Source organism: Aythya ferina (assembly GCF_964211825.1).
Source record: "Aythya ferina genome assembly, chromosome: 1".
NCBI lineage: Eukaryota > Metazoa > Chordata > Aves > Anseriformes > Anatidae > Aythya > Aythya ferina.
In genome coordinates this window covers 83,980,343-84,268,700 of record NC_140296.1, presented here as the reverse complement: position 1 = coordinate 84,268,700, position 288,358 = coordinate 83,980,343, and the positions used below count along the sequence as shown (strand labels likewise).

The following is a 288,358-nucleotide window of genomic DNA, read 5'->3' as shown; positions in this document are numbered from 1 at the left end:
ACATAAACTTCCCCTGGCACAACCGAGGCCATTTCTTCTTGTCCTACCAGTTGGTGCTTGGGAGAAGAGCCCAACCCTCACCTCACTACAACCTCCTTTGAGGTAGCTGTGAAGTGCAATAAGGTCTCCCTTGAGCCTTCTTTTTTCCAAGCTAAACAACCCCAGTGCCCCCAGCCCCTCCTTGTAAGACTCGTTCTCTAGACACTTCATCAGCTTAATTGTCCTTCTTTGGACATACTCCAGCACCTCAATTGCCTTATACTGAGGGACTCAAAACTGAACAGGGTATTTGATATGTAGCCTCACCAGAGCCAAGTAGAGAAAGACAATCACTTCCCTAGTCCTCTTGGCCATACTATTTCTGATACAATCCAGAATGCTGTTGGCTTTCTTGGCCACCTGAGCACACTGCTGTCTCATACTCAGCCAGTTATCGACCAATACCCCCAGGTTTCTTTCCAACAGGCAGCATTCCAGCCACTTTTCTCCCAGCCTGTAGTGTTGCATAGGGTTTTTTTGACCTATATGCAGGACCTGGCACTTAGCCTTGTTGAACATGTTGTCAGGCCACCCAAATCCCTCTGTAGAGAATCCCTACCCTCAACCTGATCAATACTGCTGCCTAACTCCATGTCTTCTGCAAGCTTACTGAGGGTACACTCAATCCTCTCATACAAATCAATAATAAATATATTAAAGAGAACTGGCCCTGGTAGTGAACCGTGGTGAACAAAACTTTTGACTGGAAGACAAATGAATTTACCTCCACTCACCACAAGTCTTTGGGCCAGCCATCCAGACAGATTTTTACCCAGTGAATCGTATGCATATCCAAGCCATGAGCAGTCAGTTTCTCAAGGAGAACACTGTAGGAAATTATTTCAAAAGCCTTACTGAAGTCCAGGTAGACCAAATCCACAGCCATCCACTGAGCACATCACCTTGTTGTAGAAGATTAAGTTTGTCAAGCAGGTCCTGCTTTTCATAAACCCATGCTGACTGGCCTTATTGGCCACCTGGGCACACTGCTAGAACATGGTCAGGTGAGCATCGACCAACACCCCCAGATGGGGCAGCATTTTGCTAGCACTATTATCATATGTTAACACTATTGCAGTTAAGTGTATTTTGAATCTCTTACATCTGTCACCCTATTAAATACTTCCAACTTTGAGCAACTGTCTCAATGAATGTCATCAGCAGAGCTCTGAAACAGGAAAATGTATGACTCTGATAATGTATGACTCTGTCCCTTTAGCAGGACACCTGTGACAGAGCAAGTGATGGAATAACCTGTTACCCTTGGCCAGGAACACAAAACAGAACAGCTTCAGAAAAGAAACAGGCAGGAGAAATTCCCTAGATGCTTCTCAGTGTTCCAGTCTCTCTTCTTTGTGAGTTTGTATGTGTGCACAAAATATAATCCTTATATATATACAGTATGTAATAGATATATAATAGTACATAATAGATATATACATATATGTGTATATATATATAAAATACTTATATGCTATCTATTCAAGACGCAATATAACCTTGATTAAGAAAAGCCACATCAATACACAGATCAAAAGCAAATGGCTAAGAGCACATCCTCTTTCATTGGATTCAGTGACTAGACAAAGGCTGTAGCATTGCACATCTGCAGCTCAGCATAGTGTTTCCTTTCCTGAGGAAAGCAGTTAGTTAAAATTCCAGGCTCAGAGAGTTACCGGTCGGAGAAGCTGCACCCTACTACTTCCATACAAAGGTTATTGTCCCAGTCCCAGAAAATAACCCACACAAGACAGCACAGCAGTCACAGCTTTTTTGTTGATTTGAGTCTCTTTCTAGACTTACTCTGCCTAGGAGTCCTCTCTTTGCTCAGTCTCTGCACACTGACCATACTTCTGCACCAAATATCTGCTGTCAGACACTGCTGCCAGTTTCCCAAGTCTTTCTGCTAGCTCTGTCTTCATGCACAAACCTCCCCCAAATCACCAGTGACACTTTCCTGCATAAATAGACCAATTATGTGCTTTTGCTTCAAAGAGGAAGATTTTGACTCACAATTACTCCAATGTGTTTATTGCCCTCCTAGAAGGAAGGTATATAATATGTTAGATAAATCCAGCCTTGATTAGGCCCAGTCAATTTTAATTTTTCAGATGACAGTTATATATCAGTTCCAGGGTCTTGTTTCCAGTTTACTGAAATTATCTGAAATACAATTTTTCTCCTTTATCATGTTTTAATTATTTTTTTCTGAAAGGAGTAGTTGAAACCAGGACTTTCAAAATGTTTGGTTTTCAATTGCTCATTTGTAGAACAGGTGTAAGAACATTTTCCAGTCTCAAAGTGTGCATTATTTGGAGTAATAAATCAGAAACTACTGGTTGCTAGAGAATCGGGAGGTAAGTGCTTATGATAAACTTGCATTTCAAATTACCATTTTCTTTAGCGTTACTCCTAAGCACCTATTGTCTAAATAAAGTTTTATTCTGTCTGTAAACAGATTTAGAATGAACCAACATATACTAACTTTCTTTTATTTTTACTGATTTTTTATTTGAATAAATACTTCTGAATAACATTATATTAATAACATTTTGTTTTCAGACTGGATCTGACTTCTTCCACGTCACTATCATTGAATTTGATATGGTATCAGTTCTTGATTCCACAACTGAAAAATAGAAATAAATAGGATAAAAAAAAAATGAAAAATAAGGGAAAAAAAAAATCTGTTGTTTGTTTGTTTTTTAATAAATAAAAAATAGTCCGAGGACTCTCACAGTAGAGGCCTACCTTGCAAAAGCTTGTTCAGCTTCCCACATGTGGTATGAAACACTTAATCGAAGTACTGACATTGCTTACATACTTATGATTAGAATTCTGCTGCCATCAAGAGCATTTCTCTTTTATAGCAGATCACAGACATCATTAATTGGATTATTGTCATAGCAAATTTTACTGAATTTAACTTCAGCTCCTTCTGTATGCTTTACAGCAGTCTTCCTAAAAAAGTCTTCTTAATAAATTGCACTTTACTTAATCTTTTTGTTATGGATTAAATCAGTGTATTTAATTGTAATGTTTACATTGCTGACCAGATCTTATGGAAAAGTGAGTTGACTGCAGAGAGCTTCGCTGCCACAACAAGTGGTGAAATTGATTGCACTCTCTGTTTAAAACCATAATTTTTGCAGCATTATTCTACTCTTGAAAAAAGATATTTCACACCTCAAGGCACTGTTACCAGAGAAATAAACCAAACTGAATCAGAGCAAAGTTGTTTTCTTTTTTTTTCTGTCCTGGATGGCTTTGACTCAAGTGAATGGACTCCAGCTTTATTATACTTTGCAGAGAAAAGTGATTGGATGCACAACGATTTCTTTCAAACCATCAGAACAAGCACCATAGCTAGAGGAAACAAGCAGCTCATGCCTACTGTGTAAATTTAATATGGGCACATCAACAGAGGTACCTTTTTTTATGCTGAAATTCAGTTAATTAGTTTAAACATGTGACATGGCTCCCACTCTCTTGTTAATAAGCTAAAATCAGAGCAATTCATCTGAGTATTTTACTAGTATTTTTCTGAGTATTTTGTATTTGTGGATGTCTTCCCTGAGGTAGGACAAAATCCTGGCAACATTTAAAAAGTATCTTCAGTAAGAAGACTACACCTAGGGTGGTCACCTGTTAGGGAAGAAAAAAAGACAAGAGCACAGCAACAGAAAAGGTGGTACACATTCCCCTTCTGCAGAGTGAAAACTGATGCACAGAGGAGGAAAGAGATTCACTGAATCACTCTGGTGGATCAGCTGGTGGAGCTGGAACAGAACTGGATCTCCACTGAATATCTTCCAAGCTGGTCAGAGTTTCATCCTATCCTAATGACCTCTAATGAATAATTTGCTCTCCACAACTTTAGTAAATGTACCAATATAGAAGAAGGCTACACATTTAATATTCATATCAGATAAATTTGAAATTATGATGATACTAGCTAGCTTATGGCCCTTACTCATCTCTTGGCTAAATGTGGTTGTCCACATAACATCATCAAAGTCTTGTTCTCATTGGTCAGCACTGGCAGAAATAAGAAAGACAGTCACTCTTCCACGTGCAATACAAAAAATTAATCACATCGAACCCGAGTTATGATTGTTTTTCTAATGATGGCTGATCTTCCAGCCCAGTCATCAGAATGATATTATCGCCACCCTTAGTACTTGACTTTTACACCAAAGCCCAGTCAATATCCATGATCTACATCCTTGTAAGATGAGAACCTGCAAAGAAGGGATAGAAGCAAAGCAGCCTCTCACTTTAGAAATTCAGCCCTGTGAGATTTGTCATACACAACACCTGAACCCCATGCTGGCAACATCCATTTCAAAAGATATGATTCATCCATTATCTGACCTTGTATCAATATTAATGGGAGAGCTTCCATAACTTTCACCTCTTTTCAGTCTGATTGCCTTCAGGGATGTCATCATGGAATCTGGCTGATACAGAAATTCAGAAATTCAGAAGTTTGGTCTTTTTTTTTTTTTTTTTTTTTAACCAAGCTTGCATTGGGAGATTGTAAAATAATGGATTTTGAATCAAGCTAATGAGAAGAGTATGAGAGCACATAGCTGTAAACACATCATTATCTAGTAATATTCAGATATTGATGGTCTTTCTGAATACAGGTTACAGTACTGATCTCTATAATATTATAACAGAAGCACATCTTGGAAAGAATGCCAGCTGGAATAAAAAGAATATGACCAAATAAAATGTGCTGTTCCAACAAAAGACTTTGAGTTATAGCTACTGAAAATAGATCGGGCTGAAAGATCATGTCAAAGAAGCTTGTAAAAGCTTAGGACAGGCTGAGCAATAAAATGCATTAAGGTAGTTTGTATCAGTAATCTGCTGAAAGCTTCGCACAGTGTAAAATGAAAAATAGAAACAAAAATGAAAACAGGAAGAACACAGTAAAGGAGAATGTAGCATTGAGGTTGCAAGTACAATTTCAAAATCACCTAGGAAAATGATGAAAGCAAGCAGCTGTACAGAGTCTGAGATAAATATCAAATTGTCTCTGTGGAAGAAAAGGAAAATAAGGAATTTGGAAAATGAACTAGGAGCTGGGATTCAGAAAAGCATAAACATGCTGACAAATTGGACCAGATGGCCTTTTTCTCTTTCTTTCATAACTTATGATCTTGGAACCTGCAGAGCCTAAAACTGATTTGGAAGACAAAATCGTCCCTGTCTCAATTGACAGTCATTGATGCTTCTGGCTTTATTTGCTCCATTTCCTGTCCCCAGTAATTACAGACCATAAAGACACATCTCACCTTATGCCCCATGCAGGAGGAATCAACTTATATGGATAATCATTTCAATTGTAAAATGAAAATAAAGGCCTAGACCGGCTTTTTAGGCTCAGTCTGGAACAGGGAGCTTTACACAAATAAATTCACAGTGTCATTCCCCCTGAAGGCAATGTTTCCCCCTAATTTGGATGGCATTTTCCTGCTGGTAGCAGTAGCCAGTGCTGTAATTATTATTTATGACTGCAAAGATCAACAACTGCTGATCACACTGAGTTTTCATGGCTCACTGAACAGGTCTGAAATGTATTTGAATCAGTGACCCGAAATATTCTGTATCTTCTTACCTGGAGAGAAGCTGTGGATATGTTAGTACCATGGTGTACATAGATGCTATGTGCCATGTATACATGGATGAAATTTTTCCCGTCTCAGTTCAGGAAAATAACACTGGTCATGGTAAAACCTTTGAGATACACTTTTACAGTTTAAGAAGTCCCCTTTTAGTCATGTACTTGTTGAAATGTGTATTTATTTCCCTCAGTGTAGAAATAAAAAAAGAAAAAAAAAAAAAAACTGAAATTAGGGATTAAAATCTTATTATAGAAATTATCAGGTTTTTTTTTTGTTTGTTTGTTTGTTTGTTTTTTTGTAAGTACAAGACAAGAGTAAAGCTATTACCTAGGATCTCTTAAAGGACTTCAATTTTCTAAAAAAAAAAATAACAAAATAAAAAATAAATAAAAAATATTAACTGATTTGGTGACACTTTGGCCCAAATCTTAAATATTAAGTTCAACAGAGAATAAGTTTTCCTTGTGAGAAAAGAATTAGCATAGTCATGTGTTCTCCTCTGTGCTCACATGTTCTCCTTCACCTGTCTACTTCACTACCAGGATGGAGAAAAGTGAGCAGGAAGAAATCTCCTAGGAAATACTTTTTTGAAAGGATAAATATATATATATATATATATATATATATATATATATATATATATATATATGTAAATATATATGAAAGTAAAATATTCACCTGTGTACCATCCAAACTTGTCAAGCCTGATTCCCAAATACAGAGCCAACTGGCTCCCAATTATACTAAGACCATTGTGCCAGAACTCAGTATTTGGCATCTTGATCTTGCAATGACTTCTTTGTGGATATAGGTTATTGGCATGTTTAATAGTCATAGTAGGAACCATGCTATAATAGGATGGTTCTTTGTCTCCTCATTGTTACACTGAGCTGCCTAATAGTGGATTAGAGCATGTGATAACTAAATCCTACTGTACTTCAGACTTCCATGTGGGATCCATTAAGTGAAAAAGTAGCTGAGTTTATCCTCAGATAAGCAGGTGCACTCATAATTCTGTCTAAGGAAGTACACAAACAGCAATTAGAAGACGTGATGGGATAAGGGAAAGCTATTGGAATATAGAGTCACCTACTTCAATGAATACATTCCTGGTGACACTCTTGAGTTTAACCATTTCCATGAGTGCAGAATTTGGCTGATGGGTTGGAAGCATGTGCAGTCTGCAGACTTTGCAATCATGAACAAGCAAAGAAAATTCAAGGTTTTTTTATAATAATTTAAAATCGTAATTTGCATAGTGAAACAGGAGAGGCTGGAAAAAAAAATGAAATAAATATATATATTTATGTTTGTGCATAACATCTTTTGTTACTGTATCAAAGTATCGTTTGCAAAATTATTTTTGTATTCATAGACATCCTGTTTGTCACTAACTGTGATCCTAAGGATTGAAGCACATGGCCTTCAATCCATCTTTAATTTCCAGTAGCACTTTCACCTTCTAGAGGCAAAAGACACTTTTCACATTCTACACACTAGCTGCAAAGCAATCTTTAATTGGCACTTACACCCTATTGAAACAGATATAATGCCTTATGAGCCGGCATTAAGCCATCTAAACAGATGGGCATGAGTACAGGTGCAAGGCATGCCAGAGATCAGTGTGTGCATCATGTTTGTATCAAAGGGCCAGATTCCTCTCCAGGGATGTGGAAAGGGCAGCCTATGCAGATTACCATCCCTTTTATGAAGCTGGGCTATGCCATCACCATTCCAGTTTGGCTCTGTATTAATAATGAAAATGTAGAAGTATATTCCAACCACATTTAAAGTGAGCTTTAGGCTTTCTGAACTCATGACAAGGGCAGAAATGAGACAGTTGCCCCTTCTGATACTTTTTTGGTACATCTCATTAGCCTTATCCAAAGTGTTTCAGCAGTGCTGTTGAGTTTCCTGCTAAAAGCCAATGCATGACCTTCTATTAGCCTGTATACCCTGAAAACCCTTGTGCCACTATGGGTGTTATTTACATTTTATACAGTTGTAGACTATTAAATCTGTTATACAAAGTAAACGGGGATGAAAAATTACCTTCTTTGATTATCACTAAATAGTTCACAATTAACAATGAACTGCAAATGAGGAAATAATGTGTCTCTTTGAGGAAACCATATGCTTTATGTTTTAAAGTACTTGTAGTAATGCTAGTGGAATAGTTAATGTACAATGAATGCCATCTGCTGACTAATACAGAGTATTTACAAGGGCAAACAGTCCAGATAACCATGCTTGTTAAATGACTGTACAAGCTAATATGATATTGTTTGGACTATTATCTGAATTTGGTCCAACTTTTTCCTTTCTTTTCCTCCTTCTGATTCTGTTATTACACTGCATGTTTATGCGGAACCCCACCAACAATGACACATGTAACAGTTGCCATTCATTCAGAACTGTTGAGAGAAACCACCCAGTCCCCATGAGAAACACAAAGTAATAATGGAAACCATCACCCAGAAACTCTGGCACTTGAAAAATAAGCCTGCAGTCTTGAATGTGGTGGACAGAAAACCTGTATTGGGAGATTAATTAAAAAAAAAAAAAAAAAAAAAGTTAGTGAGCACTGCTGAAGCACTGCAATGGGCACAGCAAGTGGACACCAAGAAAAGTAAACAGGCTTGCACACTGCCTGGAATTTTGCTGGGAAAAGGTATTGCTGTCTAATATTTGCTTTCTGGTTTTTTTTTTTTTTTTTCGGAGGAGCAGGTCTTTTTGTACATTCAGAACTGCATAAAAAGTGCTAGAATGTATAATCACTTTCTCACTCTGGCAGATACAACTTGTTTTGCTTTGATATTTGGTTGAATTAGAGGAAATCAGAGTAATGCCTATTGGTTATAAATAATCTTAAATCATTCCTCCTGATGTCTCGTAATAGATATTTGATAAATAATTGAGAATGAACCAGAGCTTCTTGACAGCTGCTTTGCTATGGCATGTGAAGCATTTAGTTGAAACTCATGCAGTACCCTAGATTCCATGAAACAAGATGACTTTCTGCCAGTCTGTTTCTCTCCAAATCACACTGAATTCAGATGTCTTCTATTATGTTAGCAATAAAGGAATGGCAGACAAATACAACCACTTTGTTAGATGACTCGTGGTAGCAATCCCTCAATATGTGTTTGCTTGCAAACAAGCCATACTCTTGAAGACATTTACAGCCACAATATTTTTATACTGGGAAAAATCTCTTTTTTACAGTTACAGGAGTATCTCTAGGATATTGTACAGCCACAGACTGCTGGGACAAGGCAACTGTGACAGAACCACATCATTCATTTAAAATTTCTTCATGAAGTGGGCTGAATCCAGAAGGTGGATAGAAATTTCTGTTCCAAAGATTCTATTTTAAGGCACACTCACACTAAAGAGAACCTCACACGAATGCCTTTCCTGCCCATTTTATGCCAGTGTGGTGGGTTGATCCCAGCTAGCAACCAAGCACCCACTCATTCTCTTTAACTCAGCTACAGGGCATGGAGAACCAGGAACAGCAGAATGAGTCAGTGTTTGATTTAACAGGAAGTAAATGAGTTTGGGCTTTGAAGACAAAATCCAACTTTACGTCAAATTTTTTTGCCTCAGTTGCTAACTGGTGACAACAGCAATAAAACAGGTGAATTTTTAGCTTTACCCATACAAGTGTAAAGTAAGAATTAGTAGGATTTTAGGAAGTATTTAAACAAAAAATATGTCTTAGCTTCCTCAGTTAGTAGCCTCTGTTCCCCCAAAGTTGTAACTACAGAGAGAAAGAGACCTCTCCAGAGTGTCTGAGATGTAGGCAAGACCTAGCTACTGCTACACAGGACTCCTGAGTCATTCTAGAGACACCCTTTTTCTTTCCACTGACCACGATCCAAGGCTTCCAACTTAGATACCTAAGTACAGACTCAGATGAAAGCTGTCTGGATACTGCCCTCCTCCCCTCTTTATTTTAACCTAGTCAGACACTTCAGCAACTTTTTATCCCCATCTGTAGTATTTTACACCAAAACTCATCTGAAAATCTGACCCTAGATCATCAGTCTCTTATGAAACCTATTAGCCAAAGCAAAAAGAAATCCATACAGTACAGTGATATTGCTCGGTATCTGTTATATAAACACTTTTATATTGACCATGAATATTTTGACAATTCCACGTTAGTCCAACACATCCCCAGGCTTGAATCATTAAGCAACATCCAGATTTAGGAAACAAATTAAAATTAAAATTAGGAAACAAGTTGACATTTTTAAATGTATTAAAGTGCTGTTTGTTGTTGTTTTTAAATTATTATTATTATTATTTTATTCAGTATTATTAGCTTAAAATGAACAGCCAGCATTAAAGAGATTTGAAGTACCAATAACCCTGGTCATTTGGTTTGGTGTGCACTGTCATTGTCACTCGAAACTTTTAACTTTTTGCTCATGGCTCTCTTGGTGACTGGAGGGAGAGCTAGTCTCAACAGAGAAAAACTGGCTGTTTTTTGACTTTGAAGTAATCTGTAGTCTGCTTGAGGGTAGATTTACATACAATCTGATCTTAGTTACAGTGGTGTAACTATAGAGATAGTCTACTGCTTCTGTGATTTTTTCCCACCTATATGCACTGTGAGGAATGTTTTAACAATTCGTGTCCATAAAGAACAATTCTGTTTGAATCCTGTCTGCCTCTGGGCCCTGCACTGGCAATTTAATTCTTGAACCACAGATGCAGTGTGTCCCAGTCTCCCCCTCATTCTAGTCAATTTATCACTTCTTAAATTTATGAACCTGTTTGCTTTTGTTATTCCGGACTTCTATTTCTAACACTGCTATAGATGTGTCTGTGAATGGCTGGGGAAGAATGTTTTAATTACTCGTGTGTCTGGGAGTTTCAGAACAACTGATAACAACTAGTGACTGTTATGGGATACTATGTGGATCTTTGGTATCTGGTTAGGGGGGGCCAAGAGATAAAGAGGAAGGAGAAAGAAGCTGAAGGGCGGCTGGGAGACAAGACTTGAAGAAGATGTTCCGTAAACTTGGTATGGTGCCCAGTAAGTACAAAGGTGGAGAGGAAGACTATGAGCCTTCAGCATGAAAGACCCCTAGAGACCCCCAGAAGAGACCCCAGAGGAGACTGCGCATGCTCCAGTAGGAGGGACTGCACCCCGGAAGCTAATTTTAATAATCTATTTTTTTTTAGAAGTAGTAATGAATATGTATTAGTCTAGGAGCATAAAAATCAGCTGCTTGATGTAACTGGTGTGCGTCCTGGTGGAGCGGAGACTCCCGGTGCACCCAGCGCTGTTTGCTTACCTCTATTCCTTTATATTCTTTCAATAAATCCTATTTTTTTATTTAATCCTAATTTGAATCCTGAGCCATTTATAACATGCACTAATAAAACTAAGACTAGAATCTGACCCCTAAAATCTAATTTTGCAACAACAGATTTCTCTCTTTTGAAACAGTTCACAGTCCTTCAAAGACTTCAGAGGGAGGAAACTGCATAGGTCTCTCCCCAGTGTCTCTTTGAAGTGTTATAGATGTTATGTTGCTTCCAGAAAAGAGTTTGGACATTGTAAAAAAGACACATGCCATGCAGAAATTTTTCCATTCATCTTTTATAGCCCTTTGCTAAATCTTTCATTAAAATAATAAAAATAAAAATAAATAAATAAATAAAAATTAAAAAACATACCATACCAGTGTTTTAAAAGCCCTATAGGTTTGTAAGAGGAGAAACAAGTAGCTTTGGTTTCAACCTCATTTGTGTCAATTAGTTAAGACTGACTCAGTAAACATTTATCTAAAAATCTGGGCTTTGAAGTCTAGGAGTCCAGATCCCTACTTAGATCTCAGAAGCGTGCAGCCTGTGGGATGTGTAACAGTGAAGACTTAGAAAGCAAAGGGTCTAGAAAATTCAAAGAAAACAGAGTTAAGTACCCAAATTACACTGACTCTAATGGGTGTTAGATACCCAGGCTTGCAGGATGCTTTGAAGATCCCAGCAGCAAGCTTCTGCAGCCCCAGATCTTTTCACATAATTATAATTTCTTGGAAAACTCTGAAATAAGGTGTTCATTTGATGAAGCTCAGATAAATCAGAAGAAATATATCATTCTGGTTTACAGATCTCTGTAGTAGTTTAGTATTGCTTCAAATTCTAGATAAAACTTAGAATAATTTACTACTTTAATGCAAAATTAATTTTGCACCTTCATATCTCACAGAATTAGGAATATGCACAGACATCCATAGGAATACACATATAAACATATATAAGTTTAATGCTTAGGACTAAGCTAATTTTTATGAAGTCATTTGAGCCTCATTTAAATCAAATAAGCTTTTCATTCTGAAATTAAATTTTGAGGTGTTTTCAATATATTTTTTTTTAATTTTGGAAAGATATAAACATATTTTGATCTCACATAGAAATAGTGATATGAATTTTAAAACAATTACTACAAATACCTCCCAAAACAGACTAGTTACTCTTGCTCAGCCCTCTAAAGGTTTTCTGCATGTCTCAGACTCCAGTTACCCTACTGTTGCCCTCCCTAAATTAAATCACAAATCGAGAGTAAAATTACAGATGACAGTTACTGAACAGCTCAGGACCGTACGCTATAGCATAAGTCCTAAATAGCAGCCCTGAACAGGAGTTCATTTTCTTCCATTGGCAGATGTCTCTGTGCTACTCATGATACCAGGAGCCAGAAAGAGTTATTGTCTAGGCATCTGGCACAAAGGATAGAATTTCTTATGACAAAATAGCACACAACCTGCAAACTTCTCTATAGCTATTCTTATTAAAAATTGGTATGATTTGTTTATGATAAGGACAAATAAATGCCTTTTCATAAATGAAGCCAGTATGCTAGGACATTAGATTAATGTTCAGGTTTTTCAAAAATATACATTAGCATGGATTCTATTTTGAAAACTGATTTGTCACAGGAAATAACAACATCCACCTTCCAGAGCAAATCTGGGATCCTTTAGACAAAGAAATTCCAAATACATCCACTATTGTTATCCATTATTATCTTAAACTTTTTGAGTTAGTTTGGTTGTGTTTTATTGCCTTTTGTCTTGTTTTGTTTTTATAATTTGGTACAGAAAAAACAGCTAAGGGTGTGTCCACATCTGTCAGGCCCTGAAAGCACCAACAGGCCTTATTGCCCCTACTGAGCTTCCTGTGATCTTTCCCACCACCCTTGATCATGGTCTCAAAACCCCATTCCAGTTCAGCCCAGTGCTGTCAGTTCTGGCCTGGGCTACACTGTAGATACTCTGCCTTCTACCTGATGTTTTGACATGCTGACTAGACTTACAAGACTAATCCTGGACCTCACTTGTCACCATGTATTTGTCTCAGGAGCCTGGTCACTGCCTCCAGCCCAGATCTGCTGGCTGCTTCTGGGAATGGTGGAAACAGTGGGACAGGACCACTGAGGGAGGTCCTTGCCCTGCTACCCCCAATACTTCCTACCCTGGTCTCTTCCCATAGCTGTCCCTTCCTGCACCCTTCCAGCTAGATCTTACCTGCATCTCAGACACTCTCTGAAGAGGTTGCTTTCTCTCCATAGTTACAGCTTTGGAGAACAGATACTACTAAGCTAAGACATATTGTTTGTTTAGACACTTTCTAAAATCATGCTGTATAAGCATGTATCAACCTGTATATCAATCTGTATAAGCATGAATTCTACTTCATACTTATACAGGTGAAGCAGAAATAGTTGATGCTGAACCACACTATCCAAATTCTGAGTTTGGCTTCTGAGTAGGTCATATCTGAACCTGGCCCTCATAGTCCTGGAGCTCTTCAGCTGACCTCTTAGAGGGTATCTTCTGCCACATCATCCTGAAGGAGTCCACTGGACAGAGTGAGCCAAAGCATAATAAAGAAGGACTGATGAGAGATTCACTTCAAAAGCACATTCCTGATCTGAACTAGAGTTCTAGCATAAATGACCCATAAGACCCTAACTTTGTAAATTGCATATTAATCAGCTTTTCCTGAGATTGCCTATTGAGCAGTATTAATTACTATTTTGAAAGCACTACAAAAGCTAAGACATTACAAAAGTTTTACAAAGTTATGTGCAGAGGGTTCATGTTGCTGTAAGGTTTTTCTGCTTCAAAGTCCTTTGTGAATGACACATAATCAGTGGGACAATCCATACTGGGCCTATGGGCAAGCACAGATGCACAAGACAATGCACACTGCAGAGGAATATCTTTCATCAAGACTCAGTGACAGTTTGCAAACATGGCACCTTGCCAATAAAGCATCTGTTGCTTGTCTTGCACAGACATGCTTTTGAGAGACTTCTATAAAAGAAAACACTTGCAAGCTCCTATTTCTTCTTCTGAATATCTTGATGCTATATTTGTTGTTGACATCTGGAGCTACAATGGGAGATTACAGACACATTGTCATTCTGAAGGAGTTAATTTCCCTATGGCATCTATCTCTTCTCATTTTATAGTCAGAGAGCTTGACAGCCCAAACCAAGATGAAAATTTGAAGCACCATAAGGTAATGACAGTGAGTCTAAGACAAAGAAACTATTGTTACTATGACAAGGACATCGGAGATAACACACAAGTCCTGGCAAAGAGTGCATCTAGGGACTTTTAGTTAGAAGAGTCTCACTTGACTACCACCATACCACGTGCTGTACAGTGAATCGTTAAGGCCTATGCCATGTTTTGAGATATAGTCATCTCATGCTTTAATGCATAAGTAACACTTCCAGAAACATTTGTCACATTTCATACTCTACCATATATTCCCAACAGAGGACATCACTGAAATGAACTGATCACTTCAGGTTTCCATAGAGATACAGAAAGATGCTTTTCTTTGCTACAAATCTCATATGAGCTTTAAGAATTCCTTCTGTTCTTCTATGCTATGTGCAGGTAATAAGCTGTGAAGAGACTGTTGAAAGATCTTTTCTTTTTCTTCAGTAAAAAAAGGAAAAATTGGTGCCAAACTCAAGAAGTGCTGTTAATATTTTTATGTACCAATAGTAATACACATGAATGGTCACAGGTAAGCAAACCAGGTTTTCTTCCAGTATGAACTCATCAAAGATAGTAGTGTTACTGGTGTGCAATTTGGTATGCTACCTGTATACAAAAATCTTGTACAGAATTTGCTTAGCACAAGTAGTTAAATTTGCTGAAGCATAAGGCCACAGGCTGTTGAATTTTTACCTGGTTACAAGGAAGAAAAGCCATAGAGCTGGCTCAAACTAGAAGACAAGAAAGTATAAAAGACTACACTGACGGATTGTGCAACTGTCAGCAGATTCTATAGCCCTGAAGATGGAAGAAAATGGCTTAGCTAGAGACACTGAAAGGAACCAATCGAGGACAGAAAGACCTCCAACCCTCATATTACCAGTCTGGACTGTCAGGTAAAGTGTTGGGAACATCAAGTGTAAAGGCATAATGGCCTAGGGATTTCTTTGTTTGGGATCCCTACTCAAAAGTTTCCAGCTGGAGTTGTTGCTGTAACTTTAACTCTGAAGAATTTTTGTTTATTTTTGTTTTGGTTGGGGACAGAGGGGAGGAGGTGCTAGTTAATATTGCAGAAAACTAGAGTCAAACCCTTTTATGGTGACTGACTTGCATTATTTTTGTAACAGTTAACCCTAGATTTACATGTGTGTAAATCTAGGATTAACTGTTAACTGTACCTCTGCACACATTTTGGTTGTTTTTACTGATTATTCCTCTTCTACTTTAAGGTAGAATCTGTATTCATATCTATTTGTTCTTGAAATAACCTAGAACTACTAGGCATATCTGAGATGTTAATATGCCTACTTGGTTTCAAAAGGTGTTGGGGAGAAACAGCTTCTCTGACCACGTTTGTGGTCTCTAGCTGTTTGTCTCACTGCCAACTTTGACCTATTTTGTAGTAGGAAGGGTTAAAGGTTTATTGTCTTTTCCATGACCATTCTGTCTGATAGTATCTCTTTCCAAATATCCCACAGCCACTTGTTGCTCAAAATAACGTAGTTACAGTAGAGCTCCATTTACCTACTCTGATCTGTGCCCATATGGAGGGGGGCTCAGTCTAAGTAATAGTAGGCCAATGAACTCCAGTCAGGCTGTGTCTCTCCTGACTCCATACAACCTAAGGTCTGCACAGCACTCAGTAAGAACCTAAAAACTAATTGTTCAAGAGTTTTGTCTTAGTTTAGGGGTGAGTAGCTTTTTTTTCCTGGTAGTGAGAGAAAACAGCTGTTAGTGAATAAAGTAGGCCTGGGGCTGAACTCCAATAGTAATGTCAATTCCAATAGTAATGTCAAGATTCACCTGAACAATGTTGAGTACTCAGAAAGCAGAATGAGGATTTAAAGACTTGGCCAAATATTGGTATCAGCTAATATTTAGAGTGTTTCATAAAACTTGGAAGTATTGTGTTTAACAAACAGAGCTATACAGAACAGTCAGGAGCTAGTTAAGAACACATGAATAAGTATGTTCATGATGGAAACCCTGTCCTATTTAAGTCATTGACAAAACTCTTAAGTAGATTCCATGAGGCCAAGAATTCACCTTAAGGTTTCTCCTTTAAAAAGAATGTAATGAAAAAAATATCGGTTCAGGGACACTCTGAACAATATTGTTGTAAGTTTTAACATCAAAATTCAATCAGCTTCATTCTCTGTCCCCCCCAGTTGGGTTCATTCTCTCACACTTGCACTCTCATTCTCTACTTCAGGGAACATTGACAGATTTCTTGCCTGGTTTCCATTAGGAAAAGGAAGAATAAATTATTTCTTGCTTGCTTTATTCTTACTTATACCTCCCTCTATTGTTCTCTGAGGAGTTTTGAGCCATTTAATTTCTGTATGCCCAGGTGGACCAAGCAAATGCTGTAGCTTCAAACTGTTTCATCCATCTACATCACTCTCATTAAACATCATCATTCTGACTAGCTAGGTTCATTAAGATTGGCTCTTGCCCATGTGAAAAAGTTTGTCATCTGTGTTCTGGATTTTATATAGGCTACTGAAACTTTCTCCAAGTATAATCCTGGAGTCCATTGCTCTTGTTTTCATTTGTACTCTGCAAAGGTAATTGAATTTCATCAGCAGTTTTACTTCTGTCAATCCAAACCCATCTTAGGCATGTGATTATCTTAGCAACACAAGCTCACACAATTTTGCTTTGCCTTGCATTTCAGTTACGTGAGAGGGAGGTCACAAAGAAATACTTTGCACTGTTCTGTCATGAGAGACACAATTTCTCTCAGGCTAAGGTGTACACTGAATTGAAAAATGTAGTCTGTTGTAAATCTGTATTCAAAGCCCTGCTGAAAATTAGTCTGAACAGTCTGAAAAAAAGTCTTTTAATCTGAAAAAAAAAAAAAAAAAAAAAAAAAAAGGAAAAAAATACAGTTTACATAGAATAGCATTTGTGTTAGACAAATACTTTTTTGATACATAATTATTCATATTTTTATTTACTTTTTTCACTGAAACCTTTAGAATATTGTAGTGATATATTTGTTATTTTTTCAGAATTTTCCACAATAAAAAATAAACTGACTCCAATTTTCTTCCCATACCTCCTCCATATGCATCAATATAGTACATCGCATTAAAAAGTCTATCATTGATATGTTTCAGCCTTGTTTTAAACTACTACAAACTATGGTTATTTCTATCAGCTTCTGAATTTGCCTCAGTTAACATCCTAGTTAATTTCCACAGCAGACAAGGTCTTAGAATAGAAATATTCTAGGTCCAGTCTTCAAAGAAAATAAATGAGGACAGCAGGAAAGCAAGGAATTTTTAGTGAACTTTGTGTATTGCTCAAAGAATGCTAAAATCTTCTTCCAAGATAAAGCTGAAAAAAGAGACCCTGGAGTATAACTCTGGGAGCAAGATTAATGACTTGATGTTATGCACATATCTGAAATGCAATCTGAAATGCACATGGTTTGGATTGTTCTGGGGGTGGATTTTTTTGTTTGGTTGGTTGGTTGTTGGTGGCTATTAGTTTGTTTTCTTGCTTCCTTGTTTTGTATTTTTGTTTGTTTTTGAGAAATCAGTTTAGGCTTGTTAAGTGAAGAGAATTCAAGTTAAACTCTCCTCATCTGGAGATAAACTTCAAGTATGCCTTTTATCGTTCTAAAGCAAAATGAGATTAAATAAACTGCATGTAATCTCACAGGGTGTTTAATTAACCTTGCTAGTGTAAACAAAAAAGTGATGAAAAAATTCATGCTCAAAACACATCACTAAACAAGGTCCTTTAAGAGCTTTTAGTATGAAAGCTCTAAGTTATTCACCTGCTTGAACTCTGTGCAAATGAGGCAAAGTCTATATCAGTAAAAGGACTGTGCCTTCATTAATCACGCTGTCCAATAACTGCTTTTCAGTGGCAACATCTGCGTAGCAGCCAATACATAACCTAATTGGGAGAAAAATAAAGAAACATGCAGTCAGGGCACCTGTGGACACTGAGAATGTTTCACTATTGTTGAAAAATGCACTGTTATCTGGGCAAACATAATAATAATAATAATAATAAACAAGAAAAATAATATGTAGGCTTGTGCTTCAGCTCTTTCTGGGAAAGTATTACTCTAATCTTTAATTTTGTGAAAGGAATTATTTTTTCTCACTTAAAATATCAGCAAGATTGGCAACACACACCCACAGACAGTGCTATCTCAAAAGTGATCTGGGAAGTTTTCTCTTTTAGAAATATACCATATTTCTAAATTTCTTTCTCTTATTTTCTTATTTCTAAACACACTGAAAACTCTGAGACCAAAATTTACCTTTTCTTGCTAATGCCAGAAATCAACTACAGACTGGGCAAATATAATTTAGGTGTCTAAATGCAGATACATATATGTGTACCGGGTAATTTATGATGATGGCCAGCAGAGGTCTAGGGATGGAGTCATCTGCCTGCACAGAAGCACCTAGTGCCCCAGAGTTGCTCTGCCTCTCCAGCACACTATCTAGAAGAGCAGGGGTCTCTGAGAGGCCCAGTGTCATATCTGCCAGTTTCATAAGGAAGTCTTTAGTACCTTTGATGTCACATCAGTAACCCAAGTGTGTCCAATTAAATCCATGTTCATTCAGGCAAAGGACTTGGAAAATATTTCCAGCTTATTAGATCTAGATGTTAGCTTTGTAGTTCTCCAGATTCCATGGTTTACATAGCCAAGGGGCTTAACTCAGGAGTTTAATTTCATGAGCTGACACTCTTGAGAGTCATTGCAGGTGTCATGGGGCATCTGACACAACTGAGACTAATACATATGATGGAAGACCTACTGAAAATCTTTGCTAGTGTGTGCACTAGTTAGGACCCAGGATAAAACCCTATGGGCATTTTAAATGTTCCCATGTCTGGAACTGAAAGGAGCTCCCCAGTGTCTTGATTTTACTCTTCTGATTTTACCGGGGCAAATTCTCACAGCATAAAAAGCATAAAAAGATGCTGAAAGCAAATGATATGCCAACAGGATTAATCAGACAATGAGACCCACTTCATAGAATGGCTTGTGTTGGAAGGGATCTTAAAGATCACCTAGCTCCAACCACCTTGCCATAGGAAGGGATGCCACACGTTAGATCAAGTTGCCCAGTGCCCCATCCAGCCTGGCCCTGAACATCTTTAGGGATGGGGCATCCACAGCTTCTTTTGGTGACATTCCAGTGCCTCACCACCTTAAAGAATAAAGGATTAAAGAATTTCTACCTTAAATCTAATCTTGATCTATCCTCTTTTAGTTTAAGACCATTCCTCCTTGTCCTATCATTATGTACCCAAGAAAAGAGTCCTTCATCTTTTTAATAAGACCCTTTTAAGTACTGAAAGGTCACAATGAGGTCTCCTCAGAGTCTTCTTTTCTCCAGGCTGAACATCCCCAGCTCTCTCAGCCTTTCTTCATAGGAGAGGCGCTCCAGCCCTCTGATCATCTTTGTGGCCCTCCTCTGGACTTGCTCTAACAGGCCCACATTTTTCTCGTGCTGGGGGTCCAAAACTTGCACACAGTACTCCAGGTGGGGCCTCATGAGGTCAGAGCAGAGGGGAACAATCACCTCCCTCAACCTGCTGACCACTCCTTTTGATGCAGCCCAAGACGCAGTTGGCCTTCTGGGCAGCAAGCATGCACTACTGGCTCATGTTGAACTTATCATCCATCACAACCCCCAAGTCCTTCTTCATAGGCCTGCACTCAATGAGTTCTTCTCCCAGTCTGTACTCCTGTCTGGGACTGCCCTGACTCACATGCAGTACCTTGAACTTGGAATCGTTGAACCTCATTGTAAGTAAGAACCTCTTATTGTTGAACCTCTTGTAAGTAAGAGAAAAATCAGCAAACTTTATAATGTGTATAATAAAATAAATCCAGCAAAATGATTTTGATAGCTCAAGTGAGAATTTCAGTTTTACCAGAGTAAATTTAATTCAGTATTTACCTGCATGAACTGAGAAGTTATGAATCATTGCTTTGGCTACCATCCCAGATAGCAATACATTATGCATATTAAAAGAAGAGGATTAGATTATAAACTTTTAAATAAAAAATAAATATTTTCTTTACACCGGGAAAAATTCCATTTACCACAGTCCAAAGTATTTTGTATTAAACCAAAATTGCAGTAAGTTAATAACCTTTGTACCATACAATAACATCCTTACAAGTGACCAATTCTGTAGGCATTTTCTAAAAGGATATTCATCCTGGAATATAAATTAGAACAGATGTCAGTGAACAAACACCGTTTTATTTTCTAACAGGTTCACAGCAGCAAGCTTGAGAAAGGCAACAATGCCAAGATCTGTAGCATATTTGCTGGCACATTCACCAGGTATACTGAGAGTCTATTCATACAGTCCTGACTGAGCTGCAACCATTTAGTCTTCCACCAGTGGACACAAATATGAGTAATGCCTCTGAAAGTCACAAGAGGAAGAGTTAATGTAAAGGTCAAATAACAAAGAACAAGACCCCACCTTGAATACAGAGTAAAAATCAAGTTGCATCTTTCTTGACATTGAAGTGAATCTATCAAGGAAAATAATGTTACAGCTCCCATGAGCAACATGCAAATTGGGGAATTAATCTCTAGCAAAATGTTTTATGTTATGGAAACCCACAAATAGATTTGATTCAGTGACAGTAAATCAAACACAGTAGGTAGTTCTGTTTGACTGATGAGTATACATGCCACTGGCAGCAGGGCAGTGACATATACAGCATAGCAATAAATACTTTCACTAGCAGTTCAGCAGCCATTGCTCAGTGATGCTAGAGGAATATAGAAGGCTTCAGGCAAAAATTGCAATCCAGCTGACAAAAAGATATTTTGCTTTTCTGCAACTTTTTCCTTGCTATTTTCTGCTGAGGAGGAAAGGAGCATCTTATAAAGACCCATGAAGAAAAAATATGAAAGATCAATCTACAACACTTTTGTACTGGTGTTCTGTGCTAATAGTGAGTTGCTGTAGCTAATAAAAGTACCTCTATAACAGCACTGATATGTTATCTGCAACTCTTCTTTTCTCACCCTTGCTCTCCAACTCTACCGTATTCTCATCTGACTCCTACCTTCCCACTCCCCATTAAAGCAATAGTTAAGTTAGAAAGGGGCTTCCCCTAGTGACATTTATACTCAATGGAGAAGGAGAAGCAACATTCAGAAGAAGAGGTTGCTCTGAATCACAGCAGTGTAGCCTGTGTACTTCCATGTGAGGACCCTAAGCAGACTAATGACATATTTCTCCACACTACATCACAATAATCAGCACTGACCTTCTCTCCCAGGCTACCGAGCATGTACCAGAGTTCGCAGTCAACCACAGATATATCTGTGCCCCTTAAGCTACAATGACAACTATAACAGAGCCTGAATGGATTGATTATAGCAGATTTTCTGGATGGATTGAGGAGTGCCTTGAACATACTCTATAAAGAACAAATGTTAGACAAATGCTGAACTGTGTGCATTCTTGACGGTGGCTGTGAGAGATAAAGAGGGAGGTTGCCACCAAGAAGTGAAAGGACAGAGATGGAAGAGGCAAAAAGGAACAGCTCTGTAGAGCAGAAGGTGTCAGCAATGCTTTATAGGTTAACAAGAGATCTTTTAACACAAGAAGAAAGTAATCCATGGAAGAAAAATGGCAAAATAAGAGACATTAAATGAATATATATTTTAACTGCTTTATTTGAACAAAGAGAAAAGAGAAAATAAGAGTGATAAAGCATCTTGAGATTTTAATGATGGTGAGAGGAGCAGGGCTACAGGAAGAGGTGGATGAGTCCATATTCAACCACTGTTAGGGTGGACAACATGTCCAGAGAAATAAAGATAAATAAATAAATAAATAATAATAATAAGCAGTATCAGACCTGGTTGTCTGGTCATTACCCAGACAAGTTGTACTCACTTTGCATTGAGTCCCAGTCAGCTTTCTCAGCAGGGTATGGGTACAGAGGCTGAGGGCTTCCAGAGCCATTGTATGGGCTGCTTCCTATGGCAGGAATCAGTTCCTGAGAGACACTGGTGTGTCTCTCCAGAGATGATGGTGCCGCCAAGCAATATCCCAGTCAAACTTTCAGTGTGGCAACCAGTTAGGCTGCTTACTCACTGGTGTTTAAATGGTCCTGTTCCTCCATGTCCTGCGTATGTTTGATGTTAACGAGCAGATTAATGAACAGTTCCTGGGGATCCTGATTCTGCAATTATCATGGCTGCTGACTAGCTCACTTTTCCATTCATTCCCAAAGTTCAGGACTAACTGGTGTGTTGGGTTTACATTGCAAGAGTTTGGTAACAGGGTAGGCTGTAGGGGTGGCCTCTGTGAGAAGCAAACGGGCTACTTCGTGATGAACAGAGACAATTCCAGCTTTATCCAAAACACTCCCACCTCAGGACACAGCTTAGCAGGTTAGCTAAACTGGTGACACCTCTGCAAAAATGTATGTAAGAAAGGATGGAAATCATTGTGCAGCAGCAGAGAGAGAGGAATAAAAAATAAAAATTAAATAAAAATTAAAAAAATAAAATAAAAAAGTGAGAGAAACAGCCCTGCAGACGCCAAGGTCAGAGAAGAAGGGAGAGGAAATGCTCAAGGCACTGGAGCAGTTATGCACACAGCAGCACACGGAGGACCTCATACTGCAACAGGTGGATGTGCCCTGAAGGATGCTGCAGCCCACAGAGAGTCCATGCAGGACAGAACTGCCTCCTAGCCAGAACTGCAGCCCATGGAGAGGACCCCACACTAGAGCAGGTCATCTGGCCAGAAAAACAGCCCAAGGTGAACCCCTCCTGGAGCAGTCTGTTCCTGATTAACTGTACCCCATGGGAAGGATCCACAATGGAGCAGTTATTGAAGGACTGAATCTCCTGGGAGAGACCTTACAATGAAGGAGGGAAAGAGCATGAGGAGGAAGGAGTGGCAGAGGTGAAGTGTTGTAACCTAACCATAACCCCCATTCCCTATCCTCCAGTGACACTGAGGGCAGTAGCAGATAGAAGAGGCAGAAAAGAAGTTGAGCATGGGAAAAAGGAGGTGCATGGGGGGTAAGTTTTGCTTTTGTCTTTGTTTCTCACTATCCTACTCTATTTTTAAATGGCATTAAACTAGTCTTCTCCAAGTTAAGTTGGTTCTGCTCATGACAGCAATTTGTAAGCAATCTTCCTGTCTTTATCTCGACCTATGACCTTTTTCACCAATTTTTTCCCCTGTCTTGTAGAAGAGTGAGAATGAGAAAGTGGCTTCCTGAGTGTCTGGCAGCCAGCCAAAGTTAACCCATCACAACTGGTCAGCACTGTGCTTGCTCAGTTATCAGCACCAGGTAATGAGAGGTGGGGCATCTCCAACCTTACTGCCTTTGAGAGAAGCACTAGCTTTAGCTCTACTAGTAGAAGATGGAGAAAATGTATAACAACATCTTCACCAAGGCTACTTGCATCTTTGACCAACTGATCTAAGAACCTGCCTTTAATTGGGTAATCTTGACTGCTTAAGTGGTCAACATATGCAGCCACTTACTCATTTGTTATTTTTTTATTTCTCAAGTTTACCCCATCTGTGATTTTAGTGCCTCTGCTAGAAATCTCACATTTTCAAGAGTTTTCTAGTAACAGCTGTAAGAACTTGCTGGCCATAGCAGTTTTTGAGAGCCTTTTTTAATTATTGAGTTTAGGTGCGTAAGCACAGCTGCACCACTGCCAGAGACCCTGCTTCTCAATTCACTTCAGCACTGGTAGTAGGTCCTTATGTGAGCTGGATGTAAGCAGAACAAATCCCTCTTTGCCGTGGTTATTTAAAGACCAGCTCAGTGACCGGATACTTGAGCTACAGCTGTGATGTGAGCCAACTGAAGGATAGTGTGCACTTCCACATTGCTGAACCACAGAGAATGGGGTGAGGGTTCTCTGTGTGTTAGATGAGGGCTGCTTAAAGATATATGTCCTGGCTGCCTTGTGGAGGAAACAGCTGTAAAAGAGCAGTATTTGGGGACACAGATTCAGAGTGAGAACAGACAGTTAAAAGCTCCTATTTTCTCCTAGCCATGATTAGCAAATTTTCTTCTTTTGTAGAAGTGCCAAGGCAAGAGATTATTGCTGGGTGAGCCATGTACATTCTCTAGCTCTATACAACTATGCATAGCCTACTCTCCACACCTCAGGAGATTATTACTATAATCATACTGTTGCCATAATTGTGAGCCTTTATCTTTCCTCCTTAATAAAGGCAGTCCCAGGAGCAGCTAGCAGCTCAGCTTTCTCCACCTCCCATCTGCCTCTATCTACACAAGGGCTTCAGTGCCTGAGGTAGCTGGTAGAAGGCCTTGTGCATCTGTTCCTGGCAGCTTGCTAAGCTACCAGGCAACCACAGGAATTTGCTCCCTGGAGTACGTTTCAGCAATGTTTGCACCCTTGCCCACAGCTGTAATAGAGAATTCATAGTAGCTGAGCTTGGTCTTGAGGGTACCTTTAGAAACAGCCACGGCAGGAACTGTGGACAGAGCCAATGAGTCTTGCAGTTGTAGATGACTTTTGCTTATGGGGATAAACATGTGGTTTTATTATAGCTACTGTTCTCTGCCCTGCTGTGTTTTTATGGGAATATAAGGACAACAATATCAAGACCAGTTAGGTCTGTAAACCCAGTAACTTGTGTCTGACAGTGACCTGTCACACCATTCTTTCATATATCTGCTCTCCTAATGTTTCTTGTTTTGTTACATGTTCATATACTTTTTTTCTTCTGCTCCGTCTCCCAAATACCTTTGAATACTACTCATTTTTTAAGTTGAATTTTAATATGGAAAAGGAACAGCAGAAAACTCCCCAAAGTGATGCTTTTCACATAATCTGGCAAAGCTAGTACAAAATAGTATGGAAATATCAGTGGTTAGTTTCACCAAGAATTCCTCTATTGCTAGATAATTATATTTCATGCCATCTTGAAGGCTGAGATTATATCAATTTCTACTAGTTTTCTCTGTGTGGAGATTTTTGGATATTATGGATCATCATAGAAGTTTAACAGGCAACTGATAAGAGTTCTGTATAACATTTAGTGAGTAATTATGGGTCAGGTTTAACAGCTGAGAAAGGGGGATGATACTTTTTATTAAATAAATGTACAAAAAATGTTTAGTTTAAGTCTGAACAGATTCTGGAAACATTTAATTCATGTTTGACCTGTTCAGAAATTTACAAAGGATTTGCCTCCCTTACTCTAATGACACCTAATTGTGAAGTAATACTAACACTATTTCTTTAACCCATATCATTGGGTAAAGACTGAAATTGTATGAATTGCAAGTGATCAGTAGATTCTGAAACATTTTCAATATTCAATGGCAATGACAGTTTATCTGCATGTATTTCATTGCCTTCTCAAGTTATTTTTTCACATGATTTATTGCATCACATCCACTGTTTTGTGGAAAATGTTCTTTAGTCTAGAAGCAGCTTGAGATTTTGACACGTAATGGTTCTTTTCTTGATAAATATTAGGCTTGATTATTGTTCGTCATGCTAATGCTTTTGAGAATTTCTCTAAATCCAATCATTTTTCTATTTCTCTTTTCTCTCTGAAGTCAAACTTTCATCTTTCTCTCTAGGAATATTATATATATATATATATAACAAGTATATTTCCGAAATAATGTATTTTCCACAAAATATAAACTAGCATTGATGTTAAAGTTTCAGGAAACTTCTTGCTAAATTGTCAGTCTGGATTGTGGATTTCTTCACCTGAAGAAGAAATATTTTTCAGTGTGCATAACCTCCAGGTGTATCTCTAGTCCATACTTAGCTCTCAAGAGCTAGACAATATACAAAAGTAAAGACTTGGGGCTACACTGGCGAACAGCTAAATTTTTTTCGTTGAAGAAGAAGTCACAGAGATAATGAATTTAACCATAAGAACAAGAGGCAGGTATTGCTTACTTTCATTTTTGCAGGGTCTGTAGAAATAATCTGTACACTGTAGGCTTAGTTCTGAGTCTTGTGTCCCTATTGGAAGATCCTAGATTTTAAAAAGGGGTCCACAAATGGTGAGTAGATCAAACCCTAAGAACTGTGCTTAGGAACTTAGGTTACTATTTTCAGGGTAGTGGGAGAATCCTCTTCTGTCTTTCTCTGAATAAACTTTAACTCATAACAAGTAAAACACAAATTGAAACAGACAGAGTATAAACCTCTAAGTGCATAGGAGATAGAACACTTGGCTACAATCAGAAGTGCAATTAACACATTATATATATTTAACATTCAAAAACCCAGGTAACCTCTCCCTCTTTGTTACGTTAACTGGATAAAGCCTTTTCAAATTAAAGCAAAAACCCGCAATGGCCCCTTGCTACCAAAACCTTGCCACGTAAACCCACTACAGCAAAAATACTGAATCTCTAAAATCATCACAGGACACTTGACCACAGTCCCTTCTGAATGCGGGCATGCCTGAAAATCAAGACAGTCAGGGTATGTGCATGTGTACATGCATCTGTGTGTGTATGAGTGTACCAGGAATACATGCTCATCTTCACTGCTGGCTGTAACTGGACACAAGAAGTCACTGAATCTATACCCTGAGGTCTAAGAGAGTTTAATCAGATTATGAGGCCAGGAATGAGAGCTTCACTTTTTCCTGGAGTCCACCAAGTTGCTTTCCTCCAACAAGAACAGATTTTTCCTTTGTGTGTGTTCCTTGTGTGTTCTGCTTCTTAGCCACTATTCGAAAGGCAGAATATTTCAGTCCTGAATTAGGACCATGTTGCTCTGACAACAAAGCCTTTGGCTGACTTGGAACAAGCTCAGAACTGTCTATGAAATGGTATGCATTGAATCCCTAATAAAATGAATTCCAAAGCAATGTTGAAGTAACATCTGAATTTGACATTTCTCAGTGCCACTGTTTACAGGACCTCATTTGTTTATTGCTCTAATATTATCCAAGCCTCAAAATGGTTACCTGTCTTTGAAACCACCTGAAAAGCCTTTTTGAGTGTTTGAAAGAAGACACACATTGTCCTTAATTATAAATAATATAAATGTGTGTCTCCTAATGTTATGTGACAAACTGACTCCCTGTATAACCATGTATTCTGAATACACTGAGATGAGCAAAGACATAAACACTTAAACACTTCAGAAAAAAAAAAAAAAAAAAGGAAATTACATGTGGAAGTACAAAGGCAAAGCCTCAGTTCCTAGTCAGCTCCCACTGAGACTTAGAACCACAGAATAGTTTTGGCAGGAAAGGACCTCTGGAGATCATGTAGTCTAATCCTCTGCTCACAAAAAGGCCAATTTGCTGCTCAGGCAGTATCCAGTCAAGTTCTGAATATCTCCAAATATGGAGACCCCACAGCCTCTCTGGGCACTTGTGATATGCTTGACCACCCTCACTGTGAAGAGTTTTTTTTTTCTTTTTTTCCTTGTATCTAATCAAATTTTATAATGCTGCAAGTTGTGTCTGTTATTCTTTTCCAATGAAGAGTCTCCTCTGAGAAGACTGAGGCTTGACCTGGAAGGCTGGAGAGCAAACTGCGCCGCTAAATACCAGGGCAAAAAGGGCCACAAGCACCTCAGCCTTTTCTGTGGTTTTGGTCCCACTGAGCACTGTACCCACTTTACCCATCTTTTTATTTGTAGAAATTCTCCTTGTCCTCCTTATTCTTTACTGGCTTAAATTAGAGTTGAGCTTTAACTCCATCACTAAATGCCTTGCCAAGGCCTCTATATTCCTAATCGGGTAGACTGCACCCCTTCTATATTCTGAATGCTTTTATGCTTGAGCTCAACTATGATGGCCTTCTGCCCTAGACCTGTTCAATTTCTTGCACGTTAGTGTGAACTAGTCCTGTACTCTGAGGAGGCAGACTCGGAGCAGCCAGCTGTCCTGGGCCCCATTGTCCTCAAGGCAGTCTCCTATGTAATCCCATCTACCAGTTTCCAGCACAGGCCAAAGTTCTTTTCTACTAGGCATCTTCCTCATTTCCATCAGGACTCTACCATGTCATGGTCGCTGTGGCCAAGATTGACTTTCACATCCACCATCAGCTTTTTGTACGGTAGTTAGAGTCCAAGAGAGCACTTCTGCTCATCTAGCCCCTGTATCAAAACAGTGTCCTTGGCATATTCTAGAAATCTCTAGGGCTGCTTGCACCCTACAACATAGCCCTTCCAGAATGGTTAAAGTCCCCCATGAGAGCTGGAGCCTGTGGTCATGATGCTTCTGCTAGTTGTCAAAAGAATCCTTTATCTTCTTTCTCCTTCTGATGAGTAAGACTGTAACAGACACCCACCACAATGTCCCTATTGTTGGCTTGCTCTCTGGCTCCTGCCAGTAAGGTCTTGATTGACTTGTAAACCATTCCAAATAAAAGCTCAATGTGATCAAGGTGCTCCTTTGTGCTGACTGCAGCCCCACACCCTCACATCTTTGGGTTAGCGTTTCTGAAGATTCTGTAGCCATCCATCACAGCACTCCATTATGCGCTCTCCCACACACCACATCTCTGCAGTCCTCATAACCTCAAAGTTCTCTTCCACTTTAGTAGATGGGGCCCTTTCTTATTTAGGAGGAAAGAAAGAAGAGGTTGTAGCAAAGGGATGGAGGTTGATTTAGAAAGTAGACTATATGAAGGAAAGTGGTTTCTCATAGCCAAACTAGCAGAGGATGATAAAACATAAAAACTTTTTTTTCTCTGATTCATTCTCTAGTTTGAATCAACATTCTTGAAGTCAGAAGCTAGTGGAAGAAATGCATCAAGTAGAAAGTGAAAAACAAAGGCAAAACAAACATTTATATTTATTTTCTTTTTGTAGAGGATTAGCTCAGGTTACATCCAAAAGTCAAGAAACCTAGTAAAATTTGAGTTGTGTCTTGTTTTTCTTGCAATTCTGTTCCCTGGAGCAATTGATCTGAAGTCTCTATGGCAGAAGGTGAAAAAACATGAGATTTGGGTTAGGCCTACAAGTTTTCCTTTATGCTCAGGAGCATTTTGATTTCAAACTGCTTCGAGTCACTTAGGGCAAGCTTGAGGCAGAAGATTTGAGATAGAGAAAATTCTAAACAAAAGAGCCAGAACTAGTTCCCCATAAGTGCACCTACTATTAGCAAAGGCAAGACAGCATCAGCTTGTCTGTTAGTGAGAAAAATTAGCTTAATGCCTTTTAGAGGTTTAAAGCTTATTCCAACATACCAGGGCACCAGTCTATTCCCCAGTTTTCCTCACAGATATGCAATTGGACAAACAGTGTGGCTGCAAGGCATTGCCTCACATGGATAAATGGCTTTTCTTACAGTTAATGGTCACTGAAGGATTCTGACTCCTCCGATGCTCTATGAAAATGTTCTGTGTCGGGAGCAGAACCAGCCAAGAAGGTAAAGAAGAAGGCAGACCTCCTCAGGCTCCACAAATTTTGATCAGTGTTCCATTGCTTTTCCTTCTAGCTTTTGAACAAGCCTGTCTTGAAATACATCTCCAATTCAGGGTGGAATAAAACAGGTCATAGATGTTAGGGGCTGGGCGATTTATACCCTTGTAGGTGAAATAAGAATTCTAAATTGTAATGTGTGATGCAGAAGGCACAAAGTGATTGAAATGGTTGGTGACATGATTAGAATGACACCATAATGGGACAATTTGGGGGTTAGAATTTATTCCTTATAAAGAATGAAGCTTTCTTAAAAATAACGAACGATTCAAGAGAATCATCTTATAATAGGAGACAGGTAAAAATAGTTGTCCAGTAAGGAATAAAATACACAGAAAGGAAAGATTCCAGATCTACATATTGTGCTAACAAAGTGAAGAATCTGTACAGCTAAACAGATTAATTACATAGTGTGCAGAAGCTAAAAACTGTAGTCTTAAAAACAGAGACTGCATTTTGCCATAAAGCCAGTTTTGCTCTGGCAATTTCTTTTTATATAATTGAAACTATAATTTATGTGACATACAATTATAATTGATGTGTGTCATGTTGCTGGTGTATACGGACATCTATATTGACACTGTAATAGCATAGCCATAGTAACAACTTTTCAATATTATCAATTTGACTTCAGTAGAAGCAACATAAATATTATAGATGATAACAAGTATATGGTGATGAAGTCAGCTGAAAGAATTAAGACTTCCAGGTGCACTGTCAGGATGTGTCTTTTTACCATTGTTATTGCAGACATATCTAAAAGGAACAAAATTGCATTTTAAAGAATAAAATTAGTGCAAATTTAGCTACTATTTTTTCACTTTTCATGTATAATAAAATTCATAAAGCACTATAAGGAACAGGACAATTTTACCTAATACCTGGATTAGATTTGGATTCTTTCAACAGCCTAAAGAGTATGCATGGTAGGGAACTTTACATAAAGGAATGTCTTGTTCAGAGTAGTTCAAAGTACTTAAAATCCAGATTGAAGAAAAACACCTGAGTCATAAATAGTGGACATTGTTGGGACCTCAGAAACAATAGTTTTTATCTACTGACTGAGTTTTTTCTCCACCAGCTGCTTTCTAGGGTAGATAAGGTCTAACAGGCTTCCTTTCCAGGAGTTGCACCAATCTTACACTTGTAAGCAGTATTTCATCATGGCCAAATTATACATGTATAGAGTTAGTGCTCATAATATCTCACAGAATCTCACAATAGCTTATTAGGGAAGACATCCCTGAAGACAGTTTAACCCAATTCCTCTGCCAAGATCAGAACCAGACAGAGGAGGCTGTCTGTGAGAGAATCTATGGCTTGTCAAGCTTAGAGTCTCTGGAGTAGCCAATGCAGCTGTGCTTTCACAGAAAGCCTGATGCTTCCTCCATAAATGAACTCCATCATTTGTCCTTTCATTGTTCCAGATTTTCTTTTAATTTAATCCAAATGTATTAGTCATGCCTTTAAGCATATAAATATTGTCAAGGAGTCAGCCAGGGTGAAAGGGAATAGCATACTGCTACCTAATAAGAACTTTATATGTTCTTAATTAATTCATTCTGAATCTCAGCATTTCTCTAGCATTGCATCTAGTATATGCTTGAGGGTTTACAGTTCAGTCAACTCAGTTGAATGGTTTAAGTGAAAAACTAAAACAAATTCTTAAAAGCTACAGCGTTTTATTATATTTGCTACCATTTTGTAATTCAAGACAATACAGATGATTTTACTGTTAGATCAAAATATCAGCTAATATCTCTAGTACAGTACATGTACCTTTCCTTTAGGCTTTGACTTTTGATAAAGTACAAACAACAGCAACAAGAACAAAGCATTGGCCTCCAGTGCTGATAAATCTGAGCTTTGTGTTGGCTCCTGGAATCACTTCCTATGCTCTCTGTTTCAAAGAGGTTTTCAAAAGCACCATCCAAGACAGAATAAGGAACATTTAACCCCAACTGAATAACTCTAAATCTTTTATTGGGGAAAAAAAATATATATATATATAAATATTTTTTTTCTTTGGATTTGGGGAAATGAGTTTGAGTTTGGATTTTTTCTGAGAGGAGTTAAGAGTAGCGTATTTTTTGTATTAATCGATCTGCATTATTTTTTCCCCTTTTTCATTCCCATGTCCAAAAATATTACTCATTTCTCACCTCCCCTGCAGGATATCTAATCAAAACTTCCTTTTAAGAGATGACTAGTTATTCTGGTATAATATTATTTGTTATCCAGTAATGCTAAAAGGCAAGTCAGTCTGATGTTGTCCAAAGGAAGAATTAGGAGAAGCTTCCAGACCAAATAAACTTACAAGATATCATACAGAGACAAAGCACATACAAGTCCTAGAAACCCCCAGAACACTGAAACAGAGATTCAAGACCCAGAATTTTAAATATATTTAGTATACATAGATAATGTCCACCTCAGCATTAAAATGACAAGATTAGCTAATTGCCATCTTTGAAGAAAACTTAGATGTATACCAATTATGTCAGATTTTTCAAACAATACTTAAGCTAGTAATCTGATGATATTTTCAAAAGCCCTTGGTCACTCAGCTGTTATCAAATAAAAATGTGACCACATTTTTCAGTAAATTAAGATATATAGTTTTTCTCATGTCATTTTAGATAACTGCCACCTCAGATGTGACATGCAAGAAACCTCCAAGGTACCTTTACCTTACTGTAACCAAACAGAAATATGAGTTTTCCACGGGGAATTATTAAAGATTATACTGAGTCACAAAATTCTTCCATCTGTATCATTAATTTTCCTCTCTTTTTCAGTAAATTTGTCAGCCATACAAAGGTCCATATGTCACCAGGGAAAGGTTACACAGCTTGAAATATGGAATTAAAATAACTGAAGTACAAGTTCTCAGAAAAATTTCTAGATTTTGTCTGTGGGAAGAAAGTAGCTAGTTAGCATTAAATCAGTACCAGATTGTTTTAGAAGTATTCAAAAGCAATGATGGAGAGAAGGTGCAATAGGTGCCCAGAAGTGACACAGGCAGATTGTAGCCTGCAGCATACAAACCACTGGAAGTGGCTGGAAATGCCAAAAAGACAGGATTTTCAGAAATGCTGGATGAATACTGAGAAGCTTAAACATTGCCAAACAGAAAATCTCAAAGTAGGCTATGGGAAATAGACAAGCAGCTGAAAACAGACCAAAAGGAAGATGGGGCAAGTCCAGGGAGTGTTGCTGAGGCCTGAGCTGAACAGGAATTAAACTGTCCAAAGAAATATGCATTTACATCTATTGCTTCAACATCTGAAGGACTCAGTTGAAGAAATTTGCTTGAATTATCAGTAGTTTTGTTTAAAAACAACAGCTTTATATTTCTAGAGCTTTCTCTGGGACTCAACATCATGTCTTTAATATATTTTTCATATATATTTCTGCTTCACTTGTAGTAATAAATCCCATTTGTTTCCATTGTTAACCCTGTCCTTTTTGCAATGCTAAATTCTATTCATGAACATCTCAGGCTCAAGCTCAAGATGCCTACACACAGAAGAAAACTTTGTTCTTAGGTCACAAGCAGGTTCCTCAATTTGAAGATCACCTGTATCAAAGTGCATACACACAAAATAATTCTAATGTTAGATTTCAATTTTTTCAGCATGATGTCCTACTTTTTGTAAAAAATGAAGTGGAAGAACCCACAGCAGGCATACAATGGCTTAGATTATTCAAGACAAGCTGGTAGGAAGAAGTAGAGAAAAACTGTTCAAAGCAGTTGAGCACTGTTACAGCAGATTAAATTCAGCATAGATAACACAGACTAATGTAGGCATATAGAAGCAATTGGTACACTCAGCATGAAGGTATAAATATCACTGTGGCCAGCTCAAAGCTGCTCAAAAAAGCAAGTTAATGTGCAAGTCAATGTGCCATGTACTTGCCCTAAGAAAGGTATAGGAAAGAATGTCCTCTTTTTTAATTACATTTTATACTTGAATGGCAATTTATATATGCATATGACTCTAGTTCTAAACTCCAGAAAAGAAGCACCACATTGTACATGTGTACAAGTTTTCATAAGAAAAGTTCTTCAAGCTTATCTGCAAATTTGTGTTAACTTTATAGTAAGTCTGATTTGGACTGACAGAATAATTAAAAAAAAAAAAAAATTCTTCATGCTACTGCTGTCATCACAGGCTTTCAATGTTATGTAAAATTCTGCCATAGGTCCTTTTCTTCTCTCTTGCTTCAGCTTTACTTGCTTTGGCTGATAGAGTCTAGCTTTTTGCCAACTGAGAATGCTTAGCTACCCACCTCATCATTCTTCATTACTGTACATGTTTGGCTAACATCTGTACAGGTGTTTTCTACTGGACCAAGAAGATCACGTTCTCTTCAGAGTAAGTGACAATACATCATTCTCTTGCCAAGCTCAAGATAATATAATAACACCTAAAAAGAAAATAAATAAATTACTATTTTCTTTGTAATATAAAATCTGGAGACAAAATATTGCAGTATTCCCATTTCAGCTCCCCTCTTATGTTGTTTAACTTTGGTATCTCTTGATGCAGCATATCTATTTTAGGCAACATTTGGTTTGAAAAATCAGCAGGGTTTATTCAGACACTTCAGACACGTTTATTTTCCAGAAACTGCCTGATTGCCATTAGCTGTCACATTGCCACTGCTTGATGTAAGGAATAAAACAGTTAAGTTTATGTTTCCTAGCAATGTCAGGGATTATGGGATATGAATAAATTACAGGACAGAAATACTGAAGGCTTCATTTAGGTGGCACATTTACTCAGATTACTGGAAGTCTGTATAGGGAGCCACATTTATCATCCATCAGTATGTCTTGTTTGCAGGTGCTTATTTAATATGCAGTTTTTAAATACAAATATTGGTTACAGTTCTCATTGCTGTTTGGAGCAAATTAGCTTTTACTGCTGTGAATAACATTGGCTAAAAATCTCAGTGGAGTTTATCTTATTCTCCCTTGCTTTCAGCCAGAGCAAATATTAAAGATTTTGTGTTACTTTGTAGTTTTACAGTCTCACTAAGCTTTTGACCAAAAGTCTGAATATTAATGACACCTTTTAAATTATTATTTTTTTTTTAATTATTTTTATTTTATTTTATCATTCTTTTCATTCTTTTGCTACTGGATTCTTATGTTTCTTATTTTACTTTCCCTTGATGGAAATAATTTATACCTCTTTTCTAGGTTTTAATTATCTGGAGTGGAAGTTAAAAATCACTGCTCCTCTACCCCAGTGAGACAGCAGGGAGCCCTTCAATATTTTCTGTGCTGAATGTTTTTCAGGGTTGATGCTATTCTCCCTCACATTGGTGTAAATCAAGAACAACTCCAATTATATGAGTAGATTTATATACCAGAAAGTAGACTTAGGTCATGTGGCATTTTGTAATTAGCTTTTTGCTCCTGATGTCTGTTAAAAAATGCAAAGGCAAGAATAAAACACCCCACCATGCACAGAATCCAACATTGTTTCATAGGGCAGCTCTTGATCTACCCAGGCTCCTGACAAACCTGACTGGCAAAGGTTCTCAGGGGCTCAAATTTTGCCTCTAGTCTCATGACACATATTTGCAGTTCAGATCCTTCTTTCATTGCAGAATGAAGGGGAAAACTCTTACTGACTTCAAAGGGAGCATGACCTGGGGTAAAACCCAACTCAAAAAACAGTATATGTTCCTAAAATAACTGAACAGGATATGTCTCACTGGACACTTTCAATCCCAAACTTTTAAAAAACAGAGTGGAATAACATTTTTAAAAAAATAAATTCCATGTTTCCTCTAAGGTCCAGGAGCCCACATCTCGCAATTAGACAGTGTAACTGTCAACACAAAAAGCTACACATACAACTTAGGTCCCCATTAGGGTTTGAAGCCCTGTCTCTGCCTCTCGGACATTTTAGGGCATGTAGCCTGCCTGAGGCAGTAGATTAGAGCTTCCAGCTCCAGATCAGATACTTTCACAAATAAAGACTTACCCAGCAAGAGCAGGCAGTGAGTATGGAGAGTAAGAAGGAGAAATTCTGCTCCTAAAGTGGTGTTTTTGGCATGAGCACCGGTCTGATACACCTGTCAAAACATGTTTTGAACATGAGAGGATGGTCAAAAATTGAAGTGTATTGCTCTCTGACAGTGCCCACTGTAACAAGTGTTCTTTGCAGCAAGGTGCAAAGTCCAAAAAAAAGACACAATCTTTTTAGACTATTATATTAGAAAGTTAATGAGGAAAAAATAGGAACAAAAGTCATCCAACAGCTGAATTGGACTTACAAAATCACTTTGAGAAATCATCAGTGTAAAGCACCAATATTTGAGTGGACTTATTTCCTCTAGTCCAGATATCATATCCTGATGTTTCTTAATTTCCAAGTCTGATTTGGGCCAAGAAAACAGCAGTGTATAAAGATAAGCATTTATACTAAACTCCTTGTTATGACGATGAACAACTCTTTTTGAAACATTTCACTTACTGAACTTTTTGTGATTTGGTTTCAAGTTTCTTCACAAAAAGTCTTTTCTTTGCTTCCATTGTATTTAAAAATCCAAATTTAAGCTCATTTTCTCTGTTATTTTTAATTAGTTTACTGTCCATATATATATATATATCCTATTGTGTTTTTTTGTGTGTTTTTTGTTGTTGTTTTTTTTAATTTATTGGTGTGACTTGAAACTGTTGATGCCTAAGGATGTCATTTTTACTTTACAAAATTTACTTGAGAAAATGTGATGCCACAGGATTTTTCAATTTACTTGCACTTTTATTTTTTAAGTTTGTCTTTTATTGCTGTTCATGCAAATATATCTCACTGCGTGTGAACAAGTCATCCACCTCAAAAATGTATATAAAATCAAATATCTCCAAACATGAACATCCATTTCAGTAGGTTCCTCTAAGGCAAACACCTTTGAAAAAGTTAAACATTTCAGTATGCCCTTCAGTAAGTTCCTAGTTCTGTTTATGTAAAGGTTGAACCAAGCCCAGTCAAGGGCTTTATGATTATAAAAATCTGGAGCAACCACATTGTAATGAAATTTGGAACATTATTTCCATTATATTATAATTTCATCAGTGACAGCCTTTTAGGTATTTAACACCAGTACAGCCTTTCACAGGCTGAAGTAAATATCTTGAATTTTTTCGAGAAAACAATGTGAAGCTCATTCATCTGGGAAAGAACTGAAATAATATTTTGTATCTAATACGATTAAGTAAATAAGCAGCTGTGATTTCCATGAGTTGAAGCATCATCTTGGGCTTCAGGGCTAGCACAGGGTAGAGCAGATGGCTGTATTCTGATCTGATAAGGAGGCTTACATAATTGAAATGGTAAAAATAATTTTTTGAGAGGATCATTAATAAATACTTTGCCTGACACAAATATAAAATGGCATTCTTAGATGATGGTGCTGTCTGAGATCACCAAGACATTAAAGGATCCCAGAGCTACTCAAATTGCAGGGCTATGGCATAAGATTATAAAAACTGTCCTGCTACTGGACAGAAAAAAAAAAAAAAAACATCTTGCCAGAACCTCAGTCTATTTCCTTCACCTCACTGCTGAAGATTTACCTTATGTTCCAGGCCTCTTGTAGCTATTGACCATATGGAAGGAACTCTCTAAGGAACAATGATATGAGAGATATTGCATTCAGTTTCCATAATGGCAGAACAGGTTTTCTGTCATCCCTTCACTGCTTTCCTGAATCCACACCCTCCTCCAGCAATTTCGGGGAGAAGACAGCTAGACAGCCACACCACTAACAAATAACAGCAACAGCAGACTCTCCACAAGAAAAAAAAAAAAAAAAAAAAAAAAAAAAAAAAAAAAAAAAGGTTGAAGTGATGTAAGCTGATTTTTTTTACTAGAAACTGAAATGAAAAACATAATCCAAATGTTCAATGAATCAAAACTTTCATGAAAGATTTTTTAGTATAGTTCAAAGAGGCAACTCTTACCAAGTGGTCAGTGGTGGGGGAGGTTGCCTTCAGGGGTGTTTGTTTTTTGCAGTTCTCCCATGTAAGACAAGTGTGAATGGATGGGAGTACTGTACACAGGGACTGTAATTTCTTTGGAGGATGATACAAATGTTAACATAACTAGCATCTCACACAGGCTCAAAGACACTCCTCGGACTACCAGTCCTTAGGCTTCTTTGCTTCAAGGTTATCTTTTGATACAAATTATAGAATCGTAGAATCGTTCAGGTTGGAAAAGACCTCTAAGATGATCTATCCAACCTTTAATCTAGTACCGACGAGTCCACCACTAAACTACAATAGTAAGTTCTACATCTACACATTTCTTGGAGACCTCCAGGGATGGTGGCTCAACCACTTCCCTGGACAGCCTATTCCAATGCCACATAGCCCTTTCAATAAAGAAGTTTCTCCTGATATCCAACCTAAACTTCCCCTGGCACAATCCGAGGCCATTTCCTTTTATCTTATCACTTGGTGCTTGGGAGAAGAAACTAAGCCCCATCTCACTACAACTTCCTTTGAGGTAGCTGTGAAGTACAATAAGGTCTTCATGACTTTAGGAATGGCAAACAGAAAAAAATAAAAATACAGCAACTGAGACCTTTACCTGCTCAAAGATTTAACATGATGCTTTTGAGAAAGAGCATTACTTTGAGAAAGTGTATACATCATAACAGAATAAAATATGAACCAGGAAGAGCTATTGGAGATAGTTTATATCTTAAGATATTTCCAAAATATTGTTGACTTACGGTTTGACTATTGGCTAGGAAATGCTACCTCTGACTGAAATTACTCTTTTAAATTCAATAGCTTTGGCACTCCTTATACTTCAAAATTTCTACAGTTCTAATGAATGCACCAGTTGATGCACATTTCATCTCTTTTTTTATGCATACCGCTAACTAAGATACTTATTTTCTAAATCAAACTGAAAATGTGACCTTTTCTTTACTATTCCTTGTGGCACATTTTGATTTCTCTTGTCTTTCTGTCTCAGTCCTTTTAATGCTTTTTTTAATTACAAGTATATTTCATACATAAATTAAAAGCATTTCTTGTTATTCTGTGTTGCAAGAAGCATGGCCGAAAGCACGACAGACACCAATAGAGTCAGATCATGCTCCATTTTATTGCCCAAATAGCCTAACTTTTATAGTGAACTTAATGGGCAGATAGTGTCTCACACAAGTCAAAAGCACTCAGACAAACAACTACAAGAAAACAACCCCACCTGCAAGAAAACAACCACCTTGTGATTAGCAGTCATGTAGACCTTGTCCTTGAAGCCAGCTACTGGTAACAATATTTTTCTGAATTCCTCAATTGGGCAATGTGGGAACACTGTCATGGGAACTTCTCATAGTTGCCCTGGTAGCTTGGTTTGCTCAGCTACAGCAAGCCATGGGATTTTTGCTGTTTCAAAAAATCCCTCAACAATTCTGTATGGATATTTCTTCTTCAGATGTCTCCACTGCCTTTCCCATTTTCATCCCTTTAACTCTGTTGATTCTTCTCTCTGCTACCTTTCATATTTTGCCTTTACCGTTTCTACTTACAAAGTTAATAAAGTACCAAGGTACCATTCTGACTTTTCTAGGTAATCAATAATAAGGATAGTCAGTCAGCTGTCGGCAAATACTGTTTAAGGCAATAATTATATAGAAGAATGACAGGTTCTCATTTATCACCTTAAGCAGTTGTCTGAAAGAGGAAATAGAAATATCTTAAGTACCCAAGATTTTGCTTCCGAAATATTTTTGACACATACCCATTAGCTGGGCTTTGTTGTGGATAGTGTCTGCTTTCAAGTAGAGTATTGGCACTATTAACAGAAAGTGGTCCATTCTGTCAACTCTTTCTCGGCGTAATTGCTGCATGGATGACAAATGAGTGCTCGAACTATCATCAGTTGTATTGTCTTTTTGCAATGGAGGCACTTCACTGAAATTAAAAGTGAAATAATGTTATTGGATTTCCAGCTTGTTAGCAAAAGAGCAAGGAGAAATCAGGGTGAGAGGAAATGCCTACTATTTGATCTGGAGACTGAAGTATTTGAGAAGCATGCTGGTGTAGGGGAAATTAGACAGAGAAAAGGAAAAAATCAGAATAGGAAGCATGGGATTTAAAACTAAAAAAGGGTTATGCTGTCCCAAGGGGCACTTTTTAAATTAAAAAGAAACAAATGGTTCTTCCTATAGGCTTCTTGTATTTGTCTATAAACAAAAATGATAGAGGAAGAATAATACTCAGCCAGCTGGTGTCCTTAGATGCTCCCTAAAGAGGAACAGAAACATAAGTGATTATTGACAAATAAATATAAAACTGCAATTACTACTCAAAGAATATAGTACTTCTCCACAAAATGAAATGTTCTATAATTCAAAGGGAAGGGGAGGTAGTATTTTTCTGAAAGTTAAATTATTTCAACAACTCTTTCTACTTTTTTTTTTTTTTATAAAGTCCTCTTCATTTATACTAGGCTTTCCTGACTCCAAAAGTGATTTCTCATAGCTGGCTATATTTCCCAGCTTAACATTTTCCAAACTTAATTCTAATCAAAAATTAGACTTTTTTTTCTTAACAGCGGGAAGAGCGGCAACCACAGTTCAGCTACTTCAGAAGTCCCAGTCTCCATCCATAATAACTGATAATGGAGTTAAACATTTCTGTTCCAAATGCAAGTTGTATCTCTCAGCCACCTCTATTTCACAGAGCTCTTTTGCCAGCGTTATGAATCCTTGTGCTAATAGAGTAGGTATTACCAATGCAAGGCCTTGATGCCTGGTTGCCAACAGCTTTAAAAGAACTTAAAATTGAGACTTAAGAAAGCCAGTGAATTTTTTCCATTTAGCCATTGAGAGTGAAACTGTGAAATTATTATCTAAAGCACTATCTGAAACCCTTAATTTAGTTTACCTGTATTGTAAGGTAATTTTAATCCTGTAAACAGATTCTTCTGCACAAAACCAGCAATAACTGGTTTTGCACTGCTCATGGACTGAATTGACAAGTGTCATCTCCCCAAACTTTCAATATCTTCAAAGAGTACATGTACATCTGAGCTTATGCAACACACGGCAAAGCTCCCATTATTGTTATTGAAAAGAAATATATTTTAGAATTTTTCTCCAAAGCTCAGTAACAAGAGCCTGGTGCAGCGAGTCTACATACAGGTATCTATAATACCTACAACTTTAGTCTAAATGGACTTAGTCTGAAATACCAGTGAAGGGAAATAAAATGCAATCTAACGTCTCATACCTTGTATACACAGCTTAAATCAAGTTTAAGATGAGAATAGTGATGGGTAAACATCCTCATCCTTCTTAATGAGACATACAGGTCATTAAAAAGAACCAATCACAAAGATGTGCTTCTCTTTCCACAAGGAAAGGTTGGACGTGGCGCTTAGGGTGCGTTCAGTGGGTGACATGGGTAGCAGGGAAATGGTTGGACCAGATGATCTTGAAGGTCTTTTCCAACCCTGATGATTCTATGATTCTATGTCAGTGTGATCACCGAAAGAAGAAATTTGCTTTTCAGTAGTGAGTTGCAGTAAATAGATGTCAAAATGCACACTGGGACTAATCACAGAATAACAGAATTGAAGGGGTTGGAAAGGACCTCAAAAGATCATTGGGTCTAACCCCCCTGCCAAAGCAGATTCCTTAGAGCAGGCTGCCCAGGTAGGTGTCCAGATGGGCCTTAAATATGTCCAGAGAAGGAGACTCCACAACCTCCCTGGGCAGCCTGTTCTAGTGCGATGATGATAATGAAGAACCATAATTCTACAGCAGCACCCAGACTGTAGACTATATAAATTATAAATAACAGCTGGGATTTGCACAGTTCATCTCCATGGACAAAGCAAACCTGAACTGCTCTGTATTTGGGGAGTTTAAGACATATGCAAAGAATATCTGTGAATAATATATACAGTAAATCCATTGCAACCGTCACTTATCCTATCTTACACATTTGATATGCAAACATTCTTTAATCTAACACGTAACTTTTTCTGTACATGTAAGTCATCTACACTACATGTATGCATTTGATCAGTTAGACTCCTTACCTTTAGATTCACACTATGTGCCCACAGACAGGTCAGAACGGATTCATAAAATCTAGATAAACTTTCAATATCATGCTTTTCAACATAGGATAGATTTCTATTATGTTAAGGGAGTGCACAGTTACTATAAATAAATGGATCTGAAGAATTTTATCAAAAAGTACTAAAAAAATGATAAGGCAATTCATGTATCAGTCAAATACAAATACTTGCATTAATTAGAAACAAAAAATATATACTCCAAAGTGTTGTTCATTGTTCACACAGCAAAACTATTTCTGATGTAAGTAGGCTTTTTCCTCATCCTCCAAAGATTACACAGAATTTGCCATCACCAAAAAAAAAAAAGCAAAATACAAAGAAGTACCAGTACAAAGAATCATGGGGAGCAGGTAAAGTGAGATTTTCTGTTAAGTGTATTTTTCAGTTCATTTTTGGTAATGCCAACATTTCCTTAAGCCCTCTTGTTCAGAGGTTATTTGTTGTTCTGTAGTTGTACTTAGGCATATCTGAACCACAGGCTTGTAATTGGAGAAATTCTGGATTTTGAAAGAAGCAGAATGCTTGTACTTTTTTTGTCGATGTTTTTGTTTTAGCTAAAGTTAAAAAAAACATATCAGTGCAGAGTTAAGAAAATAATCTACAACTACTCTTATCTTATGCTGCTGTCCACAGGCCTGAACTTTCAGTTCTCACCAGAGAAATACTCTCACTGAAGGAAAGATTGCTGTAGTAGTTCCTGGTTTCATATTAGTGATTTTTTTTTCTACCTCTCTTATAAGTTTTTTTTCCCTTGTCCATCCTAAAGTTATAAATACTATTCATTCAAATGGTATGAGCAAAGTAAAGCAAGATTTATCCAGTTTCACCTGGATAAAGTACTCTGTACTAGTCCTTTAGCAGACCAAATGAATTTTCGTCCACCTCTGCTGAACACAGTTTCTATCCTTTGCATGTACCCAGCTGAGAATCAGAAAGCGTTGCCTGCTTTCTACCTGCAATTCCTCTGTGCAGAGGATAGAAGAAGCTGTTGTAATATTGTGTTTCACAGTGGGTTTAGTATGACCAATGTCACATTGTGTTCCAGAGAAACTTTTCTGCTTCAATACTTCTGTTTCACGTATTAGTTATGTCACAGGTTTCACTTACAGGGAGAGATTTTTGGACCTGAGAAAGCTCCACTCCAGGCTCCAACCACAACTTGGTTTCTAGAGCTGAAGCATCATACCAGGCCACCAAAATGATCCAATCTGAGCTCCTGTTGAGAAGTCTCACAATCCTGCCAGCCATATGACAGAATACATTGTGTCTTGTGTTGAGACTTTGGCAAGACAAGAGGTCATCTCTGAGAACCATACTGCCAGGCAATCATAGAATCATGGAATATCCTGAGTTGGAAGGGACCCACAAGGATCAGTGAGCCCAGCTCCTGGGTCCACAGAAGAAAAAAACAGACCATACATCTCACAGCATTGTCCAAATGCTTCCTGAATGCTTTGGCCGGTTTGGTGCCATGACCACTGCCCTGGGGAGCCTGTCCCAGTGCCCAACCACCCTCTGGGTGCATAACCTTTTCCTACCACCCAGCCTGACCCTCCCCTGTCCCAGATCCATGCTGTTCCCTTGGGTCCTGTCACTGTCCCCAGAGAGCAGAGCTCAGCACCTTCCGCTCACCTCGTGAGGAAGCTGCAGGCTGCCATGAGGCCTCCCCTCAGTCTACTCTGCTTTGAACAAACCAAATGTTTGATATTATAGCCTTTCCCTATAGACTCTTCACCATCTTTGTAGTCCTCCTTTGAACACTCTCCCAGAATTTTATGTCCTTTTTATACTGTGGTGCTCAAAACTACACATGGTACTCAAGGTGAGGATGCACTAGCACAGAGCAGAGAGAGACAAACACTTACTTCCCTTGGCTGGCTAGCAATGCAATGCTTGATGCACCCCAAGATAAAGATTGCACTCCTGCCTGCCAGGACACACTGTTGACTCATGTTCAACTTGCCACCAATGAACATCACCCCCCTCCCCAGCTCCCTTTCTGTGAAGTTGCTCTCTACCCTCTCATCTCCCAGTCTGTACTTACAGCCAGTGTTGCCATTTCTCAGGTTCAGAATCTATTACTTAATCTTCTTGAACTTCATGTGGTTGGTGACTGCCCAACTCTCCGGGCAAGATCATTTGTCAAGATCTCTCTGCAAGGCCTCTTTACCCTCAACATAATCAACAGCTCCTCCCATTTTAGTGTCATCTGCAAATTTACTCAGCACACCTTCTGGTCTTACATCCAGGTCCTTTATTAAAACAGTAAAGTGAACTAACCCTAAAATGGAGCCCTGTGGAACCCTACTAGTGACTGGCCACCAGCCTGATGTAAAACCATTTACTATAATCCTTTGAGCCTGACTCATCAGCCAGTTGTTCACTCACCATATTTTGTTTTTATCCTGGACATTTTGTTCATGATGATACTGCAAGGAACCATATTGAAAGCTTGACTGAGATACAAAAAGATTACATCAACTGGTTATGTTGGTCAACTAGGTGGGTGACATTGTCATATAAGGAAATTAAGTTCATTAAGCAGAACCTTCCCTTTGTGAATTCATGTTGGCTTTGATCAATGACCACATTGTCCTCCATGTGTTTTTCAGTAACTCACAGAATAATTTTCTCCATAAGTTTACCAGGCACTGAAGTGAGACTGACAGGCCTGTAATTACTAGGATCTTCTTTCTTGTCCTTCTTGAAAAAATGGAACAATGTTTGTCAGCTTCCAGTCAACTGTGACCTCTCCAGGTTCCCAAGACCATAGAAAAATAATTGAGAAAGGCAGCCAGCTCTTTGAGCACCCTGGGATGAATCCCATCAGGCCCCAAAGACTTGTACACATCCAGGTGGAGCAGCAAATTCCACACAAGTTTGGGCTAGGAGTTTATCATTACTGCAGTCACAGTCCTCTGACTCAGGGCACCTGGGATCCCAGAACCTCTCACCAGTGTTGAAAACAGAGGTGAAGAAATCATTAAATGCCTCTTCTTTGTTTATGTCCATGTTTGAGAGGTGACCATCCTCTTCAAGTAACAGACCACTTTTTTTCTGGTCTTCCTTTTGCTGTTAACATATTGAAGAAAAAAAAAAAATATATATATATATATATTTTTTTTTTTCCCCCAACAGTGCTGGCCAGTTTCAACTTTGATTGAGCTTAATGAAGCTGAGAGTAAGCCTGATCCTGAACAAACACAGGTTTACCACAGGATTTTCCACAAAGTGCAGGAATAGCCACTTTTGCTCTCAAATCTGAGGTTGTGTAGGTGTCACTTCTGGGGGGAAAAACCCGTGCTTTTCAGCAAGTTGGAAAGCTGCACTGATCTAATAATGCCAGTGATGGGACCCAAGGCAGTATCTGCATGCTGCATTGAGTGCACCTACCAATTTCTCCAGAGACACCTTGGGAATATTTAGCACAGCACTGCACTATAATATATGAATGCTAGAGCCTATTTAGGCTCAACAGATATCGGTTTTCAACTGCTCTGCCACATCATTTATTGCAAAACAAAACTGTCATAAACACTCTCTATCCTCTGCATAGTCCCATCAAGCAGATGACAAGATAATCTTCATTTTGATTCATATTTCAAGCTCTTGCAGAGTAATTGCTTTTGTTTAAAATTTAGGAGCAAGTTTTCATGTATCTTCCACTGTTCTGACTCATTCAGTTTCTCTTCAGTATATGTATTCTTTTATTTATTTTTTCAGCGTGGTACACTCCAATGAATTATATCACTAGTTTTCATAGAGTAATAAGGATGCTAAAACCTTTCTTAAAGCGTTTTAAAGTGCTTTTCACTCTTTCACTAGTGATCTTCTATTCGTGACATAATTTTATCAAAATGTAACTTTTAGTACACTATTTAATTGAGAAGAATGGATATAAAAAAAAGACTTAGAAATAAATAGGGTACAGGAGTTTAGGTAAAACACTATTGTGTTTTGTTCATGAGTTGTTGAATTAAATCAGTCTCCGTTCACCTCCAAGATGCTTCCACATGTGACATGGCTTGGAGCAGAATCAGAAATCAGGACTATATTTATCGGGTCACTCAGTCAATAGGTTTTCATATACTGGATGATAGGCTGAATGGCCCTGAATAAGAAGCATTCAAAACTGCAGGATTCCTGCAGCGATTTTCTGTAGTAGAAGAAAACTCTCCATGGTACACGATTCATCTGTACCCAATATAAACACATAAAATCACTCATGTAACATATACAGAAGTATATACATAGATAACTACTGTACACAAGTGTATAACTGCTCATTGGATGGCTTGAAATGAAAGCTCACGGCATTTAGTACTCAGGAAAAAAAAATAAAAACCATATGAGCATAAAGATACTTCTTGCAGAGTGAATTCTGTTTTTCAATGGAGCTTCAATTATTACGTGTTTCACAAAAAGTTTGCTATGTAAAACTGTCTTTCTCATTTGTATCTTTTATTTTTATATAACCAAAAGTGAAACAGATTTGATGTTTATAACTTCTTTTAGGGAGAGGAGCTTAAATGGTGAACATTGTGCAGCAAACTACAATAAATATCTTACTATCTTTCCTGGTGTAATAGGAAAATTGATATGACAAAATCTCAGTTACCAGAGAGAAACAGAGCATCAAGGGGAGGACAGATGTTTAAATGGGTTGAAAATAACTGTACATCAAATGAAATGCACCAGAGTTAAGGCCTAGGAAGCAATAGTCCACCAGTCTTTTGAGGTGGCTTGTTATTATGCACATATACAACAGCTCAGATTAAATCAGGTTTGCTGGCAGCTCAAGTATAGCAAGAATTGGTCCCAAATAAGCATTTTTGAATTTTGGACTAAAAAAAAAAAAAGGGGGGGGGGGGACACAAAATGATGCAACAGGTGAAACCTATTGAGATCTTCAGATTACATAGATGACTCCAAAAAGAACAGGGATTGCATTTACATTCACAAGGGAGTATGATATTTGTACCTGGTAAGCCAACCACTCCATCTTGAAGCAGAACAAAAAGGAATTGTTACAACACATACATGCAAGTGCACATGCACACATTTCTAGCTTGCATCCAACAGTTTTTTATCCCTTTATACATTATACTTATGTTCATGTGTTATGGGCCCTTATGTTTTTTTCCTCCAGGAGAGCTCACTGGGATCAATGGGCAATAAATACAACATACACCATCCTGTCGGGAGAGACTAGCACCATTAAGGTTTAGTATACTTCCTGGAGAATAAATAGGAGTACACAAGTTTCAGTGTCCCTCAGTCTTGGTGGCATTCCTCCTTTAGACAGCAATGGCCTGGCAGGAAGATAGCAAAGGGTGTGAGGGTTTGCTGCCAAATTTGCCTTGGCAAGTGTCGGAGTCCTTATGGAAATGAAAGTAATAGAAAAATGGGGGGAAAGCCATGGGGGAGACTGTTACCAAGCCAAATCTGCTGTATGGTACGGCATGTTTTTATTAGAAAATTATTTGGTAAGCATCCAGTGTTATCACACAGTGCTCCATTCTGTACTTTACTGCACATTAATGCTCTCTCCTCACCCTCTTCTCTTTTTCCAGCATCCTCAGCCAGACTGCCGCAGTGCAGCTGCTATGTCCTATATCACAGCTATGATTTGTTTGCTCCAGGGGACTTTACTGTGCAGTTTTTTTCCTGCTCATCTGAGGGTTTATACACTGTATCTTCCTTTCTGCTGGCACAGATGGGAAAAGGAAAAACCTATTTCTGCCTGTTTCTTGAACATTCAAGGCTATCCAATATTGTCACCCTCAGGACATAAAAATTCAGTCAATCAAATACTAAATATCAAATTTTTAAAAAAATAATTTATCTAAGCTTCCTGAGGAAATGAAACTATCATCTGCCTGCCCTTTTCTTCATTACGTGTTCTGTATCCTTCCCTCTAGCTGCTGAAGTTGTTAGCCAATTTCAACAAAATCTGCCAGAGGACTACGGTCTCAAAGGAAATATTGTCATGAGCATAGACAGTTGAATAAAGGAGAGACACACAAATTAGTGCCTAATCTAACAAATTTTGCTGCACAACATCAACAATTGTCTATTATCTTTGCTCTGTCAGTGACTTTGCATATGTACACTGACCAGCTGAACAGCACAAGTCCTGAGAGTACACACATCCCTGGGTTCTTCTTGCTCAACTGAATAGAGCAGATGAGGCTGCAGATGAGGTAGGAAGGAGGGGAAAATCCCATTCAGGGACAGGGGAGCACGGTCTACTGAAGAGGAAGGACAGCATGTGAAGAAGAAAGGATAATGGATATATATGCAAGTTCTCTTAATGTCATTATTGAAAGCAGAACGCTGTTTTATGTGGTTCTGGATGGTATGTCTTCTGATACTCTTAGCTCAGCCTTTGCTAATCCCTTATGCAACAGTTTGAAGGTTCTCTTCATTAAGTGCTACCTCAGGCATGCATAACCTCTGCCTAACTTTTATTTCAGCCTCTCTGGCCCAAACCCCACATTAACTTTGTTTCTGTAACATTTTTCTAACTCCAACCCATTATTTTTTTCTTCCTTGTACTCCAGCCCTTCCTGATCTGTCTTGTGGTGACAATGTCCAAGTAGATTCTGAAATTGATAAGACACCATATTTATTGTTGTCTTCACTAGAACAAACTGCATAGAAATCTCATCTGCTTTTTTCTTTATTTAAGGTAATTTTAAGCTTATAAAACTTTTCTCTCTAAATTAGGATGGAAAATAAGATCATGGGGAAAATACCCTGATAACTAAGTTTTATGTCCTTAATAAGTAAAAGAATTGGGGGTTTAAGAGCATTTCTGAAACTCTCACAGAGATATTAAAAAATGTATTTCACATTATATTTCTTTCTGTTGGTGAAGGTTAGATTTTGTCTCTTTTCTAGGAATTGTGTCAGAACAGTTTGTCATAGAAAAGAATGAGCTGCTGGTCACTTGGATTACAGTAGAATTTCAGTTTCTCATTAAATACATTAAGGGACAGTGTGGAAGATTACTTTGGCAGCACTTTTGGACTCCATCTCAGCAGTGGTCCTGAAGTCTGTCACGGTACACAGAGAACAGACACTTCATTTTGAAGCATTTTGTCATGTGGAATTAAAGACTTTCTGCTTTGTAAAAATACCTATCCAGTGAACGGCTCTTCAATATGAGACAAAGACTGGAGATAAGAAAATTAAACCCACAGACATGCAAACTGCAATTGGCAGTAGATAATAGAGGCAAGCACATGAGAGTGGGTGTGCCTGGAAGAGCAGAGAGTGAGTGTTTGTGTATGTACCACTAGAACACTGCAACACCAGCCAGGCAGAGGTGGGGTGAAGAGGATGAGACCATCCATGTTGGTCATGTCAATGCAGGCCTATACATGGGGGTTTGTAATGGCACCATGTTATCTATGCTGGTCCATGAGGTCCACTATGTGTCTGTGTTTCTATGTGTGTGTGTCTCTGAGTGCATATTGTGAATGCATGTCCAGCCTCACTGCTAGCTGGACCTGGTCAAAGGGAGCCACCTTATCCACCAGGCTTGGCAGGCAGCACTGTGAGCTCTGAGAGGGCACCAGAGTCAAGGATACCATCAAGTATTCCTTCTTTTTTTTAATTGTTTTCAGGCCATTGATATTCTCATAAATATTTGAAGAATGGCAAAAATAGAAGTTGAAGAGTAACCTTATTGTAATTAATTTGTCTTCCTATTGTTATTACCGAGAAAATTATGAAAGAAAAGTTACTTTATTGAGTGAGTTTATAAGTCTGATATCGCAAGCTTCAACCCTACACTAACCTTTTCTTTGTTATACTTCATTTGAAACGCATACTTGTTATACAAAAACTTCTCCTCAATCACAAAAGCTTATTACAGTGATGTTTTCTTTTGAAATAAAGTTTACTTCTCTGCCAAACTAGTATCTGATGCTTTAATTAGGAGAAATATATCCTGATCTTTGATAAAACGCTTCTTGATTGCTGTTGCTTTTTTGTTATGGCTCGTTTGTTTGTTTGTTTATCATACACTTGAGTTACAACCTTTGACTATATTTACAATTTTCTATTTTAAAAAATAACACATTTCTATGCAAGAAACAAATTGATATGTCATTTATTTACAGCTTTAGAACAGATGTGATATAGAATATAGTCTAGAATTCTTAAATATTTAAAATTTCTGTTGTACTTCACAGTCAGACTCAGGAGTAATAAATTCAGATTACTGTTTTAGGAGGTGTTATTTTCCTTGACATTTGGGAACTACACATGTTTGACAGAAATCAAATACTATAAACTGGAACACGTCACGTAACTAAATAAGCAATTAAAATAAATGAGATATCATCTTCTGCAAGTATTAAATTAAACATTTATGCATTTTCTAAAAAATCTACTTCTCAGTAGAGGCACTCACACAGTTGAAATAGAAATAGAACTTCATAGAGCTATACTTATTGTGATTTTTTTTTTTTTTTCTGAGGGACTGGCATTCACCTTTTCCTATTCCAGTAGCAAACATTAATTTGCTAATAAATTGACTGGATTCTCCATTTATTAACCAGAAACTCATGACACAGACATTAGATGTCTTCTTTCAGTACTAGCTGGGAAAAAAAAAAAAAAAAAAAAAAAAAAAAAAAAAAAAAGCACAATTAAAAGTACAAGCATATTTTTAATTGGAAGGCAGTTTGTTTACATTGCACCATTTTCCTTAGAAAAAATTTGCTAATGATGTCTTAGGTTGACTTTAAAAGTTTAACTTTATTAATCCTTCCCTTCTTCTGTTTCATTTTTTTTACTGGTATTTGACAAGCTGAGAATAGTACCTGCGTTTGAGATGAGATAGGGGAAAAGCATTGCTATGAATACTAACTGCTATTTCTTTAAAACTCTAACGCCAAAGGGTCAGAGAATGAGTGAGATGGATCACAATACAATTTGTCCAAGGCCCCAAGATCAAGTAATGGCACATCTGTGCTTTAACCCAGAAGGCAGCTAAGCACCACACAGCAATTCAACCACTGCCCCCTCTGCCCCTCCAAGTGGGATGGGAATACAAAAAAAAAAAAAAAAAAAAAAAAAAAAAAAAAAAAAACAGTAAAACTGGTAAAACTCATGGGTGGAGATAAAGGCAGTTTGATAGGACAGAAGAGGAAGGGAAAATAACAATAATGATCATAATAATAAATACATAAATGCATATATATATAAAACAAATTATGCACAATGCGATTGCCCACCACTCATTGACCAAACAATGCCCAGACCTTCTGCACGCTGTGGTCCCTTCCTTGTCCAACTCCCCTTAAGCCAGTTTGGGTCAGCTGTCCTTTCTGTGTCCCCCACAGCTCCTTGTGCACCCCCAGGGCATCATAAGAACCTGAAAAGTCCTCGTCTTAGGATAAGCACTACTCAGCAACAACTAAAATATCCATGTGTTATCAGCATCATTCTCATCCTAAATCCAAAGCACAGCACCATACCAGCAACTAGGAAGAAAATTAACTCTATCCCAACCAAACAGGACACACACACAGAAATACAGGTCAATAGCACCATTGCAGACCTGCTTCTCTCAAAATTTACCTGCCTCGGTGAGGTGAATGCTTTAACAGTCAGAGAATAAAACGGTTGAAATATAGCACTTAGAACTGCAGAATTCCCATCTATGTACTAAATCCCCAAAGTACAGTCTCTGGGGCTGGTTTGTAGAATTATCAAGCAACTACTACAGAACACAGAACTAGACCTGGATTCTGAATCTCTGCATATTTTTTAGATATTCATATCTCAGGGCCAAGTTGAATAATTCTCTGGAAAACAATTATGCCTACTTTATGATTCATTGGTTATACTATGCCACCATCCTTTTTTGCTTTTTTCAGGAGATAAGAGTATAACTATTCCTGGAATATGTTATAACTAGACATAAGTAAATCAACACTTCAGAAGCACTATTAGCAATAATTCTTCTCTTAAGTGGGATATTTCCTCTAATAATTTAAAGCATCAGAGAAGGCTGCCCACATCTTCACCATTTTCCACTCACCAAACCAATTAACTTCCTATAGCATTGCTGCTACAAATATTGTTTCTCACCTGTCATTATTCCCTTCTGCAAAGTTATTCACCTGAGGTAAAGCAGTGGTTCTTTACTGAACAAATGAACAAATTGTTCAACTCAAATAGAAAGAGAATTTTTTGAGAGTCAGGGGTCTGGAGGGCAAGGGACATATCCCTCAGCTATACTCAGTGTAGTTCCAGATTGACAGAGAACCAAAGCCCATAAAGCAGTTGAATGCTCCCTGTGAAACTCTGACTTCTAACTGCTCAACAGGACTAGGGGCTGCAGAGAAGAAAGTAAAAATCACTGCACCACAAACAATCAGGGAGGGAAAATCTCTCAGTGCATCATGAGATGAGCAAGTTCAAAGTCCGAGTCCATTGGCTGAAGCTTTTGGAAGGGAGAATAGCACAGGGGAAGGGAAGGGAAGGGAAGGGAAGGGAAGGGAAGGGAAGGGAAGGGAAGGGAAGGGAAGGGAAGGGAAGGGAAGGGAAGGGAAGGGAAGGGAAGGGAAGGGAAGGGAAGGGAAGGGAAGGGAAGGGAAGGGAAGGGAAGGGAAGGGAAGGGAAGGGAAGGGAAGGGAAGGGAAGGGAAGGGAAGGGAAGGGAAGGGAAGGGAAGGGAAGGGAAGGGAAGGGAAGGGAAGGGAAGGGAAGGGAAGGGAAGGGAAGGGAAGGGAAGGGAAGGGAAGGGAAGGGAAGGGAAGGGAAGGGAAGGGAAGGGAAGGGAAGGGAAGGGAAGGGAAGGATTGCCAGCTACAAACAGTCATCTGTAAATTCCTGAAAATTCATGGTGAATACTGAGGTGACTGAGAGGAATACTTTATTCCATAGCTCCATCTATTTAAACGAAATAGTTTTCAAGACACAGTAAGCTCAACATTACCACACATTTCATTAAAAAAAAAAAAAAAAAAAAAAAAACTGTGGAATTTTTAGTCCTAAACCTTGACTTACAGAAGAAAGCTATGAGGATACCCACATTCACATATATGTAGCAGATTTCTACAGAAGAGGGACATAAAACAAATTAAAAGTACAATGGTCTTCAAGCAAGTAGGATTTTGTCTCTGCTGCTGAGTACACAGTGTCTTTGTACTTCTGTCAGGCTACAGGATGTGGCCAGCAAAAGCTATTCCAAAGCAGGGGGAAATCTGCCTGCCATGGAAACTTCACAGATACTTTGTCCTCAGCAGAAACTTCTGACTATGTTCAACTGTTTAAACCATTATGTCTGTAGAGGTAAACTGGCTTACAGCTCAGCCAATTTAGCGCTTCAGCACTTCAAATTTTATATGCATAAAAATGCTTAAAGGCTGCAGGAGAGATATAAGTCACTTTGCCTCTACAACTATGAAACCTTAAGGAGCTCAGGAGGGTGAAATCCTATCACTCTTGGCTAGTTTAAGCCTCCTAGCACAGAGGACCCAGGAAGTACCTTCACTGCGCTTGAGGCAGCCAGGATGTCCCTGATGCCACTGAATTCTTCACAAACAGAAGCAGAGTGGGTTGAAACATTCACCCTATTAAAAGCTTGTGTGCCTTTAACCACTTTATCACTAATAAAGGTTAAAGGTGAGTGCTGCACCATAAGCTCCTTGAATGCCTTCCTTCCTGCATGTTTTTGAAAGCACAACAAAACAGGATACCTCTAGAATCTGACTGGCAAATGCAGTTTTCCATTTCCATCTTGTGTTTCTTATGAAAATTAATACAAGATTCACTGCAAACACAATTTTTCTATGTCTATCACACAGGAGTTTCCTAAAGTATACTCTCAGACATTCATAGTGATAGAAATGCATTTTTATGTATTTCATATAAATTCTGTGAATAAAATAAAATAAATATACATATATGTCCAGGAGTATGTCTACAATCTTTGAAAATTACACTGCATACAAATAATTCGATGTCAGCATGACTTAATGTGGTTATACAACAGTATAAGGGGAGGAAGATTACCAGCAAGCTGCCACACAGCGCATATCCACCTCTCTGTCCAGACACTGAGATAAAGCTGTTATCCCAAAGGTGCAGACTTTTACTAGGGACAAGCAAAAAGCAGTGTAACAGCATTCAGGCAAGCTGGTCTAAGCACCTCCTGGTATGGGTCCTACTCCCACCCCTGCCTCCAGCCCCGTCTACAAATATTTCCTCAAGAGGGAATATAACCTTCCACTGTAAATTATCTTAACTGGATTTATTACGCACCTCTGAAGGCTAAGGTCACGTTATTGTTCCATAACTTTGAGGATTTTTGACTCATATGTATCGTTATAACCTTAAACATAAGGTCTTGTTCTGTGTAAGGATATTCAAGCTGATTAATAGTTACATGGGTTTAGGCATGGATGTTATGCTATAGCACTAACTGGCTATCCAATAGCTGAGGAGTCTTTTATTACTGATATTTGAACAGATCTTTCAAGTGCATCTAAGGGTCAAAATTAATGTGTAATTAATTATCCAATTGATCATTATCCAATAAAACTGCAGAAAAATGTGTGAGGATATGTACTAAAGGAAGAAACAATGCGGACTGCAGGTGCACCACAGGTACTTATTTTCCCCATTCCCTGAACCACAAACAAGCCAGAAAGTGAATAGAAACAGAATCCAAAATAGCTTTTTTTTTTTTTTTTTTTTTTTTTTACAGAAAGTGGTTACATTTCAGAATGGTGTTAAAATGTCATCAATGTATTTATAAATATCCAGCATTGCCACTGTTAGGTAAATTTTCCTGCATTTTAATCAGTTTTAGTGCTTCGCACTAATTTTTAACCACTTCGATGTGAGCACCTCAGCTTTTTATCAGCATCAATAGTAAATTCTTCTCAGTCATTTCATAGAATCATTGAATAATAGAATCATTAAGGTTGGAAAAGACCTCCAAGATCACCTGGTCCAACCATCACCCTACCACCAATATCACCCACTAAACCATGTACCTAAGTACAACATCCAACCTTTCCAGGGTGACTTCAGCACCTCCCTGAGCAACCCATTCCAATGTCTGACCACTCTTTTTGAGAAGAAATTTCTCCTAATTTCCAACCTGAACCTCCCCTCGTGCAACTTGAGGCCATTCCCTATTGTCCTATCCCTAGTTACCTGCAAGAAGAGACCATCTTCTATTTCATTTTGCAGACATTATGCAGGCAGATAAGCAGACCAATGCCTACTCTGGAGAGTTACTTTTACCAGATGTAAGCTGCTTGTAGTAGATGTTGAACTATACTGATTTTTTTGTGTGAAAGTGTGCAAAATATAGGATTCATCTTGACTGCTTTATATATTCATAGCTTTTACCATCAGGGATGACACATCCATAGTGAATAACAGTATGTATTTTAGGGCACTTATTTCTGTACAAACCTCTGCTCTAATTCCATATTAAACATTTTAAAAAAGAAGCAGGCACACAAAAAAGCTCCCCATTCCCCCTTTAAATCACATTGACAGCATTCCTATCCTGAACGATGAAAGGCAAAGTCAGTAAAAAAGGTGCTGCTTACTGCTTGCATTCCATCAGTGCCTAAGAACCTTGTTCCAGAATAAATTCCCTACTGTGCACACTCTTTTACAGAAAACTAGCACAAAGAAAGGTCTAGACAGCCTATAATCTCTTGGATAAAAAATATTACAATCATGCTGATAAGCAATAGATCAGAGGATAAGGCAACAGGTATTTATTCTGGTCTTATTGACAGAACAAGGTAGCAGATCCTGCTGGCTGTAAGCAATGCAGCTCTGGTACCTCAATAGCATGTGAACCCTCACACTGATTCAGCTAGCAGTGTTTGTAAAGGCTCCTCTCTCTCCCCATACAAACACTGTTAAAAACTTCAAGAATCATTTAACAGTAAATTATTTGCTATTAAACAGCTATGCAGTCGTAAATTGCATTATTTAGAAATCCCATTAGCAGCACAAAAAAAAGGAATGTCCTTGGGAGAAGCAGCTGGCAGAGTGCCCTGCAAGTCAGGCAGCAGCACTTCCTCTGGGACCAAGCATGGGGACAGCCAGAAGCTCAAGGATGAAGACAACATGTCCATTCATCCCTCTTCCAGTCTGGCTGTGCACAGTGCTGTGGAGGCACTCCACTCAAATGTATTTTAAAGGGAGAAGAAGAAAAATGCAGTACAGCAACCTGTCCTGACAATTAATTCACAGCTCTGCATGGACAATTGAGTACATCTGGTGCACCACGTGTGGGCTTTTCTTTTCTGCCCAGCATGCTGCAGTAGGAGACACACTGCTGGATAAATATGAGCACCCTTTATTAGCCTTTGTTCCCTGAGCAACCTGAAATTACTACAGAGCTAGTACAGATTCATTTCCTAAAAAAATCCCATCCAAGTCTGTGCTATTCCAAATGTGTTTATTTTTAATTGTACTTACTATCCAAAGCCTAAATTGTTAAACTGAATATAGCATGTCTCCAAAGTTCTTTTTAACAAGGTAAAACATTCAGTGTTTGTCTACATCATCAGCTTAAAATTGCTCAACCGTCTGTTTTAGATGAAATATACTAAAGCCAATTGTGTACAATTAAAGTGAAAGCTCTGGGGAAAAAAAAAAAAAAATATATATATATATATATATATTATTTTTTTTCAATAAAAGCACTGGTATCCTAACTGTGATATGGCCAAATAATATACAGTGTGACCCAAACCCATAAATTAGCAGTCCACTATAGAAACAATACAAGCAAATGGCTTCATTCAGATACTGCACAGAGAGGATGTGCCAGGTGACTGATAGCTTGGTAGCTTGAAGCCTCCCAAGTAACTGTGCATATCATCTTGTGGCAGTAGCTCATGATACCATGGTATCAAGCCCTTTGTTCACAAGAGCTGCTATCTCAAGCAGATTGTCAATGACAATTATCATTTTCGCTTATTTTAGCAGAGTAACTGCAATTACTGGCATCAGCAGGTATCAGACAACATCCAGCAAAGGTGTTTGGCTTCAGAGTGCTAATCTAGTTCATGTCACCAAGGCTCTGAAATGTGCTTTTCTTTCCTGCAGCTTCTGCTGTGTATCAGGCAGCTTCAGCTAGGTATTTTAGGGATTCTTGGAGCTAGGGACAACCGCACATTTAATCACTGCCTCCTGCCATGACTTTACTGAAGGATTTGCCCAAACATTAAAAAGAGGATTACAGTTTATAGAACCAGAAGAGGACACTCAGCAAAAGAAACTGGCCAGCTACTTATTTAAATACTGAAATGCTCCATACAGCAGTACTGGCCAAGTACCAACTGTTTTAGGTTTTTGGATGGAACATTCATTTTCAACTGGATTTCCAAACATCAGACCTTGTGGGTTCATTTACAAAAAACAAGTAAAATAAGCTTTTAGCAGGCAGTGTGCCATCCCAGGCATTGTGTGCTGCAGCAACTTCATCCAGCACCTCGGTCTGCTCCTCTTCTAGGGCAATTGACTCACATGTTGGCACATGGACATTTAAAGATCATCCAGACTAGAAAATGTATATTGCTTTGGTGCATTTGGAAGCCATATCCTATGTTTGCCACTCTCTCTTATTACCAGCTACCATCCCCTTTCTTTACTAATCTTACTGTAGTTATTCCTTAGCTCTTTTATTATTAATACCAATGCCTGAATCATGCTACATTTACAAATACTGTTCTTCATGTGAAAGTAAAGCAAAAGGAAACTCCTAATTATGTAAGGCAGCTCCAGCCTTTACTGCTCAGAGGGTCAATAACAAGTATTAGAACAAAGAAGGAAAAAAATCAAAAAACAACCAGGGGAAGCACAGTATCCCTCTCAAGATAGTTTTGCTACCACATGAGTGAATATTTATTGATCTAAATTAATGGCCTCAGTCATGTCAACATCCTGCATATGTTTAACTTGATGAACTTTGAGTAATCCCTTTGTAGTGCATAAAGTTAAGCAGTTAATTAACATTTTTTCTGATGACTTACACATATAAATAAATTCATATTGGGTGCATTAATTACTGTGCTGAGGATTTTAATCCAAGAAATACTACAAATACAGTATAAAAATACAAATATTTCAGAGATTATCATGAAAGTGCAGCAGCTCAGTTCATAAGGAGCATAGATGGTGGATCAGGTGAGGAACTAGAAAAAGGAGCTGAGAACTGAAGTTCACAGACAAGATCTAAGCATTAAATATCATATATTGTTTGTCTGTCTTTTTTACCAAGCACCACGTACATGCGGTGGATCTAGTAATGAACATTAAGCATTTATATATAATTTTTCCCCAATGCATTTTGTAGCCTTCTGGTTTCAAAAATAAAGCCAAAGACCTCGTTATCTGCATTTTACAGAGGTGGAAACAGAGGTACAGCAGAGTTCTCAGGAACATGTTGAAGTGGCAGGAGGGAAAAGTGCACAACCCTTACATCACGTCTGAAATGGGGCTGCTTTCACTTAGATTCAAGTTGTGGATAATTTTGTGGTGATAAACTAAAGAGACCCAGGAGGCTAAGCACTAGTATTGCCTACTAGGGTCAAATCAGGGGAAGGGAAAAGAAACATCATCAGCAATTTATAAAAGTGATCAAATTGATTACAACAAAGGAAGATATATGTTTATCATCCTGGACAATGTAACTTAAATCTCTCTGACACTTTCTGTTAAAAGAGACAATATACAAGACATTACCTTTCATGAGGATCATCATTTGCATCAAAGAGGTACATAATACAGCCATACTATGTAACAGTTGTGTTGTATGTTTAAAGGCTATGAGATTGTCATTTCTAAGAAGGTCTCCATCTGTAATTCCTGTGTTGCCTGGAGGTAGTCCTCAGTGCCTATTTTCTTTTTGTGTTTGTATTTGTTTTCCATGACCTTTGAGACTCATAAAAAGTATTTTTTCAAAATTACATAATTAGCTATTGCATACTTCATACTTGACAGCCAGCAATGGGATTCATGATTGCAGCAATTATGTATCCCTCCTTCCAGAGGGATGACCTTCACACCTAGTCTATCACATGTTGCATTTTCAATCATGGGACTCAAAATCAAAGGCTCATCATCAATACTCTAGGGAAGGAAACTCAGAAGTCAGGAATCACTTATGTACATTTTTGTTGTTTAAATAATCTTACAGTATGTAGAATGTCATAAAGGCTATTTGTTCTGCTTACAGAAACTCAGATGAAATAACCTAAAATAGTTAATACCCCTTTCATACTCAGACACTTGAACTCTCAATGGCTCAAATACTGTGTGGCAGATCCCAGCTGGAGTTCACTCACCCAGCTCTGCAATACAGTTAAGGTCCAGCCTTTGGTTCAGCCCTCTCATAAGCTGCAAGTTGTGTGTGATAAACTATGCATAGTTAAGTGAACATTATTTTTTTCAGTTATTTCCTCTTAACTCTCCTCTGCTCCTTGGTAGCCAACTGTTTTTCAAAGACTAAACTTATACTATACTGTACCTCATCCTAAAAAGTTTATGACTTTTTTTTTTCCAAATTAAAAAATAGCATGATATATATTCAGTCAATGCAAAGACCTGTAATGTTTATTGTTGTTGTTGTTGTTGTTTTGTTTGTTTGGTTGGTTTGGTTTTTGGTTTTGTTTTGTTGTTGTTGTTCATGCTGTTGTTTAAATTACAGCTTTAGTGGTGACTTCTGTTCTTATGTTTCCAGCAGAGATAAATGACAGATTATATTTTTGCCACACATAGAGGAACATTAGTCACTTCTAATAGAAAAATATGAATTGATGCTTATGGCTTGCACACCTTGAAAACCATGGGGCTTGCGCAGTATAGTCTCGGTAGCACATTTGGCCCCACTGCAGGCAAGTCTTTTATTCTAATTACTGTTCAGCGCTCCAAGGGGAAAAAAAAAAAAAAAAAAAAAAAAAAAAAAGATCATTTTCAAATGAGCATATAGATTTTCCACTAAAGCTCATTTGTAATTAGTATATAACAGGAGCAATTTTTTTCCTGCTGCATTTTCTCTGATTTGCATTATGAAAAGAAACATTTTTCTATGTAAATTAACTTAACCCTCCCAGAAATACCTTCCCATTGACACTTGTGCCATAGCCTTTCCTCCTCATACACAGTTGGGAAAATTTAAAATCGAAAATTTTTAAATGGTTATAGAACAAATCAACAGAGAAGTTAGCAAAGAGCAGCTAATATATGGAAGAAACTCCCCAACCACCATTCTCACTCACACTTTCCCTGCTTATCCTCTAATTTCATCCTTAGTAGACCCATTCCTCAAACCTAATTGTTAAGGTTGGATTTTTATTCCCAGAATGGGAGAAACAGGAGCAAATGTGCCTTGGCAATGACACAGCACCACTTAACACAGCACAAATGGTTCCTTCTTAACAGTTAATATATGGACCAGCATTAACCTATTCTGGTTCAGGTAATGTAACATTTACTCACTAAATATGCCTGAATTGAATTATTTCTTGAAGCAGATAGAGCCATCTCAGAAGAGCAAAGATTCCAAGCAACTTCCTTGTGCAGCCGGTTCATTGCCATGTAAGTTCCTCTTGTAGCCTGACAATTTGCATTTCTATTTCACTCTCCTCTCATAATCTAACTACCTTAATAAAGATTTCAAATGAGTGTATTTAAGATACAAACCAGACTTCGAGGACACCAGAGCAGTGCAATATAATACAGGATTCCTAGTAGGTCTAGACATATACATTTAGAACCTCATCTAAAAATGAGCCATTTCATAATCCAGATATTAGTAATACACTAAGTACTGAGGCTATGTTTCTTTGCAGCTCAATCTGCATGCGACTGCTTGGCAAACTACTGTCTAAGACCATTAACTGGAAATACCAAAATTATTCCCCTACCCCACCAATAACTATTTTCTTGCTTCTACAGTAATTTCATAAAATATGGGGTATGTGTATGGTACAGTTTACCAGAAATAACATGAAAAATTGTATTGTCTACCATAATTACTGTACTTTGGAGGTTTATAATTTTGGTCAGCTGTATCTGGAAATGGCCTCTGAGAAGATCAGACTGGGTCTTCCCTGTAATATAAAAGTGTACTGTCTATCAGTAAAATAAATTAGTTGACATTTCATATTCCTATTGTGTATGTAAGGTGGAGCTCTTTTACTGTGGTCACACAGGACTAATAAAAATCCTTTAATATGAGACTCAAGTATGATTAATTAGCCTCTCTTCCATAGTCTTTGTTGCTCAGTTTCCAAAGCACAGCATTTGGTAGGAATTGGATGACTAGCTGCAAATATTTTAAACATGTGCAGTGGGAATATTTGAACATTTGATCAAATTTCTCTTGATTTTATGCTGTTACCCATCTCCATATTGTCTGAGCACAATACTTTCAAAAGAGGATTTTCATTTGACTGTGTTTGCAATTCTTCCCAAGTTCATTTTCCATAAAGATGAGGCATTTAAATCTTATTAATGCAAAAGCTTGCATAGAGGTAGTATTTGGTTTAAACAAGCTAAAAAAAAAATAAAATAAAATAAAAATAGTATCAGCCACCAACATTTAATTTGATAACAGTTATGAATTTTGTGATCAGCACAGTGCTTGTTATTTGTGTGATTCATGTTGTGGTGTCATGTTTCCTAAGCAGCCAACACAGTGAAACCTGAATATTAGATTAATTCATATTTATTGTCTATGTATTTTAAAAAGCATATATTTCTAAGTTAGCTTATTAGGAACCATCAATAAAACCATCTGCATAGCTGGAAAAACACGAATTATAAAACAAACCTCCAAAGATAGTTTGCGCAGTTTTTGAGTCCTGGCTTGGTAATTTTTGTCATTACAAACATACCTCAAAATTGCATGTCATCTCTGGTATTCTATGAATTTAATAATGTTTAATGCCAAGTTATTAAACAGGAAAAAATAATAACATGAATTAAGAGATCACTTACAAGGCTCAAGTAACACTTTCAGATATGGAGCAATAAAATGTATGCGCATATTGAATCTTTCAGGGAGAAACAAAAGCTTTTTTTTTTAATGTATAAAAATCATTTCAAATTATAATTTTGAAAGCAGTTTTGGCTGTCTCAGTACCGAAACCCACTGTCAGTCTTCTGAATGCCCCCAGCTGTCTGGAACAACCGTGGGAGTTGGCAGTTGTAACCCAGACAAGTCAGAACTCCACAAAGACCTAAGATAGTAATAGGTGTCTGTGCTAAGGACACTCAACCCCAACCAATTCCAACCTCATTGTCTTGGATGACAAGCAATGAAAAAAAAAATGGCCATTGTTAAAACAGCAGCAGTAAGAGGACAGTGTTTTCTCTGCTCTCCTTACCTGTATTAGCTGCTTGACTATCTTTTATTACTTCAAATAGGATTGTACCTGAATTACTCAGACTACAAGTTGAGAGGGTATAATGTGTTGAGCAGTCACATTTTTAGAAGCCAATCTTGAAAATTTGTGTGCACATTAAATGACTGAAGTAGATTTTCCATAACACTTCAATGTATGCAGACATCTGAAATTATTCTTCACAGGATCCTTTCAGGTTGTTACATTAGATCATGTCTTTCCTTTATGCAAAATTTGTCATCGTATCTGAATTGTATTTTCTAATAGATTGAAAGTTGACAAAGTATTATACTGCACTGAGTGCAGAGGACTGACTTCAAGACATAAGACCATAAGAAAACATTCACATATGCTGTATGATGCAAAGATCCATGTGGTAAATATGTCTTTGGTGCATGGTAGAAGGCAAAAAGAAACAGAGATGAGTTCTTGGGAGATATTTCAGAATCCTGGAAACTGTAAAATATAATGCAATAATGGTCATGGGGGGGATTGCTACAGAAGACACTCTCTAAGAAATGTACCTATAGGCAAGATGCCAAAAGCTGTGGTCCAGAGTCTGTGTTATTAAATGCAGTTGAGTACTGTATAATGTGAACAATGGTTTATTTTGTTGTAAATGCGAGGTCTACTTAGAAGTGTGTAGTGGACTTTTTTTCCAAATTGTACATCCTCACCAATCAAAACCACAAGTCAGTTATTAATTTATTCAGATTTGTTGTTTTGGTATGTCCCTTATACCAATGCAAAGCTCAGACCTGGATTAGAGTTCTCCTGCCCCAAAATTCAGTGCATTGAGAGGCTGAGCTTGTTCAAGTTAATTCATCCGTAACTAAACAGAAATACTGCAAGATGATTTTTAAATAAAAAAGTGCTACTCCTCATTTACACAGTTACCACTAGCAAGGAACTCCACCACATTGACTAACTGTCATGGTAATTAAGTTGCTACAGTATACAAAAACGGCTTTCCTGAAGACAGTGAATTATACTGCCACTCCCTGGATCTCTCTCAGTAGGAATGGCTTCACCAGCACCCTGCAGTCCCAGTGAGTTATAGATAACTACAGAAGTGGTCCTACAAGAAAAGGAGTGGAAAGGAAGTGACTCTTAGAGAGTCACTAACCCTGGGTGCCCTTAGGAAGTGATGGACTCTCTGGTGTTATTCCTTTTGTGTCTTTCTCCTGCAGTCTCCCCACATGATAGAGGACCGTTGTTTTCAGGTCAAGTGAGCAACTGATCATCTGATACAGACTGTGACAATTGGTCACTGAAGGATTCCTGCCTCTGAAGTAATACATAACACATCCTGATTTACAGCTTCCTGTAGACCTATCCTCCTCTCAGTTGATACACATCTTTTTTTCAGTCCATTCTTACTATTGGTGTCTATACCATCCTCTGGAAAATGGCAAGGTATTTTTAACAAGCTTGCACAACCATTACAAAAGATAATCAGGAAACAGAAAACTATAATTTGCTTTTGGAAGGATTTGGAAGCACTTTTCTGATCTTGTTGCCCTGATTTAAACTCATTGCTATGAAGCCAGGATCTTGCTAGCTATAAAGGGCTTTGATTTTATTTTTTCATGCACTTATCACGACCTCATTTTATAAAGTGCCAAGTAGATTTCTTCATTCATAACCCATCTTGATGCTGTGGATGACAGCAGGGGGTGGATTTGGGGTGGAGGGGTTAGTTTTAGTACATTTGATTAGTTTAATGGGACATAATGTTCCTTTCTATCTTTTCCTACTTTAAATATTTTAATTCATTCTATGAAAAAAAAAAATGGCAATCTGTCGAGGGCTGCAATTATGTTTTAAATTGGGATGAAAAATTGTGTATGTGTGTGTGTGTTTGTGAGCAAGGAGAATCATTTACATAATAACTGATGGTAATAATAGCTCTCACATACAGTCTTTATATCCCATACTCTACCCCTTAGCTGTAATTTTTAGAGGGCTGCTTCTTTCTGTGCAGTACAACTAAAAATGTGGAAATTTTAATTCTGTACTTTTTACCAAATTATCAGACAGCAAATGCTGATACCACTTTATCCTTAGAAAATTATACTGCTATAATCATCTATGATCTGTCAAGGTGTCCCAAACTGAGAGTCAAGTATGTGGCTGAAAATCTCCTGAACAAACCCATTCTTATGACTAACGGTGGTCTTCTAGGCTTATGTTGTCTTAATTTACTAGTACCACTAGTCTGCTACGGATTCTACTATAAAACCTATAAACTGGGACTGCTTTTTTCTAATGATTAAGAAAATCATCTGAATACTAAATTTTTAGACAGATATAAAGAAAAAAAAAACTATATTTACCAATGTTCTAAAATCTGGAGAGGAGAGGAGAGGAGAGGAGAGGAGAGGAGAGGAGAGGAGAGGAGAGGAGAGGAGAGGAGAGGAGAGGAGAGGAGAGGAGAGGAGAGGAGAGGAGAGGAGAGGAGAGGAGAGGAGAGGAGAGGAGAGGAGAGGAGAGGAGAGGAGAGGAGAGGAGAGGAGAGGAGAGGAGAGGAGAGGAGAGGAGAGGAGAGGAGAGGAGAGGAGAGGAGAGGAGAGGAGAGGTGCTGGGGCTGCGGGCCAGGGGCAGGGGCGGCTTGTGGTGGGGCTGCCGTCGGGGAGACCCCGGCCCCACTGCGTCCTGTGGAGGGAGGAGGGCGCCGGACCCGGCTGCGGGCTGGGGATAAGAGAGGAAAGGAAAAGGAGAGGGGAAGGAGAGGGGAAGGAGAAGGCAAGGCAAGGCAAGGCAAGGAAAGGAAAGGAAAGGAAAGGAAAAAAAGAAAAAGAAAAGGAAAAAAACCCTGAGGAGGTTGTTCCAGTGCCTCACCATCCTCAGCATAAAGAATTTCTTCCAAATATCTAATCTAAATCCATTCTCTTTTTAGTTTAAAACCATTACATGTTGTCCTATCAGTACACTCCCTGATGAAGAGTCCCTCTCCTGCTTTCTTATAGGCCCCCTTCAGGTACTGGAAGATCACTATAAAGTCTCCGTGGAGCTTTCTCTTCTCCAGGCTGAACTACCCCAAGTTGCTCAACCTGTCTTCATAGGAGAGGTGCTCCAGCCCTTTGATCATCTTTATGGCCCTCCTCTGGACTTGCTGTAATAGGTCCATATACATCTTGTGCTGGCAACCCTAGAGCTCAAAGCAGTATTCCAGGCAGGTTCTCACAAGAGCAGAGTTGGCTTTCTGTGCTGAAAGCATAATTGCTCTCACTGTAGAACATTTATTTCTCACATCAAGACAAAATCTCTCCCAGTGCAACTTGTACCCATTGACCCTTGACTTCTCTGTGTGGTTCCTTGTGAAGTCTCTCTCCTCTTTTAGCCATCTCTTAAGCACTGAAATACTGCAATGAGGTACCACCTGAACTTTCTCTTCTCCATGCTGAAAAGACCTAATTTGTTCAGTCTTTCCTTATATGCCAGGTTCTCCAGCCCTTTAGTCTTTTTCATGGTCATCCTTTGGACTCTCTCCAATATGTCTGTGTTCTTTGAATTGTAGGGACCAGAACTGGGCACACTTATATCTCATGAGAATCACTGTAATGGTTTTCTTTCCTCTATCTTAAGCTTTCTTTCCATTTCCAAAGATCTAATTCAGATTCTACCATAACGCTCAACCTTCACATTCAGATGACAGGGTCTGGCCCACTCTAACAGTGAGTGAAAAAAGTCTTCCCCAATTGAGCCTTGGCATCAGTGGATATCAAATATGGTGCTTATAAAGCCCATCTGACCTGGAATGACTTTTGTCTTTAAATAAATATGTAACTAAATGTTGTGATGTTAATGGCACAGTAGAAAAGTTTCTTTTTGAGCTAGGCAGACAACTTAGCATTGTAAGATGAATTGGATTCTAGATTTCAGCCAAGTATTTTGACAGGTATTGTTATTTTATTGGACTTACCACAGTTCTGCTGAAAAGACTGCTCAATATTCTGAGTAGCCAACCCTGTCTACTTTCAGCTCAAAAATTTCACCCTATGTTAAAATAATTTTTGCAGTAGTAATCAGCAGTCACTGAATAAAATTAGTTTTATCATTAAATAATTGCACCCTTGAGAGGCTCTGGGCACACAGCTGGCTCTCAGATGGCTTCAAACAGCTGTAAATGTAACCATTGCAGAGAAACCATACATCTTGTCTTTTGAGTATAAATTAAAATTAAAATAGCAACATCATTTTTCACACATATCTTATAACATTTCACATATATGCAAAACTGCATACCCATACTCACTGTGCATGTGTGAAGGTAGTCCACACCACTGTATAAATACATCATGTCAAATGAGCATATTAACATATATCATGAAAATGGTTTGGGGTTTTGTTATGTCTGTTTGGTGAGAAAATAAATAATTCTGTCAGCGATATTCTTCCAAATACAAATTCAAACAAATAATCTGTGGAGGACTAAATAAAACATTTTGTCCAGAAATGAGAGAAACGCACTTGTTGGCATCAGCAGCTGATGTAACTAGGTCACCCCAGAACCCAGGCAAAAAGGGGCTTACCAGTGCAGCTCCCTGAAGACAGAACGGAGACTGAGGAACTGTTTTGTCAAAGAAACTGTGCTGCCTTTGTGAAATTTCATGACAGCTCAGGGGGAAGCAGGATCCTCTCTCTAAACCACCCTCCATCCTTCAAGAAACTGCCTCCCATCTCCTTCCACCACAGTAATTCTCCATTTTCCAGTGTCTCCCCAGCTACAAAGAGGGAAGACAAGATCAGGCATCCAACACCAAGAGCAGAGGGCTCTGCTGGCAATGATGCCTGTCAGGCTAGATAAACCTGTTGATGCCTCCTCAGATGTAGGCTAAGTGGGCACTTTTTTACTTCCTACAGTCTGTTCTCCACTGCGTACAGCTGCATACTTTGCTTTATAGACCTCCTGGCAGTCCTAAAGAACCCCATTTATTTGAACTGATCCCAATGCAGATGACCAGGATCAGGTGAGGAGGAGGAGAAGGTGACTGTTTCTAGCCTCCTAAGCATTTCAATTTCCTAGCCTTAGCTAAAGCTTTTGTAAGATTTACCCAGCAGCCCTGAAAGTGTCCTTGGAAATTCACATTCCAGAGGCAAATACACAAAGGGAGAGTCCTGGTTAATACTCCAAGTGATAACACTGATCCACAGGATTTATGCAGCTCTGCTGTAACTTCTGTTCAGCCTGCTGAACTCCACCTTTTCCAATATAGAACTACACCGTGCTGTTAATAATAAGGCTGTTTTGAAATTGCAATAAGGCCACTGAAGGGAATTTGATTTATCAAGAGATAATCATCTCCTGGAGGGGAATAAAGTCACCTGGCTGCCTGTTGCAGTCAAAATTTAATATTAGCATTAATAATAAACACGCCCCCACCTTACATAATGCTTACTTAATAATTTAATTATCTGGATACATAGAGTTTATATTTTTACCCCTAACTGGATGCCTAATAGAGCTCATATTACTGCTTATTGTAAACACCCAGAGGAAGATCTCTCTCCGTGCTGCAGAGTTCTTGCAGAGGCACAGTGCCATGCTGTGGAATTTGCTTTACTGTGGAAGCAATGTCACACCAAAACAGTTTTTATCAAGGAGCACCGCCTAGCTACTCATTTAGTTTCAGTTCAGCAAGATATTTACACTCATATTTACACTCAGTGTTAAAGCCTTTGAAAAGTTCCAGAAAGGCTCTCTTAACTGGTGAGTAAAGATTAATCCTGTGCTTCAAAGGTACACTCAAAGCTGTTAATTGCTGAATTGAGACTTTGTTTTCTTAACATCCGGCATTTTGGATGAGTAACAGTGCATATTGCTGCTAGCTGGCAGCACTGCTCTGGCTGCATGGGTCCTACAGGCCTACAGAATCCACAGGTCTTCCTTATGGCATGGATACAGATCTTAATGTTTTCCTTCTAAAAAAAATAAATAAATAATAAATAAATAAATAAATAAATTCCCAATGGCAGCATTTAGAACCTGATCCATTTCTCTGCTAGTCCGTTTTCTGACAGTGTACCAAAGTCTAGAGAAGCAAGTGCCTGAACTCAAAACAATACAGGACTGTTAAAAAAAAAAAAAAAAAAAAAAAAAAAAAATCATATTACAGAATATCCCAATATCCCAAATCAACATAAAGATTGCTTGCAAATGGATCATTTGGCCACAATTTTGCCACTCATGTTCCTGCAACAGCATGTTTTTTTAGTGTAAATTGCTTTTTTGCTTCCTTTCGTATGTTACCACATAACTTTTTTTTCTTTTCCAAACAGTTCTGGCCATTATCTCCAACCCAAAGAATGCATTTGGGTAATATCAATTTACATGCTAATAATATTGCTTTCAATTGCACCTATGCTAGCATAGGAAACCAGGTTATAACCAATTCACATTTCTTGTCTTTTAAGACACTTGAAGAATGATAGTTCTAAGGATTATGGAATCTCTTCTCATTTCCTAAGCTAAGCATTGCCAAAGTCTTTATTACCTAACTGCTTCAGCTCATCTTAAAAACTATTCAAAACCTTAGAGACTACTTGCACAGCCTCATGAAATTTGTATCCAGCAAAAATTGTTTGTTTTAAGCACAACATATGCTTCATGTTTATTACTGCAAGCTTTTAGTACCCCTGCATAGTTTTGAATGATGCTGACATGTTAAGAATAGACATTCCTATTTTTTTGCAGTCCAAACCACCAGCTACCCAGCTGGTGGGTTTTCTTTAGCTGTGGCATGCATAGCCCAGGAAATACCTTGGATATGTTCATGGACAAGCCATGAAAAGCCATACAAACTTTAATCTGGATACAGATATCCCAGAACTGCCCCAAGAATATACAACAAAGTTATGTCTGTTCTGCAACAGTCAGAATATGTTTCAGAAGATGAAGAGCCACCAAAAGGATATGTTTAAATAGTTACTTGAATCATAACTCAGCCTGAATGTGCAATGCAAAGCTGGAAACTGCTATTTCAGGATAATATTTTATTCAGGATAACAATTTCAGGTGCTCTGCACTTGTAGCTAGAACTGCATTGGTATCACACCAGTGTTATATCTGCTGCTGAACAGTGCTGGCACCGCATCAGGACTCCCTCCAAGCCCCCCAGAGCCAGCAGGCTGGGGGTGGGCAAGAGGTGAGGAAGGAACATCACCAGGACAGCTGATCTAACCCAAGCAAAGGGATATTCCATGCCATATGATGCCACACTCAGCAATAAAAGGTGGGAAAAGGGAAGGGGGGGGGGGGGGGCTCTCATGAAGATGTCTGTCCTCCCTAACAACCACTACACATGTTGAGGCCCTGCTTCCAAGGTCATAGCCAAACATCACTCACTCACTGATGTGAGGTAGAGAATAATTTTTTTTCCCTGTCTGAGCTTCCATGAGGTCTTTGCTAGTTGTTTGTTTGTTTGTTTGTTTGCTTTTCCTCTTCCTTTTCCCTTTAATTAAATTATTCTTATTTTACCTATGAGCCTTTTTTTCTTTCCAGTGTGCTTTCTTCTTCCCCTCTTCCTCTGAGGAGAGGGAGTAGAGTGAGAGAGTGTTTGTGGTGGAGTGGTGGAGATTAGCTGCCCAGCAAGGTAAAACCACTACAGGTGCCTGCTTTCATTTTACTGAACTGTTAAGTAAAAAAGGCAGTGCAAAATAGCACAATCAGAATTTTAACAGTTTTCCTCTGCTTTTATTTGCTTCAAACCAACATGAACACTAACTTGTCCAGCCACCATGCTCAAAATCTGACCTGTAAGAATATGGCCTATTTCTAAAATACTTGGAACTTGGCTTAGAAGACCATAAGCTTCTTAACATCTAATTTCTTTGGGGAAACAGGTCATTGGTCCCAAAAGTGAAGGTTTGTTTAGTAATCCTAATGTGAGAACATCTAGCAAGTAGAGTGGAACAAAAAAGTGTTGCAACATTGAACACAGTCCTGGTCTCTTCCTAATGAAGAAGCTCTTCTCTGGCCTCTTTCTGTGACTGCTGCTCCTTCCACATGCCCTCCAGGTAAAAGTCATAAGGTCCTTGGGCTTACTTGCATTTTTGGTGTACTAAAGGAACTAAAGGAACAGAAAGTTCCTTTAGTACAGAAACCTCTTCAGTCCTACTTTCCCCACCACTGCCTTAAGTTTTAGATACAAACACAAATTTCCTGGAGTGGTCCCTTTGGCATAAATTCTGGCTCTGAATATATTGCTATCAAAAGTTACACGAAGTATCAGTTATATATATATATATATTTTTTAAATGCTCAATCTCAGGTGTTTTTTCAAAAATTTGTAGAGTCCATAAAAAACAAGCCCATTAATGTACAGCCTCATCCTGATGTTCTAAAACCCTTTTCTTCTCCTGTTCCCCTAACTGTCACAGACATAACATAAAAGAGCAGTTAGAATACAGTCCTGAGCAAAACTTAGTCTTGCAACTTCAGAGATAACAGAATTAACTCAGGCTTCTTACAGCACAGCCTTTTTTCCTCAATGAGTACTTTTTTTTCCAATTTATAGATAATATAATAGCTACCAAGTACTAAAAAACAGGGCTGAATTTTTATGTTAACATGTATTTATTTATACTTATACTCAGCACTCAAAGCACTGATAAATGTACTTACCATTAAATCAATGGGTCTAAGTTTACATTCTGGATAAGTTTTGAAAGTTGCCAGGGAAGTTCTGTCCACATGAGCACAAAGACAGTCACAAGATTTTTGTTGTTTTGTTATTGTTGTTGTTTTGCTGTTTAATTCTCAACCACTTATAGTCTTGATGTCTTTATTTTATTAATAAAGAAGAAATATAACTAAAGATTAAAACATATTTCCTGGTTGTCATGTTAGGTATGACAACATAGTTGATTTTAGTATCATGGAGTATGTTTGAAATTGCTTATCTTAAATGTGTGCCATTTGTAAGAGCTAAGTCATTAAAATGTAGTTAATAGAAAGGGTGAAAAGCTTTTTTTTAAAAAAATACACTGATGGTCAAATTTTCACTTTGAAAATTCAGCACAAATCTTAGAGAAATTAAGCATCTTTAAGAATGGCTATTTTCAGCAGCACTCCATTGCTCCCCTTAAGCTTTTCAGGTCTTCCATCTTCCACGAAAAGCTCTCCTTGAGGGTGTTGAATTCCTTCCTGCTACTTAAAAATATTTTTTTTTTTAAATATATATAAATAAATAATAAAAAGCAAAAACATGCTCTTTCTCCCTTGCTTCTAATGTTAATTGCTAAATTTCTCTTTTACCATTGTGCTTTGGGCTAATTGCCTTCATTCCAGTGATTTTCTGGCACTGATGGCATTCATCAGAGATGCTTGCTTTTGTGTCTCCAGCCAGTCTCCCAGTCTACCTGCATTTTGCAGCAGGTTCCAGTGCAGGGACCCAGGTCAGGGCTCATGGCAAACATTGCCTGTCAAAGCAAAAGTCAGACTGATGCTATTTTCATGGCATTGTGCTGGAGGCAGAGCTCCTTGCTGGGACATGGCACTCTGTGAACACAGACAGGCTGCCTGGGCTTCTGTCTGGTCGCCTGAGAGGTGTGACTCCCACACCTCCCCTGATCTCCTGATCATAGCTGAATCCCTTCATTTTTCACCAGCACAGGCATTCCCCATACCTACCATCCTACTGCTAACCCAAGTTAGAGAGAGTGTGTTACCCATGTGGATGGTCGGGTGTGGGCAGTTAGAAGCACTACACACCACTGACTTACCCTGTGCCTTATGTCCCCAGCACAGAAAGTGCAGTAAGTGTGACACTGGGGTTAAAATGTAACAATTTCTGGAAATTCCAGTTTAAAACCTATGCATTGGTTGGTGCTAGCAGCTGGAGGCTCCTTTCTTTCTCCCTCTCTCATGTTCTCTCTTCTAGCCTTAAGGTCCTTGTTGTAATACTGAAGGCTCGTAATTACAGGCTCTGACACAGCCTTGGTCTCTAATCACCACCTAAAATGCTACATGGTTCAAGAGGCACGGGGTCAGTAGGCATGAGTCCCAGCTGAAAGGACAAGATGATATGGAACAGATTGCTTTTATTATACCTCTTATTAACTTGACTTAACCACCTCCAGCTCCTTTGCAAGAAAAAATGTCCAATAGTTACAGGTTTCTCAAGTAATGTCAAACTAATGGCAAATTGTGTAAATACAGGCTAGTGACTGAATTCTGTGAAAATTGGTCTTTAATATGAAGATTTTATATTGTAGGAAATAAGAAATTGAGTCAAAGAATTCATATAATCAAAATATAATTATTAGTTTCCTTCACTGTGTTTTTAGCTGATGAAGTGAATATCAGACACACACTGGGTCACTGGGTCTTTGGGCTGAGTCCTAAAGAACTATGCAATGTATGCTTCTCTCTTTTCAATACTTTTAATCAATTTAACATTTAACAATATTTTTAAGGGTCGTGTGTGCTATGCATTCAACCTTAATGATAAGGAATGAAGGAGAAGAAAGTAAACTTCTTGCTAAACATCATAAAGAACTATACTTAAAGATCAAGATGGGAAAAACAGAAGCTCGTGAGAAGTAATGAACATGGTTAAAGGAGTAACAGACTATTTTTTTTTTTTTGACTTCTTGGGGGGCAGAGAGAAGACTGAAAAAAAAAATAAAAATAAAATAAAATAAAATAAAGTAAAATAAAATTAAAAAAAAAAAAAAATTAAAACTACTATATTCTGCCTACCCAAGAGGACTGGGACAGATGCCAGAAACAGACATAAATGACCTATGGGAGAATAGATAAATATTGAAGAAAAATGAGATAATGTCAAAATAGGTTACTGTCAAATTAATTTGACAAAGTTTCAGTAGCAGGAGGGATTTATTCTCAGGCTTCTTTTCAGTGGAAAAGTAATGGAGGAGCAGAGGGAGGAGATAAGAGGATTTAGGCATCATTCAGTCTGACAAAATTTTCTCAAATGATTCCTCTTACTGTTTTGCTTTGTTGTTTTTATGGGAAAAATAATATAATATAATATTTGCTGAGAAATGCCTTTTCCACATAGATGTCCAGCACATCACCATATTGTACAGGTCTCACACTCTTGAGGGCCTCATAGCCAGTCAGGAAGTATGGAGGCATCAACCTATACAAGGAATGAACAGGTTGGGTTGAAAAGGAGAAGAGCAAATACTAACCATCTTTTCAGAAGCCCTGTATGTTTATTGTCACATACAAGTTTATTAATGAGTGTAACTAGCTGTATTCAAATAATGTTGTAATATTTAATTGGGTGAACGTAGCAAGCATTAGCTGGAGCTGCTTCCAGTCATGTATAATTACACAAAGCTCACACTTCAGTAATTAGCAAGTCAAAATGAAACCACTTTATAATTAAATAAGCTCTCATTTCACCTTTCCTGTCATAGATTCTCATTTAATTTGGACTTCTATTTACTGACAGTCCCACTGCATTATACACATTCCCTTGCCCACCAGCTTACTTTAAAGTGAGGAAATATATCCAAGGAGGCCTAAGAAAGTGAATATGGCTCCAAACATGTCTGCTGGTCCTGGAAATTTAGGCTTCAGTTTTTCTAACCATTAAAAGAACCAAGTGGTGGAAAGAAAAATCCTTCCTAGGGCAGCCAAGGGCCTCCAACACTGGCATTTGCCAAGCTCCCTCATGGGACATCCAGGAGGCTCCTCTGTTTTTGCATAGGCTGTGGGTGAAGATGTAAGGTAACTCTTCTTCCCTAAGTACCATCAACAGGTTCATTTCTGCTCTTCCACAGTGAAAGGCATGGAAAAAAAAAAAAAAACACCTTGGTACCTTGGTACCTTGATGATTGTTGGTTCATCTGGATGAGTGGAAGGCCACATTAACTGTGACCAGTTAGCTGTGACTGGTTAACCTAGCTGTCATTGTTTCCTCCTCATCCCATTTCTAGTGAACAACTTCTTTCCTACTACTGCCAAAATGCCACACAGCTCAGTGATAAGCCATTACCTTCCTGGCAGTGCCACTGCTCCTCTGCCAGCCTGGGGACTTCTTTCCTAGCTCTATCTGACCTTTGCAGCCAGTGCCTATTTCCCTTACCTATTTCCACAAACACAAGATAAATATCTGCTGCCTTTCATAAGAGCTAACATTTGTCATCCTTCTTTCTTTCTGCAAGATATTAAATATAGAATCAGCAAGTCCAAGTAGCATTTACAGTATTTCCCAGAACAGAGGGGAATTAAAATGTTAGAGGTAGGATAGGAATATGTTCAGAATTTCCGAGAAAATAGAATCACAGAATCACAGAATCACAGAATTTTCTAGGTTGGAAGAGACCTCAAGGTCATCGAGTCCAACCTCCAACCTAACGCTAACAGCCCTCCACTAAACCATATCCCTAAGCTCTACATCTAAACGTCTTTTGAAGACTTCCAGGGATGGTGACTCCACCACTTCCCTGGGCAGCCTGTTCCAGTGCCTCACAACCCTTTCAGTGAAGAAGTTCTTCCTAACATCTAACCTAAAACTCCCCTGGCTCAACTTAAGCCCATTCCCCCTCATCCTGTCACCAGGCACGTGGGAGAACAGGCCAACCCCCACCTCGCTACAGCCTCCCTTGAGGTACCTAAAAAGAGCGATAAGGTCACCCCTGAGCCTCCTCTTCTCCAGGCTGAACAAGCCCAGCTCCCTCAGCCGCTCCTCGTAGGACTTGTTCTCCAGGCCCCTCACCAGCTTCGTCGCCCTTCTCTGCACCCGCTCAAGCACCTCGATGTCCTTCTTGTAGCGAGGGGCCCAAAACTGAACACAGTACTCGAGGTGCAGCCTCACCAGAGCTGAGTACAGGGGGACGATCACCTCCCTAGCCCTGCTGGTCACGCTGTTCCTGATACAAGCCAGGATGCCGTTGGCCTTCTTGGCCACCTGAGCACACTGCTGGCTCATATTCAGCTGACTATCCACCATCACTCCCAGGTCCTTCTCTGCCTGGCAGCTCTCCAACCATTCCTCTCCCAGCCTGTAGCTCTGCTTGGGGTTATTGCGCCCCAGGTGCAGGACCCGGCACTTGGCCTTGTTAAACTTCATGCAGTTGACCTCAGCCCATCGGTGCAGCCTATCCAGATCCTCCTGCAGAGCTTTCCTACCCTCAAGCAGATCGACACACGCACCTAACTTGGTGTCATCTGCGAACTTACTGAGGGTGCACTCGATGCCCTCATCCAGATCATCGATGAAGATATTAAAGAGGACCGGCCCCAGCACCGAGCCCTGGGGGATGCCACTAGTGACTGGCCTCCAACTGGACTTGGCTCCATTCACCACGACTCTTTGGGCCCGGCTATCCAGCCAGTTTCTAACCCAACGAAGTGTGCGCCAGTCCAAGCCAAGAGCAGCCAGTTTCTTGAGGAGAATGCTGTGGGAGACGGTGTCAAAAGCCTTGCTGAAGTCAAGGTAGACCACATCCACAGCCTTTCCCTCATCCACCCAGCGCGTCACTCTGTCATAGAAGGAGATCAGGTTCGTCAGGCATGACCTGCCTTTCATAAAGCCATGCTGACTGGGCCTGATCGCCTGCTTGCCCTGCAAGTGCTGCATGATGGCTCTCAGGAGGATCTGCTCCATGAGCTTCCCTGGCACTGAGGTCAAACTGACAGGCCTGTAGTTTCCCGGGTCTGCCCTCCGGCCCTTCTTGTAGATGGGCATCACGTTTGCTAGCCGCCAGTCGATTGGGACCTCCCCCGATAGCCAGGACTGTTGATAAATGATGGATAGTGGCTTGGCCAGCTCCTCTGCCAGTTCCCTCAGTACCCTTGGGTGGATCCCATCCGGCCCCATCGACTTGTGCACATCTAAGTGCCATAGCAGGTCACCAACCAGTTCTTCATGGATAATGAGGGCCACATCCTGCTCCCCATCCCCTTCCACCAGCTCAGGGTACTGAGTATCCAGAGAACAACCGGTATTGCCGCTAAAGACTGAGGCAAAGAAGGCATTGAGCACCTCCGCCTTTTCCTCATCTCTTGTAACTAAGTTTCCCCCCGCATCCAGTAAAGGATGGAGATTCTCCTTAGTCCTCCTTTTTGTGTTGATGTATTTATAGAAACGTTTTTTGTTATCTTTAACGGCAGTAGCCAGATTGAGCTCCAGATGAGCTTTGGCCTTCCTAATTTTGTCCCTGCACAGCCTCGCTACTTCTTTAAAGTCCTCCTTAGTGGCCTGCCCACTTTTCCAAAGCTTATAAACCCTCTTTTTCCTCCTAAGATCAAGCCACAATTCTCTGTTGAGCCAGGCCGGTCTTCTTCCCCGCCAGCTCGTCTTTGGGCACGTGGGGACAGACCGTTCCTGCGCCATTAAGACTTCCCTCTTGAAGAGCGCCCAGCCTTCCTGGACCCCTCTGCCCTTCAGAACCGCCTCCCAAGGGACTCCACCAGCCAGTGTCCTGAGCAGCTCAAAGTCAGCCCTTCGAAAGTCCAATACAGCGGTTTTACTGGTCCCCTTCCTGGCCTCGCCAAGAATAGAGAACTCCACCATTGCGTGGTCACTCTGCCCAAGACAGCTCCCGACGATCACGTCCTCCACCAGTCCTTCTCTGTTTGTGAAGAGAAGGTCTAGCGGGGCACCACCCCTGGTAGGTTCACTAACCAGCTGCGTCAGGAAGCTATCTTCCACGCTCTCCAGAAACCTCCTAGACTGCTTTCTCAGGGCTGTGTTGTGCTTCCAGGATATGTCAGGGAAGTTGAAGTCCCCCACGAGTACAAGAGCTGATGATTTTGCAACCTCTGTCAGCTGCCTGTAGAATTCCTCATCCGTCTCCTCATCCTGGTTCGGCGGTCTACAGCAGACCCCGACCAGGACACTAGCCTTGTTGTCCCTGCCGATCCTAACCCAAAGGGACTCGACCTTGTCATTCCCAACCTCGAGTTCTACAACCTCGAAAGACTCTCTAATATAGAGAGCCACACCACCACCCCTTCTATGCTGCCTGTCCCTTCTATAGAGCTTATAGCCAGGCATTGCAGCACTCCAGTCATGAGACTGGTCCCACCACGTCTCCGTGATGGCAACCAAGTCGTAGCCTGCCTGCCGCACGATGGCTTCCAGCTCCTCCTGTTTGTTACCCATGCTGCGTGCATTGGTGTAGATGCACTTCAGCTGGGCCATTGCCTTATCCTCCGGCCTTGCCATTGTTCCCCCTGGCACAGCCCCAACAATCCTAGCCTCAGCCCCATCCCCCTTCCTACCTAGTTTAAAGCCCTCTCAATGAGCCCTGCCAGTTCCTGGCCCAAGATATTTGAAATCACAGAAACAGAAATGGTTTACTGTTCCACAGCTTAAAACCATTCTGGAAGCACAGAAGGGTAGTTGGTTATTTTTCATTTCACCCCCTCAGGGATAAAGCCTTCAGAGGACAAGCCTCTGTTCCTCCTGATATACATGTACGTCTCCTGATACATACCTCCTGATATTCATGCTCTTATTTTTATTTCATTTTGTAAGAGTCATTTACTGTATCTTCAATTATTCTAAGTGTTACTGTAAAGTTTTATATCTTAATTTCCTCTTAATGTAGCCGAGATGAAATCAGCTGTTTATAAGTAAAATCTTTCCTCCGGACTTGCATCAATCAAATAGTGGAATTCAACAACAGAGAATTTTAAACTTTTTCACTTTTCAGCTCACTACTGGAACTAAATAACAACATTCTTGGTGGTGGGTGAACATACATAGAAACATACATTATCCTAGTACCTCTCCCAATCTTTATTGCCACTAGAAATGATAAAGCATGTGGAGGTTTGGGGGCAGTTTTCAGTTACTAAAACTGTATTATATTTACACTCATAAACCTCATAGATCAGACAGACACTCATTTATTGTTTCATCCCTTCATTTTGACCTGGTAATCTTTGAGAATATGAATTGTTGTTTACAATAAAGAGGGATTATCCTCTGCATTGGGGTTGCCTGCAACAAGAGATTTATGGAAAAACTCTGGCTAGCTTTGGCAAAGACATTTTGCTGAAGAAAAGCAACATGCAGTAAGATCTATCCTATCACCCCTCACACCTTTATACTGGATGTATTCTCAGTGGGTAATATATGATGAATAGGTGTTACTCCCTTATTGCAGACAGGAATATAATACATTATGGACGGTGACTGCACATAAGTAGATGCACATAAACCACAATTATAGACAGTCTATCAACCCAGTGGGCACTAGCAATTGATAAACTGCTAATTGAAAGGTCTATTTATTATTCATTTGTACAGCACTTACAAAAGAAACATAGAAATAAAGTATAACTACCTTCCTTCACAGGATGTTAATCACCATCAGAGCTAAGATCCAACAGACATCTTCATGGCTGACGGTGTTTTGGTATTTGTATCTGCAGAAAGCCTTGAATTTAATTTTAGTCCTGTCATAGAAAAGATACTACCAGACACTGTTGCATGTTCTTGATGAATAAATCATTCTATGCCTGACAGAAATTCTGTAATTTCTTTGTCGTAAAGTTTAATACTGAACATAAAACACAGTTCTGTTGAGCTATCAAGCAAGACTTAATAGAATGTTACTGTCTTTATTGAAAACTATTTCTTCTGCTAATTGATTTTCATTACATTTTTATTATTGGTAAAAGGACATTACGCTTTTCTAATAAATTTTTAAAAATCTTATTTTTCTGGGCTGCTTTTTACTGCCATTTGGATCAATTCAGACAAGTTCTATTTTCCTCTGAGAAAGAAGTTGCATCTCCAAAATGAGTTGTGTAATGAACCGATGGATAAACTGATGTAAATCATGAGCAGATCAATGTGATTCTGATTAATTAAAACTGTTGAAGTAAAATCAGGAGAAATTTGTATGAAGAAGAAAGCTTTCCTGATACGAGTTTGCTGTGACACTTATAAAGCCAGCAAGCAATTGATAGTCTCTGGTCCAAGAATAGCTTTTAAAAAATGCCATGCTTCAGAAAAAATACTTCATTTCTTCCTACTATTGGCCAAGGTCTATGTTGCCAATATTACAATACAAGATATTTGACTTCAGTACTTCAGACAATGAAGCACTTGGTGCATGAGTGGGTGCAAAGGGGAGTAATCAGATCCAAAAAAATCTGCAACAGAGGCAGCAATGTCCTGCCCGTGTTTGTTTCATAGTTGGGTGTTTAGAATGCTTATGTGGGAAGTAAGGGTTTTAGTCTTCATCAGCTCCAGAGGTGGGAGGAGAGGTAATGGTCTCTAATACCTCTACAGAAGCCAGGACACTACCAAAGAAGCAAGTCCTGGCCAGACTTAAGTAACGATGATTCTCACTTTTATCAAGTTGTGAGCAGATCTGGTTTTTTTTGGTCTTGCTGCCTGGAGTGTGTAGGCTTTTCACATAACACCAGCTGTGGGTAATACACAGGAACAGCTTTTCTGCGGCACTAGACCCAGTGTCCTTCCTCCCTGAGGTAACAGCTAGCCTTAATTTTTTCTTCTCTTGTTTTCAGCCTATGTAAAGAAAGCCTATTTCCAACTGCTAGATGTAGATGTGGCTTTTACTCTAAGTGCTCTTGAGACATGTGACTCACACCAAATTTGAAGTTTTCAAATTCCTTCAACTTAGCTCCAAGACAGCCTTCATTAATTAAACAGCTGATGTGGTTGTGCTACATGCCAATGGTAGACAAGGGAACTGTATTGTAACAATTACACTTGTCCACTCTTCAAACAGAATTATCTCTGAAGGGGATTTACCACTGAATTTGATTGCTTTCTGTGTAAAATCAATAACCACAGGCTAGTCTTTAATAGGTTTTCTGAAATCTTTTTTCTCCCCTTTTTGAGGGTACTACCAGCATGTTACTATTTCTTTTGTAATTTTATTTTATTATCTTATATTATATTATAATCCAGTTATTTTTTGTAATTTTCTAATGCATTTAACTTGAGGTGGAGAAGGGACTGGAGACAGAGATGTCACTCAGGTTGAGTGAAGGTTTCTTAAGAATTGGACAAACAGTTGCAGTTTGCAGAATTATTTCTGAGAAAAGAAGAGAAATTGAGTTCTGAGTAACAGACTGTTTATTTAATTTCTATTCACATTAACAACTGAGAGTTTGTGAGTGATTAATGTTCCAGGAGACTAGTCAAAGCTCAGCAGTGCTCAGCAGCCTGTGGGTAAGTGCATTTTGATTTCTTCCTATGGTGGAAAATGTATATGTGAGAGCATTAAGCAGTTCCTTGTCCATTCATACATTTACTACAGTGCTCACCAATTGTGCTCATAACTCTTGTTCTCTTTGTCATTTGGCTTTGTAGTTCTTTTTTTACCTTTTCCTCTTTTATGATCTTTTAGATGTAGTTGCTCAGGTGCATAAATATGTTAAAAGTAAATAGTTAAAATATGCTGTAATATGTAATATGCAACAATTGCATTGAACTGTCATGGCAATTACATTTTAATGTGTTTTACACCTGTGGCTTTTTAACAACAAACTTAGTTGAATACATTATCAATGAAAAGTCTGCTAGCATATTGTAAACTGTTCTCTTTTATGGTTTCTATTATAGCTCAGTGTACTCTAACTAATCTCACAATTCAGGTGGATGTGAGTCTGAACGTGAATTCTCCTAATATATCATAATTACAGAAGCACTAAATAATGTTTTGAGCACCCACTGTGAAAGTAATATACAGTCTTCATGATTTCTTGTTTCTTCCACATTAAGTCACAATATATAATTAGCTTGAACAAAATAGAGTCCCATCCATTTTTTTTATTATATTTTAACTGGAAACTTCTGAGAGGACTATGTTTGAACACTGCATGCAATGGCATATCTACAGTAGGGTAACTTCTTCTAATGGCAGCAGTAGTAAAATAGTATTAAACCAAAAGCAATATTAAGGGTTGGGGAAAGACAGCTGGATCAAATTTCTTTAACATTTTTTTCATTATTTTAGCTCTACTCCAATTGCCAAGATTTTCACTTGCTCAGTCCCCTGCTTCAGAACCTTTATCTTCAGTGAATGTCCCCTGAACTAATACATATTATTTATTAAAAACAATTTTCCCAATAATATATCCCACAGGGTTAATATTGCTAACAGGCAGTAATTCTACCTAAGTTTCCTACAGGGCTCCATTTCAGAAAAGCATTTATGCATGTGATTAATTGTAAGAAAAATGTGCCCTGTTGAGGCCTTGTTCTTAAGGTTTCAATCATTCTCCGACGTGAACAAGTGTAATATATTTTATCACAAAAAGCCTGATACAATCCCTTTTGTAACTTTTGAAAACTTCTCTAGAGCAGGTTTGAACAGATCATTTTCTTAAAATACTGTAACTCCAAGCCTCTTGAATATCACACACAGCTGCCTCAAGTTGATTCATTTATTTTATTGGTTCTGTCTCTTTTCCTACATAGACAGGACAGAACATACATATATTTATAAATGGGTATGCAACAATTCCTTTTTAGAAGTAAATGACAGTGTTTACTTGAGTTGATGTAACTACCATTGACCTACCTTTCCTTATGCCCACTTGACAGTGTTATGAAAATATTTCCATTCAGGTTTTACATACTCTAAACTTGAATATAATAAATTCACCCACTCTCAAAACTTTTTAAATGGAGAAAACAAGCTCAAGCTTGTTTGATCACTGACTCATTTTCTCTGTACTTCATACAGGCTTTGTTCATTATAAAGAACTTAAAAGGCCTGTCCTGCACAAGACAGAGAATAAAACAGATGCTGTATGCTTCTTTTCTTCCATTTTAAGCATTTTCTTTCTTCTCTAATCAGTCCCTACTCTTCATGAATGGCTTTGTTCAATAAAAATTGACTAACAAATTTTCACAGCTTCTGGAATTCTTTTTCTGTTCAGAGATAGCTAAGAATATATGCATATATATGTATACATATACTTGTATTTGTATGTGTATATGTATATATACAAATTATAAGTGATTTCCATTAAATTATTTTCTGAAATTTTCCTGTTGTAAGATACTTTGTTCCAGAGGCTAATCAGGATTAATAATAATAATAATAATAATAATAATAATAATTAATAAAGATAATGTATGTGTTTGGGATATACTATGCACTATGTCACACATTGGTTTTACTGAAGACACCAGAGACCTGGCTCGTTAGTACAGTATGAAACTGTGAACATCATCTGGAAAGAAGGGGAATAATTACACAGCTCTCCCCTCGCTGGTTTTCTTTAAATTGTATTCAGCCATGATGATTTTTTTTAATTTTTTTTTTTTATTTGTATGAAAGTTTATTGTACACATAACTTTTCACCTCAGGAAACAGTAGATTGAACATAAACTAGAATGCCCCTGTCTATATGAATCATTAAAAGAGAGAGAAGACTATGTTAGTATCATCCCACGTAGTTGCAAACTTGTCTAACTCTAATAATTAGCTGTCTACACTGCCTTGCTAGCTGTGTATGATGTTGGACCTGAGATTAAAGGGGTCAATAAGGAGATGTTCTGCTGCTATGTTCTACATAAACAAAGCATAAGTGTATGCCTTTCCATGCTTGAGCTTTTTTCTTGCCTCAGACTTTAGTGCAACTATAAGCCACAGTGCAGGCATTGTATACAATATGGAAGCTGGGCTAAAACTGACTAGACCTGAAGGGAGAGGTGATTTGTCTTGAATGCAAAAGTACGTGACTGAATGATAATTATATTTTAGTCTTAAAGTGCACAGATGCCTAACAGAATAGGTGTTTCCAAATTCTCTTCTCAAAGTCCCACTTGGTACTAATGTGGGATTTTGCAAGCTAAAATTTAAAAAAGGAATCCCTTCACAGTGTTGACACCATGTAAGGGTATCTGGAGAAACCCATAACAAAAGAGAAAGGCAGACTTTCCAAAAATATGGTGAGTAGTAGTAATATGGTGCAAAGAATTTACATATCAAAGGGGCATGAGAAGGCGGTAGAGGGTATTGTCTTCCTGGGCACTCCAGCCTTCATAGAGGCAACCCAAACTAACGGCCAGCTGCAGCCATTGCTTGAAGGTGTTCCTGAAGAGTCTTCAGCAGACACCAAGAAGCTCGTCCACCAGCTCCTCCACCACCTTACAATTGTTAGTCATGTATGGTGCAGGCGACTGGAGGCGATCAGCCCAAACGCTGGCTATATCCACCTCTTCTTCCTCCTCCTCCTTCCTCATCCTTGTGAAGCTTCTCTGCTTGCAGCTGCTGCCTGGCTCACAGCTCCTTCTCCTGAGCCACCAGCAGAGCCCAAAAAGCAGGACAAGGAACCTAGCAAAGCCCCAGAGCTGCCACTGCTGCAGTGCAGCAAAGAGGAGGGCTCCCTGGACCAGTCTGCTCTGCCCCTGGCTCCTCTGCTCCATGTGGTGCAGCAGCCGAGCCATTTCCTGTCTGAGCTGCTCTTCACACTGCTGCATGCGCTCGTGTGCATCCACATCCATGTGGTCAGCCACCAACCCTGGCCTCTAGGCGATGCCGAGCACAGATAGCAAAAGCGCCATGGCCTGCAGGAGGTGCGACCCACACTCACCTGTGGCCAAGGCCTCAGTGTGGCCATGATAACAGCCTTCTCATTGTGACTCATGGGCTGTGGTGTCACAGGCCCCACAGCTGAATCACAGCATTCCCTCTTGCCTTGCCTCGCCTCGCACATGCTCCCATCACTTACATCCAAACAGAGCCTCCTCTGATGCACTTTTTGCTAATATCTTGGGTCCTGTGCCTGTCCACAGAGAACAGAGCTCAGCGCCTGCCCCTCCGCTCCCCACATGAGGAGACGGGAAGCCGCCATGAGGCCTCCCCTCAGCCTGCTCTGCTCTGGGCTGAACAAACCAAGGGACCTCAGCTGTTCCTCATATGTCTTGCCCTCTAGGCCCTTCACCATCTTTGTAGTCTTCCTTTGGACACTCTCTAATAGTTTTATGTCCTTCTTATATTGTGGTGCCCAAAACTGCACACAGTACTTGAGGGGAGGCCACTCCAGTGCAGAGTTGTCATGGACAACATTTTACACAACTTAGCTGCCTTTCAGGATTTATTTTATACTTACACAGTAAATAAGGTTAGATCATGATTTTTAACAGTACTTTTCAGCATTAAATCATCAACCAACTTAATGATTTCAACAGATCTTGCTACAATTGGAACAGTAACTTAGTTAAATGTTTGAGAATGGCAAGGTTCACTGGAGACTTTCTGCAGGGTCCTGGGAGGTGTCTAAATCCAGTCATGCATGCTTCCATAATGCTCCCTAGAGTGAATTATTCACCCTACTCCCTCATCAGTGTTTGTCTGTGGACGAGCTTGTTCCTCAAGGACTCAGCCCTGAGGTGCACTTCCCCTCAGGGGTACCCTGAAAGGTGTCCCAGCTCAGGAGAAGATTAAAGGTGCAGACTACTGTGGTCCCTGAAGAGTTCAAGGGGCTCTTTGCAAAGGACCACTATTTATAGGACTGCAAGATGATTGTTAGTCAGTAGTTTTCCATCCTGGCCATGGTTCAGATAAGGCAATTTTGGTATCCTCCACCAACCCGCCATCCCACTGTACTGGCACTCCCCAGGCTGGGCTAAGGTCCAGGCTGCAGGGTCAGAGATGTGATCAGGGAGTGCCTGTTCATACTGTTCATTATGCCTGTTGATCATTGACAATGAAGGACTGATGTAACATTACTTAAACTTGAACCATAGCTGGGATTAGGAAAAAGCTACTCCACCATAGAGATATCAACGGTTACAGCCTGCTGTGATCCCGAGAGAGCTCAAACAGTCTTTTCTCTGGACCATTAACATCTTTTAACACCATCCTAATATTTTTACCTACGTTACCAGTTATTTCTTGTATCTCTTAGTACAGCTTGTGCACAGTACCACTCTCATGCAATGTATGGTTTGGGGAAATTGCATTATATTAAATTAGAAAGCTCAAATATTAAATAGTCTTAAGTAGTAAATACTAAATATTTCTTTTTTTTTAATCTGATAGGTTTCCAAGTACTTAGGGCTTACATGTCAAAGTATATTGTGTGTGAATATACTGAATGCATGATACATGGTATGTGTAACAGATGTTTGTACTTATTTTTTTTTTGTATAAGAACAGCATATAGTGTACATGTATATTCTTGCATATAACTTGGGGGAAAGGAAAACATTTAATCACAATTTTCTATGTCCCTCTACATTCATAGCCAACTCCCACACAGCCATTCTATATAAGCGGTATAAAGAGTTTATGTGTAGTAAAGAAAGAGTATTTTAGGTTTGGATGCAGAAGAGTGATACACAGCTTGCCCTTTCTTTGAAAACTTGTCCTTGACTTAGATTGGCATGAGAAGCAAATAAACTGTGGGAGAACACAGAACAAGAAAATGAAAAGAGAGTTCAGAGCTCTATCCTGTCTTTCTTAACCTCCTCAACTTTCAGACAAAAAGACAGAAAATTAAAATAATCACTAACTTACATCTCAAGGCTACATGCATTTGAGAAGTTGCCTAGGTAGAAAGTCTGTTACCAGATAGACTTTCCTGTCAGTAGGCTGTGACAAAGCTTTTTCCTGGAAGCATCTATTGTTTTGTACATTTATACTCAAAACCAAAAACTGTGTTAAAAAACAACCTTTCGGAGTCTGAGAATATGTAGAAGCTGCTTTTCCTACATGGTTGCAGATTCTTCTTGAGTGCACACAGAGTAGTCATAACTGTTCTAAGATCATTAATAACTTATGTCCCAGTTCAACAGCTGTTGTCATCTTGTACATTGGGGAAAGTGTGTTTTTTTATATAAAGTAACAGTGTCTTTTATGCTGGCAGACATTCTTTCTACATTCTTTCTGAAAAAAAAAAAAAAAAAAAAAAAAAAAAAACACTGAAAAAGAAACTAGTAAATGATAGAAAAAAAGTTTCTAAGCAGAGTTACTTAGTATAATAGCTAGTGCTACTAAAGCTAATACAGTAAGTTCAGGAAAAAAAAAATCAGAAAGTGGCACATACTTATTGCATAAAGGAGAAGCTAAGGAAATTGTCATTTTTTTAATTATTATTTGTTTGGATTTTGTGTGTTTTTGATTTTTTTTTTTTGTTTGGTTGTTTTTTTTGTTTGCTTTTGCTTTGTTTTGTTTTGAAAAGTTTAAGAAGTATTACAGGAGGAATTAAAATAGGAAATACATCTCTATATAGAGAATTTTCCACTGAATGAAATAAAAGTTTATATTTTCAGCAAGTATTTTCACTTGTTTTAGCAATCTGTGAAACTTTTCTCCAGTTCAACTTTCTAAAGACTCCTTTTCTGAATTAGTGTTAAAGACGATCGTTTGTTATTTCAATATACAAAATTCTATTTAACCTTGTTTTCAAAATAATAAAAACAGGATTTTTTTTCTAGAGTTTACTGATGATTTATTTTCTTATCTGATATTTCAATAGATAAAGCTTACTGTCTTTTTTAAAATATATATATTTGTAAAGACAACACACTTTCTTTACCAGATGGCAGAGCCCAAGTTCCTCTGTGAGAAATGTTTCCTAACTTTCCCATGTGATTTTCATTCACATTCAAATGCTTTCAGTTTCTGAGCAGTTACTGCATTTATTTATCTAATATCAGTATGGTCTTTTCCAGGAGTGAAAGTGTTTTGTTTTGTTTTGTTTCTCCCTCCACTTGCTATTCCTCCCCTCTTCTATATATGTTCTTCACGATTAAAAGTTTTGTTCTTTCCTTCAGAAGTTTTCTTCTCACCTGATAAGTTTTCCAAGTGGTTCTCAAACAACTGTCTTAAAAATCAGTGATGAAATGTCTTTCAATCAAAAACTTAAGCAAATGAGACTAGGCTAAAAAATAGGTAGGCTTTTGATAACAAAGTGTAGAGTTTGTTGTGGCCGGTAACATCTGTGGTTTGGGGAAAGGCCTTTGGGAGTCTGGAGCCTGATATAAAAGCCATTGCTCTGCTAATTTCTGGTTATTTCTTCCAGAGACAGGACTTTGTATGTCCAATCTCAGCAGCTAAAAATGGCATTGAGTTTCTCAACAGCATTGAGTTGCTCTGTTTTAAGACTAAAAACAAGAAAAGCTTAAAAAGTTAGAATAAAAGGTTCTGATTCACCTTTACTTTTTCTTATACATAGATTCTGTACAACAGTACAATGGCATGAAACCACACCAAGGGAGGTTCAGGCTGGATCTCAGGAAAAGACTCTTCACCCAGAGGGTGGCTGGGTCCTGAAACAGGCTCTCCAGGGCAGTGGTCATGGCAGTGAGCCTGCTGGAGGTCAAGAAACACTTGGACAATGCCCTCAGACACATGATCTGATTTTTGGGTGGTCTTGTGTAGAGCCAGGAGTTGGACTCGATGATCCTTGTGGGTCCCTTCCAATGTGGGATATTCTATGATTCTACAGAGTGATATACGTATATAAAGTGGTATACGTATAGGCATGGGTATAGGTAAAACCTTAATAAAAATACAATGATGGATCATCTGGGAAGAAAAAAAAATGTAAGAAAATAAAAAAGAAAAATAATATTTTACATAGCTGATTTTCTTAATTAAAACCAATGGACAGTTCCTGACCCATGAGTGCAAACTAAAACATAGATATCTTTTGTTTTGTCTGATGAAAGTGGAAGAAAGAAATCCTAAGAAATAATTAAGTAGCTTGGTCTCAGTTCAGACATCTGAGTCACTTCCACATAGTGCTGGATAGCAAGAACTCACCGGATTCTAAGTGTGATAACATCTTTTTGATAGATCCTGCTTTAATATTCTAATTTAATTTTATGCTCTGAAAAGAAAGCAAAGGGAGTTTCTCACCCCCTCTATGGGCCTTATATTCACTGAATTAGTTTTTCCCTAAACTATGTAGTTCAGCAGAGTACAGACCATGACAGAATTTTGACCCCAGTTGTAATCACGAGGGAATAAGTTATTACATTCACATTGAAATTAATGTGCACCTATCATTAGATAAGTAAACCCAGCACAGAATTTAGTGCACAGTTTAAAAAATAAAATAAAAAATAATAATAATAATAATAATCTTTAAAATTCCATGTTTAATTCTGAAATGCAGATTCCCAAGCACAGCCTGAATCCCCATGCTCGGTGTTTCTATCAACTCATCTGTAAAGAGGAAGACGGTGGAAGAGTTGGGTTAATTTCAGGCTTGTACTGGCTTCAGAGGTGGACTGGTGATTGTAGGAAGATGCATCCTTACTGTTCAGCCCAAGATAGTAGGAAGAGACAGGTGATTGATTTCTGTTAGTGGGTAGTGACTGTCTTATTTCTCCTCTGGTCTTTCAGTGCTCCATGAAACTATCCATCCATTCATTCACTTTTCCATTTCTGAGCACTGCCTCTTAGCTGTCAAGTCTATCATTTTTGACCCTCCATTATTTCATAAAAAAAATTTGGTCATAAAATCAGAGATCCAAAAACTTATTGATGTGTCAGTGATTTCTAATTTTTCTTGAGAAAATTGTGAAGAAATAGGTAATATTTGAAAGTAGAAGCAGGCTATGTCCTTATCCAAGACCTACTGTGAGTCATGACAAGATCTGCAGAGAGTGGAAAAAGACAAAAGAGGTGAAACAAGGAGAATTGGAAATGAGATAACAAAAATGACAGAGCCAGGCACACGTTATTTGTGGACTATGAAAAGAATGAGTATATATGTAGGCACACCCTTCATCTTTCCCACTCACTCAAAAATGCTGGCATAGTACATAGCAGTAGAGACCCCAAGGTAAGTAATGGTAGAGTTCTGTAAAGCAGGAACTGACTTAGACAACTTCTTATTGTGTGATTGATTTGGTGGGGTTAATTTACTTTATATTAATGATTAGCTATATTAATCAATGAGAAATAACAGATCTACATTTTTAATACAATAGGTCTGCTCTTAATACATCAAGTCATTGCTTAGTGCTGTCACCACAGCACCTCACTAGGAGTTCTTTCAATGGTATACATACATATGGATAGCATTTTATATGTATATACATAGCTATATGCACATCTGCATATGGAGAGTACATGATATTATGCTGCATAACTATGTTGATGTGGGAGAGCTTTACTTACGGGTTGCCAACTATATAGGCCATCCCAAATGAGCATCCACAAACCTCTTTCCTATATCCCTTCAGTTTACATCAGTCACACATTCAGAAAAAGGGGACTAAACTATGATCAAATATGAACAGAAAATAAAATCCATAAGCAGACTGCTGTATTTTAAACTTCACTGACTGTCGAATCTAAGTTTTCTCATCTTCTTCATGCACTGGCTGCTGTGCTTGGTCATTTGCAAATCTGCTTTCACATACAGCTTCTCAGTAAAAGGTGGGAAAAGGGCTTGGTTCTCCCTACGTTGCTGCAGACCAAAGTAAAACTAAATCACCAATAGGACAGTCTGGGGTTTGGGAGGTGCCAGTAACTTAATACCATTCTTCCTTTCCTGCCATAGGCAAAATATGTGGACATGAAGGGCACAGCCCATGACTGTAAAAAAGACAGGATTAAATACAGAGTTAGACAACAACATCTCTCCACAATATGTTGCATTGGTAAACTCAGACACGTATCTCCTGAAGTGTTAGTACTGCTGCACAATCACAGGACAAGTTACCTAATGCCTGTGTCTGTCCCAAGGAGCTTTCATGTCGAGAGAGAAACCCAATATGGTGCCACACAGATGCATAAGACTAGATCTACCAGGATGAATTTATCCTTCCACTATGTGAAAGGCTAAATGCTACTTTCCTGATTACACTATAAGCACATTAACACGATGAATTAAAATAAGAGCCCTCTCTTTCCTTGTGGGAAAAATCTTTCACTTGTGGAGGAAAAAAAATATATATAGATATATATAAAGAAAATGCGTGCTTCATTATTTTAAAAATTGCAGTGAATAGTTTTATTTTCTCCTATTTTGTGAATCATTCTCATTAGTGAAGAAGCAAAAGGAACCACATATTTTGAACTGTAACTAAGAGGTGCCACCATCTTTTGTGCAATTAAAGATTGCATGTCAGAAAAAAAAAAAAAAGGTAAAAATTGGAAGAAAGTCAGGCATAGACTGCCCTCTTTTGGACAAAACAGGGCAAGGATGTAAAAGAAGCCAAAGATTTTTTTTAATATTACAGTCACAGTTGCACAGAACCTTGAAGGCAAACTCATGCTTTATTCATATAAAAGATAAATGCTGACTGGAGCACTCCAGTTAGTTAGAGATCAGCCATTTGCCACATATTGTCTGTGGGTGATCAAACACAGTCATACTACAATACTTTATGGGAATTATTAAAAAAAAAAAAAAAAAAAAAAAAAAGAATTGAGTAAGGACTGTGAAAATGGGAGAAAGGAAAGTCAACAAAGACCTTCTAATTCCAAAATTCAATAGCCATCAGCAGACACCAGGGTAATACAGTGTTCTAAATGTGCTAAAAAGTCTGTAATTAAATATATGCCATTATCCCATGTAAATACAACTTTATCCTGGATCCAATTTCTTCCCGTTTGCTGGTGCCTGGACATACACCCTCCAGTACCACTGTGCACATACAGAGCTGGCTGGAATCTCAAGTCCAACAGCCAACCCTCTGTGCCATTGCTCTCACCCTTTGCCACCAGGCCATTTCCCCTGTTCACCAACTGGTCGAACCTGATCTTCACAAGCCATCATACATGCATACATCTGCACCCACTGTCATTGCTGGTACTGTGAACATGGGGTCCTCTGACATGCAACCAGACTGCAGTTGTCACACTCATACACTGTACACACATGCACACAAGGTAGAGTCCCTCACCCAGGAAAGAGCCAGAAAGGTATTTTAATACAAAGTCTGGACACACTGCACACACCAGGCAGAGAGCACAGTCAAGCAAGCAGAGTTGCTATTTACGTAAGACCTAGCCGTTTTGTCTCCCTACTCCTCTATTTTCCCATATTTGTTTCCTCCCCAAAGCATGTCATAAGTCCTGTGAGACCTCAAAATGTTCTTCCTATGTATCCCATAATTATAGAATCATAGATTGGTTTGTTTGGAAGGGACCTTAAAGATCATCTAATTCCAAACCTACTGCCAAGGGCAGGAATACCTACCATCAGACCAGGTTGCCCAAAGCCCCATCCATCCTGGCCTTGAACACCTAAAAGGATGGTGCATCCACAGCTTCTCTGGGCAATCTGTTCCAGTGCCTCACCACCCTCAGATTAAAGAATGTCTACCTTAAATCTAATCTAAACCTACCCTCTTTTAGTTTAAAATCATTACTCCTTGTCCTATTGCTACACTCCCTGACAAATAGCCCCTCCCCAGATTTCCCATAGGCGCTCTTTAGGTACTGGAAGGCCACTTTAAGGCATTTCTGGAGCCTTCTCTTCTCCAGGCTGAAAAACCCCAACTCCCTCTGCCTGTCTTCATAGGAGACATTCTCCAGCCCTTTGATCATCCTCATGGCCCTTCTCTGGACTTGTTCTAATACATGTAGGTCCATGTCCTTATGCTGGGGACCCTAAAGCTGAACACAGTACTCCAGGTGGGGTCTCAAGAGAGCTGAGCAGAGGGGGAAAATCACCTCCCTCAGCCACACTGCCACACTACTTTTGACGCAGCCCAAGCTACAGTCAGGTTTCTGGGCTGCAAGCGCACATTGCCAGCTTATGTCAAGCTTCTAATGAACAAACAACCCCAGGTTTCTACTCTGAGCTTCTCTCAATCCATTCTCCACCCAGCCTGTATTTGTGCTTGGGATTGTCCTGGCCCAGATGCAGGACCTTGCACTTGGCCTTGTTGAACTTCATGAGTTTTGCACAGGCCCACCTCTCAAGCCTGTCCAGGTCCCTCTGGATGGCATCCCTTCCCTCCAACATGTCAAGCTCACCATACATGTATAGCTTAGTGTCGTCAGCAAACTTGCTGAGGGTTTACTCCATCTCACTGTCCATGTCACCGACAAAGAGGTTAAATAGTCCTAGTTCCAATACTGACTCCTGAGGATCACCGCTCATTACTGATCTCCACCTGGACATTGAGCCATTGACCACAACTGTTTGAGTGCGACCATCCAGACAATTCCTTACCCACTGAGTGGTCCATCCATCAAATCCATGTCTCTCCAATTTAAAGAGAAGAATATCATGCAGGATAGTGTCAAATGCTTTGCATAAGTCCAGGTAGATGATTTCAGTTGCTCTTCCCCTATCCACCAATGCTGTTACCCCATCATAGAAGGCCACCAGATTTTTCAGGCATGATCTGCCCTTAGTGAAGCCATATTGGCTGTCATCAATCATCTCTCTGTTTTCCATGTGCCTTAGCATAGTTTCCAGGAGTATCTGCTCCATGATCTTGCCAGGCACAGAGGTGAGACTGACTTGCCTGTTGTTCCCCAGGTCTTCCTTTTTTTCCTTTTTAAAAATGCAGCTTATGTTTCCTCTCTTCCAGTCAGTAGGAACTTCATCTGACTGCCATAACCTCTCAAATATGATGAATAGTGGCCTAGCAACTACATCCACCAGTTCCCTTGGGACCCATGGATATATCTCATCAGGTCCCATGGATTTGTGCACCTTTAAGTTTCTTAGATGGTCTTGAACCTAATCTTCTCCTACAGTGGGTGTTTCAACATTCTCCCAATCCCTGCCTCAGACTCAGTCTGTGTAGCTAAAGCTCTTTTCAGTAAAGACTGAGGCAAAAAAGTCATTGAGTACTTCAGCCATCTTTATATCACAGGAGACCAGATCTCCTGTTTCCATCCAGAGAGAGCCCACAATTTCCCTAGTCTTCCTTTTACCTATAGAGGACTTTTCTACCTGTAGAGGACTTTCTTGTTGCCTTTGATGACCCTGGCCAAATTTAATGTTAATAAGGTTTTATCTTTCCTAGCCTGATTCCTGGCTGCTTGAATAACTTCTTTGTATTCCTCTCTGTGCTGTCCCTCCAACAGTACTGGGGTGGTTAAAGGCCCCCATGAGGACCAGGGCTTGTGAACATGAGGCTGCTTCTGCCTAAAGGGGGCCTCATCTGCTTGGTCTTCCTGATCAGGTGGCCTGTAGCAGACCCCCACTATAATGTCTCCTGTCCCTGCCCTCCCAGTAATCCTGACCCACATGCTCTCTTTCAGCTCCTCGTCCATCCCCAGGCAGAGCTCCATGCACTCCAGTCACTCACTGACATAGAGGGCGATTCCCCCTCCTTGTCTCCCCTGCCTGTTCTTCCTGTAGAGCCTGTATCCTTCCATTCCAACGCTCCAGACATGGGAACCATCCCAATACATCTCCATAATACCAGTGAGGTCATAGCCCTGCAGGTGTGCATACATCTCTAACTCCTCTTGTTTATTCTCCACGCTACATGCATTAGCATAGAGACATTTAAGTTGAGCCCCTGATGAAGCTGAGTTACTGGCTGGAGTGGCTGGAAATCCTTAGTGTTGCTCTTCAGGTGCTCTCCTGCTGATGATAACATGCCTCACCCCAAGGAGGTAACCCACTTATTCCAAAAGCTGATCCAGAGAGCATTCCTGACAAGGTGTCCCTCAATTTGACTCTCTAATTTGGGTTTCCCTCTGCCCATTTTGGGCCTTCATTGGTATGGTGGCTCCTGGGATGGACCTGGGAGTGGCTGGCTAGGGCATTATTGTGGCTTCCCCCAAGTTGTCACTCTAAGCTCAGTTGTGGGTGTGCAGACCAGCTTTTATAAGATACCCTAATAGAATACACATGCACTGCTGTTCAGAAACTGCCCTTGCTATTTCAGGTAACACTAGCATGGAAGTCAACAATGTCAAAGTATTTGAGTTTGGCCACTTCGTCACCTAAGGCACAGTAGTGACTCAAATATCTTTTTACTAGTCCCAAATTCAGAATGCAACTAGTCACATCAAAAGCCTGTTCTCTAAGGCAAAGACTTCTCTATGTCCTTCGTATACCCTCCTATATCTTTTTCTATGTCCTTTTTTTCCATGGATCTATGACCTTCCCCCACCCTCCCATAGAGCTGTCACCTCAGAACAAGTATTGACATAGTCTCTGCAGTATCACCAGTTTGCCAGGAGACTAGAGCACACCAGTTACCAGCATGCCAGACAGAGCACCAGCACCTCTCCACCAATTTCAGCAGGCTGTGCTGAAACAACTGCAGTTTTGCCACAGTGGTCTGCCTGATAAGTGAATACAAATGCCCACATAACCTAACTAAGCTTTCACTCAGCAGGTGGCATGTCTTGATTTACACATTAGATATATAGGATCAAATGAGAAAATGTCTCTGGCAAAAACAGGTCTGTTTCTCTTACTCCTCTCTGACTGACAGGCTGAGCACTAAGCATTCAAAAAGGTGGAACTGAAATATTAAAATGCCACCTGCAGAAAAACAAATGTATTTATGTGATCTCCTCTTCTCAGACAAGCAGGCTTGTTCAGACTTTCATACACACATAGTCACCTCCTCCAGTCTCTAAAGTGATTAGGAGTCACTTGGCTTTAAACACTGTTTCATGGTAATGGCTGCTCCACATGCTAATCAACCAGAAAAAAAGAAATTCACTTAAGGGACTGTTTGTAGTTTTCTAATTTATTTACTAACAAAACAGTCATATTTTCCATAACAACTGTCACTTCACTGGGTGCATATGTTCTTGACTCAAAACTATGAAGCAGATTTAACTCAACAACATATGGTGTGATGTGAACTTATGTGCTTTTTTACTTTTTTTTAAAGAGAAATTATAGTGCAGCAAGTGGGTTTTATTCTCGGTCATCTGGTAGTTTTAAATCATATTTTATCCAACACTCCTGAACCTGAATGTAGCATAATATAATTTGTTATATTTAGTTCAAAATAGCACCTTTTTCCTTTGTTCTGTCAGGTAAATCCTGACAGAGGAATACTATTTTTAAGGAGGAAAGCAGAGTATGGTTACCAAAACAGCTGGTAGGTGTAGAACCGTAGCAGTTCTTCCAGTCATTCCTCTCCTGGTCTGTGCATGCAACAAAATGACAGCTGTACAAATGTACTAAGCACTCCCTATTTTCAGTATGTGCTGAACTCATAATTTAGTCCTAATGAATATGTCAATGGAATCTAGCAGCCTGTTTAGATTACTGCTTCCGCTATTACAGAGGGATTGAATACAGGAAAGATAATGCTTTAATTTTTACTGAATAAGTACCATGTTAAGGTCATGGAAATGGCAAAGGGTTGGGGGCTGAGGAGTGAATGTATGGATTTGCTGTGTTAGATGAGAGCTCTGAAAACACATATATAAATAGCCTCTCGTCATTTGTCATAGAGTTTATAGTTAGAGTTGGCAAAAACATTAAAATATATTTTTAATGTTTTCCATTAATTCTATGCTGAATACTGGATTAATCTTGAGTATTATGAAGTATTACTGAAGAAGTGTCACTTCTGAAAAGATGAGGATTACGCCAAGCAAACTGGAATGTTCAGAATGCAAATTAGTTGGAATCAATGCCTGTGATATCCATTCATGTTGTCTATGCTAATGACTGAATGCATTGCTCTCCAGCCAGGGAGTGATGTGTGGGTCATTGTTTGCCCTCTTCATTTTTTGCAGTCATGCATCCTTTACACTTGAAATTCTAAATGCTATTCACATTGCAGTTCAATAACCCCAGGAAAGAATTTTCATTGCTTTGCTGTTCACTAGTCATCATCTGACCACACTTTGGAAACTGTTTTTATTGAAAATAGTTATGATTAAACAAATAGTGAAGTGAAGAGCAAGACAAATCTTCAGAGCTCCGTGAGTTAGGCATAGGATAACAGCACCGGAGTATCAATTTAAATACATACAAATATGGGATGAAACTACATCAAAAAATGTTCCTTTTTGACCAGTGCAAGGGCTAAAGGTCTCTGGCTTAGACTATCCCAGTCTCCCCAAAAAAATGATAGTGATATTTATTCCATGGGCACATTTTTCTTTAGCCCTTCTTCTTTTACACCGAGTCCATACATATAATGGCCATAATTAAAATGTTAGAATATAATCTATGTCAGTTTTAATGAGTTTGAAAGGATGAGATACAAGAGAAAAGCAAGTTCTAATGGATACACAAAAAAAAAAAAAAAAAAAAAAAAAAAAAAAAAAAAGCTTTTTGACTCCAGATGGGTTTAAATTACATGTTGAAGTGTCCCAAAATTATAGCACTAAAGTTGCTCATAAAATGAACACGAAAGTGTCATCCGTCAGCACAACAGCACAAGGTATTTAAGGTGCTTTATTTTTACTCCACTGCCCAAGCATCAAATCCAGGATTTGTTCAGTCATTTTTAATAGGAATTCTATGGGATCTTATACCTTTAACCAGCATTGCCAATAAATAGACCTTTAATGCAAAACTCATTTTGTCAATGTTTTTAATTTTGAAAAGGTAACCTAACAAAAAATTTTGTTCTAATTTAAAATTCTGTAAAATCATATATGAAAGATTAGTTTCATAGCCATTTTTGCTGGAGAAGCAAAATGTAAGTAAAATGCAGGCATCTGTCATTTAGACAGAGGTTACCTTCAGCTTGCGTCTGATCTAACCTCACATTGTTTTTAATGTTCAACTGTCACATCATAAAGGACTTGTATATGAGAGGGATTAGACAGAAAGGGCAACTAGGACACAGGTAATTGACCAGATGTGAGACGCTTGTCTGCTGAATTTAAAGAACCAAGTATAAACCATCACTGCTCTTCCGTGGGAAGTCTGGAAGAGCAAAGCAATAGACAGTGGTCTGAACAAAAACATGAGCTTCCCAGTGAGAGACACAGGACTACTTTCTAAGGAAATTTTCTGATACAATAGGCTGCAGCACTGTGCCTTTCTGTGTTTAAGAAGCAAAAAAAAATACGGGTACTCAAAATAAAGTGAGTTAAACAAGGTATAGTCATAACTATATATAGCGAGTTAAACCAGTTAGCTATAAAGCAGAAGTAGAAGTACGAGTAGAAGTACAAGTACAAGTACAAGTGGTGGTAGTAGTAATAGTAATAATAATATGACAAAAACTGTCTAAAATTAAGCAATAATTTGGCCCATTAGGAAATGAATAAAGAGCTTTCTAGGCTATTCTGAATTCCTTTAAAACAGTTTGTTACCTAATATTTTTCTCTGTAGTTTGAGGTGTTTTTTTACTAGTTGGTCCTTTTTGAGTTTTGGTTGAAATATTCATCTGGATAGCTTCGTGTTTAATACTTGCCTCTCACATATAGCTGCATTTGATGAAAGCTCACTATATAGAAAAATGTATGAGTATGAAAACTACAGTTGAGGCCAATAAACCTCATTCCTTGTTTTTAGCTCCATCATGTCTTGACGCTGACTCCTAACTCAGGCAGAAAATAGGTCTTCAAGTCACTGACTGAATCCAATCTGCTTTTTGCAGGCTCCATAGTCTTTCAGATTTTGAGAGACAGGGTCCTACTTGACAATAAGACCATGGTTCACAGGCTAGTCTTTAATTATCTTGGAAATGGAGAAATGTTGCAGTAACAAGGGGCAAATCTGAAGAGATGTTATGCTTTATTATGAAAAAATTATGTAGATTTAGTTCAGATATTAGATGTTAAGAAGAAAATCTTTGCTATGAGGGTGGTGAAACACTGGAACAACTTTGCTGGAGAAGTTATGGATTCTCCATCCCTGGAAGTGTTCAAAGCCAGGTTAGATGGAGCTTTGAGCAACCTGATCTAGTGGAAGGTGTCCTGCCAATGGCAGGGGGATTGGAAACAGATGATCTTAAAGGCATTCTCCAACCCTAACCATTCTATTCAGTTCTCTGAAATGAACTTATTCTGAGTCTGGCATTTATGAAAAGTCTAAATAGCATCTTAAGAGTAAAGTAGCAACAAAAGAAGTTGCCCTCCTTTTGTTAACTGGGAAAAGAAAATACCAAATTACAGTTCAGTCCTCCAGAACTGAAATTATAGAAGTAGTTTCTAAGATCAATTTCATCAAACTTTCATAACTCTGCCTGTTTTTGATGCTTCAAAGCTCTACAAAATAGAGTAAACAATCAGTAAGTTTTCACAGTGGTCACTAGTAATAGTTTGACCTTATGCCAATGAAACTATTGTCTGATATCATAACTTACAAATATTGTTAGAGCGAAGCATAATTTGACCCTGATCTAAGGTCTGTACTTTGCACATATGAACCAATGACTTTAAGCTTTGTTTGAAGAAACAAAATGGCTGCTCCTTTGCTAAGAATATTCCTGTTAGTTTGTCCAGTATGATCTCTGAAATCATTCATAAACAGAAATGCAAAGAAAAACATCATCATCTCAGTTAAAGCCATGTTACATTTAGTAATAATTTTCAGAGATGGTTTTTAACAGTAATAAAAATGGAAACAAGGGATTGGTTTTGTAAAATCTGTCAAATAAACATAAAAAGGACATAAACCTCCAAAATAGCTTTTACATAAAATCTCAACACAAGATAAAATACAGCTTTTGGGTAAAAAGAGAGTCATATCTCTAGCAACTTCCATAAATAATTCACTGCTAGCATGTAAACAATAGAGAAGCACAGTATGAATGCCAAAGAGGGTCTTTATATGTCATAAAGCCACTCAAAAGTGCACTTGCTGCAGCAAGTCTGACTGTGAGCTTTGATGTGCTGGAAAAGAAACTGCTATGCTGAGGTCATCAGTTAGTAGAAAACAATTTCCCTCATACAGAGAAGCAGACTTACTGCTGGGCTTCTGACACAGACAGATTGGATTTAAAAAAAAAAAAAAAACAAGACTGCATAATGTGGGCTTGCAGGGGAAAAGAAACCTTCTGAACACCTTCTAAATCACCAAAGCTGAAACAAAATATATCATCTTCCTTTAATGATTATCAAAAGTTGACATGATAGTGTGGTAGGGTTCACACACTAGCGCACTCACACTTTAGATATGCAACTGGCTTGATTTGCTTCCTCCTTCTTAACTAAACTCCTTCCATGGAGAACTTAAGCTGCTCTATTTGTTAAGTGTCAGGCTAAATAATTCAAGTGACAGATCTGAAGTCCATTCCCTATTATGGTTATATTTAAAAAGGTAACTCTGTCGTCTGAAAAATTCCAACACAAGAGAAAAGACAAGGCTGTTGCAATAACATCCCTCCTATTTCTAGACTGATACAGCAAGGGAAAGAAAAAATCTAATACCCTAGTGATAAAAATATATATAAATATTGAATGTGTATACAGACACCATTCAGCCCTCAGCTCTCTGAAGGGACCAGCAGAGTTAACACCATAACAATCATAGTAAAAATAACAGAGGAGAGAGGATAGGCACTAGGTGGAGAGAGAAATGCAAGCTTTGAAATTTCAGTGAAGAGGACAACAATGTGAAGGTATATAGTGCTTGGCATGTGATTCAAGGAGTGCAATCAATGTGACAGAAAGGGAATGGGTAGAAGATTATTTTTATGTTACAACTCTTGACTTCTTTCAGTATGCACTGAATTTCATTTGTAATTGCTCTGGCCTATTCCACCTCTCAAAAGCTTGTGATTTATATCAAAAGCCTTTGCAACGTAGTTTTTTTTTCGTGTGCAACTTTTAAATATATTCAGAGGACCAATTCAGACTTTCACTTGTCCACTTTTGAGAAACACATTCTCTGGCAAAAGAGTTGCCTTTTCAATGGGAAGGAAAAAAGAAGCATTCTTATTTACAGCCCTGAAGGCAAAAGTGTGGGCACCACAGGAAAAGACAGAAACAACTATATGTTTCTCTAATGGCAACTAATGCCATTTGGATTAATCATCTGGCTGATGTTTTAAAAGGATGTGTTATGTTAGTATAATTTAATAATGAGCATCTTTCTGATGGGCCTCAAGAGACTGCTTGCATCATACATTGTAACCCAGGAAAAATTTGAAAGCAAGTTTGTGATGCTACCACTGGAATGACTGACTAAGATCTCTGCCCAGGACTGCACTGTTTTCCCAGAAGAATCAGTATTTTGAACTCAAATCAAACTATGTGTGAATCTTCCCAGGACTTAGGAAAAGATGCAGCAGACTTTTCTGTTGTTTGCCTGCACACCTCTGACAGGAAAGGCTAGTAAGACAGAAAAAAAAAAAAAAAAAAAAAATAGTATGCAAAAGAACAACAACAAAAAAGTTTTGTATTTCTTCTGTAAGCCAAGCAAAATGTGAATTTCCACTGTCAAAACATATAATCAGTATTAACCTGCATAAACATAATCACCCTACCTTCTATTTATAATTTGTATTATCCTCACTAAGCTGAATGTATATCCCTGATCACATCCATCCTCCCAAAGCATGATCATATCTTCCCTCATAGAAATTTTTTTCATGCACATTTGCAATGGAAAGGCTCAGCTCTTCACTGGAGCCAAGAAATACACAGAGCAGCTCAGCAAACTGCCAGGTCTGCTGTCTTAGTGTCCTTCAGGTCCCTGAGCTAGATGGATCTTCTCATCCCAGTTCAGACCCTACCATGGTCTCTGCTGCTGCAAGGGAATAGGAAAACGTATACCTACAAACAAGACAGCGTCTGCTGAGCTGTGACATCAACAAAAATATCACAAAAAATTAACATGCAAAAATAGAAACTTCAAAAGGTTAATAGTGGCCACTTCCAACCATCTGTCATCAAGCTGCTGGAAGTCCCATCCTCTGCATTCCTCTGTGGTTCTACGTCTGACACCAAGCAAGTGATGCTGGATGTGAAGAGCTGAGCGCTGGCATGGAGCCTTGACTTGATTTCTTTCTGGATTCTGTTGCTCACCAATAGGTGTGTTCAGTCTTACTTTTGCCCTTCTATAAGAGAATAAGAAAGCCTAAAAAGGTAGAAACCAGGCAGAAACAAGGAAAAGGCTATGTCTTTTGTTCTGGAGCCTCTGCACCAGGCTCTGATGTGTCATCTGCAATATCACGTGATTCCCAGGATACCTCTGAAGCCCTGTCTCTCACAATAACCTTCTAGCAATCTCTAAAAGATGGCAAATGACATAAAAAATATATATATATATATATATAAAAAAAACTATTGTTTTCACTGTCTGCTGCCTCTGCGGCAGTCTGGACTGTGAGACATTTGATGGCAACAAGTCCATCCCAATCCCAAGTTTCTTTAAATTTGAAAAGTCTGCTTTAACTACCCCTGCCAATGGACATCCCTGTTCTACCTCTGCTTTGCAGATATCCTCCAGGGTATCTGTATGTACATGTATGTATGTATATTACAAGTATATTAGGTAATATGTATATTACCTAGCCTTGTGTAATGGGCAGATGTCAAACTTATCCCTGTGAGGTTAATGCCTTTATAGTACTGTAGCCATTTCTGGGATAAAATGAGGTCACTTGGACTTCTCTGTGTCAGTGTGAGTGAATTTTCAGCCCAACAGATCTATAAAATGCTAGAAAAGAGTTTGTCATTCACACCGTCTAGTTAAACCTGACTCCCTGTCATTTATTCACTGGGATGCTTCCTTCTGCTCGAAGTTCAACTAGGAAAAGGTAGGAGCTTATTAAAGCTTGGAGAAGTCTCCTCAACTATCCCCTTGCTTGGTGAAATGCAAGAGAAAAATAGGTCACAAGCTATAAATTTAACATCATTGCCTCTAATTTATTCAGCTCAGTCCAAATTTACAGGGACTCCTGCCTCACTGCATTATCTGCACCTACCTACTGTATCTCATTGCCACATTCCCATGTGCAGTGCCCAAAATCAGCTGGCTCAGCAAAAGTTAAGCATGTTCAGAAACAGACCTAACTGTGCCTCTCAGTGAAAGAGTGAAAACAAAAGCACAGCTAGTAAAAAACTGGAAATAGATTGCTTTAAATATGAAGGGTCTATTAAGGCTAGTGGTTGAGTCTCCATTCCTCAGAGACAGTGTCTTCTTTCACATGCACAGTACGTAAAATTATAAATTCTCTCTTTTTTACTTTCCTGTGCCTTACAGCAAGGCAATAATCAATCAGACCAAAGGACAAAGTTCCAGACTTTGAACTTTTTCACAGAAATCAGCCAGTCAGTGTAAGCTTTGCTACCAAGCACTGTCTGTACCTAGCACCAATAAATAAAATAAAATAAAATAAAATAAAATAAAATAAAATAAAATAAAATAAAATAAAATAAAATAAAATAAAATAAAATAAAATAAAATAAAATAAAATCTGGAGGGCCGAATTAACTCTTTATTAAAATTAGCTTCTTAAAAATCTGACTCCCTCAAAGTTTTATTAGCATTTGCACTTGCTGATTAATCAGTACTAAAATGACTACTTCTGTAACAGAGTCAAGAAAAATGCAAATGTGATCCTTTGAAGAGGTTCAGGTGAAATATTTCAGTTACATAGAAGCATTTTTAAAGGCTTTGTAAAAGGCACTGCTTTGGTTTCACTTGCAATGCTTTGAAGTAAAATAAGGTTTGGGAGTAGACATTCAAGAGCATCTTCCAGCAAAGGTAGACAGATTAATATAGGGAATGATGAAATGGAAAAAAATATAGCATGGCTTTCTGCAGTAGCAAAGTCCTGAACTCTGCAACACAGGAGGCCATTTACCAGCACAGCTCCCTTTTTTTGCAGGACAACCAACCCCCACCAAGATACTAACTGACATTGTGGGTAAACTTACAAGGGTGCCTACAGGGTGAATAGCAATATCAGAGAAGGCGTGTAATACAGACAGCTTCATATAAACCATGAGTAATTATCACCTTTAACTCAGAGAAAAACAATATGCCATTATTTTGCCTGACAAGTATCTGTTTAACACAGCTATATATTCTCATTCTCTCAACTAAAGATGCCAATATATGCAGGAACATACATATCCTCATCCTAAAATGAATGCTTTATGTGACCTAGTTCTAAGAAATATAATTCAAAGGCTTTTACTGATATATGTCGAACATTGTATGCCTTACTTTATATAAATTCAAATGTGTAGTGTGAAATGCCACCTTGTGAAAATTTCTGTTTGCATTGGGGAATAATGTAGTTTAGAGGCAAGATATAATGGTTTAATATCTGAAACAGACCTATAAAGCAAGCTTCATAACAAGGATTTATTTTAGCATTTATTCATCGGACAAAGAATAAGTGCATCCTTTTTCCCCTGCCAAGTGTACTCAGTGCAAAAAAGGACAAGGCGCTATAGTAGATTACTTTACATTCATTTTAATAATGTAGTTTAAATAAAGATGCAAAACTCTTTATACAACACTAGCAGCATTCAGCCATCCTTAAAGGTAACCCCACATACTGTAATAGTTTCAAGGACATAGTCCTGCAACACCTTGAGAATTTCCACTGTATCATTTCTGAAGAAGTTTTCTCATTCTTGCATGTCTGCTCTGTGCCCTGTCATCAAAGCTGCTTTCTTCTGGGCAGTTACCTTCCCTAAGAGGGAGAGAAAGGGAATTGAGGAGAAGAAAAGGTGCAGGATGGGTGGAGAAGGAAGAATGTAGCCATCCGTATTTTGAGGCCTGTGAGACTGTCATCTGGGAAGGCTCCATATTTTTATGGTCATTTGAAATCCTGCTTTCTTCATCACAGAAATTCTTCTTCAGTCATGCCAGAAGTCATACCAGAAGCAAATGTTTCAGGATAAGGACCTAACATGGGCAAAACCGTTTCAGCTTAGGGAATTTCACTTACTTTAATTTATTGGCAATTAACATCAACTTTTAATTACTGATTTAAGTGTTAAGAAAAACGGGAAGACAAACAACTAAACAAACAGTTAGGAAAAAAAATCTTTCCTTCCCCTTCCCCATACTCAGTTTCAGTCCAACCTATCTCCTCTCGCCCTCCATTACAGGCACCTTCCCTTGCTCTCATGATGCATGGCACCCAGCCCCTCTTGCTTCCTGCGGTGGGACAGCAGGCAGCAGAGAAGGGTGCTATCACTGCACAGTGCTCTCCTGCTTCTGCTCCTTCCTTCTTGCTCTCTCTCCTCCTCTGTTCCTGGTTTCTTCTTGCTCTCTCTCCTCCTCTGCTCCTGGTTTCTTCTTGCTCTTCTGCTCTAGAATGGGTCCCCATCAGGATGCAATCCCTCAGGGGTGTCCGTCCTTCTGTTTGGGTCCCCCCAGGCCACAGTCCCTCAGGAATGTCACTCTCTCAGGATGGGTTGCCCACAGGCCTCAGTCCCTCAGAGCAGCCTCCCTCTAGCACCAAGTCTGCAGCCACATCCCCTGCACCATCCTCTCCCCACATCTCTCCCATATCTCCTTTCCCCCACGGCTGCTGCTCGCCCCCAGCGGTGCCTGCCCAGTACCATATGGGTCTGGGAGTTGGCTGGAAATGGCTGTGGCCACCACCAGGCCACTCACAGCCTCCTTGTGCACTGGCACCCACAGCCACCAGTCCAGCCCTGCCACCACAGGCGAAATCCAAAGAGAGATAGGAAGGAAAGATATCAGCAACCCCCGAGCCAAAGGTGGATCAAAAGATGAAGCCCCCTGATCAATATTTCAAAAAAAGAAAGGCTGTGGGATGGATCTCTAACAGATACTGCTCCTTCCCAGTTGCTCAGACACAGGCTGGTACCCTTTGCAGCTTCAGTGGTCTCACCCTGCATGCTGCAGAAAGCAAAGCATGAAGTATCCTACCTGCAGCATTTTCTGGGAATTTCTCTTTCACCCCAAAATGCTGAGCTATCAAAGTTGTTCAGCTAGAAAAAAATGCTGCTGCTCTGATTTCAAAATGTCAGAGTAATAATACAAGAAACAAAGAAAAATAAAAATCAGGAAGTGAAAACAGTCCAGGTAAATTAATATTTTTATTTACTTGTAAACTCTTTTTCTAAATTAGTTTATTGTTCTTGATTGTTCTTTTGAACCAGAGCAGCAGAATTTTTGGCTTGGCAAATGCAAAAAGAAATAAAATAAAATAAAATAAAATAAAATAAAATAAAATAAAATAAAATAAAATGTTTAAAACTCTAGCAAATAAATACCACAACAGAGCCCATTTGGCAGAGAGAAGCTTCCACATCAACTGTGGCTAGCAAGTTCTGACAAACACAATTTTGTCTCAAAGTTTCTGCCAATCTTCAGTCAGAAGTAATTGTTTTCCCAGTACGGCACTACTTTTTGAGTTAGTGCAGCTTTCCAGCAGGCACTGAACCTCCAAATCAGAAGAGCACTTTACCGTTTCCTACAAGATACTTCAGGCTAATTACCCTGTCTGAACTGCCGTGCGCGCCTGAACATGGATCCTGCTGTCAGAGCATAACAGATGATCGCACTCTTCAGCATCTAGGCTTACGGGTATCCTTTCTTTCAGATGACTGGCTGTGTGAACAGAGCTCTGATGGTCATTCGGTTAAATACTTAGTTTTTCACTGAGCAGGGTGAGTATATATTTGAAACAGTTTTGCACAGCCTAGCAACTGCAGGCAATAAAATGGTGTGTTTTAAAAACTCTACTATTCATTATTCACTTTGCTATTTTTGCATCTGGCCTTGAGCAAAGTATAATATCTGTCCTACCTATTCTTCAAGACTGCTGTTCTGTATCTCAGTTCACAAAATGTTGTAGGCTAGCATTGTCATTTTTATATTTAGTATAGGTAGTCTAGATATAATTTTCCAAACAGCCACTTCAGTGACATTGCAAAAACTCCACAAAAGAATACGAATGTAGTAAAATATACTGCAATCCCATTTACATTCTAAGGTGTCACAACAGGTTGAGTATCATCACATCAGTTTTGACTAACTGTTTCATATGATAAATGTTTAGCTTAGCTTTGTGCATACCCATTATTTATTCTGTGGTGTTTCTTAACTAATTTGTATAGTGGACTCAGAGTATACAAAAACTCACACTGACATAAACATGAGAACAAGATATTAGTGTGTGCTTTGAGAATAAGAGAGTTGTGTCATCACCTATTATTTTTTGGAACACCAATGAGCAAAACTAGCACCATCATACAGAGCAGAATGCCTGTCTGCTCACATCCTGAAAATTAATTTGTAAGCGCTGGTAAATATACAACTTGAACTTGCATAAATAAAGATCAAGTCACTAACAGTGTCAATTCAGACATTACTTTATTCATAACAAGCAATTTAACCATTTATTTAGTGGAATTAAGTGAATGTGATCTTCAGAAATATTTAATTATTTAACTTTTTAAGCCAGAAGAGACACTTTTCCAGAAGAGACATTAACATTTTTAAATCTAGACCTCATTAATAGGAGCTACCTTCAAGGATGACATGCTTACCTTTCCTCCATTGTCACCAACCACTAAAAATTGGTCATTGTTTTACCTGATATGATGCAACAGGACAGCATCAGAAAATGTTTATATTTCATCCTTTCACAGCCCCTTTTTCACTCTGGGACATAATTCTATTATTCTGGAAAGTTCTCCACTGTCATTTCATCTGTCCTCTGACTGTGCCTAGATGATTTTAGTGAAACACAGCTCCAGCAGTGCTATCATTACAACACCTCTAATATTCATAACAATAAAATAATTTACCACAACACATTCAAAATTAACTAAGGAAACAATGTTCATATTCTTTGTGCCCCAATTGCTTTTCTGCAGAGGACTTCTAAGGTTTATGATTTCACTCACCTCTCCACAGAGCAGAAAACTCACTTCTAAGGTCTGTGTCAATTACACTTACCCAAAGTTGCACAAAGATAAGGGGGGTGACTCCTTTTTCTGAATAACTGCTTATATTTTCTAAGGGTGATAAATGCAATAAAGCATGGAGTGGTGAGAAGGACAAGCAATCAAGGACTTAATTTATTTCTAATTTGGTTCGTTGTGTATGTACTCTAGTTGGCCTTTTTAGACTTGACAAATGATTACATCACAATTTTGAGAACCCATAATAATTATAGACATGAACGGAACAAATTGCAGGTAAAAATATGATTTATGCCATTAAAATGACATAATCTTTCTTATGTACATAGAGTGAATGTATGTTAAAAATATTAAAATCACAGCATAGGTGAGTAATATAATTCATAATGTAACATTATGTTAAAGTAATCAAGGCAATATTAAATATTTCAATTAGATGTATATTTTATGTTTATATAGCTTGGAACTCCCATATCAAATGTTGATTTGACATTGTTTTAATTATTAATAATAATGATTCCATTTGAAAAGAGGTTTATGTGCTTAAAGTTTAATGCTTTAAGTTTAATGCCAAAAATAAATCATTGCTGCACTGAAGGCAGTGGAAAAGCTGTCATTACCTAGAAGTGGAGCAGCATTTCAACCATCATATCTGTTCAGATTCATAAGCCTGAACCACTATTCAGCTGCACAAGGCACCAGCTCAACAAGACTGCTGTACAGGAATACTCCCCCTTTCCTGTACAGCTGTGCTATTCAGTACATTCTTCAACAAGCAAAAAGCTATTTTGCTGAATTAGGGTTGGTGAAAAGTAGAGTATCCTTATTTACAGTTTTATTGTCTTGGAGTGAAAAGAATTTCTATCTCCTTTCTGTAATTTTGTTTTATTAATAGACAAAAGTCTGATCATCCAAAAACTTCAACAGATGTGAAGCTGTGAAAATAACTCTTTCTGGGCAGTTTGCAGACATTAGTCTAAGAACCACAGTTGGGATTAATTACCATGCAGTTCCCAAAGTTTTCTTTGCTTTTTGTCCCTTGAACCTGCCACTTCATCAACCAAGCCCCAGTAAAGAGATTATCTTTGGAGACTTGGGGTCTGCAGGGCTGTTTCTCAGTGCTCTCTCCCAGCTGCTGTTGTGCAGCAGTACTTTCCCTTTCTTAAATATGTTCTCACAGAGGCACAGACAACATTGCTTCCCTGGTTCAGCTCTGGCCAGTGGCAGATCCCTTTTTTAGCTGTCTGAAACTGGCTCTGGTCTGACATAGGGCACCTTCTGGACTCCTCACAGAGGCCACCCATGCAGCCCCCTTGCCATGTAAACCCAATACATAAGGAAACTGTGGTATACCATGTAACTTTAACAAGTCTGTGCTAACTTGAGCAGAAAAAAAAATAAATAAATAAATAATAAAAAATAAAAGGGACAGCTAGAACTGAAAATACATTGTAACAGCACTTCCTGCCTACTGAACAATTTAAAACATTGGTGATTTTTTTTTCTAATTCAGTACCACCAAACACATTATACAGATGAAATTCCTGTGAAATGACTAACATGCTGTTTGGTTTGGGACTAGACTGTGCAAAGCAGATGCTGAAAAGAGATGACATGCCTGGCCCATGTCCACTTTGGGCACTTGCATGAACCTGTCCTAGCAGCACCAGGACTCTGCTACCACAAGTAGACACCCATGATCTTTCCAATTTCTCCATCCTCTATGACAGTTTTCAGTTCATAGACTCTGCTCTTAGTTCATTCTTCTCTGCTTTTTCCTCTGTTAAGATGACAGTGCTTCCATTTCATTTAATTAATAATCAATGTTTAATTTGATTAAAAGCTGAAGAATTCAATTATATGTATTAAATAATCCTTTATTTTGTTCAGTTTTGTTGCCTTTAATGAGGTAATATTCTATAATTAAATCATATGATACAGACAGTTGCTGTATAATTAATAAGACCATGGTCCTAAATGACTTAGAATAATGAACCCAAGCAAGGCCCATATAATTAAAAATGCTCATAACTAAAGTCTGTGACATATTTCCTAACTACATTTGGAGCATAAGAGCAATCTTACCATCAAGACATTGGAACAGGTTCTCTGTGTGACCTTGGACAAGGTATATAATCTTGCTGAGGCAAACGTCTTTATAGTAAATCTTTGTTTTAATAAAGTCTTCAAGTAAGGACTTCATGACAAGGAGAAACACTCACCCTGTGCATGGAGAGAGCCTAGTAAAAAGGTATTCTCTTGGTATTATCAGAAGATAAATAAGAGTTAGGGAACAAAACCTAGCTGTAGCAGATGAGAAAGAAGGTCCAACTTGCTTCATATCCCCCCAAAGGCAGTTGCAACTGGCAGGTGGTTAAGGAAATATTTAAAGGCCAGTCAAGTACTGTATGGTATCTCCACCTTTGTCTCACCCCAACAATGTGCAGTTGGAGTTCATGAGATGCATCGTGTTTTTTAATAGCTCATACCAGACTTCTCAGCAGTTTCTGAACCCAGTTTCTGAACAGCTCTACCTCTAATTACCACAGCATCCCCTTACAAGGAGTGCTACAACTCAATCATACACAGGGTAAAAACCCTTTTATTTGTTTTCTGTCTCCAAATGCTATTTTTACTTCTTGCTCCTTACATAATGTTCTGTGAAGACATAGGAATAAACTTTCTCTGTACATTTTCTTCATTAGACTCATGATTTTTTATTTACATGTACATATGCCATATCATCCTTAATCATCTCTTTTCCAACCTAAGTTTTTTCCTGGAAAGATGCCATTCCAATTCTGTGGTTATCTTTCTTTGACCATTTTTGTTTCACATTCCACTTTTCAGGAAACATAAACAAGAACCATACATAGCTTTCAAGATGTAGTACACCAAATTTTTATGAAGTGGTATGATAATATTTTATATCTTGTTCTCATTTCATTTCTTAACCATTTTTATCATGATTTTGCTCCTCTGACCATTGTTGAGCAACTGATGTTTTAATAGGACCAGCTACAATAATCTCAAGATCTCTCTCCTGAGAGGCAATAGCTCATTTAGGACCTATCATTCCATATATACAATTAACACTGTGTTTCTCCATGTGCCTCTCTTTGCATATATTGACCTTGAATTTCATCTGCCGTTTTACTGTCCAGCCATTCAGTAACTCTTTGCAGTAAATCTGAGAATTGAATACCTTGGATAATATCTTATCAGCAGCAGATCTTGTCACCCTGTATCTGCTGCCATTTTTAGCTCATTTATGAATGTATTGAATAGATGCACTCCTTGAAGAGCAGTATCCACTCTAATGCCTTTCCTTATCTGTACCTTTTGTTTTCTTTCACATAACCACATAATCACATTTCTCATCTTTGTACATCCTATCATATTTGCTTTTGTGAAGCCACAAAAGGAATTTATCGTTTATCTCAAGACAGCTAACTTTTCTTAAACCTTTTTGATGATGGATAATGTCAAAAGACTTTTGGAAATCCACATAGATCAACTTGGTAATTACATTCATATATTACTGACTTCCTCAAAGAACTCTAGGTTATTTGTGATGCATGACTTCCTTAAATGAAAACCCTGCTAATTCTTTACCATGTGTCATATTCTTCTATCTGCACAAGGGAGACTATATTATTGAATTCTATTTACCTAAGTCTGTTGTTCATTATATCTTTATATACCAAATAGAGAAATCAAAGTCATCAGTCCATAGTCCTCTAGATTTCCCTTGTCATCTTCCACTTTTCAGTCCCCTAATGTTGGAACAATTTACGCACCTACATTATTATTAACCACTATTGTGACTGATTGACAATTTCATTTTTAAGTTAAAATGCTTGAATATTATGTGGTTATTTTATTTGTTACTATCCATTTTACTTATTTGTCTAAAACTTATTCAATTTGAGAAATTTAACTTGGCACAGCTTGAGATAGTTCCTCAAGTTCCTTCTTTTTAAAGTTTAAGCAAACACTAAGGCAAATAGTTCATTTGGCTCTTCTGAGATAGTCTGACTACCACTGAGCTTTAAAAATTTCTCACAAGTCTAGTTAAATGAGTAGTTACAAGAGTTTCTGATGCTTGGGATGAGCTCCTCTGTCCATTCCAGTAGATGCAGCTTCAGAGGAGGATTGCTTAAGGAAAAAAAAAAAAAAAAAAAAAAAGGGGGGTTGGGGAGTTTTTGAAAAAATGAGACTTTGGGCCACTGGTGAAAGAGGAAGGAAGGAAGGAAGGAAGGAAGGAAGGAAGGAAGGAAGGAAGGAAGGAAGGAAGGAAGGAAGGAAGGAAGGAAGGGAGGAAGGGAGGGAGGGAGGGAGGGAGGGAGGGAGGGAGGGAGGGAGGAAGGAAGGAAGGAAGGAAGGAAGGAAGGAAGGAAGGAAGGAAGGAAGGAAGGAAGGAAGGAAGGAAGGAAGGAAGGAAGGAAGGAAGGAAGGAAGGAAGGAAGGAAGAAAGAAAGAAAGAAAGAAAGAAAGAAAGAAAGAAAGAAAGAAAGAAAGAAAGAAAGAAAGAAAGAAAGAAAGAAAGAAAGAAAGAAAGAAAGAAAGAAAAAGGAAAAGGAAAAAGAATGATGATCAGGTTGAAGCCTACTTGGCTTGAGACTTAGAAGGTGGAATTTCAGACTATAAAAATCCATTTTTATAGACAGTGACAGCCTGACAGTTTGCTGCTTATGTGCCATGCTAGATTAGAGCATGTTAAAAGGAAAACTGTATGAAATTGAAATCTCTCTTATTCGCTCACTGCAGCCTAGGCGAATCCTGCTGGTTCTCAAAAAATGTAAAGCTAAACCACTTGCAGTGAGTGAACTGGTGAAGCAATGAGTTGTCCACTGAATCAATTTTTGACCCTTTTATCCACACAGCTGGAGACACCTTTTTGTCATTCACTAACAGGAACAGGATAGGGTGGTTGAATCCCATGTGCACATCGTGCATCCTGAATATGTTCCCTCTTTAACTTTCTGCAAAGGAGTACCATGACATCAGAAATCCATGATCAAGCTGTTTTCTGTTGTTCCACCTTTGATCACCAATGTTGACAACAGAGATATTTGGTTATTTTACCTTATGATGGGGTTCCTGGAAGATGTACATGATGAAGCCCACATGTACAGTGTTTTCTAAAATGTAATTCCTTTATGCTCACCTTCTTTCTTGGGACTAAGACTGCAAAGTGAGAGGATGTTCTGTGCCAGGCACTTAGGATATGAGCAGCATTTCAACCTTATCTCTGTCAGGTGGATCTGCATGAAAATACCTAAAGAAAAATAAACAAACCACTGCATGAGCCTTAAATTTCAGTCAGCATTTGGAGCTCGGTTTCACTGTAGGATTGAGGGCATGACAGGTGTTAAGTTTGCTCTCTGTATTACAGATTCTTAGTACTTTGGGGAGGGGGAGATTATTTTGTCTCTTAACAAAAACAAAATTAAAACACATCTCTGAAGACTGTTGCTTTGAAGTGTCACACTTTTGCATAGTCTTGATAATCAGTAATGAAGAGAGAGTGCAGATTACAAAACAACATAATCAAGTGATAATAATGAATATTTCAACAGGCAGACATTTCAAAGTTTTAATTAAAATTAGTAGTGCTATTGATATTGTAATGTCTTCGGGTAACATACAGGCAAGTAATCACAGACCTCCCAAATGGACTGCATTACACATGCAATTAATTATAGAAGATGTTGCTCAAACCACCCTGGGATCTCTGAGATTTAAACCAAGTGCTCAAGAATTTCGCTACAGAAGGCAGCTCCACTAACACAGCTAGCAGATCAACTATTATACTTAACCCAGATGCTTCATTGCTGCGATGCAGCTCAAATCTGTTCTAGCAACAATCTTTACTCATCTGCTTTAATAACACAAATGCTTCTCCTTTTGCCTAAAGTGAAAGCTGGTATTTTTAAACACAGACGATGAGAGCTTTGGGGACAAAAGAATACCACCTACAGAGCCGTTCTTTTTACAAGATGCCCTCCATGCTGCAGGGGAAGAAAAGTTTAATCAAAGTATATTTCTTGTTCTTACTTTTCTCTCTCCTTGACACTGCCTCCACCCAGTGCTCCTACTCTGATATTCTTTCAGGATTCTCAGGTTTTTCTGAAGTTAATTTTGTCACTAGGGAGCAGGTCTGAAGGCTCCTTACAATAAGATTAGGGATCATAACTGTACCTGTAATTCACAACATAATGGCTTCATTTAGAGCATGGGGGAGTGTGGGGAGGGAGTTGTTTAGAAACTGCCCTGACTGTACTTTGACCTATTGCTACCTGTGGGCCTGAGCACACACTTAAAAAGATCTTCCATGCCCCTCAGTGAAATCAAATCATTATTTTGAGAACTGAATCTCACACCGAGCTGTTCTGAATAAATCTCTCTCTCAGTTCAGTATACCTAATTACCAAAGCTTACTGTCAGGAAAAGTAAGAGCACAGTCTAAGAGCATTCTTGCTTACGGATTTGAGGCCTCATGCACAGCAGGATCAAAAATGTCTAAAATAAGTGAGAGGGTGAGATTGTAGCTTTTGTAAGACCTTTCCAAACTCTTTCACAGCAAGGCAAATGCTCCTCTCTTTGCTTGACAGGTGCCTTCCTTCCTTCAAATAGACCCCAGAGCACTTTCCAGACTGCTTCCTGAATCAAAAACTGCTAGGCAATTCCTGATCCTGCTAATATGGATAGGAGTTCTGTTACAAAAAAAAAAAAAAAAAAAAAAAAAAAAAGGAGGGTTAGACCTAAGGCCTTTCCCCTTCCTCCAAACAAACACAAAATGTTGCCACTGGATTAGGCTATTTAAAAGACCTGATGGTGCTGGAGGCTTGTAATTTCCTCAGTGCCACCACAAGAAAGGGAGAGGATATAGGTGTTCCTTTGCAAAACATAGAAACATCCATTAAGCCTATTCAGGCTAATTTTCCTCTCTGGGGTTGTGTCTGGCCATGCCTGATCTCAGCAGCTGTTCTGCAGAAAGCAGCTTGCTTAGGAGGTTCATGAAGGGAGAGGCAAATCTGTGGTTTGGAATATTTACTGAGGTTGTTAATATAAGAAAACCACACTTACTAATGGCTTGGTAACTTTTAAGCTTTTTTCTTAGCTTAATTCACAGGCTGATGCAGCCTGTACCCCACCACGCAGCCAACCAACCTTCCAGAGCTTTCTTCATTACTTTCAAGGGAAATGGAAAGCCTATCATCATTCATGTCAGGCATTTGAAATGGTAGTGTGTTGGGATATGAAGAATGACAGCTCACAAAAGGAGGAAAATGCTTGGTTGCAGCCTTTCTATTCCTTTTTGCAGCTACTGGGGAAAAGCCTGCTCATGGTTTGTCCCACTGTGATGACACAAAGGCTTCAGCCAGAGATGTGGTTATTACAGATCAACCATCATTGTCCTGTGGAAAGGTGTCAAATATCCATATGGTGTGGGAGAGTTCTCTGCTCTGCAATAACACAGGATTCAGTTCTCCTTAACAATTTTCTTAGGCAGAGCAAAACACTTGTACTAGGTCTGAGTTTTAGCATGAAAAGGGGAAAGAAACTCCATCCGTGTTTACTGGGGGTAAGAACCACAGATAAATAAATTTGCTTTGAAAGGTAGCGATTTATTTCTTTTTTTACCAGTCTGTAATCTGTATGTGGATTAATTGCAATTGATATCCTTACAAAGATTTAAATGCTTGATTTATTACTAGGAAAATATATAGACTATCCTTGTTTCCCATTGTGTTGCTGTTTTAATATTAATCAAGAGTTAAGAGTGGCACTCAATATTGCAATGATCAGTATAAACTGCTGAAAACTACTTTCCATTCTTCTTTTAACTCTTTTGTTTTTAAAAGCATGACGTCCCTCTTAGGGATCCCGTTAGAATGATTGTTGGAACAAAATCTACTGATTTCAGCAGATCCATTAGTCTTTTTATTATCAGTTCTCCCAGCTGGAGCATGTTAATACCTGACATGTGTCAGGTATCCCCAGGTTCATTAAGCCTGTCTGTACTCTGACAGAATACCTCCAAGTAGTTCCAAAAGCACCATGAAAGAGTTTTTATTAATGATTTCCAGGATACCCAGCGTACTCCAATTCTACCCATGTTGCATTTTCATACTTACATGGAGCCATTCCTACATAAATTAGTTGAATACATCAAATTTTATGATGCATTTTTTTGTGTATTTAAAAAAGTGAAAGTACTGACACTGCCTTTAGAGTAAATATCACAAGAGAATTGCAAGACATTTTGGTTTGCTCTTCAGTCAGTAGTCTGAGCTCTTAGCTGCTGCCAGTGATGGGAGAAAAATCCAAAGAAACAATGCAGTAAAAGATGTCATCACCCCATAAAAATATTATTCCACCTCTTTGCCAGCTTGAGAAACACGCAGAAGTTGAAGTGGGACAGTGGGAGACATATAGCATACCAACACTTTTTAGTCTCTGCAGGCATTTGGTGTAAGAAATCTGCCATTATCCTTTGTATCAAAGCCAAGTGTTCAGCCCAAGTCGGGCCTCTTTTTCATTCAAAAATGAATGATACCTCCGAGCAACACTAAGAAGCAGTCTCCAGGGTTTTTAACTCTGAATTGTATGTTCACTTTTTTCCATCTAAACCCTGAGAATATACAAATTAGCATTATCCACAAAGATGTATGTCCAACTCATGCTGTGCGGACTTGAGTGCTCATGAATTATGAATTGCTTAAGGAAACATCACAGAGGGAAATGTCAAAGCATTACCATGACTGAACTTCCATCTTTAGCAGAGAAGAGAAATTGTCCACACTTCTTAAGTCCTTGTTAAAGGCCATAGTTATGTATGCAAACCTGCATGGACCATGGGACACATTTTTCAGAAATAGGTGCCTAAGTCCCAGCTTCTAAATGTATATTTATTTTCCTAAATAAGCAAACTGATTTTTCAGAAAGTTTTCTCAGGAACTCCTACCACTATCAGTGACTCTGCATTTGTGAAAATCATGTTTCTTGTTTAGGTTTGTGTTTCTCACTCCCCTTTTTTACCCTCAGATTTTGGTCCTACAATTGATTGAGGTACAGAATTGAGGTACAAAACCCTCAACTTTAGCAGCTATTTGCAGTCTCAGAGCTTGAAGTTCTTATACACGTTATATTCACTTTTTTGCAGTTCATCGCCGCCCTTGTTTAAGGGAAGCTTGGACATGGTGCTTAAGGAAATGGTTTAGTGAGTGATATTGGTGGTAGGGGGATGGTTGGACCAGAAGATCTTGCAAGGTCTTTTCCAACTTCTATGATTCTATGATTCTATATGACAACCACTCCAAGGTCCTGAAGACTGTGTAGGAATACAGATATTTCACACTTATTGGTCAAAATCACAGCTGTAATATTATCTATTCATTTTTCTGTAGTTAATAAAACTATACCATCTATTAAATTCCCTTCCCAGTCAGGACAATGATAGTGAGGCTAACAGTCTTAGTGCTGGGAAATTTCCATCTCACATTTATTTGATTGATGCTTACTGTATGACACTATGTCACATTCAGTCAACCCTTATTGCTCTAGTCAAGATCCTAGGACTGCTGAGCTGCAAAGTATTAACTACGGAATACTAAAACCCATGTTTTCCTGGGGATATGTATGATCCTTAATAATATGTTCTTGTTGAGACTGACATTCTTAAAGCAGAAATTTATAAGAAATTTACCATGAACATATCAACACTAGGGTTGTAAATTAAATAACTAACCAACAAAAAAGGTCATTTTTACTATCTTCTTTGCCTTCTAACGCATGAACAAGCATATATGGTGCAAGATTACTCTTCATTTCATTGAAGATCTTGAAATTTGAAAATGGGATGACTATGAGTGGCAAAGAAAGACACCCAGACAATATCTGGGCCCTCTTATACACATTGGACTAGCAGCTCCATGAAGAAAATGAAGCTAACAATAATTTAAAGACCAAATTAGAATGAATTCCATGATTCATACAATAATCTGTTAATGAAAAGATTCTGAGATAACTAAGTGCAAAGATAAGAGAACAGTCGGGCAAGCTAAGTTTAGGTAAACAAACTGTATAATTTAATTCTCAAATGGGTTCAGTTATTCAATAAGGGCAAATAATTTTACAGGTTTCAGTAAAGAGGAAATATCCTTGGACAATTTATGGGAAATAACTCAGGAGAGGAATAACTCAAGATCTCTTTATTTTGTGTCCCTTCAATGGCATCACAGATGTAGCAATATTCTCTCAATCACATTAACGTTTGAAACTCTTGGGAGCCATTTTAGTGGAGATTTGAGATTGACTAGTCTGAGATAGTTGCAAGGCATAATTTAAGTGGGATTGCCCGTGCTCTGGAATTTTTTCAGCTTCAGTTTGAGAGATCAGTGGAAGGAATTGAAATGAAAGAAGAGAAATGGAAAGGAGAAAATAAGCTGAGCTGCTGCAGAGTGCTTACCATAAGCACTTTTCCATAGCCAACGGTCCTTCATGACATTTGCTTTACAATATTTCTGCTAAAATCAGAGTTTGCCATACTCACTTAACACAGGATATCTCTATGCTGAGTGTACTATCTCTAGAGTGAGCACAAGGTAAGCTGGAGGACTCAGTTGAATAAAAGATGCCTTTATTAAAGGTTAAACTATGTTTTTGAAAAACTGAAGAACTGCACTCCTAGAAATTGCAAAGTATTTCCCCTGCTGAAATGGAAAATTGTCATTTTCCCCATAATTTTCTTAGGACAAATACCTGACATTTATTGTTGAAAACTAACGAGGTAGAAGTGCATCAGAGAATAAGCATGACCCATGTCATCCTATGTCTTCTCTTTTTGATGCTGCAAGAAAAATCTGTTGGGAGTATAACACAGTGAGTGATTCACAATGAAAAAAAAAATTACATTGAAAGCCTCATCAAAAGGGGAAAAATGTTTTATTTTTAAAACATGTAGATCATCAAAAACTTAAGATGTATTCTATGTGCAAGTATTTCAGCTGGCAGGCTGTACAGGTAAAGCCAAATAAGAGTGACTTTATTCAAACAATGAGAGAGAGGAAGAAATTGAAAGTAAACCCCACAAACCTTGCTGCTGAAGGTGCAGTTATAGTATTGAAATCCTTCAGGGTAGAGAGGGAGACTGCATGCAGGCAGTCTCTGACTCCCTGCTCTGACTGAGCATCCTACCTATGGGTAGAGGAGAATGTCTACTGTTTCTGTAATGGTGCTTAAGTTATGATGCTCCAAATAGGAATGAACCATTTCAGATTTCTAAGATAAAATAAAGTCTGCTAGCCAACATATTTCATAGCCATAGATTGACAGTTCAATTGACAGTCCATAGCAATGTAGCATTCAATTATGCCACTCTAAAAACAACCTTGGAAAGGAGCTGCACCTTTCAGGGGCAGACATAACATGAAATGCATTGAAGCATCTTTTTTTCCACTGCTGCTGGGTCACTGAGGTATCAGGAAGGTTGGATGTCCCTCATTTTTATGATGACATGACTATTACAAAGTAACAAAATTTGTATATATGTCTTGTCCAAGTGTTATGGCTATCATCAAAAAAATAAAAGCCATCTATTACAACAACATGCAGAAATAATCCTTGCAGTACGTCATCATCAGTGGTGATACCATATAGACGAAAAAACAGCTCAGAAAGAGTGGGTGTTCGAATAACAAAAACACTGTTATATATCAGCTTTTTCCAGATATAGAAGAGTGCACAGACAACCTTAACACATGGATTTTCTGACCATTTTAAATACCTGATTTCGCAGCTATGTTACATTCTTTATTATGTTTACTGAATTCTGGTAATATTCCTTGTTCATTGCTGCAAGAAAGCAATTGCTTCTACCTCTCTTTGTCCTTGTCCCATGGCACTGATGATGTGTCTGTATGCCAAGACATATCAGAAACTGGACACTTCAGTAACTTTCTGGAACAGAACCAGAAAGTGAGAGGAAAAAAAAATGGAATTATAAAGTCTTCTGAAAAAAGAGAATAAAATGTTTGACAGGACCAAGCATGTGAATTGACTATAGTCTAAGTGGAAAACTTAGGGGTATCAGTGCCAAGGAACTTTTCCACTGAACAGAAGGGATTTGCCAGTTCCTCTTCAGAAAGGGAAAAATCCTCACATACTCACTTAATTATGTGTCTAAAAGTTTAGGCTAGGCCACATTTTAGAAGTTTAGCTGGGAAAAAAAAAAAAAAAAAAATGTTGGTTTTAGGTTACATTACGTTCACAGCTTTAACTGCTTCAGCCTCTCCTTATTGTACGTGCCTGTCCTTTCTATTAGTATAAGGGGTATATGAAACTATTTTACATTCATTTGGTTGCTAGTCCTTTGCAGTCCTTACCACATTTAATACATACAATATGGAAAAACAGGCTAACATCCTTGTGAGGCCAGACTTTCTGATATTTGTTTTCTTCAAAATGTTTTTTTTCCTCTTTTCTTTCTCTTTTTCTTTTATTCTTTTACCCATTTATCATTTAATGATGGCCAGTGGCAAAAAGAGGCATCTCAGTATCATGTTTTCAAAACTATCCAGTGTTTGCAAGTGATTTCCGTCAAGATTACTGCTTCAGATCTTAGCTGAAACTGCTGGGAGAGCACCTGAGGTCATTCATCCTGGAGCAAATATTTCACAGTTACTACACTTTCTTTATCCAGGTAGTAAATCTTTTTCTTTTTCTGTAAACAAGCTACTATGCCAAACAGTTCTCTATGTCCAGCTGCTTTTGCTGCAAACTGCTTCCACAAAAATCACGGAACACTTCAGAAAGATAATTTCCTAAAGAGGAAAGCTATAGATACAAGGCACTAACTCAATCCTTTAAAGCAAAGAATAGCTGACAGTCCAATTCCTTTACTTTCAACAGAGGTGGAATTGTGAAAGCTATTAAATAACAATAACAGAAATAAAGAGAAAAAGAGAGCCCAGAAAATACAGAGCACCTTTCTTTTTCTAATCTAGTAGAGACAATTCCAAATGCCAGTAAAGTTGGACCAGCATGTTCATAAGCTTGAGATATTGTCAAACCTGAGCAATGAAGGGTCTAGAAATGGCAAGGTGAGTGCACAGCCAAAACAGGACATACAGAGCCTGACTCTCTTCATTCTTCACCAGTTCGTATCCAGTGTGATTGGTCCTGCTAACTTACATTGATTTACTCCTGATTTATGGCACAGTAAATGGAAACTGAATCAAACTCAAATAGGGGCTCGCCACAGAAAAACAGTTACTAATCTTGGACTCTGCACTGACAAAAGATGCAGGTCTTAGACTGAAGAATGATGATGACAGGTGAAATATATTGGGAGTACTGCAGGAATGCTGACAGGTGAAATATACTGGGAGTAGTGCAGGAGTGGGAAGACACAGAAATTACTCTTAGTTTAATCAGCATTACATTAAAGTCCAGATGTCCCAAATGAACTGCTAGGGCATTCATACCATCCATAATTTCCACCTTATGAGAACTAGCATTTTTGGGAGGGAGAGAAGGAAGGACAACAAGCTTGTCTGTGAATGCTGAACCTTCACATTCTAAATTTGTAGACACCTGGCTCACTTCTGAATCAGCTCACCTTCACAATGTCTCAATTTAATGCCTCATATAATGTTTATGTACTGTAATCAGGCAGCAAACTGGCTAAGCACAGAATCTGTCAGAGTCTGAAACATACAGACCCTTTTCTTTCTGCAACTTGCTACACAATTTTTTTCTTCCTTTTGTAGCATACAGTGAAGATCTAACTGAGCATGTTCTGTTGTTTTTTGTTTTGTTTTGTTTTGTTTTGTTTTCTGGAAGAAAACATCAATTTTACTTTGAAGTCCATAATTCTGTTTGACCTGTCAGTAGCTGCATTTGCCAGCAGAAATGCTAACATCTTCAAGGCCCATCTACAGTTGTTCTATCTATGCTCTCCATGGACACTGACTTGTTAAGATGAAACTCATGAAGGGACTCTTTTTCAGATGCATTCAGTACCAGCTTATTACCTTATGTCCCCTGCTGTTTCTGCCATCTGAGGGAGGATGATTTGATTCTGCTAAGTGTCATGGAGGGACCTATCCAAAAAGTAATGTTGTCTAAAGGAAATACAGCTCCACAGTGATGCTGATGCATATGCTGGTCATCTGTACCACTTGCACTGCCAAATCTGATTCAAAAAAAATCATACTTCATAGCATGAAATAACCCAGGGACCTTTTTAAATCTCAAGTATCTTTAGAGTTATGATATGGCTTGAGTTAGTCTCACTAAGCGCACACACAGAATGGCAATGTGACTATCATGTTAGAAGCAAGGCTAACAGTATCCATGGGGATTTTTTAACAGCTGTAGTCAAGAGAATAGTGTATGAATTCATATCTGGGATTTTTCTGCATTGTTAATGCAACTCCTACCCAGTCAAACTCAAACTGAAAATAACATGACAAACCTAATCAGTGCAAATCTGTCCCAGCTGAAGAGGTGTTTTATCCTTCAGTAAGTTAGAAGATACTGAGGAGGATTAAATGAGAACTGCTATGAATCAGAGATATTCTTCTAAGTGGAGGACCTTATTATTACATATTACATATTCAGATACTATATATCTGAAGTTAATACGAATCAGTGGCAGTGCAAGAGCACTGAAGATTTGGCTGTAGGAGAGCAGCTGTGGTTAATGACAGGAAGAAGCATATACAACTCACTGGAGAAAATGATTTTTTAAATTTAAACCTGATTTTTTTTTTTTTTAACAGCAAATATTGGCTCCAGTGGCCCACACACCTTGTGTGGACAATTCCTCACTCCAGAATTCCCAATAAGGTAGCTGGGAATACCCATGTAAATAACTGCCCGCAAACAGGAATACTCACATCAGAATGGTTGCATTACGTAAATACACCATTTATTTACTGGTGCCTCCGAACAATTTACTCAACACTTTACAAGAGAGATTGTACAAGGGGAGATACTGTTCTCATCTCAAGAAGCTTGTGTAAATCAGCATATTTCACACAATATCACAGGAGATTCAGGAACAACTTCATTCTTATTCAGCTATCTTCTCTGCTAGTTTGATTCCTATATCTATGTCTAGCTCTATGTTAGTCAATTGGTGAATGTAAGAAAGAGAACCAAATATTTTAAGAATGTTTTAAGAAAAAGAAACTCTCTCAGAACTGCACTTTCACAAACATTTTCAAGATTTTGTTTCTTAATAAAATATACTGTTTTATTTAGGTAGCTGTTTCCATAGGATATATGCTGAGATGGGTTTTCTGATAGAAAACAAATATTTTGCAGATTACAGAACTATAAAGGAAAGCTGGATTTCTAAAGAATGACTGCACCCAAGTTCTCTTACACACATACAAGAATACTTTTTTGTGCTCATCTGCTATCACCAGACAATTTGCCTAGGGTCTTACAAGTACTAAAATATTTACAACCAGAAGGTTTTGTTCTTTGTGTAGATGAATATATATAGAATATATATATATATATATATATATAGCAGAGTTTCGAATGAAGCACAGCTGCAAAAATTGCTCCTGTCACCTCTGAAAAACAGTGATGGATGCTGTGCACTGTGTACATGTTTCTGTAAACTGCAGCAGGAGAAAAACCCCAGTGGGACCTGTGTTCAGGGCACACAGCTAGGAGTACAAGTCCTCAGTTCTTGCTCCTCTACCACACAGTTGAGGAAATAGAAAACAGGAGGAACAGCATGAGCAGACTGGTTGTCAGTGTCCTAGCCCCTCTGTGATTTAGATCTCATCTGGTTTGCCTGGATGATGTACTGATGCCCTGTATGGACTATACACTGAAAAATTAAAAAGAAATTCATTGGTGTCAGTAGTCTTACTCGGTGTTGAATAATATCTTTATTAAGGTTTAATATATTGGAAACTCAAGGGAAAAATGGCATGCAGTGCACCCATGTATTGAAATATGAAACATAACCAGGGCATTGTTGAGCTCATTTCAGTGTAATTGCTGAAGAATTGTCCCATTAGTCTCCAGCAATTTGTGGGCAGCAAAAAGAGCCATATGAAGTGAACTGAAAATAACATCATAAAATAACCTATAAGGAAAACAGAAGAAAAAAATGGTGTGAATACAAGGTCAGCACTGGACAATAAATATCTAATGTGTGTGGCTGCAATTTGATTGCTCACATTTAAATATTTATTCATTTTAGGGATAATTCAGTCCAATAAAATTATAACTCTTTTGCATTCATCCTTATTTGAGCCATTCTTTATTTCCATGTCTCTATAAAGCCAAGAGGATGAATAAAGTCAATAAATAGTTTCTAGACCAGCTAAATTTCTGTGTGGGCAGAGGTTCTCTTGGGGGCTTGTTGCACAAAAGGGTAAGAGAGTTTGGCAGGACCTAAACCCCTTTGCATTCCAGCTTGTCCTCAGATATCAGAGGGGCTGGGAGCAGCTGGACTGAGATTCTGAGTGATACCCAGTTTGGCCCTATAATCTGGTCACATTCAATAAATTAAATTATCACAATCACAGATTCACAAATAGTGCAATACTCTTTCAATCTAGTAAATGACTGGTTTAGTTTGTTGAAGCAGAAGGAGTACAGGTTCTTTTGGATTGCCAGTGATAAATACACTGTCTGCAAAGCACATACAAATACCAAGAATATGACAAACACAAGCAACCACACGTGCTAATTTGTGGCACAACTCTAAAGGATGTTAGGTTTCCTGGGGAAGCACTTGCTACAACTGAGAGTTTTAATCTCACCCAACAGGTGTCCTTATGGGGTGGAAGAGAGGTTCAGCCCATCGACTGATCCCAAAAGTCAGCAATGTCTTTCCAACTTTCCAACTGCAATCATGTCTTCCCCAACATTTTCCTCTCTTGAGCCATTTTTTTATACTATTTTCTACCTTTTAAGTGGATATTGAGTGACTTTAGTCATAGGTGTCTTCGTTGCGATTGGTATAAATTTTTCTCACTTTAGTTTAAAAGTATAGGGTCAGAGAAATTCAGAGTGCATGCTCAGTGAGGGGTGGTCACACCTTGGAGGCAGGTAGTGTTTGGGATGGAGGTGTGTTTGGGCATTATAATGAGATTATAATTAATAAAGTTCACCCAGAGGTTGTGATTTAGTTATCAGTTAGACTCAGGGCTGGCCATGCAGTCTATCAGTTCCATAGTACCATCTGGTTCCCCATCCTTACAGTGATAGCACAGAGCCTGACTGTGGTGTCTGCACCCTGCGCCACCCTCCATGTTTTCTCTCTTAGAGTGAGCACTCCAAGCTCCCCTGGTGTTACCAATACCTAAGGTTGCAAGTTATGTTGCCAAAGGAACTGTCATGGAACAGATTTCTTGCATATCTGCTACATCTCACCCTGGAAGTTCCCTCAATACTGAACCTTCTCTTAAGATGTGGACATATGTTCAGCCACAATAAGTCAACTCCAGCAATTTTTCCACAGGGCATCATGGATTTCATGGATCAGAAAGCGGAGTCCTGTAAGATCTTTGGAAGGGAACCGCTCATGTTGTTATGAGACTACTCCCCTGTATACAAGGAAGTGGCAGAGGGCTGTGAAAACAAATCACAAAGGTTTATTCCTTTTGTGGTGTATTCAGAAATCTAGCTCTTCAGAAGCTAGTTCATAGTCAGCTTTCTTAACAGACCCTGAAAGCTTTCATGGTCTTGAGAAGAGATCATTTGATCACCTTTGCAGGGCACTTTAAAGTGTTTTCTCTCTTGCAGCTCCAGCTCAACTAAACACTGCAGTATAATGTTTTGCAACAGCAATGCCTGTATCAGGTTTGTAGGATGGGAGAAGGGCAAGAGAAATGATGGAGAAGATTTGGGATAGGAACGGAGTGTTATGTACTGCTCTGGGTTTGAGACCCAATTGTTCGCTGAGGCCTGAAACAGCAGAATGATTTTCATGAGTATTGCATCTCTAGTAATTACTTCCAGGCTGAAAGAGCTCATTGTTCCTAAAACGCCACCCTTGATCAACGTAAATTTCAGGCCTGTTTTGCAAGGGCCATGGTAACATTCAGCATCATTTGAAACCCAATAATCTTCATAAAGTCCTGCTCAGCATGGCTTGTAATGACACTGCCAGGCACTGCTGGTCACTACTTTGCCATGCAGAACTTCTGCACCTCTTTTTGTCTGCAGAGTGACGGCCCTAAGTGTCTGAGATCCAAATGGCATTTTTTTAAGTTTTGAATCTGTGACCTTTTGGCAGTGGAAAATGCTTGTGCTGGCAGAAACCACATTTCTCTGAACAGCACACACTCCAAGTGCTGTAGTTTTTGCAGCTCTGGCTAAAGGAGCGGCAAATCCCAGTACTGTATGGGATTCTAGGTGCTTTCATCCCCCCTCAATGCACTCAGCACACATTTGTGTTGGTTACAAGGTGTTTCTAGCTCTTGTACTGTGGAGAAGTCATTGTTAACTCTAAGTGAAGAGCATTAACCATTTTCATTGGTTTTATTTATTTCCTTTTTGTCATGTTGTGAATGTGCAACGCTTTGTTGTGTTTGTCAATTCTAAGCAGGATTTGAAAGCAGCCAAACTCTAGGCCCTTTATTTCACCTTAGTGTGACATTAGTTATCCAAACAATGACAGCAAGAACATATCACATTAAAAAGCCTGCAAGCCGTACATTTACAGAGAAAAAGGAAAGGGAAAAGAAGGCCCCCCTTTTAATTCAACAGAAACACATTTCTAATAAATGAAATGCAGTGGCCTAAAGCAGGCACACAAGCAAATTACTTAACCAGTCTTTCTGGATGAGCAATGTTAAATGCACTTCCCTAGCAATTCAAGCCAGGGACTTTAAGGACGATGCTCCAATACCTCTCAACATTTGAAAAGGGTGAATGCTACAAACAGTGCTCTCAATATGAGGGGAAAACAATTCTAAGGAAAAGTACCAAGGACGTTATATGTAACTGAGGAAATCATGGAAAAAAATACTCTAAACAAAATTTGGAGGTTAAAGTAAAAATCCTATTGCATGAACAAATTAAAACAAATTAAAATCTGTTTGAAAACTGGGGGGGGGGGGGAAGGATCCAATATACTTAAGGGAAATAGCAGTTCAGGGCACTGATGAATAGCTAATAAGGATGATGGTGCAGCACTGAGGACATCGCCTCAATGTCTTGTTGCCAAAGCTTCCAGCTCCTGAGTGAAATCTACAACACACTGTTAGACTTGGACTGTGCTTTAGAAACCTGTGTTTTAGCAGAATGTGGTTTTGCTTTTCTGAGGAATGTTTAACCTACCTTCCTAAGATTAGTCACACTGAATTCACTAGGAACTGACAGTGCTCAAAAGCAGGTCACTCCAAAGCAGATCACTCATACCGAAGTGCCTGTGTATGTATTTAGTTACTGCTCCACTGACACTCCAATCTGCTTAGCTTTTAGAGGGCCTGATATCTTTGAACTCTTTTGTCCTTTGAACTTATGCCAGAATTTGGAAAAAAAGGTAGCAGTGACAATAAGGTGATAGTCAGCACCATACCTATGCCTAAATTTAGGGGCTGGTAGAACATCTCTTAAGTAAGTGAGCACAGCCTAGGCAGAGTTCCCCCGCCGTACTACACAGGAGATGTCACAACCCCAGAGTACACTGAGTATCAGCTGCTGGGAATCACAAGTTTTGTAAAATAAAGCCATGGGTATCTAGGTGTTAAGGATATCTTTAGCGTATCCTTACATTTAGGATAGAGTAAGGCCCTCCTTAGCATGATCTAAGCAGATGCCTAACAATAAGGAGCTCAGCTTAATTCTTCTGAAGAGTTAGAACTTTTAAACCACTCCAGTCATCAAGTTTATGCCAAGTTTCTCAAGTTATCTGTTCCAAAGTCCATCAAATTCAATATATATCAGGCTGTCTGATGTGTAGACCCAGCGTGTGTGTGTGGACTCATGGACTCATAAATGACACCTTCCCCGAGTAAGTAAATGAAGATGCACTTGAAGCATCATTCAAATGTCCAGTTGAGTCACAATTCAATGACAGCTTTAAAAGTACTTTTTATTCCTCTTGCCTAGAGTTTAGATGTCCCAGAGGTACCTCCACACAGCAATGAATCCAGGATTTACTTCTGTCTTTTTCTTAGCTGGCTGAAATTGTGTGTTATCTTTAAAATGCATCATCAGTGTATAGAAGTGGTAATTAAATAAACTTTCAAGGAACTTGGGATGTAATTTTAGCAATCTGAAACATTCAAAAAGCATGTGTCAAGACTAAAAAGAGATAAATATTCTTTTTGTTTATAATCACAAAGGTGGAAAAAAATAGAAGGATTTTTTTATTATGATTATTTGTCCTTTCATTCTATTTGTTCATTTTATGTCTGGGGTTTTGTACTGAGTTACAGAGACCACAAATTCTTTTTTCCTCTTCCTTATAATTATTGTTGTTATTATTGTAGATTTTGTTTTGGTACAAGCCAGATTTCTCACAAAATCAAATGAATCATGTGACTGGAGCTTTACAAAACCTCCAGGGTAACAAGATCTGTTGCTGACAGCTGACAGCACTGGGAAGCTCACAGAGAGAGGTGAAAATAAGATTAAAGCAAATCTATTTTAAAGTTTTAATTAATGTGTGATATGGAGGTCTCTCTCTCTCTCTCTCTCTCTCTCTCTCAGCTCAAAAATTGAAGGAATCCAGACCTTATGGTAAAATTTTTTAGAGGCACCAGAAGACACCTGAAGTCACTACTTCCTGAGTGGCTGGTTTAAAAAGGGTCAGCTGCACCAGAAAGCAAGTCCATTGCTTTATTATAAAAGAAAACAAAAAAATAATGGACAAAAAGTGAGATTCAGTATGTAACCCATTGCTGCCCTACAGAGGCCAGGAACTACAGAGGATTCCTACAGAATATGGGCACATATAATGGTAATACAGATTTATATTTCTTATTACTGGAAAAGGCTTATCATTGCTGGACAACACAACAGGGTTTAAGAGAGGAAGATGACAGAAAAGGGAACGGATGACAAAGAGCATCATGTCAGGATAATAATTCAGAAGTATTCCTGTTACTCAGAATAAACAGTTCCTGGAATAAGAAATGTTATTTACTCCAGACATATTGCTCTTTAGACTCAAAATGTCTTCTGAAATCACTACCCTGTTGTATATAAGGAGATCCATTGCATTTCCAAGCAAATAGCAAATAACAGCAGGTGACCTATATTTACAAAATATATGTTGGCATATTTTAATGCACAAAGAACACAGCTTAATAGTTTGCCCAAATCTATACACTGCACGAAGAGGCATTTATCCCAGCCTTTCCAAGAGAGCTGCTGGTTTTTAAAACATGTTGCCTCTTTTCTGTTTATATGTATTAACCCTACAGCACATTAGTAATGTAGGATCCAGGGCAGCAGCTTAGGTGAACAAGGAGCAGCTTTCCAGCTGCCAGTTAATATTCATCCTACGCACGTGGGAAAATCAGCATTTGTAGAAAAGAGAAAAGGCAAAAAATCCAGCTCAAAGCGAAAGACTGGAGGGCACAGCTGCATACCATTGACCTCCAGGTGGACCTGGCAAATGTTATTGATGCAACAGCAGCATGAAACACTGTTTTCTTCATTGGACAGACAAGAGGATTTATTGAGCCCTTTATCCACCACAGGCATAGCTGACCCTCAAAACACAAATATTTATCTTTCTAACTGCACAGTGCCTCTGTGTCACTGAGGGAAAGAAGCTGCATGTCAGCCATGAGCCCCCACTCTCTCTTGCGCCCCAGCCCCCTGCCTGCTGTGGGCCCGGGTGCAGTGCTGCAGCACCAGGGATCCTCGGGGTGCAAAACCACACACCCAAACCACACTCTGTTCACAAAACCATCTGATTTTATCAAGGATTTTTTTCAATCTAAAGTAAAAACGAATGTAAGTCATTTTGCTTGTGAGTAGGTTGGAAAATAGCTATAGGACAAGGCTGTACCATGCATAGTACACACTCTACACTCTTTACCATACATTTTCATAAAAGCTGCAATGTGACAAGACTCAGACAGGAGCCTGCAGAGCTTTAATCTCCCTTTCCCACTTCTGATACCAGAGACACCTATTGTCTAAGGCACTTGTGACCTCAGTCCCCCAGGACATAGTGAAAACCGCCCAGGAAATGTGGAGTCCATGGGATCATACATGATGTGAGCTGTGCTCACACCCACATTTGTGAGTTCAGGTTGAGAAACCACTTCAGAAAGACTGGGTTTGCTCAAAAAGCAAAACTGATCTACACCGGAGTTCTTGTAACTGTGCAAATTACATCCATGCATTAAACTAAAAGTGACATTATACACTTGCTGTGCATAGGAAGCTATTTCCCTGTACCCCAGAGTCTGCTGTACCTTATAAAACAAGTATGTATCCATCACTTTAAAATCCCTGACCAACTAAGTAATACTCCTGTATGGGACTTCTGGGTTGTTTTTCCAGCCTCATTTTATACGCACATTGTGTGCAGGGACCAGCAGACACCAAATATGAAGAAAATAAATTGTAAAATAAATAAATAAATAAATAAACTCGCATACATACATTTAAGAATTAATTAAGCTAGAATATATTTAAGCTGTAGGCATGTAAATTGACAGAGCTGAGAATGGTAAACAGTTTTATGATGAGTATCTATAATTTATCAAGTAAACGGGATTCTGGAACCACATAAATAATAAATGCACTTCTTGGTTCCTACATAAGCAGATAGTGTAATTTTATGACGGTCTGTGCTACCCAGAATACTAATTCACAGTCCGGGTACTAAGCCGTCTACAGATTTCCCTCTTTTTGGTATTCTGAGTGCCGTCTCGACGGCAAATATTTCATTATTCTAAGCAAGTAATTAAGAAACGGTTTCCCGAAGCAGCCGGGCAGGGATCCGGGCTGTATTGGCGGGCAGGATCGCCCTCTGCAGGCCTCCAGGGCCGCGTCTGCTGCCGGCGGGGCTCCGCCGGCACCGGGGGCGCTGCGGGGCCGGGGCCGGGGCAGAGGCCGGGGCCTGAGCTGCGGGGCCAGGGCCTGCTTCTCGCCTGCTTGGTGCTTACGGGGTTCACATCAAACCCTGATGCTTGGACCTGAAAAGCACCCCACAAGGCAACCTGACACAAGGGAAGAAGGTTAAGAAGGCTGATTTTTGCGGCTTGGCTTGTGTATGAGCTTGCAATACAAACTTCGTGATTTTGGGGGTGTGTATTTTCTTTAAGCTGAATGTGTGGTGGTTAGTACTGAAGAATGAATACCAACTTAACAACAAAAATTTCCCCTTCCACAGACATTCTGCAGCACATTTCTGTCTCACACTTAACAGCACACAGTAAATGTCATTATCTTAAGATCACATTCCTTTAGTTATCAAGGGCTAATTCCACACAAAGATATTCTAAGTAATTGCATGCATCTTTTTAAAAATCAATTTTTCAAAGACCTAAAATGTGCAAATTTATTCAAAATCTACACACTCGAGAAAGGAGACTGTGAAGAAGTACAGCAAAAATTAGTTATAATTTTCCATTAATAGTCAGAACTTCTGCCTTTGTTCTAGAAGGAAAAGAAAAAGAAAAAAAAAAAAAAGTTTGTTGCTTTTTGGTTTTGGACAAAAGTTGTTAGTAAGTAGAATTGCAATGTTCTGAAGATTCAGGGAAAATATTCTCTCTAATGCACTGATGTGTGACAGATACTGTAGATTTAGATAAGGTTATTTAGAACACTTTTCTGAGAGAGAAAATAAAAAATTTCATATTTTTTCTGTTCACTGACAATCTGATTTTTGTACTCCTGTGCAGTAAGTTTGGTGCCACAAACTACAGAGCCACGTAATCTCTGTTATTATTCTTCTTTGATTCTCCCTCACTCACACTAGCTTCTGCATGCTCATATGTGCACACATATATATGGACTTATGTTAAACTTGACAGCTTTTAGATCCCAAGAAAAAATGTTCCCATAACCACAAATAAACATTTAAAAAATAGATTTGTGATGTCTGATATATATTTTACAGTCAGAGATGAATGTTTTGCTGGTGATCACAAGAGCTATGAGAAACCAAGGAGAAGAAACTCGTAAAGAGATTAACCTTGTACTTGAGCACCTATTTGCTTTATATACTACACAACATACTTGAGTGATGTGCAGAGAATTATCTACCTATTACATTATCTGTGACAGATAATGTTTTCTCTAGAAGTATGAACAGAGCTAGTCTGATTTTTTTCCACCAAGGTTTTGTCAAAAAAGTATTTCAAAATTCAAACTTTCTGGTTTTAAAACAAATGTTGCTGAGTGAGCCCTGAGGCAACTCTGACTTGATTACCTCAGTTAGGAATCTTGTGCTGTATTTTCGGGCCAGTGCCACCCCCTACCCCCAATAGTTCCAGTCAGTTAGAGCTACCACAGTCTCTTAGGCTGCTCCACAGAGGAAAGCCTCCCTACAAGGGGAGCCCAGCTGGAGGCTGGGGCAGAGCCTGCAAGTAGACAGAATGGACAGGTAGGACACCTGCTCCTGGTTACACACTCAGTACTGAAGCCAACCTGATGAAACAGAGCTAGCCTGGATGGGTCTGCCCAAAGATTTACAGGATTAATACATGGTGTCTGTGGCTGTCTAGCAACTGGCTTTGTTGGTCTGACAAAGCCCCATGTATCATCTGATACATTCATCTGATCTGAAGACCAAAAATCTTCATGCCTCCTTAGGACTGGCTTTGTGGTTTCATAGCAGGGAGACTGGAGATGCTCAGGACCTGCCTCCAGGTCTGCTGCTTACTCCTTCACTCTGGAAGAGGAACCACAAGCAGGAGTAAGGCTCCTCAGCTCAGCGGTGGGGCCCTCGCCTGTACTGATGCCACCAGGCTAGCAAATCTTTGCCAGGATCTGCTTGCATATTAACCAGTGGTTGATGTCTGCATCTTAATCCAAGTGCTACCCCAAGCAAAATCAGTGGGGCACAGCCCTGCTTGTTCCTTCACTTCCTTGTCCAGTCAGTTCCTCCCTCTCTCCCTCCAGTGTCACAGCATCACAGTGATGAGATGGCACTGTGCCTCCTGCAGGAACTCAGGTGACATGTGAAGGAAGACCCTATAGAGATAGGGGTGATGGGGAAAGAGTCCTCCTAAGCAGCAACAGTTTACTCCTCTGTCTCATGACATTACCCAAGAAAAAATTACTGGACTCTCCAATCCCATATCTGACACTGCATGGGACACCTGGAGTCACCTCATGCCTCCAGATGAACAGAAATGCCATGTGCCAGAGAGTCCCCTGCTCAACATTACTTTAGAGGATTTTTCGGATTTTTCAGAAGGAGGATTCTTATTCATTTCGGGGAAAAAAAAAAAAAAAAAAAAAAAAAAAAACCTTCCACATTTCATATAGGAATTTAGGAATTAATTAGTGATTCCTCCAGAGAAAGAGGGTAAGTAGACCTTTAGTCTTGTGATTCTGACTCTTGCTGAGAAAGGAGAACTGCATCCTTTTAACACCAGAAAGCATGCCAGCACTTTCTATGGAGCCGGTAGGTATGCAACTCCTCTCCCACAACACTGCTGGGAATTTTTTCATACTCAAGACTTGACTTGGTGTTTATGCCTTATGAAATCAGTGACAAAAATAGCATTAGCTTCAACTGTAAAGACTGATCCACTTCCACACCAACAGGAAGTGCCATCATGCTGCTGCTGAATTGGTGCCTGAGATATAGGCAATGCAAACACAAACACAGAGGGGGGAAACCATCCATATCCTCTGTGGGTGCTCCCTGAGCTCAGCTACTGCATGACGCCTTGGGAAAGGCAAGCACTATGAGCAGAGTGGAAGACTCTCATGCCTTCCCTGTGTTTCAAGCATAACTGATTAGGCACTTGCTGTAAACAGCTACAGCTTGGGTGGGTGGAAAAACACCTGGTTTGGAAACACCATCCCTCACTAGAGAAAAAGATAGCTGCTGAAAGTAGACATGCGTATGGACACAGCCAGGAACAAGAAAATAAATGTAAGGAAAGCAAGTACTTTCTGTCTGTGGCAGCATTGGAGCATCTTTGCTGCTCTGAATTCTGGGTAGAGATGATTAAAATGGCAGCTGAGCTCCCAGGTTCAGCAAACATTCACTTGGTGACACAAATGGTATCACCAAGAAGAGAACAGAAGTCATAAGTTTTAAAAAGTAACACTATTTCCAAAAATTAAATTCCAAGTATAATTATGGTTTTGTACACACTAAAAAATATGCTTTTAACACCTTCCTCCTCATGTGCTTATTCACTTGACATCAAAGGGAGCAAAACACTGACTGAATACTAAGTTTCTCCATAAATGTAACTTGACAGAGGATGAGCTAATGTAGAATTCATTTTTGATGAAAGCACATGTAAGGTTACTTGATCATGCAAGAATCATACCTCCTTGAATAAAACAATAAAATCCTTGTCTTACACTTACCTAGGGTACTCTCTGGCTTCATGAAGGAACTGAAGTTTCTCTATAAACATGGTATTGCAGGAAAAAATTGGAGGTCCAATTTTCACACGTCCTTTCTAAATTGACCATATAATACACAGGGAACATTTTATTCTAAAAAGCAAGTAAATATATTTGCAAAATTAAATGCTACTGATAGAACTACCTATTCTTCCTTTCAAACAATATAAACATGCAGGGGAGCAGTCTTCTGGACATTAAATGCATTAGAAAGTAATGTAAGCTATTCATTTGTCCTTGTATTACAATTTAAAAAGTCCTCCTGTCATTTACAGAACAATTGATTTTATTGCCAAAACAAAATCTGAGAAATCTTCCTCATTCAAAAGCAAAACAACTCATAATAAATAAATAAATAAATAAAAATTTAAATTTAAATTAAAGCAAATAAAAAATCAAAGTTTCTCTAGTAATAGTCAAATGGCCAGTGAGGAGGTCTCTTCCAACCTAGAAATTCTGTGATTCTGTGATTCTGTGATTCTGTGTGAAAAGAAATTCAAATAACCCCTCATATTTCCCTATAGCACCGCCCTTCTTCCACAAAGTCTCCCTATGCTAGTCATGAATCTTAATTAATTCTAATTACTGACACTTTGAAGGATAGTTTAACGCTCTGCATCCCCAATTTCCTCATCATGTTATTATTTCTTCCAATTATCCTTTAATTTCCAGGTGCCTTCAGGACTATTTAATAATTAAAAAGATTTAAGAGATACAAACATTATGTTGTTTTACAACCAGACAAAACCTATTTAAAAATTTGAAACTTTCTGTTATATGTAATTTCCTGCTTCTTCACATCACCATGGATGGGCTTAAGTCTCCATAGGGTGCATCTGCTCTCTTAGATAGATCTCCTTGGAAGGCATTTTCTTTTCCCATTCTCCTCCTCCAAAAAATTAGAGGAAGCAATTTTTCATTGTCACCTGTCTATAGACTTTCTTTCCTCTTAAAACTAAGCCTGAAAATGTGCAATCTATCTATCCTAGGGGAAAAAAAAATCTGATCAAAGCTGAAATAATACAATTTGGAAATGCAGCTGCAATGCCTCACTGTAACTTTGATTCAAACATCTCCCATTTCCATTTTCTCTTCATGCCTGGTTTTCTAGCCAGACTCTCTCTTTTATGTTTCATGGTTTGTCCCAGGAGAGCTCCTGGTCTGCATGAGAGATGTAGTTTAACAGAGAGTGTAAATGCACAGTGGAAAAAAAGAATACATGATGAAGCAAAATTAAATCCCATAAGGACCCAGGGCAGTGCATCCAACAGAAATACTTAATCTTTTTCATCTAATATATTTCAGCTTTGGGACATCTTTTTTTTTAAAACAATAATAAATTTTTGAGCTATGCATTCGCTGTCACGGAATGTATCCTTTCATTTAATATTTTGTTTTCTTTTACAAAACAATGATCTAATGGAAAATGTTCCTGCATGCTCAGCTTGAGCATCTGTGGGGATGCCACAGCCTGATTTGTGTGAGCAAATGCAGTTCTGATATGGTGGGAAATCAGGACCAAAATGTTGGGGAGGATTTGCACCGAGAGTGTCCGTGCAAACTATATGTCTCATTATAGCCATCTGCTCTGTGTGTGTATTCAGTAATACTATCTGTTTGCTTTACGGGCTGAAATACACTTTTATTACCTTTACTCCTTCTTGTTATCACTGCAGAGTCCATTACATTACAAAGTAGTGATGTGGTTTATAATCCACCTTGCACACCACCAACAGAATTGCTAAGGCCAAGATAAGTGCTTTATTGTTAGTAAACTGTGAATATGAAGGAAGACATCTTGACTTTCATCTTCTTAAGCTAGCTGTGCAGGGCTGGCTAATAGAAAAAAAAAATGTTTTATCTAGAAATTTAGCAGATTATGTTTCTCATTGCTGAGAATTATCACGGAATGCCCCAGAGACCATTTTTGCAGAGTCATCTCTTTGACTCTGCAGTTGAACTTTAAAAGGTAAATGGTGCACAGGAACAGAGCACTACTGTTACTAGTGGAAGATATTATTTGAAGTTGAGACAGAGGGTTCAAGTGTTAAGATGATGTTTGTAAGAGTTCCTTGTTGCACATGTGAGGTCTGTTAAGCATGCAAGTCTCTATTGTTATTCTCAAGCCACAGGTGCTCCTTTTTTTCTCTGTCAAAAACTCATTTTTTGATATTGAAGAAGTACCAAAAGTGTTTAGATAGCCTTGCTCTATCTTCTGTCCTGAGGCAGAAAGATTGGCCAGAAATTGCACAGAATTAAAGGAATTTTTGTTACTTTCACTTGATGCATATCTGAACATTTATATCAAAAATAATGAAGAAAATTAGATGGTTAGTATTCAGAAATAAAAAGGCAAAATTAACACTCTTTGTTACTGCATTTTAAGCAAACATAAACTTACCATGTGTCAGCACATTTATACTTCCATCTTCCATGTGGCAGAGCAGGTTGATCAATAGGCCATAAAGGTGTCAATGCTGAGAAAAATCAAATGAACTGTTTTTCAAACAAGCTCCTTTATTATTCACACCAACAAAGTCACAGATACATTTAGAGCTGTAAGTGATCAGCTGTCCCATAAAACATGTAGCTTCAATGCTATTGGTGAAATAACACTTTGCTTTACCTCAATTTATATTCACATTGTTTTCACATTAAAAAATACTGCTTGGAAAATGGTAACTTTACAGATACCTCATCAGAATCATTTTGGTAAAATTACCCCAGCCTCTCAGCATCTACAAGGTCTGCCTTCTCATCTAAGTACTTTTAAGTCCAGAGTAGTTATGGCCATGTTAAACAGTTAAAATCCAAGTGCTATCCTGCACCAAAGATAAATCATTTGTACTCAATTTTATTTCAGCTAGGCTGTTCAGGAACCCAAGTTCTTTTTAGGTACATGCTTCCAATTACAAAAGATTTGTTAAGGTCAAAGGTGTAGAGCAAAGATACAAATTTGATTTAAGAATGATCATGTGTTCTGTAATGTTCCTTTCCCTTTCTCCTCCCCAATAGGCATTTAGAAACAATTTGAAGCCTTTGTTGTTGCCTTTTACCTGCATACAGTATGAGGATGGTAACTCCATACTCAGGCCCAGGCTAGAGGGGTATAATACGTATAATAGATATAATAACACGTGCCTTCAGCTCCCCACCACTTGGCATGCTCCTGAGGGAGGAAACAGCAGAGTTTTGCGTGAACTACCAGATGAAACCATGCAGGATTTCCTGACCTTGTAAGAAAGAGGTTTGTGGAGGCTGTGAGCTTAATGTACTTATTGAAGCAACACCTGCATACAAATCCAAAGCACAATTTTATGTGCGTAGGCTGTAAAGAACTTTGCTTATGTTGGTTTTAATAGCATTTATATTTTACATTGAAGCTGAGGAGAGAGTATTTCTCTAAGAAAATCAGGATATGGGTGCTTCCACTTCCAGAGGTTTGGGGTTTAGCATAGGATATTATGCTGCTGGTCTTATCTTCTGTTCCCTTTATGATTCTCCCCAGACTGTAATACCAGGACTTAGAGTGCAAGTACCACTACTCTGAAGCATCTTTACTTTGCTACGGATAAGGCAAATAAGAGAATCACCTCAAGGACCACCAATGAATTCAGGCTTCGTCCTTAACAGAATAGGTAAAACAACTATAATGCTAAAATTTGGCAACAGTAACATCAGAAGACTAAGCATGTAAAAATTTCTGTGAAATAGCATATATTGTTCCATGGTAAATATGGTAATTAATTAGAAACTTTATGAGGAAATATTAACATATTAATCTATGTGAGTGCTGCCTCTTCTTTTTTTGTAAGTGTTCAATAAATGATATTGCTGCAAAAACATTATTCCATAAAGTCAATAATAAATTCTGCTTAAATGAAAGACAAAAGTTAAAGGGACGATTATAGCACAAACTTTTCCTTTAAGCATGTTTTCTGTTCAACTTTTTACCATTGTTTCACCAAGAGGATAACACCAAAACTGTACTCTTAACAACTAAAATGGTTTTGATAATGTAGAGATTTCCACCAACATTGCTTCCAACATAATTTCTAAAGACAATCTATTTCTTCTTGTAAGTCTATTTACTAGAGTAAATTACCTGCAGTCCCAGGCCCAGCCATGAGTTCCCCCCTGATCTAAGCAGAGTGTTGTTACCATTCTGTCAAGCTCATGACCATGCTTTTAGCCCACACTAACTTCTCACATTTCAAGAAATCTACACCATGTTATTTTCTGTTCTCACCAACATTAATCACTGGTGGGAAGATAAGGTGAGTGATGGGAAGAGATCACAACTAAAACAATTCAGTTCTTCTGACTGCTGCTGCTAAGTTTGAGTATTTCATGAGTATTCAGTGAGTATTTTCTTCTTTGAGATGCCAGCACTAGGCTTCACCCCAGCTGCACAAGCTATAATTTCTGGTCTAAAACAGCTGGCTGACCAGACCAGAAATTATGGAGGAGGAGTGGAGGGCCAGAAGTGAAAGCAACAAGGAGGCTGAAACTGACTAGAAATTATAACCTGCAACAAACCTCTGCAACCAAAAATAAGCTTTGATTTTAACCAGCAATTGTCAGTGAAAAGGCATGTTGAATCCTAGCAAACCTAGTTATAATGGAAAATGCTTTTTGCTATTAATGCTTAGTGGTTAATGGCTTTGGAATGGAGTTCAAGGTCTTGCAGGACTGGGTATGAAAGTCATATTCTTCACTGAAATTATGGCCAAGAAGCATATGTCTATAGAGCTGGTGATCTTGGTCAAAGTCTTGCCAAAGAATCTAATACAACTTCCTACACTCTCATAGACATGTTATAACAGCGTGATTCTCCTGATCTCGATGCAATGGGAAGGGCTTTCTGTCAAAAATAAAAATAAATAAATAAATTAATAAAACTAAAAAATGAAACTTCCCATTTGTAAATTTGATTATCTTCATATTTCATATAATTTTCATTAAAACTTAACTGTTAAACAACGCTGACTGCACTCTAAGAGGTTTTCTTCCAAAGAGCTATTTCAAATCTGTAATTTTTCTGTACCAAATATGTTCAGGTATTTTTCTATTAGTTTGCTTAGTGGCTGATATACTCTTACATGAAGACAATCTGTAATTTCTCAGGAAAGACAAGTAACTTCTTGAAGTACAAATAAAAAATAAAATAAAAAAAAAAGTTGAAAACTTATTTTCATAGCCATTTCTGATTTCTGATTAGTCTGAAGTCTTTTTACTCCTTTGCCAAGAAATCTTTTCTTTCCAATGGGGTCACTATTAGGAATCAGCCATGGAAGTCTGAACACTTAAATCAGCAGTGCACAGTTTCAATGCTGGTGCATACCTATGTGCAGGAATACAAAACTCATTTTTTTTCATTGTACTATGTGTCAGAGAGTTGTGTGCACAATAGTAACACTGGAGGCTTATTTCAGATGAGTAAGCAGCAAATGTTGAAACTTTCCCCCCCCTGGCATGATCACAGAACTCATTATCTCTTGGGTCCTCTACTACAATGTGGGCTGTGTTCAGGGAGACGTAGTGACTGTGTTATATGCACAATGATAGGTTTAAAATGGATGAGATTTTCAGGAACATAAAGTTCTTGGAAAAATAGGGCATGATCTTTGCAGTCATGGGGAAACACAGGCAGAACCTTGTAATAGTTTGCTAATTGCCCTGAGTAAAGTAATTTGTTTTATCTGTCTGCCACTTGGTTCCCTGCAAAGTGCAAAAGAACTATTATGGGATTTTACTGAAACTAATTACTACTCTTTTATCACGAAGGCTGCTGAAGCATAATCCTCTCCCTTTCTTTCTGTGTTTCTCTCACACACTATGCTTCCCCCTCCTTCATCTTGAATTTAAAATCTTGTGGAAAGTCAAGAAGTACTTTAATCATCCAGTATTGTAATAGACCCTGCTGATATTCAGCCTCCCACTATAATAATATGGAGTGATAGCACAGTACAGCAATGTAAACTATAGTAAGCTGCACACACCACTGCTTATTTGGTCACGGGGAAGCTGCACCCCACCAAGTATGAAATGTGCTTTAAGAGTATTGCATAGCTCCCTGTGGTAAGCGAACGGTACAACTCCAAGCTCCTGAATGACAAGCTGAGTGAAGGATAATTTGTCTCCCTCTTTTCCCAACCAACTTACACATGCAGATGCTCATAAGAATTTGTTTCAAACACTGATGGCTTGGTGAATAAATAGTGACAGTGTACCCTGGTATTAATGCACTATCTGGTTTATAATCATAATTTGTTAGAAATCCTGAAATACTTCATTTTGATCATTAGCATGAAATCCTGCTAATGTTGAGATACCTCATTAGAATGGCTGGCAACTTGTCTTTGATTGAAATTATTATTCTTTTGAAATGAATGACGTTTCCTGAATGTGTTCTGTCAGATCTTGATAGTTAATTAAATTGATTTTATCAGAATAGTCAACCACACAAAATGCAACCCATTAAAGAATGTATTTGACAAGAAAATAAATTGATCATCAGGCTCTCATTGATATGAAGATGAAGTACAGACGCTAACAGCATTTCCAACCCAATATAACCAGTGGAGGTTCGGCAAGTGTTGATAGTACTGAGGAATTATGCTGCGCTTTTTAAGAAGTACCCTCCTAGAAGGTTAATTTTTCTGTGCAGCAAAGTAAATGAAGATTGATAGTTACAAGGCATAAGAGCAAGTGGATCATGAAGTAGGAAACAAGGTGAAGATTTTCTTTTTCCCGAATGGGAGTAGGAGGAAAATATAATTTTTGCCATTGAATTTCTGAAAAGATAAGGTCAGAACTGCTTCTTTAGGAAAGACTCTTACTTATCTACCCAAATGCATGTGCCTTCAAATATCCTAGGGAAATGAGAGAAAAACAATGATAATGATTTTTTAAATCATAGATTATTATGTATTGCATTTTATTTTTTATATCTCTTGTGATTATCATACCCTGTATTTAAAAAAAAAAAATCCTTTACACTGCATTGGCATCAGATCCAGCCCTGTGATGTTGCTAGCTGACTTTGAAGGGAATGTTATTAAAGATCTGATTCAAGCCTTCAGTGTGTTAAGTATTCAAGTCTTTATTTTTGTGACATTTCTATGTTTGCTTATTGTAGGTGGGTGGATACTTGACAGAGCTGGCCAACGAAGCAAAAATATTCTATGAATAATCATTCACATCTATGAACAAATGCACTTCCACTGTGTTAGCAGTTACCCAGCTCCCACCCCAACAGCACACACACCTTAGGAAATAAAAAGTAGACTGGATCAGATACACACTATATCTGCGACAATGGCCAAACCCAGTACCTTCAGAAAAAGGGCCTAATGTCCGTACTGTATGTAAAAATCTTGAGCTACAACCCATAGGTACTCTCCTGGGGTAACAAAGCCCATGTGCCTCTGTGCGTCCTGACCCTATATCCTAGAGACTTAATGAGAGGATCCTGAATCAACTTTAAAAAAAAAAAAAAAAAAAAATTGCTGCTGCTTGCTCCTTGCTCCTTGCTGGGAGCTGAGCATGGAGTGTTTCAGCAGACACGTGTCCTGAGCTATCTTGGCTCCAGATGATGAGTTGCCACCATGGTATGCCCTTTCAGAGGGAGACCTACTTGGGCAATGAGATACAAAGGTGTGGAGATATTTACTGAGCTGAAGCGAAAGATGGTTCACTGTGCAAGTGCTGCCCTTGCCAATCCTGTTGAGCCTCTGGCCTTGGCTAAGGCATTATCTGTTCTGCCTGCCTGAGTGTGAGTGGCTCCAGTGAACATTGCTGCCAAACATCTTGCTTCTTCAAGAAGAGAGCAGCCAAAAAACCTTCCAACAAATAAAAAGATGGAAACATATGTGCAAAAACACACCATATTCACACACAAAGAGCAATTAGAATAAATGACTAAAGAAAGGACAATAGCTTCTTCTTTTTCCTAAGAAGGTCCTTTTAGTAAGGACCAATAAAGAAGAAACAAAAATCACTGAATAAAAGTGACCATAAAATAAGGCAAAGCTTTTAACAGAACCAAAACAAAAGAGCATTTCATAAGGTATAATACATAGCAGAGATCATTTACATTGTCTTCGAATTAATAAGATAATAATTCAAGTGAAAAAGCATTCTTCATTCTTGTGGTTTATGAAGAGCAGGAGAGCCCTGAAACTAATTATAACTGAATTAAAGCTGTCACTTTGGGACCATAGGCTGATACCATTAATATGCATCGAATAATTCCTGCAGGTTTTTAAACAAGTAAGAAATAGATACATTGTGATGGTGTACTCCCACCCCACTTAATCAGAACATCTGGCCTAAGCAGATAACCATCACTGGCAATTGTGATGGATGTATTGGTCACAATGACTGCATCCTGGATTCTGAGGAGACAGAAGATAAATACCCAAGGGCTAATTTGAGCAATGCATGCAGTACCACCACCCTGCCCAGTGCTGGCCAAATTTGGAAGACAGCCCTACTTGAGCCAAATTTGGAAGAAAACTAACATCCATATGTAAGTGTGACCATAAGTCAATCACCTTACCCCATAAACCATGAACAGCCCAAGAGCCCTTGGAGCTCTCCTGAAATGACAGCATGGAGGGTCTCTCCTTGGGCAGGGACACCTCTCAGGATTACTTCTGCAGATTGAGATGACACTTATTGCTACAGATAAATGGTGAGCAGATGGGGAAAGTAACAGCACGCTAACATGCTGTAATGGTGCTTTGTGATCACACTCCATAATCTTAGCACACAGCATTCACATAATGCTTATGGTCCTTCAGACATAAACTGTTGAACAAGTGTGGGACTAGGAGTGGACTCAGCCACACCTAGGCTCCTTACCTCTTCGGTGCAAGGAGTTTAGGAAGCTGGGGGGACCACTCTGATCCTCATGACTCAGAGGGATGGTTTCCCTTGACATACTGTCACCTAACCCAGTTCTGTATGTAGTCTTTATGTAACCTATAATATCCTTCATTTAGTGTCTTTGAGTAGTATATAACATCTTTTATATAGTGTATAATTAAGTGTATCTTCCAATTACAATCAGATGTCTCTTGCCATCATCAAATCTTTGTTAAGTCACATAATCTTATCAATATTGCTGCTTCTGAGTGAAATGCATATTAGCATGTCATTCCTTTTATCCTCTTTGTCCACAAACCCACAACATACCTACATCATACAGGACTTGGAAAGAAGAGACATGCATGAACCAGCCAGGGCTGGTTTCAAACAACTGGATATATTCTGTGTCAGACAGCTACATCTATCACTGGGGTTCCTAAGCAGGAGGTAGGTATGTAAACAGCAGGGGGACCCTCGAGACAGAAACACAGCTTTGATCATTAATCTCATCATCATTCTTATGGTATAGATTGAATGCAGATAATCATGGGTTTTAATTTTCCCTTGAAACAAAGTGCCAAGGAAACATCTGGCTTTGACAGATACACTACCTACAGTTTTGCTAGAATTCTTAATCTATTAAGATCTGCAATGCCTCTGACTGCTATATATTTCATATATAAAATATATATTTCTCTCAGGTCAGATTTTACATCTTAAATCTGGATCTCCTGCATAGGCCATACAGGCAATTATTTCTATAAATGTGCAAGTGCAGAAAGGGGCACTGTCCTTAATGCCCCCAAAGGAACACCTGTCCTATTCCAAGATGATATTGTGGAGATTCCGGGTATTCATTTAAACCCACTGATGCAGGAGCACTGAGAACTACCATGTTAGCAATATAGTAGGAGTAAAATATCCATGTTGCTGACATAGAAACAAAAAGATTATCCTTTGGTATTATTAAATAAGGATTACAACTGACATGAAGCAGAAAACCTGTTAAGTTACTAATGAAGGAAGAGAGAGTTTATTTCATTAGTAATGTACAATAGATCTGTAAAATTCATCATTATAGTGATGTACTAGGGCGATTTCACTGTGCAGGAGCATATTATAGAGGCCAATAAGCTGGAGCCCATGAGTATACAGTGTGTGTCACCTTAATGGGTGATACATAGCCCATATAGAATTAGAGTCAAAAGGTGAAAAGCTGTGTTTCCACAACTTGAAGGAACATCATTGCTAAAGTCAGTCTTCTGTTGTGGCTCCCCTGATGAGCCTTCTCAGTGTGCAGCCCAAATGAGTGCCAGGGTAGAGAACACTGGTGGGTTGATGGGAGGAGCAGGGGAGAGTATCTGCAGTATCCCTGAACTACTTGTCTTCAGACTCTTAAGCTGGTCTACTACTTCTGAGCTTTTCAAAATGGCATCTGACAAGCCAACAACAATTGGAAGCAAACAAATGTAAATATCTTTTCTGGAACTGGCAAGAAGTTTGTCACAGCCAGACTTAACTTGAATCCAATTTGCTCAATCTACGACACAGGGCATTTACACCATTTGGTGTAAAATGTAGTCTGCTTACAGAGGTCACAAACAGGCTCAGTGATGCTGTCATTGCCCTAGCTGAACACTGCCATTGCCTGGTACTGTAAACTGCTGCTGCTGCTGCTTGGTGACTTCATTGATTAATCTCTTAGAGAAAAATCAGGGAGGGGAAAGGAGACCAGATCTGAAGCCATGGTGAAATCACTTGTAGGTTGAAGTCACCCTTCAAAAGGAAAATGAGTATTTCCCTCCTCCCTTGTCAGACATGCACTTTGTATAGCTATTGCTGAAAAACTGTTGTTTTTAAATTAGAACCACGGTCTGTTTGTTCATCTGTCTCCACCACTATACACATTGTGCTAACCACCAAATGAGTTGTAGCAAGGTGCTCTGGGAATTGACAGAAATAAAAGTCTCCCTATTTCACAATAGGTTTCCCAGTTATGTTTAAATTTAAGATCATGTTTTAAAGGAGGAAAAAATCCTGTATATTATAAAATGAGGTTGCCAAATATCAGTGTGCAGGCAGGTGGAATGAGATAATTTACAGATGACTGTGAGCAATATGCACTTGTTTCAAGGCAGAATTAGTGCTGAAGCATGGTGGAGGCAGTATATATATATATATGTACATAAGAAAATCAAAGCACTGGTAATAACCAGTATTATTGTTTATTGTGTGCTACAAGAAAGTGATCTTAAGCATTGCTAGATAGCAACAGAGAGGATTGATGGGTTATCAGAAGAAAGGAAAATCTGGCCCGGTACCTCATAAAAGATGCCAGTAAAGGTTTCTGAGTGTTGTAGAGGTTTCTCCTCTACATCTGCAGTTCCTAAGCATAGCAAAATAACAGCAAGAGCTCAAGGGTGATGCTCAGGCTATGTCCAGAGAGAAGGGTGAAAAAGTCATATTGGTACTACAGAGTAGCAAGTATCACAGAGATCACCAGCCCTGAGACAAAAGACCTGGTCCCTGTCCCAGAAGAAGCCTACCTGGTACATCACCTGTGTTTCTCAGTGCAGCCCTGCATGGCAACGTGGTCAACGTGCATGAGGGTAAAGGAATCAGACTAGTTTTCTAAGTTACAACCAAATGCAATATTTAGTTGTACACATACAGCACTATGTTCATTAGTAGTATGAATGTACCAACACATGAAAGCATCATCCATTTTTTATTTCCTTTTCTTAGAAAAATTCTCATTACTGTACCTGGAAATGAAGGCTTTGTAGTACCATTGTTTCCAGCTGTCATTAATATGTCTCAGCAAGCTCCTGATGAGCCATGAAATATTATCACAAGATGGAAATCATATTAATGGAACTGCTTAGGTTCACAGTGAAAAATTAGATAACCTAATTTGTACTTTAATTTCCAAGGTACCTATTTGTTAGCTAAGTAATTTACCTCCATCCTTCATCATTTAAGTCCTTTTCTTCTATGAAGATTTAATTAGTTTCCTCCTCAGACTCACAAAAGATTTTCTTGAACCATGTTAGAAAGTCCCAACAACCCCACCAACAAATGTTCCTCTGAGCACAGAGGAGAAATCAATAACTTCCATGACTGTTCATTCATGGAATCTTTTTCTGATAGCTGTGGACAAGATGGGATTTAAGCCTCAAATGTTGTACAGTCAAGCATGAAAACCGCTCTGGTACCCTGCTGGTAAGCAGCTCAGCAGTTTGAGATTGACCAGTGACAGAACACATCCAAGTCTGGGCCTTTTGAAAATGTCCATAAATAATCTAATGTGGAACAAAACCATGGATTTCACCTTTCATAATAAGCACACAGCGTGATGTGAGAGAGCAGTTCAAATCAAACTGCTTCCAAGAGGAGCTCACTTCAGTAAGTTCCTATTTATTTGTCTGTGGTTTCTTTTTCTATTATACATTATCAAGTTTCACTAAACTGCCTTATAAATATGTCCCTAAATTAACCTCAAGTCTACTCCTTCTCACTTTCACAGAGGTCAGCATAAACATGTTATTAAATTCAGTAGGGATAGTTTTGGGTCCAGAATGAGTAACCTTTACTTACTTTCCTTGTTTGCTATCTTTACTTCACCTTGGTCTAACCTTAATTACACAGTAACTTAATATTATCCTTCCTATTCACACAACCAAGTAATTGCCCTCTTTCTGTCATCCCTGCTATTTTTAACACACCCTTTGTTGTTTTTTGAATACTAATACAAACATTGATACCAATCACATAGTATGCAAACAGGCTACTGGGCTTGCACTTAACAGCTACTAGAGGAGGACAATAACTAGAGATCGGGGACAAAGTGTCATTTCCTACATCTTTATGTGGTACCCTGCACACCAGGACCCCAGTGTGATGAATACCACCGTCTCTGCCTAAGGGATTTTTTTTTCAAGATTCCCATTATTACAGTCTGTGAGTGACCCAGGATCCTCATTGTTTCCTACTTGTGTGAGCTAAGGAAGTTACGGTCATTCTTAAATATATTTTATGTTTGAGAGATTACATGCAAATTTTGGAATAATGGAACACTTCTTTTGACTGTCAGAGCAAGATCCAATTACGTACCATTTACATCTTTTCTTTCCACTGGAAGAAAATGTTGGCAAACAAATTGAATGAAGAGTTGAAGCAAGTCTGACCCTGTGCACCCAGCTGTGGGGTAGCTCTACACTCTGTTCCCTTCTGCTGGGGCTGCTTTGCATTTATCCCTTACACCAACCAAGCATAACAATGGTTATGCAGATTGCCTCTTTTGTATCTCATTCTCAGGTGCTTAACTCTCCCTTGGCAGACAGAGAAAGCTTAGGCACAAAATTTCGTTGCATATATTACATTTGGACAGGTGTACCAGGTCTGTTCAATGATCCCTCAAATTCATTCTGTGAGCTTTGCTGAAGCCATAACCTTAATGAGAACAAGGCATGCACAGGGTGTTACTTCCACCATGCTCTTATTCAACATTCAGAATATACTGGTACATAAAATCTGTTGTTCTGGTGTACGGTACTAGTGGGTATTACCCCTTCAAACTGGCTAGTCTTAGTTCAGATGAAAGCTCTTGTATGTGTAGAAAAAAATAGAGGAGGAAACCCCTAGTTGGGGCAGCTTGTGACCAGAGTACCTGAGTTGCAGGTGTAGCCTGTCTTGGGTCGTGCAGCCTGCCGGGCCTTCCCAGACTCCACGGGAAGTTGATGAGTGTTGATATAGTGAGATTCATGCTTTTCTTCTAACTGTTAGCCTTAGCCTCTGAAGCCCACTACAAATTAAATAAAAATGTATGGCAGCTAACAGTAAATTGCAATTTGGAATCAAGCTATGGTCATTATGGCAGATACCGTGCCTGGTGTAGAGCAAAGGATTTTGGTAGGGGCTGTAAAATCTTCTCCCCTGGGCATGCTCTAGCACTGTACTGCCAGCAGTACAATTTATGGGCTGTATTAGCACTCTGCTCGTGAGCCTCACACTCCCCAGAAACTTTTGGAAATTGGAGGGTGGAGGGGGAGGAAAGGTGCTCATAAAATAACGATATATTTGGCACGCTATTCAGTAGGATCAGAAAGCAATCTGCAGAGGTCTGACTGCTGACAAGGAATGCTGCTTAAAAAATCACAGTAACTGTCAAACTTATTCCTTCTACCATCCAGGATACAAGGCCAATTTACAAAAAGACCTTGAACAACCATCAATCACCCAGCACAGCTGACAGTCACATCAACTGTACAGACTGGGCAAGCACTTACGTCCTCAGAGGCAGCTTGATGCTTCAAGCTTCAGTAATATGAGGGTAGTTAGAAAGGCTACCAATCTGTACAAGAGATTTAGAGGTTTCCCTGCATGCCAGGTAACATCTTTACCTCCTGCTTTTTCTTTTCTAGTCTACTGTTACATTGGGACTCCATTGCAACTTTGCCACAAGTTTCAGGAAAAGTATTTGACATGCCTCCACCTGATAGACAATGTCTCTACAAAGGCTGTTCTCCCCAGCATACTGCATGTGGTATTTGAAAGTCCTAGGAGAGTCTTCAGTCATTTCTGTTGCTCCCTGCACAGATATGCCACCAAAGTCACATTCTTCCCCTGGTCAGCACAGAGGCTAGTGTGCTTTTCAGGTAGCCAAAACCAAAATACTTCTGTGGCATTTCCCTCAAGTCGGAGACTCAATGTCTCCATATTTCTTCATATTTTCACAATAGCTTTCTGCATTTAATTTTCTTGCCCAATTAGAACTATTTTTTCTTTCAAATTCTGAAAACAAATTTTGCCTGAGAAAATCCATTTTCATTAAGTAAGACTTTGTATGGAAAAGGGATATGTCCAGGGAATAAAGTCATTCCTGCATCTGAGATCATTTTAGTAAAGCCAAGGAGTTAATCTGAATCCATCTCTATTATTTTTTTTTTTTTAATTGCTTTCCTCTGAAATTTTAGTACCATCATTCATGCAACTTCACAATACTTTCTCTGGTACACCTACTTTTAAACCATTTTCCTATCTCTGGGACTCATTGTCCCATATATCCTCTGCATAAAAAAAGCTCTCCGTAATACACAGCATAAAATGTACCAGATCTCCTACAGCATTTCTGACTGACGCTTGCAAGCTCACATACATAAAGCTGTTAATAAGTTGTCTTTAACCATCTTTTGAAAAAGTCCTTACATTCAAGATAGCAGGAGATATATCATCATACACTTGGCCTAGACAAATTGATGCCAATGACTTGAAGGTTTTTGGAAAAAGTCCATTCCTCCTTCCCTTTTCTCCATTACGTTCCCTTTGAGACACCTATACAAAGCTCATTTTCTTAAACTGTCTCCTTTCAGTGTGGGAAACACTTTTCCTGAGTGCCCTCACAGTTGCTGATGCACGAACATCTGACTGGGTTCTCAATACCTACTCCAGCAAAGAAAAATAATTTCTTCACAGGGGAAGATTTGTTCTTCGATATTTCAGGTTACAGCCTCAGCTAAGCTCTGTATAACACTTGGAAATAAAATAATTTTTTAAAAGGTGGGAAAAAATGATCTCTACCTACACTTTTGTGGATATACCTTCATTTCATTCTAGGCCAGTATTCTGTTGTACTTCTCAAACTATCACTTTCTCTTCACCTTAGCAATGTGGCTGATATATTATAGCATTATTTTTCATCTTTCCTTTATTTACAAAAGATTGTCCTTTCAAAAGGTCACCAGCATTTACTAGCAGTTATCTCAAAGCAATAGCTAAGCCAGAACAGCTTTTTTCTTATACCTATGGTGCAAAATGCTTCCCTCCTTCTAGGAAGCAATGCCTAAAATCTATATGACTCCAATATACTGTGCCCTCGTGATATTTTCTGACCTTATTGTGTGGCAGGAAAGCCTATCATCTCCTGGATGGAGAGAGAGATGCCTGCATTTGCGTGTACATGTACTTACTTTAAATAGATTCATTAGATTTTACCTTCCTTCTAAAATACAGCAGTCTCCAGGTCCACTTTGCTCTTGCTGGGCTAATGTTCATTGCCAGGAACTTTAAGTAAGCACAATACAACCCATTTTTCACAAACAGAAAGGTCAAGATCTGCTTTGTGGCACACACCTGTCACTATAGCGACTGCAGTTGTAGCTGTTGCAAAATGACCTGTGACACGGCTATCAGGAAGGACAAGAACGCGTCATTTCTCCACACCTGAAAGGGCAGTTGTGCTTCTTAAGACAATTAAATATTCCAAATAAAGGGATTTGAAAAAGTGTGTACTTGCCTATTTTCTAAAGAGGGTAGCCAGTTTTATTTCAGCATGTCAGTTTTGTTCTGGCACAAACTGATGCTTTATTCCTTAATACATATCCAACACTGGCAAATTGAAGGATGCGGGAGACAGGTGTCAGTCTCATGTTAAGATGCCTAGCCATTCTTTGCTATTCTCTAATATACCCCACAGCATCAGCAGAGAACAGTTCTAAAATTACCATTTCATCAGCTGACCTTACAGGAACAGATGGGGAAGGAACCAGGTGCATTGCTGAGTTGTTGCCTCTGCAATAATGTGAAGAGCATGTTTAATTCAGAGGGGTCTAACCAGCCTTTTGGCCTGGAATACCTATAAAGCCTTCTTCACACTTCTTTATAGCTGTCCAATCTACAGAAAAATATAAATTTCTTCTGGGGTGGTATAAAGTGTAACCATAAAATGTTATGTGTAACAGCCACAGATATTCGCTGCTGAGCACAGCAGAACCATTCTCTTGATGTCTGTATCCTGCAAATGTTCCAGTTCCACCTTATTGGGCTCACATGAGACTTTTAATTCAGGGTGTCTGGACATGATATTCTCATCCCACAAAGATCCATCAATAGGAAATTTATTATTACCTAAGTATCAGCTTTCAGCTGATAAGAAAAGAGACATGAGCTTTGCTAACATTTCTCAAGAAACATCATAGAGCCAATCATAATTTTACAGGTGTAAGGCCATGCATTCTAAAAAAAATGGTATTTGTTGAATAACGAAATCCATCAAACTATCTTTTGACAGGAGGGTGGATATGTTTAGAAGACTGCAGGACTTTCAAGGTAGTTTCATATTTTAATATTTTGAAAATGAAACTTCTGAAGTTCCTGCTCAATTCTGTATTTTATAAATAGCAAAGGAAATTAGAAGGCAAAAGAACATGATCTTTGAAAAAGAATTTCCAGGTGCAAGGAAAGAATGAATTACACACTACACTCAGAAACTAGAATGAAATTTCCATTCCTTATCTGGGTACCAGACAAATTTCTACAGTTACATAGTACTGACTACCAAGAAGCAGCTCATGCAGTTTAACAGTGAATTTCTAGGCTCCATTAAGTTCAGAGGGATAATTATTCATAACATTAGAGTTGTTTTTAAAAAGCCTCCCTCTTCAATGTTCCTGAATTACATCCAGAAATACTAACAGGCTTGAGTTTCATGACTGCTTCTTTTACCAACTTCTGCATTTCAAAAGACAATTTTGGATGAGCTGAGGTTAAATTCCTCAGCCTATACATGAAAGATTCCAACAAGAAAACATATCCCTTTAGTGACATTAGTGGAAATACATAAAACTACATTACCCCTTGGAAGAATAGTAGCTTTCTGGTACCAATGCAGGCCAAAAGGTCCAAAGATCTGGTGCAATTTGCAGTTGAAAGTACAGTGGCAACAGAGATGATAACTTTTTTGTAGAATATCCTTCTCTTTTATGGATAAGCACCTCTTATACTACTTTGCCTCCAGTAATCAATAGGCCAAAGCAGCTTTTAAGTAGAGTTATTTCATGCTTTTTCATTTAAAAATTTTCAGAAATAGAATTAAAATATAAATATTTGAATGTCTTTGTCTTTTTTTTTTTTTTCAAGATGAAAACCATTTTCCCTGTCTACAATAAAAATATTAAATGGCTTTCATGAAAAACTTCCATGAAAAACTTTCTTAGGAATAAAGGTGTATATAGCCACGCCCTTTTTTTTCCCTTTCCCATTACTTTGCAGGGAAGGATAAAGCTTTGTCATGATGGTAGGTACATAGATGCTTGCCAAAGTAGTGAGCAAGAATTAAGGGTGTTATGGAACCACAAGTAAAATCTCAAAAAACTTATATAACTTTTTCTCATATACATTGATCTAGAAATACCATTAACCAATACTAGTGATGTGGCTCCTCCAGCACAGCAAACCAGGTACTGGATACCTGCTGGAGTCCAGCACTCCTCCAGATAGAGGTGACCCATGGAGAAGCACTGCAGGACAGAGGCAGATGGGAAGGAATGACATGACCATGGTTGCAAAAACATTTATAAATCATACTGAAGGGAAAAATTTAATACAATCTGAAATATATAAAATCATATGCATGTTTACACACCTATACAGTGACCACCTAACTTTACAAGCACACCCAGAGCACTGGCATTTCAAGCAGCAGAGTAAGGTCAACCTGTCTCTTGGTTCTGACATCTCATGGAATTATTCCAATTCTGTAGTGCCCAGGACAACAGGCTAACAAAATAAAGACAGGTGCCAGTGGATTAAACTTCACTCAGTTCTAACACTGAATTACAGCACAGATGTAACACACTGCTTGTCTACATTTACTTGTTCTTTTTCTAGAGCTTGATCTTCAGTGCCATCTAGCACACACAAGTTGTTCAAGCAAGTGACAACCTGTAGAAGTCAAATAAGAGAGGAAAACCTTCCATATAAGAAAATCCTATAAAAGATAGTCTCAAGGAAGAGTATGCACAACTAACGTAATTTCTCTATTGAACCTCTCCAAAACAAATCTTTGTGCAGACCAAGTAGCACTTAGACACACTTTCTAAAATAATTCCATAATTCTTGTCCTTCTCAACCTTGATGGCCAGCCATACCTCGTGCTACAAACCATATTCTCACTACTGACAGAAAGAACAACATCAATGTAAGACTTATACCTATATCATTCCCTTGAATGATACTACCTGTGACCCTTGAAGAGTCACAGGTAGCAGCCTCAGGTCTCTGAGTTATGAACAAATTACTTTAAGGGCTGTTGAGTAGGAAGACAAAAGAATACTTCAGCCACAACTGTATAGTATTCAACAAATAGCAGGTTTCAATCCTGGACCATCTAATAAAATAAAATAAAATAAAAGAGGAAAGAAAGAAAGAAAGCAACAGATGTAGTATTGGATAATAATGATTCAGAATTATTTAATGCATTGTTTTGACAGACTTCACATCATAAAAGTAAAAGCAGACCTTCTTAATAATAAAATATAGATAGAGACAGAAACACAGCAGAGCAACAAAGAACATAATGGAAGACATTTGAAGATATTTTGACATATTTTTCTCCTTAAACAATCGAATTTACGTAAATTTGTAAACTAGCCTGAATATATTCATGAGACGTGGGAAAAAAAGTAATGCTGTTAAAATAAAGGCTAAACTGTATCAACAACTTAACACCAGTGCAAACAGAACAAGGACCTGAAGCGACTGTATAGCAAATATCAACTTAAGGCCAGCACCAGATCATCAGTGTTAGTGGACAGCTTCCCTTTGGCTTCTGTAAGATGAAAGCATATTTGACTAGCCATAGGATGCTCATTTGTTGCTTTTATTAGAAAATAAACTTATTTATGTTTAAAGAGATTAGCTCCCCCACTGAATAGACAGCCCTTACTACCACATGACTCAGGTCAGTTATCCCAACCACTAGCTGGAAGACACTCACTGCTAGAAAAAAAAAGGAAAGGAGAGGAGAGGAGAGGAGAGGAGAGGAGAGGAGAGGAGAGGAGAGGAGAGGAGAGGAGAGGAGAGGAGAGGAGAGGAGAGGAGAGGAGAGGAGAGGAGAGGAGAGGAGAGGAGAGGAGAGGAGAGGAGAGGAGAGGAGAGGAGAGGAAAGGAAAGGAAAGGAAAGGAAAGGAAAGGAAAGGAAAGGAAAGGAAAGGAAAGGAAAGGAAAGGAAAGGAAAGGAAAGGAAAGGAAAGGAAAGGAAAGGAAAGGAAAGGAAAGGAAAGGAAAGGAAAGGAAAGGAAAGGAAAGGAAAGGAAAGGAAAGGAAAGGAAAGGAAAGGAAAGGAAAGGAAAGGAAAGGAAAGGAAAGGAAAGGAAAGGAAAGGAAAGGAAAGGAAAGGAAAGGAAAGGAAAGGAAAGGAAAGGAAAGGAAAGGAAAGGAAAGGAAAGGAAAGGAAAGGAAAGGAAAGGAAAGGAAAGGAAAGGAAAGGATCTCCTACCAATACTAAAAATTTATATTTATCTTGCCTAAATACATATTTATCCTGCCTTTGGGCTTATCCAACTATGGGAAAAGCCAGACAGGACTTGCAGGTTGTCTGCCAGGAGCCAGTAACATTAAGGTAAGAGTCAAGAAAGATAAGAATGAGAAAAAAATAGGAATAGTTAATAGGGATGTTAGAGAGCACCAATAGGAATTTTGACCAGGTAAAGGCTGAGCAGACATGATTGTGGATGAATTAATAAAGAATGGCCTAAACTGCAAAACCAGGAGGTACACCAAGTACAGGAACAGACAGGCAGAAATGCATGAGGAATAGGACAAAGGCACATCTGGAAGAGAAGCCACCATATTCTCACCAAATTTATATCAGAGCAAGAGTTCAATCTGAGGAGTTGTGGGTGTGTGTCCAAAAAAACAGTGAAAGACAAAACATCCACACATCTTCGTAACAGCTTCCACAGTCCTGCATGCAAGGCTTCATCTAGCAGCATGGCCTCAAACTGATGCCGCATATTTTCTATTCTTGGAGATAGGCTGAGGCCAGAAACAGCATTGATATTAACACTATGTTTGTGGTTTGCATGAACACCAGGCTGAGCACATTAACAGCTATTTCCTCCTGGTAGACCTGTCTTCTGACTTAAGTCAGTTTACCCTCTCCAGAACCAAGATAAAGGTATAGATTATTTCAGACAGAATATGCAAGGATCAGCAAGTTCTCAATTGGTTCAGGGACCCAAAGTGACTGTAGTGCCTGAGCTATGTGGCTGGAAGAGCTGAAGCTGGACCTCCATAAGGGCCAGTAAAGGCAACTTTTAGATAACACAGAGGTGGTTGACCTAGCAGTAAAGGGTGAAATGAGTGAGAAATTAAACAAATCTTAATTAAAAAAATGAAAATTCTGAGTAGCTCTAATATGGAATGAAAAGGAAAAAAAAAAAAAAAAAAAAAAAAAAGGACACAAAAGGCTAAAAGAAATCAAAATATGCCTTCTATAGGGAAGTTTTTAAAACAGTTTCTTGTAGTCTTTAAAGCAATTCAGCGTAACAGAGGCTGCACTCCTGGGTTTAAAGCAGCTCACCCTTAGGAACGAGAGAGAGAGCACTAAGAATGTGTTGGAACTTGCATCTCTTCCCATAATTTTCAGTCTTTCCCATATCTCAGAAGAGGGCAGTGTGGGATGGAGAGCTACTAGAAGTGACAAAATTCAGCCGAATTCTCAACAGGAATTGCTATCACCATGTAATTTGCAATTAATTACTTCTTTTGTTTTTATCCAGAGAACCGTGTGTGATGTATTTGCTCAAATGCATGAGCATTCAAATGCAGGGCTTGCTCATTCTCTGATGTTAGAGGAAAATCTCTATCCTTCTGACATATCACCAGCCCCAACCACAGAGAGGTTTATAACTGCTGAGTAGTTTTATTCCGGGGGGGGGAACACCTTTTCATTTTTATTTTTTTACACTTTATTTCTTATTAGCAACATACAAAGGAAATGGTCTTTATCCTTGCTGAGACAGAATGTCTCTTAGCAATTAAGGTGAAAGTAGGTGAACACCCAAAACAGATGAATACCAGATATAGTGTACAGACAATTAAACCTGAATTATACAAATTTTACATTCTCATGAATAACAAAAATATTGTACCTGCTTCCCTACTGCCTTGATCTTTGTGAGCTATTTACACCTGTACTGCATAGATCTAAACCGTCATCATGCTGAACTGTGTATGGCTGGTTTTGTGTATGTATGTGCATTTTATATTTTCTGTTTGCAAATTAAAAAGACTGCACAATAGCAGATAGTCCCTGGGCTTTTCCTCTGTGCTTTTTCTTTGACTGAATCAATAACAAAACTGGTCAGCTCCTGATGGAGCAAATTCCCACTGCTGTTAATTTGAAACTAAATATTTTGTAGAAACATGGTAATCTCTGTGAGCAGTTTTTGGTTTGGGAAAATAAATGATTTTTAAAGGGATTTTTTTTTTATGTTTGCTTTAAAATTAGTTGTTCACTTCATTTGTAGTGTTCTAAGAATTTTTTTGTTACAACCCATGACACTATAAAAATTAATAATTTTCCATTTCCAAATTAAAAATTCTACCCATTCATATGAAGCCTATCAAACACGAGGAAATAAATGCTGAAGACAATATTGTTCAACAGAAACTTTAAAATTTGAGGTGTTTGTTCCATTTCAGAATGGAAGATCAATATTCAATAACAAAACTGGGAGCAAGAAATGGTGATTTAGAACTAGCCAGCTCTTATTACTAGTCTACCAGAAACAAATCAGACTCCTTCAAAAGAGGAGTTATTTGAATCCCTTGATATTTTTGAGTTTTCAGCAGTTCTTCCATTACCATAGTTCTGTTTCTAAGACATTAAATTTCTTTCAGCTCTCTGATCTCTGGAACTTACACTCTACTCAGTTTCTGGTTTGCCAGCTTCTTAGTCTTACTTTTTCTCCCTTCCTTATAATTTTAGTTTCTGGTAAATCCAGATTGCATGTCTTTCTTTTATTTTCTATCCATTTTGGCCTGTCATCTTACTTCCATCTCAGCACACCAAAAGTGATTTTGTTTCTTTGATTACTTAAGCTGAAGTTACATCATACAGACTTATACTGTAGATGCACAGCCACATAGGGATGTATCGCTATAAGCATTGACATGAGACCACTTTCTTCCCCAGGGGCCTCCACCCCTGTCTTTCTCTTTTTTTGTTGTTGTTGTTTTGTTTTGTTTTGTTTTGTTTTGTTTTGTTTTCCAGTAAAGCAGTGCAACAGCTGTCGTGGGGATGAAAGAAGTGTCCAGCTGCTTGACACTGACCTGAGAAGTAGCTTCAGAGCTTGGGGAAGTCAAGGGTGTCCATGGAGTTGCCTCTCAAGGCAAGCATGTCGGTACTCTGAGGTGAAGGCAGCAGATGAGCAAGATCTGCAGTGGAGGGGGAGGGGGTTGGTTAGTTGTTTTTTTAATGCACAGCAACCGCCATAGCTCATTTCAGAGCCTGCTGTCTCTCCACAGACGCTTCCCTGAGGATGCATGTTAAAATTGCAAAAAAACGTTCTTGAGTTTTACTAAAACCGTCAAGTCTGTATGACTGCATAAGTGTGTAATGAATGCTGTAATTAAGGCTAAGGACTGCTGCTGCTTTGGATAATTTATGGGAATTTTTTTCACAGAGCTGTGTTGGTTTTTTTTTTGAGCAAAATGGACAAAGCTTAATCACACTTCATATTAGGTCCCATTTATAAATACTTAAGAAAGAATTAATAAATGATTAAGAGACATTTCAGTGAATGCTCAAATATTGTTTAAACCAGCAGGTTAATAGGGGTTAGATTCACAGGATGTTTAAGTCCGAAACCGCTGGCTACATTCTATCTAAATTAGCTTTTATGTAAATGCATGCAGATGCATGCATTTCTACCCATAAAATTCCCTTGGTGTGCAATATCTGCCTGTAGGTATGCCAATTGTCATGTACGCCTTGACAGAGCAGATCGTCTCAGGTCTGCACATAAGCAAGAGTGACAAGCAAGGTAATCTGCCAGATCTTAGTTGCAGCACCTCACCTGGAAGTCCTCAGGACTCCTAACACCCTCTCCAGCAGCAGAGCCTGCTTTGGCCTTGTAACTCACCCAGCTGAGTGCTTATCTGAGATGCAAGCAGACATGTTGACCTCCCAGCCCTGTGCAAAACTAAACTAACCTGCAAGTCCATTCCTGAGGGACACCAGTGGAGGAAGACCTGCTATCTGCTTTTGGAAGAGAGGTTGGTGGAACATATGGGGACTTTCCACAGAACTAGGGCATCCAGGAAAAGGGACTCAGCTCAGAGGTTCAGGGGAGGGCATGGCAGTACAAAAGGAAAGTACAAAGGCAGCCAAAGGAGACAGTGTCAGGATCACAGCTACATCAGTTTGCTTTGCTTCAGTCCCAGCTAAATCCCATGTTAGCCATGGCAGTCATCTGACTTCACTCTAGCCATGCAAACAGAGGCACCTTTTCACCCAGTGAAGAGCAATGGGCATATCTGAAAGGAGATCCACCCCTTTTTAACATAGACCTTTACTCGCTTGTAGATCAAACAGTCTTTATTCCCTGTGAAGTAGACTACACGGCTTGTTCCTGGCCCGATCTGTGCTCAGTATTTAATCATTAGGCTGTTACACTGAGAAACCCAAACCACAGGATTTTCAGGCAGTGTCACTTTTTAGACAGCAGTGCTAGGTTGCACTTTGCAAAAGTAAATCATTAGTAGCTTTCATCTAATTATCTGCATCTTGCTAAGCAAACTCCACCTTAAATGCCTTTGATCAGATCCTCAGATGGTTTAATTAGCAGACTTCAGGCATCCATGTCAAATGTAAGATCTAAAATTCTGCCCTTTACTAATCATTAATAAGTACATCCTTCTGCCTTCTTCCATGATACTATGATACCACTCACTGCACAGAGGGGAATGCAGATGACCCATTCTTACACACAAGCAATTATTAATCAGCCACTTTTCTGTTTTATGCTTCTTGTCTGTGTTAGAAGGCATTAAAAATAAGTATTTAACCTATGTCAGGATAGGGGCCAATGACATAAATATTATTTTCCACACTCATAAGTCTACACTCATAAGTCTGTCTCCCCCATCCCTATGCTCTCACATATTGTGTTTTGTCAGTTGGAAGTGTACCAGACAAGTATTTTGTACCTTGTTTTTTAGAAGCTAGGCTTTGTGTCTCCGGGTGACACAGAACAGAATGACAATATATCAGATGATAGCATTTCTAACCAAAGTTGCCCAGAAGTGAAATTTGGAGGAAGATAGATCTGTTAGATTCCTGTGGGAATTGTCACTCATTCAAATGTATCTAATCTATGGTTGATGGTTAAACCCACAGAGGTGTATGCCTCTTTCAGTAGGGTATGAGTCAATTTAAGCCTCTGAACTTGACCCTTTCAGGCCACATCCAAAGTGCAGGACCCATGAGTGCCTGCGAGGCTGTGCTCACACTGAGCTGTTGAAGTGCATTGTGGACACAAGGCAACTGCAGGAGACCCCGGGGCAAATCAATTCCCCATCACCATCCATCCCCTGGTTTTGCTGTAAGAAAGCTCAGGCAGACAGCAGTGGAGCTGCCATCCTCTTCTGCAGCTCTCATGACCTTGATAACAGGCAGGCCTCTAGAGAGAGCTTGCTCCACATGTTAAGTCGCCCCTAAATTAAATCCCTCGCATTTTGCAACACAGATGTTTAAGAACACCCATTCTGCTTCCTGCAGAGTTTCTTTTTATTGTAGTTCCTCCTGGAATTGCACACTGTCACCAACATTTTTGTTTCGTCTTGTTAAATAAGAGTTAAATCAATAGGACTATTATTCTCTTTGTGTTTGTTCATTAAACAGTGTGGGAAGTTATGGCACACTAGTGAAATCACAGTCAGAAACAGATTTGTGTCTGTAGGTTTTATCAACATATATAAAACTGACATTCAAAAGTGTGTCTAACTCTTTTATTATGAAAATTTACTTATCTCCCTTCCTCCCACATCCAATAACAACAACAAGGAAGAAGTTTTCTTAGTCAAACACCATTTGACACTCCAAAGTGCAAAATGAGAATGTGAATGATACTAATTTACCCAACAATCACTGCTCAGGCAGTTTTACTTGCCAGGAAAGTGTGACAAAGAAAATGCAATTGTTCAGGGAACTGTGCAAGCAATAAAATGCTATTTTACTATACTTAAAGAAAATTAACAAGAGCAGGCATGGAGTAGCTACACTAATGTCTTTAAAATGACCTAAGTGCAATAAGTGAACAAGAATTGGGGTTGAGAAAAGGATTCTTTAAAGTTTATTACTCTCATAAGCAATTTTGTTCTTCAGCCCATTTGTTTCGGACAAAATGTCTGTATGTCTATCCCCTTCTGTTTTGCTTTTCCATACTGCATAGGTACATGAACAATTCTCTAGACTTACTTTCCAGGACAGTTTGTTTTGTTGGATGTAGGACAGAACAGGGTCATGCTTTGTAAAATACATTGTTCAGCTCAACAGTGCAGTGCCCAAACTTGATATATCTATATATATCCATACGAAACTATAAATACAATTTTCAGCCCCTAGACAGGCATTTTGTTTCCCAATAAAGTGCATGCAAGGAAAGCAAAGTACAGATGCTGAAGTTGTGCCAGAGGGTGTGCCAACCATGTATCAATAAGTACAATTGCTTGCCAGGGAATGAGCCCACCCCACGCCTGCTCCTGAATAGTTCAGAAGTGTAGGCAAAAACTCTGACACCACCTGGGCATACAGCTGAGCAACCCTCTTCCATACTTCTATGCTTGTTGATTCTGTTCTGACAATGCCTATTCATCACTCGCCTTTCCTGCCTTTAAATGCCTCAGATGCCCATGTGCTGGCAAATGAAATGTGTGATTTATTGGACCAACAACTGAACCATATTAATATAAGCTCTTACATTGGGGAAAAAAAATCATCTTTAATTTAGGAGAAGCAGATTGAGACTGCACCATGAGCTGTTTTTAATGTATAATTTAAAACATTTTCTCCATTCCTCCCACCTCCTTCCCCCTGCAATGATATAAATATGGAATGTCTTCAAAAGTTGGACAAGTCCAAGGATAAGGTTCAAAAAGGTCTTCTTTTCCCTCACTAGGTATGTCCTTAAATCAGTTCACATGGTCTAGATCAATGAATCTATGCTAAGTGTTACTGAATTTTCTATTTGCAAAGCCAAAGCAAATCTTCAGCATGTAATAACCAGCCTCTTGTGTAGAAAGCAGCCAGGAACCATTTTGATGGGTGAAAGAAATGAAGTGCTTTTGTAAGTAAGAGGGGCAAAAAAAAAGACATGACCTCTATGTTCTGATTTTCCTAAACCTGAAAGGCTGCCTGCTGATTCCAGGTAGCAGCTGGATCTCACAGCCTGGATAAATATATTCTCTTTTAAGTAATTGTCTCTAAGAAAGGACACAATGCTGCAACACTTTAGCAACATACATATAGATATATACATATATACCACAATAACCCCCTGATGGAGGCCTGTAGCTATTAATTTCTAGGTAATAGCATTTCAAATACGGCAGAATCAGAATGTTGGACACTTCTCTGTCAGAAAAGCACCTAGTATTTACAGAAGTGTCTTTTCCTCTGTGCTCCCTTTGTAGGCCCTCTGATGTTGTAGATCTAGGTATAGCCATCTAAAACACACAGCTGCAGCTACACACTATATCCCTTACATGTTTTCTGGCTGCAGAATTCTGGTTTTCTTCATGAAATGCAATCAGCAGTCAAGGATTTGTTACTGAGAACATAGAGCTCCTGGGGCTTTGTGTTGATGGTACAAGTGCTTCCCTTTCTCAAGTGCTTTCCCATGATCATTCAAGGCCTTCAATTCTCCCCAAGAAAAAGATGCACATAAAGGTACTACTCATTTCATCACTCTTGACTTCCATTTAAATTACTGTTCATCTTGGGCATTGGAACAAGTTGCCCAGGGAGGTGGTGGAGTCACCTTCCCTGGGGGTGTTTAAGGAAAGGTTGGATGTGGTGTTTAGGGACATGGTTCAGTGGGTGATGTTGGTGGTAGGGGGATGGTTGTACCAGATGATCTTGGAGGGCATTTCCAACCTTAATGATTCTATGATTCTATAATTTTATGATTGGGAGCCTTTCCACACCCAGAGCCACATCAGAAAAAGTATCTCTGCTACTACTAGTGTAGTACGAGTTATTGCACCTTTATTCTTGACCCACCACTCCAGTAACAGCTCTGCTTCTTTAGAACTGCATCAGAAAAAAAAGAAAAAAAAAAAAAAAAAAGAAAAAAAAAAAAGTCTTTTCCAACCTTCCCTTAAGGAGCTGCTCTGGTTCTGGCTGGGATGGAGTTAACTGGGTTCACAGCAGCGTGTGTGATTGATGGCATGGATGGCATGTGGGATGACACATAAATATGTGTCAGAAGGGCCAAGTGGTCTAGTTGCTGCATGAAGGTTGCAGTCTCTGTGTAAGGCATGGGTTCAGGTCACACTCCTGACAGGATTTTTTCTCTTGGCTCCTTTTCCCATGGATCAAGGGTGTCATGTGTCAGATCCATATGATGCCAGGTACCAGTGGACATCAGTGTTTGTGCACCCTAATGCCATCTGAGTGTGGGGGCAGAGAGCCCCTCTGGACTGGCAGGGGGATGCCAGCCTTGTCTGTGTTGGATGCAGATGTGCCCCTAACAGGGGACAGGTGGAAGAAGCACCTTATTGTGGTTGGCCCAACCCAGGTCAGAGAAAAGCAGGTGATGAATGATATCACAATGGCATGTCAGCATCAATATTTCACCAACAAAGACTCCCTGGTTTCCATCCATGAACTGATTCATCGACTGGAGAGTCAAGAACAGGGTGATGTCCCTGAACATCAGCAATACCTTGGTGACATCGTTGTGTGGGGCAACACAGCAGAGGAATTGTTTGAGAAGGGGAAAAAAATAATCTGGCTCCTTCTGATCCTTCCTATAAAACAAAGCAAGGCCAAAGGAACTGCACAAGAGATTTGGTTCTTGAGGGTAGAACGCCCAGGTGTGCGTCACATCCCTATGGGTGTGATCAGTCAGATAACAGCCACATCCCTACCAGCTAAACAGAAACACAACTTTTTTTCTAGGCATTGTAGGTTTCTGGAGAATTAATATTCCAGGTTACAGTCAGCTTGAGAGTCCTTTCCGTCAAGTGTCACCAAAGAATTATTTTGAGTGGGGTCTGAAGCAGCATCAAGACTTTGAACACATCAAACAGGAGACAGCTTATGCAGGAGCCATTGGGCCCATCCACAAGACCAACTGTCAGAGAAGTGCTTTATGTTGCAGTTGGGGGAATAGCCTTGCATTGGGCCTCTGCAAGAAAACACCAGAAGAAACACAAGATCTACCTCCAGGGTTTTGAAAACAGGGCTATTGAGGATCACTAACCCCGACCCCGCCCCCCCCCAAAAAAAAAAAAATGGAGACTAGCAGCATATGAAGGGGTTCAAGATGCTTCAGAAGTTGTTGATACAGGAACACAGCTCCTCTTGACACCTTGGCTGTCTGTGCTGCACTGGATTTTCAGACAGAAGTTTCCCTCTACGCGTCACGCAAGCAAAAATACATGGAATACACAGGTAGCATCAGTCACATAATGGGACCAAAAAGGGAACCCCATCCACCCAGGAATCCTGGAAGAGGTCATGGACTGGCCAGAAGGCAGAGATTTCAGAACATTTCTGAATTCAGAATTCTGAATTCAGAAATGAATTCAAAATTCTGTTCTTCAGAATTTTCTGAAAAACAACATAGCCAAGAAGCACCACCTTACAATGAATTATCAGAAGGTGAAAGGCACTATGCTCTGTTCACCATCTACCTGTCCTGTTGTAGGAAGACATCACAGGTGGAAAGCTTTTGTGTAGAGTTCCACATGACAAGTAATGGAAGCCATCAAAGAAGAAGCTGAGTCAAGTCATTTTTCAGAAGTGAAAGTCATTCATCTGGGCCTAGATGTTGCCAAATGAGAAAAGTGGTCAGTACTCTACCTCTACACTAACTCATGGATGGTTGCAAATGCCCTGTGCATGTGCTACTGCAGTGGAACCAGACCAACTGTCAGTGCAGAGGTAATCCCACTTAGGTTTCTGCATTGTGACAAGACATCACTGCCTAAGTAGAAAACATAGCTTTGAAGGTACATCATGTGGATGCTCACATACTCAAGAACTGTACCACTGAAGAATATCAGTGCAATGAACAGGTAGGTGAGGCTACCAGAATTGTGTCTCCAATTGACCTGGGACAGGAACTTAGCTGTGACCTATTTGTAGCTCAGTGGGCCCATGAAACGTTGGGACATCTAGAGAAAGATGCAGCATACAAATTCGCTAGAAATCAAGAGATGGACCTGACCACTGAGGCTATCAGCCAAGTCATACATGAACGAGAAATGTGTGCAACAATCAAGTGAGCCACACGAGTGACGTCTCCCCAGAATAAAGGGAAGTGGCTGGGCTATCGATATGCCAAGGCCTGGCAGATTGATATGATGGACCACTGCCAAGGCAATTGCAACATGCTTGCCACGCAGCTATTGGTGGCTGGAAATGTTATCCTTAGGTCAAGACTACAGAAACATACCCTGTAAACCATGCCACTGCCCCTAACACCATCTTGAGCCTTGAAAGACAAGGTCTGTGGCAACAGATTACCCCAGGAAAAAAAAAAAAAAAAAAGAGTCAAAAATCAGTACTTGTTTCCAAGATTACCTCATAGACTCCTGTGCCAAGAAACATGGAGTTGATTGGGTACATTATAATCCCCTATCACCCACAGGTCTGCAGAAAATTTGAATGATATAAAGGCTGTTAAAGACATGGCTGGGAGCATTGGCCACTAGGGAATGGAAGTACTGGGATGTAAATGTGTAGAAGTCACTTGGCTGGTTAACACCAGAGACTGCTAACCACCCTGCCCAAACAAAGCCCCTACATACTGTGGGAGAAGATAAGGACACATGTAGAGAAGTGGCTGAGTGCCATGGTTTTAGCTGGGATAGTGTTAATTTTCTTTGTAGAGGCTCATATGACGTTATGTTTGGGATTTGGGGTGAAAATAATGATGATGAAACACAAATGCTTTTAGTTGTTGCAAAGCAGTGCTTACACAGAGCCAAGGACTTTTCAGCTTTTTGTGCTCGCCTGCCAGCAAGGAGGCTAGAGGTGCAGAAAAAGCTGGGAGGGGACACAGCCAGGACAGCTGACCTAAACTCACCAAAGGGATACAGATGATCTTAAAGGTCCCTTCCAACCTGAGTCATTCTGTGACCATATGACCATATGGCATCGCACTCAGCAATAAAAACTGGAGTAAAGAAGGAGAAGGGTCATCACATCCATAGTGATGGTGTTTGTCTTCCCAAGAAACAGTTACACATGATGAGCCCTGCTTTCCTGGAGGTGACTGAACTCATGCCTGCCGACAGGAAGCAGTGAATGAAATCCTTGTTTTGCTTTGTTTGCATGCACAGCTTTTGCACATGTTTTCCCTAGTAAAATGTCTTTATCTCAACCCATGACTTCTCACACTTTTAGCTTTCTGTTTTCCTATGCCATCCCACCTGATGAGAGTGAGTGAGTGGCTGTGTGGTACTTAGCTGCTTCTTGGGGTTAAACCACAACACCAGGAAAGGTAACATGGACTACTCCTTTGCTGGGAAAAGACAAACCCATTCACAGGATTGTCTTTGCTCTTGGACCCAGGTGCAGTTGGTGAGTAATGAGGGAAAGTGGGAAAATCTAGCATGAACCTCAAGGAGATTTAATGCTGGGGGGAACTATCCTATACCGGGGTTGTAGGTTATAACAAGTACCACAGCAGCAAACACGTGAACCAACGGAATGAACCTCACAAGGAGACAGGCAAGTGTGGCATTGTTATAACCCAAGCCAGTCTTAGCAGCCAACAATCCAGCACACTGCTTCTCCTGGCCTGAGCAACCACCTCGACAGATGGAGCCCACATCAGTGACTGTTCTTATGAACATTTGGTGGGGAAAATATTATGAAGCTCTCCTGGTACAGCTTCATGCCATTCTTTCACATTCTGTCATCTGTTACCAGGGAGCAGAGACCAGCACCTCCCTCTCCATTTCCCCTTCCCAGGAAGTTATAGAGAGCAATGGGGTCACCTCTCAGCCTCCTTTTCTCCAGACTAGACAATCCAAGTGTCCTCAGCCTCCCCTCACAGGACATGTCTTCCAGCCCCTTTACCTGTTTTGTTGTCCTCCTCTGAACACTTGCAAGTATCTTAACATCCCTCTTATATTGTGGAGACCAGAACTGAACACATTTCAAAAAGAAAAAAAAAATTATAACATTACACACAACTAAAGACTACCATCTGATCACAGTAAAAGTCAACAGTATTACATTGAAAAACAAAGGCTGCCATTAGTGATAAAAATGGACTCTAAAAATGAAGGGAGGAAGGCAGGAAGGGGGAAGGGAGGAAGGGAGGAAGGGAGGAAGGGAGGAAGGGAGGAAGAGGGAGGGAGGGAGGGAGGGAGGGAGGGAGGGAGGGAGGAGGGGGGGGAGGATTTATAAGTGAGAAAATATAAAATACAGCTTATATGCTTGGAAGTCGTCTGCAAAATTTTATCTGATAGGCCAAAAATACAAGGAAGAATTCATTAAACCACCACCATCAACAACAAAATTTTTCTGAACTATAGCATCTAAAAGGCTGCCAGACAAAAAGCTAGGCTGAAAATTCCTACTTATATCTAAAAGGAGCACACAAGAAAGATGATTTTGAAGGAGAAAATCTAAATGAACTCTTTCCTATGATTTTCCTCCTGTGGCAGCTATGGGACTCACTGACACCAGAGCACTTCCTCATGGGGATTAGCCCAGGGAACAATCCCAGCCTGGAGTGCAATAAGCAGACAGAAAGAATTGTAACAAACTGAGATCATATGGTCTTCACCCATGGTGAAGAAACAGAGGCACATCTCTGCTAAACTGGGATGTTCAGTAGATTTTACCCTGTGGATTAGATTGGTGTCTGTAGACAAGAAATAAAATGCAGAATGGCACTGTGATTTCAAAAGCTGCTTTGACAGGAACAGCTACAGAGACAGCACTGAGCCTGAATTATACAGTGAACTGAGGAGTGGTAGTGCTGTAATTAAAAAAACTTATAGCTAGAAATACTGGAGAAAATAAAATCCAACATGGCTTTCTAAAGGAAAGAGATGCTTCAAAAGGCTATTGATGTTCCGTTAAGAATTCAGTGAGCATTTGAAAAGGAATTACATAGTTATATCATGTACCTGAACTTCCCAAAAGCTTCTGAAAAATTTGGGCACTAAAAGTACCTAATGTTATTAGGCTGTCACGGAATAAGAGAGAGGGAACCCAGTAATTAATAACTGACTGTAAAAGCTGAGTAGTCAAAAATTGTGACTGGTCAATTTTTACAGCGGAAGAAGGATATCCCATGGGGAGTAAGTTTCAGAGCTAGAGCCAGATTTGCTCACCATATATTCATGAATAGACTGTAAAAGTCCTTCTTCATTGCTATAAAAGTAATGAATATTTGTTAGTGAGGTAGAAATTTTTCTGCCTGTAGAAAAGTATTCAGGAAATTCAAACCTAAAACTGACCTCAAAGTCTTATGGAAAACTCTCGTGATGCCAAGTGACTGGGTAATAAATGGCAGAAGAGATTCAATGTCAATAAATGCAAAGTAATGCACATGGCAAAATAACAATCCTAACTATACATATGCAATGATGGGCTCTACATTAACAATTCATGAAAGAGGTCTCAGAATAACTCTGGATAATTTCCTGAAATGTCAGCTCAATGTTCAGTAGTCAGAAAGGCATAAAGACTGTTAGGAAGAGAATTAAAACAAGCATAAAACATAACTACAGCACAGCACAAAACCATGGCTCATCCACAGCTTTCTTGACCATCCCATCCCGAAATGAATGGGCAGACATAGGGGACTATCAGATATGTCTTAATGTAGACGACTAAGTCTGTAATGTTGCCTGGGACATCCCAGCTGAGCTGCTACTTTCTTCTTTCTCTGAAAAAGAAAATCCTCTGCCATGTTCAAAGCAAGGGCAAAATAGTTAAAACATTAAGCTGCAAAGCCATTGCTAGTGTTTTTATTGCCCCCAGGAGCTGTGTTGTAAAAGATAAATCATTTAACAGAAATTTAAATAATCGAGAGACAGTTTCACTCAGTGAACTTGCTATTCTCTTTTTGTCCTTCATAATCTTTCATGTAGATAGTGAGGAAAAAAGAGAGATAGATAAGAGAAGTCCTACTATAAATTGAAAGTTAATAGGAGAGGGGTACTAGACAGGAAAAACATAGATAAGCAGCATATTTTAGAAACCATAAGGCCTTTTCCAGCTTTACTTAATGTTTAAATTGCCTCCTGTCACACTTGAAAGTAGTTCTGATATTATCTGTGAGTTATAAACTAATCTTCTATCTTTACTCTGACCTTCTTCTACTGCAATAGTTGCAAGATATTAGTGACTGAATGACAGAAAAGAGATGTAACTACATGGCCATAATCTGAAGTTGGTTTTGCTGAATAAATATGACAGTAGAAAGCAAACTGGAAAGCTGATCTTGAAAAAGATTTTGGCTGAAGAATAGGTACCTGAACAGTCCATAAAAATTACAAGATGTACTACTGCATGAGATATACCAATAAGGAAAATATCTGTTGCTGAGGTCTTTAAGTTCTGTTACTGTAAATAGAGGTGTGGGTGGGAATGACAAAAGTACATATATAGGAGGATCATGGAACTGCCTACACCACTATTTCTGGAAAGGAAAGCCAGAGGCAGGGAGGGAAAGAACTAATATTGTTTCTTTGTTAAAGGGCAACCTATCTTGTTCACAAATGCACTTCTTCTTCACTTCCTTTCTCATACTGAAAATAAGAGCATTGAAAACATTTATAATTTCTGGATAAATGCCATCTTCATTTCTACAATTCAGTCTCTGTGCATCTGAACAGTCTCTGTGTGCTTACAATCCAGGCAGCCGATACTGCTGCACAGTTTCTGTTTACCTAGTCCGTGGGTTTGCCTAATCTCTTAAGTAAAAAATATAACAATTTGCCTTCAGGAGAATGAGCAAATAACCTCCCCTTAAACAAGAGAGCATTAGCACTGTATTCATTTCCACATGACATTTAAAACTGTAATCCATGCTGTGTGGTGTCTGGGGGATCCTCCTCTCCCTGTGACTCACTTCACTTCCTGCCTGGCTTCTGAATCTAATTGACTCTTCCAGCTAATTTCATTTGGATTGTCATTATGATTATGACATTTAACAAGATTCTTTTTATATTTAATACATTTCAATAGTAGATTAAAATGAGAGCTAGCCGCTACTGACATTTGCACTACGTAGGTATTTGCAGTTTTATTTTCCATTCGGTATGATTTCAGATGGTCAGAGAGGAGTTTTTGGCAGGGGAGAATTAGCTTTATGCTGTGGTTGATTTTTTACTTAGTTTCTCTCTGTAAAGAATTCACAGGCAAGGTGTTAGTCTAAAACTGAGCTGACCCACATACGATTTGTTGATCTCATTAATCACTGAATTAAGTGATTGAATCTATTGATTGCAATTACAGACTCTCTCTCTCTCATTAATCATGGCAGTAAGACCCTGATTTTCATAGGTATGTGAGGAACTAACTTCTTCTGAAATCAGTGGCAGGATTTGAACAACTTGAAGTTGTTGTTTGGTTTGTACATAATTCCCATATAACCCAACAGATGCAAGGTTTTAGCTATGGCTTACCAGCTCTGCACAGTTCAGGAAATCCGAGGATTTAAGTGTGTGTATAGATGAGAGACTGAAACAGAGAGAGAGAATAACTGCACAAAATACACGTCCTAAAATTGGTTCCTCTCTGGAGAAACATTTTGACTGCTAGATAAATTACACTGTGTTTGCACTTTTGTGGAGCAATCCTGACATCCAGCGGGCATCCCCCTTACTGCAAGGCACCAGCGCCGTGTCTTCACGGCGGCAGGGCAGGTGATGGGTCACAAGTGGAAAACACCAGAAAGTATCCAGGGAAATAACTTTTTTTTTTTTTTTTTTTAAAAAAAAAAAAAAAAAAAAAAAGGTTTCCAATTGTTTCTTGGATGCATTTCTACTATTTCTATTCATTAGTCTTGCTGACTGCATTAAATACTGCGTTAAACAGTATTTCAGGTCCTAGGATCAGGGCACAGAAAGCTTCCTGGCATGCTAAGCCTTACAGACCATCAGTTTTGCCACGAGTTTAAGGCAGTCAGGGATGCCTAGAAGAAAACCAAACACTTAGGCTGTCATAGATGGTCCATTATGTTATAGTCTGCTGCGAGTTGGCAGTAATAGCTGCTGACTTTGTTCTGGCTGCTTCTCATCTTTCGCAACTACTTCCATAAATTCACCACCATTACAGCAGGGCAAGAAAAAGAGGAGGAGTTTGCCTCCCACCTGGGGCAGAAGGTTGCCATTTTTATGAAAGCAAGGATTTGGAGTGTCATGTATCATAACGAGGACTGTCATAACTTGTGGCTGGCATTGCTAGAGCACAGGTATAAACTAAGCTGGTTGGGTGAGCTGATGAATCTAAAGGTCTTTGAACATTAACTCCTCTTTTCAGCAATTTGCAGTGCCATTTAACATATGAACATGTTTGTCATTCTGTGGCCGCTGCTACATCCATCACTTCCTGTTTTTTTTAAGCCCCAGATTTCATGGTTGCTATGGCTATGTTATTGTTATCTACTCAATGGCACATGGGTGGCTGCATTACACCAGTGGTTCTGCAACAGATTTTTCTTCTGAGAGAAAGAAGGACATCTCACTCCTTGGTTTTTGCATTATTGTTTTGATCAGGGTCTAAACCATAGCAAAGCAACTGGGTCAGCTTCAGCTCTTCACTCTCCCAGCCCTGCAGGCTTCCTTCAAGTCACTAAGGTTGTGCTGGGTAAGGTTATTACTTACAGCCACCATCTGGTTTCAGCTTTAATACTGAAGGCAAAGAGGCTGGGCATGTTTCTCAGACACAGGTCTGAAGACATTACTGGGATCAGTCCAGCTTACTACTTCGAGATGGATTTGACTCACTTTTTCTGCTGTCTGGCAGATGGCCTGGTGTGACTGCACAACACTGGTTCACATTCAAAAGGTTATCTTCCCAACCAGTCTTAGGCAGTTCATTAAAAATTTGTGACTTAAATCCTGAAGGAGCTGCCAGGCCCACCAGGGAGCTGTGATAGCAATCACCAAGCACTGACTCCAGCCGACCCTTGAGGACACATCTGAGTACTGAATACTGCTTAACTGGGAGGACAGTCAAGTTTTAAAGGGGAGAGGAGCAGTGACTGAGTGGAGGCAGGCTGTGTGAGACCCATTTGTTTCTCCTGACCTGCTCCATTTCATCGTTTCACTTGGCCAGCAGTAGAAGCCTGAAGGTCAAGCAAGCAACCATCAATACTCCCCACAGACATATACCACTGCCACATTACAGCCAGGAGACACACGCACATACATACACATTTCATGCATAAGGAGAATGATAGTGCTAACTAAAACGTAAATTCAGGGTTGTCATTTCATTAGTAACTAAGCAGCAATGGCAAAAGCATCCCTCCTCTCCATTCATACTGTATTAAGTGACTGTGCACCTTTCCAGCACACAGCATTACTCTGAAGCCTTTAGAAGAAAATGAGGGTAACCTTTTCTTCAGCCTGCCAAGGAACTATGTAACCTTGTAATTATCTGGCTTTAGATAGAAGAGATACATTGTAATTGTGTACAAAAGAGGTCACAAGTTTATGCATCCTCTGACAGACTGCAGAAAGAGAACTATGGCAGAACCTCTCCAGCAGACCTTTTTAATTTATTTTCCCCAAGTGCATTAAATTTTAATGTCATCTTTCTGACCTGTATGTTAGCACATTTATGAACATGTGATTAACTGGTACCCAAGCAGAAAGCCCGAAGTGTCAAAAAATTGTTTGTTTTTAATTGATTCGGGCTCTCTTCTAACAAATCAATATTGCACTAAGACCAAAAAAAAATATTACAGAGTTTAGAGGGAAGTTAAATGTAGATGAACTAAAATCAATGATTGACATTCAATAAAACCTGTGGTGGTTAGAAACCTACAAGCTGCTCAGTCAGTAATGGTGATGGTTTTGTTTTACAGGACCATCTATGGAGCAAGACTCCCCTACTGGAGATGTACAGCAGAAATACAAAGCAAAAGGTGTCCTTCTTGCTCCTCGGAGCAGAGTAACACAGCAGAGAGACCACACTCTGTGAGCCAAAGCATCCCACACAAAATACTTGTCATGCCCGCCCCCACCAAGTTTTGGTAGGTATCCTGCAGATGAGAGGGTTGGAGGGGAGCTGGAGACACACAACACAGTGACCTGAGCTCACTCATGAGAAGTCAGTGATTCACCCAAGCTCACCTGCTTTAGAGTAAGTTCCTACTGGCATACCAAGGGGCAACACAAAGCTTACAGTTTAACCTCTGGCTCCATCAAAAGTGAAGCTGACTCTGGTGATTCCCTTCTAGTCCACAGTGAAGACTTGACTTATCTTTTAAGATAAAGTAATTCTTATTCCACAGGAAAGAAGCAGTTCCTTGCTTGCTAAGTGTGCCACTGTCAGACAACTGTAGGGTGAAAACACTTATTCAGGTTACCTGCTGAAATAGCCCTGCCTGAGACTACATCCCAAGAGCATCCTCAACTCTACCTATAAGGAATTTGAAGAGATGGAGGAATTTGGAGTGGAAAGACTTTCTGTCTTCCCACTGGGGAAGTCTGGAGACTTGGTATCACTACAGATACACACCACCACACAAAAGAAGAACAAGCTGCAACCCAGTGGTTAAAACTCTTATTAACTGTGGGTTTTTATGATGAAACCTGCTTAAAATAACAAAACAAGCATCCAAAGAGGTTCTTCCAGTGCTTAACTGTACTTAAATGAAAGGATGTTACTAGAATACCTCCTCATCTGTCTGCTGGACAATTTTTAACAAAATAAAAATAAAATAAAAATAAAAATAAAAATAAATAAAAATAAAAATAAAAATAAAAATAAAAATAAAAATAAAAATAAAAATAAAAATAAAAATAAAAATAAAAATAAAAATAAAAATAAAAATAAAAATAAAAATAAAAATAAATAAGAAGACACATCTCTGTTTCAGGATGGAGATGTTACCACCAACAAAGCAAAGTACTCCAGAGGCATCATAGCGACTCCAAGTTTTAAAGAGATATCTAGTTCAGAATAGGAGCCATACTGAAAATAAGCCTAAATTCTTCTCCCAAACAAGAAGGTGCATTAAATATCCAGTGTGATACCAACATTGTTCACAGCAATGCAGCAGCAAAGGACTGACTCCAAAGGACTCACTGTTACCTGTGGAGGAACATCACTCCCCATCTTCCATCCACCCCCTTCCCACCCCTGCCCCACTCACCTCTTCCCAGGCAGGAAACCCGTGAGGGTCAGGCATTACCCACTGTTCTCAATTTGCTGCCCTGCAGCTCCCATGAGTACTGAAATAATGCTTGCTTAGTATTTGCCTGCATAGGTATATTTAAGCTATGTTCAGAGAGAATGGGGTTGGTCTTTGTCTCTTAGAACTTGAAGCCTTTGCAAGCAGCCTCTGGATGCTTGTAGTACAGGACTGCTTCACCCCCTTCTCCCTCCAAGCTCAGAGAGAAGCATCAGCTCCTGCAGATGAACTGGACAAGCTGGGTTGAGTATAAACTCTGGGGTCCACAGCAGGAGAGGGAAGGTGGACTAAAAGAAAGGCAAGGCAGAAATAATACATATGAATTTAAAATATATATATATACATATATATATATAGTATGACATGGTCCAGGCATGGGTGTTCAAGCACCATTTTTCTGTGCCTATAGCAACATTTTCCTGCTGGGGAAGGTGAGAGAGTAAACTGTGCTGAACAGCAATACAAAAATGCCTTTCAGGTAAATGCTTCCTATCTAAATTATCAGGAAAAAAAAAAAAAAAAAAAAAAAAAAAAAAAAAAAAAAAAAAAAAAGCAGGAGCTTTTTTCCCTTCCATTTTGATTCTCTCTCAAAATAAATAAGTAAACAAAAATAAAATCCCTAATGTTAAATTCAGTGGGTGTTACGGTGTTGTACTTATTCCTTCTCATAAGGACTACAGTGGCTTTTCTGCCAAGTTTGCTTTGTGTATGGAGGGTGCCTGGACAGCTAAGGGATGGTGAATGTGTCCTGTTATCCAGGAGAAGAGGCTAGAGTGTTTTGAACCTCATTCTGAGACATCTTTTCTTGCTTTTAAAACCACGTGTATAGCCTCCTATTCCTGACCATTTCTATCTGCCCCTCCTAAGCCCCAGAGGTCAATCAGAATTTAGATATACCTGAAGAAGCAAGCCTGGTACCACCACACTCTGATTGTGTATTTGACTTTGTGGTCTAAAGGGCCTTGCTCCTTTTCAAGGTATGTGCAGTGGGCATTATTAGATGTTCCTCAGGTGGCATCAACCTTTTTCTACAATGATCTTGGAGACTGAGAAAAGCAAAATCACTCCAAAGCACACTTGGGCAAAGGGCAAACATCTGATATTCATGTTATCTGGGGAGTGTGAATGCAGCACATGAGAAAGAATCTTCCCAGGGAAGTCTGGTAAGACAATGTAAATTGTAGAATGAGCCTAGCACAATGGAAAAGGAATGAGCAGGGAAGACAGTCCAAATTTCCCTTTGCGCCTAATCGCTAATCAGAATAAAATTTCTCCAGCATTGTTTTCTCAGTGGTTACAATAAACAAGACTGAGAAGGGTAAGTGATCGTGATACAGAGAGACATAAAATATACTATAGCTCAGAGAGGTCTGGTTTTCCATGAAAGAATTGGCCCTCTCCCTTCACTTCTGCCCTCTAACAATTTGGTCGTTTCAGGGGAGACAATTCTGAATTCCATTATCCTCCTGAGATGGGGAAAAAAATGTAAAATTAATGCCTAAAAACGGAAGGTCTCACACAGGGCATTTGAGGGAGTGGGAAGATGAAGGGCAGGAGAAACAGGGCAGCATTGTACAGATACTGGGTCTCGGCCAAATTTCTCTGCTTGTTACTTTTTTCAGAGCCTCAGGGAGTTTGCTTTTTCCAGCTTTATTGTCTAAACTGAGCTGCAAAAAATAGATTCTTTAAAGTTTTATCTCCTCCTTTAATAATATTCAATCTGAAGTCTCTTTCCTACATATAAATTCTTAATATTTTTTTTCTTGAGATCTTCTATTTAAAAATAAACAAACTGTATGTGAAAGGTGGTTTTGATTTTGCTTTTCAGCATTTGAAACACAAACCAAATCTGCTAAGGTCTTCTCTGTTAAAATATGGAGAGGGTTTCTACTTTTTTCCAACAATTTAATAAAGGTTCCTGTACCCTGCTGGGTGCATTTTGAAGTAAAAAGAAATGATATAGAATATATTATTGATCATTCCTGGTGGAACACCAGCAAAGATAAATCATATGGAACTGCACAGTTCATTAGACATTGACAGGGTGAGGTACTGCCCTTCTGGAGCATGTGCTGCAGACAGCAAGCAGATGCATTATAAAATACCTTATTTTTATTTAACTCTTCAGGGGCCCCCAGAACTTGGAAGAATTGCTTTTGGAAAAGTTTCACTTTCTTTCAGCTTGATCAAGCACTTGTGGTACATACACAGAAGACTAGGGAAAGCTTTGCTTACGTGGAGAATCCACTAGAAAGCAAAGAGCTCACTTTCTGGAAAAACTGAGTTGCCCTTTATAGTCCGGGATTGTTTCCTTCCCATTTAAAACCCATCTGTTCTAAAGCGTTCAAAGACACAATAGTGCAGAGTTTAGAAAATCAGAATCCTGACATTAACATTAAAAATGGAAAGTCACTGTTTCCTGTGATTATTTATACATCTAATGATGCCGTTGTCAGCATTACTGATGCCGTTCACCAGTAATTGTTACTTGCTTTTCCTGCCACTACACAAATAGTAGAAGCGGGCACAGGCTCACATACATCACTGCAGCTTATGACGCCCACAAATGGATTAATCAGCTCTCATTAGTTGCTAAGTAACAGTGCCCTGACCTTAGCGTATGTTTAGCCAAGGAGGGACTTGGATGCAGCGATGTTTCACGTGTGCGTGGCTGAACACCCATTGCCACCACACCTGCCACTGGGCACGCTGCACAGCCAGTACCTCTGCAAGCTGTACTACACTGTTAGGCAAATATGTTGGAAAATAAGATGACTGTTCACATCATGACATGTCTTACAGTTTCCTTTGGCATGTCTCTTATTCCCCAGTGTCAGAGACTGCATGATGCAGATGTGGCCCTGTGGGGCCACTGCAAGGCTCCAGGAGCAGTCGGGTCATTCTTTATTTTCCAATTTACGAGTTATTCTGGTCACACCATATCTGGTATGGCACATTTTTAATTCTGCAGTTAATGTTACTTAGATGTACCATATAACCTTTCAAGATCACAGCCAGCACCATAAAGATCACAAGCAGGTGAGAAATAGTCTTTGCACTGAGACAAGTGTATCAGAAAAAATATGTGAAACATGAAAGAAATGAAGTGATATGCCCATTTTGAATGAAGTGATACGCCCATAAGGGCAAGTGTAGGGTCCTGCACCTAGGGAGGAATAACCCCAAGCACCAGTACAAGCTTGGGGCTGACCTGCTGGAGAGAAACTCTGCACAGAGAGGGAGGCCTGGTGGACAGCAGGATGACCATGTGCCAGCAGTGCGCCCTTGTGGCCAAGAAGGCCAGTGGCATCCCACGGTGGATTCAGAAGAGTGTTGCCAGCAGGTCAAGGGAGATGATCATCCCCCTCTACTCAGCCCTGATAAGGCCACACCTAGAGTATTGTGTCCAGTTCTGGGCTCCCCAGTACAAGAGAAACATGGAGCTACTGGAGTGAGTTCTGAGGAGAGCTATGGAGATGATGAGAGGTGTGGAGTAGCTGTCGTATGAGGACAGGATGAGAGAACTGGGACTGGTTAGCTTGGAGAAGAGAAGACTGAGAGGAAACCTCACTAATGTATGTAAATATCTGAGGGGAGGGTGTAGAGGGGATGGAGCCAGTCTCTTTTCAGTTGTGCCCAGTGACAAGATGACAGGCAATGGGCACAAACTGAAGCACAGGAGGTTCCAGCTGAATATGAGGGGGCACTTCTTTACTGTGAAAGTGATGGAGCACTGGGACAGGTTGCCCAGGTGTGCAGTCTACTTCTCTGGAGATATTCAAAACTTGCCTGGATGCCATCCTGTGCAATGTGCTCTAGGTGATCCTGCTCAGCTAGGGGTGGGCATGGGAGGGTGAACTAGATGATTTCCAGAGATCCCTTCCAACCTTGGCCATTTTGTGATTCCATGACTTCACTGGTGTCAAGAGCAGCCAGTGAAGCACAAGGAAATGTGCTTGGACTTGTGCAAAGGACTTGTATGGAGTCTTAGGTTGAGCTGCAGCAAAGTCAAGTTTCTGTTTTGTTACTTTACCGTAGCTCAGAGAAAATATTCAGTCACCATATCCTGCCCCAGAAACTGATTTTTCACACCACAGCCTTTGTATACATTGCATGTAGTCTTTTGAGTAGGAGCTCCAAATAGATTAAAGGGCTAAGACAATGTAATGGACATTGTTTTATTTAGGAAAAAAAAAAAATCTTGGGTAAATTAGCTGTTTGACTCAGGATTAAGGCCAGGTCCACTATATTAGAAAGATACAGTCCTCTGTACTTTCATGGATTTTATTAGAATGAATAAAGACATCCAAATTCAGCATATGGATAACCACATCTAAAACTACTGTTTGTTGTTTTTTATTTTGAAAAAAAAAAAAAAAGGCTTTAATTCAATAGTGACATCAAGATGTCATTAAGATTGCATCAGGGAATTAATGGAGGAACATTAATAATAGGTTAAACCACCAATTAGTCAAATCACCAAATTAATGCAGCAGGAGATTGAATCATGAGATTAAAATAACAAAGAATCTTTACTTTCCAATTCTTCAGACTGGAAGGAAGTAGCATGTTTGCTTTAGCTTAAACTTGTAACTAAAAGATTTTGCCCAAGGCAATAAAAGCAATTAATCTGTTTTTAAGAAAATACAGAAATCAGATTGTGGTTTATTTTGAGTTGTGACAGTGCTAATTCAAGAGTTTTCCTTATAGCTCACCTCTGTCATGATGACAAATATTTCCTTTTCCTACCCACATTCTCAAGACATAGATTTACCAGCTAATTTAAAAAAAGAAAATATTTAATAAAGATAATAATAAAAAATATTTTTTGTGTCTCTTTTATTAACCCAGGAAAATATCTAGTAAAGTATACTAGGCTAAATGCAAGATTTGTTTTTGAACATCTTTACATGCACTTTTCAGAGGGGTATAAAAAGACACCCCATCTATGCCCTAACAGATGAGAGAGACATTTGTTTTGAAAAACAATAGAGAAAGTGAAAAGAGAGAGAGAGAGAAAATGCAGCAGGTTTAAACTCGTCTGCCTTCTAATTTGCACCAAGGGGAAACACAGATTACAAATATGACTCCCAGTTTAGAAGGACCTAAAGAAAAAACTTTGGTGGTTTTTTTGCATTTCCATAGGACAGGTCTAGTTAAACTGCTGGCTGCTCAGGGTCTTCATTTGCTCCCTCACCTACTCTATCTCCACAAGTGTCCTGGATGCCCCTCCACATGTCTCTGCCAGCCTGACAGAGCATGTGGAACTTGAACTTTGCCACTGCTTCTTGCAATGCTACCCACCAAGTTCTGGGGACAGTCCACTGGCTGAAAACACAGTTCAACCTGGCTCAAGGACTTCAGAAGATAGACCACCACAAAATGCCTGTACAAGGCATTTGCTTTCTGGAAACACCCGCCCTTGAAGTCTCAGGCAATAAATACCTTCCCAGGGCACATACTCAGAGAGACATCCCCCTTACCCTTCTCTTGGGTAGCAGCGACGATATGCCATATAGCACCAGCATCTGACAATCAGCCCACATGTGCCACATGGATGGCTGGGGCCCCTGTGGCACTTCTGAAATAGCATGACTCATCACTTGACAGCTTCTAACATCAGCCCGCAAAATAAGGGCATGGGGAAAGGAGACTGTGTCTGTGCAAATGGTTATTTCTGGCTTCTAGTGACTGCCACAAAGAAGTAAGAGACATCTTTGAGGTTAATACCAGCTGAAGGTTGCAATAAACAAGCCAGTTTCACCAAACAGTGTCAGAGGAGGCCACTCAAAGTATTTATTTCTCCGAACAGTCATTTTTGTAGCGTACCCACAATCCGCAGCAGTCATACAGATTTTCAAAACATATGAGGATAGTTTCTTATCCACTGTTTTCATGTAACTCATCCTGATTTTCCTTTCTTTTGCAGCCATGTTCACATGAAGGTTCTTCCACTGTCTATTTTGCAAACTGGCAATAGTTTGTAATCACTATCAATACACAAAACAATGAGCACAATTGCTCTAGAAAAGAAGGAAGCTGTCAGGGTGGGTTTGTTTCTTCGTGTTTGTTTTTGTTTTTCTAAGTCAGATATGCTTTTGATGTTGGTTAATACCTGGGCAAGTGACCATATGAATTAAAATAGAATACTCCATTGCTGTCCAGAACAATTTGCTAATGGGATTTTTAAAGTATGAGAAGACTTTACCTAAATGGACAAGATAAAAATAAATAGATTTGATTTAGAGAAGAGAAAAAGTGAAGGAGAACAGTTTAAATCTTTTTGGTGTACTTCATAATGAAGGATAAAATTCTAGTTCATTATCTCTTTAATACAGAAGTCTGGGAAAACAAGAAGCTAGATTGGGGAAACTAAATCCAGCTAGCTCTCTTTTTGTTTTTTAAGATGCCCTAACAATAATGCAGCAGGGTGAAAAGATCAGGACCACTTTATACACATTGTGCTAATTACTGCAAGTACTTAAAGTTGTAATTAGCTTATTATACTGCAGAGAACCTAACATGGCATGTCTTTCAAAAAAAATTTCTCTCCAGATCATTAGTGGGAAAGCTAACAACATCTGCTTCAAATAAAATCAACCAATTAGCACAGGCAACTTCGCATAGTTTGCAATCAGAGAATTATATTGTGCCAAGTGCTAATTTCAATGTGAATTCTATCTGCTTCTTATATCCCACGCTTATCTGCCAGCACAGCTGGTGTTTAACACCACTGACTTCAGTGAAGTCTCCAAAAACTTATGTTAATTTGAAGTAACCTAATCAGAAGTGTGCAATACAGACTGGGCTTGATCTCAGCTTAATTAAAACTGACCTTGTCGTTTCACTGCATGTAAAACACCAGTATCTCACCATTTATCACCCAGCAATGATAAATATGCAGCTTATGTGAGAATCAGGGACGACAAGCTCCATACTAAAGGATCTATTTTCAGATATCAAAGCTTGATTTTAACATACTGTAAAATGCCACTCGCTTGTGCCTGCCAGCAAATAATTCATATAGTTCAGAAAACCCAAAATAATCTCCAAAACCTCCTTCCAAAATTCCCAAACAGGGCACTACTGCCAGACTTTTTCTTTTGGTTCATTGTGAGAATCACACATCAAAAGCAGGCTATTGTCACTGACAGTAGATGGGAAAGAGAGCTTTCTTTTAAAATGAAGCTTGTGCTTGTTCAGTGTTGATGTTACACTTTTCCAAGTGGGAAAATTAAGACAAACCTGAACATGAAACCAAAGGCTTTTGCAGGAAACTCAGCATAGTAAAACATAATAATCAGAAACCAATTTGTAATGTAATTAATTTATTTATTGCATTTTCTGTTTTAAATCAAATACTGTCTATTTTTGAACTTGAGTGTATTTTATCAGTTACGTTTTCTGTCAGGTAGAAATGGTTTCCAGCTATAAACGTTCAATTTTCTGTTTTCTATGGGGTTAACAATGGGAAGTAAGGTTGCAACATCTGTTTTGATTCATTCTCTGAAGGACTCTTGACCTCATTCTTCACCCATTGGACATGTTACATGGGTGTTACTTTTCCTCCTGGGACTCCCCACAGCAGATCCTTGCAGTAATGTCCCTATGGGACCTACACTGGGGCCTGAACAGGAGCATAACTACAGGGGCCACTCCTAGCATAGACATAGCTTATACTAGCAAAATAGCTAAAACCTTTTGCCACTCTGTCTGATATTGGTTCACACAGCAGAAAAAGTACTAATGAAAGCACTTTTCCTGTCAGGCTAACTGCATTATTGCTAGGGAGTCAGACACAAGACAGCTTGTCTCAGTGGAACAGTAGTGACCAGCCATGCATGCAGACACAGCCTACTGCAAATGTAAGGTAAATTACACCAACTCAACTCTTTCACCAAGACTGCAGACAATATAGTTGACCTCATGCTTACTGAGGGCAAAAGTAAGCACAGTCAACTCCTAAAGCTCTGTTGGGAGTGCACTGGGGCATCTGTCCAAGCCAGGTGCTTGCTGAAGTCAGTGGAGAGGAAGAAACACAACTAGAGCATCACTCATCTTGAAGCAGAGACCTAAAACAAGCAAATAAACTGAACTTCAAAATGCCTTCAAAAAGGAAGTGGAGTTTAGTATGACTGACTCAGATACACCCATCCATGCTGCAGATGGCAAAGTGAGTTTAATTGCATCCAGGCTTGACCAGCTTGCCATGTCAACCCGGTAGATGTAAAGCTGTTTCCAGAAACAAATAGACAATAAAATACCACCCTTACCCCTAACGTCTATGGCTGTAGCATGAAGGTTTCCAGTGATATCCAGTCTAGTTCTCTGCTTACTGTTCAGACTCCCCTTCTTTATAAACTGTTTCCCCCTGTACCATGATCTGGTAGCTGGGTTACTTCCTGCAGTAGAGGTAAAGTACTTGCAGGAGGTTAAAGGTAGTCTCTTCTAGTGCAAGGTAGTCAGCTTCTTATTTCAGATAGGTTTTTACAAAATTTTAGCATATCCAGAATCATCATCTCCTCCTCCTCTCTCACATCACGTTGCTTTTGAAGTCACTGGTTTAGTATTGGAAGAGATAAGCAGTTTAAGTGACCGCAGAAGGATAGTAACTAGGTGAATAACTTTGTCATATGCAGCAGCAGGAATAAATAATGAACAATAATCATGACCAAAGACACTGTGCTTGGTAGCATCACAACATTTCCATCTCACCCTTCCGTCTCTGAGACACTGTGTGTCCATATGCATACTAATGCAAATGTATGGCTGTGTGTGATATATGCACACATAGGAAACAGATATAATTCCCTTACGGCATGTATCTGTTCTTATACATGTGAATTTAACATCCTAGGTATTCAATCTATAATAAAAGCTCCCTCTAGAACAATGACTCACACAAAGCAATTGAAAACATATCCAACAGCTCTTTTGAGGAAGGCTGCATATTACACAGACAAGTCAAGTAGGTAACAGTTTATGACAAAACATAAATTAAATTGATCATCATGGACTCATTGTTAGGACTGGATCACTTAGAGAATAAAGCCAAGAACAATTCCTTCCCAAGTTAAACTTCACTGCATATTGTAGGTGGCAAGACAAAAGCAGAGAAACCTGGAAATCTACCTCTAATAAAGGCTCTGTAAATACTCTCACAAGTTAAAGAAGCAGTAGAAGAAGCTCTAGAGGTTACTTAATATGGAATATTAAGGAACTGCAGTATCAAAGCTGCATCCTAGTCAAGCCTTTTAAGGAGGATATAAGCCTTGCAAGAAATGGTTATGAATGCCAACACTCACAGGTTTAGCCATTTTTGAGAAAGCCTTTTGATTAAAAAATGTTCTGAAGTGTTGTTGGATCTTAATTTTGATTTAGTAGATGCTTTCTTCTTTTTATACACTACGTAGTAATGGTTTTGAGCTCAAGAAGTTCAAAGGTGTTTGTTATCATTTACCTTCCCGCATGGAACCACACAAAACACACTCCCACTCCGACCCCAGAGGCAGCTGGTCAAAACTGAAGTAAATTGGCTGTGCTTGGAGAAGACAATAGTTATAGAGTTATAAAAAAAAATCATGTTGGCTCAAAACTATGTCCTACACCACAATCAAGGGAAAAAAAAAAAAAAAAAAAAAAAAGGAAAGAAAAAAAAAAAACACTATGCTGTTTTGAAGCTTTTTATAGACTGCTAATTATTACTGTTTTTTCATTAGTTCTTAAGCAATGGCTACATAGTTGGCTTTGTGGAAAGAATGTACATCTACGGTGAGGTTGTACTGTAGGCCAGGTAGAATCGCAGAATCACAAAAAGATTTGGGTTGCAAGGAACCTTAAAGATCATCTAAGTCCAAACCTCCTGCCATGGGCAGGAACACCTCCCACTAGACCAAGTTGCCCAAAACCCCATCCAGCCTGGCCTTGAACACCTCCAGGGATGGGGCATCCACAGCTTCTCTGGGCAACCTGTGCGAGGGCCTCACCAGCCTCTGTGTAAAGTATTTCTTTCTTATATCTAATCTAAATGTAAATTCTTACTGTAAAGCTGTTACCCCTTGTCCTATCAGTACATACCCTGAAAAAGAGTCCCTCCCCTGCTGTCCTGTAGGCCCACTTTAGGTCCTGGAAGGCTGCTATAAGGTCTCCCTGGAGCCTTTTCTTCTCCAGGCTGAACAACCCCAACTCTCTCAGCCTGTCTTCATAGGAGACATGCTCCAACCCTCTGATCATCCTTGCGGCCCTCCTCTGGACTTGTTCTAATACTTCTGTGTTCTTATGCTGTGTTCAGAGCTGAATGCAGTACAGGTAGGATCTCATGAGTGCAGAGCAGAGGGAGAGAATCACCTCCCTCACCATATTGTCCACATCTGTTTTGATGCAGCCCAGAATACAGTTGTCTTTCTGGGCTGCATGTGTATACTGCTGGATAATGTTGTGCTTCTCTTTAACCAACACTCCCAAGTCCTAATCAGAGCTGGTCTCAATCCATTTGGGATTGCCCCAGCCCTAATACAGGACTTTGCTCTTGCCTTGTTGAACCTCATGAGGTTCACACAGACCCACTTGTAAAGGTCCAAGTCCCTCTGGATGGCATCCCTTCCCTTCAGTGTGTCAACTGCACCACACAACATGGTGTAATTGGCAAGCTTGCTGAGGGTGCATTCAATCCCACTGTCCATGTCACCAGCAATGTTAAATCACACCAGTCCCATTACTGATCCTTGAGGAACACCACTTGTTACTGATCTCTACCTGGAAATTGATCCATTGACCACAACTCTTTGAGTGTGACCATCCAGCCAATTCCCCACCCACCAAGTGGTCCATCCATCAGATCCATGCCTCTCCAATTTAGAAACAAGGATATCATGCGGGACAGTGTCAAACACTTTTCACCAGTTCAGGTAGATGATGTCAGCTGCTCTTCACCTATTCACCTATGTTGTAACGTCATCATAGAAGGCCACTAGCTTTGTCAGGCAAGGTAATCACATTTAGGCTGAGAGAAGCTTAAGAGATGACACAGACAAAAACATGACAAGATGAGTGGAAGAAAGAAGAAACTGAGATAGTAAGGTGTGAGAAGCTAAAGGGAACAATAATTTTCCACTTGGGAACAACAACAACAAAGGTAATTCTCTAGTTGAAAGTGCAAAGAATTAACAAAAGTTATAGATTTACAGTTTAAAAAAAAAAAAAAAAACCAACCTGCACCTCTACCATTAACTTTCCCATCTCATCCCAGTTATCTTGAGCTCTATCTCACCATGACTCTTGCAGTCAGGAGAAAATCTATTAACAGAAGGTCAATTAAATTTTGCATTTTTCCTTACAAACATAATTGGTTCAAACAAAGACTCAGCCATCCTCCAGATGCTGGAGAAAATCTGATCACTTGACCAGAGAATTGGAAACCAAGTTAAGGATCATATAACAAAGGACTCTGGAAGTGGATAAAAATCCTGGGCACAGAGGTCTCTTGTTGACAAGAATAGGAAAAGACATCTGACTGAAGGAGTAAAATTGCATCCTACCCTGAAAAATCACCACACTTAACCTACCCTTTATGCACCCTGCTCTTCCTCTCATATTTGCAAAGCCCAGCATGCATATCTGAAGCCAAAAGATTTGTCTGGATTCAGATAAAAGGAAAAATTAAACAGACTGCTTGCTCTGGTGAAGCTTGTCAAATCTCACACCTCCTTGGTTTCTTCCTTCAGATTGGTGGCTTTCACAGGAAAAGAACAACATCTTGCTAAGTGGAATGGAAGAGATGAATTACTGTTAATCACATCTGTAATAAATATAGACATATTAGTCCACACTTTTCAAAAGTTTAAAAATCACACATCACAACTCCAAAGGAAAAAACACAGCCTAGACCCAAATAAATCTATATTTATATTTTTATGTAATTGTATATGAAGCTTAAATATATTAAGTTAACTATATATTTCTGTAAAGTGAGTCTTTTTGCTTTCTTTTAAGCAAGTAATAAAGCTACTAAATCATGCACCCTGCTCCCCTCTTCGTCCTCCATATCATTTAACTACAAGGGAAAGAAATGGCAATACAATCCTGTGCCCTTCAACTGAGTTTTGTGGAAAGCCTGATCCTAGATAATACATGCAGATAAAATCTACAAGTTTGGAGCTACCTGGAAGAGAAGGGTTAAGAGTTCTAGGGTGCAAATTCCACCAAAAACTACATCTGAACTATGTAATAATGCAGCAATTTAGCCACCAAATACTTAGAAGCCTGTTCTAAATATATAAGTAACTTTTCAGTGTCTCTTTTGAACATTACTTTCAAGTTTGTACAGTTGTTACTTTAGTCCTGCAAAGGAAAGGACTTAGTTTTTAATCTGAATGTCTGCAATAAATACTGCCTCAGATGTCTGTGTCTTCATGAGAGTGGTTTTAATTCCTTGCAAAGTGGTGTCATAGTCAATGCTGCCACTTAACAGAGCATTACCAAAATGCTTCATTCTAAAATGTGCTACATTTACTTGAACTACCTAACTGGAAAATTAAGCCTATTACATAATTTTCAGAACAATAAAATTAAACTCTCTGTGAAATGTGTATTGGCAAAACTGGCAACATGCCAGCTATCTTCAGCAAATTAATTGACTAGTAATATTTTTGTAGGGTATTACTGAGTTTGGGCAGGACACTGTGAACTTATTCACAGAGACAGCTGGTATCCCTACATCAAGGGACTGTACTGAGTCTGCTGTTCCACCACATAGTTAGCCTCAAAGCATGACAGGCACCACAAACCAGCACTACCCCCTGGCAATGTGTCCCACTGGTAGGGAACAAAAATGGGTTCAGAAGTAAGAAAGAAGACAGAAATCACCTTGAGAAACCAGGCTCCCCTACAGGACCTTCTGAAGGCTCTTCATGAGACCTTATTCTGAAAAGTGGTCTGGGTACTCCTGCATCTCACTGACGCCAGGGAAAAGTGAGGGTACACAGCATTTTGCAGCACCAAGCAAAGTAGCAGAACTATTTTATAGCTATTTTGATTGTTTTCTTAATGAATTAGCCACTACCATAGTAAATCGACCTCAAAGACAAGAAATGGCCATCAGAAGAAATAAAAGGAACTGAGCCTTGACAGGACCAAACAGAATCAGGTCACTCTTTAATTACTCAAGCTTTAAAATTTATATTCTTACTAGATGGGAGTGAAATCATAAAGATCCTCACTGGAGTTCTTTCCACTCCTTTTTCTCCTACAGCTGCCAGTGAAAATAATTCATGAGAAAACCAACAGAAACTAGTCCTAATCTGTAGGTGATCAGTTCACCCAGTGTGCTCAAAAAACAGGTCTTAGAGGGAGATCATTGTAAAAAAAAAAAAAAAAAAAAAAAAAAAAAAAAAAAAAAAAAAAAAAAAAAAAGTAAGTAAAATAAAAGAGTTGGTGCCAGCAAAGTAAATAAAAAGAAGATACATCCTCAGAGAGAAGAAGGGGGCTCAGAAATGAGAAACTGAAGATCCTGAGCAGAGGAAAGACCCAGGGATTGATTCTGGAAATCAGGGATATGCATGTATGCATGGAAATAAATGCTGGGATTATCCATGATTCTGAAGTATCAACACCTGAAGAAGCAACTGTGAGTAGCAGCACAACATGAATCAATAAGACCTTCTGCCCAACCTTCCTGGACCACCAGCAGCCTCCTGTCAGATGAACATATTACTTTGAGGAAAAGCAAATGAGTGTAAGAGACAATCATGTGGGGCAAAAAACATGATCTCACCTGCTGTTAAGTAACCCCAGAATCCAGATCATTTACTCTGACAAAACCCTAGCCAAAGTTTGAACCAAGTGCACATATTCCATTCCAATATAATGAAGTAGGTTCCCAAATCACTTCCTTGCAGAATGCTGAACACAACAAGGGTTTGATTTCTGATCAGTGTTGTCATACTAGTAAAAAGCTAGTACATCGCTATGCCTCCTCAGAAACAAGGAGACCATAAGGCTTATGGTGTTGTTCAAGGGTTACTTAGTGTGCTGAATGTCTTGAGTTCATCGAATTCATTTTATATGGACTTGTTTTCTAAGCATTAGGCTTCATGCTAATGTCATGTGCCTATAAGCCATGTGTTTTAGTTTTTATACTTTAGCTTGTATATCTTAGTTTATATTTTGTTTATATGCTTTTAGTTTCTATGCCCAAAATCCAGTTTTCACCCCTATGAAACCAAGACTGCTTTCAATCCCTAAGACAATTTTTCACTGCCTCCCTCTTTTAGGGATTCTCTCACTCTTTTATTCCACAATTGAATTCAAGCGGATCTAGTGTCTTGTGATAACATGACATTAGACTGGCAACACTCACAGCTTTCTAGAAATGCCTCATTGACATTCAAGTATCATGACATATTGAAAAGCCTGATGGAAATTATCAGACTTATCAACTCTCAGTTCAACAACACAACAAGAAACTGTTCTCCAATGTGATATTGAAGTCTACATACAAAACTCATGGGAGAAGTCTAGACCCATAGAGTCTATTTATATAAATACATCTCAGTACAAGTTGTGTTCCACTACATAACTGTTAAAATTTAACTTCACTCAGCTGCAGGCACATGCTCCAGGATTTTTAAAAGTACAAAGGCAATTCTCCAAATTATATAGCTACTGACAGCTGACTTTCTTGAATTATTCAACAGCAAAAGCTTTTGGGAATCAATGCATCAAGCCGAACAGGGTTTAAATGTACAGTGCTGAAATCGTGAGGTTTAAAATGTACATGATCCTAAAGTGCATAGCCCATGTGTTATACCAATAATGTTTTATACAAAGAAAGTCAAACAGTGTCAGAGTTGAGAACATCTGGATAACTTGCAGTGAATAAAGTGCCAGCCTGAGGGTGGGTAGGTTGATGCAGGTTGATACTGTATGCCGTTCTTCCTTAGCTTTAGCTTGACTCTTTCCCTGGCTATCTTTATCCTTGTTTTCAGGAAATCCTTTTCAATATTATCATTTCTCCTCCTACATTCACAGATACTCAGTTTTATCCTTCACGTTTTGGCAGAGGAGTTCAGGCTTATCAGAAGCTATCAGCCTTCAAAGACAAAGAACATATATCCAATTAAGAGACATTCATACAGCTGAGCCCCCCTGCAGAGCAATGTAGTGTCTTGGCTTCCAGTCACACCAGTTGAGGACTGCTACAAGAAATACTACACTTCAAAAGCACAGGTATGTTTACTGCTACTGCTCTCAAGCAACCAATTATTATTGCAGTACAATTATAGTACCACAGTTTTGAGTACGAAGATGTAAAGCACTTGGGAGGGGGTTGATTTCCTTTCAGTTGCTGTTTTGCCCCCAGGTTCAAAGCTTCTCCGGTGTTTCGTGTGAAATAAATTCATAATATTTTAATCAGTCTGTACTGTTACTAAAATATAATCTCACTCACAGTGAAATGATGAGTGTGAATCTTCAGTGATTCCATTTGAGGTTTTACTCTGCTAGAACCAAGAAAAATATGCAAAAGAGAAGAAGTGACAGCAACATACAAAACATATGAATGCCATACATTGGGGATTTACCCGAAGATTTCTTCCTGTCTTTTTCTTCAAAAGTGTTACTGCCGTAAACATCATGTAAGTGCATGAACTAATGGGTATACTGTCACTGATCTTAAAACATGTAAAATATCTGATGTTATAAATTACTATATATAAAAACAGAAGATAACTTTCTTTAAATTTGAAAAGAATTAGTCCTAGTTCTTTTCTTTTCTCTTTATCAAAGAAATGGGATTGGAGACCCATGATCCTATGACTATGTCTTTCATGTTCTTGCATTCTCACAAATCACCTGCTGCCTCTAACTGCAAGAGGTGAAGGAAAAGCTGTATCAGGAGGATAAGGCAGTGCTCTAAGATCCAAGTGTCTAGGACTGGCCAAGGATTTTAAAATGCCAAATATCTCTCAAGTGACATCCTGTTGGGAGTGACAAGTATTGCTGCAATTCCAATTCAGCAGCAGCTGTGAAGCAGACAACAGGTGTCTTGAGCCAACATTACTTTACATCTATTATTGCTTAATGGGAACAAAAATGATTACAAAGGATCTGCCAACATGATAAAATGCTACAATTACCCTAACAGAGTAATACCTATAGGCACTTCAACAAGGGAAGCAAGGGAATCATTCTCCAGAAAAGCTAAACTCAGTATATCACTTGCATTTTTCTAGTCTGTGGTTGTTTTACTTATTAAAAATAAACAAAAATATAAAGAGACTGTGTTTTTCTGATGAAATAAGAAAAGATATACCACAGGGAAGACCAACCCAGATATAAAGTTTCTTATTTTTTGTTACTTCCTTTGTTTAATTTTGTTTAAGAACATTTACTTCACAGGGGTTATTTTCCTCATTCTCAAGAGACAAGATCATATATCTAAAGTCTCCCAAACTTTGGAAATACCCACATATAAATTTTGCAAGGATTCTCTGTGCATTCATGATGACTGTATATAATAAAACATGTATATAATAAAATATGGGGGCTGCTGAAACCTGTTGCCCAGCAGAACCAAGGCTGCCACAGCTCTACATCCCCAGGTCAAGACAACAAGGCATGCATTCCCGTAGGCACATGCACACACACATAGAATCACAGAATCATAGAAACATGGCTGAGGTTGGAAGGGACCTCTGAAGATCATCTAATCCACCCACCGCTCATCCCCCCACCAATCGAGCAGGATCACCTAGAGCACATTGCGCAGGATGGCATACAGGCAAGTTTTGAATATCTCCAGAAAAGAAAACTCCACAACCTCTCCAGCCAAGCTGTGCAAGTGCTCTGTCACCCTCACAGTAAAGTAACCCCTCATATTGAGCTGGAACCTCCTGTGCAAAGCATTAGGGACTGACTGCAGCCCCCATTCCCTGTTCCCCTGAGTTGCTCAGGGGGGAGGAGGTGGAAGAGGGTGGATGGGGGGAGGTGTTTTTGGTTTCTTTCCTTTATTGCTCACTTCTCTAGCTCATTAGTATAGGCAATTTATTTTAATACCTCCCTTCTCTGAGTCTGTTTTGCCCATCACAATAGTTGTTGAGCAATCTCCCTGTCCTTATCTCAACCCCTGAGCCCTTTGCATTGTCTTTTCTCCCCCTTTCCCTTTGAGGAGGGAGACTGAGAGAGCGACTGTGGTGGAGCTCAGCTGCCCACCCAAGTAAAACCACCATGCTCACACAGACTCAGAGAGTGCCAATGGCCTCTCTAGATAATCAGGATAAATGTTCATTAATGGGAAATAGATACACATGTATATAGTATGAATCCATCCAATAGGTGTGCTCCTCAGTTTATCCAGTGCCCGAATGCTGTATCACAGGTCCCTCCAGCTGTCAGAACATGGGTGTGCAAGCCCCACTCTGGCTGCTGGTACAGACCACTCACTTCACAGGTACACACATACACATGCCTTCATAGCACCAAGACCACACTAAATGTCCTCACATGTGCATGTGTGCACACATATGTATCTCTCAGGCCACGCTCTGACTCCACAGTCCCTCTTGTAGTTGGTTTGGAGCCTCTGGTCCCTCCAGTTGTCATTGTTCAGGCCCTCTCACCTCTCTAGTATCTAACCCAGTCTTATGGCTGCTTCAATAGCTTGTTCCCAGGCCATTTTTCCATCTCACCATCTAGTTTTGATATTCACTAATGATCACACACTCATGAATGCACCTTCCTGTACTCCATGTGCTGGCACCTTATGCATGGCCTGTGATTCTAGTCCAGTTGCTGGCACTTAGTCCTACATACAAACACATGTACACAGAACAAAGAATCCCTCACCCAAGAAAACTTAGAAATTGAGCTTGGTGAGAAGACAGGACAGATTGTGCTGAGCAGGAGCTGGCCATGGCCAAACAAGCACTCTGACCAGCAACCTTTTTACACGGATCAGCTCCTAACGCCTCTATTTTCCCAAGTTTGTTCCTCAAAACGCCTCAATCATTCCACTACCTTTGGTTCCTCCACAAATATCCCATTAAAATCTTGTGCTGCAAAATATTCTTCCCTGTTTCCAATAGTAAGTTTCAGATCCCCATAGGCAGTAAAGCCCTACTGTCTGAAAGGTGCTCCAGAGACCCTTTCCACTGAGTCATTGTGGCAGGTGTCCCCCCCAACTATGGGGCTTGGCCACCCTCCTGTGACAGTCCAGAGACTGACCAGAGAAGACTAATATTTAGATTAACCATTGTTCTTCTGTGCTTTTATGCGTATGTGGAAATGAACTCTTTATGATATTACCCAACAAAATTAATGCTGTGTCATCAGAACACATAAGGTGGAATAAGCAACAAGAGAGAGAATAAATGCTGCAGACTGAGACAGAAAGGATGTTCAATACTGCCAGCTGTGTGATGAGTCTGTATTGATCATAAAGAAAGTACCTTCATTATCCAGGATGCAGTTGGCTCCATGCTGATAAGTCATTGCGGAGAACGCAATGATACACAAGAATCAATGCATGCCTCTTTTTCCTACATGGCAGCACAACAATATCATTTCTTCCTACACCTACTCATCTGTCCTTCAGCCACCTGCCTTTACTTCCTAGGAATGAACCAGAATGAACCCTCTTTTTTCTTTTTACTTTTCCCATGTTCTCCTAAGACATACACTTCACTTTCTCCTGCTCGTAGAGCCAGGAATTGTACATAAGAGTACTCTCCATCAGTTGCACCTGCACTTTTCTGATCACTAGAAGTTTGGGTTTTGTTGTTGTTGCTGTTGCTGTTGTTTCCATCCGTACTGCAGAAGCGTGAACAAACCTGGACAAACTTCCATTACATTTGGCTCTGTACCTAACAGCTATGAGCCTGCACCTATTTCATTCTGCATCAGGAAAAGACCACAGCATGAAAATTTATGGCAAAGCTGAATTTTTGTAGATTTGCAGAACTGACAGGTTATGAAACAGTCTCACTTCAGCAACTGAAAGTTAAAGTAAGAATGTTAAGGTATAAGGGGAAAGAATAATGACTAGGATATTGAAATCCATATTTTGGTCAAAGAGAAAACTTCCTAACTACCTCATATGCACTGGTCACCATGACCCTCTCCTGCTAATGAGACCATACACATATCACTCACATTCAGATATTATATCACACAGTGAGATAATCAAATATTTGCTATATCAAATGAGCAGAGAATTTATCACATCTGCTTCATGCAGTCTTCCCTAATCGTGTTATAGGTGTCTGTTCAACCTGCCAGGCATGAAGCAAATTCTGGTCTCATAGCTACTAATAGTTCCATGTTACACCAACAGACACATAGATATGAAGCCACATTCAGACAGTGGACAAAAATGTTTTGTTTGTGAGAAAGACATACAGTTGGTCATGTCATGAAGATTTTGAAGACAGCCTTCAAGAAACAGACTAGGTGACATCCCAAATAGCTGTTATTCTTTTGTTAATCCCCTTTGGATGTTGCATTTTTAAAGCTCTTTCTCCAGGTTTGCCCCCTTTCACAAATCAAAATTTCCTTTCTAGCGACATTAAAATCAAAGACTGAGCAAGACACAAGTTTCAAATTTTCTAAACCATGTCTCTCTTCCAATGTCTCAATTCCATTTTTAACCCATCAGTGTTTCTCTCTCTTAAAATAACTTGAATTCTTGTAGACAATCTATTTGGAGGGGCGCAGAGGTGACTTCTGTCCTCAGAACAGGCAGGGCACACAGATATTATTGCCTTGGGAGGGAAAATCATTCCCCTCCACACTCATTCTTTCATTAGTTTTCCTTCTGTCAGCCAACAACACTGCCAATTAGCACTAATCATGGTGCTAATCATGGTATGGACACCTGTCCACTAGAAAGAAGGCTGAGAACAATTATGCAGTCATTTTACAAAGCTCGTGGAGCAGCTGTCAAATGGTAATGACTTTCAGTCACTGCTGGCTTTGTCTGTATTGCAACAGGTGGCCAAAAGGTGAAATAGCATTTATGCCATTATCTGCTTTCTTAGTTATTCGACCCTGGGTTTTCATTCTTGCTTCTACATTCCACAGTACTTAAGCTTGCAATGAGGATTGGCAGCTATAATGTCTATGAATCTATGTCACATGCTTTCTTACTGAGTGTAAAGCCTTTTCAAATATGAATAAATTTATACTTTTCAACACTTCAGGAAGACAAAATGGTAGATACTTAAGCACAGGGAGTTTAAAAATGGAAATTGGAAGTTGTAAACTGGCAGTCTATTTGGGCTTCATGGGAGCTGATGTTTCATAGTTCTTACTGTTATGTAGCATCTTGTTCTTATGGACAGGTTCCAGTAAGCTCAGGTGGTGCTGTTTGTGCCAAAATTTTTGGAAATCAGGGATCATAATCACCTCAAATCTGGGGTAAGAAAATGTAGAGTGACCAAATAGGGGATGAATGTGTAAATCTTGGTTTTAGCTATTTTTCCTGTCACTGTAGAGGAACTGACAAATACTCAACTTCAAATCTCCATGACATCACACTACCAGCTTCACATCAGGAGTGTCCCATCTCTTCTTGCAGTCCTTTCCTATGAAGCTGGTGAAGAGTCTAGAGAACAAGTCTTACAAGGAGTGGCTGTGGGAGCTGGGGTTGTTTAGCCTTGAGAAGAGAAGGCTCAGAGGAGACCTTATTGTACTTCAGAGCTATGACAAAGGAGGTTGTAGTGAGGTGGGGGTTTGTCTCTTCTCCCAAACAACAAGAAATTGGGCAAGAGGAAATGGACTCAAGTTGCACCAGGGGAGGTTCAGGTTGGATATTAGGAAAAACTTCTTCACTGAAAGGGTTGTGAGGTATTGGAACTAGTTGAGTCACCATCCCTGGAGGTATTTAAAAGACATGTAGATATGGTGCTTAGGGACATGATTTAATGATAGACTTGGCAGTTCTACGTTAACAGTTAGACTTGATGGTCGTAGAGGTCTTTTCCAATCTAAATAGTTCTGTGCTTCTACATCGTGCCGTGTCCCAACAGATGTGCAGGTGCTGGCCCTGGTGCTGAACACAACTCTCACCCACTGGTCTAAAGGCTGCTGCTGTCACAGCATGAGGCCATTCCTCTGGAAGAAAAACATTTCTGAAGCAGTTTCCAAGCCTCATATCCTGCCCATATTACTTTCCAAACCTATCAAGCAAGAAGCTTCATCATATGGTTTTGTTCCAGCAGAAGAATGTAGGCTAAATTAAAAATAAAATTTACTTCAGAAATCCTTCTCCCATGTTCTCTGTCTCTAAAATAGGATGGACTTCCAAATGCCTCAATAAGCTGTCACTTTAAAATCTTCAAGTAACCCATCTATCACTCAGATTTGGCTTGTTTTTCTGTGATCACACCAGTGAGTCTGGTGTTTTCAGTCCTAGGTGTTAGAGCTGGGCTATCTGACTTCTTGACAACGGAAGTCAAGACATATTACACCAAATTCCTAAGGGGCAGGATGAGAAAGAATATGTATGAAAGTATTTAATGGCAGAAAAGGAGGTGAGAGAGCTGGCAGAAAGAATGACTAAACATTTTGTCAGCCAGATCTGATACCTAAACTAAACCCCAGACCACTGAGTTTATTACTCACACAGTCTATGCAAAACAAACATGGTGAAAATGTAGATGCTTAAACATCAACATTTATGTTATCACCTCCCATAGTACAGTACAGGTAATTCAAACCTTATTAATTGTTTGGAATTTGCTTACTGTGCTTCATAGCCTGCTGGTTATTAAGAAACGCTGTCAAATTTCAAAACAATTCTTAGCAATTTAGTTTTGCTTCTCCATACATGTACATCCTGGTTGCCTATTTCTGAAACTACAGGTGGAACTAGTATCGTTATTCCCCCTGGAAAAGAGTAGAAAAGAAACTGACTGATTCTGACAATATTCTCAAAATAAGAAACATTTGGTTTATAAGAATCCATTTGGTTATAAGAATCCATTTGGTTCCCCAACAGATTGCTAGTCTTCAGAAACAACTGGACAAATGCACATATCAGAAAGACATTTGTACTGAACACTACAAAAATTAACTGATATCCTGCTACACTATGGTCCTCTCCACGGGCTGCAGAGGAATTTCTACTCTGATGCTTGGAGCTTGATGCTTTTTCCCTTTCTTAAATCTGGTCTTGCAGAGGTGCATCACTCACTGGCTCATCTTTGGCCAGCAGTGGGTCTGTTTTGGAGCAGGCTGCAACTGCTCTTATCTAGCATAATAATTTTTGGCAGTTTCTGGATTCTTCTCACAAAGGCCGCCCTTGCAGTCCCCCACTACCAAAACCTTGCCATGTAAATCCAATAGTCTAAATAATCAAACCCTAAAGTAACTTTTAAAAGTGTTGAAAACATCCATTACTTTTACCCAATCAAAAACTTCAATATGCATGCATAATTTTAAAGTAATATACCACAATTTGGCAAAACAACAGTGACTTTATTCCTTTAAAAATCAACCAATTCAATCAAATTACCCAGTGAATTGGGAAAAAAATAAAAATTGCATTCCAGTTGAGATGATACTAACTCTAAAGCTTTTTAAACTGTGATTCTTGGCTGAAGACCAAAGTAAAAAGTCCTGACAAGCAGTCAGATTTTTTCTAAAAGTTCAGTTATTGCCTTTCCTCTAAATTCTGCTTTGAAAGAAAACATTATGAAGCAGAAATAGTAATTTCACAGTTGGCAAGACTTGGCATTCAGCAGCAGTTCTTATAGCACTGCAGAAGCACAGATTCTGACTCATCACACATCTTCAGGCAGTGCAGGCCCATATTCTTACATCCAGCAACATCTCATGTCTCTTGGTTGGGTAGGAACATCAAGGATCTTGATTTTCCAATGTATTTCATTGTGGCTTATTAGCAGCCCAAATTTAGCAAAGGAGAAGTTCAACTCTGAGAGTGGATGCATTCAATTACTCAATGACTTGAAAACTGACTGTAGACAAAAGACTGCACTTATAGTTGGTTGTTCAAACACTTCATCACTTTCTCATAAAGTGATGTTTAGGAAGCAGACCACTTGTACACAGGGTAACAAAGCTCACTGTCATCTATCCAGGTGCTATTCAGGTGCACAGCAATGCACAGCTATACTCCTGAAGGAATCAGAAAGTCACAAAACAGAGCTTTGAACTACAGTCATAAATCTATAAAACAAAACAAAAATTTAATTTAGTTTAACTTTTATATTTTATTTTATTAAAAAAAAAAAGGCTTTCTCATGTCTTTAATCATGACATAGTTTTTGGCCAACTGATTGAGGATGTTCTTTTGAGAGGGACTTTCTCAGATATTGGGTATTTTCACATGCAGATATGGATATCTCTGGCATTTCAGTGGGAATATCCTTCCTCTGGGAAGATGAGTTCTCTTGATCAGTTTTAGGTCAGCTGTTAGAATTAAGGCCTAAAAATACACATTTCTCACATATGATAATTGAAAATAGCTTGACAGAAAGCTAAGACAAAGACTTCAATATTGTAAGATCATAAAAAGCCAGATGGACAAAATCTGTTCGGACATCCTTCAGAATGAAAAGACTTTCTAAGCAGATCTAAACCCACAAAAATATAAATGTAAAAATAATAATAATAACAATAAAAAATAATAACAATGAAAAAGAACACAAAAAAAAAAAAGAGTTTTAGGTTACATGGATGCTATCAAAACTTTATTTGTTAGTAGCACCTCTGGTCTTTGTACAACCAGAGCATAAATATGATTACACACAGAAAGGTAGAAGGAATAGAATAGCTTCTGTGCTGCTTTCCTGCACAGCATTGAGTGCCTAGTACAAATCACTTCCTCCAACTTTAAACTGTACAACAAGGAAAATCAGTCACATTAATTTATGGACAAAATTCTCCTTATCAATAAAGGTCACAAAGTCTGATCATTCTGAATCTGCACAGTTATTTGAAAAAGAAATGAGCTTGCTCAGTGCATAACCAAGGAACACTGAAGTCATTAGCACCATTACCGTAGTAATAGAAATGTGATTTTTCCCTTTCATGACTTCCAATATTGAAAGAGGTTTTTCATCCCAGCTGACAAATTCTTTCTAGCTTCTCCTGGTGCTGTGCCAAGCTCTCTAGTGTTAAAAACCTATGAACCTAAAAGTGATGAAATGAGCCAGAAGGACTGCTGTGAGCTTCCAGTTTGTTCTAAAACTCAGCAGCTGAGCAGAGATCATTGGGACCATCAGGATGGCTTTAACAAAGTAAAACAGACCAAAATGGAGGGGAAAAAATGTCCAGATCTGCAAGTTTGCCTGCAGAGAGCCCTGAAATGATAGCACACTGAAGCAAAGGATGCCTTTCTTCTTGCAATTACTGCAAGCTGTCCTTATTCAGAATATGAGAAACATGAGGAAAAAAAAAATAAAAAGATGGCACTCCACAAAATAATAACATACAGCACAGAAAATTAGGAAAAAAACAGATACAATCACATTCTAGCCACATTTTTCTCTTTGATACAACAAATAACTTCCATTTTCAACAATGGGAGTTACTCACACACAACGAAAGGAAAATAGGCCCCAGTCTGCTCAGAAATTGGCTTGAATGGAAAACACAGATTACAGGGGCAACAGTAAAATGTATTTCTATTGATAGCTCAGTTTTCTTCCACTGTGCTTGTTGTAAGTCAGGATACATGTCTCTGTATCCCTTCGTTTTCCCTCTTTGTTTTGGGGAAAATAATATTTTTCAGGTTTTCTATATTGAAATTCAAATTCAAAATGCAGACATTTGGCATCTTGCAAATTCTGACCTTTCAAAGTATTTGGACAGAAAAAGTGGAAAATCTCAGGTTTTTCACAATGGAGCACTAAAATAATAATAATAATAAATATATATATAAAATAATGGAAGTTATCATCAGAATGCTTTAGCTTACTGGTTATACTTCCAGAATGTAAACATACCATAAGGTGAAAACAAAGTATGCCTTGATAATGGGTACTACCTATTTAAAAAATAATAATAATAACCTGAGAATTTCCATCAAATATTTTAATTAAGTTGTTATTTTGTTATTTAGTTATTTAATAATTTATATAGCATGAATACCCACTGAAGTGGGTATTCACTTTATGTAGCATGAATACCCACTTTATATAGCATGAATACCCACTCTGAACCTTGTGACTCAAAGGGAGGGTTTCCTTGATGTAATGTCACCTAACCAGTTTCTTCTACAGTCTTTATGTAACATATAATTTCTTCCATTTAGTGTCTTTGAGTAGTGTATAGCATCTTTTAAATAGTGTATAATTAGTGCATCTTCCAATTATAATCATGTGTACCTCACCATCATAGAGTCTTTGTTACACCACATATGCTTTGTTATCTAAATCCTATTGCTGCTTCTCTCCCCTGAGTGAAGTCCATATCATTCCTTTTTTCTTCTTCCACCTACAGCGAACAGCCATGTTGGGAATCATACGCACTGCTTCACATTTTTAAGAGAGTTGTCCAATAAAAGTATATAAGCAGGCAGCCAGGCAGGGAGAGTCAGACAGACTCAGCACTATGGTCTGAGCTTGATATATCCCAGCTGGGGTTAAAAGCATCAGCACGAGTTTTCACATTGCAGCCTGTGAGATGAGGTATTAGAGGACTATACTCAAGAGACAGTAGCAAGAGATTAGAAGGTTCCCAGAGGGCAAGTCCAAGGGTACTTTAAAGTGCCATTCCTGCTTTGTCCTCAGCATCTGCAGAGCATCGAACCACTTTTTTTCTAACTAAATCTTGTACATCACCTGTACAGAGGAGACTTCTCAGGTATTCTCCTAGTGTTATACACCTACTCAGGAACATTAAGGACAAATGACCCTTGGCAAAAAATTTTGCTGAGTTTTTCACTGATGTAACATTGATGCCATTCAGAACTTCAGTGAATGCATGGATATGAAATCAAGACTGAAATAACATTGCTGGAGTTACGATACAAATGAATTTTATCCAATTTTACCTTTTTTTTTATATATAGTATAAGCAACCAATGAGTGACCCAGGAACATTATCCAGGTTGAACTGTCACTGTAAACTCTTTGAGACAAGGATTTTCTTTTGTTAAAATGACATCCTATAACCACACAGCTGCTTTGCTCCTACCAATCACAAGACCAATAATCACACTCAATCTCCCTTACCAACTTTAACTATTTACAAGGTAAACTGTTCACTGGAAGTAAGATTACAGAATCCTTATAAGTAGGGTTACAGACCATATAGGCTTAAAAACTGAGTGTTGCTCCAGGAAATTATTTTAAAATGTTCTCAGCTATCTTGCTTTTGTCACTAACCTGGACTAGCAATGGTCCATGTTCATGGACAGAACTGGCAGGGAGAGATGCATATGCAGCTCTAGCATAGAACAAGGAGGTTTCTTATCTTCTAAGCAAGGTTCAGGCAAAAACTCTCCCATTGCAATTCACCTCATGGAGCCTGAGAAAGCTACAGCACAGACATCCATCTCTGACCAGGTTGCCCTGCCTCTGCAGTCCTTTCAGGACAATGTTCCTCTGACCACACAAAATAGCTGCTTGACTCTTTGAAGAAGTGCTTGCTTCTCTTTGCTTCCTGAAAAGGGTGCTGATGGTGGTGGGTAAACACCATGTATGTGTCATTTAAATATCTGTATTTGATGAGACAAATCCCACACCTCATGACATTTAGGTTTAGTCTTTTAGATTTGTCTTCAGACACAATCCCAAGGACAGTGGAGAGCAAATGTCACCAGCCCAAAAGAACACAGAGGAGGCAGACTAATTCTGAAACAGCCCTATAATAAATTATTACCCCAGCCATACCTGCTTCTGTTTAGAAATGCTATTTTCCTGCTGACCTTTCCTGAAAGAAAATGTGACAAATTCTATCCTGGCACTTCTGTGCTAGCAAATTTGGCTTGCACTTAGGTATCTCTCTTTCTACATCAAGGAATAATAATGTTTGTTTTGTCAGTGTTGTTGTTTTTAATCCAGGACTATGCAAACAAATGGTGACAGTCATACGCAGTATGGGCCCAAGGAGCCAAGTATTTAGCACCCTCATCCTGTGATCTTCAGTGAAAATGCTCAGCACCTCAGAATGGACGCCAATCAGCTCAGCAATACCCATAGTGCTTTTATTGCATTATTACTTTAGAACCAGGGTAGGGTTTACTCAAGAACAAAATTTGTTAATGAATGTGTAAACTGGTAGTCGTTTTCTTTTTAAAAACAATAAAAATATCAACAATCCAAGAATACAAAGGTATAAGGCACAATGCCCATGTCTTAGCAAAGGAAAGAGGAACAGATGACACTAAATATGCTATAGGCTGTTAGTTAGAGGAGCGTGCCAACAGCACAATGTGTTACTACACAGGAAGCCTGAGTTCAGAAGCAACAAGAGCTTGTTGAAACTGTTCTACTGTAATGGTATTCCACAGAAAATAGCTTTTTGACAAAACAGAACTTTTTTGGGAAAAAAAAAATCTTTCATTTTAAATTTAAAATACATCAGGAATGAAAAACCATTCTCTAAACAGAAAAGAAAGAGGTTTTGGTAGGCTGCCAAAAATCAAAGGAATGAGGGAGTATTACATTTATTTCTTTGCTGGCCAGAAGGCTTTTCTTGTCAGTGATGTTACAGAAATCCAAAGTGTTATCAATTTTCAGCTTTTTATTTTTCATGTAATTCTGCCCCAGCAATTTCCTTTCATCACATTTCAACAGGAAAAGGTTAATTTTAAAACACCTCTAGCAACAATTGCATGGCTTCCTCCTTTCTCTTGTTACTGGATACCAAGGAGTACACAATGCTTAAACCAGTAACAGCACTGAGGGAAAATGCTGTGTATTGTTTTTCTTCAAACTCCTTGCAATCATGGACAATTCCACAAGGAATTACAAACAAAGCAGTCTTTAATTAACTGCATTTGAAGTATACCCTGTTTTCAGGAGTGCTGCTCAGCACAAAGAGAAAGACAAAAGAAGCCCAAAAACAGCATCTTTGTGCTACTTTGTAAGTCTTCCTAAAGGAGCAGCACACCTCCTGCCTGGGTGTAAATACAGTATTTTCTTGGTCATTCTGCTGCTCCCAGTTCCTGCAGAGCAGTGACAGCTTGCAGCACCTTTACAGAGGCTGGTAAGGGCAAATGCAGCTCACTGAGCCCACTCCCTGTGCTGGCTGGATCCAAGCCACCTCTCAGTGAAGAACTGGAGATGGTGATGTCATCGGTGATGCAGTCATGCAAGTGTGTAAGACCAGCTGTAGTGCTGTGCCCACATGGCTCTTGGATGGCAGCTGGAAAACACACAGGCCTCCCAGCTCATATCTGTGTAGAAATCCTTGAATTCAAGGGGTTTGGGTGGCTGAACCCACCTCCTACCCCACTGTCAACCCATCAATGGGTCTCCACCTCCCGGGACAGTTGTAGTGGGGAGCTACCAATTCCTTTATTCCTGGCATTCTGCCTGCTCCCTTGAGGGTGAGAGAAAGGCTATGGTTTGGATAGGGAGATTGACAGAGAGTCTCTTCTAAAAATATGGGCAATGTGTTTACTAACCATGTGTAACTTCAGTTATAGCAGTGAAGTCCATGTCTGTGAATCACTGGAAAGTACACTCAACTATAAAGTATGGCATCAAAGGTATATGGGGCAAGAGGATGCATGTGTGCATGTATGTGCATGCAAGTGTGTTATTTCTCTTTTTTTTTATATATATGAAACCTGTTGTCTAAGAGTATGTTTAGTTGAATGGTAGCAATTATTCTGTCTCCTGGGGAAGCAACATAGACCCATTGAGACAAAGATATTTTCCAAAACAAAATTCATTAACACTGCATATTTTATAGTCCTTATAGCTTTATATATAGTAAACCCTTAATGACCTATGTTCAGGTGACTGAAAATGAATATATATGAAATAAGGGTGACAGAACTAGACGTAGAGTGTATATAGTTCATACACAAAATGAATCAGCAAAAACTAGTTACAGGATAAGCATTATGACCATTCACATTCCAGGGTGGTTACACTATACCTTTGAGAAAATACTACGTGATCTTTTTTTTTCCCAGTAAGCAACAGCATTCAGTATTTCAGGAGCAGAAAAAAATAAGTCAATAAGATTTTTTTTTTTTAAATTGCATAAATGGATGTGTGTTTTTTTCAAGACCAAAAACAAATTGTCCCAGTGAATAAGTTTTTAAAATGATTTGTATGTATTTCCTCAAAGATAATTCAGGGGAAAAAGAGAGAAAGGGAAAGGGAAAGGGAAAGGGAGAGGGAGAGGGAGAGGGAGAGGGAGAGGGAGAGGGAGAGGGAGAGGGAGAGGGAGAGGGAGAGGGAGAGGGAGAGGGAGAGGGAGAGGGAGAGGGAGAGGGAGAGGGAGAGGGAGAGGGAGAGGGAGAGGGAGAGGGAGAGGGAAAGAGAAAGAGAAAGAGAAAGAGAAAGAGAAAGAGAAAGAGAAAGAGAAAGAGAAAGAGAAAGAGAAAGAGAAAGAGAAAGAGAAAGAGAAAGAGAAAGAGAGAAAGAGAAAACGGTATTTAAAAAAATCAATCTGTTTGCAGGCTCTGATTAAACTACTGTTTCCAAGGTCATCATTTTCAAGATTAAAAATGAACGCACCATTTGGATCCCCAGCAATGACAGAGCTATGATCCCATTATTGTAGTTTGCCTGCCTCACTCCGGGCTCCAAATTGCTGGTGTGTAGATGCCCTACCTAATGCTACATGAGGAGAAACATTAAGAAAAGAGGTCGCCAATTTGGAGTTAGTTGCCTACTGCTCCAGGATCAGTTGTTTGTATCTCTGAAGTGTCCGTTCAACTGGTCCTGGGGCTTTCTTGCAAACTTTCCACCAAGAAAGTAACCTCCCTTTGAGCTGTTAAGCTTTTAGGCTCTAAAATTGCCCCTGCATTTAGAATAGCTCCCCTGTCCAAGGAGAGATTCAAATAATGGACCTTCCTAATGTAAACAGATTCTGGCATTGTTTTAATGTCCTTCTGTGATTTTATCAGGCATCAGGTGGAGACACAGCCAAGAATCAACTGAGCTCTCAAGCTGGGACAGTAGAGCTCTGAAATCTCATAGATATACTTACTGCATATTTATAAGATAGGTTTAAAGATGTGAGTCAACAAAATCTGTCCCTGGTGTGCCCATTGTGGTGGGCTGCTTTTTAAAAAAATGGGCTGAGAGACAACCTGAAGCCTTGCAAGCATATTGTGCAGCAATGAATAGGTCTGTTTAGATGAGTAGATATACAAGGTGCATTTGTGGTGATTTCCTCCTATTTGGGCCTAGGCAGGTTTTCTTTCCACAAAGAGGTCTATAGTCTTTTATTCTCTGCTTCATTCGAGTAGTTGTGAACCCAACTTGTCCTTAGTATTGTGTGACAGCCTGCTGAGGAAATGGCCCCAAAATAATGAGGGATGGGATTCAGTGAAATATTGTTCATATTTATACTGCCATACAGATCTACACAAAGGCTCTGCAATAGCAGCAGCATTCTGCTGATCTACTGATTTTCTTCTGTGTAGACCCTGCGGAGGCACAATAACAAAAGAAAAATAATAAAGAAGCCATTTAAAGATTTGCGACCGTGCTTGGTATGAATGTTCCTTTAAATGAGGCAGACCATGAGAACATAATGTGTCCACACGGTGCTGCATTTTCACCCGCTCAGGGAAAAATAATTCATAAAGAGAGCATTTCAAATCTATTAAAATATTCCCACTTCCTCTTCCATCAGCTTCAGTTAAGAATAGCAAGAAAGGTTAAAGATTTAATGGATGCAGAGACTGAACTTGCTGTCCTTTTCAGACCCTCCTGAACACAGCTGAGGGCCATTGCTCATGCTGTGCATCACCACTGTCTAAAAAAAGCTTGTTATATTTTGCCTGACTTTGGGTAAATCAATGTCTAAGGGTCTGTATTCTGCCCCCCACCCTAAGTGCAAAAAAAAAATACATTGTTTTCTTGTTCTCCATAGCAAAAATACACACTGATTCATTCCTACCTTCAGCCTGGGAGATTAATTTAATTTTTAGAGGCTACATTTCCAGATTCTGAAGAACTGGGAAAAGTTCTCAGGCATACCCCTGATCTGAACATAAGTGTTCTTCCATTTCCCACCAATGTGTATGATTTAACTGGAATAAGAAATTTTCAGATTTTGAAAACTGTCAATATATTCACAACCCTGAAATATTTTGGTCCGAAACTTAAAAGCTGGGCATCACCCCAGCTAGTTCTGGCTCCACAGGACTCATCAGGCTGCTGCTACTTCATCCTAGCCAGGCAAGGAGGCCACTTCTACAGAATAAGGAGTATAACATCCCCCTGAGCCCCCTTCTCAAGGCAGACTTTGCTGGATTTACAGACTCATGGCAATTCAACCTGGAGTTTAGCCCAAAAGCAGAAACACTCCTGTGAAAAATGAAAATGCATCAAAGAAGAGACGCATCTGTAAAGCATTTAGATTTTACAAATTGGCATTTTTCAACAAAGATAAGCTTTGTCAGGAAATTCCTGGCCAGCTGCAATCAGGAATGCATTTGGGAACCAAATGTTTTGTCAGATCTATGTGCAAGATGGATTTAGCCAAGGAACGAAAGGGACGTGACACTCTGATCAGCGATCCAGAAGATCAAAGGACATGGCAAATTAGAAGAGCATGGAATTAAACAGAAAATTTCTTTACTTGCAATTAAACTCTTTTAACAGCGCATCTGACCAAATTTTCTACAGAGCACAGTGTTTACCCGTGATAAATGCATCTCTGACCAAAAGGGGCTGTAGCACAGCGAGCAGAGACCTGTGCAACCGTAATCATGGCACATGACAACACCCCCTTTGCAGGCCAGTGGCAATGCAGAGAAAGTAGGGACTGTAATATGCCCTTTTCTACTAGCAAGCAAAGAGTGATTACCAATACATAAGAATATTTATCCTCTGCAGATTTATGTTTTCTTTCAAAGATAATTTTAAACCCAGCCCCTATGGTGCTGTAGAGAGCCACAGCTTGGTTGGACAGTAAATTTAATTTCTCAAAATACTGTTGTTTATGTTACTTCTGTAATTTTACATAATCTTGTCTCCATATCGACCTGACCTGGAAAAAAAAAAAAAAAAAAAAAAAAAAAAAGTAGAAAACTGAGGCCCGCAGGGCATTATTTACAGGAAAGCAGTGTCAACAGGAGATAGCTCAATTGCTCCTCTGAGCAAGAGGATTCAGAACTACATCTCCTATTTTTCCAGCCACTGAACTGTTGATGCTTCTGGCACAAAACTGAAGACATGGTTTCAAACCCCATGAGGCAGAGACGAAGCAGAGCATCAGGCCTCACTGGCTAGGGGATGGCCCTGCAAGTCAATGTGCTATACAACAGAGACAAGTTTGGCCCTTATTGCTCCATGGCACCCCTACCCTAAGGTGTCAGCCACCTTCTCAGTAAATAAGGTCCCAAAATAGCCACCTTCCTCAGCACCCCACCTACCTACCCTGCACCACCAGCTCCGTGCACCCTTCTTCTACCCAGCACCACTTGGCTTCCTCTTCCTGCACCCAAGTCACCACCCAGCAGCTGGCTACAACAGTTTCGCTACTTGGAGATAAATCCTCCTCCGGAAGCATTTATCAGAGCCATGTGATAAGCATTTTTACCCAGATATTTCTTAGTTGCCAGAAACCACCTGCCTTGAATCGGTGACCCTGCCATAAATTCACAGGCTGAAGAAGAGTACCAGTCTGACATTCTTCCCATTCCACCTGTGGTTTGATACTTGAATTACAGTAGCTAAACATGACACCTACTGGCTTTAGGGGAAATAATAATTTTAAGAGAAAATAGTCCTTGTTTAAAACACGTGCTTAGATGTTTTCTGACATAGAACATCTAATGTACCAGATCTAATGATTTGTCTGAAAATTCAAGATGGTCTCTCACCAAAACATATATATATATATAAGCAGGGCAATTTCTATTTGAATTTAGCATTCAACTAATTATCAATTGTCATGAAGCCATGAGGGAACATACAGAGTCACGGAGTTACTATTCACTTTTCTGCTTTTTTCCAGCCTTCAGAATGACACAATGTGTTTTTTTTTCACAATGTGCTCTGTAGCTGGAAAGCCCAGTACCTGCCATGCTGGGAGTGCTTTACTTTTCAGCCAGCCATTTAGCAGTCCTGGCACTCTGTGATCTTCCTGATCTCCATTTTCACAGGTACCAAGTCTCTGGTTTGTCACCTCTGGAATGAAGAGAGTTTAGCACTGAATGGAGTAGGAATAATTGTAATATGTAATGTGTGATAACTGGTAGCTACAGAGCCCATGCCATCTGGAGAGGCATGGCTTTACACAGGCTTTTTGTAGAAGAAGAATGAATGGAAAAAATCGCCATAAGAATAAAGCTGAATCTGCACAGACACACAGGATTTAGATGAGCCTTGCAAGAGAAATGCCTCGCATGGATGTTTGTAATTAAGAGACTGGTGCATAACAAGTCCTCTTGGATACCAATGTCACCTACTCTGAGCTGGACTGAATTAGAGGCAGTAAGTACATGCTCACCTGCTGACTGATGGAAATGACTGGCCCTAGGGGACAGATGGTAAGATCAATTGTTCACATCTCCTGTGTTGCTGCTACCTGCACAGCTACCAGCAGACCTGGAACACCAAGAGGTTTTGGGCTTGTTTTTAACATGTTCATATGTATTACCTTCCTCTGTCACTCAGTGGAAAAACTTTAAAGCAAAAAATCACAGCTCTATTTTCAAAACCAGACATACAATTAATGTTAAAATCCTATCCACATTCCTCATTTCTATTTATTGCAATCCTTTCATCAGTATTGCTTTCATTAACCCACACCAACATCACTTGGGCCAACAACAAATTCAAGTCACTATATTAACATTTTGTTAATTCTGGTAGATTCCTGATATGTGTTTAATATCAAGCTACAGACCCTCTTTTGCCTGTAATGGAGTTGTTTGCTTTCCTGCTTATTTCACCTCTACCCTGGCCAAAGGCTGGGTATTAATAGTGAGCTCAGAATGAGTATGGTGGAGACTCATCTTTTCCATTCCTGTTAGCTGAACACCTATCCCTGTTCCTCCTATTCCTATTAGCAGCCACCATCTAACTGCACTAGGACAGTGCAGATCTACAGGGTCCTGACAAAGACAAGGGAAGTTACAGATGGATTAGATTTTCTGCAGCTGATCTCTAACAGAAAGCATGGCCCAAAAATAGGCTTTGAGACACCAAAGGTGAACATGACCATACATAAAATAACACTCCCTGACAGAAGGGAAATGACAATAAGGAATTAGGGGTCAGGACAGGTGTTTCCCCAACACCTTGGAAAGGGCTAAGCTGAGCTCCCCTAGGCCCACTGCTCTCTACTGGGGCTGGCCATGCAGCAAAGGGACAAGGGACGGTGGAGGTCAGGCACAAGCAACTGCTGGCCCCACAGCCTCCCTTGGCTCCACACACTGTGAATGTGTACACTGCCAGCGTCACAGAGGGAAGGAAAGCTATGTAAGACAGCATCCAGCAGGAACACAAAGATCTCTGGGAAGTCTGTGCCTGAAAAACAGTGTAACAGTGCACCCAGGGACGTGCCGGTGGTGACCAAGCTGCTCCCAGCAGGAGAGCTCCAGCCAGGGCCGCAATCAGCGCTTGCAGAGAAACGTGCCGCCTCTCATGCACACACAAAGGGAAGCTGATGCTGATGCCATTTGCTTGTTCACAGATGGGGGAGCTTAATCAAAAGACAAGAAATGCTGTTGAGTTTTGCTTTTTATTCCCTTCAGTGCCATTCCGCTTACTTTAAAAATAGATGTCATAGCAAAGATTTATATTTAATGTTTTGCTTGTCACAGAGGGAAGGAGCTGCAGAGCAGCAAGAAACTTTGGGAATGAAGAGGGAGGGGGGGTTATCCAGGGATGAATGCATTTGGAACTAGATTCATCTTAAACTAATTTAATTAGAAATGAAAGTGTTACCATGAGCTCAGTCAGTGAATTGATCCTTCCATGCACCAGACCTGCAAGGCCAAGGGAAGGAGTGAAGTCAGAGGAAAGTAGGTGAAGGAAATGCTGGGCACAGCCCTGCTCTGCACTGTTCACCAGTGCCCCATGCAGCCTCGGGTGGGCAAAGATCACTGCAGCTCACGCTCCTGTGTATATCTTTCTGTTTCTTTCCTTTAGCATGCAGTTTTGCAAATTCTTTCCCACCTCTGCTGTGCAGTGCTGAGACATTATTTTGGTCCCACACCCCTGAACCCATTTCAGAGGTAATTTCACTGCATTACTTATGCAGTTTCATCCACATTTCTGAGAATATGGTGTGGAGCAGATTACCTAGAAATCTTCGGTTCTTGCCTCAGGCAAGAATGGTCATGTTTGTCACAGCCCACCTGGGAAGTCCAGATAAGTCTCTTCTTGGTGCTCAGAGTACAAGATATCCTTAGGTACACTAATGCCTGGTGACAGGTCACCTGTGGTCTATTTTAGACAATTCTGCCCTAAAACATATTTCCCACAGCCCTCATTATAATTTGTACATGTAGAGTGCTACTGAGCCAATGCTCTCTACCAGTATAATACTCCAATACAACAAGAGAGAAGTTATAGAAGACTTCAGAACAGAAACTTTTGGAAATAGATCCATGTTTAATGCAATCTTCAAGAGCCTATGAAGGATATGTTTTTGCATCAAAGACCCTAACCTTAAGATGCTGTCTGGGAAAGCCAGAAGCAACCTGGTCTGGCTCCCATACCTATCACAAATATAACAGCTACCAGACAGCCTGTGCTGCACCTTATTCTCTTGTTCTGTCTGCCAAATTGTTGCTAATTCTATTTTAGTGTGCTCCTGGGCTAATTTAATGGACCACTTACACCTACAAAAATATGTATGAAAAAGTTCAAAGTGACTTGTTTTCACAAACCACAGGAAAGAGCTGCACTGTCATGGTGCCCTTTTGATCCTCAGGTGTAGCACATCCCGAGTGTGACAAGACAAACAATTTAATGGCAGAATTGACCCTTATCTCTCTCTGAAAAACAGATGTCACTCTCTCTTTTTGGGTGATATTGCTTTTTGTAACAGACTATTGTAACCAAGTTACTGATTCCTTCCATCTGCTTGTGTAAAAGTAAGTTGCCATATTATATTGAAAACTATCGCAAGCTGGGTCACCTACTGAATTGCAGGGGTAAAAATGCATCTTGTTCCCTAGCACCTTCCGAAGGGTACTGCATAGTTATGCAACCTGTTTTGCCTGAATACTTTCACAAGCCACCAAGTGACACCCCCGCTCCTCCCTGTGTCATCCCGAGCACTTTTATCTTTGTACATCTCTCCTGCTGTTGTGGGAATAAAAGCAGCACAGTGGCACAAAGTCAGAATTCAAAGCTGAGACAGGCAAAGCACAGCCGACAGCAACTTCACCTCTCTTTCCCTTATGAGTCTGTGAAGTGCAGTCACCAAAGCAGCACTAATGTGACCACCCAACCCAGGGTATATGACATGTTCTTCTGCTCGTGTGAATAATCTGTGCTGAGAACTGAAGGACCTGAGAGGAGAGGAGAGGAGAGGAGAGGAGAGGAGAGGAGAGGAGAGGAGAGGAGAGGAGAGGAGAGGAGAGGAGAGGAGAGGAGAGGAGAGGAGAGGAGAGGAGAGGAGAGGAGAGGAGAGGAGAGGAGAGGAGAGGAGAGGAGAGGAGAGGAGAGGAGAGGAGAGGAGAGGAGAGGAGAGGAGAGGAGAGGAGAGGAGAGGAGAGGAGAGGAGAGGAGAGGAGAGGAGAGGAGAGGAGAGGAGAGGAGAGGAGAGGAGAGGAGAGGAGAGGAGAGGAGAGGAGAGGAGAGGAGAGGAGAGGAGAGGAGAGGAGAGGAGACATCCCAGCTAGCACTGCCCATCTTCCTGCAGCATCACCTGAATGCTCAGTCACTCCACCAGAGATTTAGGTCCATGCCATGGTCTTTAGGGTTTTTTCTAGGAAAAAGTAAAATGCCAATTCTGTGGGACAGGGCCACCTGATGAATCAGCCCCAGCCTCCTAATTTCCCCAGCCTCTCCTGCCAGCTTGTTAACCTCTCCCAGCTGCATGCAGCCCTCTGGGAGGGAGACCAGCTTATGCCCCTCGGTTTCACCCACCGATCAGGGCTTCCCCGGGAAGAGAAGAGCGGAGGAAGCTTAGCCCCTGCCAGCCAGGGCAAAAGTGCCACTGCAGCCCGTGGTGGTAAACAGTGGGCACATGGCCCCCATCACACCCAACAGCCATGGCTCCCTGCCACCAGTCACTGTCCCACCAAGCCACCCACAGGTCCCACTAGCCACCCCAACTCACAGCTGCATTGCAGGTGTTACACCACCCATGTCATTGCCAGCGTACAGCCCTCAGGGCCCCTCTGGACCAGACTAAGTAACCTGCTGTGCTGGCAAATTCTCACTGCTTTTCAAGATTAAACTTTAAGTCTCAAAGTGGTCTTTCTTTGGGGATTTGCCTGGGCTCTCAATCAGATACTGAGCTCTTATCAGCACCTCAGCTTCCAAGAGCTGCATGATTGTGATTAATCTAAGGTTGCAGATTCAAAGCTTCTAATTCCATTTTCTTTCTCTATTCTCATTTTTCTGTACTTATTTTTTATGTGAACTAGATGATTCTTCATATTTCCATAATGTAGTTTCACATGTACACTCCTCTCCATCACTTAGCTGGATAATACTAAATTCCCTGTGCTTCAAAATCAGCAACAGCCAGAAAAAAAAAACACCTCCTATTTGGCTTGTGTTAAGACTTAGGTATAGAAAAGACCAGTGACAGAATCTTTTCTAGATTCAAATTTTCTCTGTATTTCCAAGGGCTTTTAACTGCCATTTCATCACCAGTTCTTTCCTCCTCATGTTTTCTTCTTTTATTTCCTTCCTATTTCCAGCAGCCTCTCAAATCTAATAGAATCCTGCGTCAGTCAGCCTCATGGCCTTGTATAATGTGAAAAGCCACCACAGCCAGTGCCCCATGCTACTGGGCCTTAACAGTGAGTTCCTTACAGCCCACAAGCCCCAGGTGCCCAGGCTCTGGAGCCAATAATTCCTGCTCCAAGCTTCTTGCCAGCCCACCTGGGACTTACACACAAATGCACACATACTCCTGAAACCAGCATTTTGGATCTCAGAAGTCATACATCTTCAGGCTCCCAGAGGCCTCCTTGGTGAGGCGCAGAAGACCAGAGAAACTGTAGTGCATGTAACTGTTCCCAGCTCTTAGCTCCCACCAGGGCACTAAGAACCAGTGGCCTAGGAACTCAGGCATTGCAGACCACCACTTGCCAAAATCCAGCAGGTTTCTGTAAGAAGCTGCCCAGATCCCATCGCAGTTTCTTTGTAATGGAACACAAAGAGACATCTTAACTTTAGCCAGTTGGTTTGCTCAGATGGGAAAATGCCACACTGGAGAAAATGTTACTCAACCTCCTTCCAACCAGTAAGTCTTCCTCTCCTGCTCTGTTCTCACATCTTCCTTTTTTGACTGTGTCACATATGCTTGCCTTTAGCATCCAAGGTCCACTCTAATGGTAGACGAAGTAGGCCCTCAATGGCCCAGCAGACTGCTGGTCACAGCACTAGCCATGGCCCCAACAGGTATCTTCTGCTTTGTATCTGTCCTGCATCTGTAGCCTTTCTGCTTCACAGGAGAGTTCAGAGTCCACAGGGTGGCAAGTGTGGAGTAGCACAGGGGCTCTCCCACCTACAGACCCCTTGGACACAGCTGATTCCTCTAGGCCTCCTGAAACCTGCAGTATCGTTTTCTGCCTCTCTTACCACTGATGTTCCCAACTCTATACAATGTCTTCAAATTTCTTGCCACAAAATCCATCCTCCTGTCACAGCAAGGTCCAGTTTTGCCTGTATATCTAAGAACCAAATACAAGCTGTTCCTTTCAAGTCTTTAGTGAGACAGCAATCATGTGGATGTGTTAGTGGATGGAGTATCTGTACGTTCATCAAAAGCTTTCATACAACACTCGAAGTACCCTCCCACAAAACTCTAGGGGATGGTATTCTCCAGGGCAATACCTTACCCGCAGCATTACATGAGATCTTTTTATTTTCTTTTTTCAGACCTAGCTTTGGATTTGGAATTGAATTTAATAAAGATCATTTCAACACAGCTGAGAGAGCCAAATGCTGTGCATACACACACAGTTCTGCCTGAACAGACTGCAATGCAGAGTCCACACTCACAGCACATAGTACAGTAACTCAGTAGATACACACCAGGTTAGGTCTGCAGCCCTCACTAAAATGACCAACAAGCCTGGCTTTGGCCATAGTGCTCTCCGGGTGGTGAGCTCAGAGCCTGATCTCTTCAAGTCTGTACCTGTAGACACTGCTGAAAATAAAACAATATTGAAGCATCCACAGATGTGTGATACCAAACAGCTCACAAAAAGGCTGAGCACTGGCAAGTCAGAGTGACCCCTGCTCCATTTCAGAAATGCACTTCCTTACCCTTATGAGTCTCTTTTATTACTTTTAACTACGAACTACAATAATTACTAACAAAAATGCTAGAATATGCTGGGGGAAAACTCACCTGTTTTGTGCTTCTTGTGCCACCCACTGGAACTGGCTGAAAACCCAAGTGAAAAGAAAACATTCAGGGGATTTCGTATCCAGTTTATTTTATGTGCTGCATGAATTAATATAACAACAGCTTGCAATATGCTCCAACAATTTTAATCAATTCTCATTAGCTCAACATGTCTGAAGAGAAGAACCCAGGCTTTCTAATCTCCTGACCAAACGCCCACAAGCCACTAAGACTGTGGAGTCAGGAGAAAAGCAAACACAGTTCAATGATGTATCAGGACACATATTCTCCAAATATTAATGACATTGTACAGGGCACAAATAAAAACTGAGCTAACATAGTTCATCCAACTCCAGTCACTGGCATTTGAGAAAGCTCAACTGAAGTATACATGAAGCTGTTGATTTTATGAGGAAGGGGGAGCTCACTAGACTAGGAAAAGAATGTCTTGTTTAGTCATGCAAAATGAAGGCTGAGTGAAAACATAATTTCTCTCTCCAAATACCCCATGGGTATATATTCCAGTTGAGCACAGCCTCTAGGACAATGTTCACAATGATTAACAAGTGATTGTAAAAGTCATCAGGGATGAATTTAAGCTGAATGCCCAGGAATGTTTAATAGAATCCAAGCAGGGAGCAAAAATCTCCAGTAGGAAAGATAATGGCAGAAAACCTACTTTTTCAAAAAAAAAAAAAAAGATGGAGCTTGAACCACTTCTGAAAGACACTGCATGATGGGTTTGTTAGCAATAGCAAAGGATCACGCTTAGGGTCACAGACTCACATTTATGTATTTTTACTGAGGAGACACGTCCATCCTCTAGGAGTGCAAACAACAGGAAGACCTCAGTGTGATAACGTCATTAAGAAAACAGCATTTGGTTTCTTGCTATTTATTTTCCCCTGAAAATGATTACGGGACAAAATACAACAAAACCTGCACTTGAGACTCTCTTTAGTGCCACCCCCAAAAGGCCATTCTGAGTAACTAGCCATTTAAAGTACCCACTATGTTTCCAGCACAATTTTATTTGACCTTTTAATGAAAGAATAACATGTATAAGGCAAATGATTTTGGCTGATCACCTGGGTGACTGCTTAAAGCAGCCTTCCATATAACCCAACCTGCCCATTGTCCAAGCTTTAATGTTAAGCTTTGTCTTTCACAAATGTATGCCTCAAGTGCATTTTGTGATTTTGAAGTTTGTATTTTTGCCCAGTCTGACTGCATACCCTTTTCAGTGCACACACAAAGTAAGATGCTTCAAATACCTAAAAAGGAAACCAGGTACCTCCAAGGATGATAATAATAATGATAAAAATAATGATAATGACAACAACAATAATAATGATAATTGCTGAAACCATATATTTTTCTATTTATTGAAGATTTAAAGAACTGCATAAAGTTCCTTGTTTTCCAAAGATAACAGATCAAATCTTTCTGGAAAACATAGTGGTTCCCTTTCTGTTATACAAAATGATTAAGAACTTAATAAATCTTTTTTCAGTTCTTACTATAATTCAGTCAAGGAGGGCATTATGCATCCATGTGCATGTACTTGTGTTGTGTTTGCTATCACATATGAGTACAATGAGACTTGATAATGAAAGAAAAAAATACATAGCCAAAAGAAACAGCAAGTTTCCTGGTGCCAGAAAATGTGCCACTCCTTTTAACCAGCCAGGCAGCCAGAAGCCCATGCCCATGGTGTGTAAGACCAAAACACAGGGCCTCCAGGGCCAGCCCAGCTGCAGCCACACTTACTCCAGCACTAGGGTCATGATCCAAGTGCAACTCAACAGTGCCTTTCCCTTCATTTCTGGCCAGCCATACAGGTATGTGCTACAGAAATGACTGAGCTGTGGTGGGAGCCTTCTGCATGCAGAAGACAAAACTGTCACAGGAGCTAAACCTAACATTGAAACAACAGCTTTCCAAACACTGCTTTCCAAACTAAAATTGGGGCTATTTTTTCACCTGCATTTTCCCTTGTTGAGTTCTTTGAGTGTATAAGTGTACCCACCATCACAGAGAAACAGCAGAGAGCCAACCTCTATGGGCTGACGGTATCTCTGCCTGGTACATGTTTGATTACTGACACGAACTTCAAGTAATAAGGAACACCTAGATTTACTGACTGTAATTAAACTCTGGTACAAGTGCTTCAGCATTTGTCATGGTCCTCCATCACCCAAACAAAGAGTCATACTGACTAAACAGCTCTGCAGCTCTGTCTGCTTCCGCTTGCAGTGAGCCACAAAGACCTGTGGAGCAAACAGATGGCACTGAGAAGCATACTATGTGTGTTTATGGGAGGGTTCATTTGGAAAACCATCAGTGTGGTTGTCTGGCCTGAGCACATGGAGACCATCCCTACACCAGTGAAAACAAGAAATATGTTGCATGTCCTGGGACTGCTTCCCTGGGGCAAACCAAAGCACAGCAAGGCAGAAAATTGAGAGATTTGTTTCAGAAGTGCCCTGCTGATCCAAACAGAAATGCTAATGTAGGCCCCCTCTGAAGCTCTTTCCTCTCCCCCTGCTGCCTTGTGCTCAAGGTAACCCAAAGGAACTGCACTATCACTGTTGTATAAATTCATTCATTCACAGCAGCAAATTTCATTTGCTGAAATGAAAGGCTCATCTAATCTATCTACACACTTGTGTTTGTCTTCTGTTTGAAGTAATGATCCCCACAATAGAAAACAGGGAAAAACTAAAAGGACCAAAGGACCAGGCTTCTGAAATCCTTGTTGTGCTAAAGGTCTGTCTCTGAGAGTTATTCTTAGCAGGATTAATTTCATTTAACACCTAGCCATGCCACTGTTGCCAAATTAGGTCAGTATGTATACAAATTCAAGTGCAGAAAATGTGGGAGCATGCTGTACATGTGACATGCATAATTAGGGGTATTGGGCTAATAAATGTTATTTTGAAATGCATAAAGTAACAGTAAAAAACCTTCAGTTGAGCATGGTTATAAAAAATAAAAAATAAATAAATAAAATTAAGAAATAAAATTAAGAAATAGGAGGAGGAGAAAAGACTACTGTTCATTTTCAGTTCTTGGGGGGAAAAAATCAAGTAACTCATTCACCTCCATCTGTTTTCAGCCTCTTTGTTGCAGCACCTCAGGTCACCAACCTCTCTCCCTCAGAGACAAGCCCAGGAGATTCCTCAGGAGCTCTTCTTCCGACAAGCTGTCCCTCGAGATGGAGAAGCTGTACCAGCTCTCACATGCGATGGTACAAACACATCTCTGATTTCTTCCTGTGCATGAGATCTTGTGCTTCTGAGACTGGGTACAGGTGAACAATTCCTCAAGGAGAAGACAAAGCACATCACATTTTGCCTTAAGCAGCCTAGAACATAGTTTGTTCTTTTTTGTTTTGTTTAGTTTTATTTTTTAATTAAAGAACTCAACCCTAGCTGCCAATTAAAGGAAATTGCAGAACCAGTTTTGTAATTATTTAAAGAATACAATTACATTGCTCACTCTGATGCTTAAGCTTTCTTTAAGAGGATCCTACAGGTCCTCAGAGTGTGCAATGGGGTCCATCAGGAATGGTACGTTTAAAATGGATTTCAGTAGAGCTCAGGGCCAGGAAAATGCAGGTTTACATTGTGTGACTTGAAAAGACAGAGAGCCATGCCAGGAGGGAGACCCTGAGTTCACCTGCCGACCCATGCACCTGCCAAGAATAATAGAAATAATAATAAAAATAAAAATGCAAAAACATGAAAGTTAGCACTGTGTTGACAGGGCTTCGATAAAATTTCAAACAGAGGGGCTCTATCACTAAGTCTTCCCACTGAGCAACATTTATAGTTATTACTTTCTTGCTGTTGGCAGCAAGCCTTTATAGACGTTTTGAGAATACATCCAATATAGGAAGTGGCCTGTTGTTTTTTCTTTCTTCCAGCTACATTATTGATATTTCAGGAGTAATTGAACTTCTCAGCACTAACTTGTTTTCTCCATGAACTACTATCCCCTGTAGATATACATGTTTTCAAGGCATATGATAGAGTATCTGTAAATCCTATGCCTAAATGGCACTTGCATTTTATCAGCCTTTGTAGGGAAAAATAATTAAAAAAATAATAATAATAAAAAAAAAAAAGGAAGAAAAAAAGGTATCAAAGCTGTAAAACATCTGATGGCATTTAAACTGTACTATGTTACATCTCTTTTTCACACACCCTCACACATATGTAAATAAAATCTTTCTTAATATTAATTAATTAATTAATTAAAAGGTTCACAACTCTCATTATACTCACCAAAACTATTCCACCCCACCCAGGCAATTTTTTTGTTTTTTTTTTTCTTGCTATGAACATGTAGTACCACAAGCAACATTAATACCAACCAGCTATTCATAATAAAGAAGCTAAACTAGATAATGCAAAATCATTTTGTAGTGGAAAGCACAGCCACAAACAGAAGTGGATCCATTCTTAACACATGGCGCCAGGTAAGCCTCTCATGCTATTTCATACATTTTGCGGGTATAGGATGGGGTTGTTATACGTGCTCCCTTGGATCTTGGCTCCTGCAGGCACTCAGGCCGGCAACACAGCATTTTCCAGTCTGTACCCATACAGGATAAGTGAAGGACAAAGTTCCCATGAAGGATGTATGGATCACTGACAGCCAGCTTCCTGTCCCAGCCACTATATATTTAAAATGGAAAAGTCAGAGGAGTAGTGTCCCTACCACCAGCCAGAGAACAAAAATACTTTCCTTGGAAACTCACATGGAAAATTAAGAAGGGATTTCTGCTTAAAAGGAAAGGTTTGAAACTTTCTAATTCGGTCTGTTAAGTGCCATGGCTGTGGTGCAGCAGGACGTTGTGTCACCACATGGTGCCCTAATTTCAAATCTCTCTGTGGACACAGAGGCCCCAACTGCAGCCATGGTGACAAAGAACCATTTCTTGTAGCAAATTAATAGACTACAGGTGGCAGAGGAACAAGGCATTGTTCAAGGAATGCATGGCTTGGCTGGATCACCCCCATAGGGCACATTAGATGGTATTCACACATGGTGTCTTCAGCCTCCATCTCTCCAGGTTCCTGAGAGAAGATAGCTGTCAACAAAAGGAGCAAACACAGAGCAGAGTGCTTGGCAACTGCTAGGATTTGTCAGACTGTAATCTCTTATTTTCACACTCCACATTATCTTTGGTTCTGGTTTTCTATAACTCTCAGCAAAAGACAGGTGGTATTAACGCAAGTTTAAGACTGCTGCCCACCAATAACATTTTTTTTTCTTAGATTGTTCTGTTTAAGCCATATTGCTTCTATTTAAACATAAAATTCACCTTCAGTGAAGTGGCCTCAGAAGATGTCCTCATGCAGTCCAACTAGACACTGTAGGTCTAGCCACTGCCAAAGGAGAAATGTAATATTGGGCCATCCTACTGAGACAGATCATTGTGAAGAATGATTAAGTAATATTTTCGTGTTAGTATGAAAACAGAAATCTGTCATTAGATTGCTATGCCCAAATTAATGCATTTAAGTAAATGTCATGATATTTACAAATCAAAAAGATTGAAAGCTTCCATTGCATATTCTCATACCAGTCTTTTAGATGTCTAATTAAAAAAAATAAAAATAAAAAATAAAATAAAATAAAAACCACGCACAAAAATACAATTGTTCAGAAATCTGAGCCATTAAGTGTAATGCAAAAGCTCTGTTTATTATGTGATCTTTTTAAAAGATTAATTTTGAGCTTTCTGTCCATAACATTTTTATGGACTGATGCTAAGCACTTATGGAAAACAAATATTCAATAATATTCAATAAAAATGCAGCAAAAACCTTTATAAATCCATTTTTCAGTCTCAATATGCAAAGGAAGAGCTTGCACACCTGTCCATTCCTGAACTCATCTGGCCAAGTTACAGTTTAGTGAGCAAGTCAGTAAAATAAATCTAAGAAAGAGGTAGCAAAAACCTTTTAATAGCAAACATGAGAACATTCTGAATTACTCCTGGACTTACCATAAGCAGATAATGAGTCTAAGTACTTTTAATAAATTATTCATTCTAAATTACACGTTCACCTGTTGTAGAAATCTACTGTGATCAGTAATCTCTTTCCTTGAAGTAAATTAGCACAGTGCTAAGTGGGTTTCCTCTGCAGTGAAGACCTGACCTTGCACGTGTTGAAGATTGTGGCAGTCAGAGAAAAGCTCAGTTAAGTGTTGTAATTTACTCAACCAGTCTCTTAAGCACCTGCCAGGAAGCATAAATGTAGAAAACACAAGCAGATTTTCCTGCAAAAACAAACAAACAAATGAACAAATGTTCAAGGAGAAAATACAAATGTAAGAATTTAGGATTATGAAGTCCCATTTCCAGCATGGACACCAAGAGCAAGGGACATGAGGCCTGCCTGAATTCCCCCTAAATCTCAAGGACTGCATGGTTACAGACCTCAAGACTCATCCTAGTGTCCCCAGAGCTCAGTCTCCAGACTACTAGGGGAGCCCTTGCACCCTGCACCCCCTTCTTGCACACCCTTCAGGTCTCCAGGAGGCCCTACCCGCCTGGTCAGCATGCTGGACATGTGGCAGGAGCACAGCAGGACCCAGCAGCCAGGGGATTAGGCTTCACTAAAGGGTGACTTGAGCATGCTCTAAATTACATGTTATCACCCCTTTCACTTCCATGGACATAGTGAGAAAACCCAGGACAAGATTATCATTTTCTTTGCTTTTGAAAGATTTGGTCTAGTTAAACAAGATCCAGACCCAGAATGATCACTGCAGCCATGAGCTTCTTTCTTTCTCTGTAGTGTCTTCAGATGAAATTTTATGGGAAAGCCACTTTCCCTTTAAGGTGATCTGAAAGCTATTAAGCCCCATTCCAAGCTCTTTCTGTATTAAATTAAAAAAGCACTGCTGTTTCATTATTTTAAACAGAGTGTGAATGAGAGCAGAGTCAGCTCCTTGGCTTTGTGAGTGTCAAACAACTTCACACTTGAGAGAATTAAATTAATGATTAATTAATTCCTCATTCCTTACACAGGAAAACAGGTACCTATGTGCCTGCAGTAATCCATAGTGCACGGTGTAAGGAAACAGCCCCTGCTCTCCCTAAATGCCAGAATACAGTCCCAACGACTACCTGAGGACTGGTTGCCTCAGGACCTTCTCCAAGGACTCCTAAACCAAGTTGCCCTATCAATATGTATGAGAACTGACAATACTTAGGCAGTCAAAACGTGTGAGAGCTGCTACTCTGACAGCATCAGTTGAGGCTGAAAAAAATAAAATAAACTGAAGAAAAGCTCTTATACCTGGAGAGGATGGCTGTGCCTATGCTGCACCTACTAAACATTCAAAGAAAATGCTGTTATTCAACTGTTCCTATAAATCTGCCAAGGCTTCTGGGGAACAGCATTGCCTATTTTCATACTGTGGCTTATTAAGATAGCTGAGAAGTATAGTGCTTGTTTGAGAGATAATTGCAACCTCCTCCAAACAGTGTTTATTAGAGGCCAAGATGCGTGCCTGGTTTTCTAAGCTGTCAGCTTGCAAATGCTCAAGTATTGATTTAGGAGGCAATCTCTTCTAGCTTTAGTGTTCTCTGTGAAAGAAGGGAACTTGGGGCTGTGTAAATGATTCTAAACACTTGAAAACACATATTTAAAAAAAAAAAAAAAAAGAGAGAGAGAGAGAAAGAAAAAAGAAAAACTCTCTCCTTTCCACCTGTTTTGAAATCTTTCTTCCTCTTTTGAATCTTTCTATAAGTCTGTACCATTTGATCTGAAAAAACTCAGTTTCTGAAACAGGACCTCAGGATCTTTCAGGTAAAGTATAATTTAGCTACTTTCAACAGCTGCTACTTGGATTTTCTTTCTCAAGTCTCACTTCCAAGAAAACAGGAGTGTTAACTTGGCTTTTTCTTTGTGTAAAGATGTGCTGCAGGTAGTCACAGACTTCAATAAGAGTTCTCATGTGATTTCTTAAGGTGGAAACATGAACATCTGTTTAGAACAAGCCTTTTAATTAAAAATAATAATAAAATAATAAATAAAAAAGTACTGATGTCAATGCCAGAACTCTGCTATATAGCAGGCTGCATGGCTGCATAAAGTCACCAATTACAGGCCCTAGATGTAAGATGCTGTTTATTTTTACTGATAGTCCTTGGGAGTACCTAAGGCAGTAGCCTCACACTGTTTCATAGAGTCATAGACTCATAGAATCACAGAATGGCTTGGGTTGGAAAGCAAATTAAAGATTATCTAACTCCAACCCACTGCCGTGGGCAGGGACACCTCCCACCAGACCAGGTTGCCCAAAGCCCCATCCAACCTGGCCTTGAGCACCTCCAGGAATGGGGCATCCACAGCTTCTCTGTGCAACCTGTGCCAGTGCCTCATCATCCTCAAAGAACTTCTTCCTTACATCTAAACTAAACCTACCCTTTTTTAGTTTAAAACCATTATTTGGCCTATCACTACACTCCCTGGCAAAGAGTCCTTCCCCAGCTTTCCCATAGCCCCCTTTAGGTACTGGAAGGCTGCTATAAGGCCTCCCCAGAGACTTTTCTTCTCCAGGCTGGACAACCCCAACTCCCTGTAGGAGAGGTGCTCCAACACTCTGATCATCAATAGCCTACTCTCAGTATTTATTATTCTGGGTTTCAAGTAACAGTATTTAAACTTCTTAAAGTTAGGAGAAGAATAAATGGAATAAGTTGAATTCTGAAAAGTTTCCTTATTTTTATTAGTGTGTATAAGTTGCGCACTTTACTTCAAAAAGCAAAATATAGGAATTAATACCATAGAGAATTTGTTCTTTTGAAGAAAGTATTTCCTTCTCTTAGTCTGTCGGTCATGAGATTTTGACACTTAAGTTTGTCGATGAAAACTGTCATTCTTATACATTATACAAAAGAGTGTTTTGCATACATATTCCGTACCTGGAGAAACAAAAGAGAGATTAGTAGTTTTTATCATAGAATCATAGAATGGCCTGGGTTGAAAAGGACCTTAAAGATGATTTTTTGTTGAATTGACAGCATCTTAAAAGTTGATCAGAACACAGAAAGTTAGAAAAAAAAAAGAAAAAAGAAAAAAAAAAAAAAAAAAAAAACATCAGAAAAGGTGGATTTCTAATCCAAATATATATGAAGCTGTGATGGAAAAGTATAGTCCATAAGAGAATTATTATCAACAAGTAGGATTTGTGTCTCAGAAAAGATAGTTATCTCTGATTTTCCACAAGCAAACTCACCATAATGAATATTATTTTCCTGAGGAAAGGCCTCTAATATTCTCTCAGTTAAAATAAATAAATTAATTAATTAAAATCGAATCACAATATCCTTTGATTTTAACAAAATATCACAATATCCTTTGATATTTAACAGCATAATAGAATTAACACATAATAGATTCTTTTTTCTGAAGTGATTTCTGTCCAATATCTGAAAGTCTCATACCCATTCTGTATCTTGTTCAAATGTTGCACATCCCTTTATATGAATAAAATGTTCCAAGACTTGTGGATCTTCCATTAATCTCCTTGATTCACAAGAAACATTTTGTTTTCTTGGCATGAGACACACAAGGCCCTAGCTGATATTCTGCAATTTACCCATTTGATATTGAATTTACGCCTAGCAATTTGGCAATAAATACTCATCATCTCTCAATTTTGGCTTCCCTTATGGGGAGTGGGGAGGTCATGTTTATTCAACTTCTGAGATGAGAAAAATGTTTACTACCATATCAGTAATTATGAACGAAGCTCTGGCATAACTTGAGCAATAAATAAAACCCAGGCTTGTCCATCTGTGAAATTCTGGTAATGGGCATCATGTCAAGCAAGGATCCTTTAAACTAGCTATTCTTGGAGATTCCTGTTGTTACTGCAATTCTTAAAGCATATCAAAATAGATAGTAACATATTGTACCACAGGCCAGAACCTCTAGTGAAGGTGCATCAATTTATAATTGCATGATCTACTTAAAATTTTCTGAGAAGAAGTTATAGAGAAACTTGAGAAACTCAAAGGCCATGTAATAATTAAGATATATAAGCAGATCTCTGAAAGGGAACAAGAAATACTAAAGTGTGACTATGAAAAGTATTATTCAGCCTTGAAAAGCTGTCATTGTTTCTAAGGTTAGAAAATGAATTCTGGTAGCTATACTGCAGCAGAAAAAATCAAGGGAGAAGCAAAATATGCATTAGTCAACCTAATGTAGGTAAAAGTCAGCCTCACTGAAAAGATGTGAACAGTTTTGGGGGAAGATGGGTTGGCTTGGGCATGACAGACAGTAAAATTATTTACACTGATATAAATTTCCTCTGACATTTCAGTTCTTTAGTTCTTTTTATTATTTTTTTTAACTAATTTTCACAGCAGAATCACTGTAATGTGATATGCAGACATTCTGCAAGAATATTATACCATGTTGCACAGGTATTCATGGACTTAGTGCTTACTAAAAAAAAAAAAAAAAAAAAAAAAAAATATTTTGGATAGAGTAATGCCTTCACAGCAAATTAAATCTCAGACAGAACACTCAGCCATAGGTGGGTGATGACAGGTATCTCTATTGCAAGAGTCCCTGCTTCAGCATCTTTGGCTGAATCAGAAGAAATTCCCCACACCACTGTATTCCTCTTGATAAATTCTAACTATACATATCCGATCTCCTAAATACCTTACCTATGTACAAAAGACTGTCCTACATGATCATTTCTGCAGAAACTATTTCTATTCATTACTTACATATGTCTTATCTGTGTAGGATTTGATCACTTCTGCAGTAGGAATTCCTAAGCTAGTCTTTGGGAAAACCCCCACACAAAGTTAATCAACATACCCAAGCATAAGAAATGGGCTATATACAGCAGGAGATGCCACAGGGAAATTCATAATTATCTGAAATTCTCAGCTGTTCAGGCTTCTGTAACAGTCAAATATTCAGTCGTGAAGGTTCGCTTGGTCCCCTAGTTTCAAGTTAGTCCACTGCCTCAAGCCAACCCAACCCTCAAGTCTATGCAAGGAATATCTGGGACATTCCTTGACCATGTTGGGAATTGATAAATTAGGTGCACGGGGTGTGCATACCAGCACAGTCATGACAGGGAGCTGCAGCACAACTATAACTAAAGACCAGGCTTGATTTTTGTATTTATGACTCATTGATAATTTAAGCCCCATAGGTCTTTCCACAGAAAGTGCTCTGTTATTTTCAATAGCCTTTTCCACAAATGACTCACCAAATGAGGTTTCTTTTGAACTATGTAAAGGTGAAATAATCCTCTTGAATTCAAGTGATCCTGCTAAATGCACAACTTCCTTAGTTAGTTTTCTGCTTTCTGGTGTTGGTTAAGTAGTCCAGTCATCTCAACTTGTTATTTTCCTTATTATAAAACTTCCCTTTTTCTATTATCTCATAATGCAGCTATTCTGTGTCTTCATAGGCTATTTTATACGTCATTGCAGGTCCTTACAACCCTTAATTTTCTTTCTTTGCATCACTGCAAAGGGGAAGAACAAGAATAGAAAGAGTTTGGAAACTGTGATCTGAAAGTAGCAGACTGGGTTTCTTTTCTGAATGAGGTTATGAAATCATTGCAGCTGTTACAAGCAAATTAAATGAGCATTGGCATTATCTAATTCCAGCCCTAGGGTGAGGTAGATTAGTAGATCTCTTGAAATCTCCTTCAGTCTTGCTAGTTATTTTATTATTATTTATTTATTTTTATTTCAATGATATTATTTATTTTAATTTATCATCAAAATGTTCACATACCAATGAAAGAAAACACTGCAACCATTTTGGAAGTCTCTTTCTGATACTTTTTAGTATGACACTAATTAATACACTTTTTTCATAGACTAGAGTGTCTAACTCCCAAAATTAAAGCTCACTCTACTTCAGCAGGAAGCAGGCTCCCAACTGATATCAAGGAAATTCTCAAAAGCTATTCAGGATGGCCTTTAAGCTGAAATGATGGTCATAAGGGCTTATGTTCTTTATCTCTAAATCCTTTGGATGCTTTTGAAAATCCTTACCTTAATTTTCTTTCCTGCAGTGTCGCAGTGACATCCAGTGGTCAGTAACATTACTTTAAACTGGGCTCTGACCCTACCAAAATTCAAGGGCATCCTACCTGTGTACACTGTAAGCCAATGCATGCATTTCTTGCCTGTAAGTTTTCACAGACCCAGTGCTTGATTAAGCATTGACTCAGCATTTGAAAAAGTCACAACACTGTCAGAAGCAAAAAGAAGGTTCCCCATATTATGGATCGCCCTTTCCCTGACTCCTGCTTCCTATGATTTTTGTTTGGGCTGCAAAACCTTTGTGGCTGCACCCAAATTTACATGCTCCCAAAATGCTAATAAAAAAGGAGAAATTAACATAACGTGCACTGTGGTAGCAGCCTGGATGTTTTGCATAAGGAGATCTAGATCAAGATAAGGACTCAGACCCTTAGGTTCTGCACTATGCATGTATATTAAAATGTATATATTAAAAACATGCATGTATATATTAAAAACCTGCAAACCTGGCAAGAAATATCAGGCCAGTTACAAAATTACTAGTCTATGAGATGTTGTAGCAGTCACACACAAATGGCTTCATTGTTATCAGAAGATAAGAGTGAGACTAAGGGCAAAAACTGCTTGAGTGAATTTGTCCAGAAAGAGAAGGACCAAAACCCTAAAGGAAAGGCCATGGTGCAACAGGGAGGTGATCAGCAAACAATCACTAGAAGAAAGGGCAGGGGAATCAGGCAGAGAACAGAGCAAAGGACTTTGGCATTGCTAGCCAAAATATCTTGAAAATGCCACAGGTCAGTCTGATTGGCAAGACCGAAAAGCTGACCATCGGAGAGAGAGTACTCCACAATTGGGTGAGTGGACAAGAAAGACAGCCTCAAGTAAGGGAATACGTAGGTGAGTGCAAAAGGAGACTAGGTCTTAAGGGTAAATGAAGTAGTAAAGATGGGAAGTATGCAAGTATGGGACAGATAGATTTAACAGAAGAGAAGTGGCCAGTGCCCAGGATCTGGGGAGATCGTAAGAAGCAGCAGCTGGAGAATCAGGAACACAAAGCAGAGGGAAGGGCTAAGGGAGAGGATTTGACTAGCTGACAGAACCATCAAGGGGAAAAGATCTGGGCTGGTACAGCACTGCTAAAAAGAAGGAAAGATCAGAAGGAGGGGGTGGGAAAAAAAAAAAAAATAGAGAAAAGGAGAGACAAATAATGAAAAGCCCAAACCTCCAGAGGGCAGAATCCCCAAAGTAATTCTCTTAAAACTGTTGTGCACAGGGGAGGAGAAAGCTTTAGTTTACACCCCCATTCTGAGACTTTATCATTGTTTCTTCAGAAGAGGCAAACAAGGAAAAATAGCCTGTAGATGAGAATGGGCTCCACCAGGACCCCCAGGGTGTTTTTTTTTGCCAAGCATCTTTCCAGTTCATTGTCCCCCAGCACATACTGGTGCCTGAGGCTGTTCCTCTTCAGGTGCAGGACTTTGCACTTCCTGTTGAACTTCATGAGATACCCATCAGCCTGTAGAGGTCCCTCCGAATGGCAGCACAACTGTTAGAGGGGGAGTAATGCACTCCACTCACAAGAGAGAAGCAGCAATATGTTTATTGACATAACAGTGATTTAGCAAAGTTTGATTATAAATAAGACTGCAACTTAACAAAGATTCAATGGCTAGGTACACTTGGTTATTTACAGGATAGAAGATAGGGTTAAATACACTTCTCCAGGAGACCCTCCCATTGAGTCATGAGGTTCAGAGTGGATCCCCTTGCTTTCTAAATGCTTCCTCTGAGGAGTCTAGGTGCAGCTGGATACAAAGTCAATCCCAGACTTGGTCAAGTGCTTATGTCTAAAAGTTGAGGGGATGTTTCCCTTGAGTCATGAGGTTCAGGGTGGACCCCCAGCTTTCTAAACTCCTTGAACCGAGGAGATAAGGAGCCTAGGTGCAGCTGGATCCAATCCTAGTTCCAGGCTTGGTCAACAGTTTATGTCTAAATTATTATATGTGCACATTCAAAGATAAAATTTTAGCAAAGCTTACAAAGCTTAGCCAGCTATTAATCACTTATCAAGGATCTGTAGTGGCAAGTGATCTCTTGGCAGCAAGACATAAGGGACCTCTGCAGCAGACATAGCCTTGAGAGGCACCCCTGCCCAAGGGGAGATCCTATCATGCAGCCTGCTATCATACAAGAGCTCAATGGGATTTTGACTGCTCACTATTTATGGGGTAAGATGTTTGACTCATGGTCATATTTGCATACCAATTGCAGATGTTATTTTCTTCCAAATCTGACTTGAGCTGGACATTGACCAGCACTGTGGTCAGGTGAGCTCATTTTGCTCAACATTTTGCTCAACTATTTTAGTTCAACTAGCTTCTTGGCTATTGCATGTTATCCTTCTCCCCCAAATCGACATGAAGGCAACTGCTGCCATCACAACCAGACACATCTATCACTGTTAGTACTGGTGGTTATCACTTGAGCATACCCCTCCCTCTCCCCCCTCTCTCCCCCCCGGTGGTTACCATTTGAGCAGGGTTTTCTACCTGGTGTATCCTCCACTCCCCTCAGTTTTGTGTCATCAGCCCAGTTGCCGAGGGTGCACTCTGCAACATCATTCAGATCACTAATGAAGATATTCAACAGGACTGCACCCAGTATTGACCCCTTGGGTGCATCACTAGTTACTGGCCTCCAAACAGATTTCATGCCACTGATCAGCACATTTACACATTGATAATATGAGCATATTAATAATTATTCTTCTCACAAGGGCCTTAATTTAATTAAAGTTTGAAAATAAGCCTTGAGATCTTCAGATGAAAAACTGCTGCTTTAGGTATACAAGGAAACACTGGTTCTGTTTTCAAATGCTCTTTACATTACTTGGCTTTATTAATCCTTAAAGTATTGAATCCATAAAACACCTATAAAGCAAGATACATGCATATAATAAAATGAGGTTGTAAAACACAATTACTTCTTGGACTTCTCTTAAACAAATTTACTAAGTAAACCGTGAAACTCAAGGTTTTATGATCACAGCTTTCATTTTAGAATGTGACAACATTACCTAACCTTTCTCAAATGAGTCTTAATTTTCTACAAGACCACTCAAAGGTGTCAATACTGCTAGCGTAATTATCAAGCATGTATCAACTGATACAAGAGAACTACACTAACCACTCAGCAAAGAGGTAGTCCTAGAACATTTCAAGGTTTGGCAGTGATTCCCAAGTTGCTTGGTGTTACAGCATCATTGAGGAGATAATTATTTTCCACTGTAATCACAATTAGCTTTGGAAGAGATTAATAGCAGAACCAACACACCTTTTCCACCTCCTCCTTCACAGGAATTTCTTGCTCTGAGGCAGTCATATTGAAATATCAGGGAGAAATAAAGAGAAGAGAAAGAGGAGAAAGACTGGGTGGTGTGTTATGTACCGACTTGCTTTACAGGTTCCTACAGGCTTCATCAAGAGATCTTGCCATCCATGTTCAAGGCTGCACTAGCCACTAGTGTCAGAGCCAGGATGAGGACTGCAGCGAGCCCTGGTGTTCCTATACTGAGCTAATAGATGAAAATTTCTTTGGGGAAGTGCAGTTGTTTTGGGTAATAGCATGAGTTCTTACTACAGTTCTGGCAGGAATATTTTTCTCTGAGTAACTTTATTGTCAGTTCATGTACTTCAAAGAACAATCGCTCTTTTCTTCATTTGGTAAATTCATGTCACCAATGTTCTGCTCCTGCCAGTTTCACTCACTGTCATGAGGAGACATAAGGTAATTATGGGAGTAACTGCATATGTTGTAGGAGGAGTTTCCTCTGGAACCAGCTCCTCAGCTGTGCCTTGATAAAGCATTTCCTGGGGAAATCACTAATTCTTATCACTCTGGATTACATTGAAAGGGATTTATATCTGTTGGGTTTAAGAAAATTGAAGGTGAAACTGCCTAGTAATAATATTAAAAAAAAAAAAAAAAAAAAAAAAAAAAAGATTCACAAAATATCTTTAACTGTGTATTTGATTGATACTATACATGAATAATTGTCATTGGTTTATATATATCTTTTCATCTTTTAAGACTGTGGAGAAGAAGGGGAGATTTTCTTAAAAAGAGAAGGTAAAGGTTGATTGTGCTCAGAGCATTGTCCGAAAGAGATAATAGTCAGGTTAAACGACTTGCTGCCATCTATTGACCATGTACCTTACAGTGTCTGAAATTTTCAATAAGATGCTGAAACAGCACTGAAATCTTGGAGCACATCAATACAGGGAAACCCACTTTTGAATGACAAAGTCGAAATACTATGTGCTTCCATCCTGTCTCAGCATATTTCTGAATTTTTATTAAAAGCTAATGCTAGTTGTTTGCACATTGTCTTTCTCAATGTTTTAGATTTAAACCAGCAGCTTCTCCTTCCAGATCAGAGTAGGTTTAGAGGTGAAGCAGTTTACTCTCAAGGACATCACACTGATGCTAGCTGAGCTTGACAAATGACTTTGTATAGATTTGTTGTTCACACCAAATTCTGCACCCTTCTCTAAAGCAAAATGAAGTAAAATAGCATCATAGCTTTCCACCCAGAATTATTGCCATGTCTCCAAATGAACGCTTTTTTATGTGTTTGTTTTTTGAGGCTTTAAAATAACAAATCACTTCTTTATAACAAAATTGTCTCCTTGGAATAATAGGCTTAGGCATGATTTCTGATAGAGCAATAGCTCCTCTACATGATAGCAACAGCTTGCAGCAAGGAACAGAAGCCCATTCATTCTGGAGGTTTCCATCAGACAGGCACTGCTGTAAAAAAAAAAAAAAAAAAAAAAAAAAAATTCATTTTTTGCATCAGTGAGGTACTCTATTTAAACAATGTTTTGTTGCCTTTAGAAAATGACTATTCTATAACTAACAAATTATAAGACAACTATTTCCTTTAAGACTTGAGAAAACAGACTTCTGGAGATACAATTATGCATCAGCCAAGCTGTGTTTTATAAAGAGCACAGAGACCAGCAAGTTGTTAAGGCATTCATCTGTCTCCAATAAACTTTTCTTTAGACAACTTTTAGCTCCATCAAGAGTGCTCACCAGCCTTCCTGATTCATCTCACCTCAGGCCTGTGTCTAGAGATGAACACTGTTGCAGCAGATCAAGCAGCACTGACTCAGTAACAACAGACAAAAAAACTAAGTTGTTATTACTGCTTCCTTCCTACTGCTATGTCAGAGATACAACTTACTGGACCATGTCTCGTCAGTGACACTTGCCTTCATCCAAATACCTCTGCTTTTATCAAAATACAAATATGTTCTCAAAAGCAAATTTTGTCCATTCAACTGAAGCTGCTGAATCTTTTTGTTGCTGTAGTCAGTAGAGGAGAAAATAACAAAAAGCAGCAAAAGGGAGCAGAAAATCAGGCTCACAGCTCACCAATCCAGGCATTGTATTTCACCAATTGTAGTGATACAAAGAGACAAAAACACTAAATTTAATACAGTGGAAAGATTCCAGTGGCAAACAATAGTGGTGCATAAAACAGTAGGTGATTCAGTCTCTGAAAATCCAGTGTTTCTATTGGTCAGGATGGATGCAGAAGGCTGAATCCATTGTTTCAGACACAAGGAGAATTGAGACTTTATTACTGTGTGTCCCTGAAGTTTATCAAGTGTTAAAATTTTCCACCGTTATATATGTAGTATGAACACTTGAAACATTAATTCAATATTTGGCATTAGGTGTTGTGAAGCCTGAGCACTAAGTCCATAAATCTTTCTCCCTCCTCTCTTCCTGCCCTGCCACATTTAAGCTTATGAAGAACTCCTTCCTATATTAATACCTCATGACATCTTTGATCAGAACTGACCTTTTCCACTAGTCAACTGCAAACTGGCTTCCCTGATGAAGAAAACAGAAAATACCCTCTTTGTAGAAGGAAAATAAAGTTCAAGCTTCCAATTTTATAGCACTCTACCGAGTCCCTTCATTTTAGCAGACAACAAAACAAGGAACTAAAAGACAATGAAATAAGGAACCAAAAACAGTCAGAGAAGATCTACAGAGATGGACAGACACTGTAGTAGCCAAGTGTCAGTCCACTGAAAAGTCTCCAAGGATCTCAGCAAGCAGCAGCTTTAAATAATTGAAGCATAGCCATATGCCTACCCACTAAAATAAACCTGGTGGTATTCACTCAGTGCTTCCTAAAGCCAAGGTTATGGGTCACTTCTTGACAGGTACACTTGGACAAGAAATAGCCTCTCTCACCTGTCTGCCGGGCCTGAAAGGCATATACTTTTCCTCTCAGCCACCTGACTAGCCTCAAAGGAACAAACTGGGCAGAGGCATCTCTCAAAGTATTGGCTTCAGTCCTGTGAATTCCTTTGGAGGTGAAAAGATTCCTAGCCAATAAACCAGATGAGGTTTGGTCAGCCCAGACTTATGAGGTGTCTGTCAAAGATAAAAGATAAAACAGTTAATAATATTACTTGCTTTGGTATATCAGCTGCTTCACCTAGAAAGCCAAAAATCTCTCTACAACTATGCTAAACACCTCTGATGTGATTTATTTTTTTTTTTTTTAACTGGGAAGGTGCAATACATCCCAGTATATTCAAAAGCAATAGCAATTTGATCTCAGCTAGCACAATAATATGATCATTGTATGACTCATGAAAAGTGCTGTTCCTTTCATTTGTTTTCCTTGGAAGTCATAGTCCCTACAGAGGTTTCACTGCCATAACACAAAGTAAATCCTGAACTGCTGTAGTACCTGAGAGCAGTGGGAAGTGCCCCTTTATGTGTCAGCTTCATAGAAATACAGACAGTGCTTTATGACGGAGCAAAGGGATATAATATAGAACATACAGCAAACCAGTTCAGTTCATGCTTGAGAAGAAGCTTAGTTTCTAAGTGACTGGGCTGAAAAAACATCAACACTCACATTTGAATACCCTATACATTTACCTTCCTCAGATAAAGCGAAGCTGCACAGCTGTCAAAATGGTTATAATTTAAAGTGAGCATTCAGAATGTAATGTTCTATATTGGTACTGCTGCTGAGGCTAAACTTTAGGTGATAATTATAATGTTGATCATCTGAGATGAAACTGTATCATACAAACTGCTTCAGAAAAAAACAAACAATTAATGTGTAAAAACAAAATCCTTTATAAAACTGTCATAAAGAAAATGCAGATATAGACATGAAATCATTACTTAGAACCTAGAAATTCATCTTCTTAAATGTTAAAAAATAAAGAATTCAGAAATTAATTGCTATTTAGATTAATATTTTGAATGAATTTTTGAATGAATTTAACAAATATTTGAAACTGTATCACAGAGAAAAAAAAAATATTTGAACATATTCCCCTTCTGAAATTTTTTTCAATGAAGCATGAAAATTTGATTAATAATGTTCATCATTTGGTAGTCCTTTACCTCCAAAAGGTAAAATACTTGTTATGCCAGAAAGTTCTGGAAACATTAGAGCCTGCAGCTTATATAGTGTTTAATTTCTCACATCCAGGACTATAAATGGATGGAAGAGGCCTTGACTGTGACCCTCATTTAAAAATGTAGCCAGGACATACCCAGCAAATATAGATAGATGTAAGTGAGCACTAGGAAAGTTCATGTGCCACAGAGCAGATGCCACCAGACTGGATGAAATTCCAATACACAGCTAAATCTGCAGAATTTAGTGTCTTACCTAGCAAAGTTCCTACTTGATATGAACAATGGCCAAAGAACCTGACCCTTGATGAATACTGTTTTCATCCAGAAGTTTATTTACCCATTAAGCCTCATTTTACCAGCCACAGAGAAGACTGAAAACTGCAAAGTAAAATATTACCTATTTAATTAAATAAACCACGGCAATATTCATTCACTAGATTATTTGAAGAATATTTGTCTAGCTGCATCTGACACACAGAATTTAGTTCCAAAGTTAGTTTAGAAGTATTAAGTGAATTAAAAGCATAAATTTCTGAAAGAAAAAATGTTTAAAGAAATCAAGATACGGTTTTGATGTCTATGTGTTCTGTGGCCTACAGTGTTATGGATATCAACCTACCATGACTCAGTGATATAAAGGATTACTGAGTCACACAAGGTTATGCAGGTGATCAGGCTCCTTGCAGTCCCAAGCCAACTGCCTGTAATGGGGAAGCAGGGCACCAGAGAAAGATCTATCCACATCTTCCATATCTTAACCACTCCTGGAGACCCTCCTACTTTCAGTTCAGCCAAAAATATGCTTTGTGCTTCTTGTGAAGCTCTTCAACAAATGAAAACTTTAGTAGGTGTTTCACAGATGCAAGGAGTGCAACCATGTCTGGAGTGAGAGTGTATCACTTACATGTATGAGAAAGACCATCATATTAATAATGAATGACAAATACAGGTGGGAAAGGCCAATGTCCTCTACCTAAAATCCACATCTAGGTGCATGATACACGTGGCGGTTAAGGAAGTGAACTGGACTTGCTGGAAACTGGACTGCATGACTCTCAATCACCAAGCTTTCTCAAGATACACTATGCCTTCTCAGTCATCAATGGTGCTAATGCATAGTAAATCCAGCTGATTCAGGGGACCTTAAGAGCTGAAACTGTAAAGCAAGGCTGAATTCTCTCCACTATCAGTGCAGCTGAAGGAGAGACTGGCAAAGATGTTTGCTTCAGCCCAGCTTTTCATGGCATTTATACGTGAATCTTGCTTTACTGCTGCTGTTGGAGAGAGACCTGGCTCTGGGAAGAGGTGTCTAATTACAAGTTCCATTGCATCAAGCCAAGTTTGTGCTCCAGTTCTTCCAAAATGAGGTCAAATGAGCTGCCAGCCAGGCAATGAGCAAAGGGGGCATAATCTAGGCAAGTGAAGTAATTAACTACTGTTTGCTTCCTACTCGGTAAATAGCATGATGTTACAGTTTTAACAAGCCTTTTATTGGGCAACAAGCAGTGATTTCTTACAGTGGAGTCTCAAGGTGCTTATAATCTTACCAAAGCATAGGTAATCTTGTCGCATGTAGTATTTCTTTAGATTTATTTCGTACATAAATTCCTTGTCTAAGAAAGAGAAAGGTAGAAGTCCTCTTCTCATCTTGACCAGCAGGTGATTCTTACTAAAGAAACAGCTCACCCTGCTGGTTAATCACTTCAAAAGCTTTCAAGTGATTTAATGTGGCATTGAGTTTGACTCACTTTATTACTTCTGATGGAAGACCTTATTTATTTCAGAGCTAATGGGTGAGAGTTAACTCACATTTCTCCATCTCCAGTGACAAGAAAATAACTTTCAATTGGTTTATTTGAGAAATACATTGAAAACAAAAAAAAATAAAAAAGGGGGGAAAAAAAGAAATGAAGCACCAAAGTATAAATCACGAACAAGATTTATGGCACAGGAAAGTGATGTTCTTGCAAAGAAAAAGAAACCACTTGCCTCGAATAGCTAACACAGCGTAAGTGCTATTCAGAGAGCAGTTACTGCCTTTCTACCAGTACTAGAGCACCTCCATGCACAGTCTGAACCTATATTCTATTGTAAGTGCCTCAGTGATTAAAACCCCATTGTCCATAGAGTTGAACAGCAGGAGATGCTGGTTCTGAATATGCAGACAGGTTATCTGTTTGACAACAGTTTACTATAGGTAGTAGACAAATTATTACTCCTCTGGTACTTACTGTCATAAGAGTTACTGCAAAGGCAAATTATTTGGTAACCCTGTACATATGATTATAGCACCATGTTAGAAGCACTCTCATAATAAAGAAACTCCTTTCTTCATCATAATTCCTTATTTGCAGATACTCAAGATACTTTGCTGGGAGCAGGGAACCACCTGATGGATTGAAAGTTACCAATCTTCACAGATTTATGGCAAATTTTTTTACAGATAACAGGGTGATTCTGGAGACATCTGAGCATAAGAAAATATTTTTTCTGCATTTTAGAAGAAATGTTTAGTTATCTTGGCACTTAAGTAGGCATAAACAGGCTTAAAAGTTCTGGCTCTGATTCCTGGATCAGCCGCAATGTGATATTAATTTTGTTTCTAAGTGGCAACTAAGGACTGCTTTGGCTTTGGGGTTTTACATGCCCTTAAAAAATTACTGGATTTGACAACAGCAAATTATCATGTGACCATTAGATTAGGATCATTGTTGAAAGAAGCTTGAAAAAAATCCACAGCCTTGACCAAAATAATGGGATTTATTTACCTTTATGGACAAGGGTCTGTAGACAGCGTCTCTGTGCACAGAGTGTGGTCTTACAAGTTCTGGGTCAGTATGGAAGAAATCTGAGGCACAGTTCTCAAAAAGAGTTGATAAAAAATATCCTCTGTAGTCCCAGCAAATGTGCAAGTATGTACATGCACGTGTGTATGATCTGCAGGATCTCCCAGTAATTCTAATTCTTCTTTTTTTTTCCTTAATTACTTTGAAATCATAAAAACCTTTCGTATTCAAAATGTCACACATACAAAATTCAGATCAGAAAAAGAGTGGAGAGAAATTAGGAAAATTCAAATATTCACTAGCAATGTAATTACTGTTATTTTGTTACTTCATTTTCTGACTCTGACTTGGACCTGATTACTAAAGAAGGCTTCAGGACACTTTGGAGAGAGGTTGGATGAGAGTAAGGATAACTACTGTGATCAAAGAGAGCCACAGCATGTTAATACCTCAGGTAGATGTTACCAGCATATCCACCAAGTACTTTGGTCCTTTCTCTGTCAACAACAAAACTTCACTAACACAGTGATCTGCTCACTTGGACACTGATGTAAATCCTGGTGGATTAAAATGAAGCCTTTTAATTACCATTAGTTGATAATAAAACTTATAAAAAGAACAAACAGCAGTCTGGTTTCTCATTTTGACTTGTGTGAAGACAAAGTACTTCTGATTTCAGTTCCTCCACTCAGTTTCAATTTTCAAAAGAACCTCCTCTCTAATTTGCAGTACAATTTCTGTGCTGATTTAGAAGCCCAACTTGAAATGAGATCTCATTTCCAAAGATCACAGAATACTTTGCAAATGATAGATCCATTACTGTCATCTCCAGGTCACCAATGGGGAAGCTGAGTTGTAATGAGGGCAGGTAATTTACCAAGACTCCCCACACCTGGCAGTACCTAGCCAAATTCCATTGCAGCAGCTGGAGTCAGACTGACAGCATGACCAGTGTGGTAGGAATACAACCCTTTCTGCCACCTTCCTCTGTATGCTTGCTGGACTATATTTCCAGCACGTAGCTTGCTTAGCTCAAACACCGATGGGAGGGGATGGTTCATATTGCTCCAAAAAGTGACAAACAGTCCTTCTCTTCAGCATGTTTCCAGACCAAATTCTTCCTTGTCTTGCAGCTAGGAGTGACTGTCAACAATATCAAGACTTGCAGATCATGCAGATCATGTGTAATACGTTTTTCAAAAGCACATAGTTTACTCTTAGAAAGTTTTCTTAAAAATAATGAAAATATTGTGGTTTTATTGAAATGTCATCAGATGACAACAGCATGCCTACCTTTCCATTTTTAATTTGCCTTTCCAGCAGACAGATGCCATAAAGCACTACTAGATGCAATGTCTGTTGCAGAGAGTTGAACACCAAAAGCTGAAAAAGCGTCTCACTCTCTCCTTCTTGTTTGTGGAAGGGATTTGCTTGTTTTCCCAGCCTTTTCTGAAGGGCTGCTTGTTTTCCCACTTTAATAAGACACTCACCATGAACCAAAGCTGAAAATTGCACAAGCTATTGAGCTTTGTTCTGTGTTTGGGATGTAGAGAAGGACAGATGGCTAGGCAGACAGATTTTGTAGAAGCTTTATTGTTTAACAGCCATCTTATGAAGGGAGAGTGATAATAAATGATGCAGCACATAGGACAGCAAGCATTTCATGTCATGTTCAGAATGCAACTTCCATTCTGAAATGTTTGAGCTATATAGACCTTACGGGACATGATGACTGCAACAAAAAATAATTTGAAGCTTTGTATGTTGTAGAGAAAAATCTGGAAGAAAAATACATTAAAAGATTTCAAGTAGCAAAGTAATTAAATTTTCTAACTTCTATTTCCACTACATTATTTAACTGTGGAATGAACAGGGGTACAACTGCTACATTAGTCTTTTCACAAGTTCACTGCAGCAATTGATGCCATCTAACATGGCATCAGGATGTTCAGTCTTAACAGAGAAAGAAATAAATAGTTCCTCAGGAACTTTTCTAGCGTGGAAGATGTACTGAGAAGCCAATGATCAAGAACCTGTCTGAATTCAAATGAAAATCCATTGAGACTTCTGCTTTGGAAGTAACTTCATCATGGACACAATAGAGCGAGCCAGCAAATCCTGACCAGTTTTACTGTATATTTAGCAAGTTACTGAACGTCTGTCTTACTGGACACTATTCCCAACCAAAGAGCCTGTGGTCAGAGGCTTCCCCACTGTCAGAAGTGTTTAATCACACCAGTGAACTGTGCAAACTCCAGACAATTTGTTTCTTTTTTGCAAGAAAACTAACAAAGAATGGGAAACAAACAAGAGAAAAGCAAAGGATCTATCCTACACACCACAGGTACCCAGCAGCAGCAGCCACATATTTTTATTCTCATAGTTCTGTGTAAAAAATTGAGACAGTGTTTTCAGTCACATTTCTGGGTCTCCAGTCCTAGGCTGATTCTGAATTCAACAAGTACTGCCAATTACACAAAATATCATGACATGAAGTTTTAGGCTGGATGCACAAAACAAATGAAAGCCAGGAGTCTGGGACTGGAGGAGTGTGATCTTTTAAGGATTTTGAGGGGGGAAAAAAAATGTTGCTATAATTTTGACAACATAATTTAGAGGCTTTTATATAGAGCAATCTACACCTCCGCCCCTCTCCACCTCGCCTCCCCCTCTGGTATTGTCTTGCCTGTCAATTATTGGAAGAAGAGCCTGTTCTTTAAAAGGCTTTTAAATGATTAGAAATTATTTGGAATATCATCTAAAAGCTCTTGAAAGAAAGAACACTACCCCCTCACATATACATACACCAGAAAGTATTTATGTGTATTATCAACTTAAATGCAAAGGAGTAATATGAGGGTGTGTCTGGCTAATGACACCGAGGATTTTTAGCTGTGCTTGACCTTGGGTGTGAGCTGTGCAGATGTTATAAGGTAAACCTAAAGCTCCAAAAGCCTAATACATGACATTGAGATGCTCATTTCCTTGTTATGTACAATACTGTGAGGATTGTATAGAAAGACTGAGAGAATATGGGGCCATGAAGATATACAGTAGGCAGTGTTGCTGTTAATATATGCATATCAGCAAGCAAAGCAAGCCAGCTGCACCATTTTGCCAAGTAAGCAACTTTGTTGTTAATGTAGGGTTTGTTTGCTCTGATACATAACAGACACATTCGAGTTCCTTCAAACCATCACTCTGACTGGCATTGAGAGATATTGTATTATAAATTTTACATTATAATAGTGTTTACTGGCGGAATAAATTGCATACCTGCATTGAAGTGATGGAAAAAAGACATCACTCATTATCACATTCAGCAGCATGCTGAATACAGCAGTGAACGGTGATAATCGTGCCAGCTAAAGTGATTTTACCTATGAAAAGTTGTTCAGATGCAAGAGTCAGAGACTGTTAATGTCTTACATGAAGAACAGCTATTTCCTTGTTGTTTCTGGGAAGAACCTTACAATCCATTAATAACTCACAAGTTTCATAAATGCAATATATGTTGAAGGTATAAAAATATTTCTGTTTTCTTTACAAGCTCCTTTTATCTCCATATTACCTACCTTAATTGCTGCTAGCTGCTTTATTCCTCCTTTTATTATGCCTCACACAAATTAGAAATAAGCTTTTGGTTCAAATGCCGCTGTTGGATTCAATTCCATTCCCTTTGGTCACTCCAGAAATGGTTTCTGAGACACTGCTCTTCTCCAGGCAGATCCATGCATCACAAGAGAGACTCTCACCTCTGAATTTAGCCTTCAGTGGAGCCAGGGGTAAAAGAGCCAACTATGTTTTTCTTCCTTTAATTCTTTTTCTCCTTGTTCGCATCCCTAGATGAGTTTCACCAGGCTGTCTCTGCCTACAAGTAGATATTTAGTGTGGGTTTCACCCCAGGCTAGGGCACATCATTTTAGGCACCAACATGTAGGACTTTATAGGTGGCTGTGGTGCTCTGTACAGTCCATGCAGATCTAGCCAGTGGAGCATGGATGCAGCCAGCCCCAAACAAGTATTAGGGCTACCGTGGTATATGCTGCCTGGCCTCAAGCTGCTAAAGGACATGTGTTTCCCTAGGGCCTCTGTCACATGTGTCAGCCTTGTGCAGAAGTCTTCAGCATCCTAGAGAGCCTGGAACAGCTCTCAAGGCCTATGTTCAGGTAGCCAAATCAGGTCCTAGTTCTCCAGTATCCACTGTGGAAGACAAGACACCTCATTCACATATAGACACCCACACACCTGTGTTTGAATCTTGCTCTGGAAGCTGGGTGAGATGAACCACATCCATTGGCCTCATTTTCACTGTCTAGCTACATCTTTGAAGTTAAATATAATAATAGAGCATCCATTCTCCATACTTTTTAGTACTCAGATCTCCTTAGTTACATTTGGACTTCATGCCTTTGAGGATCTGATTCTTAAAAGCTCTGCTATGCCTGCAGCTAGATTTAGTCACCTACGAGTAGGAGAGCAAACACAGCTAATTAAGTTAAGTCAGGTCAACAAAGTACCAAGCATCTGGGAACCAAAGGACTATTTCATATGCACTCTGCAACTAACACAGGTGCAGTGGGTGCTCAGTGCAGGAGGGAAGGTCAGGATGCCCAGCCTAAGTGGAGTATTTCTGAGGAAGCACTGGTGCTGTGGGGAGCAGAGGATCAGGGGAACACAATGGGAGGACAGGGTAGGTCAGGTTCTGCCGTGCTGCTCTACCAGCTGAGTGGAGTGCCTCATGGGCCTGGCATGCTCATTTGTAGAGAAAAAGATTTTTGGTACAAATTATGTGATATCAGAAAGGGAATGAAAGGGGCTTTCATGGGTCACATTCTACCACTGAGTGTACGTCTGTATGTAAGTGCCAGCATCTCAGGGAGGTGGCACTGTAATTAAGTAGGTGGAAACAGAGATCGTGTGAGGTAGAAAAAGTATAATGAGGGGGGAACTAATCTCCCCAGCACTGCAGTTCTTCTAAATAATATGGAATAATTATGAAATATCTCTAAGATTTCTTAAATTCTAACAGAGGACCCTGCTATATACTGGCCAATATAGCAATCTGACACCTCTTAAGGAAAAAAAAAAAAAAATAAACTTTTTTTCACTTACCAATTTGTCTTGTTTCTTTCAAAAGAATAATGAAATGGGAAAAAAATAAAGAGATGACTAGAAAATAAAAGCAGTACTATTCTTGGAATATCCTTTTACTTGACAATGTTGGAGCAAGGGGGGTGTTTTTAAAAACTGATGATCATCTCCTTCCCACTGGTCAAAGGACACAATCTTCACTAAAAGGAGTTTGACTTGCCTGTCATAGGGCATACGTTTCCCAAGTGTGGGTGCAATTCAATATACTGCAGTTCAAGCCAGTTGCTGGTCCTAATATCAAGTTTCTGTTGACAGACAATACAAAGTATGGCACTTCTGTGTGACTGAGTTGATATTCAACACGGAAACACTTCTCCACTGAGTCACAAGACAGACTTGAAATTAAAATAATTTTCAAAGTAAATTGCAGGTGAAAAACAAAAGGAGATAGATTGAAAATTGGAAGTAATGGGAAAATAAAGATGAGGTGTTAGTGCTACCTAATTGTTTTCATTTTTTCATAATAAAAATGATTATCTCTCTAAATGTATGTCACCCATGCATTTATCTACATTTCTGTTTGTCTATCATTTACCTGTCTTCCACCTGCCTGAAAGTAACTACCTATTTGGAAAAGCAAGTTAAATTGTCTTCCTTGGTGAAGGGAGGGGAGAGAGCTAAAAAAGAGAGAGAAAAGCGATGAAAAATCTTGGTGTAATCTGAATAGCAATGAAGCAAAAGCTACTCCTTGATGTGCCTATGAATCCTGTAAATGAAGTGGCCCTTGAATTAAATTAATTTAAAATCTGGCAAATATTACTCGGCATGTTTGTCAATGTGCTGTATAATTATTAATTTGTTCATTGAGGCAACTATATAAATAAATAGAAAGCAGAATGCCATGATTAAACTAACACTAGAAATCCAGGGTCAAGGAGCCCTGTTATACAGGGATCTAAATAGCTTTCCCAGGTCCTATTTTTACATCTCCATACAGATCTGCAGGTCTGTAACTGCGAATTAATTGGCACACATTTAGATGCCAACAGAGCTTTTGTATTCTCAGTGCACATTTTGTCTTCTCAGAGTGAGATGTTAGTAATGGAGGTTTTAATATTACCCCTAGGGGAGCACCAGAAAATCTTAACAATTTCCTTCACTAGAGTATTTTCATTAGAGCTAAATGCTGTGCAATTTACATTTGAAATCAGGTGTAGGGTAAGTATAATGTGACAAGACATGTTGCAATGTTAGTTTTTTTTTTTGTTCAAATGTTCCTTATTTACTGCAATATAGCCTCAAAAGATAAGCATGCAATTAAAATAAATATCTTGATTTTTAACCACTCCTAATTGGACTGTTACTGGGATAATAGGAGCACAAAATAGAATCAGGTTTAAAAGGGCCCAAAGCACAAGATTAAAATATTATTCTATTAAAAAAAAAAAAAAAATGTTTCAGGCAAAATAGGTTCTGTAGAGCAGAAAAGAGTTCATCATAAGTAAATGAGACACAAAACCTTTCCTTTGTAGCACTAATTCGATCTTACGGTGCTTAAAATGCCAAGACCTCTGCATGACTCAGAAGAAAAACCACAAAACCTACCTCTCCCAACACAAAACCATGAAACAAAAAGAAACAAATTGGTATGCGAAAAAAAAAAAAAAAAAAAAAAAAAAAAAGCATTCATTAATAAGCACCCCATGCAATAATGAGCCAGAGGACCAGAGGACTAGAGACAAAACAGGGCTGTAAGATAGCTGGGGATGAATTTCACTGCTTGTTCTTACATGACATCCTATTCTACCATTGTCCAAACCTCAAGACACACATATTCCATCAGTGACTTGTGTTTTCAGAGAAAGAAATTGCACGCCTAAAGTGGGTTTAGTCAGATCAGGGCCTCTTTCATGTCTGAACCTGAACGCAGGATCCACTTGTTTAAATGTTTCTCCATCAAAAAAAATAGCATTCTCAGTCAGGCTGGGCTTATCATTAAAGAGGATTCCTATAGAAGGGCGAGGTTTGCAGCATCTGCCTCTCAGCCAGCCAGAAGCCCCCTAAAAATGAGGGAACCAAACCATCAAAGAAGAGACCTGCCAACAGCAGGGAGAGGGGAGGAAGCAACAATCCTAGCAACATGCCATTCTGTGAAACCGTAGCCAGCTTCAAGTGCAGTAACAAGCCACTTTGTGATGAAGGAGGTCTAAGTCAAGGGGTCAGATCCAGAGGGCTGGAATGGTTACAGCTCTCTTGGACTGAGTTGAGAATGGGAATGAGATAACCTTCCCATTACCTTCTTCCTTACATAGCCAGGCCAGAATGAAGGCACAAAAATGCTAAATGATTTCAAAGGGTAAAAATTCATCCCACCTGACCCAGGTGTCCAATTTAGGCATGTTGACACTGTTGTCTCAATACGGTCAATGAAGAAAAGAAAGTCCTGCGTAGGGTGCTGTAGATGTTGGTGGGGTTATGCCACCCTTCGTGTTGCCTCCCTCTTGTCACTGGATATTCAAGGAGTCTAAAGCTTCTAACTAGGGGGAGAGTAAGCAAGCACAAAATGCTCAGGCCTCGTCTGGATAGGACCAGGTTTACAAAGTATAGCCATGACTCAAAAAAAAAAAAAAAAAAAAAAAAAAAAAGAGCTAACAACCACAGTAATCTCTCGAATGCTCAGACAGGAAAACACAAAAATCCACATCCCTGGTTTTCTGGTATTATTGTAAATTGCAGACTTCTGCTTTTAAGGACTCTACAAAAAAACCTTTATAAATTTTCATTAGAACACTTCCTTAATGAATATAAGACAGACTGAAATTATATGAATATTTGAAGGGATTTCTTCCGACCTTCTGAGGAAGGGTGATTATAAAATTTCAAGTTACCTCTGAAGCATTAGATAAAAATATGTGAAATTTAGTTCATTGTCTTTTAAAGAAATTTACCAAATATTATTTCTGAGAGCAGCAATGCATGCTTACGAAGTCTTCATGACCTGACAGATTTTTATGAAGTCTCCATTGCCACCTGAGTGGCCATGAAATCCATGCAGAGCAAGAAGCAGGAAAGCTTTGGATATGACCTTGTCTTTGCAAGGCAAAAGTGTGGGCAAGAACCAAAGAACCTGGTGAGTTGCCAAGCTAGTAACTGACACCAAGGAATGGTAAGCAGTAGACTGTATCCAGTTTGAGCAGTGAGGACTAAAACAGACCTTGAAGAGACCGAAAATATTAAACAGCAGAGATAAGAGGGGAGGAAAAAAGAGGGGGCTAAGACCAAAATATTTCAACTTCACAAAGAGGAGATGAGGAAATGAGGACTCATGTCCTGTACTTTGTAAAGGCATCAAGCTGTTAGGAATCTTCCTTCATTAATATTAAAAATAAATAAATAATAAAATAAAATAAAATAAAATAAAATAAAATAAAATAAAATAAAATAAAATAAAATAAAATAAAATAAAATATATAAGTTCTTTGGCTATAATGAAACTGTTAAATGTACTTAGCCAGATGAAGTCCCTGGTGACTGGAAAAAGGAAAACATCACTCCCATTTTAAAAAAGGGTAGAAAGAAGCACTTGGGGAACTGCAGACTTGTGAGCCTGATTTCTGTGCCTGGGAAGATCGTGGCAGAGATCCTCCTGGAAGAAATGTCAAGGCACATGCAGGACAAGGAGGTGATCCAAGACAGCCAGCATGGCTTCACCAAGGGCAAATCATACCTTACCAATCTGGTGGTGTTCTGTGATGGAGTGATGGCATCAGCTGACAAGGGAAGACTGACCATTGTCAGCTACCTGGACTTCTGTGAGGCCTTTGACATGGTCCCACATGACATTCTGATCTCCAGATTGGAGAGATATGGATTTGATGGGTGGACCATTCAGTGAATAAGGAATTGGCTTGAAGGCTGCACCCAGAGTGGTGGTCAATGGCTCTAAGTCCAGGTGGAGGCCTGTGACAAGTGGTGTCACTCAGGGTCTGTTCTGGGACCGGTGCTCTTTAATATCTTTATCAGTGACATAGACAGTGGGATAGAGTGCACCCTCAGAAAGTTTGCAGATGACCCCAAGATGAGTGGTGCAGTCAATGTAATGGAAGGAAGGGATGCCATCCAATGGGCAGAAGTGGGAGAAGTGGACCCACTTGAGCCTAATGAGGTTCAACAAGTCCAAGTGCAAGGTGCTACACCTGGGTTGGGGCAATCCCAGATATGAGCACAGACTGGGGGAACAACTCATGGAGAGCAGTCTTGCAGAGAAGGACTTGGGGGTTCGGATTGACAAAAAGCTCAACATGAGCCAGCAGTGAGTGCTTGCAGCCAAGAAGGCCAGCTGCATCCTGGGTTGCATCAACAGGGGAGTGGCCAGCAGGTGAAGGGAGGTGATTGCCCCCCTCTACTCTGCCCTCATGGGGCCCCACATGGAGTGCTGCATCCAGGTTTGGGGCCCCAGCACAGGAAGGATGTGGGGCTGTTAGAGCGAGTCCAAAGGAGGGCCATGAAAATGATCAGAGGGATGGAGTATCTCTCCTATGAAGAAAGGCTGAGAGAGCTGGAAATATTCAACCTGAAGAAGAGAAGGCTCTGGGGAGACTTCATTGCAGCCTTTCAATATCTAAAAGTGGTCTTATAAAAAAGGAGAGAGAGTTTTTATTTGGGCAGATAATGATAAGACAAGGGGGAACGGTTTTAAACTAAAAGAGGGAGATTTGGATTAGATGTTAGGAGGAAATTGTTCACTGAGAGGGTGGTGAGTCACTGGAACAGGTTTCCCAGAGAGGCTGTGGATGCCCCATCCCTGGAGGTATTCTACGCCATGTTGGATGAGGCCCTGGACAGCCTGATCTAGTGGGTGGCATCCCTGCCCAATGCAGGGGGCTGGAACCAGGTGATCCCTTCCAACTCGAGCCACTCTATAGTTCTACTATTCTCTGATATTAAGCAAATGGTAGTATAGAACAGAATCACAGAATCATAGAATCATTAGGGTTGGAAAAGACCTCCAAGATCATCTGGTCCAACCATCACCCTACTACCAATGTCACGCACTGAACCATGTCCCCAAGCACCATGTCCAACCTTTCCTTGAACACCCCCAGTGACGGTGACTCCACCACCTCCTTGGGCAACCCATCCCAGTGCCTGACTGCTCTTTCTGAGAAGAAATGTCTCCTCATTTCCAACCTGAACCTCCCCTGGCGCAACTTGAGGCCATTCCCTCTAGTCCTATCACTACTTATCTGCAAGAAGAGGCCAATCCATGGCTTCCCACAACTTCCTTAGAGACATAAAAAAAATAATATAATATAAAATCTTTTGAGATTCTTAAATCAAAGAAACCAATGGTTATATTTGAAATTGTGCTTGTAAATTTGGAAAAAAAAAAATCTACTTTCCACGTAGCTCGGCCCACAGCTTTGCCACACATCCATCAAAACCTCACCAGGTCTTCAGAAGGTTGTTTCAAAGACTGACTATGTTTGAAATGCATAGAAAAGTACAGTCAGGTGTTTGAAGCCATTTGGACAAATAGAAGGCATATAAAGATGTTTCTTCCTGAGAGAGAAATATCCATTTGGGGGGAAAGTGAGGTAGGAGGGAACCTCAATTAATTTTATATGCCTGATATGTAGATTTCCATTCATTCTTACTTATTTTATGGTCAAAGTGTAAAATATACACTTCTAGGACAAAATTATTCTGGCCTGCTCCTCTAGATTTCTGTTTCCAGCCTGTGTATGTAGATAAGCATGTGTTAAGTCAGAGGTAGGTTGAATGAAGGAGTAGATTGTCTCTACAAAACACGAAGCTAAATCTCAACCTCATGCTTTTCTTGTGTGAGTCTACAGACTGTGTCATGAAAGTGTTAATGAAATAACTTTTAATGAATATATATATTTATATATATTTGTGATGTTACAAGTCAAAAATTTCTGATCCAAGATTTTATCTTGAAAAAAGATATTATAAAATAATTGAGATTAATTCTTCCATGGGTTAACATCAAAACTATTTAGTTCTTAATGTTTGTCAATGGCACACAAAAGCCAGAAATCAATGTTCAAGTGAAATATCTAGCATACACTACCATATTTGAAAGTACTGTGAAAACAGATGTGATTGTAGAGGACACAAGACTCTAGATAAACAGGTGCCCTGAACTAGGGAAGTCTAAGGAGCATTCTGCCTGCAGAATATCACAGAATCACAGAATGGTTTGCGTTAGAAGGGACCATGAAGATCACCCAGTTCCAACCCCCCATGGGCAGGGACACCTCCCACTAGATCAGGTTGCTCAAAGCCCCATCCAGACTGGAATAACAAGACAAGACAGGCTTATCATCCAGCTACCCTTGGCTTACTGCTGTCTGTGATGTCATCTGATGGAGCTTCTACCCCCTATAAACATCCTTCCAGAGCCATTCAGATTTACAGACTGCCAGACACCTCATGGCCTCTTTACCCAGCACAGGCCATGGCTTAAGGACACTGGCTGTCTGCACAATTAGCAATCAGGAAGGAAAATCAGTTCACTCCACTGTCTACATACCTAATCCATACTTTATCAATTTGTCTTTGTTATGAGACAAAATTTTGAAAGCTTTCCTAAACTCAAGATAAGCAACATTCATTACTACTCTCCTCATCCACAAGCTTCTACTTGAGCACAGAAGGCTATCAGCTTGGTTGATCATGACTTCCTCTTCATAAATCCACAAAGATTACTTCTGTTCATCTTCTTGTCCCTTCTGCATTTCAAAATGGCTTTCAGTCATAGTTCCTAGAGGAGTACGGCATCTACAGCAGTGAGGGAAATACTTGGATGGGGAGAGTAGGACAGCAGTCCAGGGATGGAGTGGACATTGGCTGGCAACCACTGCTTGCAAGGTCTAAATTTCTACCTATTCATCAACAACCCATATTGCCTTCAACATCACAGTCCAAGAAGTGCTACAGCCTCTCACTGAAATTATCTGTCTGAACACATTAACAGCAGATTTTCAATATCTACCAAAAGCCACAGTGACTGAATTTTCACTCAACACTTGCCTGCTCTGCTTGTAAGCTCCAAAGGATCATCTTTGTGCACTAAGGTTGTGACTCTGAACCTCAGTTTGGACTCTTCAGTGCCACAGTAATGAAAAGAAGGAAGAGGTGAACACATGGAGAGCCTGCACAGGCACAAGGGCATTAAAGCAGCAGGTCCTCTTAGCTGTGCAAAGCTATTTGTAGAATGTTTACTGCACATACAGCAGATATTATGTCCCCAGTAGGACACAGGCAACCACACTTCTCAGCAAGAAAGTGAGAGAACAGGCTCCCTCTCAGCTGACAGCTGAGACCAGCATGGTCTATAAGACCTTTCTGTAGCCTACCGTCCTAGCACAACATCAAAAATGACATCTGGAGACACAGAGGGACCCCACTACATATCCTGAGCAGAGCAGAGGAGGTCAAACCCACACAACTGCATCCATCTCAAGTAGGACATGATTGTTAAAGCTAATGCTTGCTGCCTCTAAGTTGCTGCGTCCCGGTCTTGCGATACTAATGACACTTTTACCCTACCTTGCTCCACCTATGGAAACAGAGGTCTTTATTTTCATTGCCCCACTACTGGACAGTCATGCAGAGTAGCTTAAACTTCCAGAGCTCTGACCAAACAAGCACAAGAATCAGCTGTAGGGCTCAGAGTCCATTGACATCAATTTCTGCCTCTCAGGTACTTCTTGCTTCTCCTTCTGCCCTGCTTCTCCCTCTGCCCGAGTTCAAAGTCAAACCGGTTATCCTAACTCACTGACTTGGTTAATTTCAGAGGGATATTGAACTCCGAAAGTGCACTAAAAATGCCCATGCAGTTTTACTTCCTTTCCATGAGCTTATTTGCTTTAATTTAAAAAATCCTTTGTGTTTGCACTGAGTTTGTTCCTGCTTCCTTTGAAATTACTTGGAGTTTTCTCATTGTCTTCAGTGAGAAGAAGATAGGATCGTGGGTGCCTATCCAAACAGGATTTCTGATTGGGAGCTGATTAAATATTTAAGCAATTATAGATAGAATGCTCATTTTCAGGGACTTAATATGGCCTGTCTAATTAAAGTTAAGTGATTCCTCTGTGTGTAAGTCCTCTTATGTGTGTAACAAGAAGCACATAGTTAAGGATAAATAATTCTTCAAGGTTATCTGAAATGTGGACCCATTAGTAAATAATACAGCATTGAGCTAAGTGAGAAATACTCTTGAGAATATAATCTCCCTTATGGAATGGAATAAATTGTACTATAAGCACGCTTGGTGAGATCTGAAGTTTATTTCCTACTGGGAATTGACTTATTTTTCTCTTACCCATACTAAGGTTTGGCAGTAATATCTAGCCAATAGCCTCATCTAATAAGCCTCATAAAATAACCAAAATCCATTAGTTAGAAATGCTGGCTGGCAGGAGGCAGACAAGTGGGACTGCAGCAGACAGAGGACTGACATACACCAGTAATTAAAATAGCATTTCAGAGGGTAAGAGGAGGAAGCTGGCTGAAATTGCCCACAAACTATTACACATTTACCCTGACAGTTTTCCTCTCCTCTTCCACTGTTCATAGTCTACAGGAGAGAGTAGCATTACAGGTCCAGAATATTTTGGAATTTATGATCTACTAATTTATGGTCTACTGATCAAAATTGAAAATTAACCACTACATCTAATTCTAGAATCCCAATTCGTATTTTAAGTATCTATTTATTGCTATTTATTATCTTTTGTTTTCATTTCCAATATAGTTGTAATCCAAAATCAGTAAGAAAGTTAAATGAGAAGAAATAAAACATATTTTTCCCATTAATTTTGAATATTATAAACCTTTGTTTATCAAAGACAAAAGTTTTTTGTTTGTTTGTTTTTACTTTTCAGAAGAAATAACAGAAAAGCATGAGAACTTCTTGTCATACATTTGAAACAGAAGCTCCATTTTTTCAATTGACAACAAAAACTTTTGTTTAAGGAATACAGAAAACCTAGGAAATAAAGTTCTCCTTCAAATATTTTTGTTTCTTACAAAAAATCAGCTCACTCTCCAGCTTTTCCACCAGCACCACCTAACAACATGATCTCAGCTTTGCAGTCTGCTGAATCCTTGTCCTAGGATTCACATGGAGAAGGAATGATTAAGTCTTGCTTCATGCCTATTTTTTCAATAATTTTAGACTGAATTTTCTAAAATGCTGGGTCATAGACATGGACAAAGTCTCTTCAACCTTCCTCTTTTGGACAAATGTCAGAAATTTTTCAGTGCTACAAGGGAAACAAAGTCAAGTGTCATCTTAAGCGATGGAAACACACAAACAATAAATGTCAGTTATCAGTTATCATGGAAGCTCAGGACACATATGCTCTTCTCTCCCAGTAAGATCTTCAGACATTGTGGTGCTGCTCCATGTCTTCCTAATTTATTATTGTATTCATCATAATATTATGACTCTACATAGGAAGAGTTTCTTTTTTTTTTTTTTTCTGTGAAAGTACCTTGTTCCAATAGCAGGGGGAGTCCGTTTTTCTTTTAAAGAGTGGTGGCGATATTTTGCTTGTGATTAAAGCTCTGATCTTTAGTCTAGCTTTAAACATTTCTCATGGGCACAGAACTTGCAGGCACATTTTGCAATGTAATTATTTGTGTCTGCAATCTAGTTACTTAGATGTCTGAGTCCCTGATTGCATCCATAAGTCAGGGACTTGGACATCTAAGTGATCTAAATTGCACCTGCAACAATTTGCACCTAAAATGTCAAAAAAGGATATAGCAGATAGAAAAAGAGTTCAGAGATGGGTGATGAGAATAATTAGGGGCATGGAAAACCTCGGAAATGAAACAAAATGGAACAGAATTGGACTGTTTACCTAAGAGATGAGATGAAATGAATAAAAGAGGAAATGATCAAAAGTAGAGAAAATAAGGAGCAGGACAGAAAAGATAGATGAGGTACTTTTATTCCTCCCCTCTTTATCATAATGTAAGAACAAAGAGACATTTCACACACACAAAAAAAAAAAAAAAAAAAAAAAAAAAGTAAGTGTAAGCATTTTGCAAAATTTATAAAAATGGAGACACTTTCATATAATTAACATGTGAAAAGCCTGACCACATGACATAGTGAATCTAGCAGGACTCAGTAGAGGGTTAGACACCTCTTTAGATTTAAAAATGCTCAAAAACATTAAAAAGGCAGCAATTTCAGAGAACTAATTACCTTCCTGCTTCAGGGCTTCAACAATTTTTCAGTAATATTGGAGGCAAAATGTGGTCCTCTTTCCTCAGGGTCAGACTACTTTAGACAAGCCTGAAGCAAGATTCCTTATACCTTCCCCTGAGTCATTTAGGGTTGCCTGTGGTTTGTGACAAGGAGTTAGGCAAGGTGGAGCCCAAGAGAGACACACCAGCTCAGCCTCTTCTCCTAAGAGCACACAGACAATTGGAAGCCCTTGCAGAAATTGTCACAGTAGGACTCATGAGGGCTGTAGTGTGGAACCTTGCATCTTCACTACCTGAGTAATAGGAGGTGCAACTGAGACGTTCAAAGATTTCATATCTAGGGCATGTCCTTATACTATGTGAAAAACTAGAATGAGAACCAGTGAAGGGGTTTATTTCTACAAGAAAATCTGCACAAGACAGATTATTGGAGCAACAGTCAAACAGGGCTGGCTATAAACACGCACTGTATTCCACACCAAATAGGAAAGTTGTTCATCTGCTTTCCTCTCACATCAGATTCTTTTTTAAAAAAAAAAAAAAAAAAAAAAAAAAAAAAAGAGAGAGAGGTATACACATACACACACAGCCCTCAGATGCGTTAATATCTTTTGGGCAAAAGGAGGAATTCAAGAAAATTTAGAGAGAAAGAGAGGTGGTTAGGGCAATCAGAGGTAGACAAAGGAATACATTAGGTACATGATGTAACCACTGCAGGTTACCAGTGCCTGAACCACTAACCACACTCAGGTAGATCTTACTTTTGCAAGGGGACTTGTTTATAAAGCATTGAATTTTCACACTAGAACCTGGTCTGCAAAAATTTGCTGGCCTGTTCTGTGAGTTTCTCTGCAACAAAGAGCTTACTCAGGCTAGTTTGTCCTTCCATGCATTTTAATTTCATGATACAGCTGTGGAAGGTTTTAAGCAGGATAGACTGAGAGATATGTGCCAAAAAGTGGAGATAACATGAGTTAGGACAATTCCTGAGCTGCAGGAGACGTTGGTTCAAGTCTCAGCCAGAAATTAGGCAGGAAGCAGACTTAGAAAAGGGTCTTTCACAATCTTAGAGGAGATCCCTAGAGAAACATTTAAAAATGACTTATTGCTTGTCTTTTCAGGAAACAGTTCCAGGTTTGACAGCCGGAAAATATACATGTAGGACTTACTTTCTTGATAATCTTAGTCAATTCTCAGCAATCTTTCTTGTGCATATCTAGTTTTCCCTGTGTATCACAGACAGGCTCTGGAGATGTGAATCAGGTCTGTAAATTCTAGGGTGCCCTAATGGACTAAAAATGTCTTGCCCCAGATAGCCATGGTATTCCATGTGCTGGGGCAAATGTAGAAAAAGGCACAAAGATGAACATTTAGGAAACGTTAAGCAGGTGGCTGGAGGACTAGCTCCAGTTCCTGGCTAAATATAGTCAAAATCCTTCTCTGGTCATCAATGACCAGGATCCAACACAGCAGTGAGAGGTCAAAGGAATTATGGTAAGAGAAGAAGACAAAAAAATGTCTGCTTGGCTGGAGATGTGAGGTGAAGAATTACAGAACAGAAAATAAAGAAAACAAGAGGTATTAATGGAGCAATTCAAACGGCTGAACTACACAGAGTGGTAGATAAGCAAAGTGATTTTGACAGATCCGGGGTCAAGGAACAAGAGAGGAAAGAAAGAAGCCAAATTAAAAGTCATTGCAGTGTTCAACTGCAGCTGAGACAATGCTGGCAAGAATGCACACTTCAGCTTCTGGAATTAAGAGTTTAGACCGTATCTGAGATGTAGAGACAGGCAGCGGATTTTGGCAACTGTTTAGATTTCATAGACAAGGAGGTTTAATATGCAATATTTGCTTCTTCTGATTTCTTCCCTTTTATGTGAGTGAATAGGTGCCAGATTGTTTGGTCAGCTTAAAGTTCTTTGAAGCTGAAGGGCCTAATTGACAACTTTCATTTAAAAGCAAGTGTAAGAACCTAGGATGGTCCTTTTGTCCACTGAGATGTTGAATCAATAGCCACGCACTGACACTGTGTGTGACTGTCCAAACAAAGAGGTGCTTCCAAGGCTGAGGAATTTGTTCTGATTCTCGAGAGGTTTGAAAGTCTGTGAAAGGGAAAAGAAAGCATAGTTGTTACAGCAACCTGCAAGGAAACACTAGACACAGCCTAAATATGTGGATCTCAGAAAAAAACGTGAGAGAAAATATTCTCAGCTGATTGATGGCTAAAGGGCACTTGGACCTGAAAGCAAGGAAAGTGTCTAAAAGTTGTTTGGGAGAATGTTAGTCATCCCAGGTCAAAACTATGTCAGGCACAGCTTTCTAAGTTTAACAGTACAATCAAGCTGACCCTGAGTCTGGGGCTGCTGTGTACCGGCAAGCTGCAGCTTGGGGCTGAATTTGAGGTAGGAGAGGAGGAGGTATTTTCCCTCCGGTTATTTCACCATGTTGAAATGCCCGAAATAGCCATCTCTTCCCATGCTCTCCCCCCGGCTGTACAGACATATAGGTTGTTTCCCAGAGAAATGCAGGGCAAAGTGAGCAGGTATACACGGAGCACTGGATTCCATGATATGAGTGCTAGATACGCTAGTATGCTTAGGCAGTATCAAAGTAGGTACTTTGAGCAAAAACAATGTCTTAATAAGATTTCAACATTCGCTGGCTTTCTAAGCCCAACCACTGGGTTATATTCAATTGAAAACAAGTGATCACCTTCTTAATTTGGCCAGACTTCAGCTAGCACCACTACAAGAAAACACGTAGCCACCTTTGCTTTCTCCATCTGGGCCCCAGCAAAGGAAAAGAGTTACGTTGTCTTTTTTGCCCTCTGTACATTCCTTCTTTCTCTCCTATTTTCCTTTTCCTATGAATTCCCACAACACTTGTGCTTTGTAAGTATTTGTCTTTTCCTTGTTAAATATTTTTTGAAAATAATACTTTCTGTTCTGTCCTCCTCTATTCTGACATGTTTATTCCCAGTCAAAGTTTGCTGGCCAATGCCAAATACGATGCAGACCCCTACAGCTGAGCTAGTAGTCTATATCGTTTCGTGTAGAGAAATTTCTCCAAGTTATAATTTCCCTCATCCTAACATAGCCGTCAAAAATGGCTCAGGTGAATCATGTCTAAGAATTATCTAGTTTTCTTCATATATCTTCTGTTGTGGAAGAGTTTTGGAAAATAGGCCTCTTTTTCCTAGCTAAGAGTAAGTGAGCAGCCCAGATGGTTTCCCACTGAAAAGGTCTAAGAGAGGAACCTGCCTTGGGCCAGACCTCTGTTCAGACAGAGAAGCAGGTCTTGAATATCTCAATGCAAAGAAATGTGGCAAAACAAGAATTTACTTCCTTAACCTCATCCAGAGTAGAAACAGAAAGCTCAAAAATTTCCACCCTTTTAAAATAAAGCAAAACCACAAGATATAATTCAGCTCCAGGCATATCAAATCCTTCCTCAGAAGTTATGCTTGAGAGAAGGCAAGGAAAAAAAAATAATAGCAATCTGGGGCTTTTGTATCCTCTTTTTACTAAAATTTCATTTTTTCATTTGCTATGAAGTCAGCTTTCATTTCCATTCCTTCAACAGATTTCAGGAAATGCAGTAAGAAAAAAGGTGGTCCATGATACGGATTCTTGTTTTACTCACTTTCATGTACATGCATTGTTCCAGTGAATTTAAAACATAAAGTCAGCAGTTTAGCTAGTCACAGAAGAATATTTGCCCCTGCCTCCACATCTTATTCACTTCCAGAGATTTTTTTATCATGCCAAATACATGCAAGCTTTCACAGGAGCCAACTGTGTTTCCCTTGAAGTCAGGGGTTTGTCCAAGGACTATTGGGCCAACAAGGAGAACCTTTGAAAACCTCCTTTGAATTCTGTGAGATGGTTGTCTAAGAGCGTTAAATACCCTCATTACCATTCAGCTATCAAAAAAGCACAGTCAATTACATATTCAATCTCATTATGTCTGCAATAGAAGAATTTCCAAAAATTGAATGAATTGAGTAAAAGTAATGGCTGCACAAAGTTGTTCTTCCATAGAAAAACTTCATAGCAAACTAACATGGGCAGACAGATCTTTCATGGTGAGTCAGTCCCTCAGTTTTGACCTAAGTGTGGAAATACAACTACAAACCTGCATTGCTTTCACTGAGAATATGAAATAATGCAACCGAAGAGGAGTTTATATGGCAAAAATATTTCTGTTATGGAGTTAATTTCATATCATTTTATTCTTCTCAAACTTATAATTTTCTACTGCTCATACATTTTTATGGCCAGAAGTGATTGTTAGCATCATCTAGTCTGACATGCAGCATAGCAAGGGCCAGAGAAGTTCATCCAGTAATTCTTGCATCGATCCCAACAATTTACATTTGGATTAGAGTATAACCTCTACAAAGACATCCAGTCTTTATTTAAAAAATTAAAAGCAATGGGAAAAAAAAAAATCTGCTACAACTCCTGATGATCTATCTGAATAGTTAATTAAAAGTTAAAATTCCATACCCTGTTTCCAATGTGAAATTTGTTTTCCTCTAACTCTAACCACTGAGTATCTTTGCAACAGTCAAGAATCTTCCAGTATTCTCCACCTTTCCCACTGACATGGTGCTGAGCACCTTGCAGGTGGGGAATTCTCCATTAAATATTCTTTTATTCGAAGGTGTTGATTCATTAGAAAACTACACATAATACACGGCCAAGTCCTGTCCCTGCACTACCCCAAACTGACAAAAAACCCCTGCTGTCCCCTATAGTGGAAAGTACACCAGGCCTATACGTGTGGGAGCACTTGGCAGAGGGGAAGCCAGCTCCAAGCTCACCTCCTGTAGAGTAACCCTGCTTCTGAGCTGAGCTAGGGCCCCATCGTACAGAAAGGCCTACCTGGCTCCTCTACAGAAGGACCAGAGGCAGCTCATGGTTATTAGCTCCTAACAATGTAGCTGGAAAAAACATAACGGGCACTAACCCCAAGGATAAACTCCTAGGGGGACAGAAAGGGTGACCAGAACTGCAGCATACCCAAATAACCAATCCCTGGATTAGGAGGCCATCACATAGCTGCAAAGGTCTCCCTCTGAGGAGAAAAATAAATAAATAAATAAATAAATAAAAAACTCAGAGATAAGCAGGACCTTTAAGCCACGTTTGCTATTTACAGCTGAAAAATAATTGGGTACTTGCGAGCTGGCCACTTAGGAAACCAACTTTCACTCATTCCATCTTCACATCCTTGCTTAATATATGGGTATTTCATCTGTAAAATTATTTTAGACACTGGCAAAGTGGCCCTAATGTAACCGTCATTGCTCATCCTCCCTCCCCGCCGCTCTTCCGCAAAGCCTGCTGTGCTACTGTCATGCTATTAACATTCCTCCGAAGTCACGGAAATGCTAGGATGTACCTGATGCATTCAGAAACCCAGCAGGTGCCTTCTGCAGGTACTGCGCGTCCAAGCAATGCCAAGAAGCAGTCATAAAGTTAACACAGTAGTAAACTATGTAATTTTTAGATAACAGCTACTTGCATAAGTACAGAAATTGCTACATTTTATATGTACAGATTGCTCACATTCCAATTACGGACCAAGACCCAGTGCATGCAAATAATTAGTATTTAGGAGTAATACATTATTTTTTTCCCCTGCATGCCACTCTGTGGTCTGAAAACGCTGGTAGATTCCTAAGTTACTTTGCATCTGTTGGTGCAATTTCCCCTCTGTCCCAGAAGTTTCTGGAGCACATAAATAATGTTATAACGTTACAAGGGCCTAATAATTGCGTACAGGAAGTTTCCCGTGCAATTTTCATGTGTTATTATATGGTTAGCTTATTTACACGCCGGTATCATTTGGCAAATTGCATCTAGAAGACGTGGGGAGGCTGAGGCTTAAAAACACACTCCTGCGCCTCACGGCAGCCCCAGGTGCGAGATATTATCCACTAATGCCATGGAAAGTCTCCAGCCACCCGACACGAGGACGGAGCAGTGGTGCTGGGGCAAGGCCGGGCTCCCACACACGGCCCCAGGGACCCTCCCGAGGCTGCCCCGGACCCCGCTGTGGCAGCGGGGCCCTGGCCCTGAGGCAGGGGAGAAGGGCAGCGCTGGGGCGGCGGGCGGCGGCACGGCCGCTAATGGCCGCCGGGGGGCAGCGCGAGATCGCCCAAACGCCGCCGCCATCCCAGCCGCCGCCGCTGCCTCAGCTCGCTGCCGGCTCGGATGGGCTCGGCTCGGCTCGGCTTGGTTTGGCTCAGCAAGGCTCAGCTTGGCTCGGTTTGGCTCGGCTCGGCTCCGTGCCTCGCCCGGCCTTTGCTGGGTGCCGGCCCCGGCGGCCCCTCCTGTGACACCCCGAGAGGGAGCCCGCGCGGGGTGTTTTCTTCGGGGAGATTTCACCTAGGAGCCGCCGATCAAAGCTAACGCGAAATAAATGTCTCCCTTTAACAGACTGAGTCCGCTAAGCCCTTGACACTGGGAACTGGGATTTCCCCGTGCTATTAGCACTTAGCAGTAGGCGCTCCAGACCAGCCAAGAGCAAGGGATTAAGGGGTATTTGTCTAAACTAATTTCTCCCTGTATACCCGGTCTATAGAGACTGGTGTTACTCTGCTGGAATTGTGCAACACTGCTAATTGGCTACAAATTTAACAGTGGCAGGGCTCCCACCAGAGGCTGCGATGTATTAATTACCCCTGCTCCTGCCTGGGCCGGCTGCCCCGCACATCCCCAGGGACATGGCCTGCTTCATGCCGATCGCTCCGGATCAAGATCCCTGTTTGGGGAAAAAATAAACCCCCTGTGACGTGTGGTTCGGGGGCTAGCAGGGCCTGGGCACCCTGTGGAGAAGCAAGTTGGCCGCAACATATCATAATTGTAATAAAAATAGGATCGTGTAGCACAGGGCCTTCAAACTTTTATTTATGTGAATAATGGACTCTGAGGATGCATGTTGACTTTTTTTTTTTTTTTTTTTTTTGGACAGGTGTTATACTGCCACTCATATCCCTTCCAGAACAAGAGAAAAAATGCTTGCAAAACTGGCTGTGATTCCTTGGTATTTCTCACTCCAGGTTGGTTTGCACCTTGACTTCACCGTTTGCTTCTTTACCTAAAACAAAAAGTACTTAAAGTACTTAAGTTTCTATCACACACAACTGGCCACAGGTAAGACTTAGGAGCCATCAAGCATGCACAGATGCATTTTCGTTTTGTTTTTAGGTTTAGAAAAATCCTGGACTAAGTAAGATATGCTGGGAGAGACCGTAGCCTGAAGTCACTGCTGCTATGGAGTGATTCTGTGGCAACCAGAGGGTTGTTCCTCTCCCCCAAGCAGCAACCCCTCACTTGCAGTAGCTACTGCTATTTTAGAAGGGAGGCAGGAATCTCCCATCAAAACTGTTCAGTACTGGTTGAAGGTCTTGGTTTCCAAGATGACATTCTGCTCTCACAAAAGCTCTGATGGCAATCTGAATAGCCATATGAATCCGACTTGATCACAGATCCATCAGAGCTATCTTTCAGGATAAAGCACTGCATCATAACTAACTTGAGCAGAAAGGCATCCTGAACTTGTGATGTTATCTACCTCAGTTGTCTGGAAACCTGGGGTACTAGGAAATAAAAAAATCAATAAAGTTTACCACCTGGCGGTTCAGCTTGCTGGACCATGTCACTCCTACCAATACAAAACTAATAAAATAGGTTGCAATTCTACCTGAGTCATTTTGGTTTCCATCCTCCTAGCCTGAGGACGAAATCTGAGGTCTGTGATCTGTACATCTGAGATTTATTAGGTTGTGTTCAGCATCTTCTAATGCCTCACCTATAACATATACCTGTGAAACTCATGTAGCATCTTACACTGACAAGGCAAAATAGCCAGACAAGAGTGGCTGTTTAAAAGGCTTTGCAGCATTGTCTGCTGAATCTCAGCATGTGCTGCAGGGCACAAGTATCCTATTTTGACAGAAGTGCATGAAAATTCACAGAATAAAATTCTGGCTTTAGTGAGGTACATGGGAAATATTCAGAATTTCAGCAGGAACAGAGTCTTCTCTGTCAGAGGACACAGAGCTTCAGCCACTCAGTGGGTGGAGTGGTGTACCCTAAATGGCCAGAGGAACCAAAGCCAAGTTGGCAATGTATGCCCCTCGCTCTCTCTTACATACACACTGATGTAAAGTTAACAAGTGGTGTCTGTTGATGTGGAATACACTATTGTCATATAAGAACTCAAAGATAGCATCAATTTTAATCTCATTCTACAAGATAATGGTAAGATCCTAGCCAAGAATCAAAGGAACAATGAAAAAGTATTGGTCCATGAGCAGAGAGGGTTAATTCAGTTAAAAACACAGCATCTAATCTTTCACTGATCAAAACTTTCAAGCTAGAAATTACACAGCCTTAACCAGTGTACTTCTTGAGACGTGCACAGAGAATACGGAAAATTCAGTGGGAATTTCTTCAATATGAGGTTTCCTACTGGCAGTAGGAAGAAGGAGTCAGAAAAATAAGATGAAGATTATTCAAGGCATTCCAGTTCTGCACAAGGTATAACTAAAACATACCCAGTGCTTACCAGAACCAGAGGTTGTCTGCCGAGGCAAAAAGTGCCCCCACTAACTTTGCACATCAGCCAGAGGCCAAGCCGCCTAGCCCTCTTCTCATTAAGGGAGAAGTGCCCCATTCAATGAGGCACTTCGACAGTTGTCTACCTTTGAACGTGTAAATACCCCCATTAAATCTGGTGGATCAGGGCCAAAACTAATTAATTTAGTGATGCTTTGCATCAAAATCTCTCTTGCAATACATAGCACTCACAATCAGAAAGACAGGGGATTAATTAAAATAACTATTGAGAAAGCTGAGCAGGTTAGGACTGGGTTAGGACTAAAGAGCATAATGATATCCTTAGTGGAAGCCAATGAAGCAAATGACCCCTGTGAAACTGATAGGAATTTGCCAAGGATTTTTCTGTTTGTTTTTGTGTGTGTGTGTGAGATAAATGAATTGGGACTGGCAAGCCAGCCAATTTTGGGTCCAAGAGGCCATGCACTTTTATTTAGATTGCTTCTTTCAACCTGTCCCTACCAACCAGTCTCAACCCAAACTGCATCATGAGCAGCAGCTTCATAGTACTTCCAGGTATCAGAACAGGCCGCAAAAAGCTTCTATGGCTTGTGATTAGACAAAAAAAAAAAAAAAAAAAAAAAAAAGAAGAAAGAAAAGGAAGAAAGGACAGAATAAAGAAAGAAAGCAAACCACTGTAGAATTTCAGACATGATTTAAATGTGAACCTAGTTGCATTCAGAGCTTGCCTTCACTGTGCCCAGCTTAGTGAGCAGGCTGGACAGAAAGAGGCAGGCTTGATAATGTGCTGTACTGCAGTGGACAAAATCAGGCTCTGCTGCTAGATGACACTCACTAACAGAACAAGAAAAGAAAAAATAAACAAATTAAGTTTGCTTATTTGCTCATCGATATTTGAGAAAGTAGAACAGTAATTGCAGTGCTGCAAGCCTTCTGGTTGAGTCTAATTCTCTAAGGCTCCTTGGGGTGTATCGACAGTGCCATCACTTAGCTGATGTCAACTCAACAGTGCCAGTTTGCGCCCGCTGAGGATCTGGCCTTTAAACTCACCCAGTTTGTGTCAGCAACAGAGTGGCCTCTTGCAACCTTTCCGCAACACTGCAAAATCTTTAATGGCTTGGCACTGCTCTAAATCATTCCATTTCGTAAGAGGAAAGTAAGTGGTATTTCACCTGCCTGGGAGGCCCCTTCTCTTCCAGCTGATTAAGGAGGAAGCACTGTCGTAACCCTCAGTTCTTGTAATATGACAGGCAGTAATGAATGGCTGAGATGACAGTGATCTTTGCATCCTATGGCCAGTCTATTTCCTATAGGTGTTTCCTTGCAACTGTAAGAAATTATGGGCAAACCAATGAAAGAAGCATGCCAGACAAACACTCCAGACTCAGGGCAACATGAAACCAGCTTGCCCATCTTTGTTATTTATTAGTACGTACATGTTCTGTCCTCTGTTGAGTGGCAGTCAAGGACTGCCCAACTGTAGAAGGGTTGGATTATTTTTTTCCCATCAGGTAATGTAACTTGCACGTGTGTAAAGAACATTGTACATGCAATGTACAATATGTTATGGAGCCAAAACAAAAGAGAGGCTTATAGGCATTTTTGCAAAAACAAGTCCAATTTGCTTTTAATTGTAAAGACATAATAACATTCATTTGTTCAGACAGGTGAATCTCTGTGAAACAGCTACACACGGTCCTATTTAGGAAGTTATATAGTTTGATAAACCCCCAGAACTGTAGAAAACAATCCAGACTGAGCATAGGCTTTTGACATTACACTAGGGAAATGACTACCTTTGCAAACAATAACATCTTTGTGCATAAGCCCTCAGTTCCAACAGTCATGTACATTCATGCATGGAAAAACCTGTAAGAATACTGACATGCCAAAATGTTTGCAAGATCACTGCCTATGAAAGGTTATTCACAGACACAGTCTCAAGCAAAATCACACCCTCAGAGGTACTACAACCCTGCCAAAGTCATGGAAAGCCAACAGTTTTCTACTGTGTGAGGAACAATAGAGCTATTCTGGACAAGAATTACTCTGAAAAGTAGAGGTTGAGGATAGTCATAATTTTCTTTTCAGTGCACCAAAAGCTGCTGTGCCTGACCATGAAGGTTGCCACAGGACATACCCTACCCACCAGAAAAGCTAAAAGTGCAGAAATCAGAGGCTGACAGGGAAAGCACAAGCTTTTCCTTCTGTATACCTCACTCCACAAGTACATTCCCATGGCTTGTATGTGTATCCTTTGCCACGGATGGCAAAAATGAGTCCTGAAATCACTGGATTTGTATGTGAATGAAAATGTTCGATACTGTGTTGTATCCACAGAAGAACCCACACCAGTCGTGTGTTCTGTGGCCTGGGCAGCAGCTGTGCCTCCATGTGTCTGAGCCCACGGTGTAGGCCTGCAGACACAGCACATGCCTGTGGAAGGAGATCACATGCTGAGTACCACTGTTTTTCCTCAGTAATGGTGGTAGCTCCATGGCACCTCAGAAGCCTGTGATAAGGACTTTGTTTTCCCCTTCTGGGTATTTCCAGTCAGAGGGACGTGGACCTAGCTCAGCTACACTCCAAGATGTCAGAGTTCCTGGAGCAAGGGCCAGGTCCTCCCAGGGCAGGTTCTCACCTTGAGGAATATGAGACATTTTAGACAGAATGAAAGCTCTAGGGTTGTTATCCAGCCTCCCTCTCCAGGCAAAATGATGTACCCTTATTCCTGACATACACATTAACATTGATCTTCTCCATCTCCCTGCCCTCCATCCATAAGCTCTCTTTAATCTCCTGCCAAGCAAATCTCCTACAAAGAGCCTGCAGCCTGCTGCCCAGTTTAAGGAGCAAGTCTCAAAAATGAAAAAAAAAAAAAAAAAAAAAAAAAAAAACAAGGCCATCATGGACCTATATCAAAATTGGCATTCTCACACATGATGCGCCAGTCAAAAGTTACCCATCAGTGCTGCACGGGGTCTCTGTCAGGCTAGGAGAACATGTTGGTCAGCAGAATAAAAAATTGGCTTTGCAGAGGTGTCGAGACATTGGTAAAAAGAATTAAGTCATGTGGGCTAGTAAATAAATCAGTGCTGTCTGAAACTTTAGGTGTAACAAAACAAATATACCTACATCATTACTACTGCGATGTTATTCTAAGGTTTACACACCAAAAAGTTCAGGTAGACCTACTAGAATAAGAGGGTAGAAGCAGGATGCCTAATCACAGACTGACAGCATGGTTGAGCCAGGAACCTCTGGGTTCAGGAACCTCTGACCCCTGCCCAAGCAGGGACACCCAGAGCAGGCCGCCCAGGGCCACTTCCAGGCAGCTTTTGAAGATCTCCAAGGAGGAAGCCCCACAGCTCTCTGGGCAGCCTGTGCCAGGGCTCCTCACCCACCCAGCACAGCAGTGCTGCCTGGTGCTCAGAGGGAGAGCCTGGCTCAGAAAAGAGCCTGGCTCCTTCTTATTTGCACCATCCCTTCAGGTCTTCATAGACATTGATGAGATCCCCCTGAGCCTCCTCTTCTCCAGACCAAGCAGTCCCAGCCCCCTCCTCCGCTCCTTACATGAGAGGTGCTCCAGACCCTTGAGCTCTGTTGTGGCCCTTCCTTGGACTCTCTCCAGTATGTCCAGGTCTTTCTTGTACTGGGAAGCCCAGAAATGGACCCAGCACTCCAGGTGTGATCTCTCCAGTGCTGAGTAAAGGAGAAGGAGCACCTCCATCCACCTGCTGGCAATATTTTGCCTAATGCAGCTCAGGATACCATTAGCCTTCTTCGCAGGAAGGACACTCTGCTGACTGATTGATGTTCAGCTTATCCAATGTTCTTCCCTTTTAGGGTTTTTCATGTTCTGGGAGAAATCCCGAATAATAATTTCAGGCACCTGTCCCACACGGGATCTTTGCCTGAGACAAACAAGTGTTGAATCCTTTCAGAGGAACAGAGCCACGTCTGTTCCACATGCTGACATAATCAGGGACATCCAATATGGTTCAAAATGCTTACACTGTCAGTAGTAACCCCAGCAAAAAGAGTTTTTGAACTGCTTTTTATTGACACTCACCTCATTCCAGAGCTCAGTAGAGAAGCGCATAGTTGATACAGACATCTAAATAAGTCTGAATAAACAATAAAAGGTTAAGTGTTATTTTTTTCAAAGCCTGAAACACAGGCAAACAAATTGAGGGTAGAGAACTCAATTATCTGAAGCTACTGGCAGTTACACTCAACAGAGCTGAATAATTTTCAATTACTCTGGGAGAAGAGGTCACCAAAATATGTTCCCCAATCTGTACTTTCCTAAACTCAGACCTTATGATGTTACAAATGCCCTTTGTCGGTGTAATTTGGTAATTTTTTTCCCACCAAGCACCCATTTCCTTACTTTGATCTCTCAAGTTCTTTCCTTAGGGCACCTGCATTAAACTTACCCTAAATATGTGCCTTCAGTGGAGAACCCATCTGAATCCCTACTTTCTGAAACACAAATTTCGCCACCATCAGAGCCAGCCACTTTCCCAGAAAGATGCTGCACATAATGGGGGCTACTGCAAGTAGCTCTCCGAGCCAGGGTGCTAAGTGCATTAACCCAGCAAAGCGAAGAGATGGGCCCCATCCAGGGTGACTTGTGCCAGCCTCTGAGCTTCCCAGCTGTATCTGCACATCCCAGCTAAAGCCGTGGCTTTTCCCAACAGCAACTGCAGGGAAAAGAGGCGCAGCAGGGTTGTCCAGCTGTCTCGTTACAGAAGAGAAATCTCTGGTACATGGTGTGTCTGTGTCTCCTAACAAACATCAGAGAGTCTTGAATGCTGCATACCAGGTTTTAGACTTCATCTCTGTTAGCATCATTTTTTTTCTGAAACTTCTAGTTTCACGTTTTCTTGCAGCCATTTTTCCTTGGCTTTTCTCTCAGCAGATTTTTTATTATTATTATTATATTTTTTTTTAATGTGAGTTTTTCTTTCCAGGAGGCAACAGGAATGGAAGTTACATTTTACATCAGAAAACATCTCCATCACTATAAAAAGAGAAAGGAGACGTCTGCTTTGGTGTGTATCACACACACACACACACATATATAACAAACAACATATGGAGCCAGGATGGTAAAATTTCTAGCATATGGAACGAACAAGGAAATTTTCTATGTACTTCTGTTTTCATATACAGCAGCACCTAAATGTGGCAATTACGATATCAGGAAAGATGCTCAAATGTTTATCTCTCCATTAGGACTTTACACTGCTATCTGGTCTAAATGGTGCAGTGAATCCCAACAGGAAGAGCTTTTATGATGATAGTGTCATTTTTACAGCAAATATAAGCTGACGATTTTCAGTGGAAGGAGAAAGCCACTAAAAATTGACTAACCTACTTTTTAGTCAGAAGAAAGACATTTTATTTAAAACCTTTGTGTGAGAGAGGCAATCCATTTATCGTCAAATACCTGCCCATACAGTTGCTAGTGTGTGCGGAGAGAAGGTAAAAGAGGAAAAATAAACCTATTTCCTTATTTCCCACACAACATGCATAAACTGCCCACTACATATAAAAGAGGTTTTGAACTGGCTAGTAATGAAATGGCTTCTGGACAGAAAAACTCCCTCGCTCTTAGATTCAGTGCTTCTTTGGAGGTCTGCGGCCATTGTTAACTTCCCAGTGGGGGAATTTTCTCTTTTTGAGCCTGGCTTAAATTTTGTGCACTTGGGGCTATTACAGGGCAGAGAGAGGGTGTGCTTTCCTTATTCTGCTGCCTTTTAGGGGATTGTGGGCAAATTGCTTCGCCTCTGTAAGCCATTCCTTGCCCCTTTATAAACTGTGTGTAAATCGTACCACCTGACAAAGAAAGCTTAATAAATTAATGCTGCAATGTAGCATCTTCTACTGGAGGATTTCAGAGACCTTTCCTGGAAATCCTCCTATGAAGGACGCAACCATACTTTCGCTTTATTAGTCATGGGCTTCTGGCTTTCTCCTTGGCAAAAGCAAACCTTATCCTGTCATCTCTCCAGTGTGTTAAAATAGAAATAAATCTGGATGTCACTGATGATAAACAGTAGCAGGCATGTCTTGCTGTGGGATGGTGGACCCCATTTGCAGGTCCTGACTGCGTAAGGAAAAAGGAAAGAAAAATAAGATAAATTTAGAATCTTAAAAAGCCTTATGAGCTCTGCAGACTGTGTACCACACTAGCAACTCAGTACACTCTTGTACTTTAAGAAAACTCAAATATCACATGCTGCTGAGCTATTTCCATTGCCTCATTTTGATAATGTGGAAGAAAGCAGTCACAGACATAAGAAAAGGTAAAAATAAAGAGATGTCTGTTATCTCATCCTAGTCTCTCAGTCGCTTCCCAATTCCAATTTGGTATTCCCCTCCACTGCTCCCAATGCCTTTTGTTGCTGTAAGGTTGACCTGAAGTTGCTTTCTCTATATAGCAAAATGATCCTGGTTTTAAGGTGGGAGGCATACTAATATCACGGATAGTATCCCAAATAAGTAATCCCTTATAGGGCATTCTTCACTGCAAATGCATTCAGCATTGCTGCAAAATTCAGGAACTAAAAGCAAACAAAGTCAATAGCCTTTTCCTAAAAAGCCTCCTTTTGGTCTTTCTTCCTTCTACTCCAGCCCTGCTCTTAGTACCCCCACATGGTGCCTTACTACACAAAAAGCCTGTGCAACAGAAGCAGCTCCTGGGTGAGCCTCAACCCCCATCTCTTGGAAAAGAGAAATCAAAAATGTAGCCCCTAAAATGTTCCTTGCCTCAGTTTTCTGCTGTACCTCAGCTCTGCCTAAACCTGTGATTTTGCATTCCCAGGCATGTGCTCAGAGCCTGAGCTGGAAGGCACATCCTTGGTACTGTTGCTGAAGGGGAAGAAATCAATCATTTCTGTAGCTTTGGTTTTGCAGCAGTCAGTTAAACATCACAAAGTGACCAGTGACTTCACAGATGTCTTTAAGCACGTGACTACCCCATCTACCAAATCTCTCCCGGCCATCTGGTATGACCATATCCTATGCATGATCACTTGAGTGGAATTTTTGACTCCTTATTCCTCACAAAAATATTTAAGTTCTTTTTCTGGCATGCCCAAGAAATTGATAAATTCTATCATGACAAGAAAAGACTGCCAGACTTAACTTCATGCTCCTTCACAGCTGCTTAACACATTGGCACCATCTCTCATTAACTCGCAATAGGTGACCTTCTGCTTTTACTAGCCAGCAACTCCAACCTCTGTCATCCACCTGACAGCTTTTCAAATGAGTAACTGCTATGATTTTTAATATTCCTTCAAACTTCCAAGGATGCCTGATAGCCGCCCACAAAGCTCTCTCACCATTCCCCCTCAAATCTTCTTCTGTATAGCATTGTCCAGTTTGGGGCATCTGTTGTGCTGCAACTCACTTCACCAACCAATGTTGTTGTAGTGTTACAGATGTCCCCCACCCTGGCCATTGTCAAGCACAACAAGGGTAAGCATTTTGGCATAGGAAACCCCCTTCTTGTGTCTTCTTTTGCTCACCAGAGGTATCCAGATCCAAGGCTAGGCTCTAAGCACTGTGATAATAAAAAGCAAAAGAAGATGATTCCCCAAGCTCTGGATGTATCATTCAACAAATAAATCTCAGGTCAAATTTAAGCAATAAACTTCAGGTCAAAGTTAAGCAATTTCCTTTTATTTACTTCAATTTTATTGACAATGAACAACTCTTAGCAGGTAAACCTCAAAATACACCTCCAATAACAATTGTTTTGCCTCAGGTATTTATGCAGCATTCTAGCTACAGCAGCTATATAGCATTTCTTTGTCCCCACGCATACAAATACACACTCATACTTAATACATTAGCATTTCCACCATACATTTTTACAGTGTATCCAGTTAAGCAAATTGCTCAATTAGCTGAATAGGGTTTTTTCTTTTCATTGTGAAAAGAGAGAGTCTTGCCGAATGGAACCGCATTCTCGGTAAGAGGTCAGTTGGGTGTGATTTTTGGAATAAAGGAGAGAGGATGAGTGGGTTGTAATAGATTTTTTAATTATTCACATTTTATTGCCTTAAAAAGTCAAACACAGAGGGCAAATCAACACACATACTGGTTCATGCTGGTATGTAACAGTAGTGTGTTGCAGAAAAAGCCCACCATACTTACTGGAATTTTCCCATCTAGCACGTACCTCATGGACATAGAAAAGATTGTGGGACTGTCAAATACCGAGTGTCATGGAATGGTATATCCGCTCGTTGGTAAAATAAGTCAGTTAATTTGGCAGGTAAGTATTAAGTAATCATATTGTCAGAACAAGGCAAGTGGCTAAGAAAGGAAGACAAAGAATAAAAGAAAAAAAAATATATATATATAAAGACAAGGAAATAGGAAGGAATCAAACAGGAGAGGAGGAAGGTTTTGCTGGCCAAGGGATGTGAGAGTAAACGATTATAACCCATCTCTTTTGAGTGGCCTTGTCCTCATTGCTAACACTGGACTCCCTTTCCGACTTTTTGCTGCAATGGTATATTTTGATTATCATCTGACCTGGGTTTTGTTACATACCAAATGGAATGGCTGAGATAACTTAAGAGGGTTAAATATTTTTTCATCCATACTTTTAAAGATTTTTTAAACAATGCGATGTTCATGTTTTCTGAGGATTTTTTCTCACTTTTTTTTGCTTACTCAGATCGTAGTAAATGTTAGTTTTATTTTTTTTTTAAGTAAATATCATTCCATCTTGATTTATTTTTTCCTGTATTGGGTTTCAACATAGCAAAATTTCAAATGAGCTGAACGTTTATTTTTAATTTCATTACATTTTCCTGGGGTAAAAATGTCTATGATATTTGCCGAGGCAAAGTGTTACATCACGTACTCTATTTATGTTTCAGCATTGCAGTGACTTTTAAAAGCTCACAGCAGGAAATGAAGAAAAGCCTGAACTCATAATTATTAAATAATAATAAAAAATGTACTCTGCTAAGGTTGCATTTATTCAAAATGGTACAATTAATATATCCCCATGTTTCCATTAATATACATTCCGGTGGAGAAATTGATAGGAAATGTGGTCATGGCATGAACTTTACAGCAGATTTGTATAGTCTCTGCTGAGCAGAGTTTAATTGAGCAAAGCAGCTTGGGTAGGGAGTACTGCAGAGAAACAAGATTATCCATCATGCACCACCTAAAAGATCGATAGCCAAGTCCTCCTTGTGTTGCCAGAGCTGGAAGGATGATGCTTAGCATAACCACAGGCAACAGGGAATATAAAACTACCCCTTCCCATGGGGGCTAACCATTCCTCTCCTAATCTTCCTCAACCTTTATCCTTAAGTCTGCTCCTTGCTGCTCCTACAGCCAGTCTAGGGCGAGACAGTGTAGGGCCTCTCCCCATCTGACTTCCCTCCCATTCACTTTCTTCCTCCCTGCAGCTCATCCCTGAAGCCCTCAGCAATGCACCTGTCAGGCCCCTCTGCTGTCCTCCACTAGCATTAAGCTGCTGCACAAGCAAAAACATCATTCACAAAACATTTGTGCAGAGCCTCGACCCCGTTCAAGACATCGGTGGCAACATCACCTCTCTTGGATTCTTGCTACAGCCATGAATTTGCAATATCTGTTGTCATCTATCTTTACTCATTGACCAAAAGTCTTCAGCTATTGGTACATCATCACATAGCCCATCCCCCTGTGAAGCACCTGGTGTCTTATCTCATGATTAACCCCCTACCTTCAGGCTGCCAACAATACCATCTGACCACCTTCTTATCTCCAAAGCGAGACTAAACTGAACTTGAACACAAAGGCCTTTTCCATCAGCTTCTGCAAAGTGGGTGCTTTATTTTTATATTCCCTACAAAAGCTACCTGTGCCAGCAAGGCTTTCAAAGCACAGCCCTTCGAGAAGAACTCTGTACACCCCAGGCTACAGCTGCTGAGTATCATGCAACTCCTGTTTTGCTGTGAACACATTCAGATAATCTCATTCTAATTTGCTCTATTAGCAGGTGAACTTTGACAAATTCCTAAAGAGTGAGTTGTCATGCTCCAAATCTTTGGTGGTCTCCTGGAAATGCTACTGGAGTAAGCATCTAGAACACAACTCACCTCTTGATCTTTTCTCCATCACTTGTCTGTCTCTACTGAAGACTAACTTGCAGGGAATGTCACTGGATGAATTGATGTATGGGTCCCAAAAAAACAGCAGAGCTGAAGGAATAAGTGCTCAGACTTCCACACAATTGTAGAAAGCTTTGATTTTTTTTTTTTTTTGGTGGTTTCTGTTGCTTTTGTTGTTATTTAAAGAGCATACTCAATACTGTGAATAACTGACAAGAAGCAAGACTTAAAAGAGATAGGATTTTGTTAAGCTTTTAAGTTTAAACTGTGTTTATGCATGAAGACCATCTTCACACAGTGTTTATTTCTTGAGATCACAGAGGAAAAAAACATGTTGCTGCTGCTTCAGACAAAGGATGGGATGTGCAGGGCTACCACAGCACCTGGCAGCACGAGTGTCACTGCAATTCTTCACACGCATGCAGCAAGTCAAGTGGCCTGTCTGCCCCCAGAACAGGAAGCACAGCACGGAATATCCCAATCCCCCTCCCAGGGCTAAGAGGTATTGCTAAATCTTCATCAGAATCACCCCACAAGACAAAATATTCAGGAGGTAATGAGCACAGTTCTGCTGCTATAGGAAAACATCCATTCCGACTCTTGTAGTCCTTCATCAAAGTGCAAGAGGAAAAGCAATTCTAATAATAATTTTATCTCTGTTATCATAAGTATAACCAGAGGTTTCCTCTTTAACATTACAAAAAACTGCCAGCGATATTTTTATTTCACAACGCTTCATTGACAGACTCTCTTGTCTGAAGCAATTCAGAACTCCGGCTAGTGAAGCTCATCGCTTTTTTATTTGCCTCCTTCAGTGCCGAGTAGGTATTTATAAATGTTGCAGTCAGTCTGGAAATAAGTATACAGCTCAAGGGTGCTGCATGTTACCAGTCAAGCAGAAGACAAAGACAAATAAAAAGCAGTGAAAAGACATGATATAGATATATGGAAGATTGTGACTACCAAAGAGCTAATGGTTTTGTGATGGTAAGAACTGAGCTTGGAAGAATAACAGGTATTAGTAATGGTTTTGTTGAAAAATCTCTTCAGGCCATTAAAGTATTAAGCTGTTCTTTATCACACTTTCCCTTCTTCTTCTTTTCTTTGCTCGTTGGTATTTTTTTAATACTCTGTTTCTTTATATCTCTCCTACCGGATTGAATAGCATTGAGCTGCCTTCATCACACAAAATCACAGATCACTAGATTTTTGTTTAGTTGTAGACATAATTCGAGACAATCAAATTTGAATAGCAATTTTGTGTTCACATCTTTTATTTATTAAGGTTCTTCGAAATACAAGAAAAAGGGAAAATACAAAACCCTGTGCTACATAATAAAGGAAACATCAAAGTGGGGATAAAGCAAGGACCAAAAAAAAAAAAAAATCTGTTTTTTTCTTCTAAAAGATGCAAAACTGGTGATCCGGATTCTCTCTCTTGCAGAGATATGTTCAGTGTGAGAGGCTGAAAGGAATTCAGCAGGACGCCACTCACACAGCTCTCGCTGTCTGTCCTGAGCAGTTCAGGCTTAAATTACGGCTGCCTCAGGGTGCCCGTATCCCCAACCAGCTGAGAGGCACCGGAGGATTTCCAGCATCTCCCGTGTGGTGTGCATCCCTAGGAGGGGAGGCTGGTGCTGGCCTCAGCCCCGTGCCTGCAGCCTTCCTCCCCGCCCCACATCTTCCCAGCAGAAAGCTCATGCGCAGGGATACGGGTGCTGACACCAGCGCGGCACCTCTGCTATTTCACAAGCACAGAGGGGAAAGGAAGAGCATGGGGTGGGGCATGAGCTGCTCTTGAGTCACGTTTTTTAATGCTGGGCTAGGTGAGAGTTTTCCAAAGGGTATAGGACTAGGGAAGGGAGCACACACTTACAGATCTTCTGGCATTGCCAAAAGCAATATATTGTTCTTTCTCTGCGGATGGATTTTCCTCCTTGCTTTCCTGTGCAAAAAGTATTGTTCAGTTGAAATGTGAAAACAAGTTATGGCTATAGATCCCATATGTGGAGAAATAGAAGGAAGCTTTGCTTCAAGTCTTAGGATGATTCTACTTTGAAAACATATTTCGGTAGTATTACATTATATAATGACAGATATGCAGTCCTGCAGGCATGACTTGCTTGAGTTGCCTTCCTTGGTATCTGGAGTGGAGGTCTGCAGAAGGGGTTCCTAAATTACATTTCCCATTCCCATATGCCAATATACGAGTCAGTTTCAACAGATTTGGAGTGACTTTTGGAGTTGCAGTGCCATGGGGTTGTACCCTCTTTCAATTTGAAAATCAAAGTCTAGGACTCAAAAAAAAAGCAGGCACTGAAATTTCCTTCAGTGAGGGATTTATGCCTAAATCTCCAGCCTGCTCAGTAGGCTTGCCAGCTTTCTTCAATGATAATGTTTCACCTTAGTTATTTGAACTCAAATGCAGCGTTTGCAGGAGAAAAATGTTCTGCAGTTCACCATTCTGGAAAGAGATGATTGTTGTGTTGTCAATAAAAAGAAGGATTATAGAGCAGGCGAATTTGTTACGTACACGTACGGCCCGTGAAATACATCCTGGTATGAATCTTTAAATATTATCAGCCTACAGTAATTGTTACTTACACTCCACCCACTTCATCCTCCTTTCCTTCCTTTCCTCTGAAGAATAATTTGACAGTCGTTTTCTTTGAAAAAGTTGAACTACAAAATGAATTCTGTGTCTAACTGGGACACAAGCATGCTATCAAGCATAAGCACAGTTATGAAAACGTGGACAAATCTGAAACTGTCATCCATATGAAAGCAAAAAACAGAATGTTTTCAAGAACTGAGATGGCCTGGAGAAACCTGAGACTGTGGTGGAAGGGACAAAGCCAGAGGGAATTAAACCTTCACTCCCATCTACACATCCAGGGCTATCCCCATAGCACTGGAAATTGAATTTATAGCTAAAATCAGCAAAATAGACCCAGGAATTAGAATCACAGGTGTTACTTCGCTGACAGCCTATTATAAAGCTCCAACTGTGTCCAAAGTTAAAAAGCTATTTCATAGTTATATTTATCAGGATGAATAATGTGCAAATCTACTTCTCTTTATCTGCCTTTTTTTTTTTTTCAGTTTATATGTCATTATTGAAAGAAAAATTCCTAGTTCACATAGCAAGGCTTGACCAGATGTTCATCCAGTGCAGCAATGAATCACAAATGTAAATCCAACACCCAGGATAAGCAACACACAGGGAAGTACACAACTCTGTAGCAATTTGAAGGAGGCTTGTGCCACCCAGTAACATGGAAATGAGGCAGATCACTTAGTTGCCTTGATTAACCACACACCTCCCAATAGTCAGCAGAGGCCAAAGAGAGCTGAGCAAGTGGATGTCATCAGAAAAAATGTACAGAAATGTTTGCAAATGCCAAGACATAAAGCCATTTTCATCAGATATATTCTGAAGGACGAGGTGGGAAAAGGGATGCTTGGGAGGGTGAACGTTGCCTGGACACCTTCAAGGAAATGAGTCTGGGGATATTAAAATAGTGTAATCAAAATCAGAGATAACAACATGCAACATCAGAAAAAAAAATAAATTAAAACAAAAAAAAAAAAAAAAAAAAAAAACATAAAACTGATCCATAAGGAGATCTGTACAGACAGATCCACCCCTAAGCCCTAGGCCATTCAGGGTTCTGCCACAAGTCCATACTGCAAACAGGCCATAGAACCAAGCCCTTCTCCAGATTTGGCACTATTGAATGATGACACCAAAGAAACACACATTGCTACCAGTTGCCATTGCATTTAACAAAAAGGCTGAAAACAGGAATACCACTTAAGACCCGTTTTCAGAAGAACAATGGATGTGTAGATGTAGAAGACAGAACTAACATGAACCAATGAAAGTCAATGTGATTGTGCAACTCTCACCTGTTCAGGATAGGCAGCCTGGGGTAGCCAGGGGACACATGGTGACAATCTCTGGAGGGTGGTGGTGACCCAAGAGCCCCCTGCTCTTCTGAAGTTGTCATCCCCTGAAGATGCCTGCTGAAGAATGGCAGGCATTTAAGCCTGGCTGGCACCAGAAGACATGAGAGGCCCAAAGACCCCTCTCATAATCAAGATGCCCATATTACCTAACTCAGAAGAATGCAGAGATGAAACACAAAATGAAGCAAGCCTCTGCCAGCACCTTTTCTGAGAAGTTAGGACAAATCTCACCAAAGTGTAAGCACTTAAAAGCCAGATGTATTGCTTTAGCTCTGCAGACTGGCTGGAGGGGCATGAAACACAGGTCCCTCCTGTGCATTCCCCCAAGCTGAGGAGGGACACAGGGCTCCTGAGGGTGAAGGGGAACAGGGATGGCCACAACAAGGCTGAAGGGGCTCAGGGGGAGCAACCTGACAGCTGGGAGGAAGGTGACATTGAATGGGAGTGGTTCTGGATAGGAGTGAATGAGTTACTTGTCACCAGCAAGGATAGAGGCTCTGCCTCGCAGAGAGGTGCTGCAAGCACTTGGCGGAGGAAAAGCCATACCCAGCCATGACTGCTTCTCCCTGAGTGCTCAGGCATGAATACATTCGGGCCCAGATTCTTTCCTGAGCTAACTCCGCAGCGATACCAGAAATTATGCAAGTTAAGATGCATGTCTCTTATGAAAATGATGCAATAATCAGTGTCTACGGTTCGATTATGAGATAATTAATTTTAATTGCATATTACATTCTCATTGAATTAAAAGATTTGAAGAGTTTGACTATTTTTATATTCCCCTTGCAATACATTTTGTAGTCTGTGCTATTTAGAGACAGAAAATTGCAACTATTTTAAAAACACGACAATGACTTTCACCTCCCTGAGGGAAATCCTGAATTATTACCTTTGATGGCAACAGGGTTTCATCCTTATTCTGTAAGAGGAAATCGTTCAAGACTCCTTCGTACCTTTGCTTTGCACTGTTTGAGTGTCTTGAGTTCCCAACGCTGATGTGAAAGCTCTCACTGTTTATCTTGTGGAAGAGATGAAATTATGTCTTTCTTGGAATTTTTTTTTTCTTCAACAGGAAATTTTGAAACAAAAGCTTTCTTTTTGTGGCATTTCCTTGGTGTTACCCACTAAACAGGAGTGCTGGCAGGGCAACGTGCCCCCTCCATGAGCCTGCTGCTGTGGCTCTGTTCCTGCCTTTAGCATCATTGTGCCAGCTGGGAAGAAGGACAACCAGGGTCGGACATTGCCCCATGTGGCAGAGACGTGTTTTGCCTGCTCTGATTTCCCATTTTTCAGCTCCTGCCAGCAGCGGAGCATTGAGCAAAAAGTCCCTGTCACAGCCCTAGGCGATTCATTGTAATAAGTCACTCGCTGAATTGCACCTTGTGGTCCCATTGTGAGGGAACAAATCACCAACTTCTCCAATTGCTCAAATATGTTCTCAAATAGTTGCTGAATAAGTCATGCCAGTCATCGGCAGTGTGTGACTTCCCATCCAGCAGCTTGCAGCAGGTATTCAAGACCCAGTCTTTGAAGCTGATGGGGTTTCAGCTGGCCGCAGGGGCTATATGGGAAGATCCTGCGTCCTCCTGGGGTTCGGATGCCGAGCCAGGAGGCTTTTGCGAGGACAAAGTAAGAGCTTAGTGAATTGGCCTTCAGAGAGTGAGAAGCTGGCATTTTCTGTGCCATGAGCAGCTCAAAATTGGAATGAGGAGGGAGAGCAGTGACCCCTGTGCTAGACCATCATTGTCCCCTTTCAGGGTACAATATGCGCTCCTCTCCCAGTCCAGCCCCAGCCCTTCCCGGTCAGATGTGAACACACCAACCCTCTCAACACTCATGCCCAGGTGCTGTGGAGGCCAGGCACCAGTGCTGCCCACAGCAGGTGGAACGCCCTCCTGTGAGCAGGAGGGGTAGGGTTCTGTGAGCCACAAAGGCCCAGCTGAGGAGGCTCTGTGATTTCCAGACTGAAATGCAAGATGTCAGGGATGTAGAAGGGAAAGAATAAAAACTGGGTTTGCAAGCATATCCCCAGTTTCATGCTTAAGTACATAATCTTGCCTCTACAGAGGATTTTTTTCCACGATTGGTGCACCACCACGCACACATTTTGTGCCAAAGAGGTCAGCAAAACTGTAAATCTCACCAAACTCCAAGAAATGTGTTTTATTTTTTCTCAAATCCCCAATTTTTGACTCAAAGAATACACGAAGGCAAGTTTCATATATATTTCTCACATATTCCTGTCTTACACCCCTTACATCTCAACCTTTTCTTTCCTCGTCTTGCATCTTTTACTCTGACTGGGAGACTGAAAGTATTCAGGTATTGATTACACGTCTCTTTCTGACACGCCGCTAAATACGCCATCTCCCATCTTCACACTGGTGACTGGCTTACTTGGCAGGTTTCTTCTCTATGTACAAAACACATCAAAATTGTATTACATGCTGTTGTTGTTTTTAATAGAAATTTTATTCAACTCACCCAAGTTCTCTTCGGGAGATTTTTTTCATTTCACTTAATGCCTAACCTTCTCTGCTGTTGACAGGCACACGAATCTTCCTGGAGGCTGTTGTTCCTGAGCTGGCTGTGCTGGCTGTGTTAAAAGTCTTTTATCCTGAGATCAGTGGTCCCAGGGAGGAGAGAAGGTGATTAAGTTCTGCAATGTGCCTGGCAAGTAGGGACCAATCATTTATTACTTGGCTGTGTCTAGAGCCTCTAAACTAAGGCTTATCCAGTTCAATAAGTGGTGGAACAAAGGCCACTCTGGCATGAAGGCTGTTTATATTTCAATAGCGGATTTTTTTTTTTCCTTTTTGATCATTTTTCATTCAACCATTGGAAGGCCTTGGAAGTGTGATTGTTGCCTGCTACCGCAATTCCTCCGGCGGTCCACCTTGCAGAGCTGTCCCACAGCCGCACGGCACACGTTTCTGTGTGCAGAGCATCCCCGCGTGAAGCCAGGCGCTTAAACAATAGCGAGGGGCTTTTTATGCCACACAAAAATATATTAAAAATACATAATGTAACTTGTCTTAATATACTTTTCTGAGTCTAAAAATATGCCAGACCAAAAGAAACATATTTACATAAAAAGCAGACAAGGTCAAATAACAAAGAAAGCCCTTAATTAGTTGTAATCAACTTTAATTTGCATACCGTATATAATTCCTAAATGATTGTTAATAATAACTTTATATAATGGACTTCCAATTTTCATGAAAATGGCACATTTTGATAAGCAGACACAAAACCCTAGTACTAATAAGGTTTAATTTGCATACATTAGACTGATTATCCAAACAAAAGGATTACAGTATTACTTCTCCATACCTTTATGTCCTTATTATGCACATTTATTAACTTCACAAAAGCTAGCTGTTAGTGACAAACAATAGCCATGGCTGGAAGAGAAATCTACAGTGTGAATAAAGTGCATTTTAATGCTAAGGAGCAAAGTTTATACCGCATAAATGTTTTGTTTAACTCTTTCTTTGCAAAAGGCATTATGCTGTATTAGACAGGCGCTATTAGCTGCATAAATCACGTCTTCATTATGCGATTTTTTTTTTTGTAAAGAATATATTTTCTGTAAAAACTATGACCTACTCGTGCTCCCAGCTTCCTGATGTGAAGTTAAAGACATGGATGGTGCTTGAACATATCAGGAAACATGTTTACAATCACAGGATTAAGCTGTTAACTCATGTGATTCCAGGGCACGGTGTTAATAAATATATTGCCATAAGCTTCGTTTTCACAGCGTAAATAATAATACAGGTGGCAATAGCTGTTCCTGAGGGTATTACATATACCCTGCAATTAAAGTGTGAGCAAGGGGGAGGGAAAAAAAAAAATCATTAGTAGATCTGGTATCTGAAGCAAATGATGCTCGCCAAGGGGCTTATAAGAAAGCCAATAGACGTGAAGCTTAAATTGAATGCCACCCCGGAGCTCCCCCTGAGCTGTGTGACACGAGGCTGCACTGATGTGCCACAGTGACAGTGATATGAGAGGAGGATGTCACTCCTGCTGCATTTTGCAGCCTTCTGGTGAGATGTGCCACCTCTGAACAGAAATACTGCTTTTGGAGATGCATCGTCAGCTCACGCCTTTCCATCCTCCATGAGCCATGCAGCTGGCTCTTCAGGGAGACTGCTGTGGTTGTCACAAACCCCGAATGACTTCTCAAGGGTAAGCCCTTTCTTGCCTGATTTTTGACCAAGGTCTCTGTGTCTCATTGCAACCTGTTTGCATGGCACATCAGAGTTGTGCCACAAATCAGTTTTCAATGTTAGACTGATGCTGTCCAGACAATCCCTTGACTATGCAGTGAGTATCTGGCAATGTTACCATGTACAGACAACAGATTTGGTTTTCAGCATCACTTCCATCCAAACGCATTCTAAAGCGCTGTATTAACCCCCGTGCTAATTTTCACCTGTGCAGCTCAAGGCTGCTGGCTTCTGGTTCATTCCTGGCTGGTGCCACAAGGTCAAAGCCCAAGGTCTTTGCCCCAGCAGGAACCTGAGGATATTGTTGGGAAACTGTGAATGAATGAGGACTTTGTGGTGTGTCCAATGATCTGTAATGGTGAAGCTATCACTGGGGTATTCTTGCACAAAGACCACATGCATTTGTTGGTATGGAAGGGCAGGTGGTGAAAACACGTTTCAGGGGATATAATATATATGAGAACCCTTAAACCCACTCAGAAAGTTAGAAATAGCATCCTTTAGTTATACATATTGATGATACTTACCAGGTTATTTATTGCATTTGAGCTCTGCTATGGAGATATTGATATTTCAAAGGGTCCCAATGTGCTTCTCTTCCCAGGAGCCTGCGGGACCCCAGAGAGAACCAAGGCAAGGGCCTAGGCCAGCGGTCTGTGATTTTGGACCAGAAGTTTCTCAGTCAACCCCAATTTATTCTAAAATATTTTCAGAATAAACACACGCAGAAGATTTAGCAATGCCCATTCTCTGTTCAAAGGGACACAGCTATTAAATCCTACTGACATCCAGATGGGACTTAAGTTGCATTTGGATCCAGGCTCAAATTGTCAGGCTGTGAACAAGATTTTTTTTCTGATATCCCAGCTCCGTATTCATATTCACCTTCATAGCCCCTTACTGAGGTGTGCCTGATTCTCCCTGGACACTCATTCCTTTTGTTTTCCTTTCAAAAACTGGTAAACAGTCTTAGAAATGCACTCTGCCCCGTTCACCTCCCTTGTTTCCATTTCACCTTTCTGCTACACACTGCAGAAAGTATTTCATGTTACAGGCGTTTGACTTTTTGTCTGCCATACTGCAGGTCAAAATCCACTTTCAGTTTTAAAGATCCTTTTGTCCCTTGAATTTGTACAGCTTTGTCCCAGATTAGATAGATAGACAGACAGACAGACAGACAGATAGATAGATAGATGCAATGTGCAATTGATTACCCAGTTATTCTCACTGTTAAGTTTGCATTCAGTGAGGGAGGATGTGCACTGCCATTCCAAGCGACAGATCTGTGATAAAGCCTTGGTCACACAGCAAGTTTTAAAGATCAGAAGCGCAGTGTTAGAAATCCCAAGAATATCCAGAGCACTCCAGACATTTCAGTTTTAGAACAAAATGAAAACAAAAACTGAAAGCAGAACAAAGCCAAGGCACCCTTTCTAGCTCATTTCCAAAGAGAAGAAAATAACATTTTCCTGAGCATCACTAAACAAGGCAGATGAGAGCACACACCCTGCTGAAGCAAACAAGCAGATGTTCTTGAGCAGACCCCAGCTCACCTGGAAGCCCAGCCAGAGTCTTTACCTATTTATGCTATGGTTGCCTGGGTTGCAACACAAAAAACATCACACAAATGTGCTTTCACTCATGAGAAAACCCCACTGACTTGAGGAATTAAAGGTTATGAGTACGGGTTACAATGCAGGAACAATAATTTAGTTAAATCCAACGTCTTTTGTTTAAAGTAAGTTTTTCCGAGGTTCCATAATATTATTTTTAGTTTTCAGGAATGGAAACAATAGCTTAGCTCTGTAAGTGCCAAGTCTTTTTCAAGGCTTGATAAAAAGCTACAAGACAAGAAGGTGCATTGATTCCAAATAATAACTTATACCCTATGATTTCAAGATTTTACAATCCGTGCATATGACTAGAAATATCTGTCTATAGAAGTTTCTAAGAATTATGTATGAAGGGGAGATCTTAAAACATATATTCATTTTTTTATTTTTGAATGGAAAACTTCAAATCAAAAGTCCAACAAATTGCAGCTGTTTGAATTGCAGCTGTTTGAATTGCTGAGCCAATTTACAATCAAACTGTAATTTTTTTTTTTCTCAGTTAAGAAAAACCTTTGAATTTGGAAGGAAATGCTCCGCTCCATACCAACCCACTCATACTTTTCTACAATGTCATGTACATCCACAGTCCTAGCTGTCATCTTCTTCAGGAGCCTAATTTTACCATGTAAGTTTTTAAGAACACATCTCTGTTCACGATGACTTCACAACATCGGATTTTTCTTGCTTTTTATCTTCATATTTCAATCTACTTTATAACTCTACTTTATAAATTTGCTTGATTTGAGTATCTTAGAAGAAACTCCTTCATACATTCACTTCTACACACTCTGCTGCTATTAGCTGTGTTATTATGACTGTCCTCGGCACATTTACGTCGTGCCTCTTTCAGCAGGGTTACGCTTGTGAGATAGCAGGTTCATTCATTCACCAGCAGTTATTTTCATAAAACATCTCTCTTCCTACAGAGCGCCATGAAGTGCTTCGCAGATGGATTGAATCTCACTTTAAGAGAAACGCAGAATATTAAGCAGAGAGGTCTGGGGAAATGCAAGTGGATGCTGTATGAGAATAGACCCTTTGACAACCACCCCAGACCCAGCCCTGATTCGTGCTGGGGATGTTCCATATGGAGGCACCAACACCAAGACAGCCATGAGGATCACAGCCCAACAGCCTCCTAACACAAGGCCCTTGAAGATACCAGTGAAATGTGAATATACTCTTCCATGAAAAGTGAGCATTCCCTTCTGTTAAATGTGGATGTTCCCCAACCATACGCTTTTTTAAATATCATTATGAAATACCGGTGCTCCCTCAGTGACAGCCAGAGGCAATGGCTTCCGCAGATGTAGAAATAATAATAACAAATACGAGCATAAGGCTAGGTTTGTTGAGGGGCGTGATCCAACAGAGCTTCATACACAGTTTGCTGTCTTTTCCCTCCACCATCCTGTTTTGCCTTAGTTGTGCACTTGGACTAAAAAACCCCAATCCTGTCAATAACATCTCCCAGGCAGGGGAACGCCACGCCCGCGCCTGCGCCCCAACTCATGCCATGCCCACGATCACCCTGATTTGGGCTCCGTCCCTGTGAGGCTGGTTTACTGAAACAACACCGCGTGAAGGTCACGCCGGAGCTAGTCAAACAGGGTGAAGAATGTCCTTCGCTCATTGAACGCTCATTTGAATTTTTAATGGGTTTGCTCCGGCGTTGTTCACACCCCCTCTGCCGTTAGCGGAGCGATCGCGTTTCAGCAGCACAAATGCTTGCAGAAAACACATTTCAAAAGTTTCCCGTGCATCCACCAAGGGAACCCCGGCTGCCACAGGCACGCACACACACCTATTTGCACGAGGAGTGTGCTGCTGGCGCAACAGGCAGGTACCATGGTTGACACGTGTGCTGTATCTGACCGACCATACAGCTCAACAAGAGAAACCATTTGCAGCCAGGCCACCCTGATATTCATTTAAAGGAACCGCTGGAGCATTCCAGACAACAAGTACATTTGAGAAAATGATGCTCCTCTCATGGATATTCCACGAGCAGAAGAGAATGCGTTTGACAAATAAATTATTTGTTATGAATCCTTTGCTCAGTTCTAGTCAGCACATACAAAGGAAAATAACACAGGAGGTATAATGTTAAATAAGCCTATGATCATCGTTTTAATTTTTTTAAGACCACTGTTCCTAAATGCGTTATTAATTTCATTGAGTACTTAAGATTACTGCCATGACGTTGCTTCAGATTTTATCCATGGGCTTACTAGGACCAGATGAACCACATCTCCAACCATCTCCTGGAAGACTCAGGACACAGAGCCCCAAACAGTTTCTCTTGGACTTAGCCTAAGACTCGACATGAGGCAAAAGTATGTCCTGAAGGAAAGCCCTGGTCTGGACTCAAAGCCAGGCAGTGCCCAGGAGTCTGCTGCTTCCTTACAGAGCTGCTGGGGCAGTCACCACTGCGGGGACACTGGGACCTTCAGGAAAGGATGCACAAAGGAAGGGAATGGAGAAGGAAAGTGGAAAGTCAGGGGGCTCCCGGGTGAGTCCAAAAGCCTCAAAAATCCTCTGGAGGTCTTGAAGAACCCGAGGTGACAACACAACGGGACAGGAATGAATGGGATGGAGGCGGTACAGATGGAGACCTGTAGAGCAAGCATGGGGCAGGTGGGCTCCATGCAGCCACATGGTCCAGGCAACGTGGGCCTGGGACACAGCAGGGCCCAGGGAAGAGAGCTGGCTGTAGGGGGGAATAGTAGAAGAGAACTAAAGGCGAGCCACCTTTACCTAAAACTGCTGTCCTCTGTGAGTAAAGAAAACCATGTTAATAGAAAAAAAAAATATAAGGAATTAGAAAATAATACCAACTGAATTAAAAAAAAATAATAATTATAATTATAAAAGTCTTTTATGAATTAAATGTATGATTAAATGCTGAAAAAGGGCCAGCTCTGCCCACCCATGGGCACGGACCAGATATTAAGTTTATGAACAATTACTCCAAAGTGACCATTGCTGTCACTGTCTGGCCTTTTGCCAGATGTAAGTCAATAGGGAAATTGCCACCTGAGCTAGCAACGAAACCAAAGCAACCAACAAAAGCTAGGGCTACTCCCCAAGCAGAAAAGCAGTGGTGCTACAAGCCGGTGCCTGCAAGCCAAACTGAGTCTTGCCAGTTTAGATGACTGCAAAGTGAGGATGTGGCTGCAAACACTGCTCCAAGAAAAAAAAAAAAAAACAGCACTTCAAAATGAATTCTCTTGGGTGGAAAGTCAAAGTTGCTGAGGTCTCTCTTCACTCCACAAAGAGATTTTGGTGCAGTGCCCCAGTGACCACCACTAGGTATCGATTAATCTGCGTTTAAATCATCAGTCTGCAAAAAGCAGGTGATATTTGTTGTGTCCTCACTGAGGGGGTGGCAAAGCCACTGCACCCAGAGGGGATGGGAGCTCGGACGGCGGTGACCTGGCGGTGCCCCAGGCAGCGCACCGAGACGCTGCCTCTCCCCCGGCTCTCTCACCGTGGCTGCGGGTGATGTGCCGCCGTGCTTTGATTCCCTTGTCACCGTTGTGTTTTTGTGTTGTTTTTCTTTTTGTTAACGGGAGCCCTGCAGAAGTGACTGGGGTTGTTTCTGGCAGCGCTCTGCCCGTCTCCACGGCTCCGGGCTGAAGTGTGCAGCACCAGGGCCGTGCCCAGGAGAGGTCTTGGAAAGGTGCTGTCCATGGCAGTGGGGAATATATCTTGGGGAATACATAATCGAGATAACTGCTGCAACTGAGGCTCGTACGAGTAGTCGTGCCCCAGCTCGTGACATCTGCACGGCCCCAGGCATTTCTCCATCTCCTGCTACCGAGGAGAGCAGCGTCTTGCCTTCCCCACGCCCAGCTCCAGCGCCCTTGGGAACAGCGCCTCACAGGACCGCAGCCACAGCCCTGAGCTCGTAAAAGTAAAAAAAAAAAAAAAAAAAACGTGGTTAAAAAGCCTGCGACTGGGCTGCATCGGTGGCAGAGCGATGCTGTGCGCTTCACCCCCTGCGTGCCGGGCTGGGCGCCGCTGCCCTGCCAGCCCGCGGGACCGGGGGCGCGGAGCACGTCGAGGAGCGGGGGGGAGATCACGGGGGGACGGGGAGAGGGAGCGGGGCAGGAGAGGGGGAGTTGCTGTGCCTGCCCCCTGCTCCAGGACGAGCCTTTCCTTCCAGAAAACGAACAGCGCTCACTCAAGCACTGGCGGGCTTTATGTAGCTATTTTCGTTTTCTCCTTCGTTGCAAAGAGAGTGGGAAAAAAAAATAATAACAGCAATATTGAGAATGATAATAATAATGTTAATACGTCCAGCCGGTGGTGCTGGGGGCTGGCCAGAAGCTGCGCCTGCCCCCATAGCCCCCCCCTCCCCATCGGGGCAGTGGTGCCCCCCCGGGTCCCCGTCCGGAGCAGGGCTGCGGGCTGCAGGAGGGAGCCGTGCCGCAGCCCTGCGGGCGGGGGAAGGAGGGAGGAAGACGGGAATCCGTGAAAAAAAATGAAAATAATATAAATAAAATAAATTGAAATTAAAATGAAACAAAAGTCAAGCCCCGCCGGAGCGGTGCTGGGGCTGCGGGCCAGGGGCAGGGTGGGCTTGTGGTGGGGCTGCCGTCGGGGAGACCCCGGCCCCGCTGCGTCCTGCGGAGGGAGGAGGGCGCCGGGCCCGGCTGCGGGCTGGGGGTAAGGAGAGGAAAGGAAAAGGAAAGGAAAAGGAGAGGGGAAGGAGAGGGGAAGGGAAAGGAAAGGAAAGGAAAGGAAAGGAAAGGAAAGGAAAGGAAAGGAAAGGAAAGGAAAGGAAAGGAAAGGAAAGGAAAGGAAAGGAAAGGAAAGGAAAGGAAAGGAAAGGAAAGGAAAGGAAAGGAAAGGAAAGGAAAGGAAAGGAAAGGAAAGGAAAGGAAAGGAAAGGAAAGGAAAGGAAAGGAAAGGAAAGGAAAGGAAAGGAAGAAGGAAAGGAAAGGAAGAAGGAAGGGGAAAGGAAAGAAAACAAAAATAGAAAGAAAACGGAAAGGAGAAGCAGGGAAGGGGCCGGGGCAGAGGCACCGGAGCCCGGGCGCTGCTCCGGCAGCGGCAGCCGAGGCTGCGGATGCGGGCGGCGGGGATGCTGCCGATCGTGCCCCGCTGCCTCTGGCAGCGCCGGCTGCCGGCCCCGGGCCCGCTCTGTGCGCAGGGCAGCGCTCCGTGTGCCGGGCCCGGCGGGGCTCCGCTCGCCGCCAGCCCGCCCGGCTCGGCGCGGGGCCGCTGCTGGACCCCAACACACCCCCACCACCCCCCCCGGCACTCCGGCACCGCGCCCCGGTGTTCAATCAGCAGGCTGCGGGGGGACGGGGCGGGAGGGAGGCAGAGAGAAGGAGACCACAAATGAATGAAAGTTTGTTAAAATAATAAATAAATAGATAAATAAACAGATAAATAAATAGGTAAATAAGCAGCCAGGTGCCTGGGCGCAGCCGGGCTCCGACCGCGGACGGGCCCTGGGGGGGGGGCGCAGCAGGAGCCGGGCAGGGGTTGCAGGGGGCAGCCCGCCCGCGGCGCCCCCGTCGGGTTTCGGCCTCTTTCCGTTGGGCTGGGGCTCAACGATTTTCGATTTTCCCCTGTTTTTTCCTCATTTTGGGGGCCGTTCCGGCTGGGGGCTGCCCTCCGCCTGCCGCCCCGTCCCCGCGCTGTTTTCGGGCCGAGCCCCGCGGGGCCGCGCACGTCGGGGGGCGCCCGGGGCGGGGCGGGGCGGGGCGGGGAGGGGCGGGGCGGTGCCCGTCGGAAAACCAGGCGCGGAGCCCCCCCCCAACACCCACCCGGAATGGGCGTGCCGAGCGGCGGCTGGGCGTGGCCTAGCGAGCCTGGAGGGGGGGGGCTCGGCGCCCCCGCTCCGGCTCCGGCTCCGGCTCCGGCTCCAGCTCCGCGCTTTGCCGGGCGCCGCGTGCCGGCGGCCGCCCGCCCGGCCGGCCCCCGTCGGGAGCCAATCAGCGCCCGCCCGTCCGCACGTGGAGCCGGGGGGACTCAAGAGCGCCGCGGCCGCCGCTCACTCCCCCCGTGACGGGCGGCCCGGCGGCAGCGGGCAGCGCCGCGGGGGCGGCGGCGGCGGCGCCATGAGCGGCCCCTACCCGGAGGAGGGCTGCGGGGAGCGCCCCGACGGCGCCGGCAAGAGCAAGTCGCCCACGCTGCTGTCGTCCTACTGCATCGACAGCATCCTGGGCCGCCGCAGCCCCTGCAAGGTGCGGCTGCTGGGCACGGCGGCGCACAGCCTGCCCGCCGCGCTCGCCGCCCGCCCGGAGCACGACAAGGCCGCGCAAGGTGAGAGCCGGGGCGAGGGGGGCGAGGGGGGAGCCGGCCCGGGGCTGCCCCCGACGTGGGGCGCTCCCCGCGCACGCAGCGCCCCGCACTGACCGCGCCGCTCCGCGCTCTCTCTCTCTCTCTCTCTCCCTTCTCCCCCTTTCTCCCCGCCGCCCGCCCCGTCTGTCCGCAGGCTCCCCGAAGGGCAGCCCCCCCTTCGAGGCTGCCGAGCTGCACCTGCCCCCCAAGCTGCGCCGCCTCTACGGGCCGGGCGGGGGCCGGCTGCTGCCGCCGGGCCCGCGGGGGGACCGCCCCGACGGGCGGCCGGAGGGGGGCGCCGCCGCCGTGCCCCCCGCTGCTGCCACCGCTGCTGCCGCCGCCGCCGCGGGCGCCCCGTGGGACACGCTGAAGATCAGCCAGGCGCCGCAGGTCAGCATCAGCCGCAGCAAGAGCTACCGCGAGAACGCGCCCTTCGTGGCCCCGCCGGCCGCCCTGGACGAGCTGGGGGGCGGCGGCGCGGCGCACGTCGAGGAGCGGCCCGGCCCCGCCGCGCCGGCCGCCGAGGAGGAGGAGGAGGAGGAGGACGAGGAGATGCTGGAGGAGGAGGACGAGGAGGAAGAGGAGCTGGAGGAGGAGGACGAGGAGGAGCTGCTGGGCGAGGACGGCGGGGGGCTGCTGAAGGAGACCCGCCGGGGCGCCGCCGCGGCCCCCGGGGCGGAGGGCGGGGAGCTGTCCCCCAAGGAGGAGCTGCTGCTGCACCCCGAGGACGGCGAGGGCAAGGACGGCGAGGAGAGCGTGTGCCTCTCGGCCGGCAGCGACTCCGAGGAGGGGCTGCTCAAGAGGAAGCAGCGCCGCTACCGCACCACCTTCACCAGCTACCAGCTGGAGGAGCTGGAGAGGGCCTTCCAGAAAACCCACTACCCCGACGTCTTCACCAGGTACCCGCGCCGACGGGGCGGCCGAGGGGGAGAAGGGGGGGGGGGGATCAGGGACTGTAGCGGGGACGGGGACGCCGAGAAGGTCGCCCCCCGCCCGGGGCCGCCGCCTCCGGCTATTTTTACCCCGCGCCGCTGCCGGGCCCCGGGATCGGTTTCGCCCTCCCCGGGCGGGCTGGAGCGCTGCCCGGCCCCGGGAAGCCCCGGCAGGGCTCGCATCAAAGCGCCGCCGCCTAAAAATACCGGCCCGGCACGGCAGGGCCCCGGGGCGGCTTCGGGGGGCCTCGGACCGGGGAAGGGGGGAGCCCGGCGGGGAGAGGCCGGGCTGCGCGCCCGCTGCCCGAAATAGCAGCCCCCCGACGGGGCCGAGCCCCCCGCTGCCCGCACGCCTCGCTCCCGCACCCCCCGGCCCTTTTTTCGTTTGTTTCCCCGTACGGGGGGCGCCGGGAGCTCTCCGCCGGGCTCTTTTGCTCCCCCGCTGCCGGGCATCGCTCCGGGGGCGCCGCCTCGCTCCCCCCCAGCCCCGGCCGCAGCCCCGGGCCCGGCGGGTCGCGATCGAGTCGCGATCGGGACGGGTCCCGGCGCTTTTTTTGTCGCGCTCCCGCCCCGCGTTTTCTCCCCGTCGCCGCGCCGGGACGGGACAGGCCCGAGGCTGGAGGGGCTCGGGCTGAGCCCGGGGGGCTCCCGCTTTAAGCCGGCGGCCTGAGGGCGAATGGACGGCTCCCCATCACCATCCCCGTGCCTCGCAAAGCGCAGCGCGGCTGTGCCGGCACGGGACGGGACGGGACGGGAGGCAGCCCCGACGGGGGGGGAGCCCCGACTGGGGGAGCCCCGCTGCTCTTGGGGCCGGGTGCGGGGTGCGGGCAGTGCCCGGAGCGGGGCAGAGGGCTGACGGCGGCGTGTGTGTCTCCCCAGGGAGGAGCTGGCCATGAGGCTCGACCTGACCGAAGCCCGAGTGCAGGTGAGTGGCGGCCGCGGGCGGCGGGGCCCCGCTCGGGAGCGGGAGCGGGATCGGGCCCGGGAGCAGCACTAGGGGCGTCCCCGCGCCCCCCCCGGCCCCGCGGCAGCCGAGCCGACCCCCGGGTGATGGAAATGAGGGGGCCCCGCGGGGTTTTGGTTGTTAGACACGGCCCCGCTCGGCTGCGAGCCGGGTACTTGGCTGCGATCAAATCTCCAATCGGGCTTCATAAAAGCCCACTTAGTGCTAGAACAAACAGGGCCATTTGAAGGCGAAATGTTGTTTGATTTCCTCTCCGCCTGCACAAGGAGCTGGCTAATGCTATTTGATTTCCCATTTTTGATAGCAATAAGCCTGCATTGATCTAATAGTGAGTGAGTGCAATGCTATTAAAGGTGTTTGCCGCCCCATACCAGAGTGCATTTCCCAACCCAAGTCTCATAACCAGAGAGACGATAAACATTGGGATGCCCTGATTGCCAACAGAAAACAGATGTCTCCGAGTTGGAAGCTGAGCAAATCACTTTACAGTTAAAATCAGGCGCTGATAAAGCATAATAAATTCCATATGGCTCATTTAATACACAACAGCTTCTTGCATTAGAGGGGCTAATGATGAGATTTGTCCCCTCCTTTCTGTTGACACATTTCTCCATTGTCAAACAGAGATGTGACAGCAAATCAGTATTTTCAGCTCAGGGGAACAAGTCGTGGGAAAGTTAAATAACTTTTAAAAAAGAAAGACACCCCCTTTCTCTCCCCTATTCACGGGAGAAGATGTAATTAAGGGAATATGAATTATGAGAGCCCCTCCGTTTACCTTTGGGTGTACTCAGACTTATTAATTCAATAACGGGGAATTGCAGCGAGGACAGCTCGCTAATTGAGTTTTAGCTGGCAGAGACGATCCGTTTGCCAAAGACTCTCGGCTTCCCCGTGAGCACGGCGCAGCCTCTTCCTACGTGCGCGCCCCGGTGCGCGCCTGGCTATAAATTATAGATGGGGACTGTAGCGAGGGACCCGCAGCGCTGCCGCCTCTATCGGATCCGGGGAGACGGGGCATCGCGCTGCTCCTACAAAACGGAGCCGAGCCTCAAAGGGGAGATTTTGAGCCGGCGGCAGCCCGAAAATCTGACAAATGCGAGTCCCTCTCCGAGCCTCTCGCTGGGTGCGTGTGGCGCCCCGCGCTCGCGTTTCAGCGAGTGTTGTCTTTCCCTTCGGCGAGCAGTGCTTTTTTTTTTTTTTCCCACTGCCTCTCCCTTGGTTTAATCCTGGGCTCCTTGATGATTGTTAATTTTTTTGGTTCGTTTTGGAGGAGGGGGGGAAGAGGAAAGGGACGGCGATTCCGTGGCTTCCAAACTAAGTTTTGTAAAATACGCCCTGAAAGCACAGCGTGGAAATGCACTCTTGCTGCTTCGATCGCGCTGCAATTTATTTCCTCGTTGCAGACACTAGCGAAGTCACGATTTTTTCGTTCTTAACCTTTTTTTTTTCGGGGGGGGGGGGGGGGGAGAAGAAGAAAAAAAAAAAAAAAAAAGGAACGAAAAAGGCGGTGACCCCCTAACGCCGCCGTTTGTGTGTGGTCACTTTGGCGAACCCGGGGCGCGTTTCCCCGCCTGGGGCGCGCACGGCGCTCGCAAGGAGCCCCCTGAGGGGCAGCCCCGGGGCCCGTGCGGGCAGGGCCGGCGGGGGGCGGCCCCGGGGGGGCGGCGGCGGAGCAGCGGGCGCCGTCGGGCCGGAGCGCGGCGGTGGCGGCGG

The 288,358-nt window shown here is 40.2% G+C and overlaps 1 protein-coding gene and 3 long non-coding RNA genes across 6 annotated transcripts in view; 2 read left to right on the top strand and 2 right to left on the bottom strand.

Annotated features, from left to right (window-relative positions):
• Positions 1–84,180: 84,180 nt before the first annotated feature.
• On the bottom strand, positions 84,181–91,154 carry LOC311430355. The gene is made up of 2 exons (XR_014688724.1): positions 91,069–91,154; positions 84,181–85,986 (listed from the first exon to the last, which is right to left on the bottom strand). It is a non-coding gene; the product is annotated as an uncharacterized lncRNA (long non-coding RNA).
• A 12,170-nt stretch (positions 91,155–103,324) lies between these two features.
• Positions 103,325–205,174, bottom strand: LOC311430052. The gene is made up of 4 exons (XR_014688521.1): positions 205,142–205,174; positions 135,728–135,803; positions 133,288–133,419; positions 103,325–103,777 (listed from the first exon to the last, which is right to left on the bottom strand). It is a non-coding gene; the product is annotated as an uncharacterized lncRNA (long non-coding RNA).
• A 638-nt stretch (positions 205,175–205,812) lies between these two features.
• LOC311424765 lies at positions 205,813–215,714 on the top strand. Its single transcript, XR_014686178.1, has 2 exons — positions 205,813–206,256; positions 215,371–215,714. It is a non-coding gene; the product is annotated as an uncharacterized lncRNA (long non-coding RNA).
• A 68,761-nt stretch (positions 215,715–284,475) lies between these two features.
• ARX (aristaless related homeobox) overlaps positions 284,476–288,358 on the top strand; it is a 5,780-nt gene continuing 1,897 nt past the window's right edge. For 2 of the 3 annotated variants that reach the window (XM_084518379.1, XM_084518378.1), the window contains exons 1-3: positions 284,477–284,728; positions 284,901–285,645; positions 286,558–286,603. In XM_084518379.1, coding sequence (XP_084374505.1) covers positions 284,524–284,728; positions 284,901–285,645; positions 286,558–286,603 — 996 coding nt within the window. In that variant the 5' untranslated portion in view covers positions 284,477–284,523. Of the gene's footprint in view, positions 284,729–284,900; positions 285,646–286,557; positions 286,604–288,358 lie in introns of all 3 variants that reach the window. The other variant, XM_084518380.1, reaches the window with a different exon arrangement.